The sequence below is a fragment of the Cydia splendana genome, chromosome 8 (genome assembly GCF_910591565.1).
Source record: "Cydia splendana chromosome 8, ilCydSple1.2, whole genome shotgun sequence".
NCBI classification, from domain to species: Eukaryota; Metazoa; Arthropoda; class Insecta; order Lepidoptera; family Tortricidae; genus Cydia; species Cydia splendana.
Window position 1 is genome coordinate 14,528,717 of NC_085967.1, and position 263,842 is coordinate 14,792,558.

Below are 263,842 nucleotides of genomic sequence, written 5' to 3' on the forward strand. Positions count from 1 at the left end.
TTACTTGAATGTTTCCCTCTCCGTTTAATATATGTACATTAGTGTGTTTCGTTATGATTGAAGAGTGCAATAAGGAGTTACGTATTATTTTTAAGCAATAAATTCAAGTTTAGCTACGGCTTGCTTAGTACTAAACAAAGTTGTAAAATGAAATCTTATTATTTCTCATCTCGTTAAATCCACTATAAGCAACAACGCAAGTTTATAGAATGAAATCTGAATTGATTATGCAAACTCTACTCAGCTTATACAGCTAAAGACTTGGTGCGAAAATTAGAGAATTCCTTTCTAGTCCATGATGGCTAATAGGCTTTTGTACTGTCTTTGTAACCTGATTACAGTTGCTAATTGAAGTACTAACTTGGTTTAACTTCGGTTTTTGAACGTTGTTGTTTTAATCAAGTTTTTAATTAATTAATTGAGTTTTGCATTATCTACCGCAAAATTTGCTGAGTATGTATAATTTAGTAGGTACATACCTATTCTGGGAGTTTGGTTATTGCCATTACCGATCTTGAAAATGTCGTGACATATTTGAGAAGTACTTTTTCTTTAATTATTTAATTAAGTTTACTGACAAAGATTGAAACAAAGTTACCTATGTTATGAAATTTAATATTTCTTTTAGCTCAATAATTCACCAAAAGAGATAGTGAATTAAAGAATAATTAAATAAATTAATAATAGATAACGACAAATATTTATACCTGGGGGACTAGCCAAGATGGCAATCGTAGGTACAACGACAAACGCAACTTCTTCTTCAACCTAGCGTTTTCCCGGCCTAGCCCCAGGGTCCGCTTTCCTGCTCAATCTTCTCCACATTGCCCGGTCTTCGGCATCCTCAAGTGTGAGATTGTTCTCTTCCATGTCCGCTGTCACAACGTCCAGCCAGCGCTTCTTGCAACGACAAACGCAACTTCTTCTTCAACCTAACGTTTTCCCGGCCTAGCCCCAGGGTCCGCTTTCCTGCTCAATCTTCTCCACATTGCCCGGTCTTCGGCATCCTCAAGTGTGAGATTGTTCTCTTCCATGTCCGCTGTCACAACGTCCAGCCAGCGCTTCTTGCAACGACAAACGCAACTTCTTCTTCAACCTAACGTTTTCCCGGCCTAGCCCCAGGGTCCGCTTTCCTGCTCAATCTTCTCCACATTGCCCGGTCTTCGGCATCCTCAAGTGTGAGATTGTTCTCTTCCATGTCCGCTGTCACAAAGTCCAGCCAGCGCTTCTTGCAACGACAAACGCAACTTCTTCTTCAACCTAACGTTTTCCCGGCCTAGCCCCAGGGTCCGCTTTCCTGCTCAATCTTCTCCACATTGCCCGGTCTTCGGCATCCTCAAGTGTGAGATTGTTCTCTTCCATGTCCGCTGTCACAACGTCCAGCCAGCGCTTCTTGCAACGACAAACGCAACTTCTTCTTCAACCTAACGTTTTCCCGGCCTAGCCCCAGGGTCCGCTTTCCTGCTCAATCTTCTCCACATTGCCCGGTCTTCGGCATCCTCAAGTGTGAGATTGTTCTCTTCCATGTCCGCTGTCACAACGTCCAGCCAGCGCTTCTTGCAACGACAAACGCAACTTCTTCTTCAACCTAACGTTTTCCCGGCCTAGCCCCAGGGTCCGCTTTCCTGCTCAATCTTCTCCACATTGCCCGGTCTTCGGCATCCTCAAGTGTGAGATTGTTCTCTTCCATGTCCGCTGTCACAACGTCCAGCCAGCGCTTCTTGCAACGACAAACGCAACTTCTTCTTCAACCTAACGTTTTCCCAGCCTAGCCCCAGGGTCCGCTTTCCTGCTCAATCTTCTCCACATTGCCCGGTCTTCAGCATCCTCAAGTGTGAGATTGTTCTCTTCCATGTCCGCTGTCACAACGTCCAGCCAGCGCTTCTTGCAACGACAAACGCAACTTCTTCTTCAACCTAACGTTTTCCCGGCCTAGCCCCAGGGTCCGCTTTCCTGCTCAATCTTCTCCACATTGCCCGGTCTTCGGCAACCTCAAGTGTGAGATTGTTCTCTTCCATGTCCGCTGTCACAACGTCCAGCCAGCGCTTCTTGCAACGACAAACGCAACGAATAGAAAAAAATGTACTCGGATGACAGATGCTACGAAAAGTCTCGTGACAATTTTCTATTTAAGTTTCGATTAGCGTTTTCTACCAACAATTTGTCATCTATTATAAACAAATGTAGGTATGTCTTTTTACCCGCTATACTAATATAAGAGCACAAGGGGGCCCAAATCGGCCAAATCTAGAAAAACCTTTGGATTTAAGTACATACAATTTAAGAAAAAGAACAAAATGATTTATTTCACTATCTTATAATAATACAGTGCCCTTCAGCTAAATGCCCTGATTTACGAATAAAATTCGCTAAAACGTGTTCTCAATTTAATAAATCAGAATTTCTGCTCGCAGTACCTACACGTAAAATTCTAGTCACAAGAGACGAAATTAAAGTCATATTTTAGAAATTCAAGATGGAAGGCAACGCAATAATGAGCGAATCGCAGCCAGTGCCAGGAGCTGGTTAGGTTCATAAAAACTTCACTAGGGCTGAAAAACAGCTAGCACACTATTATACAGGGTGTCCCATAAGTGACACGTCACAGTGACACTGGAGGTAGACCAGGCCAAGAGGACCCAAACCAACTTAACATGACTCCAGTAAAAGTGGCACGGTTTTCGAGTTATTGCCAAATTAAGGTTTTTCATGAATTTTGACCGTTTTTAACATTGTAAGTGCCAGTGTGCACTCAGAAAGGTCTCGAAGTTAGATTTTTTTAATGTGTACAGCATCATGAATAGTTAATTAAGATAACAGAATAGGTATTTTATCGATAAATAATGTAAAATGCAAAAAAGTACTGGTTTAATCTTGAATTAAATTCACAGCGAAACATTAATTTCGACTTTGACCACCTGTCGTGAAAAAAAATTACTAGTAAAGTAATGAGCAAATAACGTCAAGCTATTGAGCATATTATGCAGATTCAAAAATGATATGACACATGTACCTTCCTGCAATAAAATAGGAACTATTATTATCTTTCGAAAGCCTCATAAAAAATAAGTTAAAACTAGGAAATCTGCAATCCGTTGCTACTTAGTAAAAATAACGATTTATGTTCGATTTATGTAACTCTGGATATAGAAATAAAAAAACGCCTATTCAGTATTTGCCGAATGCCTAAAAGAAAGAGATGGAAAATGGTTATCTCCCTTTTTAAGGATATCATTGAGTTGATAAAGGTTCAAAGAAAATAAAATATTGCAGGTTGAAGTTTAATCAATTTATTAAAATAATTTTGTTTTACAATAGGAGCTCGAATTGTTTTTCCCCGGCTCGTATGCACGCTTGGCACCGTCTTGTAAAACTTCAAGTTAATTTTCTTAAATAAATTTCGGATATGTTTCATGCTGCCTCGAACATGCCGCCGTAGTTCCTCTTGGGCTTGGAGTAAAATTTATCTTTTAAGTATCCCCAATAATGGGTTTAGGTCCGGGGAACGTTAGGCCATGCCACTGGGTCCAGTCGGCCGATCCATCATCTTGGAGCTGGAACCACAGCAAGATGGCTGCCCAGAACACTACGCTCGCGATGTCCGCGACCACCTAACACAGAAATTCCCAGATGGATCAGCCGATTGGGACCAGTGACATGGCCGCCGCGTTCCCCGGACCTAAACCTATTAATTTTTTTTCATTGGGGATGCTTAAAATACTTAAAAGATAAAGTTTACTCCAAGCCAATAAGGTTCCAAGAGGAACTACAGCGGCGTATGTTCGAGGCAGCACGAAACATATCCGAAATTAATTTAAGGAAATTAACTTGAAGTTTTACAAGACGGTGCCAAGCGTGCATACGAGCCGGGGAAAAACAATTCGAGCTCCTATTGTAAAATAAAATTATTTTAATAAATTGATTAAACTTCAACCTGCAGTATTAAAATAAATTTTCTTTGAACCTTTATCAAATCAATGATATCCTTAAAAAGGGAGATAACCATTTTCCATCTCTTTCTTTTAGGCATTCGGCAAATACTGAATAGGCATTTTTTTTATTTCTGTATCCAGAGTTACATAAATCGAACATAAATCGTTATTTTTACTAAGTAGCAACGGATTGCAGATTTCCTAGTTTTAACTTATTTTTTATGAGGCTTTCGAAAGATAATAATAGTTCCTATTTTATTGCAGGAAGGTACATGTGTCATATCATTTTTGAATCTGCATAACATACTCAATAGCTTGAAGTTATTTGCTCATTACTTTACTAGTAATTTTTTTTCACGACAGGTGGTCAAAGTCGAAATTAATGTTTCGCTGTGAATTTAATTCAAGATTAAATCAGTACTTTTTTGCATTTTACATTGTTTATCGATAAAATACCTATTCTGTTATCTTAATTAACTATTCATGATGCCGTACACATAAAAAAAATTAACTTTGAGACCTTTCCGAGTGCACACTGGCACTAACAATGTTAAAAACGGTCAAAATTCATGAAAAACCTTAATTTGGCAATAACTCGAAAACCGTGCCACTTTTACTGGAGTCATGTTAAGTTGGTTTGGGTCCTCTTGGCCTGATCTACCTCCAGTGTCACTGTGACGTGTCACTTATGGGACACCCTGTATACCGCGTTTTTTATTTTAAACTCCTTTAGTTCAATAGTGCATTCCTGGCCTTAAATTAAGTTACTTTCACAAAGACACCGGTATTCTAATTAACTCCAATTTTGAGATAATCATTAATTTATTTTTATCTGATAAGGCCTCTACGAGCGTGTACACCTGCCTTGGGGCCTGTTTAAATATTGGTTAGTGTTTAGTATGAGTTTATACATTTGATACTAAACGCAAGTACTAAGTAGGTATGTATGCGAACTAGGTGGAAATTATCTAAGCGACACAAATGGCGTACACAGTTGATAAATAAAAGAATGGCAATGGAGGCTGTAGACATGTACAGTCGACATCAAAGATATGTTTACACTTTTGCACCTTACTCCTTTGTAAACATATCTTTGATGTCGACTGTACCTACGTACGGTCGAAAGTTATAATTTATGACCCATTTTGTCCCTTGTCACAGTGACTATAGTATGAGGTCTCTAGCGTTTATCATATTGATTGTCACTGTGACAAGGTACGAAATGGGTCATAAATTAAAACTTTCGACTGTACTTAGAATGCCAACACAACAAAAATTATATTACACAGTTTCTCAATAAATAATAGGCGGGCGTTATCTCAAAACAAAATAATCTATAGACAAATAAAAATTGGTAGGTACACCTACATATCTGTTTTGATCGTTCTTTGATATTTATTTATATTATCTACATAACACAACATTGAATTGTTTGGTTTTGATTGTCGCTTCAGATATCTACATGATTAATTATGTAACACTCCGTAACATCTACCCGGATTTGTTATTGTCAGAATCTACGAACGGCCCAAAGCGTACCTGCCGCATTGAATTGAATTCCAAATGGCCCGGGCCAACCAAAAGCTCGAATTATGCATGAAAACAGTATAGTTTGTACCTAATTGGTTTCAAAAATGCGATCGTGCTTTGTATATTTAAAAACCAATTATATACGCTCGCCGTGCGGCGTGCTTGCTCTTATTAAAGTTAAATTTCCTGCGCCTTCCGAGCTTCGTACAGCTTTTTATAGCATGGCTTAAATTGGCCTAAGGTACTCTTTTACAACACAGTGCCGAGAAATTCACGATAAAATGAAAGTTTGCAACAACACCCGGCCGAGTAAGCCCCCGTTTAAAAATATATTTAACGTATCCGCCAAATTACTTAGGTGCTTGAGTTCGTGTTGCTTAGGTACTGCTGACAATTTATTGTATTACGGTTAAGACACAGAACTTTTAGTCGCCCTATTTAAATTAGCAAGTTATTTTATGTAAGTACTATAATTTAGACAGACAGAGAACTTTTCAATATGTTTAACGAGTTTTTTTTTATCTAATACATAATACATTGTCTGGAAAGTTTAGCATAATACAGGATTAGCAGATACATGATACAATACGTGAAAAGAATACTTCTATCTGATAACTACGTATAATAAAAGTAAATATTTATGTATTTCTTGGCATGATTATCAACTGTATTTTAGAATAAAAAAAGGAACGAGCAAACCAATGTGTGTAAACTAGTTGCTGAATTTGCTGTAACTCTTTTTTTAAGAATGAATATGTGTGTGAATAGTACCACTTTTCCACATTGAGTTTAGTTACTTAGAGCTGGAGCCATAAAAAAGTTCACAGTTCAGTACAAATCTCGCGCCAGCTCTTATGAATTGCTCTATCTACTCGTAAAAGAGATCTCACTTTTTTCTTCAAAGAAAAATACGCAAGTTACCAAAATGTATAGATGTAATATACTTAATTCTTGTATTAAAATTATACATTATAACATGTTCATGTTATTAAGTCTTTTAACTAAACAATCATAAATATTGTTACACTGAAAACAAACTTTCTAAAATGCACTCAACTTGCCGGGTTCAAAGCGTTGTGCCGTGTAATTAAATTCTGCATAACGGAATACTTTCTTCATAAAGCAATGTTTGCACGTGACAAAGGGCCGGCTAGGCGGGAAGTGCTAAATTACTCTGGTTTACTCTCCCAACATCCTGTTTCACTCATACTTATCAATTCAATTCCGACCTTATTGAGCTGGATATAGAAATCAAGTTTCATAGCGCAGACATAATAGGTATGACGTTGAGAAATTGAGAGGATTTACTCACTTTGCATGCGTCTGTTTTACGTTAACATTCCGAGAGTGCGCGATTTTAATTCTGTTAATTGGATTGCTTTGAAGTGTTGATGACGTGGAAGATTTTTTCTAGTGTTGTATTTTTAAAATTCATCTATACTTTTCTTTGTATAATCAAAGAGAATTGATATAATATAGGTAAATGGTAACAGAACAGGTTGTACCGATAATTGACACTTAATAAGAGCTTAATGAAAACCTTCAAGAAAAGAGCGTACTCCTATCTTAAATTCCGGCAATGCACTTACAACCCCTCTGGTGTTGCGAGTGTCCATGGGCGGCGGTAATCGCTTACCATCAGGCGATCCGTCTGCTCGTTTGCCTCCATAAAAAAATGGATCCTTGAATATAGTTAAAATACACAACCCACACCATAAAAATGTAGTTAAAAAAAACTCTATACAAAACGTGTATTAATTAATAATCATTTTATAAATTTTACTGTGCGATATAATATATAATTCATGTTTATTGTCTGTTAACACAAATATATACAGAGGGGTAATTAACTATGATGTTTAATTTGTTATACGCCCTTTTGAAATCCCAATCATACGAGTAGAATATTAATTTTTCATATACCTCTTTTGTACCTTTACTCCCCGAAGAAATGTTTGTACGCTATATTAAAAGTAAGTTGTAAGCCTAAGTGAGCCTGAATAAATTATGGTTTAAGAGCTTGCATCTGGCTTTGGTCACCTACTGTAATGTATGCTTTTCTTTAGTGCTAAAATCGTTGAAAATACACACGACAAGTTTAGCCGTAGAATAAGTAATGGAAATTTAATGGTCGTGGTTCCGCGCCAATTTATCACATGTAGAAAAGCTCGTGGTTTTTCTTCATTTTAAAACAATGTTGCAAGAGTATTTTGAAATTAACTGTTGTATGCGCACCGTAAAATATTAACAATTGTTTAAAACCTGGATAAAACACTACCGATCTTGAAATAAATCTCATCGTTTAATGAATCAGAATGAGGCTTTTCGTCTTGGCCATAATCTACATATTGGTGTGGTGTGGCTAAATTTATATGGATAACGGCGCATATCTCTCGCTATGACAGGGATATATCTAAGTGATTCAGATAGGAAGGCTTTACTTTGCAAGTTGCTCTGTCCCACCTCGTATAACGACAGTAGGTATCTGACATTGGAAAACCAGATTGCATTTGTACTTAATTGCACGAGCCAATTTTATGTGTTTCAATATACGGTTGATATGCCATATGCCCAGGCTTCAAGCAAGTGAGTGAGATGATAAAGCATCAGCCGCAAATGTTTAAGAAACTTAACCTCAGGAAAATGAGAACCTGATGTTAGTTATAATATGGAACTGGATTTTAAGATTTCAGGCGATTACCAACTCTCAATACGATTTACGCCATAAAAATGTCTTATTTCTAAAACAATTTCTAAACAAGGCGTAGAATGTCATAAATCCATCCTACAGCACATACCAGAACCAAAACCCCCATTTCAGATAACCATTAAATCCCCGAACATCGGAAATCCGGATATTAGGAGTAATATCTGAGAGGCGTATTGCAGTACTGGCCTGCCAACTTATCTGCGTCTTGGAGAGTACTTTAACACATTGGGAAAAGGTATATTGTCGCTTGGCTTATGGCAGAGAGAAATTTGTGGGCCTATAGCCGCTGCGTCCTCGACACCTGCACTGGACGCGTGATGTGAAACCCGAATACTCTTCTTCTTCTTTACGAAATGGCGGTCCTTGGTTAGAAATCTTCAGCCGTTACGCCGTTTTTTAAATGGGGCATGTGCATCTTGTGTCACTTACTACGGTTGTAGAATTGAAATAGGAAATTAATTCTCAAAGAGCTTCAACGATCATGCACTTACATAATATATTTATAAGAAGCACTAGGTAAATGTTCCCAATTTCAATTAACTAATAGATTTGACAATCCAATTTCGTTTCGAGGGTGGTAGCTTTCTTTTTATTCATAATAATAATAATAAATAACATATTATGTTACATGGGAACACGGAAGACACCCGATCGGTCTTTGAAGTCGAGTACCGGATCGAAATTGGGGACAAGACACTTTGCTCAAGATTGACATCAAAAGGCTTTATTGAAAATGTTTTATGGGTAACCTCTTTTTAATTAAGATAATTTATGATTTAAAATTATATGTATCAAATAATTTAGAAACGGTTTTAAGCCATCGCTTAATAATTTAGGTCTTAAATAAGCTCATATTTTATTTTATATGTCATCAGAAGGTGATTATAACGGTAGGTCTAAAGACCTCTTATGAAGTATGGTTAGTTACGAGTTAAGCTAATTGCCGCAGCGAAGGTGTTAACAATAGTTATTTGTACAACAAGAGATCAAAGTTTGATATTTCTTCGAGTGCTTATTTTGAGTCCCGTGCAAGCGAAAGATTCTATAATAGATTCACGAGCGTAGCGAGTGAATCTAATTTAGAATCTTAAGCGTAGTAAGGGATTCAAAAGCACACGAGATGTAAATAACTTTGATCTCGTGTAGTACACATAATTTTTCACCCTAAGCAGTGAGAACATACCTAGAGGGACAGAGATAATAGAACCCAAGTATATCGAACTTGTATTAGACCCCGCATGTTGAAATGACATTTGACTATAAAGGTCACTTGAATGTCATTTTGTCTCACTCAGTGAGTAAAATGCGATTTTGCTCACTGAGTGAGACAAAATGACTCAGTGAGCAAAATCGCATTTTGCTAACAAAGTACCCTTGTTCGAGCTGCTGAGGTGAAAAAATATTTAATTTGACACACGACTAAAGGCGCAGGCATAAGAAGAAATTGTATTGAGCAATTCTGTCTCGGTTAACAATATTGCTTCTCATAATGTCGAGAGACGAGAATATTTTAACAGTACGAACTCATTTAATACTCTTTGTACGAACTGACGTTTTAGATCTATTATACGGTATTATTAAGGTAGTGTAGTCACTACCTTACGACGGTCGAGGACGTAAAGTACTTATTATGTACGAGTCAAGTCCGGATTCGCACTGAGGGTCGCGAAGTTGGAATCTCGACACAATGCGAATTTCAGTTCAACCAATCATCATCATTTAAATATTGCACCGTGGTAAAAACAAGAGTTGTTACAGCATTTATACAAGTACCTCATGGACCCTAAAAGGGTATGACAAACATTTCCTTAAACTAAGATTTATAATTATTTACATAGGTAGGTATGTCATGCAATAAAGCACAAAAAGTAGCATCGGTTCTTCACTAAGGAGTCAAGTTTCGGCGGTTCCGCGGCCGGCTCCCTGACACAGCGGGGCTGCAAAATGCATCACAGCCTGCCTGCAGTTTTTAAGATATGTTGTATAATATGTATGCTAGTTTTAAGGAATTATCTATGATATTTCATTCATTCATTTCATATCAGTATCCCAGACCAATATCCGTCGACGGCGACATCCTGAAAAATTTAAAAAGTTGCCACTAATATGAAATCTTACTTAGTCTCTGCTGCGTATTATTCGTTGCGTGATTTCTTAAGTAAGTAAAAAGTATGTACCTACCTAGTTATTAAAAAGACTACAAAGTCGAACCACTAACTACGAGTATCTACATCCATACTCGACAAAAATATGCATGTGATATATGTAGGTACCACTAAATTATTGTTTTACTTATATGTAATTATGTGTGTGATTTACTATTAATAATTGTGATATATTTTTATGATGTGACGTGTTTTATTATTTTATAAATAAATAAATAAATTGAATTGAATTATGACTAATACTGTGCCAACAATTGGGCTGTCAATTAGGTACCCATGTTTCCTATTTTTTTTTACCACTGAACAATTTTATCATGTCCATCATTCGCTCTAATAAACCATGAGAACATAGAAGTCCGACCAAACGCGTAAATAAATCAATACATCATTCGCGCCGACTGAAACTAATTTATTTTTTGTAGGGCGAGAAAATTAAGATCTGTAATTACGTACACACACAAGTATAGTATATAACATACATATTCCGCATTTGGCACAGCTTCAAGTATTTTGCAGAGATCCTTAGTTATTCAACAGAGGTATTGGATAATCTCGTTTCGGACAAAATTAATTTGTCTAATAGGTATTCAGTGTTTATTAGATACCCTAAGTCCGACAACGTAATATGATATTTTGATTGGATGGACCAGTAGTTTACCTACTGATATTAGTGCAGTCGACACCAAAGTTATGTTTACATTTTTTTGCGTTTGAAGGAGAAAGGAGTTTGCGTTTTTCTATAGAAACTTGCATTGCTAAACAATGTATCATTTAGATTGATATAAGTCTAAACATAACTAAGAGGTGTTTTTTAGGGTTCCGTACCCAAAGGGTAAAACGGGACCCTATTACTAAGACTTCGCTGTCCGTCCGTCCGTCCGTCTGTCCGTCCGTCCGTCCGTCTGTCACCAGGCTGTATCTCACGAACCGTGAAAGCTAGACAGTTGAAATTTTCACAGATGCTGTATTTCTGTTGCCGCTATAACAACAAATACTAAAAACAGAATAAAATAAAGATTTAAGTGGGGCTCCCATACAACAAACGTGATTTTTGACCGAAGTTAAGCAACGTCGGACGGGGTCAGATACTTGGATGGGTGACCGTTTTTTTTTTGCTGTTTTTTGCATTATGGTACGGAACCCTTCGTGCGCGAGCCCGACTCGCACTTGCCCGGTTTTTTTTTTAAAAGACAGTATCGTTCCTACTCGTATGACCATCTTACCTGCCTGCACGAAAAGGAAATGGATCAATATTTGAATAGGTATAGTCAGACAAGTAAGAGCACGTACAAGTACTTGCCTTTGTATATACCTAAATGATTTTTAACTACAAGGATCTGTATCCAAGCTAATCGTTGAAAATATCTTTATTAGAGGCTAGATACGGGATTAAACTGAAAATTACCCGTTGCGGTATAATACCAGTGCAATTTAACGCTGGCTCTGAATCTATAATGGCCGCTAAGCGCCTTGCATGCTGAGATTATCGCAAAGGCGGTAGCTTTCTGTTCTATTTCAACTATAGCTACATCAGAAAGGGACGCACTATGTTTTAGTTGAAAATGCAACCATGCTCTCATCGAAAGCAGGCAATAGTCGTTCGTTGGCAAGCAGTGCCCGCTAAGTATTTTGTCGTAGCAGCTAAAACCGCTAAGTACGCGGAAAATTCACTCGCTCCTTTAGCAGGGAGGGCCATTTCCGTTGCAGCCACCATTTCCTGCTGTTAGCAAGTGCTCGTAAAATGGAGAACATGATAGTCATTGTTTATCTATTACATAGAATCTATAGTGTTATTGAAAGGTTCTGTTACATACCTACACGTGATAACTCATCACAAAATCGAAATTTGTTTATAAGGTAAAGGCATGACAGCCTGGAAGTAGGTATCTCCCCCACGCCAATGACCTTCGATCTGAATCCCTTAGATTTCTAATGTTTTTTGTAGTTTATCATATTAACAGCAATGGCTTTACGCAATATAGTATCCCATATTTACTTCAAAGTTCATTGTCTTCGAGATATTTGGCATCAAAGTTGAACAATTTTAGGCTAAAAAACTGGTTTCCTGGCCATAACTTTTGTGTTAATTAGTTTAAAATTAAAACCTAGACACGTTTTTCGAGACGTCAAAGACGAATCCAAATATGTAGATTTCGTACATGTAAGATCTTTCACAGCAAACTAGATACGAAAAAAGTGTTATTTTAGACAATGTTTAAAAAAAAGAAGTATTCATTTCTTTCAAAATCCGGTAGACCAAAACGGAGATAAAAGATTGAAGAACCGATAACCGTTTGTCTTATAATTGTATCTGTAGTGCAAAAAAAGGAGATACGATTCAAAACTTGTCAAAAATCAATGAAATACTCGGGTAGCCCCTTAAGTGTTAGCTTCTGCTTCGAGCTCGCCCCGTTATGTCCGGTACACCATTGTCCAGAATACGCGTAAGTTAATTGAGTTCACTCTACTACCGGCACAAGAGTAAGGGTAAGTTCTATACCATGTAATATTAAAAAGCTTTTTAAGATGGTTGGCGCAGCTAGCCAACGTAAAAGCAAAGCTTACTGTAGTGACCTAAAAATTATATACCTCTGGGATTTGCTGTAGTGTCGCATAAAAGAAACTCCGCCAAGTTAGTGCGCAGTGAGGCTAGCTAGGCGTTATATATTACGACTCGGAACGTGTATATATGCTAGTTATGTCTAGGTGACCACGCTACAAACGTAAAAAAAATGAAAGCAAGTTACAGGGACCAAATTAAAATAGCACTATTATGCCGTATTAAGCGGGTTCTACTGTAGGTATTCTAATACCTACCCTACCCAGTGAGTTCTTAACACGGCTTCAAGTGAAAGTCTAATCACCACTCATAATGTAGATAATATTACTAGGAATATATATACTCCTAGTAACGAGAATTCACTGCCGAGGTCTTCAAGTGACGATGTCTCTAACAACTATGAGGAATACCATTTTTACCGAGTCTAGGCTATATTTCACTGGTATAGCTCAGCTTGTAGATACAATTTTATAGCAAACGTCAACTTCTAATGGCCGCATGGAATTAATATGCGAGTAAACGGCATACTATATTATGGAAAAATCTGCATCGTCACGCTGAAAACAAGCCTCCTACTTATGCATGGAAATGTAAATTAGCTTTGCGTCAATTATTATTCACTAGGAGTGGTTGCTAAGCGCCTTTTGAAAATAGAATGCATAATAAGAGTTATAAGAGAATATTTAGGTATATAGGTTATGTATAAGACTATGAAACACTTTTCTACATATGCGTGATGATGCATTCCTGTTATCCCTCATTATCTCTAATGAGGATGAGAAGTGTTTCATAATCTTATAAAATTGCTGAAATGCGACACAAGTTCTATCTACAAATTATTCCTACCTATTCATAAACTGAAATAGATAATCATCCGACCACTAGGCCGGGTAGTCTAGTAGCCAGGACGTAAGCCGCATAAGCGAAGACGCGGGTTCGATTCCCACCTCGGTCACCAGTGGACTTGGTCACTTTTTCTTTAGTGTATGATATTTATTTCAGTTTATAATTTCTATATAGTAGTGTGACTACTTAAAAAACAAATAAAACATATTTCATAAAAAAAAATATTTGCTCCCTAAGTTGGAAAAGTTATATCCAGTTTATACAAAGATCTTCTAGTTAAATATTTGTGGTAAATACTATATCACATATGGCATATATAAATGGCTGTTGTAACTAAAGTAATTTAACATGTGATTAGATCGTTATACTCGTAGTTTCCCGTTATTTCCATTGTGATCCGATCAAAGGAACTCAATTTTCCAGAATAAAATATTAAAGCAGGAAAACGGAATTGCGCCCTGCTCCGTTGATATTTATATAGTTTGTGCTGGAGTTCAATTATAGTGCGTCTGCAACCGACAACAATGGGACATTTACAAAAATATCAACAACTTGAATGTTACGTCAAACATAAAACATTTGTTCAGCTAATAGGCCACACATTTTTACAAGCATTTAAAATTAGTACATTGTGTATTAAGGGCGGGAAATAAGAAATTACGAACGAGTGTCAATTTTAAGCCCGACGCGAAGCGAGGGCTTAAAATGTTCACGAGTTCGGAATTTCTTTACCGCCCGTGGCACACACAATGTTTTTCATCACACTTGTAAGGAAAAAAAGGAGAATTAATAAAAACAAACTTCTGTATAAAACACTTTTCCGCCCTAGGGCGAAAATTTCAATTTCCCGCCCGCAAGCCCTACGTGTAAATAAGTGTTTTTCATCACACTTGCTCGGAAAAGATTTTTTCCGCCCTAGGGCGAAAAATTCAATTTCCCGCCCGCAAGCCCTACGTGTAAATACATCTTTTCCGAGCAAGTGTGATGAAAACGAATATACGTAGGTAGGTACTTAAGTATTTTTAGGGTTATAAACGCTTCATAAGAATTTTCGAAATATTTTTTTAAGTTATGTAACTCTTGCTACGAGTATGATAAAAAATACTCTGATTCAGTGGCGGATTTGCCCTAAGGCCAAGTAGGCCCGGGCCTAGGGCGGCAAGTTTTATGGGGGCGGCAAATTGTGACAAAAAATTCGCTGATGATAACAAGGAATAACTCAAAATATAGTCAATATGATGGGTGCTGAGAAAGGGGAGGCTACAGGGCCTGGGGCCTAGGGCGGCAAAGACTGCAAATCCGCCACTGCTCTGAATAGATTACCTAATATATGAACAGCCGCTAGCATTAAAATCGTTTTAACGATTCAAAATATGATTAATTATTTTATGCATACGGTACAATACGCGGTTTCGTTGAATATGTAAATCAAACAATCGCACTTCGATATTTTGCTAGAAGCTATTTGTGTTTAATCAACTACCTATAAATCATTTTACCAAGGGTATTGAAAGATTTTTGCAGTATTTATTTACCACAAATTGTAAGGCGTCACGGTAGACCTCGTCGGAGATGGCGGGACGAGCTTGACGCTTTTGACAGATACTGGTGGGAGACTTCTGCGGATAGGGATACGTGGAAGAATGAGAGGGAGGCCTTTGCCCAACAGTGGGACAATATGGGCTCATAATAATAATAATAATAATAATAATTATTGAAATGAAAATTGTCACACTAAATGAAGAGACGTCGTAAAGGCCACCTAAGACCGCAATAACAACGGACAGTGAGAGTGGATACTGAAGAGAGAACACAGGTAATTTATTTAAATACCAGCGGATAATGAGATGCAGCATCACGTTTTAAATCTAATACCGGAATAGAACTCTAGGAATATTCCAGTATAAACAGAGAACCCAAACGTAATTTACATATTATGTACCACATGCACAGTTCCAAAATTTGTAATTTTATTCACAGTACATGTGGTGCTACTTTACCACCCTAGGGCGGGATTAAGGACATTACCTATGTCAAAAATTTAAAGGGGTACTGTAAAACGTTGTACAATACACGTGCGAAAAGGTAATTCGCAACGAGTGGCGATAAATTGAAACTCGACCGAAGGGAGTGTTTTTAATCGACACGAGTTCCTAATTTTCCCACTCGTATCGTAATGTACTATTGTTAAAGGTCATGTAAAACACACAAACGTAATTAATTTGCCTAAGTATTCTACAATTAGTTTTTTTTATAGGACTTTTTACACAAATTGACTAAGCCCCACGGTAAGCTCAAGAAGGCTTGTGTTGTGGGTACTCAGACAACGATATATGTAATACTTAAATACATAGAAAACAACCATGACTCAGGAACAAATATCTGTATCATCATACAAATAAATGCCCTTACCAGGATTCGAACCCGGGACCATCGGCTTCATAGGCAGGGTCACTACCCACTAGGCCACCCGGTCGTCAAAACTGTGTTATACTGTGGCTCCCATTTTTTTACCTAAGGGCATACGTTTCGAACCATTATTTTTGATAATTGAAGCTCTTCGTAGACAATGTTCACGGTGTTCAGTTCACAACTACACTTTTCAAACTAAATGGAAAACGCGTTTCTATGACTACGGTCCTTTTAGTCAAAATACTCTGCAAGATAGAATAAAGACGCTCTAACAATCTTCGTTACAGTGCTTGCCATCTTCGTTATTTCGTACCGAACTTGCATTCACCCCGGTTTCACTCTAACAATATTAAATGATCCTGTTCTGAAGTTTTCTTGAATTATTCATAAGTTTAAACTGACAAGAATCGTTTTAGACTGAACGAAATAAAATACCACGATATTGTTTACAATTCCAAGTCAAGATGAATTATCTTATGCGAACTTCAGTGTTAAAATGTCATTTCGTGTTAGGTATAAGTTAATTACAAAAGCAAAGTAGACAGGTCCTAGGTTTTCTAAGTTAATTAATAGTAGCATTTTTACAAAAAAAAAATTGTAACATTAGAGTTTATTTTTATGCTGATCGTAATTTGCGTTTTTGTTTTACGCATAATATATAGTGTTTATCATATTTGGGTGTGGTTTGGTGTGGTGTAGATAAAATAATTATAAATGCCCCCTACTTAGTCGTTATAAAAGCCTACTACTTACTTAAATACTTCAGTGGCGCTTTGCACGCAGAGAAAAAAAAAGAAAAGTAGGTATAGAAGGAAGTAGCTTGTACTAAAAATTAAAACAATATCATGTTATGATTATATCAATTTTTATTTACCTAACTTTTGTATACACATATTAGATTTAATTAGCACTTCCTAGTATCAATGATCAATGACCACGACCAGCCCCTCCAAGCGACTGCCACGGCTTGGTGCGAGCATGAGGGTTCCAGTTCGGAATGATCACATCGCGATGCGTAGGCTTCCTCGGCAGACCATTAATTTGAATGTCTCTAGCAACTCTTTCATGCGGGAAATCTACAATTTCGATATCATCAATAACCTCGGTAATGTCTATGCTCCTTCCATGTCGTCCTTTCCCACCGATACGATCCCAAGGATTCGTTTTGACATTGGGATTCCAGTTCGGAATTATTACGTCACGGTGCGTTGGCTTCCTTATTCCAGGGATTTGAATATCACGAGCAGTTCTGGCATATATGGGAATGCGAGGTACTGGTGCTGGAACACTTGGTCGCGGATACAAAGGCTTCGGCCTGAGAGGATTGAGATGACCGGGCAGTCTGATTTCTCGTGTGTTACGTCTGCTTCGCTTGGCACTGGGTGAGTCGAGGCTCCGTGCGTTTCTACGGTTATATCCCGGATGCGTGGCTCCGGTATCACGGCTTCCTGATGACGTCGAATGGCTGCCACCTCCGCGTTTCGCACTAGGTGAGTCTAAGCTCCTCACAGTCCTTTCCAGTAACTCCACTTCGTCTAATGATAGGTATGGAACATTGTCTATCGCTGTTGGTGTTAGTTCACCCACTGCCCGGACCCGACGTATGACAGGTTTTCGTTGTCTCGGCGGTCTATATGTTGGCTGAATAAATCGTTGGCAGGTTGACTCAGCCACAAATACCACCAGAACGACTCCGAGCACGAGAGATACTTTCAACATGTTGAGTTGCGTACAACACAAATGTTAAACTCAAACTAATTAATGTAGTCCGGTGTTCACTACTTATACTGCTGTTTGAGGAAACACAGGTTCTTCCCGAAAGGGGACGGCCTGAAGTTTATTAGTTTGTTTAATATATCATATCATAAAGCAATATCGCATGACCTACGTGACCGTCACCGTCACGCTCTCTCGATTTATTTGTAGACAGAGTATGACGCATACTTCTTACAGTTAGTCGGGACTTTTTAACAATCGGATGCTATTATGAATATTAATGAACGGATTCTTAAACATATAGCGTCAAATTAAAAAAAAACAAATAATAGTGATAATGATATATATCTTTAATTGCATACTACTAGCCGCTGCGCAGCCATGACTTCGACGTTGTTTAACTATAGTACATTGTGCAACATGGGGCGTAAGTTGAATATTGCAAACGAGAGTAAGTTAAATCGCGACGGCTTGCCGGAGCGATTTATAGACTCGAGGTTGCAATATTATTACGCCCCGAGTTACACACAATGTTTTTCATCACACTTGCGATACAAAAATTAAGTATAAAGACAAAAAACTGTTAATTATGGCACTAGAAACTTCATAACTCCCTAAGGAGAACGCTTTTTCTATAACTCCCGCTAAACCTGCGTGCAATTCCACATTTACTGAGCGAGTGTGATGAAAAGATTATAATACCGTCGTAGGTATATGGCGTGCCCCGGGAATTTCCATGTCCGGGACTGATTTTATTATTAACCCTTAATTTAATATGTGTGTGGTGGTCAAAAAACGTAGGTTCAAACCTCGATTGAGCTGTATAGGGCAGGAAAAAAAATATTCTAGAAAAAATATTAAATGATACTTAATATAATATAAGAATTCGGTCAGGATCCTTATCATACACAGACAAGAGGTTAATCGACTATGTTTATTCATGTTTAAGGCCGTTCCCTGAGCCAGAAATGTAAAAATACCCCAATAATTATCCTATTTTTCTAAGAAACGGTGATATTTGTAGACGTGGGAAAAATACATATAATTCTTCATTACTTACTTTGTTTGCCAAGACAAATAGATAAAAAAAACCGGCCAAGGGCGAGTCGGACTCGCGCACGAAGGGTCCCATCGTTCCGTACCATTACGCAAAAAACGGCAAAAAATTACGTTTGTTGTATGGGAGGCCCACTTAAATATCTATTTTATTTTGTTTTTAGTATTTGTTGTAATAGCGGCATCATAAATACCTCATCTGTGAAAATTTCAACTGCCTAGCTATCACAGTTCATGAGTTACAGACTGGTGACAGACAGACGGACGGACAGACGGACAGACGGACACATGGACAGACAGACAGACGGACAACGGATTCTTAGTTATAGGGTCCCGTTTTTACCCTTTGGGTACGGAACCGTAAAAAGCAATATTTTACCGACACTCTGACAACATAACGGAGTAGGTATAAATAGAGCAATGAATTTCGTCCGTAGTTATTCCTTGTCTAATTTCCATTAGCTAAGCACTTAAGCAGGTAGGTATTTATATACCTATTTGTTTTACTTACCACAAACATTAAAGTTATGGTTGCGGGACATACCCTGATGAAACGCATTCCTGGTAGGTAATAAAAGAAACGTTCTTCCTTGTAACAGGAAAAACGTGAAAAATATATCATGTAGGTAGGTTATACATACCTACCTACTATCTATAATGGTACAGCTTTTTCATGTTAGAGCTTTATGACATTACTTAATTATGTTAAGTCATAGAAGGTAGGATCGTATAGAAGTGGTATACGCGTGCCTCCGTGAGGGACAAAACATACGCAAATGCGACACTGTGATTGGTCGAATTTATTTGTTGCCCACCATTATCCATACTAAAAAAAATGTGGGGAACAAAAAATATGTGAGACTGTGATAAGGACAAACAATAATAGCGCTTTCTCTGCTACTCCTACTGAAAGATACGTAAGACTATCCCGTTCTGTCAGTTATCCCCACCACTCATGCCCAATCCAGTTTAATACTAGATTCATGTGTTAAGTATATACTTATCAGTGTATGCTATATTATTGTTAAATTATATTTTGTACTAGATTTTGCCCGCGACTTCTGCGTGGAATTAGTAATTTGGGTAGGTACCTTAATGTTTAAACAAATCTGCTTTTTATTCCACCCTTCTTTCCACTCCCACTGCATAAACATTCTGTATTATTGGTAACAAAAGGATAAGGCATGTAACTAGCTAAAAAGACGTGGTCCACAAGCGAGAGCACTGGGTCACAGTTATGAACACATTGACGTATATCCCAGGATGGGCCTTACGGGCACTAAAAATGGTACTAGTTCAGTGGTGTAAGGGTAACATTCCATTTCTACCCGCAGCTACACTACTGGTACTGAACGTGTCGGTGTTATTGTCAATTTCCATATTAAAATTAACAGTAGTGCAGCTGTCGTTGGAAATTGACTGTCACCTTAACTCACGAATTCGAGCCAATAGTGCAGTCTAACGCAACTAGTTGCGACTGTTTGCGCGCGTGATGGGAACGGTACGGTAGCGGTGTCACGCCGCTGTACTGGCCCCATTATTATTGCCCGTAAGGCCAGTCCTGAGATATACGTCAATGTATGAACATGATCACTTACTAAGTACATACATAAGAGTAACCGCAGGCTCGGATAATTTACGTTACCTAATGATAACAAATTTACTCTCTGGCTGTACCGCATCCCACTGGGCTCAGGTCAGGGCCTACCGGGAAACACCTCTACTATCACTCTTGCATATATTCGAACGATAGACAAATAACGAAAGCCATGGAAGATGGAAGTGCCTGGATGCGGGGAATAATATATACTTATGCGTCTCCAACTCTCCATTGTCTCCAATGGTCTTACAAAATATAACAATACCTAACAACAATTTTGCCTATAGTTAGCAATATAGTTAAAACGACTTTAAAAATCCTTTCTTACTTAACGAACATTTAAACAATAATAAAGTAGGTAAGTATCTAAAAGTAAATGACAAAAATAACAAAATTGACTCACCGAGTGCCGCGATAAATCTATAAATTCGCAGAAATTCACATTATATCAATATTTTTAAAGGAAAAACTTTTAAAATTTTCGAGGTTTGTCATTTTTTTTTTTTGTTTTCGTGTTGCCAATGCAAATTTTTATTAATTATAAAAGCTATAACAGAAGAGCGTACCCGACAACACCCTCGGTCCAGTCTGAGGCCTGTCCGATCGAATGGAAAAAGTGGTCCACCGTACATTTACTATAAAGAAATCTTGGTTTGTTGAAAATTAAAATTTATTATTTTGAATTGAAATACTTCGGTCATTTATACTTAATTGCTTATTAATTGTAAATTTTTGAATGAAAGTGTACAGTTTCTATTTTATTTTAAATTGGTCTGGCAGCCCAGTAACTGTCAAATCGCGAATGAAATTGATTTGTTGATGGTTCTTGCGAGTTGCATTATTTAAATTTTCAAATAAAAATAATGCCAGAAATCTCACTCGCATACTGAAAACTCAGTACAAATTTTACTATTACAGGAATAAAAATATAATCAGAATGGGTGACAGCCAAAACGGCTTCGGTAAGATTTTTATTTTGTTTATTTTTCGGATGATCTACCGTGCTGGGTGTGGATTACAGTAATTTGAGAAATACGTCATTAATAATGGTTTACAGAGGACAATGAGATGCTCCAAGCGTTGTATGACTTCGAAGCGACGTTGGCGAAAACCTTGAGCTTTACGGAGGGCGAATTTTTCTATCTGCAACAACAGAACGTGAAACAGAGAAACTGGTGGCATGTCGTTAATAGAAAAGGTCAAGTCGGCTTCGTGCCCTCCAATTACGTCGCTACAGTCAAGGTCTGGCCCGTTCCTATTATGTTTTGTTATTAGCCGGGTCCACACAGCGAGCATACGCGCGAGGCAATTTCCTCGCGCTCTAAACGGCCAGTGTAGACGTGCCTCGGCCGCATTACCTCATCACCGCATTGCATTACTCTGTGTGGACCCGGCTATTAGAGTACAATTAGTAATTCAGTGTGTGTTCACTTTTAGGTGGAGCCGGAGTTTTTTCTTGCGTTCCTTAGTAGCTGCATTAAATCTTTGAATGAGGATAACGCCATGTCGGGGCAGAAGCAGGAGTTGTTAGCTAGGTTGAGTGAAAAGAAGAAGCAGCTGCAGATTTTAACAAGGCCGCAGAACAAGAAGCCTCAAGCGCCCAAGCCTCCACCACGCCTGGATGATGCTACACCACCTAACGGTGTCTCACCGTCTTTTGACTTGAGGCCCGTTGTGTCTCAGCAATATATTAGTGAGGAAAAAGACAGTTCTTCACCAAAGTCTGTAGTTGGTAAGTATTTTCCTAGTTGTGATTCTCTTTGATATAAATAGTTTCAATTCTGAAAACACAGATTGCAATTATAAAAGAAAAATGCCCTACATTTTCAACAACAACAACATACCCGGGTTAAGCGATATTTTTACTCGCAACATAAATGACAGACTGAGAGGACACTCTCTGAAACTGACACGGACGCAGATTAGTAGCAACCCCAGACGACACTACCTATCTAACCATGTAGTGAAAGTGTGGAACAGTTTACCCGAGTCAGTGATCAGTGCACCTTCGATAAACTCTTTTAAAAACAAACTCAATGAACACTTTCGTAGACTACAAAACACAAGTGGACATTGATGTGCATGTATCAGCTTTAAGCTGCCTGTGCATTCGCATATAATAATAATAATAATTTTCTTGACACTGAACAGTACCAATACTTACTTGATTCTAAGTTCTAATTATTTACAATTAAATATAAGGAAAGTATATGAACACCTAACAGGGGAATAGAATGTCTCAAAACACAAGTTCTACAAAAAGATCTTTGTATGTATTTACATAAAAGTGTCTGCCACTGTAGTGACTAGTGAGATATTTGTATAAGATGGTATTTGTGTTCAAGACATTTCTTGACTTATTGGATTATACTTAACTTCTGACAGAGTCCAACACGCTAAGTTTTCATGCCAAGTGCTTAGCGTTGTCACTGCCAAGTTAGTGGAAACTTAGCATGTAACATGTAACAAAAAAGTTTTTTTTTTTTCAGATAATGATGATAATAGCAAGAAATTTAGCATTACCAAAACCTCCTCGATCCAGTTATCCTCAGATACAGACAACCAAGACGACAGTCAGGACAGCAGCGAGAGCATCAAACCTAACGCCATCTATGACATAGTGCAGTCTGTCCGTAAGGAGACGCAGCTCAGTCATGAGATGTCTAAGGTGGCTGTGGAGACTGTCCTTATATCCTTGAGGGTAAGTTATGACACTTATGACATTATTTTACATCTCAGACTAAACAGATACTGCATTAATGAGGCATTGACAAAGAGTGCAAGGTCACCACTTATAATACACCTTGATCAGTATTAATGAGTTGCATCCTACACCATTTTGTATAATACAGCATCAGCAGCATATTCATCCATAGAAGTAAATTTTAGATCATATTTTAAATTTACTCGAGCAAGTACATTATATGCTGTAGTTGAGGTGATCGGTTTACAAAACGAATCAAACAAGTAGCAGATCTAGGGCTGATTTAGACAATGCGAGAACTCGCATGCAAGTTTCATTACATTGCGGGTTTTAATCGGTCAGTTGAATTGGACGAATCCTGTCCTGCACCAAACTGCAAATTTTATTGTATGGAAAGTTTCATAGTAAACTGCCGCGGCGCGCCGGGTGACGTGGATCAGTCTGTCAAGTGCGGATGGTGCAACTGGCACTTACTTAGTTTCGCATGCGAGTTCTCTATGGTCTAAATGAGCCCTTAGGTTTGAGGACATTGACACCACACTATCTATTATCAAAGTTCATTACAATCAGCCTGACCTTACTTTATGAACGTTGCATGTAGTCAATAAATAGAATATGTGGATGTCCATCAGAGAAGAGTCCTTATGCACATGGAGCATAAGAACACTCTAGGCATGCAACACTACATACTTATAGAATAATAAAATGTGCAAGATTATGAATTAATGAAGGTAAATTGGTTTGTTTACATTATTCGCCATTTCTGTTGAACTCTCCTTTAACCCTTTGAACGCTATTCCTATCGTGAACCTGTTCGGAATTCACGAAGGTTGATATTGGGCTTTAGCCGCGCGGGTCAGTTGACGTCTTTAGCGGTCAAAAGGTTAAGTATTTGGTACACTATTAGGGCTCGTTTAGACGGTGCGAGAACTCGCATGCGAGTTTCATTACATTATTGCGTTATTTGATAGGTCGGTCGAATTGATGTAACCTCAATGATCCGCAATGTAACTAAAATCGCATGCGAGTTCGCGCGCCGTCAAAATGAGCCCTTATAACAGTGTTAGAAATACAGCTAAAAATAAACTACATAGTTATATTGAAGCGAGTCTCTGTTGCAAATTTTATCTACACACATATCATAAACTCTCTATGATGCCTTCAAAATCCGTAAATAATGGCCCACATTACGATAAACTGTTTTGTTACAGCAAATTTCTTATCTGTGAAAATGTGGTAATAGCTTCATTACTATATCAAAATCGATTTGGTAATGCATTCAAATTTCGAACATCTCATCTCATGATAGATGACGTGTTATTCGAAATCAAATAACAATTGCATACAATATTGACAAATCTCGCATGTAAGTTGGTATCGGACGATATGGTAATCGACCCCGACTCTAGTTTGTCTTTGAGTTAAAAAAAAACTACGGATGCGTGACGTGCGTGAAAAAAGTTTTCATTTGCCGCCATTTGACGTACAGTTTATCTTTTAATTAGTTTGTTAGTAAAAAATAATTGATTTGTTGTTTTTAAAGTAACTATAACAAATGTTTCGTGTAAAATGTGCGATAAAGATATTTCGGAGACGCCATCTCATAACCGCGAGTTCCGCCAGAGAGCAAAGTGCCCCAATGTCGGCTGTAATATGAGGTTAGTGAATATATCATAGAAAGTTTATAATATGTGTGTAGATAAAGCAGTGTATGTAACTGTACATAATTAGGCATTAAAACACTCGTGTGATACTATTATGAAACTCATTTCATTCGTTTCATAAACCCACACTCGTATTTTAATGCCTTTCATTATGTAGCAGTCACATAAACTACTATTAGTGCAGCTGAATGAAGGCAGATATTATCAGTGTTCATTATGATTATTTCCAGGAGTTCCTACCAGGTGGCGCTGCGCGTTCAATCATCGACGCGCTTCTCCGAGAAGCGAGCAGCAACATAACATGCCCCCGTAACGCCATGGACGCGGCGCCGGACGCCCTGCGCATGCTGACGGCGCTCAACGCGCTGTCGAAGGCGGCCAACGACGCGCAGCAGCGCGGCTGGGCGCTTCACGACGACGCACACGATATACAGACGCAGCTAATCGAGTTGATATCTGTTATGGTTGGTATTTCTTTACTAGCCGACTTGAGAGTCGCACTGCTAGGCAAGGGGTCTCTACTTGATTTCCATAATTCCCGGTTTAGTACTTTTTCTGGCCAGTTGTTAAGAAAGTCCATGGTCATGGTTGTTATTATTTAAAAAAAATGTTTTGTATTAGGCTTTGTTGCAGCATCAGTGACATGTAATGCACATGGAAAAATAAAAAGAAACCGATAAACAAATGAAAATGTAGTAGAGGTACCATACTATACGCCGCCAGCTTCTGCATCTTTTGAAATTACTGCCTTTTGGCTATCTCATTAACTTTCGGAAATGTATCTTATACACAAATCATACCAAACCATTGTATCACAAATCATTGTATCATGGACAAATTTAGAGGATCGCAAAAAAAACAGTTTAGTTACTAATTTTGAAATAACTTTAGGTGCTGTAATCCAGTAATTATTTTTGTTTTGTGTTCCTCTAAATCCGAATTATACTCCCTTACAAAAATGATCTGTTAAACATTTTCAATGTTAAAAAGTCAAATTTACTTATAATGTCTGTCTTGTTTGTTTCAGTCTAACGCGGATGTGAACATATCGCAACACGTACTGAGCAGCCACAAATACGTATACGTGACTACTCTGGTGCAGTACTACCAGATGGAGACGCGATGGCCGCTCAGACAACTCCTGCTGCAGGTATTAACACTAGCTATATTCATTAACAGAAATTAAAGTAACTATAATACACAGTACTGCAAATAGAGTTCATTCCAAAAAAACTTGTCTCACATCGCACTTATCAAGTTTTCTGACGCACTTATTTGAAGTAAAGGGCAAATCAGTTATCTTCAACCCTGTTCACCCTTTCCTTTTCCTTTGGTTAGTCAACCAACGGGCTCAATCAGTCGGTAGAGAATACCTCAAGGCTGCCATGTGTACTATCTTGTATTGTGCAATAAAGATTAAATTCATAAAGCTGCCAAATATATATGACACGCTTACAAGGCTTTTCCAAATAAGATAGTGGCAGCAATATTGCGCGTCCATGTACAGGTGAAAGTATTTTAGTTCATCAGCATAGAGATGTAGTGCATAATTGTATTCCTTCGTACTTTCTCGGAAACGTTCGTATTTGTCATGCTACTTCGGTCAACGTCAGTACTTTTTGTGCCGAGACTGATTGAAATTGCAAGACACGTTCGTACGTTTCCGTGAAAATACGAAGGAAAATAATTATGCAGTACATCTGTACTAGTATCTGTGTTTATATGAAAGTACAGGTACCTATTTTGTTTTAGGCCTTCGGCGTGATGTGCGGCCTGGAGCGCACCGCGCTGGCCACGCTGGCGCTGTCGCAGCTGCCGCCCGAGATCGCGCGCGACATGCGCGACAACCCGCGCGCCGTGAGCCGCCTGTCGCACTCCGCGCTGCTGCTGTCTATGGTGCTGTCGATGGCCGACAAGCTGCCCGTCACGCACTTCGGTAAATCATCATATCAGCCTTTTATCGCCCACTGCTGAGCACAGGCCTCTCTTCGAGTACGCCTGTTATCCCGGTCTTGAGCCAATCTGATCCAGAAGTGACCCGCAATCGTCCACCCAACAAGCCAACGCACTCCGTTCGTCTGAAAGCGGCCACCATTCCGTTAACATTTTGGCCCACCTGCCATCACTCTGCCTGGCAACATGTCCCGCCCAGCTCCATTTAAGTTTGGTGATGACTTATCCGACGTCTTGCACCTTGGTGCGGCGTCGGATCTCGACATTTACTTCTTCGGTAAATACACTTATTTAGTAACAAAAAAGAAAAACATGTTAATAACAGCATAGGTACCTTCAGATCCACAGCGCAGGCTTCGTCATCATACAGATAGCTCATCCACCTCAGGTTTCGTCAAAATAAAAGGAAATTGGTCATTACAAAACACAAGCAAGCCATAAACCTATATCCTAATCCGGTAAGTACCCGGCACAAACGTCCCCAAAATACCAGCGGCGTTCCCGCGCTGAATAGCCAACGATATACGCTGGACCAGGTACGAACCAGACCTAGGATCGCAACCCCTATCCCGCATGCGTTTTCCCAGGTCCCTCACAAAAACAGTAACGAAGTAGTTTAGTAACGAAGTTCGAGTTATCGAGATTACACTGTGATTTCCCGCAACATATTTCTTCAATTACTCTCTCCCCCCCCCCCCCCCCCCCCTCTCTCTCTCTCTCGGGTCAGTCCCTCATGTCTGAAGATCGTGATCAATACCAGTGTTGCATCTGGATCAGATGGTCTGCCTCCACCGGTTTCTGTCCAACGCGTCTTTGACGACCGTGTAGAAAGAACAAGACGACGAGTCTTTAACTTTCTCCAATTACAGCAAACCTTTTTCTCTATTTACAGAAATACTCGGGGTAGAATTCGCCGAATTCCTCCTACAGCTAATCGAGAATCCGCCAGAAACGGACGTGGACGAGCAAATACCGGATCTGTTCCTGACGCTGCTCCTGGCCTACAACCTACAGTTCGATACTCCGGTGGATAATCTGCTGCTCAATGCGCTGGAGAGTCGGGACAATGCCAAGACTTTTTGTGAGAAGGTGCTGCTGCTACTTAACCGTGAAGGTATGCGTACATGTAATTATGTAAAGAGTGAACCAAATTCCCCCGGAGACTGACATGGACGAGCAAATATCGGATCTGTTCCTGATGCTGCTCCTGGCCTACAATCTACAGTTCGATGCTGCGGTGGATAATCTGCTGCTCAACGCGCTCGAGAGTCGGGACAATGCCAAGACTTTCTGTGAGAAGGTGCTGCTGCTGCTTAACCGTGGAGGTATGTTCGTACATGTAATTCCTCCTAAAGCTGATCGAGTACCCCCCCAGAGGCCCTATCGCGAATAACGAAATCTCAGAGACAGACGTGGACGAGTAAATACCGGATCTGTTTCTGACACTGCTCCTCGCCTACAATCCACAGTTCGATACTGCGGTGGATAATCTGCTGCTCAACGCGTTGGAGAGTAGGGACAATGCCAAGACTTTTTGTGAGAAGGTGCTGCTGCTGCTTAACCGTGAAGGTATGCTCGTACTTGTAATTATGTAAAAAGTGTAAAAAACGCTGAGGGCTAATACTATTTTTACTATCACCAATGTCACCAGACCGTATATCATAAACCGTGATAGTTAGGCAGTTGAAATTTTCACAGATGATGTATTTCTGTTGCCGCTATAACAAGAAATACTAAAAACAATATAATAAATATTTAAGTGCGGCGCCCATACAACAAACGTGATTTTTTTGGCGTTTTTTGCGTAGGTGGTACGGAACCCTTCGTGCGCGTGTCGGACTCGCACTTGGCCGGTTTTGGGTAAATCATAATACATAAACAGCGTTTATGTACTGGCTTTATGTGTAAGTTGACGGCCTCCTAACTTGGTCGGTAGTGAACCTACCTACAAAGCAGGAGGCCCCGGGTTATCCTGGTAACGGCATTTACTTGTTTGTGGGTGGATTTCATCACCATACAAAAAAATATTTTTTTTTAATGTTTAATTTAACACGATTCTAGCTGGGTAAAGTAATAGGGGGTTGTATATTGAGGATATTTATGGTATTTATACAATCATTCGTGGCTTATATTTGAAGTTATCGCTTTCGGAAAATAAAAACGCAAGATGGTGATGACAATCATGGTATGGTAATGACTCTTTTATAGACGGTAATGACACTGCATGTACGGTAATGACGATTTGGGAACTAATTTATATATGTATTAAAAACGTATTAAAAAAACAAAAACTTTTTTTAATTGTAAGGCTTTAGAACTTTAATAAACATTACAAATAACATGTTTTTGAACATAAGACTAGCTAAAGCCTGACAACAGTTTAACCCTGAGATAGTGTCGCTGCAAACAGCTTACGTATGGCAATAATGTGCGTACGTCATGTATAGTCGGGGTAGTGGGCATTGGCTTCATGTTGATACGTGGTTGATACTCGTATAATGTCAAAACATTGCTTACAGAAAATTCGGTTCATTCAATTTACCTATTCGTCAAAATCTGATTCTAAATATTCAATATTATTATATTCTTCGTTTTCTTACTCTGACGAAGTCTGATTTTCATCAGATGTTGTGTCGCTTTCAGGACCACCAACCTCGATTATAAAACGTTCAGTCTCCAATTCGATTATAGGATTTTTATCGTCGATCTACATAAACCTTAAATGAAATATTAAAGTTTAAACCTAATAACTAACCAGTTCAATAAAACCGCACTATAAAATGTCAATACCGGTCATGTCAACAACCAACTTTAAAACATTGTTTATTGGAATGCTATGTAATCCTTCGTCTTTTTTAAGCTGTAAGTATTTGATTGCATTCACTACAAATTTTTTCGCATGTTTGGTAATTTTTTTTGGCATTTTTTAATGAAACCGTTTATATTTGAATATATTCGTAGATATTTTCCGTTTGTTTACATCGGTGACATTCGATGACATCCAACGTTCGTTGTCAAAGAGTACTTGTTGCCAGTAAAAGAAATTAGTACCATTGAAAATCCGCAAAATGGCGAGGGTCAAATAAACTGTTGTCAGGCTTTACATAAATTATTTTTAGAAAATTATAAAAAATACATTTTATTCATATAAATAAATATATAACAAGTATTTTTATTGTATAATTTTAAATAATTTATATTCCGAAATAGGCAATTTATGTATTCATTTATTTTTTTGGGTTTTTTCAATGTTAAATCATATTAACAATATTGTACTCTTATTATCAGTTTAAACCCGCATCTTCTTTTATCTACTGCATAATTTGGTATTTATATCATATTATAAAATTGCTGGCTTTACCAGTGAGCTTAATTTTTATGATATATTACTATTTTTTGATAATTTGATTCATTGCATAAGTTTGTATTTTTGTTGTTTTATAAATTAACTTTAAAAATAGCTATAATGATTTAAATCCATATATATATTGTTTAATAGCTAAACATTAATATATAATCAGTGTTTTATAAGTTGCAAGACCCCTACTTGTAATGCATGTCATAAGTTACAAAATGTTAGGTATTGGGTCCGGTGACTACCCAATGGTAATAATTATTAATTGCTGTAATTATATACATCAATTAATATAATATTATCAAAAAACATAAGGCCATTACGATAGTGAGCCAGTACCGTAGCCTATGGTCGCTTAAAACTTAATATATGTTGCTTGTTTAAATACTTTGTTTTAACACGACTAACATGCAATTACAGACTCTAAGTTGCACGATTTACATTATTAGATAATAAAAAATAAACATTTGTATGTTCTAAGTTCTAAGTGACCTAAATTTTGCCTACTTCAGTCAAAATGTTATTTAAAACTAACCATCCTCTAGTGTGAAAAAAATAGTCATATCTTCTTCTACATTTATTCTACATTTATAAGGTAGACATTATATAGTGTTAGAAGACATAGAGAACGTTTTTCAAACATACAGCTTAATTTCATAATGAATTATAGCAAAATAACTAGAAAAGTTTCTGAGAACCGTCATCACCATACACATGAAATCATCACCGGTCGTCATTTTTTCCCGGTGATGATGGGTATGGTGTTGACGATTTGAGAGTTTCTTGTTTTTATTTCTAGAATACGAATAATAGTAGTTAATGTCTATGCTACACAATAAACTTCATGTAGTTTGCCATTCATTTCAATAATTATTTCTAATCTATCATTTGTAACTTTTTTAAACCAAAGCATAACGGTGATGATGCTCTGTTGGGTTTACCCTTGAATTGCCGACAGACATTTCATCGAATGTTATTTCGAAGACAACGTTTCAAGTATTTTCATTTCATCGACAAGTTATTCCGTCGAAGAATCGACACTAGTAAATTTAAATGGGGGACTTTTAATTAGTACTTGAATTATTTTGTATATAGTTTATATCGTGGTATTTTCTTACGGGTTTTCTTATTTCATTTTGGATTGTATTTAATAAAATTTATCACGCGTAAAATTATTTCAATTTGTAATATTTCGTAATCGAAACTAAAAGCAGTCACGTCAGTCGGCTCACTCTGCGCGATTATAGCTATGTGGGAGTTTAAGATATAAAATTGTTTATCTGGACATACATACATAATTTTGAGAAAGCGGCAATTTTAAGTTTGCGCTCTAATTTTGAAGATATAATTTAACAAGGCTGACATTTTCATTTTGCCAAATTATAAATAAGTTGGTAACAATAATTTAAGCCGTTCATTTATGTGTAGGGTCGCAGTTCTAACCTAACCTAAAGCTACTTTGAAAGCCGTTCGTTTCTGTGTGAGGTCGCAGTTCTAACCTAACCTAAACCTACTTTGATAGCCGTTCGTTTCTGTGTGGGGTCGCAGTTCTAACCTAACCTAAACCTACTTTGAAAGCCGTTTGTTTCTGTGTGGGGTTGCAGTTCTAACCTAACCTAAACCTACTTTGAAAGCCGTTCGTTTCTGTGTGGGGTCGCAATTCTAACCTAACCTAAACCTACTTTGAATGCCGTTTGTTTCTGTGTGGGTTCGCAGTTCTAACCTAACCTAAACCTACTTTGAAAGCAGTTCGTTTCTGTGTGGGGTCGCAATTCTAACCTAACCTAAACCTACTTTAAAAGCCGTTCGTTTCTATGTGGGGTCGCAGTTCTAACCTAACCTAAACCTACTTTGAAAGCCGTTCGTTTCTGTGTGGGGTCGCAGTTCTAACCTAACCTAAACCGATTTTGATAGCCGTTCGTTTCTGTGTGGGGTCGCAGTTCTAACCTAACCTAAACCGACTTTGATAGCCGTTCGTTTCTGTGTGGGGTCGCAGTTCTAACCTAACCTAAATCTAAAATTCTTACAACAGAAAAATGTATAAATGTGTAGTACGACATATAAAAATGTCTTAAAGTAATACGTCCAACAAATGAATTGCAATGTTTAGTAGTTGTGCCAATTACAATAATTTGAAACGAATTAGCGATCAAGTAATATTCGTTAAATAGTATTTCTACGCAGTAAGAAAAATTGAAATAAATAGTATATGAAACAAAATAACGCCAAACAAAATTACTAGTACTAACGTTTCGATGAATCGTTGTCGATGAAATAATATTCGATGAAAAGTTTGTCGGCAAAACAAGGGTACACCGCTCTGTTGTGACAAACTACGTTTTACAAATTTGTTCGTAATATTTCTCACGATTCAATGATGTGACTTTATAGTGAAATTATTTTTGGCATTCTATATTAAAGTGAAAAATAGGGCAAGGACCTTTAGCGGTATTTCGTTGTTCATACACGGAGATAAGCTCACATTGACATTACCATGACGGTGTTGACGAATATTCTTGACAAGATTTTAAATATTTTTAAATGTACTTTCTCGGTGAAGGAATTATTGCATATTTTCCCATGTGTTAAACAACAACATGGAAAAGATATAAGTAAAAGAAAAATCGCAATCGTACGATAGGTATGCTATAATTTTCACTGCAAACAATAAGGTTCAGATTTTTCCGGTAGACGGTGATGATTTTAGACACATAAAACATTTTATATAAAAAAAACTATTAAGTTATTGGAGATGGTAATTGAAGGAACATGAAGATAATAGTTCTTAAAAACATATAAAAAAGTTGCAACTCGCACAACCTACTAGTTTTTTTTATAAAGACCGAACCATAAGTTTTCGCAGGATTTTGAAATCCACCCTTGTATATCACAATAATTTGTTCCTGAGTTATGGATTATTGATTTGGAAATGTAAGGTGTAGAGATGACACGAGGTTCTATGCCTTCCTCTTTAAAATTTTCCACAAAGAGTTAAACATATTCAAGAATAAATAAGTAGCACATTTATTAATAATGCCTGTTTCCAGACGACCCCGTCCACATCTTCGACCACGAGCCGGCGCCAGCGCACTCAGTTCTGAAGCTGGTTACCGACCTGTTCTCACGCAAGAAGACCGCTGAACACTTCTACACCAACGACGTCAAAGTGGCCATCGATATCATTGTGAGGCAGCTAGCTGACTTGTCGCCGGGAGAAACGGTAACTATTTCAATATAAGCCTATTTATTTATTTATTTATTTAAAATTTAAATCAGGCAACAAGGCCCAATATCCCATATAATATCCCATGTTAATACAGTTAAAAGAGTTAATCGATCTGTTCTCGAGCGTTAACCGCTGAACCCTTTTACGTCTAACATCATCATCTATTCTATCAACAACGTCAAAGTAACCACCGATATTATCGAGAGATAGTGGTCAATCTGTCGCCGGGAGAAACGGTAACTGATTGTATTTAAAACCCTTTTGAAACGCCTCGAAAATTCCGTGCAACAAGTTGACCTAACTGTTTATGAGAAAAAAACTGATGCGCTTCTACAATAATGAAACTATAGTTGCCCACGACATCATTATCGGCAGTTAGCTCTGATGCTGGGAGAAACGGTAACCGTTGAACTCATTTAAATTCCATCTAATATGATAATCGGTTTTTTTAAGCAGTTCTTTATCAACGAAGTTGAAGTCGCCTCGAACATTTATTTGCCTTCGCCCCGTACAGTTGGGCCACGTGTCGTATAATTTTTGTGTAGTTTAAGAAAGAGAGATTTGTATTAAACAGTTTCAACGATAAATACATTGGCTATATTTGTTGCTCAGAAATGTATATGCTTTTTGACTAAACATTCAGTTACTATATTTCCTGTCAGCGTCGTCAAGAATACCTAAAGATCCTCCAAGGCATCATCCGCAACACGGACTACGGCTCCCACCTCCACCGACGCGACGATCTGCTCCGCTGCTTCGCCCGCATCTTCTGCGAGGAAGGAGACTCCAGCCGGGCCGACCAGGCCCTCGTCAGGGCCATATCCAACGAGTTCCCACAATACTTCAAGGCCTAAGGTTAGTATCGACACCGGTATTGAACATACCTTGAACGGTTACTGCAGGGTCGCGGAGACAGGCCTAGTGTTCCAATTACGCTTTTAAGACGGACGTGAATGGTTTTTGCTTCTTTATCTTCTAGAATAGCCAATACATTCCCAATGCATTGAACATTAGAAACTTAGTAAGGAGTCGCTAGAGCTAGATAGAAAATAATGGCGTTACTTTTGCCAATTTCAAATGAGGAAAGTAACTACACTTTTAATTGTAATCCCTCTCCTCTATACTCGAGCGCACTAAAACTTTTTTTCTATATGATGTGTAAGATATGTTTAGTCTACTTAAAAGCAAAAATTAAGGGTAACATGTCAGAATGGGGACTAAAAACATAACCATTTCTTCTGGGCAATAAGAGAAGACGTGTTGCGCACGACAATGGTAGATGTCTGTTAGCTGAATTAATAAAGAAAAAAAATCCTAATTATGTACGTAACTGGTTAACAATAATCCATATTATTTATAAGTACCTATATCCTTAGATACTCGTAAAACGTTCACTATTACGTACTCTTGTTCGAGTTTTACTTTATGTTTTAAAAACTATGCATGTGGAGATAGTAAGAAGTAGATAAAAAAAATATTATTACCTTTAACCTGTCGTCTACCAAGCTGTCAAAAAAAGCACCCCTCTATCTACCCCGGCCGGAGATCTCCGTCAATTATTCTGTACCCCGTATTTGTTACGGCCGGAGATCTCCGGCTATTTCAACCCCATTTTTTAATGAAATAAAAGCTGCTTTTCACCTGGTAATTATCTCATGTGCAAAAAAAATCGGTCGTAACAAATACGGCGCGCGTGGGGAGAGAGGGCAACGAACAATTGGCCGGAGATCTCCGACCTGCCTGGGTAGACGACAGGTTAAATAACTGTTACATTTAATTACAGTTAAATTGGATTTAAATAAAAAACGAGAAATCGATAGCCGTATTTATTGGTATCAAAAGTGTCTATACAAATGAAACGTTAATTTAACCTTGTTATATTTCAAAATTTATGTCTAATGATGTTATAAATGTGCGTGTGCGTGTATGTGTGATTTGCTGGTGTCTAAATAAAGTGAACAAAATGTAATAGATACGTAAATATTATGATATTACTATGGCAAATAGTTAAATAAAAATTGTATTTATTTGTGACAATACGAACAGGGGGCCGATTTTTGAATTTCGACCGCTCGATTTCGTGTATTTCGTTTATTAATACCTTCACTACTAGGCATTTAAATTCTACTAATACAATTGAAAACGAGTGGTCAATACCATTCGATTCCAAATTTATATCCCTCGTATTTAAATAATTAGCATTTCGCCGTTTTCCACCGATTTTCGAGTGACGAAATCGAGCGATCGAAATTCAAAAATCGCCCCCCAGTATAATTATACGGATCAATTATTACCGTTAAATTATTAAAAGCTGGTAAATAACTCTCAATGAAATAAGTATTTGACTGTATTTAAAATAAATTATTTTACACCATGCATGCAATGAAGCACCAGAAGATTAATAGAGAAACGTAGACAGCAGTTATTTTAAGACACAATTTTTATTTTAAAATGCGAATAAAACTATAAAGAGTAGGTAACTTGATTGTGACGTCACATGCTAGTGTTTCATATAAATTCCATAGTAGCAAAATCGTTTTGACAGTTCATAAAAAGAAACTGATTTGCCTAGTAGTCAAAGACCCTATTTATATATACATTGTAAATCGTTGCTTAAATAGCTAAGTATTTGTAAAAGATATCTCTGCTTTTCGAACATTAGAGGTAACTAATGCCCTTCAATCGCAAAGCCATACTGTCACCAAAGAGTTGTTTTTCGTGATTGTTATGTACAATATAGGTATGTCAATTAAGGAAATGCTTTAAAACTGTCTAACCACAAATAGTCGCACCGGTAGCTCAACCAGATACCCCGTTAAGGGGCCCACTGATGAACAGTCCGCCGGACGGTATCGGCCTGTCAGAACACAATTTTGACAGTTCCGTACAACTGACAGGCCGATACCGTCCGGCGGACTGTTAATCAGTGGGGTCTTTAACACTACCGGCCTAAGTATTTTTATATTATTTAATGTTAAGCATAACGTTAGTAAGACTTAGAGAATTCCGTAAATACTTACCTACAGTTATTTTATTGATCCTAAGATGGCTTAGAAATATTGCTTCCAATGATTATAAATGACTGTATTAATAATGATATTGTTTATTCAAAAGTCGTTAAATTAATCGTTATTTACGTATTGGAACTACGTTAATAAAACATCTGTCTGTAGGTAATACATAATATTTTAAAGTTAAGTATGTAAAACTTCTATTCTATCAATTCATTATCTTCGCAATAGGCGATTCCCGTATCTTATGATTGTTTTCAAACTAATAGATTATAGTGAGGAAATGAATGTTTGGGTTTATTTTTGAAATAGATTTTTCCCTTTTTAGGTATATAATATCCATAAAATATCATAGTTTCTGAAATGTACCCATTCATTTATCTTTCGTGATGCCATATTATATTTAACACATTTACTTTATGTAATGATGTACTTAACATAAAGCAAAGAAAAAGCAATATTTTTGCTAGTCATTGTTCATTTAGGTACTTATACACGACTCCTACGATATAATATAAATATAGAACACCCCGCAGCTCTATATCTTACATTTTAAAATTTTCCTTAATTCTAATAGTTAGACTTTGCACTTATATTGATAATATTTTAAAAAAGAACAAATCTACCTACAATAAATTCTTGACTAGAAAACTATTAATTCTCTTTTATTAATATTAAACATAATTTGTAAGAGATCGAGTCGAAGTAACAGCAGTTACAGCTAAGATATTGTTTTCCTATAGCAGTTATAATTAAATAGATGTAAAAGCACTATTAGCAGACTCATTATTGTTAACACTTTCAAATTACCCGTCTTAAATTATCATGACAGGAAGTCAATTTTCTAGTTAGCTTTAGCCAGCTGTATGTGACATTGAATTGTGTATATTTTACTGATAAGGCATGATAAATGGGTAAGTAGATCGATACTCAATTTAAATGTAATTTTGTTGCACACAACTGATGAAATATTTTCTAAGTTCCCATGCCCCTCTATAGTGGAACTTCAGACTTCGATTATTTTCCAGAGACCGGTCCGGTATCCCCATTCTGGAAGGGCTATTTCGTAAGGCTTTGCTTACCAAAGCCGTTGCTCTCTAAAACCCTTTCATTCGGCTTTTAAAGCGCTTCATAATACGGGTAAGCTATTCTCTTTTCGAATGTCTAGTACCCGTTCCTAAGCGCTAACCCCTTGAAGTATAACGGTTATGCCATCTTCAACTTTCTCTTCATGAAAATAGAATCAATAATACTAATTTATGTTTAAAGTGAAGGATTGGGTGTCTAGCGCGTTGACAGCACGGATGTCATAAATTGTTGAATTAGGAAGGGGATACCCTTTCATTTGTGGCGGTAGCTCTGAAAGGGAAACCCCTTCCTAGTGCTAAGCAAAATGAACGGGTTATCAATTCAAAGGGAATGCTAATCATTGAGGCTATTCGATAAACGACTAAGCCAGTTCAAGGCTGTTTTCTGGTAAGGGGTGGACGGGTCCCTGTTATTTTCTTCCTTAAGTACCTATACGTTCCACTTATTTGTCATCTTCTCAAGCTGTACAAGCTTTTCAATATTGTGAGGTAATTGTAAAGTGTTAATCAATAGCGTAAAGCGCGACGCCTTTAGATTTCTCCTTTAAACAGATTTTTCAGACGCGAAAATCGATATTACTACAACGCATTTAAGTTTTTATTTAAGTACCAGTTAATTAATGGTTGTTGAGTATTTCTATTAGTGTTAAGTAATTGTAAACTATCGCTTTTTATTGCGTATGTTAATCGGTAAAACGTACCTATTTAATTTTATTGTCTTTCCAATTCATTAAAACAAAACCGATTTATTATAATGATTTTTATAAGGTGCTCAAGTTTGAAGCCAAATTTTAGTAGAAAGTATATTTTAGTATATTTATAAGGTTTATTTACGGCGTGGCTGCTAAAAAAATGAGATTATGTTTGTGAAGCCGCCAGAATCAAATGTGGACAAAAATTATAAATTTTCTGTGCCCCAAGATCTATTTTTGCAAGCTACCTTCGCTAAGTTACTTTCAGTTATAGTCTGTCCGTTATTCTACGGTCAAGTATATTAGTAAATATATGGCGAACTTGATCTTAGAAATCGGATAGGCTATAGGTACACGTTTATTTATTTATTTAAACTTTATTGCACAAAATACAAATAAAATGTACAAATGGCGGACTTAATGCCTAAAGGCATTCTCTACCAGTCAACCATAGGGCTAAACAGAGATGTAATAAAAATGATGCGAGAAGAAAAGAGAATTTAATTAGGAACTATTTCAAACAACTGAAAAACATAATAAACTGCATATACAATACACAGATAAAAATAATAAAATATATACAATGAATATACTACTACATAATTCTCACATACATATTAATATATTACGATGGATACTACCTACTCATACTCTTGTTTCAGCAGATGTTTATGCAGCATCCTCTTAAAAGCAAATTTGCTCGGGGCTTGTCTTATGTTGAGAGGGAGTGAATTCCTGAGACGACTCGCCTGGACAGCGAAGGAATTAGTCATGAAACCAGTTTGGTGAGCAGGAACTGAAAGCTTGAGAATACGAGAGGTTCGCAGCTCACAGCCTGGGCGAGGGGTGTCAAACACGAACTTATTCTTAAGATATTCAGGAGCAGAAGGCTCAAACATAATAGAAAATAGGGTACAAAGTATTCTAAGGCATCTACGGCGACGGATATAGAGCCAATTGAGTTGGCGGCGGTAGAAGGAAATACGATCGTATTTACGCAGGCCAAAGATGAATCGTATGCCATTGTTGAGGAGACGTTCTAGTTTGTTAAGGGACTCTTGAGTGGCATTCGTTGTACACCTCGGAGTAATTAACAATGGAGCCGCCATTAACAGGCATTCCCCTCTGTCGAAAATAGGCGGCCAATGATCAACCACATGTCAACCATATGTATGGACTGACGTTTATCTGACATGACGTACCTATACATTTGATGTGCCCCTCCCCCGCAAAAAACGGCAGACTATTTTGTACCGAGAATTTTAGACATGGCGTCTCCGTTGGTTATATCCTCTAAGTTGTACACACATCACCATAATCAATAATTGGCAAAATCAACGCCTGTACCAACATCTTTTTCGTGCTAACTGGTAGGAAATTCTTAAACTTATAGAGAGATCTTAATGTTCCTGACACCTTTCTGCTCACATCGGCCATATGGCCGCTCCAGGAAAAGGTAGAATCAAAAATTAACCCTAAATTTTTAACCTTTGTGCTCACAGGAATAATAGCCTCATCAAACAGGATCGGTGCGATAGAAACTGAATTAAGCTTAGAGATTTGCCGCTGGCTTCCCAAAACTATGGCTTGGCACTTGGCTGGGTTGACACTAATCCCAAAACTGTCAGACCATTCCGCGATGCGATCCAGATCATTGTTAAGCAACGAGATGGCCGTGTTTATCTCGTTCACGTTAGCTTGAGCGTACAGCTGCAGATCGTCGGCGTACAAATGATAGGAGCAACGAATATTGGTGGTAATTAGGTTGATAAACACAGAAAATAAAAAGGGCGAAAGAATACCTCCCTGAGGGACTCCACGTTCATATCAAGTACCAAAGCAATTTGTTAGAAAAAACAGTTAGGAATCTGAATGTCTATCTATAGATAACATCGACTGTTCTAAAATGTTCGATGGCAATTTAAATTGTAAGTTTTATTCAACTATTTTCGTTTGTGGTTCGTTTTGAAAAGATTCATCTCCAAGAATAATCACGACTATTTCATTGCATTAAAAAATAACCCAATGTACCTATTCGTAGTTTCTTAGGTACTGTTATTAATACTCGTAGTTGTGTACGTAATGTTATTGTTCATTTGGAGTGGTGTTACATTAATATCAGAACGCAACGAAGGAGCTTGCAAAAATAATCTTATGGTGTTGTTAGTATTAATATCGACCAATCATCTCAGAGCTTGTACTTGTTCCGCTTCAACAAATTTTATTCAAAACATCAAATGTATTTACGATATAATATTCATAGAATAGTACCTATTGTTAGCTTTTCTTGCGCAAATTTAATAATTATATCACACTCTAAGTATCTAATCTTGATTGAAATGGTCTAATTTACCTAATTAATAAAATTATGAAATAAAGACGTTCTATCATCCTCTTATTTTTTATTCAGATACTTACTTCTGCTCTGCTTGTTACATTATTAGTATGAATATTGCTGCAAAGGACGGGTCCCGGCCGAGCGTAGCTAGGTCGTAGGGATATACGAGGCCGGCAAGCCCTTCACACCGAGGTATCGTAGGTGACAACCAAAACTCACTTTTTCAAAAAAATATTTTAGCAAAACTCAACCTTGTTTTATTAATAGTGCGGTTCACTATGGCTCTGAACTTGTAGTACCTATTCATTAGTGAGTTTTGGTTGACACCTGACGGTTCGTAAACAGTTTTTCTCAAACTACTGCCTGGAAATATTACATTACTAAAATATAACATACCTAAAAACATAGTTCAAGACAGATCTCTGCCTGGCGTAGTGTGTTCTCTGGTTTTACACTAAAATTACAATTCAATTTGGCAGAATGGGTAGTTAATTTGACATACAATTTATTATCATATTAGTATTTGTTATATAAAAACTAAACCCCGAATCAATCAAATATGCATCTAAGCTTTTCGTTTGTACCTATATATACCTACCCCCTTATTCATAAACGTTTACTAAAGTTGACAAGCCGATAATAATCGTTTGTCCCTTTCCGACGTATTGGTATGATGGAAAGGGACAAACGATTATTATCGGCTTGCTAACTTTAGTAAACGTTTATGCATAGGGGGGTTAGCCTTTTATTTGTAATATACCTTCTTTTTGAGTTTGGGGGTTGACAAATGTATCAACATTCGTTTTTATGTTGATAGAGTTAATATTCCGTTCATGTAATCGTGTTCTCGACGCGTGATGTTATCTTATTTCAACTTAATGTGCACAGGATATACAGGACTAGGGAAGAATAATAAAAACAACCAGTAAATACAAGTATTTAATGTACCATACGATTGCCGTATAAATATTTCAAAATGTAAAACAGTGATAAAATTCATAGTAACCAATATAACTGTCGCCAACGCAACTAAGCGAAATAATCGTTATCAATTACTCAATAGTAACATAATGCAATCTTTCAAATGAATCTATAGAGACTACGCAACTTATGGGAAAACTTGGAAACTATTATAATTCTAGTTTTACATTAATAAGCAGGTACTGGATTGAATTCTCTTGGTGCGTTTAGAAACGAAATGTTTAAATATCTATTTCAACTGTAGCATTTTTTCGTTTTGTATTAAAAGGGTGCATAACAGAAACTGTACAAATGGGGATGCTATAACAATATCAAAATTTGGCCCCAATATTTCAAAGGGATCCACAAAAACTGGAATATTTAAAATTTGTAAATACGTCTTTATCCAAGCAATAAACGATCGCAAATCCTGTAATATAATACAAGAGGACCTACTTATGAATGCAGTCTTTGTACGGATTGTATATTTTCAGAAAGAATGTCAAAAGCCCATCAAATGCTTCATTGGAATGCAAATTTACAAAATGGAATATAGATAAAACTTTATCTAAGTAATAGATAAATTACTCAATTTCTACAAAAGGAAAGAATATGTACCCTCCGTAAATACCTTGAGCATTATCCTACATTATTGATAAACACGCTACACGTAGGTATGTATGTGAATAGCACATTAATAATTGATTAACAAATTATATTACCGCACATTACCACTTTACAACAAATTTGGCAACTTGGATGAACACTTATACAGAATGTTCTACCACAAACAGCTGAATGCGACTCTGTTTTAAACTCGCTCTTTCATTAAGTATACACATATCTGTACCTTAAAGATATAAAATGTAATAAATAAACTTCATAACATAAAATACTGGATAGCCAATCTCTGTGGTAGGATAGATCAATAAATATTTAGACTGTAAATTTTCACTACGAAACTACAACTATCGAACACTCGCACATTACATTAATTAGAATAAAATTTATATACAATTACATCTAAGATAACCTAACTATTCGTCATAAAACATACCGAAATATTATTAGCATGAATTTATGAAAACCTATATGTATGTATGGCATCTAAAACAAAATATATAATTGCATATTACACCCGGAGCTATGTCAACGCCAATCTAGTAAATATACATCGATTTCTTGTCCTTGGTTATCTACCCTTACCTCATTAACGTACCTACATACTATATGTTCTAATAATTAAGATAATTATTTACCACAGAACAGCGAGTACAAGGAAGTTAATCAAGTTTCAAATTGTCAAATCTTCTTTGACTTTACACTTACAGTTACATTGCATTCCTTTCCGCTTCGTTCAGTTTCAATTTGACTGCGGTCCTTAATACGATTAAACTACGCACCTTAAATAGTTATTGGGTAATATTGTGTAAATAATATTCAAAGAAATGATCTAATTCCAATATCAGTCGAATTAATTTTGCCTAAGACGGAATAACTCACAATAAAGGTAGATTTTCACAATAGAACAACGCACAACCGCCGAACAAGTGGTGTCACCAACCGAGATAGAATTTGTAAACCTAGAGTTAACAAATTGAGCTAAAAGATATAATTTCATCAGGGTTTAATTTTCGAAGTATAATGGTAATCTCAAAATCTAAAACCTTGTAAAGATATTGCTTAAAGTAAGTTTGTTCCATTTTGAAGTTACACAGAGGGCTTCTAAAGATCTTGACGGACTGTGATTATAAAGTCACTTAATGAGCGGAGTCTTGAAGCCTCGTTCGAATTAATCTAACTTACACAATGTACCTCCGCTATCCCTACTGCATATCCTTTACGATTTTAGTTACAACTATTACAGAGTACGGTGTTACCTCATTAAGCATAACATCAAACTTACAAACTTTAAAAAATTGCAGTTACAAAACTTCGTTTGGAGACAAATTGGAGTTTGCATGTGACATTGAAACATCGATGTATAAAAAAACGTTGCTCAGACTACGTGAACGTATATGTACTCACTCATAGCTTTTGCAATCTCATAATACTTATTATTAGAATTGCATTCTGAAGAAAGACTCAGTGTCTTTACGAATTTTCACTAACTCTTCAGATATTAGCGCAAATTAGTAAACATCAAAATCGCAAAAGCTACGAGGTACTAAAATATAAAGACATCAGGAACCTAAATAATAAAACTGGTAGTCTCTATAAAAAGTTGCGTTCCGTATCATTGCTGTAGATGGTGACACTTAACACATTCAATACCACTAAGTGCTACGGGTTACGCTCGTAGCGCGTAGCCACGGTTTCGTCGTATGTAGCGCGTAGTCGCTACGAACAGTGTACCCGACAGTCGGGTTCTTGGTGTTGAATGTGTTAAACGAGATCCCAGTCATATATTTCTTCTTACAACGCCATATGTTCTTCTCAGTGAGCTCACGGATGGTGTAATAACATAAATTTCAAAGCATTGAGACCCCGCTAATATCAACACAACTTTATAGAAAATACCATCCTTTATTATTCACACGTCCCCAATTACACGAAATGAACCCGGCTACAAACTCACGTTTGTCGCCAAACGTCTGGATGGCGTGTATCGTAGTGCGCGGGCGCTTAGCTCGGATGGTGCGCCGCGACCTTGCGCAGGCGGTATCCCCCGGTGCCGCGCACGGTGTACAGCACCACGATGGCTACCGCCACGATGGAGACGCCGATGGCGTTCATCACGATCGACTCTTCGGACATCGTCGCGTAAACCGTGGCCCTGAGGATGCACCACGTGCCCCGAGGTTAGTAAAGAACTGTACATTAAGACAGACGTGCAATATCGATAAAAAATTATGTGACATAATGAGTGCTTCTCTAGAATGCGGTTTAGATCGACGCAAACAATTCAACAATGAGTGTTGACGGGTAAACAGAGAAACTTATTATGTCGCCAAGATTATTTTTCCGACTTGCTATACGTCTATACTGTAGAATCTACAACTTATCTACAGTGTAGATAAGTTGTCTGTGGTTAGTATCATCGAAAAATTAACAGCCAGTCACTGTCCAAATAATCCTCGTCATTATTTTACCAACCAAGTAAAAATATTGTAAAGTAAAAGTCTACGGAATAATTATTTCACTAAATGTTCTTTTCAATTTGTTTAATTCTAGGAAAAGTCCTTGCAACCTAGATTGCGCGAACATTCCTATATGCTGGTGAAATGTAAATGCTCATAACTCAATGAAAAAAAAAAACATATTTATTGCATTAATAAATGTTACATAATAAGGTAAAAGGTCAATAAGTTGTAACAAATACAAAAAGTTAATGTCAGTGACTGCCCATTTAATATTTAATTTGAATAATTTGAGCTCCTTAGTTGAACCAATCCAAACTTGCAATTTATAGAATTATTTATGTATGTGAAATTTAAACTCTATAATTACCCATTGGTACCTACATGATACATTTATCATTTCAAACGGATTTAAACTGTACATATTTATAGGTAGGTAATGTTATTTTTAGTATTAAGTGCAATGTTTCTAAGATATTTCAGCCAACAAACACAGAATAAGCTAGTGAGACATGCATAAGTAAAGAAATGAACACAAGTTGTGAAAAAATGTGACCTTATATGAGGATCTACTAGCAAGCATTAAAGATTAAATAAAACATGATCTTATATAGTATGTTTAATCATATAATTTGTAGATTTATTTGTAAACAATGTCTAAATTATGTTTTAATAGTTAAACCTAAACAATACTGTACTTTGGTCTGATACAGACCAAAATATATGTAGATAAATCTAGATATTTTACAATAGAGCCTCCTTAATAATACGTATAAGTTTTCTAAATATGTAGAAAAATATAATTCTAATATAAAAATATACTGAAATCTGGCATGAGATTCTGGTCCGTAATTTTACACATATAGGTAAGTATATATCAGTCGTAAGAATATAAAATACCCAAGTAATGGACGATCTTATATGGACGTTATGTTACTTATTCCTATTTTTTTTATGTAAATGCTGCTATATAAAAATATATAAATTCCTGGACTTTTCCACGCAAAACACTTTGAAAATGCGTTTTTATGATAAACCTACTTAACTACGTTGACCACAGGCTCAATCTGGTATAGTATAATTATATATTAAGATTTTATATCTTCCATGGCATGGTAATAAAAAAATGTATGGTCAACAATCTAATTTTAGTATGAACATCGTTAAATTTTTGTTATTGATTCTTTAAAGTGTTTATTAACGCTTTCTTGAATAGCAAAAACACATTATCTGTTGATGAATCAATCTGATTAGCACATGCTACGATATTTATTGTGAATCGATTAAAGTTAAATAGCTAAATTTAACTAGGTAAATTACAAAAGAAAAAAATATTTAATACAATACGACACCTTTAATTTTTAATATCATTCACTAAATGAAACGTGTTTAAAAAATGAAAACTAAATATCCTACTCTGGACGTCATTGATCTATCAGTTAGGTACGACACGTTAAATTAATCATGATTTACAATTTGTAGGCCTATAACGTAGGCACAGAAATACTAATAGACCGTAGTTCTGTAGAAAGCTACCAACTTTTTATTTTTGTCAAAGTGACTTACGCCATAACTCAGAGAATTTGGTCGCTTTCTGCATTGACAAAAAAATTTAGTTGGTCGTTTTCTGCATAAATACGGAATTTATACGAATTTCGTATATGTTAAATTGACTAAATCTACAAATCAACGGAGGCTCTTATGAGGCCGTCTCTCGTCTCCGGCGCTCTGAACTTGTCCCTCGAAGCGATATACATGACGGTGGCCAGGATGGCGATGAGCGCTGCCCCGATCGCGTTCATGATGATCCCCTCGTCGGGCATGCTGCTGTACCGTTCCGCGCTGCAATACGCACACATAGGCTACACACAAGCGGTGAACATGCGGGTCTACGTGCAACATTCACAAATGAAGATGCTAAGAATATTAAGGCCTAGATCTCGGAGCCCACTTGTCAATAAACAATTGTGTTTTGTTTGGCTTCCAAGTATGTATATCTAAAGGTGACAGTCCATTTCCAACGACAGCTGCACTACTGTTGCGACGTTACTGTCATTCATTTTACTATGGAAATTGACAATAACATCGACGTGTCGGAGCAGTAGTGCAGCTGCGGTCAGAAATGGCATTTTACTTTTACATCGAAAGACTCACGTAGCAACTTGGATGTTACAGCTTAGTTTTACTAACTACGTGCTGAGACTCACCTTCTAGGCTTTAATATTCTAAGTGAAGACATGTGAACGATCGCGACGCTTTAAGGAGTTGAAAAAATATGATTTCGTTGGTTTAAAGTGCTACACAAAATCTCGCACGCGTAATATAGCATAATGTTCAACTTTCTTGTTATGGTTATTAAGCATCGTGATCGTTTAATTGCTACTGATAATTTTGAAAGCAAAAGTTATGTCATTGCAAACAATGTTGTAATAATAAAACACAACAAGGAATCAGAGAGCATTTGATATAGTGATCTTAACAGCTTTTGTTTAATTCGTTTAGGTACTTACTTAGTTATAATATTCTAACTGTCCAAATCAAAATACTCATACGTGTCTCGCAACGCGCTGTTGAGATCACGAAAATATCTGCTGAAAAAGTGCTCTGCATATATGATTGTAGATATCGCTTCATGTACTTAATGGAAACGATGACATTTCATAATGTGCTATTTAGTTACGTTTTCAGTCAATGAAATGTTATTATGTAAGCTTTTCTGGGTCGATTTTTGGCTTAAGAAAGGAAAAGGAATACTATTAAGATTCGGAAACGCTAAATAAAGGCTCAGTGCCTGATCATCAGTGGTGATCACATTAGAGTGGTAGTTAACTTGCGGTAATTCAGTTAGCGTCTACTTAAATACTTTTTAGCATAAATTCTTCACACTACGGCAAATATAAAAATACGTAGCTCTCTGTGAGTCTACATAACAACCGCAAACTATCAGCCTAATGTGAACGCAACTTGAAATCTAAATATCTTTCTAGCATACAATCTAAATAAAAAATCAACGTACGTAATAGTGAAGAGGGCTTTCTCAGTGAGTCCGGTGAGGCAAGCGCAGACGCCGAGCACGAAGGTAAGGATGCCGAAGGCGGCATGGACGGGCACGAGTGAGGCGCGGAAGCCGGCGGTGCCCTTGTTGCAGATCAGGAGGAGTAGGAAACTGAAGAAGCCCACGGCGTACTGGAATTAGAGGTAAAATATGTTAAATACTGAGCATTAAAAAAAGCTTTGGAATATCATGAGAGGTATCTTTACTGACAATTTTTTAAGCTATTGACATCTCTCTCTAGATTGATGCTATTTGGAGACCGAAACTCGCGTTGGTTGGTTGGAAATATGCTGTTTTAATATGTTAATGGTGCGTTTTATCGTTTAAGAAAATTGATTTCGTTAAATATGTAACTGTATGCGTAATAACGTAGGTATATAATAAGTATATGCACTTCTTCACACTTTATCGTGAATTCCAATTCCGAATTATGAAAATTAATACCCAGATTAGATAGATAATATAGTGAATTATGAAGAGGAAAGAGAAAATATTAGAAACTGAAAATACCGACATCAATGAATACCGACGTTACTACTAAGCTGTGCTATGTAGCAGAAGTTGTATGTAAAGCCGAGACAACCGCTTAGAAATAATGGCGATCCACTCCGTTTTTGTTTTATCACCACCTTCCAAACCAAAGGAAGCAAACAAAATGTGAACTGCGAATTAAGATTTGTCTCCAGGCTGCTTATATAATTGAAGATATAATGAACTCTTATCACGCGAAGTTAAACAAATTCACAGATACCTATATTTAAACACGACCACAGTGTAATGACCTATTTCGACGCCGGCGATATAATTACCAGCCTCAATTGGCTACGCTCGTGACGAGAGAAACTGAACTAAACTAAACTACTAAACCACTCGCACGAACGCGACATGTATAGAAGTGCTTAACTACACGTAACTACATATAAGTTGCGTCCTGAACAGCGCTGTAAGCCCGCTTAACGGCTTAAAGCATCTAGTAAAGATGCTACGTTTCCATCCATACAGTTTTCTTTTCACAACACGTTAAACGACAGAACAACCTACGGTTGGAAGATTAAGGATGTTTTTGCAATGAGTGCATCCGAAGGCAAGTAGGGAGATGATGTTAAGCACTCTTCGGCACGGAAAAGTTGATAATAGCTAAATTGTGTCTGCATGACTGTGCGTCACATTCAAGTTTGTGAGTTGAGATGTTGAGGGTGTGGGTTTACTGTTAGGTGAATATTTTTGGTGGATTTTAACAACGTTGTCAGCAAACAAGTTATGCCACCAGTGTTATGTTATGAACACGGAATATCGCAGTCTATGGACATTGCTGACGCTTAGATATATCTTAGGTACGCGATTTGGACTGTTTTGGGAATTCAATGTGTATTAATTTTAACCGCGGCTACATCGCTATAAATATAGTGATGGGACATACCTGTATTCCAAACAGTCCCATAGCAGTGAGGCCGATCCAGCTATGCAGCGAGTAGAAGTTGTTGATGCCCTTCTTGTTGTGGTAGTCCAGCACGGCGAGGAAGCCGATGACGATGCAGGGGAACGCGAGCGCGTGGAAGATCGCGTGCAGCAGCTTCACGTAGATACGGCGGAAGCATCGGCAGATGCGATACAGCAGGACGGCTGGAAACAACATCGGTTAGATTCAATAAATGGTCGCGTAAATCTTAATGTAGAAAATACTAATCTAGAGAGTATAAGGGTCTATGCTATATGTAGCAGATTGTTATCAACATCTAGGTATTAAAAGCCTCACTTTAGGGCCCAGAACTGTTCTCATTGTAATTGTACAAGATGATAGCAGATCGAGGGATAATCTATTCGATAAACTGACCAAATAAAGGTCCTACGAGTACATGAAGTGGAGAGGAAACAGCTTGGGGCAAAGTGTAGAAATTAATGCTGAAAGTACGAAGAACATAATACGATGGGAATCTTTCGAGAATATATGCATTTGTATGTGTAACACGAATATAAAAAGATTTTTAGACCCTAGGAAAGGACTAGATTTTCTTCCCAATCTCAATTGATACGATCACAAATATTCACTTCACTTTCTAGTAGCCGCTACCGCTACACTTATAAATTATTTATGCCTACTCGCCACCCACTAAGTTTCTTCAAAATTATTATGTTGATATGTCGGCATGTCGGTAACTTTGAACCTCTGAACATGAGATTATCTACATCATATCATATTCATAACCATAACATAACATTACGGTAACGTCCATTTGGTATAAACGTTGATTGGTAAACACCGCCATAGATTTGCACAAATTTGCATAAGGTCTCTTATTATATAATATAAAACAATAGCTAATGAAGCGACGATGCATGAGTTGCGTCTGTGGTTGCGTTATATATAATAAATGTGACGTCCCACGGGTAAAGGTACCTTATGGCGGTTGGCGCTTACGCTAGTATTAACGCCGCTCCAATATTATTGCGGCGCTATGCGACGTAAGCGCCAGCCGCCATAAGGTACCTTTTACCGTGGAACGTCACAAATAAACAAAACCTTAATTAAGCTTATTAATCTCTGAAGAATGCCAAGAAATTTTTAATTATAAAGGTCATAATCATAATGATGGAATTATTTTTATTTAATACAGCTTCAAGTCAAAACTTAACTTAATCAATCATTGTCAGCTCCGTACATTACAATCGTGTTGTTGGTAAACTTATGGGCAAACTTAATGTTCACAAGCCACCGACTGGCAAAGTGATTATTTTGAATAACCTTCGTGTACGCGCTGTAGTGAAATGAAATAGATTAGCACAGCCTCCTATGCACGATTTATTGTTAATCGTATTTAATATGAAACTGCAGCCTCATGTCCCATGTCCTCTTGCACTCAAATCTAAGTATACTCGTAGAGGTGATAGTTTTCCGGCGGCAAAATATACTCAGATGATATTTTCGGAATTGAAAAGATGACGATGTTGATGATTATATTTAAACTTGCTGTATCAGTACCTAACTTTGTCGCAGAACATGAAGTAGGTACTTTCAGATGAGACACACATAACAAATTAGTAGATAATCAAATACCGGCTTTAATGGCTAACCTAGAGTCTTGGCCTCCGACACAAATTAACACCGGTTTGTCTCGATCCTGAGCCATTTCCCGTCAGTTAACAATGATAGACTGGCAATGACGATAATCAAAAGCTAATAGTGTGGGCGGTCGGTGAAAACTGTGGTAAAGATCTGAAGATTTACTAAATACTTCTTTGGTATAGGCGGCCATCACATATAGCTTAATAACCTCTAGAAATAAGAGCAAATACTTACAGAACCCGCTGAACGTAACGAACCCAGCAACCATAAGCGTGGGATGCAGGTTGAACTGCTTCTCGGGGATATCGTCTACCCAGGCGTAGCCCTCGCGGTAGAACAGCGTCCAGAAGATGGTCAGCGCCGAGACGCCGATGAGCAGGATGGTGGCGAGCGTGATGACGAGTGCATACTCGCACCATTCGCACGCGCCCCGCTCATTGTCGTCGGAGTCGTACGAACGGCTCCGTTGGCTAGAAGAGAAAATGAACTATTAGCATGAGAACAAATTAACTATAGTTGCAGGAGTCATTTATTACTGGAGCAAACACTTTTTGTTAAAAATATGGCTGGCTAAATTGTAAAAAATACTTCATGGGAAAGTCACAGAGTGGATACGTAAGGTGCATACAATTATATGTAGAAAGCAGACGTGATGCATATGGTAATAACGTTAAACAACTCTGACTAAGCATAAAAGGTGGTTTGCCGAGGGTGGGTTAATATTATACCCACTTATGCAAGCTTACTCAGGTAAACTACGCAAGTAAGGTACGAGATATAACAAAATATCTTTGCCTACCTACCAGTTGATCATCGTAGAAAAGCTTCTACTTACTACGTACATTTTATTTACCAATTATCAAACACACTTTTCTTATTACTGTCACTGTCACGCACAAATGTATTGTAATAACGAAACAATCCCTTAGGGATCCCCATAATTCGCAGTCCGACAAAAGATGAAATTTAATTTGAAAGTTGTTTCAAACGTAGCAAATACTTCGTTTCAAAGGCCTGGGATGCTTTTGTTCTAACGGACAACTAGCAAACTGAGCATAATGAAACCCGTTTGATTGAATAGATCGATCCATTTGTAAAGCAACGTCGGATGTTTAAACGAAGGCAATGGGAACATGTTACGTTGTTTCACTGAGAGCGCTAGATGTATCCGAGCGCTGGGAAGCGAGGCAGGAAACCACATCGCTGGGAGATGTCGAGGGATAAGTTTCGCAACTCGTATGCGACATAGCTATGTTTGTTCAAATCTAAACTTTAACTTTATGCAGAATGGTTGCTTTTACATTTATGCATTATATAAAGATCACTGAAGTTTATTCTCGGTATAAATAAATGCGTTAGTAACGTAAAACGTAGGTAGGTGGCCGACCGCATGAGGGTGTCAGGTGGCTTGAGATCACTGATAGTGATATAACGCCGGATGTTCGAATGAAGTCACTTATTGGAACGACAACCTGTGCTTAGAGACCGAAACACGTTTTTTTATGTAACCACAAAGTTAATGAAATAGTAAAAGGGTTAAATGAAAATTGTAAACTAACATTACTTATTATCGATAGAACTTTCTGAAGTAAGTATTTATTTAAAATAAAGACGAAGGTTCTATTGTTTTGTTTAACTACTACTTTGGCGTTGATTGCTTGGAGTCGCGAATCCCTGCTTGTCTTACGAATGAGATTGACTCAGCGATTCTTAACTTTTCTTACGTAAACATCACCTTAGCTTAGAGGAACTGTTTGTTTTCGCTTAAAGCTACGCCGGCCTGATTTCGCAGTCTCGTATATTTCTTACGGCTCATTGGTCACGATATTTTTTTTCACGTATCCTTCTACATATTCATTGTTACCGATGTTGAACAGCACGTTGCCTGAATACGAATTAGGTGAACGAGTAAGCGATTTGTTAAGTATCCTGCCTTCTCTTCTGAAGAAATAAAATGGGAAAAGTGACTTATTACATGAGAGAAGCTCACAACGAATAGAGTGAAGCGATATGAAGCCGATCTAAATTGTGTACCGCAATTTGCGTGTCGAATGTATCGCATCACGGCAATATATGTATATACCTACTTCATGATTGTATTGTCCGTGAACTATTTTGCGAAACCACCGTTGCAGAAAATTGTATTTGTAACTTTGGGAAAACTGATCAGTGCTATGTAAATCCTAAGAAACAAAACCTTAGAGAATACTTCAGGTTATTGGAATCATTAAAAGTTCGTCCCATTATCTGAATAGTTTACATAGCACTGTCTGGCGCTCCAGAAAAGGATAAAGGGAAAGAGCGGAGCACCCATTCGGGACGAGTCGCGGTTCGCTAAGTACGCTGGGGTTCTGATAATAATAATGTAAAAAAAGAAAAGAAAATCACTAACACGCTCACAAAAGAATATTTTATGTTTACAATACATAACTATCATAAAAGTACGAATGCCGTGGGGCTAAGAAAAGTTTGAGGCCATTCTTCATTTCATTATTAAATCTAACATATGTACCTACCTACTAAATAAAAATAAGGGACTATGTAAGGTATAATCCTGTTGAAAACATTCGTAAGGTACACCCAGCTGCAAAAGTAGATACCTACCCACTTTATAAATGAGTGGATATGCACTTTGCTACTATGCTATATGCCGTAGACTGACCAGGAACAGAATATTACCACTAGTTACCTAGCTCGGTACTGATGCAATATGAAGAATTATCAACGTCAGCGCTACAGCTCAGGAAGTTATGCATAGAACGTCATCCTCTGTACAATACGGACAATGTAGACTCATATTTCGTTCCGCACATTACTATTTAGACGTTGCTACTCGTAAAATTTAACATTATTAGTTTCAACTAAGCTCAATGCTGCTTCTGGCATGACGGAAATATGTCGTCAGGCAATTTGCCTATCGGATACCAAAGTGACCGCCGCTCGTGATAGGTCAATCGTGAAAGTGGATGGAACGCGGCAGCCACCTTGCACCAAGTATTTGTGTTAGAGAAAAGCCTTTGTATTCAAATAAGCCATAAAGGTTTGCAACATGATGAGCAATGTCGTGGTCACTTGGTCAGACTTACTTTCGAATCAATTTGTCATTTCTGAATTTAATACGGATATTTATTATTATTAAATATGGATCATCAATCTAATATAATAGATATAGGTACTGCATAGGGGTGAAGGTAACTAGTTAGTATTATTTTTAGGATATATTTTGTTTTGATAAACAAAATTCAGTCAAAGTAGCAAGAGGTAAATCAAGCCAATACCGTAGATTTAAGGAATATAACGAAATTATCATTACGAAGAAGTGATTATTTGGTTTCAAAACGCTAAGTTCATCTTACATTGTAATTGTAAATGTCTTAACTACGTGAAATCTGATGCACAATACGCAGAAACGCGCAAATCCTGTTAATATTTGTTTGCATATGCTGTGCTGAACGCCGGCGCTACACTTGAGCAGATGTCTGCATAAATGTTTCATTTTTTACGAATATCTATTATAGAATTGAAGATCATATGAAGTTACCTAGACATAATTATTACAAACAAGGCATAGTTTTTACAAACTTTATTCATGCTTATAAATTACAATTATGCAAATCAATAGATATATGTGACGTTCCACGGAAAAAGGTACCTTATGAGGGTTTCTAGTTTCGGAGATATGAAATGTTTTGTAAAGAGGTGAAAAAATGCTCAATTTTTTTTTTATTGTGTGATCTGAAACCTTAATGCGTAACGTTTGTTTACCTGTTTTTATTTTTCTTATAAGTTAGTTATAAGCCTAGTAATGTCGTCTCAGAGTTTAGTAGAAAAGGTACCTTATGGAAAAAAGATTGAAAATTCCCAAAAAAACTAGTCAATACGGGAAAAGAAGTTTGGTAGAGAACTGTATTAGCATTCTGCAAAACTAATTTGATAATTTCAGTTCTGGTTGGGGCGCCTCGCAAATATTATAACCGTACATCGACCGACAATACAAATCCAAGTAGCCTGCTATTATACCAAAGTTACTCTCGTCAAGTCTTTCTTAACTAGAATAATCTTCATTTGGTTTGGTCGCATGCAGTAAATCAGCCATTGGTTTGCTGAAAAATGCCAATACCCGACGCATTACCTTATGGAATATCTAAGGTCATTGAACCTCAATGCCGCTTATCTTCAATAGCAACCGAAATATATTATTGATAAGAAATAGACGATTTATACCATCTTAACCCCAAAATATTATTAGTTTATCCTAACTGTTCCATCATCATCATGCCTCATCATGTAACTTAATCACAAGGTACCTTTTCATTACATACAAATTATTGGTCTTTTTTAAGATTATTATGACGAAGAACTAATTAAATTTGGGGCAGTTTAATGTAAATTAATATTTTCTATTCATAAAAGATAAACTGTAATATGATTGATATTTTGTAGTGATGTATTATTAGATTTATTTCCATAAGGTACCTTTTCGTAAATGTATGGAGCAAATACTGTTATTGTTATGTAAGTTTAAAGTGGCATAAGGGGTTAAATATAGTATTTAGTTGGGGTTTTAGGATTTATTTCATTTGAATGACAGAATTTCTTTCATATGTGCTCAGAAAAATTGATTGTGTGTCACATTAAAAGTAAAAATATTCAATTTTGTGATTTTATATGAAAAAGTCAGAAAATACATTTTCACCTCTAAATCGGTATTGTTTTTTGCTTAAACTGTCTGTCGGTGTCGTTTTCTAATAGATAAAATTTAAATCTTGAGAGCTCATTGCAATCAATCGTGAAAATGAAATAAAACTTTATTTTCAAGAGATTGGCTAGTATACACATAAATCAGTCGATATCAAAAGTTTCTATTTGCATTACAGAACAAGTCGCAATATTTTTTTAATCTCACATATATAAGGTATTATTATTTGTAGTCAACTATGTAACTTACTTCAGGAACATAGTTTTTTAGGCGGCTAAACTTAAAACTTCTCTATCGTAAAGTTGCTAATTTCACTACATTATTTTCAAAAAATCATATCTCTGTAACTACGCAACCTAGAAGGTTGATCTTTTGTGTTATCGATAGCTTATTTATTGTAGATTACTGGGGTATGCATAACTCCATACCCGCCATAAGGTACCTTTGACCGTGGGACGTCACATATATACACTTTTTTTGTGAGCGGAACTTTCAAAACCAAGTTTTGTTAGTTGGTTTTCACTTATGTATTTCTCCATCTATCTCATTTATAAACACTCTACTTTGATTTAAATAAGGCTCGAGCCGGCATTTGTCTTCATTAAATGACGTTTGCGTTGTTTTGCTGTCTCACACCTCGAACCGTAACGAGAAACGAACGAGTGTGATCTATGATCATCGAGCTGATATAACAAGTAGGTAGGTAGGTCTTATTTCACAAGTTTCGATTTATGCCATACTTTAAGTATTACAAGTCGATGTTCACCCAATGTGTTAGGGCTACTCAGCAAAAAAAAAGAAATTAAATTACATTCTTAATAGGAATAGACGAGACGTTACTAAATAATTAGGTACTTATATTGTTTTGCGGCATGCACCTACTACTTCTCAAAACCACATCACCGATTCTTCCGGTACTTACCTACCTACTCTAGAAATATCAACCAACGTTGTAATTTCAAAGACGGTTCAGAATATCGTCAACTAGTAGGAAGTCGTGGAACTGCCTAAGTACCCATAGTAAAATGTATTTATGATCTGTTCCTAGGTTCGCTACCTACTAGTAGGTAGACTATACTAATATAGACACCAATTTATTCCAGTTAGAACTTTCAATGTAATTAAAGTAGTGGCCGGATTACAACGTAAGTACTTAATTTAAAACGTATTAAGAATACTTACTTCCTCCACTTACACGAGCTAAACATGGTTCACCGAGGAAACGGCCAATCATTAAAACCACATTCGAAGAGCGTTCTCAGATAAACCGATTATTCTGACTCGATTCTGACCGCGAAACAAGCTAGTCGATATTATATTACAAACACATCTATCCAGGATAGACAGGTGGTACATTTATCGAAGAAAAATCGTTCAACACTTAACCAGGTCTAATGGTCATTGTAATTATGTCAAGTTAAACAAAATTATACCTACTAACCATTTCATAATATTATAAATGATTAGTAGGTATAATTTTGTTATGACAATTGTTATGCTCAGATAAATTAAAAAGCACTCAAACGGTCACAACCAAAACGAATTTGATTGTATAACAGTTGTGTTAACAGTACCGTGTCTTGTTATAACGAACTCTATCCGGAAATCGAAATGGTACAAACGAACCCAAACATGATAAACCAAAGATAATCACAACGCTGCTGTAACCATGTTAGGCAAACCTTGAGAAATTTGTTACATTGTAAGTAAAAGCACATTTTGAAACTCTCTACAGTCCGATTTTCGTAACAGGGGCTTGAGAAAAGAACGATAAAACCCAGCATTACTTTCTCCAACTATTCAGACAAGATTCACACATGCTTTTGTATACGCAATAGATAGACAGGTTTACATATTTAATTGCACATGTTCTTTATGGCTACGCCGCGCCGTTGCGTCGAGTTTTCATATAAAATAAATGAACACACTGATAAATGGATCGGAGAATGCAGTCTTTGCATTGCGCTGGAGTGGAGAAATGTAGTAGGACAAGGCGTAGGTAAAGGGAAGGGGGAGGCGCGGTCACTGACCCGTCCGACCATGGTACTGCTGGCCTACTTAGGGAGCGATGGTTGAACGATCACTTTACCATAACTGGTATTCACAACATCAAATTTTATGTATGATTTTAACCATAATAACAGTGCAGCGGTGAGATGCTTATCCACATACGCCAACAACTTATATGCCTAATGGGTGGCCATAATGAATGTTAAAACTCTTTATTGTTATATTTATATCTAAAAAAAAATTCATTCGAAAGAGATTTCCATCTTGGACAGGGACAGCCGAGAAGTAGCTTTTTTCGAAGTACATACTCGACTTTTCCCTGTCTCTTAATCCTTTTCGAGCAAAGCTTTAGGATTGTGTAACGATGTTGTCAAGACCCCTTAAATTAACCACATTCGTTTGGTAACTTCTTGGAACTTGCTTCCCCTTCGTCTAGAGTCCTCCGAGTGCACTTAATTAACCCAGAACTAATAAGAACTTAACAGACGAAGAGCGCTTTTCACTTTGCACTTTGTTGAGGAATTAATAAGGATTACTTTGCATCGCTTTATAACAATAATGCCGCTGGCTAATTGAAACCGGAGTAAAAAGTACATGATTTGCTGTTTCAATGTGTTTTAGCTGAAGTGAAAGGGCCGAGAGGAAAGGCGTAGTAACTACTTATAGGTAGTAGATTTCTGCAAGAATGCTGTTTCTATCAGTTTAATTTCTTAAGACTTAACATTTATGAACAAATATCTCTTAGTAAAACTAGTAACTTTGTTATCATTTAAGTAAAAAAAGGCCGTTTTGTGCTAGATATGTAATAATCGCCTACATCACGTAAATGGTTGGGGATCAAAATACCAAAAATCACATATTTAAATACAGATATGAGTATCCTTCTGTGATAAAATAATAGAAAAATTAAACAAACCTACAAAGATAACACAATTATTCAAAGGTTAGCTAGATGAGTACTACACATTAGATTTCATGTGAGTAAATAGTTGAGAAGGTACCTACCGGCACTACCACTTATTTCTCGTAGTATTTTAACGGCATGTGGCTAGGACACGATATGCTATTAAGGAGTGGACGTGAAATAAAAGAAGGCATGCGATGTCTCTCCTTGCAATGTATAAAACCTGCTTCAAACACGAGAAAGCCACCAGCAACGGTGAAACCTAGAAAGGTACACGATCCACTTTTATAGCAAAAATACATTCATATAAAACTCCAATTGGTGTGAAGAAATGTACGGGCTCCTCTTTTATTGTAGCTAAGGTTAGTATTATTACTACCGGAACGTAAAAGCCACTACAAAGAAGCTAATAAATGCGGGAATATTATAATGTAAAAATTGTACTACACTTTTCTCAATGCACGAGCTCCTTTGTCTCGCCAGAAACTATTGGACAGACAGAACGCTCCCTTTAATGAGGAAATGCTCCAGAAAAACTACATACCAATTATAGTTACGAAACGACCACTATTCTCTGCTCCGTAATTTAAATAGGCTCAGTCACATAAAATTGTATAGCAGAAGCCTGACTAGACACAAGTTTCAAAATTGAGTTACTACCTGTAGGTTCAATACTTTAGAAAATAGTTCGTTACTTCCATCCCTACTACTCGTACCTACTTAATGAAAACAAGCTTAAAAAATCCCTACTTCAAGTAAATTACTTTCGCTCATGAGTGTCTACGAGTATTAGAATTCGTTTTATTCAACAAATAACAATACTATAGTAGTAATCTAGTAATGTGTAATACCAAGTATTACACGCTAGTAGGCAGTAGTTCGGGCCTATATTGTCTGTGAGAGAGCGCATCAAAGTTGATATGCCCGTATGAGCAATGTACAATGCAATCTACGTCATTGCGCATTCTCGCTACTGGCAGATAACAAAAGAATGCCAATTCTGTTTAAATAGCTTTGTTCCCGCTATAATACTGGGTCTTCAATAATCATGGTGTTTTTAAGACGACATTTCAAGATCTTTAATGTTTATTATCTTTAGAGAATTGTTAAGTCCCGTGTCCGTAAAGTTGAGTTAGCACTAATTTCTTTCATTATAATATTTGGTATCCAGGAAACGACGTCGATTGGATACGAGGTGAATAAGAAACCTCAACGCCATTATCAGACCTAGCGCTGTCATAAATTTCGATGATCGTTTTACCGCTCATCGAGCAATAAAACTGGCACTTATAGGAGTGTGCATAACATGAGTAGTTAACGTCGAAATTAAGCGTATTATTGGTACAAATCACGTCGGTAATAGAGTCATTATATTGTCGATTCAATCATTACTTCATTGAGCCAGGCTGAATATCGTAACTCATGCGGGCGCACGACTCGCATGTACTCAAGGATAAACGTATTATTGGATATCATGTTCGGGATAGATGGGGGTTTATTGAGAACAGCATTAGATGAAATCGAAATTATAATACACCGGTCTTTCATTAAATACGATAGTAGGAAGCCCAGCTAATTCTTCACCGACCACACGTCAAGACAATGTGTTTAATTGCCATAGTAAACGTCATATTTTCATGTAACGACAATTATGCTGACTTTAGACCAATGATGATATCGAAGTGGCTGTACGAAAGCAACGTTTTATTTTTTAAATGTTGATAAATAAGTAATCCAGAGAACACTTCTCAAAATGATCATAATCATTTATAACCGTCTTTGAAAATTATAACAGAAAAATACTTGATTACTTACTCTTGCAAATTTGAGATAACTAACAATGTTCAACAGAGTTTAAGCCTTCAGGGCAAGATAAATGGCGTTATTTGCGGAAATAAAACGGTTCGAAATAGCGTTTCGTATCTGTAGACTAGCATCAGTTTCCTACGACTCGTGAAAGGCATAGACTCTGGTATAATAATAGGGTTTATAGCGAGTGCAGTCATTAACTTGCTTTCTTTTTACTGGGGACATAGTTGCAAAACAACTTCTCGGATGGTTGACAAGTGTGCATTTAATATGTAAGGATTTAATAACACTAAAACGTGTTAAGTAATTTCAATGAACGTAGAGTTCCTTAGGAACCTTTTCATATCGAAATTAGTTTTTCAAAATGTGAGCGTTAATTTGATATCAATCATAATTCATAACATTCTAGATTATAATGTGGTTACGAAATAAAGCTACGCCGGCTCTAACCCTACACCCAGTGACCCGAGAAGATTGTATCATTTAAATAGCGTTTTGGCCAGCATACTGCACACTTTAAAAACGGCAAAAATCAAGATATAAGTACCTACCTAATATATCCAGAAATATGTGGCAGAACGTATTATTATTAGCAACCGAAAGTTCGACCTTTCCCGTTTGTAATGTTGACATAGTGGGATGCAGAAAGCGCGAGGAATTTTATGACATGACGTTTCCCGACGATAAAAGTTCGCCCTGAAGTGAAGGCCTTTGAATAGATACCAATATAACATACTTATATACCTAGGCTATGCTCGTACCCAGTTTTTCATATTACTTACTTTATTACTTTTCAAAAACTTTGTAGCCGACAGGTCGTGTTTATAAGTCGATAAAAACCAAAGATTTTGCCTGGCACCGAATTCAAACACATCAGTTGCTAGCGAATTTAAAAGGGATGACAATTTATTTTATCGTAATCCTTTTTTATAGAGTTCAAAGTGAGTTATTCAATGATATATCATAGCTTTGTCGGTATTACTCGATAAAATCTTATTATCGACCTAATTAATTTTAAGCAATGATATTAAAAACATCAGTAATATACTTGTCAAGGCGGTAACCATTTATAATTAAATTAAGTGTTATAGACTTGACGACGTTTTGCGTAAAAGATTTTCAATATTGATTGCATGTTTAAAACAATTATGCAAAAGTCTATATCTTCGTGTGATTGTGCCTAATTGTTTCCCCATTCTCATAGAAATTATATGCGTTTACAACTAACAAACCAATGATTACTTGTTGATATAGGAAACATAATGGCTAATTTACGAATATGCATACATTAACGCACATCATGGTGATTGTATTGTCAAACGCTAGAGCAATATGGAACAAATAAGTGAAGGGCGCCTCTACCATAATTCAGTGGCCCAGTAATAACCTACTTTAGCAGAATCTTTACCTTTAAGAGCTTACCCCTCTGCCGAAAAATTTGCACAATTGTGCAAAGTTTTGTATGGACTGACGTTTATCTGACATGGCTATTTGTACGTTAGTACAAATCATGTACAAATAGCTATATATTTAACGTGCCCCTCCCCCGCAAAAATTGGCAGACTGTTTTGTACAGATAATGACAGCCTAACTACCTATCAAATGCAAAATGCATCAAATGCATTTGAAAATGATGAAGTGTGAATAACTAATATAGGAATAGGTATAATATGTTATTATTTCTTGACTATTTATATCATTCCTTTTATTTTAAAATTCATCTGTACTTAACCTTGTAGTCAAGCCTTTATCAAATTGATATTCATCCTTACTACATCTAGGCTCTGATTAATGATGCCGGCGAGACCTATTAATAATTCTATAGTTTTCTTTTGTTTTCATTGTCTAAACTCCAATCCATTAATAGCAGTAGCCCTACTTATGAATAAACAGCTACTTAAGCACCTTCTTAAGCCCATGCAATATTAATTAATCCTCAGCACCGTTATAAGAGCCGCCGCAGCCTACGCACCTTTTAATTAAGATTAAGCGTAGGCACATGAACTTTAGAGCTAATGAAGTTGTTAGAGATGCAGTGATTATTCAGGTTGCAGTTAGGTAGCAAAACATAGAGTGACATGCCACCTCAAAAGCAGGGGCTAAAGTCATTTAAACAGCTTCTCTGTGCTTCGTATAAGTAAAACAAATGAAGAATAGGGTTTTGTTAATAATGGATAACTCAGAATATGATCAGAACGGTTTTAATTCCATGCTAGTTTATAATGAAGGTGGTGGTACTAGTGCTCGACATGCTAATGACCAATAGATGACACCCAGCTGTCACCTCTATTGATAATGACTTAAGTTTCAATATGACATATACTGGGACCGCGTCGAGCACCAGTACCACCACCTTATAAATAATAAACGGATTTTGAAACTACTAATATGATATGCAGTAAAATATACTCCAGATAAATCATTGTCCATCTGATATATCGGAGCGGCCAAGATCCTCACAATGGTCTCAACATGACTATATGTGACGTCCCACGGTCAAAGGTACCTTATGGCGGGTATGGAGTTATGCATACCCCAGTAATCTACAATAAATAAGCTATCGATAACACAAAAGATCAACCTTCTAGGTTGCGTAGTTACAGAGATATGATTTTTTGAAAATAATGTAGTGAAATTAGCAACTTTACGATAGAGAAGTTTTAAGTTTAGCCGCCTAAAAAACTATGTTCCTGAAGTAAGTTACATAGTTGACTACAAATAATAATACCTTATATATGTGAGATTAAAAAAATATTGCGACTTGTTCTGTAATGCAAATAGAAACTTTTGATATCGACTGATTTATGTGTATACTAGCCAATCTCTTGAAAATAAAGTTTTATTTCATTTTCACGATTGATTGCAATGAGCTCTCAAGATTTAAATTTTATCTATTAGAAAACGACACCGACAGACAGTTTAAGCAAAAAACAATACCGATTTAGAGGTGAAAATGTATTTTCTGACTTTTTCATATAAAATCACAAAATTGAATATTTTTACTTTTAATGTGACACACAATCAATTTTTCTGAGCACATATGAAAGAAATTCTGTCATTCAAATGAAATAAATCCTAAAACCCCAACTAAATACTATATTTAACCCCTTATGCCACTTTAAACTTACATAACAATAACAGTATTTGCTCCATACATTTACGAAAAGGTACCTTATGGAAATAAATCTAATAATACATCACTACAAAATATCAATCATATTACAGTTTATCTTTTATGAATAGAAAATATTAATTTACATTAAACTGCCCCAAATTTAATTAGTTCTTCGTCATAATAATCTTAAAAAAGACCAATAATTTGTATGTAATGAAAAGGTACCTTGTGATTAAGTTACATGATGAGGCATGATGATGATGGAACAGTTAGGATAAACTAATAATATTTTGGGGTTAAGATGGTATAAATCGTCTATTTCTTATCAATAATATATTTCGGTTGCTATTGAAGATAAGCGGCATTGAGGTTCAATGACCTTAGATATTCCATAAGGTAATGCGTCGGGTATTGGCATTTTTCAGCAAACCAATGGCTGATTTACTGCATGCGACCAAACCAAATGAAGATTATTCTAGTTAAGAAAGACTTGACGAGAGTAACTTTGGTATAATAGCAGGCTACTTGGATTTGTATTGTCGGTCGATGTACGGTTATAATATTTGCGAGGCGCCCCAACCAGAACTGAAATTATCAAATTAGTTTTGCAGAATGCTAATACAGTTCTCTACCAAACTTCTTTTCCCGTATTGACTAGTTTTTTTGGGAATTTTCAATCTTTTTTCCATAAGGTACCTTTTCTACTAAACTCTGAGACGACATTACTAGGCTTATAACTAACTTATAAGAAAAATAAAAACAGGTAAACAAACGTTACGCATTAAGGTTTCAGATCACACAATAAAAAAAAAATTGAGCATTTTTTCACCTCTTTACAAAACATTTCATATCTCCGAAACTAGAAACCCTCATAAGGTACCTTTTTCCGTGGAACGTCACATATTGTCAATGCGTTTGAGTGCGTGTTTAGTTATTTTTGAGCACGTCAGCCGCTCCGATATATATGATGGCGACTGTACAAGTAATTATAGGTATGTATCGACCTTACATTGCACCAAATAAAGGTCGCTCGTGTTGTGACAATTCGTGTGTTATCATCGCTGCCGCGATCGAGGTGCGCACCGCGCTGATTCGTATTCTACGAGTATGCGCTAGCATTCGGAATGCTGCCGATTCGGTTCCGTTGCTTGTTTAACATGATATTTTATGTCGTTATGATGGGCCGCATATACCCGCGTAGTTTTTTAGTGTACTCCCCAATCCCCATTGCTGGTGGTCTTCATAGTTTTTCTACTCCATTGTCCTTGTTTGTAGCTTAATTAACTAAGGTACCAACTTCAATTACTATTTGTTTCATAGTTTAATCCTGAGTAAGTACGAGTATATTACTACTATGATATCTTTTGGCAATGGTGTGGTGAATCTAGATTATGAGGAAAAAACGGAGTAAAACTTGCATCGAACCAACATCACAACATCCGCTGAACCTGATGAACCATTTTCCGGATTCTCACATGTGTAATGGCAACTATTAATGTAGTAACTTTACATTTACTTTTTTTGTAATTTTACACTCACACGCCACATTGCCGTCTAACGAGCCGATGTACCGCACAAGTGCACAAGTGTCGAGGGCGGGACGCGTTAAATTGAATGCGCGCCGCGTACATCGATATCCCACGCTTGGATGCCTATAAAACGGCCTCTAGACTTGAAAAACAAAATCCGGTTAGTTACAAAGACTTTAAGTCGATGAACTAAGAGTTGTATTTGAATATGCGGCATGTAACTACTTCTAGTGCTAAGATTGCGTGCAGTAATTGTACTTTTTGTGACAAACATTATTGCACCATGTGAACGATGCATCTTCGTGTAGGTATATTGCACAGTCGATTAGTCTAGTACTTTAGTCTAATGATTGCCAAGACGGGTGCGTCTTTTTTTCAGAGTGCTATTGCCATCAAATATATTTATATCGAAGCGTCCAAGGTGCTCAAAAAACTTCAGAACATTAACTATTAATACTTAGGTATAATGAAACTTGATTGCTTCGACATGCTTGTCTGATGGCGATTATTCCTTAGTTAGCTATGGACAACTGTATTATTTCTGGTAAATTAAGAGTAGGTAGGTAAATTCGCGAAATGTAGTGGTTTGCGCTTCTATTTTTCTATTTAATTATATGCGTAGCTGTATAATTGCTACTAATATGAGTTACGCATCTAAAAATACCTAATGAACTAAATTGCCAAGCACATTGATGCTTTTATTTGTAAGCCATTTTAGAATAAATATCCCAGAGAATGACGACCGTGGGAATTCGCCGGACTGATACATTAGAAACGTGAGCCGTATACTGTAATTAGGATGTTTATTTATAGTAATTGTATATAGATAATATGACACTTCCTGTCTGGTCGAGATAAGATACAGGAACTCATATGTAATAATTACAATAAGGAGTCTAAAATGGTTATTAACCTACATAAATATTAATAAGTAACTGTAAGGAAATTATTTTATTCCATTATTCTTTTATATTTTTAGAACATATGTATAATAGGTACTTATGTCGATATAGTATTGTAGGTACCTATTACATAAAATACATAACAAGAATAGTTTAAATATCTTTAATTCTTAAATTAGCTATCCTAATCACGTAAGAATTATTTGTAATTAAACACGGATGCAATTTTGCAATAAGTAAGTAGGTACTTAGCAGACCTACAAAATGATACATCGGAATGCCATACATTAAAGTCAGTTTAACACTGATCTAAATTCTTCTCACAAAGCCCATTTGTATTCGATCACGTAAAGGCTGTATGACAAGAAGTTAACACGAAGCGATAAATGGTAAAAAGTGGCCCACTGACCGCCGCCTTAACGGTATACGCTACGCAGTTTAACTGTGGATTTGACTATCGGTTTGTGGTTGACTAGTTACAAGGGTCACTTAAACCCGCAAAAAGCACTTAAAGGGTATTTGGGAAATACTTATAGTTTGGTGGAAAGGTTAGGGAGTGAGTCCTGTAATATTATCAGCGGCAAGGGATCTTGTTGGTTTTTTTATGTCGGATATTGACGGGGATAAGCAGTAAGTACCTCTACCTACTTATAGCAAATTTTATCGTATCATCGTAACGATCCGGTGATAATGGATACCTACATTGCTTTAAAAATGCCTCACTAATACGGAAAACACCTTTTTGGTTTCAGCAAATGCTTGAAAAACAATCAAAGCAATATGCGAGACTTTTTCTTACTGGCGGTGATTTGTGACATTTATTTAATTTTGCATGCATTACAACAATTAGTTACATCGTATTCTCGCTAACAAGCGACAATATTTTTTGTTGGTACTAAACTAATTGTATATTCGAATAAGTGGATAGAAAAGAATTGTTGGTCTTATTGACCAACACATATTTTCGGAATACTTGAGAAATATTTTGTTTCAAACATCAACTACTTATACGGTAAATTGTTTTTAACCATATTTACTGTGGACAAAAGAATAAAACTAGCCCCTAACCTTAGAAAAAAACTGACGGACGTTTTTAGAGTCAGCAACAAAAAGTTATACTCATTCATCTTCCTTAGCTTGGAATACTTTTCCCGTTAAGAAGGCAATGAGAGTCAACCCGAAAGTTAGATGAGTCGGATAGAAAGAAACTATGTACTATAAAGTCTTGTAAAAGGGCCATTCGAGTTAAACGAAAACCAGGATTTAGGATAGGATATCTTTCTAAGAAGAAGAAGAAGAAAGTCATTTATTCGATAAAGCACACATACACAGGACAAAAAGATGAAAAACAGGCAAAAAGACACATATAAAATAATATAATTCATTGGTTGGGTAGTAGAGACACGGATTTTATTCGTTACTTCTCGATGTTTCTAATCATCTAAAACCCTAAAAAAAGGTATGCGAAGACTAGAAAATAGTATACTTACTTACAGTGTATTTATTTGCAATAAGTAGCTATAAGTGCTATTTCAAATAAACATCAAGATAATGAGATCGATAAATTGGCCTGTGGTCTGCGGTCATGCATAGATGCTTTTGTATGTTAAGCTTTATTGACATGAAACAGGTTGTGGGTTTCGGTCAATTTCCTATCGGCCTACCTCGATACAGCCTTATTGTTATGCTCACCAATCAGACCGACGATAAAATTGTCAATTAATTGAAACACATTGAATTAATTCATACTTATGCTTAAATGTATGCGCATTTTGATGAAAAATGACAGCGCAAATATAGCTAGTTGTCTGATTTAATCGCTCTAAGTATTAGTGGTTCAGACGTTCTACTGTATGAATTCGTTCTAAACCATACCATAGTAGAAATTAGTTAGCGGATAAGTGAAAAGTCGTAGAGCAAACGAAAAGTGTTAAGTGGCCTACGTAGCGGAATATACTGTTACTTGTAAAGGCAATATGCGTTGTTTTCCATACAAATACGGACTGAACTTAATACCTCATTCTATTCACATGTGCTCAAGAAGTATCTACTGACCCTTTTGTTTAAAAAACAAAGTAAAATTTGAGCATTAATATATTACATATATCGGTTTTTTAAGAGTTAAATATATTACTTCAAAAAAATCGCTAATCGTTTCAAAAAGTACCTTCTAATCAATCAAGATCAATATACATCTCGAGTAAGCAATATCGTGAAAACTTCCTACTGATAAAACGAGGTCGTTCATCACACTCTGGATAAACTGATAACGTTGTGATGGCGGAGATAATTTATCGCGGCCTTGGGAGCGACAAAATCAGAGGTATTATGTAGGATGCCACCTTATAATAACATCACTCGGTCATGGTGGAATGGAATACACGTGATTCGTGACGCATTTTCCAAGCTTGATTTTTGATAAAATTCGGTTTGTTCTCTTCATCATTTTAGTCATAATTATACCTTCACACATTACCTTACACCCCATTAAGTATGTATAAAAGATCTTCTATTATATTCGGTTCATTACCTAATTCGGGTATAAGACATCATGAGTAACTACCAACGTAAGAAACATATCGCAATAATATTCTCAGGCTTCTATAATAATACCTTATCAAATTAACTCCCTTACACACTCTCATACAAAGCTATATTTACGTAGTACATCTCGTAATAAATAACGTAATAGTAGCCTCAGTGTTTCTGGAGATGGGAGCTGGATAAGATCGTATGAGACCTTTAAGGCTAAGTGTAGCAACGTACAGTTCGCAACAAGTGCTTTTACTCATCTCTATATGGATTAAATTGAAAGTATCTTAATGGTTGACTGTTTTTTTATCTATAAGAGAATTATGTTGAAATTGACGACAATTATCAAGAAGAAAAGTTTATTCAGACATTTTAAGGCAAATCCTATCTTACAAATCCTATTTAACGTCTATTTGTCTATGTAAAATTTGTAATTTAACTGGTTGGTTGACGTAAATAAATGTATTTTCTTTCTTTCTTTCTTTCATATTGAAAGTCTCAACTGAAGAGCAAATTGTTTTCAAAGAATCGTTTACTGTGAAGAAGGGCTAGAAATTATACCTATACAAAAGTCAAAAGCTATCTATTGACATTTATTAATTCAAAATCAATTAATTAGAATTAAAGTTCGTTCTATTTGAAAACAGGAACGTAACTTCGTCACACGACACTATATATGTAGTACTTGGTACAGAAATTCCTTTATCTAACAAAACTCATTTTTGACACTCTCATCGTTGTATTTATCCCCACACACGGCAAATTTTCTTTCGGTTCTCAATGGTTGTCATGTTTGAGTGTCGTATATCAGTGATAAAATACCTGTTCGTTTAACTCATGCAAAAAATAAACTGAGATATCTATGAATGAAAAGATAATACAATCCACGAAATAACACGAGATTTTGCCAAAATAAAAGGCAGTTTCCCGATAGCGTTGCTAACTCAAGTACGACAGCGTGACGATGTTTTGAAGCCAAATCAGTCGCGCCGTTTATTGCTGGACAAGAATAAATTATATGCTGAAATACAATTTTGACATACCGTACACTATTCTGAAATATTTGTAGTGAATATCGTTAATACGTACCTATAAGTATAGTAACGTAGATAACTACCAGTTATGTAACTAAGTGATAAATTCTGAATATTTAAATCAATATTTTTTTTACAATTTAGATTTAGATTATTGTAAACAACAATTAGAATTAACCTTTCGTATGCCTTGTCCCGTATATACATACCCGGTACCACACAATTTGGACAGTAAGTTTCAAGGTTATTATTAATTCAGTAGCAAATTTTTGAGAAAGGCATACGAAGGGTTAAACAACAGAGAACAATATCATTGTTTACAACCACAAGATAAGCTATCAAGTGCTAAACGGTCAGCTTGTAAAATTTCAACTATACCACAATGAAAGGACAATGCAATACACAACAAGTAACAACATTGATAAAATGTATTGAGTCAGCATCTGAATCATCTGTCGTATACATTCAAAGTTGACTCGAAGCCTCATCTCTTACAACATAAAAAACTGTAAATAATCGCTGCATTCGCCTAGTACGTGTAACACCACAGCTAATGCTATACTCATGCACGTGACAACACCGCCAACAACACTGGGCGTTCCCCGTCCCTGACTTGCCTTTGTCGAGTAACGTATGCGCATACATCAGCGTGCGCCAGATGTCCGAATTATGAAACAGACAACAGTGCAGTGGGAGGAATGCGAATCCCGTCGGTAACTTGTTGCAAGGCGAACAGCCTGCGTAGGAGTGTGAGGATCTAGATTTAGGGATGTACATACTACATAAATATATGTACATACATAAATAAGTTAACATGCGCCAACTAATGTGTACTTGCTTCTAGAAGATTGAAAGTGGCTGAAATAAACTCTTCGTAAAAAACGAATGCTTAGAAGCCAAGGCCTTGTAAATCTGAGCAAGGTGGAATACATTGATGTAATAAAAAATAGCTCACAAAATAATTAAATAATACTATAACGTAAAACAAAACCTTAAAAAAAATTTATGCTACTATCGTAATGAAAATGTACAGTCGGCTGACTAATCGTCTACTTGAGGAGCATGTAATTTATTGAAGCATTCAAAAGTCTTTAATTCGATACAAAAAATTTGACAGTTTGCTAACTACTTTTTATGAATTCGACTAATCAATAACTATCGAAATAAGTGCCGTTCATTTTTATAGAGCTGAACACGGTCAATTATAATTACCCATGTCTGGTTTTCTATCGAGGAAGAAAGAACCGGTTTCATGAACCCACAAACGTGTAATCACAGCATTGACACACTTCCGACACTTTAGGAAATACCCTTGAGGAGTTAATCACGTTAAAATATTCATAATTCATTGACAACCCTAGCTGGGCGGGAGCTTCGACCCCGAACGTACTTGACCGATGACAAGTGTATGTATCTGATGGCTTTCTATTGTGATATAACGCCCCGATTGGGCTGAACAAAGCTATCACTTGAGCGATTTAGCCGTACGATTGCTCTACAATTGGCTAATCGATCACTTCGTGGCGTGGGTACTGCAGCGATAGAGATTACAATGAATCTTGATTTTTCTATAGTTAGGAAAGCTCATATGTGAAAATGAGAGTACTTAAGTGAGAAAGCGGTTGTGCTTTCAGTGCGGCAAATTGAGCAACGCTTACATTCATCACATTAATTTTCACTTCATTAAATTCACATGCCAACGACCATCACATGCAACTGTAATAAGGTAACATCGCCAATTTATGTCAAAAATTGTAGGTAAATGTCCTAATATCTGATAACATCCTTTTAGTTGGCACATTTAGTCGTAATTTCAAGCAATAGATAAACAGGCTATCAACTAAGTATTGAAATTAGGCTGCCAAACACTAGGAAATTGACCTTAGTTAACTGATGACAACATCAAAACTTCAAATACTTATCTCGATTCTAAACTACGTATGAGAAAATGACCTTGGTAATACTTAGGTCATATTTAACGATTACTTGGTAAACTTTATTTTTACAAGCATTTTACTAATCAGAAATATCTTAAACTCTTTGATTGATTACGGTGCTGCGTCTGATTGATTTACTACTTAATTAGTATTTTGCAAAAAGGCAAGCTTGTTATATTAAGACTAAATAGAAAACTGCTGTCGAGGTCTTTGAAACTTAACTATCTCCATCGTTGCAAACCGGTAGCTGGAATCTACAAACTAATGTTAGTGCTAGCTTTTGCATACGCCAATTAGAAAAACCTCCGCTTGGAAAGTGAAAATGGGAAGGCTTTTTATGGGATCGGTAACGTTTTGTAATTATGGAGTGCATCGGCCGTGGCCAGTCAGTCACCATGGCAACGCTCTAATACTTCAAGAAAGTGAAACTAAGGTCGGTGACTCGCAGCTATATGGTGTTTGGTGTCCAGTCTACATATGTATATATATATGCCAGATGACTTGCGAAATAAGATGTACGAGGAGAAAACGTTTACATACCTATCGTAATAGACGATGATAAATGTTTAATGAAATGGAGCCGACGTGGTAAGGTAAGGAATAAGTAATCAGAGAATGTAAAGAGAGGTTATTACATATTGTCACAGTTGAATTATTGATAAGGATATAGCTGTAAAAATGTATTAGGTAAGACCATCATGTACATACCTTTGTATTGGGAAAACCATTTACCTATTTGGGACTTGGGAATGTAGTAGTTACCAGTTCGCCGGACGATATCAGCCTGTCAGTTGTTCGGCTCTGTCAAATTTTGCGTTTAACTGACAGGCTGATATCGTCCGGCGAACTGGTAATCAGTGGGCCCCTGTATATTACCTCAAATTCAAGGAAAACTAGTTTGTTTAGTTACTTTTTATCATTTCACATAATCTAAGATGTCTTCAATTTCTAAGATATCTTTATTTGGAAAATTTTACCTCTTAAATATAAAAATGGTATCTCTGTATGATCTCTATGTAACCACATTTTTTTGTCGCAAGCCAGTGAATGGGAACCCAGCAGACAAAATTCGAAATAGCCGCAATCAGCCTGTCGCAACGCACTGCGCAACGTCACGACGCGTCTTTGTCTTGCGCGTGAGTTGTTAAAACTCACTTTTCTATAATTGAACTGTATTCATGGAAATATTAGCACAAACAGACCACGGACGGAGTTTACCTAGAGAAATCTGTAGGAGATTGAAGGTCTGTGTAATAGTTTGACGTTTAATAATAAATATCCATTGCGTTCTAGCAGTAACAGTAGATAGGTACTGCACTATAGTTAGTTACCTACAGTAGGTAGCCAAAAAAACTTTGGTAGTCCCATTCTAATTTAAAAAAAAGTTCTGTTCGTCTTTGTGAGTTAGGTATGTCGTGTTAAATAAAATGAAATTTAATGATAAATGTCAGGTTTTTCATATCACAAATTATGGAGACACACATACCTGAGAATTCCGTCAAATGATGTCCCAAGACTACTCCAACAATACATGGTTAAACGTCATATTCCCACGTGTACCTAAGTGTGTTAGGTTGTGTTTGTTTCTGTCATAAGTTTGGGAATTAAGCCAATGATGGCGTTTAAGAGCTCGTTACACCTTCCTGAATTTAGTAACTAGCGACAAGGACGCAGCTATAACTACTTTAGATAGACAAGGTAGTGATATCTGCATCTCCCTTCCAGTTACTAAAATCAGGAAGGTGTATCAAGCTCTTTACTTTGCTAGATCCAGGTCCACTACGTAACGCCGATTTTATGCACTTTCTCTAACTGCAAAACCTGCGCTAGACGCCGATTATAATATATAATGCAAATCATGCTTAAGTTCCTACCAAAGTTTACCGTAAGCGTATCGTGAATTCTATGCTCTTACATAAAATTAACTGAACACACTGTAAAGTGTTAGTATAGTTAAAAATCATGAGTATAAAAAATACTGACAAGTTTTGAGGACTGAAATTATGAATGCAAGCGGCAAGTACACGGCACGTAAAAGCCGGCCAGCGACAGGAAATATATTTTAATAGCAAAAGATTGTCTAATCCCATAGTACGTTGTATTATTCATAAAACCTAGCCTCATACAATTTGTAAGGCCCGGGCCGGCCGCTACGGTGAAATTTAATTTGCACTTTTAAGCTCTCTCGGCGTAATAACAACGCAGTGAGGGATATTTTCTCTAAAGTGTGATTAAATTCTAACCTCACAACGGAGATGCTCACGTTTCTACTAGCTTCAAGTTTCCGTTGATGTTTAGTTCTACGGTTTTAGACTGTTCGTAGAAGTATTAAGTATCTGGATCAAGACTGAACATGAGTATTATTTGGATTTTACTAATTGAACCAACAAACTCACTTGTAAGTTTTTGTCAAAATAGGTACTTTACTTTCATTCAAGTACCTACTGTTACAAAATACGATGTTTTTAACTTAATTACTATCAGATCAATAATTAAATATGCTGATGCAATCTCGTCACTAAAAGATAACGTATAAGTATTTAAAATACATTAAACCTAAATACTTAGCTGCACAATAAGTCAACGTAAGGGTTGAAATAAAAAAATCTACTTTAACTGCTGAGGGTAAAAATGTGAAGGTTCGAATGTTTCGGCACAATAGGTTTGAGCGGTATGTATGTGGGTTCGGCAAGCAGGGAAAGCATTGTGTTCCTAAAATCAACAACTGCGGGCAAAAACGAACGCAAGGCCAGTCCTTAATACTAAGCGAAGTACCTAATATGATATATGATTTGCACACATAAAGTTAAATTGACTGAGCTACGTAACATAAAGGAACCGGGCGTGCTCCGTCTCGTCCTCCAGGGATCAAGGGTCAGTCATAATTGAGTGGGGCGATGTACTCTTCAAAGAGCTAATGCTACAGCCGACGATTGGCATTATTTGAGGCTTTTTTATACAATTACAAAAGGTACCGTCACTGTCGCTTGTAGAGAATATTTCGAGCGAGCAGCAAATAGGGACGTCAATTATACGACGTGTCGAATTGTATTGGCTCTTATGCATTTCATAATGAACTAGATGCAGATCAGAATGAGATTCAATTTTAAACTAGATAAATAAACTGATGAACAAGTAAAAATATCCTTCTGTCGTAATATTATTACTCTTTGAAAACTAAGTAGGTATTAGTTACGTAGATTCTGCTAAATTATTTTATGTCAGACTATTCTAACAAAATTAGAATTTAAACAATGACTTAGTTCAACTTCGCTAACTTATTATTAAAGCGTTTCGTTTTACACGCCGAGAAAGTTGATACAATTTGTTGAAGCTACAAGTTCGAAGCCAGCATTCACAAGGACCAAGTTACAAAAAGCGCTCCTGTTCCCGAATAGATAGATATCTACCTCTAAAATGGCCGTCTTGAGAATACAACGGAGATTTAAGCGGGGTCGTCCTGAATCTTGCAACTACTTTAGATCTCTACGTACATTATTGCATGTAGTTTTATCTCTGCGTTGCATATGTCCATTACCCCATGCTATTGAGCACGGTTGCAAACGCGTTTCAAATTGACTGTGTGAAAATGACTTATGGCTCTGAAATTGTTTTGCATTATATGTTGTGGATATGTGCAAGTTGGGTAGTGTCAGCGTCAGCCTAATTGAGCATGTGTTTGAACTACCTATTCCAGTCTGATAAAATCATTTTCGAAAACATCTGTAGCCCGCGGCGCCTAATAAGCACAGAATTAAATAGGTTGTGTGAAAACGCTTTATGACTGAAATTGTTTTTGCATTATGTGATGATATAATAGCGGATATGTGAAAGTTGCTTAGTGCCAGCCTTATTGAGCATCTGCATGAATAGTTTCAGTCAGATAAAATCATTTTCTAAAACATCTGTAGCCCGCAGCGCTTAATAAGCACAGATGCATGTTATTGCGAAAGTGTGGCGTAGCCTATCATCTTCTTCTTCATAGAGGAAAAATGTATTATGAGTGTTTCAACATTATATAATTTTGAAGCATTTGTATTGTAGTGCAGCGGTCTATCTGCGCTCCGGTCAGCGGCTTCTAACCTTTAGTTTCAGGATTTGCTAGAAGCCGCACCTTGCCTATCGCTGCATCGTCAAACAACCGAGTTATTAGCCACAAGCTACAATGTAGGTATTGTACAATTTTATGCGCAGAAACTACGTATTACGCCACTTGTTGCGAAACACGAAGAACCTACGAAAACCTACACCGGGACTTGAAATTTGAATTTTAGCTTACCTGAGCTTTTAGTTATTCATTTGAAGATTAATGATCCATAAATCGAAATCGTACTTAGCAAGGTCTGAAGTAGGTATTGCATTCTTCCTGCCTTCACTGGACTGCCTTGAGTGCGTCTCACTTGCATTCTTTCAATTCGATATCGAATTCAATAACAACATTGTAATTTTGATATTATCTCACTAATGGTGTTGAAACATTTCACGAATTGAGAATTAATGATAGCTTCAAGCTAGTTTTGATAGAGTTATGTGTTTAAATTGTTTACAGCCATAATTATTAATCATATATAATCAAGGTAATTTTAATTTATATTTCCTCCTTAATAAATACAATACAAATAGAAATCCACTTCCACTAGACACACAGTAAACAGCGTACACACACCAATTCAAGCTTCTGATAATAGTGGTTCTAGTTGAAATAAACTATTCAACATTAGTATCACCTAAGAAAGAACCTAAGAATTTTCACAGACGGCTCGAAAACAGATGAGGGGACAGGATGTGGTGTCTTCTCCGAGGATCTAAATATACACATCTCAAAGCCCCTGGGTGAACACAACACGGTATTCCAAGCTGAATGTGTAGGTATAATAGAAGCTTGCAATGCGATAAAAAGACGACAAGTAAAACATGAAAATATACTAATCCTGTCAGACAGTAAATCGGTACTACAAGCTCACGCATAATGCAGCGACAAATTTGCCTCAGTATTCATACTCGAATGTCACCAAAGTCTCACAGAAGTGAGCAAGGAAGGCAACAGAGTAACGGTACAATGGATAAAGGGGCACAGTGGATCAAGAGGAAACGATGCAGCGGATGAACTGGCCAGGAAAGGTTCAGAAACACCGGCATATGGACCCGAACCCATAGTACCTCTACCAGTATCCTACATAATAAACCAACTTGACCAACACCACAAACAACTACACAATAAATACTGGCATAAATTGCACACATGTAGACAGACGAAAGACACTCTCCCGGAACTGAACTACAAGCTCACCAAAACACTACTGAAAACACCCAGACAACAACTACGCAAAATAGTACGATTAATTACAGGACATAACACACTAAACAAACACCTGCATAACATAGGTAAGACAGACAGCCCCATGTGCAGAGCGTGCATGGAGGAAGAGGAGGAAACAGCAAACCATATTTTTCTAGAATGCAAACAGGTAGAAGTATACAGGAACAAATACCTAGGAACGCCGAACACACTGAAAGAGGTATTTAACAACCTGAAAACACTGTTAGGTTTTGTAGAGGAGCTGGGGTGGCTAGAGTAGCGCTACCTCGTTTTTTCACGCAAAATAGGCACAATGGATGTCGAGTTGCGGAAAAGGCCCTGAAAAACTAAGTAACTAGTATAACCTAAACACTAACATAGGATTCAAAAATATAAGTAACTCTTTATGTTAGGAGTTAATACTCGTAAATGGCCACAAGTCTGTAATGTTGCTATGGAAATCATTTTTCAACAGAATTTGCATGCTTCAATGACTACTCCATTAACCCTGGGAGAGCGAGGGGTAACCAAGGGGAAAATAAACACGGCTCCACAAACACTCCAACAACTGTACCTACCACTTATTTACAAAGTTCTTAACGATGCTCACTTGGCGTTGAAAGAGATATTAAAATGGTCTGAGCGTTCCCGTTTAGATTACGTTCCCAAGATTAATTGACCGAAGCGTAGCGAAGGTCTACGTTTTGACTCGGGCATTTTGCTTTTGTATGTCCGGATGTTCTCCTCTACGGGTCGCAATTCTTAACCGATTCTCGTGAAATTTTGTAACCGAATTCTATGATTTGATCATTTTTTTTGTCAAGCCGGTTTTTGGAACTTTTTTAAAATGGAAAAGTTGTGACAGCTCGCGCTTAAACAAATAGTCGTATCGGTATCATAAGAGTGTATTCTTTTTGAGACATGTTTACAGATTAAATGGCCAAAAATTCAGAAAAATTATTTCGCTGGTTTTGGAGGTATTAAGATATTTTAGTTTGTATGTCCGGATGTTCTCCTCTACAGGTCGCAATTATTAACCGATTCTCGTGAAATTTTGTAACAGAATTCTATGATTCGATAAAAATTTTTTGTCGAGCCAGTTTTTGGAAATTTTTCAAAATTGAAGAGTTGTGATAGCTCGCGCTTAAACATGAGACATGTTTACAGATTAAATGGCTAAAAATTTTATTTCGCTGGTTTTGGAGGTATTGAGATATTTAGTTTTTACTTGAGAATCAGTAGCTAAATTTCGTCACCTTAAGTAAGAACCATCATGGCGTATTTTGCAAATGTTCGCTTTTTTTGTTTGCACAGAAGGTCTGGGTTCGATCCCCAGTAATTATATGCTGGGATATAACTTTTTGTATTTATTTACACTTTTCGTATTGTTTTTTTTTTACTATATTTTTATCGTGCCCAATAATAAGATATGCTCGCGAGGTCTACAGCTCACAGAGCCACTAGTAAACTTGGGGCTATGAGACCTTTTCATCGGACCTTAATTTTAGACTGTAAACTGGCAGAGCCGCGTACAAATTTGAAAATAATGCATACCTATCGCGTTTTGTTAGCTCTGTTATATACTGAACTTATATCTGAACAGTAGTACTTACATACTTTGCTTATGTGCCTGCTCTGTACTCTGTATGTTAATCTACCTAATCATAAAGAAGAAGCTTGTCCTAATTAAACTTCCCAAAATAAGAAGGTAGACAGATGTATCAAAAACTTATTAAAATACTATTATTGACTAAAACTTATGTCACACGAAAGATTTCGTTGCATTGCAAAGTGAGTTGAATAAATTACACGGCTCTTTGGAGCCGACACCTGTACCCACACAGACTCCGCTGACATTGAATTCGTTGCATTCCTGAGAACTGCTCAATGGTGCAATCCGCTGTAACAAATAATCGATAATACGATGAAGGTTGACAAAACGGTTCAAAAGCCGCCATATTATACAGTAATTTTGACCTAGCTTATAGGGTAGGTACTAGTGTTTTGGTTGTATGTACTTATTTTAACGCCCCAGGTTGCCACAGGTCAGTGGGGTATTGGATAAGATAAATAATTTATTTGTCTTTTATTATACTTTGACGGCAATTAAAGAAACATTATTAAGAATTTTCTGAATAAAAGTAACCTGTCACACAATGTGGAATAATTAAAGTAACTTTTCCTACTTCATCATTACCTACCTATTCATTTATCTAGTAACGCGGCACTTGTTCATCATATATTTTGAGGCACCTCATGCATCTATTTATAAATACAAATAAACAATGGTATGCCGTGAAAAATGCTCTCGGTCGCTTCTTAATGTAGTGATTTTTCATTTTTATTGCTTGAATCCATACGGCGCATGTACTCTTAAACTAGATAAAGTAGTGCTCTTAGTTTTAACTGCCACATTAAGGCCACTGTTTGTTTTCAACGAAAACAAATTGCGACATAACAGCAGAGCAGGATATCCAGCTCATCCTCACGTGTATGTCGCTTCGCTTGTTGGGGTCACGCCTACATTTTATTACCTATGTTGCCCGTGTATTTGATAGATTTTATGAAAGTGATATAAGAGAAAAAACTATAAGTAAGTATAATATGACTGAGGTAGGTAGGTACATGGAGAGATATAAATACTACTGATTCATTTTATTTAAAGTATTAAGTATTTTGAAAGTCTTGATTTCTTCGTGGAGTATATTTTTGCGGGTATTTACTCTGAAATGAGTGCAATGTTAGTTATTCATATTTATGAAATAGTTATTTATAGTCATCGTATCAGACTCCCTCAATGATTTCCACGACGATCGAGTATGCTGGATATAAAAGGATGGATATTATACTTGGTCTTTTTTTAAAGATTGGAATTTTTTAAACCTCAAATGTAGTGGTAATTAACTTTTTCTTCCGAAATGCTTCCTATAATATCTAATATTTAATAATATGCAAATGACACTGTAATGCAGTGCATAGTAGTTACTCATTCATTCATTCATTCTATTTCATTTTGGAGGAAAAAAGTTACCACTACTTTTGAGGTTATAAAATTTCTTGTCTGAAAAATAAACATTTACACATTTAGGTAAGTACCTACACTTGTTTTTTTACGTTTTAAACATTATTATAGCTATCATCATATCTGTGCTAGCCATGTCAGCACTCTAATAGACTGGCAGGTTTTGTAACAACCGAAATATTTGATAATTGCGATTCCGTTTCGCGCAGCCTTGTCGAAACCTTTCACGGTTGTTACACATGTCAGCCAGCTAGTGCAACTGGCCAAACCACTATAACATAGTACTTATGTATCCTGGCTCTGGCCAGCAAACTTCCAACTTTTTAGAAGTCCACCCGCAGTATTCAATCATCCATTTCATAAAATCAGCATGAAAGAGTCACGAATGTAGATTTTTTGTCTAAAATAATTTAGAGGGCTAATAAAACCGCAATTATGCCTTGAAAAAGGCGCGAACAGTCGTTTGCCGGAACAGGGACGCTGTTTGTCAAGCGAAAACAAGTGAATAAAAAATAATAATGTATTGTTACCACCTACTCAAAAATGTTAATGCGTTCAAATCATACAATACTCACTTATCGACAAACTGGCAGATGTATGACTCGACTGATGAAGTTGCAGTTTGTATATGGCGTTAATAACTGTTGTACAAGTATATATGGCTCTTTATGATGTTGCAATTTAATTAATGATATAACCATTACGTAAAGTCATTTCACTTTTATTTGCAATCGTTTTCTGCGTAACGCTTTTATAGTTTAGTGTGCAAGTATTTTATATTTTTCAGTCACAGATAGATTACGTTTTATGTAATTTCACCTATTACAAATATCTCTGAAGATCATAATACCTAGAAGGGAATTAACCCAATGCCGATTACGAATTAAGTAACAATAACTTTCTTCACAACTTTTTGCAGATATCTTCACCTTGGTCGATGTTTCCTTTAACTACTTAAACTGCTATTGGTAAATACTCGTATTAAATATTGTGCCTTACATAACATAACTACTTTTCATACCTTCTTTTATCGTTGTACCTATATCTAAGCGTACATGGTACCTACCGTAAAATATTCCAATGTGTCGATATACTATAAGGTAAAATCAGCCACCCCTCTCCCACAGTACCCACCCCAACTCAACACTAACCGACGATCTGAGAGCGCTCTCTCGTTAGTTTGAATGGGCATATATTTATACGTTGCATTTTGGTGTTTGTGTTTTGATCATCATAAAAGAGGTATGGAAGGTATAAAATGGACGGAGAAGATAACGAATGAAGAGGTATTACGAAGAGTGAAAGAGAAGAGGAAGATGAACACCATCAACAACAGACGGGGAAAAATTTTTGGACATTTGTTACGGTACGACAACTTCTTTAAAATCATCATAGAAGGCAAGATAAAAGGAAAGAGAGGCAGGGGCAGACCAAATAAAAGAAAAACCTAGTGTCGTGTCGTATCAAGAGGTCAAGGATATGGCTTATGAGAGGGAGAAATGGAAAATACTCCACCGACAAGAGGATATTAAATTGAAGAAGAAGAAGAAAAGAGGTACTCGCAAAACTGATTAAATTAAAATCTTATTCGTAAAAGGAATAGGAATATTATCGGTATTTAAAAAACGCCAAAACACAATTGCCAACTCATTGGTGGCAATTGTTAAATAAATCAAAATCGAAGGCGTATTATATCGTTTAACTCTTCCACCCTATCTGTACTAACCTATTAAAATACACCCCCTTCAAACAGAACATAAAAAAATATTCTTAGTGTTATCCTATTAGCCAGAAGTTAAAACTACTGCAAAAATTACATACTCGTATTTATTAAGTATAAACATAAATCTGTGACGCAAAGAGTTTAATACAACAACCTGCGATACAGTTTTGATTCCAACAAAGCCCCAAACAAAATCCAAATTTGTCTCAACGACCTAATTTAAATCGCTAATAAATAACAGCCATAAAACAAATAGATCCATTACAGTAATCCAAACAGGTGAATACTAGAGATGCCCCGAATAGTGAATTTGGCCGAATAGTGAATACCGAATATTCGGCCCCCCTCTCGGCCGCATACCGAATATTCGGCATGACAATGCGAACATTTTGAGTCACGATTATCATGAAAACTATTCGCCACAACAAACCACAACGTTTGCTAAGATATATTTTTTGTTAAACAGAATGAATGAACAGAATTGTTGAACAGAATCAAATCACACCCATGATAAAAATAAAATATTTTGGAATCAACAAATGCTCAAATACCTGCCTCCGTATTAACACTATAGGCTACATTCCTACTAGTCAAATCAGCTTCTTTTTTAAAACTGTCAAAACGATTTTTAGTATGGAATTTATATGAAAACAAATATAGTGACGTCACGGTAAACTCACCTACTTTTTATATTTCAATCCGATTTATTAAATACAAATTGTTTTTAAAAATAGCTGCTATCTATGTTTTTCTAATAATTATCTGGTGCTTTATTTCGTGCACGGTTTGAAATAATTTATTTTAAGTACATGAAACATCCCTATTAACTACTTTCCAAGAATAAATTTTAAATATTCAATATACATACCTAGTTTTTGGTTATTTTTTGTGTAATTTTTCCGTTTAGGTAGGTGCAACAGATATTCGAATATTCGGCAAAGTGGCCGAATATGCCGAATACCGAATAGTTGCCGAATATTCGTGGCATCTCTAGTGAATACGATTGAGCCAGCGATAATCGCCGAAGCGTGTAATACGTCGTTGGCGCGGTGCATATTTTAATCTGGTCGTAAATTAGTGCCGTTGTGCAGAACTGGCTCGACAACGAGCCTTTTACTCGATGATTGGCTCAACTGAAATCTCTACCGCATTCCCGGGTACAGGGTTACCTCGCCGTGACAATTCTATTAAGAACTTCGGTGTCATTAGCATGTGAACTAAACAGACGTCTTAAACAATGTCAAAGTCAACAATAACATATAACATATGTATGTTAGTCTAGTAAGGTATTTGTAATAAGTATGGGCATTGTTGCCTGATTTAAATTTCTAAATAAATAAAATAGCAAACTAATAATAGAGTCGGACTAAGCTAACACTACATGGCATTTGCAAAAACGAAGTGTGACAATGTTATTAATAATGTCAAATTTCTATGAAAATATGACGTTTGTAATGACACGCCCTCACTTTGTGCTATTCAAATCGGTGCAAAGTTGGCTTCGACGGACTTTAGACTTTAAACGACATAAATGCCCGAAAATAATGGTTTTTTCACCACACCAGCTCGGAAAGGCTTATTTCGCACTTCAAAAACTGATAGCAAAGTTGCATTTTATTCACATGCGAGGCAAAGTAATCAAAAGCGAGTGAGAGAGATTGTGAGTTGTTTTCTTATGTTTGCTGGTAGAATTGACTTTTAAATTATGATTTTGGATGATAAATATTTAATAACATTCATTTGGACTTGATTTGGTTTGATTTTGTTTGATATTTTACATTTAATTTAATATTTGCTTCGCGTTGTTGTGGTGAAAAATTTTGTGTTTCACTCGGGGGCAAATTTTGTTTAACCCTCGTGCTTTGAAACCCTCGCAACGCTCAAGATTCCACTTTTCGAACCACTCGCTACGCTCGTGGTTCAATTTTGGAATCTTTCGCTTGCTCAGGTATCAATATTAGCACGAGCGGTTAAACAACAAGTTTGCCCCTTGTAAAACAAATAACTATTTTTAATGCAGTCCTGATCAAAACACACGATTTAATAAATATTCAAGACGTAAACAATGCCAGCACCCAGCATCGTACGTAAACTTGTGATATGGCAGTAGGTATGTGGAAGTGTTGTCCATTTAGCTACAACATAAGTTAATTAATTGTACTTCGTAGAGGCTGGAGATTTAAGCTTATGGCCCGTTAAATTATTTTGGGGAAAGACAACCCTGATATCCAAGTGGCTGAGCTGGGACAGCCGCCCACGTTGTTATCTGCCACGGTAATGAAGTGTCCCCACCGTGCCTTAAGGCACTTTGTGTACCAAATTTCGACATTATTAGGCCTTTACTTACATTATAATTAATCAGTCGAGGCCTTAGAGCATTTAATAACCGGAGTCGCCTTTAAGAGCTTCCCCTCTGCCGAAAACCTTGCACAATTTTGCAAACTTTTGTATATACTGACGTTTATCTGACATGGCTATGACATGGGTACGTTACGTACAAATCATGTAGAAATAGCCATACATTTAACGTGCCCCTCCCCCGCAAAAATCGGCAGACTGTTTTGTACAGAAAATGACAGCTAAGGCGTCTCCAGTTACTAAATCCTCTAAGGTCTAGAGACACCCTTCATTTCAATAGACATTAAGGTTAACTAAATTAACTAATTACCATTTTAATTGTTAATTGCATGTCACGTTTGTTCCTCGCCAAGCACGCATTTTTTAATTTCCCAGGAGAATTTTAAATTATGCGGGGAATATGAGTATATTATATCTATGAGGATAAAATATGCAGAGTCTTTAGTTTGTCCTAGTTATTTGGCCGTTGTATAAGTAGGTAAAATATTTGTTGGAATAATTTTGTTGAAAATGTGTCTCTACGGATAATACAGTCAAAGAATTCAATTGCCGACCCACTTCGTAGTTCGTACTTTGTCACAGTGACAATCAATATGAAAATAGCTAGAAACCTCATACTATTGTCGCTGTGACAAGGGACAAAATGGGTCGGAAATTAAATTCTTTGACTGTGTGCTTAGAAGATTATATTTTTGTGTATGCCAAATTGCCAATTCAATAGAATCAAAATAGCTTCTTAAAATCCTTGCAGGTTATGCAGGCAAGCTGCCGTATTCGAACTTCAAGATATTCACAAGAGACGACACGTACTAGATCCATTCTAGATACGTTATATAGTTTAGATATCAACTAGTTCTCTTTTGCAGCGCAATTCGGGCAACCAATGAGTAAGATATTTATTAGATGTGAATTGGATCTCTAAGTAATATCCTGTGGAAATCGTTCAAGTGTATCTCCAGAATGGCGCAAATATCAAATTTGACAGGTTAGATCTTAAACATATCGTTATCGTATCTTGGTGATGTCTAAAAGATATCTAATAGATGTCTATTTCAAAATCCGAATCGGGCCCAAGGATTCGTTGTTTTGACATAGGATACGTCTCACCTTAAAGCTTGTAAGAAATGCATTTTATTACATTTGTAATAAAAAAAAAAAAAACTTTGGACCAAGCTATTTATAGCTCTGCATAAACTTTGCAATGACATTCCTATAAAAAATATGACGTAGATATAGCGGCGCTTCCACACATTGCTCTGTCAAAGTTGGTGCAGAGTTAGCTTAGACGCCGCAGCAGCGGCATCAGCCGGTATGATTCTGCATCCAACCTAAATCGAAGAAAATAATCCGAGACATTGAGATAATAAAGATAATAGTTCGTAAATTAGATTAGTATCTTGGTTGGCAAACAATTCCGCTTAAATTACTTCTAATCTTCGTACCATAATGTCTGTACTACTTACTAAAGGTCTACTAATTTTGTGTTGCAATAGAAACTGTGCCTTTGAAAATATCAAATACGTACTTGGAGTTTCTTTTCTCTGTTTGTAGAGGCCATTCGTTTTTTACGATTAACTTAACGAGAACGTTGGCGCTTATATACTGGTATTTAGGAAATTTCATCAACTCTCGAATGGCAGCAAGCAGTTCCAGTTAAATCATAAAGTTATTCTGAAACGCGGAAACTAAGATTACAGCAAGTAAGTGAACGAAGTTCCACGGACGACGTCGCTTCTCGCAATTACGATGACAACACTTTTTGTTACTTGCGACTCCGCTGAATTAACTTCACTGATAACATTCAGTAGTCCTGTGAGGTATTCAAATTCAACTAAAATCAGGTACCTAACTTTAGTCCACAACTTACAACTATGGTCCAAATTCTAGTTCCAGTAAAACATGTAAAAATATTTTTCAAATTATGTTGAGTATATAATATGGAAAGAGCATTATTTAGTGTATCTAAGCTCCAAAATTAATGTAACGACTACAAATCTTAGAATCAACGTTAAAAACTGGACCATACTGGTCGTTGTATACGTTAGGACTATATGTTGTTACCTGATTTCACGGTAATTATCTTAACAACGGCATCGGATAACTTACAATTTCCTTCATTCTCAGTTCGTAAGGAAGATGTAACAATTTGAACCAAATCATAAAATTACCTGCAGTTTTCATTCATCCACCCGTAGTATAAATGAACTGATTTCCTATGCCAATACCCTTTATCCTTCATTAGAACGTCCTGTCTAAGGAAGCAATAAACGCAGGATATTCTATTAACAACGCCCAATGGTAATAATTAACCGCTATTATGAATGATAAGACTGCCCGGTGGATTATATAACTCGCGATTCTCTATATAATTATGTAAATATGTACTTGCTTTTTCTATTGTTTTGTTTTCTTTCATTACGGTATTGAAGTATATTTAGTTACGCAATTGTTTTAGCTACTACAAAGGTGAATACCTATTAATAATATTAATGAACAGACATTTTTACTAGATATACATATACATTATTTACAGAGATCGTTAGATCTTGCTTATTACGGTTTATTTACGGTTTTAGTAAGGGATTTAAAAAGACAATAATAATATAATTAACATACATATAATTTTTAATCTTTATATCAAAACTAAATATATTACGAGATAATTTCGTTTCGTAACTTTATAGACAACACGCGTATAGTAGGTACCTATGGTACTTACTAGATGCATACCTAGTAGCTATTTTCCGCGATCGTGCATGGAATTAATTAATTATTATTAAGTATAACAAAGATGACGACTCCATTTTAATTTTACTACTACAGCTTAATCTTCAGTATGAACGCATAGATTAATTGCGCACGTAAACCAAACGAGGTGGCGAATGGTTTCATCGCAGCATTGTAGTTACGATGTTAAAACTATAAAATAGTAAAATTAGTGACCAGCGGGCTCAGCACGGTTCCATTTTTATCGACTATCACTATGCGCGTGCCTTTCGCACTTACATACTTGTTAGAACGTGACAGGCATGGCGACAAGGGATAAAAACGCGACCGTGCTACGCCGCCTGGGCAATTTCCAGTAAGTACAGAGCATAGTTAACAATAGGGCATAGGGTAATTAACAACTTTTAATATTAAAACTGTGACCAGACCACAAGGCCATTTAATGATGTATATTTGTTATTATTGGCCCGTGCGTCTAGTTCGCGTCAATAATATATGTACGGACAAATTGCTTGCGAAATGCACGCGCGAATGATAACATGACATCATTTTAATATCAAAATGCATGTTCAAATTGGCCTCCAAGTCACACGGACCATCTCTGGACTGAATAGAGGTTTAAATTGATTTCAGCGTCCAATTAGTGTGTGCTGGGGCAAATGCTCCTGTTACTGACCCTAATGCCTTTAATTAGAGACAGTGCTGCAGTAATCCGATACGGGCTGCATGTGCAATTCATGCTCCTCGATGCATCGAAGTCTGCGCTTCAAACATTTTAACAGAATTATATTGTAAAATGATTGGATGCTATTATTAATAGATGATGTTTTACCAGGAGATTGAATATTCGTTATTTGAATATAAAAACGTGTAGCTTAAATTATGTTTGATTAATCATAGGTAGTGTACATAGTGCCTAACTATACCTGAGTAGCTAGATAATTAAGTGTCCATTTAAACGGAAAAGAAAATGTAATCTACTCAATTGGAAATCTTCGGTTTTTTACGAATAGCAGTTCATAAAAGATATCGTTTTAATAATGTACTTACCTAATAGCAGACTTTGCATCATAACCTACTTTGCAGTATGACCTCGAGTATTTTTTTAAATTATTTTATTAGTTTAAGCATTGCTGTCTAGGCGTGCTAACGAAATTGGGTTTTAACGTAAGTACTGAAGGTTCGCGTGAAAAATAGCAGTAGTTGCAACCTGCAAAGCTCGCAGGATGAACTAGATCGTGACGTCACTCGTAATTAAGGCCACTTACTGTTTGTGTAAATATTGGGCTACAGCAGCGGTCGGCAACCAGCGGCCCGCCAACCTCTCGCTTGCGGCCCGCGAGCCTCCCTGGCTATTTTGTATGTAATACTGACGAACGACAATGTCTGCTAAATTCACAAATATTACCAAAGTGGGCCCGCGTCATCTTCGTTAACTACTATGTGGCCCTTGGCTGCTAAAAGGTTGCCGACCGCTGGGCTACAGTATCCGTCAACCAAAGTAATTCGACGACGACGACGACGAAGGTAATTCGTAATGCAATCTCTTTCACCATTATTGGATCCATAATCTATACTAATTGGGAACTCACCTTGAAGAAAATATAAACTCGTGGCGCCTATTTTACTTTCGTCATAGGACCTTTTTTTTTAGAGGTTCAAACATTCTTTGGGTTCATTAATTTGGATTTATTAATGAATTTGTGTCACTTGTCTATTGGTTGTTTCTGTTGTGTTAAAGTGGTGTAATGTGAACTACCTAACACCTTTAAAACAATATTTAAAATTCAATAGTCATATAAAATATTCATATAATGTTATGAATGAATCTATAGAACGGTTCAAATCTATGACTTTCTCAAGAAGCATAACTTGCGGTTTTCTATCGCATAATATTACCTCATGCTCCATTACGTAAACTCAAATCTGCAACTTACCTGAAAAGAGATAAAGAACACATTAACACATATGTAATAAATGATTATGATGATGAATATCATAGGTCGTTCAACATTAAATCATCTGTCTGGGAAATAAGAATGTAGTTGTTTAGAGATTCTCACGTTTGCCTTTCTGGTTTGGGGAAGAGGTCGTATAGCAACGCATATTTTGCCGTAGTCGCCTGATATTTGAGCGAGACAATTACCCTCTGCTTATACGCCCGCTGAATATTTCCGTCAAACAATGTTGTGTTACAAAACATTCAACGTTGTCTTTTCATATAGCGACAATATACCGATCTACATAGGTAGATACATACTTCTGCATATGAGGCCAAATAAGTTGTGGCCTAGGTAATAGGTACCTACGTTATGTATGTACATCTAGCTGCAAAAATGCATGGCTACTTTATAAATGAATTCCATTCATAATGTGTCTATGCAATTTTCAGCCCGCTTTACATAGATTGTAGCGACTCTTTCGGGAGATACACCGCGAAAAATGATTTCTTATCTTTTACATTCGGCTACTCTTACTAGTGATGAACTCATGACAAATTGCCTAATTCAATACCATAAGTAACATCAATTGGTCCTTGGTAACAACTAGCTATCAAGTATTTAAAATTACCAATTGGATTGGCATAGATTCCTTAGTGACCGAAGATTTTTTTGTGTAATGTACCTACCCACGCGTACTACGCTTAATAATATCTTAACAAATACATGCTAACAGCCGGTTCAAAAGTTATCATTCAGTCACGAAATAACATTCTAAAATAAACTCATAAATATCTATAAAGCGGATCGCATTGTCTGGATTAAATTGATATGACTTTTGTGTCTCAAATAACAAATTGGTAACAAGATATCGTCTGTACGGAAGATTTCCTACAACGCCACCGAGTGCATCGGTGCGCCAGGAATCCCATTGTTCCGACAAAGCCCGTGCATTTTGAGCCGACTTACTTTCTATCCATTGTATTTGCTAGCGACTGTGGTCAATTGACACGTGTAATGACCATGTCACAAATAGACGAAGCGCTTTAAAGTTTAGTCACGATCCGAGGCATCGCAATGTGATCACGAAAAGCGCACTGCATAGCGTTAAGTATATAAACAAAATACGTACAGTTTCTGTTTAAGTTGATACCGCTGACGCATTATGTCGTTGTCCAATAATAGGCAAACACAATAGTAAATAAAATAGGTCAAGGTTCAGGCGAAATCACTACAACGTCGGTTAACAGGACGAGATAGGACGCCGAGCAGCCGTCGACACAGCACATGAACTACTGAAGTTAACTGGCAGACTAGAAAATGAGCTGAAGCCTCGTAAAAGTGTAAAATTGGCCGACAATTGCCACATTGAGGATGTAATTACACATTAGTACGTGTATCAGTATGTCGGTTGGGCGCGAGACTGGCGTGCGCCCGCGCGGGTGCCGCGACACACACCGATCAATTTATGCAAATTGTCGACGGGCTCGGGCTAGCCGGTGGTCGTGGCTAATTGCCTATCCGCACCGGGATGCAAACGGTGCGATATGCTTGTCTGAATGTATTAAAATTGTGGTAAACTTAGGTATTCCGAAATTAAATGGCAAGTGAATCGAGTGACTCCAGGTTCAATGCAATGTTCAGGCATCTAATCGTATTTCAGTTTTCCTTACAACACAAACAGTAACACTGTTTATTAAAAGAAATTCTAGCTGTGTTATTCCTGACAGCTGATTTCCAGTTGCCTACACCCATTATCAACATAAATAGTTTCGTTTCACAATACTCATTTCACCGAAATTTAATAACCGTAACATTATGCCATTAAGATATGGTCAGACCAAAAAGCAATAATACCTATATCTTATCTAACTTTGCAACAATATTGCGTTCAGTTGCTTAATAGTAACAATGCATTTTGAAGCTATTATTGTCGGTATCGCCATCGACGTGCGTGCAGGCAAAAGCCTGATAAATTACAATAACTAGAGCAGGTGACACAATAACATTAAAGCCTACAATCGTATAGTAACAAAACATCTTTTATCGGGAGTTTGTTTAGTGCGGAGTATAAGAATGTCATTTGGTATAAAAAACTGGATCATCGAACTTATTTCATTTTAGTCACTTTCGATTCCATTTGCTAGTATGAAACGCCTTGTCAATTAAAAGATATTGTACTATTAGTTAAATATGTTTTTAGTGCATGGCTGAATATATTTTTGTGATATTTTTGGCATCCATTTCTTTCTTCAATATTTTTATCTGTTATTTCTTTCTCGCGAAATGAGAATAGAGTAAGAAATAACCTACCTTTAAAGTTTGCAATAATTTGAAACAGCAGCGATAATTTATCTCGATTGCAATTCAATATATATTCATAAAATCCCTATATTTTAAATTCAAATATCCGGTTAAGTTACCTAACCCTAACCTAACTAACTAAAAATTTGTCAACAGTAATTTTTTTAGTTATTCATCACCGTGCGTAATTAAGTAAACTTTGTGTCACCTGCTTTTAGCGGTTTGAGGGGGGAAGAGGGGAGGGAGGGTATTAATTATATCACCTCTTTTATCAGGCTCGTTATCATCAAGTGTGTCATGGCCGAGTTTCAGAAGATTTGCTCTTTATACAAAATTGTATATTTAGGCATAGCTACGTTTTCTATTAAGCTTACTTTGCTTGTTGATAGAAAAGAAGATTGTTGAACAGGGTCATTTTGTTATGTTTGACCATACTCGGAGGGGTGAATATGTAGGTCATACCGAACAACTTTTACTTTGGAGTCAACTCCGTAATCGCGAAAAAATCTGCTGTTCCATAGAAAACATTGACATATGATTGACTATTGATTTAGACAGCCGATTTATGAGGTTGGCTCCTTCGTATTTGTTTTACATATTCAGCCCTCAGAGTATGTTCAGACGTATCAAAATCACTCTGTAACTCTGTATAGATGAAAACTAAAATTCATAAAATAGAATATTGTAGTAACTCTCCCGTAATCCTACATCTATTGGGGCTCAATATATTTTTGTCTGCTTCTAATATGTCATCACGTTTTTTTTTGGGGTCACATCACGAATTCGCGACCTAACTTTCAATAACTCTCCTTACACCATCGCGTAAAAACAATATCAAGTGGTTTCCTCCCTTTCAAATTAACACTGCATATTTAGGGAGCTAGCGTAGCGTCTCACTGTCCTCACTGATGCTACGGGTGACCAGTACGGTTACCATCAGTTTGTCACTGACATAAACGCCGTCGAGAACGTAATTTACTTTCTATACGTCCCGTTTGCACTAATATGCGAGTGCGAGCGGGATGTATAGAAAGTAAATTACGTTCTCGACGGCGTTTATGTCAGTGACAAACTGATGGTAACCGTACTGAGGGCTGGTTACTTCCTTGCCCAGCGGATTGGCATCGCCATTCAGCGCGGCAATGCCACCAGCCTTCTGGGCACCCTACCATCCGGCGCCCAGCTAGCTCCCATTTTTTACTTGTAAATATGTGTAAGTATATAGTTGTTAGTGATTAGTTTTAATTTAAATGTTTAGTTTATTTCTTTTGTTAATATTGTTTTTTTGTCAATAAAAATACCTACCCTAATTGACCTTTATTCCTAGTATTTATTCATTGTGCGTGAAATATTAAACGGCAAACTCAATCAATATTACAGTACAGGTTATTTCCATTTAAAATACGGCAATAAAAATTCCCCCGTTCCAATATGATAATAATGTATGCATATCGTATAAAGTTAATCGAAACTTTCTGCACATGGTCTACAACACCGTATTTAATATGCATCGATTTACCACCGGCTCTCGAAGTCGGGGTGTTGCGCTTCGGAACACAAATTGGCGGCCAGCCACACTCACCCACAGGAGCACAGTTCATAGTATTAAAATATGATACTGACTTATTTTAATCTTAGTGCACAATTATGTATATCAGGGGCGAAACCAATAGTTATTTAAAAAAACCGAATTTGAACGAAAAAAAATAATAAGAAAGATAGTTAAGGTAGGTCCACATTGGTTAATGGTTCTGTTGGGTAAAGCTGCCTGATTGTTTAAATAAGTCATGAAAATGTTTTGTAGAATCTGTGCCGTGTCCCATTAAAAGTACGAGGGATGCACTGAGACTATTATCAATTATTAACTCAAAGATGTTATTTTTTATCTGAATGCGCCCCCAAGCTTCATGGAACTGTAGTTGCGGAATATTAAAACAGCCTTATATTGCTTGAATAATGTCTTTTAACTGAAGCCTTTTTATGAAACTATGTCCTTCGTAAATAATGGGATACTGTCTAAATAATGTTAAGGTATCAGTTAACGCCTTTATGTTTTAGGGCGAGAGGGCCTACAGCGAAAACCGAAATTCGCAAATTGCGGGATCTTTCTCTTTTACTCAAATGAAGGCGTAATTATAGTGATAGAGAAAGATGCCCGCAATTTGCGAACTTCGATTTTCGCGGTTATAGCCCTGTTTACACATTGATTCATGTTAAGTGCGAGTTCATACATTTGCTACTTACCTTTAGTAGCAAATATAATATGGTTTGTTTTTTGATTAGTGTTAAGTACGAGTAGTACTTAACACTAATCAAAAAACAAACCATTGCAGCGTTCATTTTGTGGTTTAAGATGTAAAAACATAAGTTGTGAAAAGTACTAAAGTAATGTGAATAGAAACTGCCGTCATTAACAAATTCCACATTTAACATTTGGAAAAATAAATCTCAATAGCTCAGTGAAAAATATTTACGTACATATTATCTTAGTATTCTTTGTTTGGGTACATAAATAGGAAACCATTACAACCGACTTAAAAGGTCATTGACGTATTCAGATCTCAATACTCAGCGATGTCATATCCATTAATTATTCATAAGGCGGTTTAATTATTTTATTGCATATTTAATTCCGCCGACATTCTAAAGCCTTTAATGAAATATTTCCTTTGTACGGAGAGGACCTCATTGAAACAAATTATGTTGGTGTTATTTACCTCTGTAAAGTAGTTAATAGGAATTTATGGTCGCATTGGTGATTTCAGGAAGCGGATGGAAACATCCGCAAGTGAATCAAAAACATTCTTGTAATATGACATGTGGTGATGTAAGAAAGTTGCGTTACTCAAGTGTGTATAGCCCATGATGAATTCAAGTTAGGTTAAGTATTTTGGTAGGTAGGTAAATAAATAAAATCGAAAATGAGGTGTGTTCACACCAAAAAAATATTTTGCAACATTTAGTACTTAGTAGATTTTAGTAAGTTTGAGATTAGACATATACCTATACATATATATGTATGTATATTGATGATGATGATGATCCTTCCAGCCGATTTCGACCATTGCGACCACTTCGACTCCTAGTTAGCTCGGCGCTAGTACGCCCGAAGATGAATCCCGTGATGCGAGGGTTGAACCCCCACGCACATTGAGGGCATATTAAATAAAAAAATCGAATCATGTAAGCAGACATATTTTCTGTAGATAACATAGTTGGTCTTTTATTCTCATTCATAATGAACTCCAGTATAGTAGCACCACGGGGTTACGATCCATGGACATTTAGATACGGTTGGATCAAACAATTGTGTTTTAGAATACAGTACATTCTAACCGACAGAACACAAATATTGGTGCGTTCCAGCACAACAATGTACGAGTTCGTAGTATATATATACTTATGCAAACTGATGCGAGTCGAAATAGATTTACCATTTCCTGTCACTAACATTGTACTTAGTACGCAGAAGGCAAGGTCAAATATAATTAGTTACTGTAAATAGAAGGCGCATACCTACTTAATTAGGCTTAGGTGTTCATAAATGAGAACAGTTTTTTGTATTTATTGTTTGCAGAATTTACAGGTTTTCTGAAATTATGAATCATATAAATTATAATCATGAATATAATTTATTCTATAGTTAAGTACTAATGGCGTTATTCATAAACGCGTTACTGGCGTTTTCTGTCATTTTGACTTATGTATTTGTAAGAAAGGGATAAAACATAATTTAACTAAATCAGGCCCGTAAAGTTTTATGAATCCTGGGGGTTAGTAAATATATATATATCTTATGCATAATATGTATCTCTAGGTATACGTTGCATAATCATTCATGTTATCCAAAGCTAACCTACACATTATGAGTCAAGTACGTATAAAGAAGGATACTAGAACTAATTTGGTTACGAATGCCGAACACGTGAAATAACTGTAACACGTGAAATAAAAATAACAAGGTCTTTGACCATTGATTTAAATTACACTCAGGTATTTAATGGCTACGTCCTTGCTAATACGATGTAAAAGTTGCCAGTGCTAGTTAAATAAACAAGATAAACCGCGAAAAAGATTAACAGCATAGAAAGAAAATTGGCGACGCCGCGAGACAACCGCATCGGCAAATGTGAGAGAAAGGTGACAATGACAATGAAAGTATTTGCTGTGGCGATGGCCGCGCTGTGTCAAGTGATCAATTTAGGTCAACATGCAAAATAATTTGCGAAGTTTCAAACCAGGAAAGCTGAGCGTGAATTGTAATTGAAATTCTTTTGAAATAGCTGATAGCAGGTATAACACAGGTTATGTTTGGTATTGCAGAATTACAATTTGGATGAGGGAAGAAAATTTAAAGTTAAGTTTTTTTTCTCTTGACAAATTCTTGAAAAACGTTATGGCCGGTATCACTGCATTTAAAGGCTGGAGGTTTTACCCGGAAGTATTTTTAATTGAAACCGATTCATGCGCATTTCTGACTTAATTGTAATAAAATTTATATTGCCTTCTGATAATCATAAAGTTATTCTGGTTGTTTTTGTATAATTGTATGCATACGTCTGTAACTCTGTATCAAATTAAAAACAACAATTTTACTTTATTTTACATGAAATACAGAAACGATCGTCATTAGTAATAAATAAGTCCTAACATGAGCAAATTAATTGCCCCATCCCATATGATACACAAATTGAGTCTGCGGGATCCACATTTACATTACGTCGAATGTAGCCATCATGAAATGCAATATTTCGACGGACAACTTCAGTACTCTCCTAATATCTTTGATTCGTGCTATTGCAAATTCGACTTTACTTAATGTTATTAAAGTTTAAATTTTGATCCTACAGAGTAACGTCATGCGAGCTCTCAGAAATAACTGTCCGATTTGTAGTAGCCTCACTAATGAACCTCTTACACTTCGTCAATTAGTGGAAACTCGTAACGAGCAAAATGGTGAAATATACGTATAAATTTATGTACAGATTTTTTTTAATCATTTATTTACATACAATATATATACAGTGGTACTACTAAACTAAATTAATAAGATTGAAAGTAATTAAGTTATACATATAGGTAATAACCACTTGTTGGACAAAATAAATAAATAACTTGAAGAAAGTAAGTTAGGGGCTGTCCATAAATTACGTCATCGATTTTTGACGATTTTGGACCCCCCCCCCCCCCCATATAACCATTCCAGTCGCAGAATCACAAAGTGGTAACTAAATGTCAGATGTGTCGTAACAGAGTCCACACAATGTGTCTAGAATTGTTTCGAAACAAAGTGTCGTCGCCGTGTCTACACTTTTCCGTAACAAGGTGTCGACACATTTGTGTGCACTTTGCGTGCGGTTTGCGACTAAATCTGACAGCAAATTTGTGACAGCAAATGTCAATATAAAATACCTCTTGAAAACCAAGGTTTGTCAAACTACTATTAGTGTCTCGTGTGCTCGTAATTCTAGTAAGTCATCATGGGCAATGCAAATGATAATAATCGACCGAAACCATATAAACACCCAACACCCGTCAACCTTTTACAGAAAAGTTTTTAAAGAAATTCAATAAGCTACTTAGGTCAGGCAACGAATGCTCCAAAAGTTGTAGAGGGAAATGCTCGGAACACAATTTTTGACTCCGTAACTCGGTTTGACAAGTTAGGAGGTGAACATATCAAAAGTCCCCGGCCGTAGCCCTTGAGCGGGGGGGAGAGAGGGGGCTTTGAAGGTCCCATTTTCCCGTTTTTCGATTATATCTCGGAAACTATGCATCTCAGCGACATGGCCACTTATACAAAATGAAAGTTAATTTAATTTGTTACAAGTTTATTCAGTCAATTTTTTCGATATGTTGAATAGTTTTTGAGATATCCGCTCTTGAAAGTTTATTTAGGGCTCTCAATTTTATCTTGATATATCTATATCAGTGAAGGTGCTAGGCCGTGTTTGGTATCGTTTTCGTATAAATCTGGGGTGCTGAATCCATTTAAGATATCACATTGACACCATTCCACAAAATAAAAATAAATCTTTTTAGGGTTCCGTTCCTCAAAAGGAAAAAACGGAACCCTTATAGGATCACTCGTGCGTCTGTATGTATGTCCGTCTGAATACACAAAATAGTTCTTTACCTATAGATGACAGGAAAACCTATTAGAAATGTGCAGTCAAGCGCGAGTCGGACTTAATGTACGGAACCCTTAATACGCGAGTCCGACTCGCACTTGGCCGGTTTTTTTGAAACTCTTCTTGACGCTTAACCGCTGAACCGATTTATATGAAATTTGGGATGGTCTACATCTTTGATTTAGTTAAAAATGATGAAAAAACATGACTTTAAACCTAAACTTAAACAGTATTAACTTCAAGAAGTCAATTCTGAATTCCCCCCTACACCTCATTTCACACCTTTAAAGGATGATTTTTGAGATAACTTATTATATCCTGTCTCGGGACTCAAAATATATGTGTACCAAATTTAAATTAAAACTGTTCAGCAGTTTAAGCGTAAAGAGGAGTTTAAAAGAAAGTATTTTAATAAGTTTATATGTTTTTACTTCGGAATGGTGTCAATGTGATACCTTAACTAAATTTGGTACTGCGAATTTATACGAAAACGATACCAAACATGGCCTCGTAGCTTTACTGTTGTAGAAGTCAAAATAAAATTGAGAGCCCTAAATTCTTATTACTTGGCCAAACTTGTGTAGTAGGAAAAGGTAAAATAAAAGTCTTCGGCAGGAATATAAGACACAAATATATTTTTTTTTTGCGTTACTATTTCATTCATCAAATATAAACATACCTTGATTATACTATTCTAGTGAGATCCTCATAGATAAACAAAAACATTTACTTAAAAAATTACAAGGTCGAAATGTCACGGAACTTGTGAGAGTAATATGTGAAAAATAAAAACTTTTATGACAAAAAAAATCTGGACACAATTTAAGAATCACCCAATTGCGTCGAGGAATCATCTGTATTTTTGCTTGTTTCATTACCTCCTCGCTTCTTTTTTGTCCTTTGTATTCTGTAGCAATTTGTTAGATCTGAAAATAAAGATAACTTGCGTCGTCACGGATGTCGATTTATAGGTTTTAGGGAGTGCAGAATTCGAAAACGATGATCATTGTATAATCCAAGATGGCGGCTACGTATTTTGTCATAAAAGTGGAATCCAAAATAGTCATCATTTTCGAAATCTGCGCCCCCTAAAACCTATAAAACGATATCCATGACGACTTTTATGACATAGTGCATTGCCGCCATTTTGAAATTGAAAATGTTATCATTTTCGACATCTGCGCCCCCTAAAACCTATAAAACGACATCCATGACGACTTTTATGGCAACCCCGGCTGTCAAACGATAAGCAGCTGATTTTGCTAGGTCCCTTGTAATTATTTTAATTTTAATGATATTTCATGTAATATTAAGCATTAAAAGTGTGAATCAAATAGTTTTAACATTAAGTTTTATGTATACATAATAAGTGAAGTGCTTTAGTGACGTTTACTAGTGTCTTGTAATATCTCAGATTTGTAGCCGTTACAGGTTATAAATTTGAAACCTGCTTTCGCCTTGGATTCCTTTCTGGGTTTTTTTTTATCACAAATATTTACTAAGTGTGTTTATAATAAAGCGTTGATCATTGTACAGGGTTAGAACGCAGTGTAGATACAGTCAATTGTCACTATTTCACGTAAGTACGAACCTAAATATCACTTAGCTTGAGTGAGCGATTCCTTGTTTATTTTTGGGTTTAATTTCAATTGCAAAACTGTCTACAATGCTTACCCGCAGAGCAGCCGCAGCGGCTCGCCAGCAGGAGACTGATAAACTCCAACTTACCTTGCTGGAGTTGAAAATATCCAAGGAATCTTGTGCTCAATTGCTCAGTGAAAGGGAAGACAGTGAGAAGGAACTATTATTAGTACTTAATAGCAATGATAAGCTTAAAAAGGAACTTTGCTCATTAGAAACTGACTACAATAATGTAAATTCAGAGCGGGCCCGGCTTCAGGAGACGGTTGACAGGTTCACTGAGTGTAGTGCTGCGTATGAGCAGGCCCTGAAGGACATCAACTCATTGGAGAGAGCACTGCACGACGCCCACGAACAAATCTATGAGCTACAGGAGGCCCAACACAATGCAGCAGTGGCACACTCTCAGAGCTTGTTCGAAGAACTGGTCCGGCCCGACTCTCAGTTGGTTGCCGCACCAATTGAAAACCTTGTGGCCCCTACAGATTTAGCCTATGATACTACCACACCAAGGTTAGTAAATTGCAGCGGGAACAAACTAAAGAAATATATTAAATTAAATAGACTAATAAAAAAAAACCGAAACTTGTCAAAAATAAATAAATTGTTTTTTAAAAAATTGAGATTTTGTAAAATTAATGTTAATTTAGTGGATAGGTTAGATTTATATTCTGCCCAGTTAGAAAATAGTCAATTGCAATATGAAACCGACACACAGACTTTAAAATTAAAAATTCAGAGTTTGGAGGATTCCATAGAATCCTTAGAAAAAATAAATGAGAGTTCTAAAAAGGTGATTAATGAATATTCTTTGGCCATGGATGATTTAATATCCCAGATTAAGCTTAATTCAGAACGGTTTGAGTCACTGACCAATGCCCAGTCATGTGCAGTGACTGAACATTCGTCGACCAGTTTACTCGACCTAAGCCTGTGTGACGGTTTACCACAACAGCATGTAAATGATAATAGCTCCTTCCACACTACACAACAAAGCACACCTAAACCTAATGTTATTATGTATTCTGATGAAATTGGAAGCAATATGAGCTCATTTTTAAGCTTCTACCTAAAGGGACTTAGTACAATCAGCAATTGTCTGCCTCACAGTAGCTTTGAAAATATCTTAAAACAAATTTTAAATGACAGTAATATTAATTCTAAGACAACACTGCTTATTCTTATGGGGAATAGGGGTAATGTGAACAAAAATAATTTAATTAAATACTTTGAACAGTTAAACTCGCTTGCAGTGCATGAAATTATTTTTTTCACATTCCCCTATTGTGAGCAAATGTCAGAGGCAGAAAATACCACTAGACATAAGTTAAATATATCTCTATATAATCTTTGTACATATAGTAGTAAGTTTAGCATAATTGACACTAACAATTTTGTTAGTAAATACCATATGCCTATGGTGTTTTTGACTAAAGGCAAGTGTTGCCTTTCAAATTATTACAAAAGACAAATAGCTTTATCGCTATCATATTTACTTGACATTTCTGCCAAGAATTTGGCAGACAATTCTGCTCCTATTGAGCAGCACAGTATGAACATGGAATTGGTTCCAGTCATAACCAATGATTTAATAGATTTAAACTAGGTGTTAAGACAAAAGATTCTGTCTCTGGCAATTTAGTTTTAAATAAATATAATGAAAAATACTGCAAACATGGAAAGTATATCCACCTGGTGCATCAAAATATTCAATGTATCAGAGGAAAAAATTTACAGATAGAACTTTTTTTGAATGATTTTAATATTGATATTTTATGTCTTACTGAACATTGGTTAAATAATAATGAATTAATGCCCCAATTTAATAATCACCAGGCGGGAAGTTCGTTCACCAGACTTAGTTCCATACATGGTGGGTCATTAATTATATTAAATAGTCAGTTAAAATTTAAGGAACGTAAGGACATTGTATCCATGTCTGTTGAACGGACTATAGAACTAAGTGCAGTAGAATTAGAGCAATTTATTGTTGTCTGTGTGTATAGGCCGCCATTAAGTAATTTTGAATTATTTGAAAACATAATGGAATCTGCCCTACTTAAAATATCATCTTCTAGTAAGAAATTGCTTATATGCGGCGACTTTAATGTAAATATTATGGAAAATTCAACAATGTCTTGTAGATTATTGAATCTTTTTAAATCTTGTAATCTCAACCACATGTTTATGGAGCCCACTAGAGTGACTGCTACTAGTGCAACCTGTATAGATAATATTTTCACAGATATTTTTCCTATTGCTAAAAAAGTTATCAGCAATTTAGAATCAGACCACTTAGGTCAATTAATGGTATTTGAGGCATTAAGGAAAAATACCATGAGAAAACAAATAACTTTTGTACCAGTAACCTCGGACCGCGTGGAAAGAATGAAGCTAAGTTTAGTTCAGGCGCTACCCTTTTTGTCTTCCGATATGAGTCCTAATAGTATGTATAATTCATTCTTTCACACTTTTATGGATCATTATAATGCGATATTCACCTCAAAATCGGTCGTAGTTAGTGGTGCATCAGTTTTTAGTGAGTGGGCTACTGCGGACTTACATCAAAGAAGACGTGAACTGTATGCCTTATATGAGGAACGGCGGTTTAATCAGAGTGATGAATTTAAAGAACATGTGAAGGAGTATTCGAAGAAGTTTAAAGTAGATTGTCATATAGCTAAGCGAAATTATCTAAGTCAGAAAATAAAAAGTAGTTCCGACATTGTTAAAGCAACCTGGAAAGTTATAAATGTGGAGACTGGTCGCCCCAAACACACAATTAAAGAGCTTAAACTAAACATTGATAACAAAATTATAGATTCCAATTTAGAAGTAGCTACAGAATTTGAAAAATTTTGCACCGAGGTACCAGTATCCACAACTAAGGATTTAAATTCATCACCCTCATCTGCTGTTACATTATTAAAACATAACGCTCCAGAGTGTTGTGGAGACCTTCATTTTGAACATGTTTGTACCTCAGATGTAATAAAGGCGTTTAAATCAATTAATGTCAAAAAAACTAATGACCTCTGGGGAGTCTCTGTCCATGCTGTCAAATCCTTAGTTGAAATTGTAGCGCCTGACTTGGTAGTTATATTTAACAACAGTGTTGATTGCGGCGAGTTTCCTGATCTAATGAAACATAGTAAAGTAATTCCTTTATTTAAATCTGGTAGCAGCTCTGACCCCACTAACTTTAGACCGATATCTGTGCTACCAACATTTAGCAAGATTTTTGAAAAATTAGTTCTTTCTCAATTAGTACGACATTTTAACGTTAATAATTTGATGCATAATAAGCAGTTTGGTTTTACACGGGGTCGCTCAACAACCGATGCCGGTGTTGAGCTAATTAAGCATATTTTCGATGCCTGGGAGGAGTCACGAGATGCTTTAGGTGTCTTCTGTGATTTATCTAAGGCCTTCGACTGTGTTTGTCATGAAACATTAATCAGGAAACTTCATTATTACGGAGTTAGAGGATCGGCACTGAATTTACTTAAGTCCTACTTAAATGGTAGAATACAAAGGGTCGATGTGAATGGACAGCGATCACCTGGGTCATTGGTCTCTATGGGTGTACCACAGGGGTCAATATTGGGGCCTTTCCTGTTCCTTATCTACATAAATGACTTGCCATTCCTTGTTAAGACCCACCATGATATAGTATTGTTTGCAGACGACACCTCACTTATTTTCAAAGTCAAACGACAGCAACAAGCTTACAATGATGTAAACAATGCCATTTCAAAAGTAGTAAATTGGTTCAATGTTAATAATTTATTGTTAAATGAGAAAAAGACTAAATGTATTAAGTTTGTCACTAGTAGTAACGTAAGGCATGTGCAAACAAGTGTCATTGTGAAGGATGAGGAATTGGAATTAGTTGATAGTACAGTTTTTCTTGGTATAACTTTAGATTCTAAACTCCAGTGGGGTCCCCATATTGCTACTCTTTCGAATAGACTGAGCTCTGCAGCTTTTGCAGTGAGCAAAATCCGTTAGTTAACTGACGTGAAAACAGCTCGATTAGTATATTTTAGTTACTTCCATAGCATTATGGCATATGGTATTTTACTGTGGGGCGGTGCTTCAGAGATAAATACCATTTTTGTTCTGCAGAAGAGGGCTATTCGAGCAATATACAAAATGAACCATAGAGACTCACTTAGAGATAAATTTAAGGAAATTGACATAATGACAGTGCACTGTCAATACATTTATGAGAATATTCTGTATGTACATAAAAATATTGTAAATTTTAGGAAAAATTGTGAAATTCATAATATTAATACTAGAAATAAACATAAGCTCGCAGTGCCCTTCACTCGGCTCCATAAAATTAAAAAATCATTCATGGGTAATTGTGTAAGATTTTATAATAAACTTCCAAACCATATTACTGAATTATCTATTAATAAATTTAAGAATTATGTAAAGCGTAAACTTATTTCTAAAGCTTATTATACCACACAAGACTACATGAATGATATTACAACGTGGGATTAATTGTTATTCGAAATGATTATTTATTTATTAGGTACATTTGATTATTGATGAGGAAATGGATATTCCGATGTAATACTATCTACTTCTTTTGTTACTTATGCTTTTTTTTTTTGACATTTAGATTTTATTCTAGAAATTCTAGACTAGTATTTTTTTTATACAATCTTTTTAATGTTTGACGATCCTTTTGTGAAATTCTTAGTGTTAAATTTGATATGTATAATAATCCAATTTTATTATGGAATAATATTAAAATCAATAAATTGCTCTGATAATTAGATTAAGATTAATTACGATTCATAAGAGCTTGTTGCTAGGCCTACATGAATAAAGTATATTTTTGATTTTGATTGATTTTTGATTTGATTATGACATAGTGCATGGCCGCCATCTTGGAATCCAAATTGGTCATCATTTTCGAAATCTGCGCCCCCTAAAACCTATAAAACGACACCCATGACGACTTTTATGACATAGTGCATGGCCGCCATTTTGGAATCCAAAATGGTTATCATTTTCTAAATCTGCGCCCCCCAAAACCTATAAAACGACACCTATGACGACTTTTATGACATAGTGCATGGCCGCCATTTTGAATTTCAAAATGGTCATCATTTTCTAAATCGGGGCCCTCTAAAACCTATAAAACGACATCCATGACGACTTTTATGACATAGTGCATGGCCGCCATCTTGGAATCCAAAATGGTCATCATTTTCGAAATCTGCGCCCCCTAAAACCTATAAAACGACACCCATGACGACTTTTATGGCATAGTGAATGGCCGCCATTTTGGATTCCAAAATGGTCATCATTTTCAAAATTGGGGCCCCCTAAAACGTATAAAACGACACCCATGACGACTTTTATGACACAGTGCATGGCCGCCATTTCGGATTCCAAAATGGTCATTATTTTCGAAATCGGCACTCCCTAAAACCTATATATCGACACCCATCTCGACTTTTATGACAAAGTGTTTTGCTACCATCTGCATGCAAGACATTTCTATTATTTTTACGTACAAAAATGGCCCCCTGTCAACTTTCAATCGAGATTTAATCGATAATTTATTCGATTAATATTCAGATTAATTCAATTTCAATCTATGTTAGGTCGACTAAACTAATCGCGATTAAAATTTGAGAATTAACTTTTTTTATTCCATTTATTAGTCGAATAAACAGTTAATCGATTAATGCCCATCTCTGACCACGGCATTTTTACACTTTGAGAATATCTGAAAACAAATCAACACAAGGAGCCATTTTGCAAATCCAGTAACATACCAGTAACTTTGTTATTACTTTTGACAGCGCGTGTCATGTGTCAACACAGAGTCGACACAAAGTCGAAACATTGCAACTACTTTGTGACTGCAATATTTCTCAGCCTTAAACCATATTTATACATCATAATTAACAAGTTTCGTAGTATGTAAAGCGTTATTTCTGTTATTTAAGTATAGTATACGCATCGAAGTACTAAAAATGCTTCAAATAATATAGTTATGAACACAGGCACTGAGAAGTAAACAATTTCATTTCCGGCTAAACTAAAACAATGTGGTGGCGCGTTGATTATATTACACTTAGTTTATCAAATCACTCGAGCAGTTTAATTCCCCATAATAATTTAAGTCCTATTGTAATATAAATGCAAACAATATATAATTACGTCTTGTAATCCGTTTTAGAGATGGCGTATTAATGTCACTTATTTTTATTTAAGTATTTTTCCATCTGACAGTTTCCATTTGACAGGAACAAAATGAACGAATGAACGAATGATTTTGGCATAAAGTAGTCGCAAACCCGAAACAATGTGTGCACACGGCGACCACACTTTATGTCACTTTGTGTCATGTGTCGACCCTTCCCCATTTCTGGTAACTGTGTCGACACGGCGACGACTCTGCGACTGGAATTGTGACCGAAACAGACGGTGTCGACACAAGATGTGTCAACACCGCGTCGTAACGGCGACTGGAAATGGTTGTATGGGCCCCCCCTATAATCATCCAAAAATCATGCATCAAATGACCCCATTTCCTCCTACTTCATGCTACCGTCATCCGATGTCCAGACCCCCCCCCCCCCCTAATTTGAAATGACGTAATTTATGAATAGCCCCTTAGGATAATTAGCAACCTTTTGAATAGGTAACACCTATTTAGGATATAACTGATTACTTAGTTGATTCATACAAATGAAAATATAGGTTAACAAAGTTATACCTACCGATTGCTGCTCACAAATTGTAACGGCTAGAACTAATTACACTTAGGGTGGTATCTGAACTGCAAATACTACTTCTTGTTTATTTCTATCTTTTGTTCATTGTTGCTTGCTATCAAGAAAATATGTTTAATCACTCAATACGTTTCAGCAGTCAGATTCAATTAAGATACATCCGTTGGGTGTATCGAAAACCGATAAATACCTAGTTGCTATCCAAAAGAATGCAATAGCCCACAATTTTAAATTCAGTTTTCAAATATAGTAGATACTCGCTCTTATGCAATTTCTATGTTCCCGTCCATCCCGAGTATCCCGACCTGACTCAATTGGATCTGCATCGGACGGGACTTTCAAGCAACGTCCAACCTAGTCTAGGAATCAGAACCATTTGCTTCCGCTCTCGAGTTTCTGCTGCCCTGCGGAAAAATGAGAGAATTCCGAATGAAGATTATGCAGATACTACGTTTTTCTCTTAGACAAGGGGTCCGTTGCGATGGAAATGAGAAGCTTTCCGCGCATTTCTGCACCATTGTCAACGCGCCGGCAGATTTGAATATGGAATATCGCGAGAAATATCCGCTCTCCGGTTTTATTTCCACTTGAGACGAGACTCTTTTGTCCCACTCCAGATGTTATTGTATTGCTACAAAAAGAACCGGATCAAACCGCGCCCTGATGGCTCGTACTTTTTAACTGTTTCAATATTAGAATAATTTGCACCGCTTTGAAGTAACCGTCTGGCATGTTTTGTATAATCAAGTGGTAAGTTTAATTAACCAGTTTACGTAATTAGTTGATCGATTACAGTTACGGTTGACTGGTTAACACTTTGTGAAGCGCAAACTCGACAGACATTCAGATCGAAACGCGTGATAACATTTTAATTGTCGTTTAGTTTTGAATAGTGCCACCCTCTATTTCGCAGGTTTGAATATGATGTCGCGTTTAAATTATGAGTAATCAATCTAACCCCCTGCTCGATGGGACTTATAGCTATGTATCTAAAACGGGTGTTGGAGTAATAAATAAATGGCTGCGAATAAATTCCATGAAATCCCATGCATTCAAAAATATTGATTCACAAGATGACAAGATTACAATAGCAAGTACTCGTATGTAGTAACTGAAGTTGTAAGTCTGTGAATTAAATACTACAATTGAACGTCTTAAGAAAGAATGCAATTGTTCAATTCATCATATTAACAGTCCCTTGATCTTGCAACAATGAGATAATAATACACATAACCGACTGTCTTCTGTATTCTTGAAGTTCAGTGTATTTTACATAGGTAAATATTGAGAATCCAAGCAAAAATCACGTACCGTTGCGTAAACGTTAGTTATTCGTTAATAGTCTTGATCAGCAATAACATTGCAGGGTCAGAAATGTCAAACAAGGAGGTGTACAGGATGTATTGGATTAACCTCAAGGTCTGAATGCGATGACAGGTGCCCGTCTTCATGTTCGCAACTAGGGGAGAAGTCTATTTGCTATTAATTTTAAGAGACAGGATATGTGTCTGATAAGTAGTTATTCATAATTTAGGAAATATAAGTTAGCAACCCCACGTGTAACAGTTTTGGTATGAATAAATATGAAACTTTATTAACCTGTATGCTGTTTTGCATCCCAGATAAGCAAACGAAGCTTATATTACCCTTGAAATTATTCGAGTATTTATATCGCAGATTATATTAAAATGCAGCTAAAATATGCATCAGATTATCTATAAGTACTATAATATATTTTTATAATATGTATGCTAGTTTTTAAGTTATTTATGTATGGCCCACTAGTTGCCTGAAATAAATTCATTCATTCATATACTACCTATAGCAACATTCCAGCAGGTGAATTTGCAAGGATTGCATCGATCTTAATTTAGTAAAAAGCCTCACAGGCAGCCCTTTATGGGAGCAATGACCGTCGTTTCGTGATGTTATCGGCTATAGACGTACGTGACGATTTGTCACTCCCTGATAGGCATAATGGTCCTGTAGGGACTAGGGAGTGTAGGGAACACCCACATGTGCATTCATTCCCTGGGGATTATTATGGCTATCGAAAATATCCGAAGTGGGGTTGCAAGTAGAATGGGATTCTAAAAATCACATACGGGTAAGGTTTGATTTTTGTATCCTAATAGGTAAGTACCATAGGTATACATAGGTACCTGTACTGTAAAGTTTGAGTCTGTAATAGTAAGATGTAATTTTACCATCCGAATATAGGTCGGACAAGCATACAAATTTTAGAACAATTCTTTTTTTTTCAAATATTTAACACATTCAATACCACTAAGTGCTACGGGTTACGCTCGTAGCGCGTAGCCACGGTTTCGTCGTATGTAGCGCGTAGTCGCTACGAACAGTGTACCCGACAGTCGGGTTCTTGGTGTTGAATGTGTTAAGGCGGGGCTAATGCCGTAGTTGTACAAACGTTTATTCTTGAAAATAACTCTTATTATCCAAAAGACCTATTTATTATACGTGTATAAATGTGAATGAAAAACGATTTATTGAAATTGCAGGAAAACTATAGTCAAAATGAAATGACAGATTTAAAATCAAAAACAATAAGGTACCTAACCTTCTTACTGATACTTAAGTCTAAATCAGCGTAATTTTATACACTCGCGATTACTTGGTTAAACAAAGGAATTCCTTGTTACGGTCATTACAACAACCGGACAAGTGCGAGTTGGACTCGCTCACCGAGGGTTCCGTACTTTTTAGTATTTATTGTTATAGCGGTTCATATTATGAGATACAGCCTGGTGACAGACAGACAGACGGACGGACAGACGGACAGTGGAGTCTTAGTAAAAGGGTCCCGATTTTACCCTTTGGGTACGGAACCCTAAAAAGCGACGAGGTTATAAATTGTCTACTTTAAAAATACTGGCTGTTTTTGTGCTTTCACTGGTATTTTCATTTTCACATTAAAAAGGAAACGGCATTTTTATGAAAAAGAAGCCAAAGTTTGCTCCATTCATTTTTATTGAAGTAATATTTTGTGCGTTATACCCATTATGGGGGCGCTACACAAGTACACACAGGCAAGAAGTGTGCAAAGATGTGGTATATATTTGCCTCTTTTGTCCCTACCAGATGAGAAAAATATAAGTTAGAAAGGGTAAGTTAGTTGATGATCTCGAATAAATTATAGGGCTCATGGTTATAAAATACACGAGTAGGTAATTTTAGGAGTAACTTCGAGACAAAAATTAATGTGAACGTTCGCATGCTCTTATTAACTTTGGAACATTTTAGCCTATACAAACAGGATATTTGTCTCGCCAAGATTTGGTAACAACATACTAAAAGTAAATCAAACTAACTTCGTTCAAGCCCAATAACAAAGTTCGTACCTAATGGATATGAGTTACGCTCGGACTCCATCAGGCCTGAAATATCCTTATTATATAACTACCTAGTACCTACTTCATTTCCTTATCCTTTGTTCTATTTCGTATATTATAACTTGCAAAAGCTTTGTGATATATTTTAACATAGTAAAAAAAATGGAATTAACTAACCTATTTTTTTTTTTTTTTTTTTTTTTAGTTTATTGATAGAAAACATTTATTTACATACAATATATATACAGTGGTGACCTAACTAACCTATTTAGATTAACTTTGTTTTAATTTCAATTAAAAAACCTTTATTTTTTACGTGACGAAGATAGGATAATGTGTATGCGTTGTTATGCCTGTGTGTCTATTTCTTAGTTGTTCTCTCGAGTCATTAAATGCGTTAGGAGATGACACAGGCAACTGGCATTCGGTGTTTCAATATGTCCAATTTTATTACTTTTACATTTTTTCATCTGCTACACGGCGCTATTAGCATTTATTTCTCTCTCAAAACCTGTCGTAAATAAATATGCATTTCGAATATCTGTCGAACTCAGTCAAGTGCATCAACACATACACTTATTTATATTACATTTCACAAGCCTTTAAAGGTAAGGAGGGCTGCAGACGAGACGGACACGAGCGAGTTTAGTTTTTGCGCGACTTTCCACAACGGGGCATGGCCGCGGCGAGAAACGTGTTGGCACCCTGGCGCTCACAGACCAAGTTACACGCCTAGCGGATAGAGCTTTTTATTTTTTTAAACTCTCTGTTTGCCAATTGGGTATCTATTGTAAATTATTTATGGTATCATTCATAAAAGTTTGTCAAATCCAACTAAGCGTTGATAATCGTTTGCCCCTATCGGTCATTCTGATCTTTCTGCCGGGCTAGCACAGGAGTGGCGAGATTAAACTACCTGTCCCTCTTTAATCAATACGGTTAGAAAAAGGCGGGTAGTCTATCTCGCGGGCGAGATACTGTCTTGCCCCATCTGTACTAGGCCTATACTGTTTATTGGAAGGACACAAATTTAACTTGAATTGAATTGAATTTGAATTTAAATTAAAAAAATGTAAGAGGTTGCTAAGTTTTATCTATGAATAACGGAGTTACGGGCCTGATTTAGTTAAGTAAATTATATTTTATCCCTTTCTTACAAATACATAAGTCAAAATGACAGATGAGAACAAACGATTATTAGGTAATTGAGGTTTGTAGCGCGTTTATGAATAAGGGGGTTAATGTTTATTTCACCTTGTTAAGAGAAAGGGCGATGGACAGATTTATCATCATTCAATATTCCCGTTTTATTAATTAATTATTTAGATTATTCGAAACGACCTATAATATAACGTAACATTTCAGATTTTCTGAACATTCGCTGTAAGCGTTTTGATTGCAGCACCGACTTCGCAAAGAAGCTGGGGCGACATCCGCGGGCCGGCAGCACACTTACACTGATTTATAGAGGAAGCCGCAAGGGGGAACGTGACGCTATCTCCGGTACTTCTGTTTTACACTCCTACTCTAAAACGACACTTTATCTTGCTACATCTACGACGCTTACGACCTTTCTCATCTGTGGCAGTTTTGGTACGTGCCTATACTTCGATATTAAAACGTCGTTCTATGTTCTAATTTATATGGCGCTTACGGCTTTCTGTTGTTACTTGAAATAGTACTGATTCTGCTAACTGCTCTAGGGCAACTGTTGTTATTAAAGCCATATTTTTATATAATTTTTAGGGTTCCGTACCCAAAAGGTAAAACGGGACCCGTCTTAGTGATAACTAAGACTTCGCTGTCCGTCCGTCCGTCCGTCCGTCCGTCCGTCTGTCTGTCATCAGGCTGTATCTCACGAACCGTGATAGCTAGACAGTTGAAATTTTCACAGATGATGTATTTCTGTTGCCGCTATAACAACAAATACTAAAAACAGAATAAAAACAAGATTTAAATGGGGCTCCCATACAACAAAGTGATTTTTGACCAAAGTTAAGCAACGTCGGGCGTGGTCAGTACTTGGATGGGTGACCGTTTTTTTTTTGCATTTTTTTTCGTTTTTTTTTTCATTATGGTACGGAACCCTTCGTGCGCGAGTCCGACTCGCACTTGCCCGGTTTTACATTAATAACGCCACATTTTGTCAGTGCAAATGCTAGCATAGTTTAGTTGGGTCTGTCTCTAGCTAAACCTAAGCCAAAACTTATTGTACCTATATAAGTTGTTAACTTTATAGGTACCTAATAATACCTAACTTGTCTTAGAGGCTGAAAAGACCAACTCAATTCAACAATTTATCGTATTGTTGAATTCTAGCTCGCGTACTCGTTAACCACATTACCTAATATTAATATTACCAATGCTAAACAAGCGCATTAGGAGTTTTAGGAGAATCAATATAAATGTGATCTGCGATTGCACATATAGTTCGTACTGATCTTGAGATATATCTTTACGCTGGTTTTCTGAGGCCAACGCTCGTCGACACTCGTTCAACTATGGGAGTACAGTATGTGCCCGCGCATAGATATAATAAAGAGGCTCAATTCATCCCATTTCCTGAGACCGGCGCGGGCAACCCACACGGGAATTATTGGATTAATATAATAATACGAAGGCCGAATGCGGGTTGGAACTGCTTCACACTAACGCTAGGGAAGTTTTCTAGCTAAACTAAATAGAGTTAGACCAAGATAAGTCTACAACGATGTTGATAGCACATATAGTGTTATTTTAAACGTCAAACTTCTATGAAATTATGACATAAGTATAAATAATACTTGCGCTGCGTGTGCTATCAAAATCGTTGCAGACTTATCTTAGTTTAACACTAAACATATTTTCTCTTTATTAATTTGAGATGCAATGTTGAGGCCGATGGGTACATGAGCAACTAAGACAACAGCTGTGGGAGTAAGTGGGCGGTTTAGGGACTTGCGTAAGAATAATAAGTGCGGTAGTTACATTCAAACGGGTTGCATCTAATTGTTTAAAGTAACTACTTATACATAATTAGAGCATTGAGAGCAATACATTAATGTGCACCTACGTAGTAGGTACTACCTACCTAAGCCTTAACATTTAAGATACACAACTAAAATACGGTAAAGCTTATTTTCATATAATAATTAACGCAACTCGACTCAAGATACTTACGTTTTGGTAGGTACTTATCTAATTATGTTTTTTAGGCTATACCTTGCATACTAGACTAAGTAGGTAGCATTAATTTGTAGCCTTTTTACCTAGGTAATGAAAGTACATAGTGATAGGTGACCCTAAATGTGTTCAATTATAAAACGTCTATGAAATGAAAAAAAAAAAGACTTTGAATTTGAAAGAGGAAAATATATTTTCATTAACTACCTCAGAAAGGAACTTAATCACGCCATCCTGTCCCATCCATTATCGACCACACGTCATTTTTATACAATGTCACGGCTAGTACCTGTCCACACCGCATGCATGTTTGTGAAACATGTAATTATCGGAGATAACGCACGTCTACCGCCGCCTCGTTTACATAAAGTAAGGTGCGTAATCATGTACTTTCCGTTTTACGGACCGTCTGTCCATAATTTTATGTGTTTTATGGACACATCCAATTGGCCTGATGACAGTAACAAAGAATCATGGAAATAATGGTTTCAAAGAAACATATATGTTAATACGATTCTAAAAAATGGCCCAATCTCAGTATAAACATTAGGATTATTCATATATTCAATAAAATAAAAGTGCAAAATTCTCCAATCGGCCATTTTGACTGAAACGCCAATCAGAAGCGAGCTAAGGATTGACGTCATCAATCCATGACATATTTCTTAGAGCAGCATAGACAACCTTACCGACCGTAATCCATTACGTCCTCACCAAAGAGTTTGAGGTTCAAAAAAAATATTATTTCGCCACTAAATATTTATTACGTCCAAAAAATATTATTACACGATATAAATTAAATATTTATTTGATTGTGTTTTTCGGAACTAATACAAGTGTACCGACAATATTAAAAGGGATTTCAAAATTTGTCATCAGGCCAATTACCATGGACTTGATTACATTGTGGGTACTGTGTATCTACTCACATGCTTTTGGCAACTGTAGTTGCCAGCTGTCACCCTTATTTTATAATAATAATAGAGGTCACTGAAAAATATCAATCACGTGAGTGGGTATGCACAAATGGGGACGCAATTAATTATTGTAAAATTTGGCAGAAGTTATTTATTTATATTTTAATACGACGGCATATTTTAAATTATTGGCATTTTTTATTTGCATTTTTTTACTTAATAAAGGCATTTTTTTAACTGGCTAGGTACGTTTAATTTACAATTTAAATAATGTTAACATAAAACATCATGGTTAAAATTAAAATATCTAGGAGACCGAGCTTTGCTCAAAAAAAATATAAAAACTCAAAAATGCGCGTTTTCCCAGAGATAAGACCTAGCTAGATCGATTTATCGCCCCCAAACACCCCAATATAGCAAATTTCATCGAAATCGTTAGAGCCGTTTCCGAGATCCCCGAAATATATAGATAAACAAGAATTGCTCGATTAGGTATTAGAATATACAAGATTAGATTAGATATAACCTTTAAATATTTATTTGCTTAGCATCCTATTCAGAGCAATTAAGCCAATAACTAAACAACACGACATTGTTAATTAAAAGGACAGAAGGGTAGTTACATTTCTCAACGGACGCACTTATCTTAATTAAGAATGTATACCTAGCATTCACTACGCTTAATCCTGGCTACAAATATACAAGCAACTTTACTTGATTTACTACTTAACTCTCCGAAGAGTCTAGGTGAAAATCGGAACCTATTACCAAAAGGATAAAAATATAAATATAAAAAAAAAATATAACATACGGTTGGCTCTTTCCTCTCGCCATTTTTCCGAAGCACTCACAAAAATTAACACTGGCCGAAAAATCACTGATCACCAATTCACCGTCGTTCGATTTTTAAATTCGAATTTAAAAAGTTTCGGCGGCAAGCTGTCACATGAGCATGTTCGCGGGGTCCGTGTCGCCTCTCTCCGAGATCTCGACTCGATCCGAACGACGCAGGCGCCCTACTTCGATACCATAACCAGTCGTTTATGTGAGACTGAGACCACACGTTATCGTCTTCAATTGATAGAAAGGGATAACATGCATTGTACAAATAACTTGTTTTCAATAGTATTGAATGGCAAACTTCTTTACGCTAGTATTGTTAATTTGCCATTCTTTTGATAACGTTGGTATTTGTTTGATTTAAACGTATTTTGTGAGTCAGCGCAGGCTTGCTTAGTATAGTACATGTTACGCCACCTAGCGACCACTATTTGCAGTATTTCACTCGCTGCCGCGCTATGAATAGTGCTTTGTGTAACCTGTCATGGCCATTCGTTAGTTTGCAATGAAAAGTACAGATGGATGCACTGTAGCTGTAACCAACTGTAACACGTTAATGTTTGAAAGTTGTTATTTAAGCAAGAAAAGTAATTTATTAAACTCGTCAGTTAATTTGTTAACATTGATACAAACTATCGTGATAATACGTAGGTATTATGAATTTGTAGTATTTTTTTTTTCTTGTACTAAGTTAACACAACTGTAAAAAAATCCGTTAAGTAGGTACCTACTTAACTAATTTAGCAGACTTCTCTGTTTCAGTAATCACAAACGGCGATGGACTACATATAACTAGGTAGGTACTTACAGTGTATGAATGTCCAAATATTTGTTCATATACTTACTATAAAAGTTAAAGATTATGTAAGCTTCTTAGGGTTCCATAGTCAACTAGGAATGTTGGTTCGCTCATTCACATATGAAAATAAAAAGTTGAGTTTTTATAAGGCATAAATTATATATACAGAAATTATCAATTTGCATTTAATCGTATGAAAATAACAGAACAGTTACCTTTTACGTAATTTTAGAATTTTGTTGGAATTTAAACATTTTAATTAAATTTCAATTTCGCTGTCCTGCTGCGAGAAATTCTTTGCTTACTCGAGTTTATAGTCAAATCAAGGCAACCGCTTTAGTAAGTCAAAAATTCTCTAGAGTTAGACCAATAAAAGTCTGCCGCGATTTTGATAGCCCACGCAGTGCAAGTGTAATTTATAAGTACGTCATAATTTCATAGAAATTTGACGTTTAAAATGACACTTGCTCTGCGTGGGCTATCAAAATCACTGCAGACTTTTCTCGGTCTGACTCTATCTGCCTATTTGACGGGTTTCTACTGAATGTATTATATGTACTATTTACTGTGGAACGTACATTATGAATTAGATATTTCAGACCCTCGTCACTGTCACGTGTGTATTGGGTATTAAAAGAAACTGGACGTAGCTGAGAAAATTCTGTCAGGTGGATCAAAAAGGTATGCACAAATTGATATGACTGCGATGTTCCTGCGTACGTGTAAATTATTTATTGTTTGTGATTGACAGACGGTAGTTATTAGTAGTTAGCCGGTAGTTTTCTACTTGAACACAAACAAAATAAAGCCGATATTTAAAACACTTTCCTGGTATGATCTAGTATGAAGTAGTTTAAACTAGACGTACCTATCTAACCAAGGGGATGTAGAATTCTGTGTACGCTCTAGTCGATCTTGTTTGATCCGTCCTAGACGTGCGCGCCGCCGCGGCGCGCCGCCGCCATAAGGAGTCAGCGCGCCGCCGCCGCCGCCGGTAGTTTAAAATTCGCGCCGAGACAAAACCCGCAAGAGAGTACAAATTTAAAGTCAATGGACATAAAGCGCGTGCGACGTGCCTAGCTTTAACGTTCCGACTGTCCCGTTTTTTTAAATCCATTGCTTGATTTATTTTAACCTTTAAATCGATAACGTCCACTATACTGGACATCCCAAGAAAAAAATTCTGCACCAAATATTTAAGCATAGCGTTATTTTCCCCTGGTAGCGTACTTACACTACCAGATAACTACTTGAATGATATGTTATTTATAAATAAATAACAAAATATTGGGAACCAGTCTGAACATAATATTTTTGTCAAAGTCCTACAGACCGCAGAACTTGCAAGGAAGCATCCGACAGACTGACATTTTACCCATATTTAATTTTTTTTTATATGACAGTATTAAGCAGCGTTAAAATAAAACGTGCAATAAGTTACTAACTGGTCTGTTTATTACGTGGCAATATGATTTACATAAAAATGTTTTGTGTTTATGGGTAAAACAAGTGTAAAAAGTGTAATGTCCAGTATTTTGCCCGTTGTCGATTACACGGCACTTTTGCTAAGTCCAATATGTTAGACGTTTCCAAGTATGCGAAGAGTAAAATTATTAAATTTTCTGGTAGTTTTTGTGGTAATTAAATTAAATAGAGGGATGTTAGGTGTTTCAAAACATTTTAAAAAGTCATTACTTGCCGTATTACAACGTAATGAACCAAATAGATATAAAAATATTTTTATGGATTTTATTCCTGTGGATGTGGTGTGTGTGTGTGTGTGTGTTTGTTTCCTGTTTGTGTGTGGATTTGTTTTCATCAAGAGATAGACCAGATTTCATTTTTTAGAGAAATTTGTTAGGAAAATTTTGATAAAAGTGCATGCATTATTGTAAAAACCATTGCACAAATATTTAATTGCTTAAATATTATATCGCGGTAGACCCGTTTGTGCAATTCAATATGTGTACAAAACGCGAGAGTTTAAAGTGTTACATTGCTTAAATGTTACTGCTTCCTAGAATACCCCGCTAAGTTTGATTTAATTTTAAATAAAAGACGTCAATGACTGGTAAAATTTTACCACCTACGAGCTATAAAGTTATTCCAAAATAATAAAAATAATAGGTTTTACTTTAACTCATTACATAAGTTGACATTATCAGTAAGTTCAAGTATAGTTCAATATCAGTAAGTGTATTTCTAATTAAAAAATGCAATTATTCTATATTTATTTTAAAAAACATGAATTGGACTAAAAGCCTTATGCACATAAAGTAGGTAGTCTATACTCGGTAACGTCTTTTCATTACGCGGTTATTTACACCGATCCTGGCAACGTCCAACATACTGACATATGTTTTTTTTTCTGAATTATTACTAGATTTTTCATGATTTTTCTACAATAAACCAAAAAACGATGTAACACAGTTTTTTTGAGATTTTTTCCCTTGTTGATTTAAGAGTTAATCTTGGTTTCTCATTATACGTATATTGAAAAGTTGAAAATCCCACGCCGCCGGCGTTACGCCGCCGCCGTGGATTTTTTCGTGGCGCGCCGCCGCCCGATTTTTTTCGACCGGCGCGCACGTCTAATCCGTCCGCCCCAGATTATCTCCGCTCGAAATTTTAATATGTTACCCCACGTCCATGCACAGATCTTCGCTCTTCCCGTAGCCTTAAGCTCATTGTCCCCCAACATCGAACGGGTTTCATGTCCAATTCTTTCACTGTCCAGGCCGCGTAGCCAAGATGCCGATCGCTTACGCTCCGTAGCGATCGAAACGCAATTGTCACTGTCGCACTAATATGGAAGAGTGATAGAGAGACATAATGCTTTTCGTTGTCGAAGCGATAGCGATTGTAACCTTGGCTAGGCCGGCAGGCTATCAGACTTTGGAACTGTCTCCCACTTTCTATCAGACAAGCGCAGACCAAATTCACATTCAAGCGCATGCTGCGCAAGCATTTCCTTGACAAACTTTCTTCTTCGTCAACTTAATGATTCACACAAGGTATTTAAATATGTAAAGTATCTATGTAAGTCTATTTGTATTAAGTATATGTGTATGTTTATCAACATAGTTTATATTCATAGATACTTAGTCTTGTTTACAAATTCATTTACTTTAAAGACACTGCACTTACTTAATCTTTCTGGTTTGACCCATTGGTTGACTGATAGAGAATGCCTTAAGGCATTAAGTCCGCCATTTGTACCTTCATGTATTGTGCAATAAAGATTAAAATAAACAAATAAATATAATGCACATGACTCTAAACTCTTACTATCAACGTCACCACGAATATCGAAATAGAATATTGGTTTAAGACGAAAAGGAAATAGTGATCCCAGAAGGAAATAACTGTGTCAAAATTTCCTACATTACAATTTCTCTATTAGTTACCCGACTGACATTACCGGGAGAGTAATGTTTTTGTTTTATTATAGGTTTTGAGTAAGTTATTTGGTAAGTAGAAGTCCTTACCATGAGTATTATATTCTTTGGTCCTTACACAAATTAACATGAATACGTATACGTACACCATTATCTTCAATACTAAAAAGTAAAACGTCCTACAGAGTCCTATTAGGTATTTTGTTTATAAGAATTATAAATATAACCACGTCAGATGTATATTACGAGTTGTATTATTTATGCCTAATAAAAACTCAACTTTTTATTTTCATATGAGCGAAACTACATTCCTAGTTGACTACGGAACCCTAAAAAGCTTACATAATCTTTCACTTTTAGGTAGTTTTAGTTTAGTCTGTTTAGTTCTTAGTTTAGTTTATTTTTGTTAGTCATAATTTGTTTTTAGTTGTAATTTTATTTTTTTATTTTTACGTAACAATATCGAGAAATTTGTAACTATTACCTATTTTACGAGTAAATTCATTGTACCCGATATATTTAATCCGTTTAAATAGTTTAATTGTATGAGTCACTATCGCGGTACCGTAAAATGGGGTGAGTAGGGTTCGCGGGGAGCGATGGGTTAAGAATGGGGAGAGAAGGGATGAAAGGGGGGTGAGATGGGATTTTAAGGCTACTGCTACAAAAATAATGTATTCCAATTTAAAATGGAGCTATAGTAATACTCATAATAAAAAAAAACGATCCAACAATCTTCCAAAATCACCTTTGTATGAAAACCCAAGTCACCCCAAATACGAGGGACTACGGGGTGAGGTGGGATTTCCTGTTTATCGTCAAAGTTATGAAATGGGAGTAGTTCCATTAAAATTAAAATAAAATAAACTAAAATACAAACGTCCGGAACACTTATTATATACACCATTTAGTTTGCATATGTAAAAATAAAATGTTATCGAGGTTTGAATGTCAGTTTTGCACCTACTCACCCCATTTTACGGTAACCGAAGACAATATTACTTTATGGTAAATATTCTAATTCTTTAAAACTGTGTCTAAACCAAAATCACTAGTAATTATACGATTCCCAGAATAGGGAACTCTACAACGCGCGATGAAAACCTCATCAAATATGCAAGAGTTCGTTCACAGAGAGGAGTTCACGAACTTTGTATACAAACGTAAATATATGCGTAGATATTGTACATATATAAAATATGATCGTAGTTTTATTATATATCTATCTTTGTTCTACTCTGAATATTTGGAGAAGACTAATTAATAAAACATTATCTACGGAATAATCAATCACCAAATCATATGGCAATAAGTTTCGTAGAACTTTCTGCGTAGCTGATATTGATCACTATCTTATTTACTGTGTTTGTTAATTTTGCGCAGATGGGTCGAAAACATTCTGTGTTCGCGTCTTTCCTGTAGACATACACAAGAGTTAAGTGCTATAAAGGTTAATTTTCTTATTTAACCCTTATCCACGTGAAAAGGTCACGAGAAAACTAGCGTGTTCGCGCGAACTGTACATTTTTCTCTTCTGTGGGCAATAGTTAACAGCTTGTGGGCATGTAAGTAATGATTTTATCATAGTTCTCTAAATAAAAGGAGGACCTTTTCACGTGGATAAGGGTTAAATAAGAAAATTAACCTTTATAGCCCTTAACTCTTGTGTATGTCTACAGGAAAGACGCGAACACAGAATGTTTTTGACCCAGATACTCGTATATACATAGTAGTATAAAATAAACTATGTAAATAATTTCTAAACATTGCTAATTTGAGACAATTAACGCTTCAACTACTTAATGTTGTAGAGTAACTAGATGTTGTTGTTAAAACCTATACCTAGTTAACATTAATGTAATGGGCACGTAAAGTCGGTACCTTGCCGCGTTAACTAGGTGCTTTGGCGTAGTTTAACGGTCGCCGTACCCACAGTTCATTACATTTTTCGTTGATGTTAACTACTCGTACCTGTAACAACACCTACATATTCGTAGGTAAAATTTCAATTAACGCGATGTTGGAAGTTGTAATTGAATGCTGTTAAAGCAATATTTTTTTATATTCCGGCAATATTTAGCAACAAGATGAATAATGATTGAATAACCAATTTTTTTTTAAGAATAATAGATTTATACAATGGCAAAATGCCGGGATAACGCGAGGAAGAAGAAGAAGAATAGATTTATAGAATATCTCGATAACCCCATCCTAATGATCCCGTAAACGTCAGTTTACTACGACTTGTTTGATTTAGCTATATTTCGACAGCTTAAATGGACCTAGAGCAACTTGAAACATTACAAATTTTAATGTTATTATGAGGTAAGTACTCACATTTTAACCTTCTTTCCGTCCGTCTGCCCCGAGATCGTAGCAGGGGGCGGCGGCAGATCATCCATCGGCACCTCTTCGTTCGGCGGCGACGGCGGCGACTTGTCGAACTCGGCGATCGGCGCTAGCTCCGGCATCGGCGACACCGAGTTGCTGTCCATCGCCGACAACTTTATAGGAGACACTTTGGCAACTTTTGGAAACCGTTTACAGCCCCCGGAACACCGGAGGAAGACACAAGATCGCGAGAGTCACAACACGGAACACAATCTTCGGATCCAAGTTTTCCAATAAGCCGACAACTTTCTGGATTAGCTCCGGACGAAACTCGGGACCTGCAAGCGATTAAACTGTTGTTTATTACTTCTTATAACAGTTTGTTCCGAGCTCTGAGTGAATTTGAGTTGTATTTATGGCAGTTGTTTCCAGATTTTACAACAATTATTGGTCATTTAAACTTATTTTCTTTCTCCATTTAATTAAATGGGGCAAAGTAATCACTTAAAATAACGTTGTTAGTGTAGCGAATGTTTGTCTGGTCGGAAGCGCGGAAGGCCAATGTCCTGCACCCTACCATTATGCTTCCTATCCGCTTGACATGACACACGGAAGGGTCCGACGGACCCAAATAACTACACACGAATCACCACCGTCGGTCACGCGGCGTGAAATCAAAATAACCCTGATATACACCGTGTTTTTACTGAATTTTATTTAATTTGTCATATCGCTGTTAGTGAATAATTGGATATTGTATAAAAGGACTTTAATTCCTTAACCAAATAGTTAATTGCTAACTGGCTAACTATAAGATATCAACTGAATGTTAAATCTAGAGTTGGTTGCTAAATGTTAAATCTAGAGTTGGTTGCTAAATGTTAAATCTAGAATTTTTGAAGTGAAGTGAATTTTTAGCGGCGCTGAGCACTTTTTGAGGTGGGGAAAAAATGATAAACTCGATTCAGCGTAACGTAACGCTGACGTCATGTGTCACGGACAATGTTATTCACCAAAGAACTAGTCATAACGTATCATAATCAGGTCAATTATTGAAAACTAGACTTTTATATTAAGCAATAAAGCTCAATGTTCTAATCTTGTACGGGCTGAAATACGAGAATCTAACAGTTACATTCTAACTTTATATCACTCAAATATAATTCAATAAAGCTATATCTTGATGAAATCGCTAATAAAAGTGAACTCTAGTACTGGTGAATAAAACTCAAAATATCATGACCAAATATATTTAGATGCGAGGTCTGCAAGGTAACTTTACAATTTTTATTCGAATTTTAAACAATTAACGCTACAAATTTAAGCTCACTGGCCAGCAATTTTGGAACCAGAGACATATATAAGGAACTAAAGTTTTTCAATAGAAAGGAGGATGGGTCAATTATACATAGTGCTGCAGACATTTTGGACTCATTCATTGAGTTTTCACTTCTGTCGGCACTACCGGAGTGCAACCTGTCTACTATTTATTAACTATTAGTTACCTATATTTTAACTTCCAAACGTTTTATTAAAGATACCTACCTACCTTTAATCTTCATCACATTTTTATGAGTATTAATTTGACTCGTATGATTAATTATTCAAGTGAAAATTGTCACTTAATTAATATTCAATTTGGTTGAGTTAAGAACGTAATAACAGTTGATCTAAATTAGACTTAACGACTTCGGAAACAATTTGATAAGAGTCGATCGATTGCGGTGAATGGAACAATATAGGTAACAATATGGGCTTATCTTTGATTAAATTGATCACTCAATAAAGAAGCGTAGGCGTTGAGGCGATCACTGTAATATATTAGGGTCTTTTTGACAAGTGTGAATAATGTACTCAATTAAAAAGTTATATGCTTCCGTTTTGCGATTACAAAATATTGAAGTTATTTGTCAATTTAGTATGCATTACTTATTCAAAATCAGTATCTAATTCCATTCTACAGAAACCATCGCGATGTTGTGATGGATTTACAGCGTTTACAGCATTTAACTCTAACCTAACATGTTTTTACAGCAAATTGCTTTTGGAAATGAACTTGTAGTAAAAAGTTATATTTTTTATACGGACGTAGTGCGAAACCGCTCTGATTTGGCTGAAAATGTTCCAATTAAGTGTAGCAAGTACGATGTTTCAAATGTAAATCAAATGAATAGAAAACATCAGGAGAGACGATTCAAACTAACAGCATTAATTAGGGTAAACAGAACAGCTCCCTTGCTTTGGCTCATATGTATTCCAAGCGGCAATCGTCCTTGTACACGAGGTTAATAAGGAAGGGTATACACCCACTTGCCAGAATTTCATTTGCCATAATTTCATTTGCCATAATAGTCAACAGCCATTATATTGTTTCCCATAATATACATATGCAATACTTATTGTTTACTATATTAGTCACGTGCCAGAAACATTGTTTCCCATAAAATCTATTTCAATAATATCATTTGTCATCATCATTGTAAGCCATAATTATCACTAGCCATAATATAATTTGCCATTCAAATTGCTTCCCAGAAAGTAGGTTAGGTTAGGTTAGAACTGTGACCTCCTACAAAATAAAACGGCTACCAGAAAGTAGGTTAGGTTAGGTTAGAACTGCGAACAAGCGAGCGAGCGAAGCGAGCGAGCAAGACTTTCCGGGGCACTCTGACTCGGATAGGTTAGGTTCAGAAGTCTAAGGCGGGAGCGAAGCGAAGCGGAGCTCCCGCCTTAGACTTCGATGTTAGGTCTTTTTTTTTGCGCGCCTTGCTCCGGCTCTTTTTACAAAATAAAACGGCTACCAGAAAGTAAGTTAGGTTAGGTTAGAACTGCGAACAAGCGAGCGAGCGAAGCGAGCGAGCAAGACTTTCCGGAGCACTCCGACTCGGATAGGTTAGGTTCAGAAGTCTAAGGCGGGAGCGAAGCGAAGCGGAGCTCCCGCCTTAGACTTCGATGTTAGGTCTTTTTTTTTTGCGCGCCTTGCTCCGGCTATTAGGGCGAAAATGCGTATGGCGTTTAAATATTCTATTAAATAATATTATTACAATTAATAATATGGACAACAACACGTATGGCACTCGTACGTTCTGGAATCGAATAATCGGGTAAACAAAGAGTATGTCACATAATTTTTATGGTAAACAAACAATTCGGGCAAATGAAATTCGGGCAAGTAAAATTCGGGCATATGAGTATTATTTTATATAATTTTCGGACAAACAATAGACAACCATAAGGAAGCATATGTTACTGACATGGAATGACAGTTGTATCCTTTCAAATAGGAAGGTAGTCGTCAGGTTTATTCAAATTTTGCATGCGCGTGGCGTGCAACCGACACCCAATTACAGGGTTCTCTTTTGCGTTCATCTGCCGGTAAATCTGCATTGTTAGTCGCTGTCTAGACCAGAGGGCCTAGCCAATATGCCAATCGTTTACGCCCTAGCGAACGAAACGGTAACGTCTCTCTATTAAATAAAGAAAATTTACTTTACTTTACTTTATTTTATCATCCTTCCATATAAGAGAGACATTAGAGTTTCGTTCGCTACGGCGCTAACGATTGGCATCTTGGCTAGGCTCTCAGGTAGGTAGAGTTTACGGTACTTATCTACTTATTGGTCTAGAACCTGGGTCATTATTTAAACCCTTTCCTTAAAGCCCTATTTATACCCTTCAAAGGCCGCAAAAATATGTGATACGCTCTTATGGCTCTACAAATAAGATCGTGTCAGATATTTTTGCGGCCTTCATTGTGTAACATATTATTGCAGATTATTGCATATTACTATACCTACCTATGCAAACGTATAGAAAATAAAATAAATACAAAATTGTATACATCCGTAGCATTTAGGTAGGTACATACATATAAATAGAACTAAATCTTTTAGATATTTTTGCCAGGCTACACCGTTCGTTCTATATCTACATTACCGTTATTTTAAGCCGACATTGGAGTAAGGACACCCCTCGCTATAAACCAGCAGGAATTACCGCTGTAAAAGTTTTACTCCTTTAGTGAAAGTACCTTACTGACTCTTGTGGTAGGTTATTTAGGTAGATGATTATGTTATGACTCTATTTGAGGAAGAACTTTAAGTGGGTATTTTTAAATAATGCGTACCTTATGTAGGTTTTGTTGTTTAGGTAACGAACGACACTGTATCATCTATAACACTTTAAACTCTCGCGTTTTGTACACATATTTAATTACACAAACGGGTCTACCGCGATATAATTTCATTGTTTTTACCTTTAATTCCGACGTTTCAGCTGAGTTGCACCAGCTGTGGTCACGGAAAGACTGGTGCAACTCAGCTGAAACGTCGGAATTAAAGGTAAAAACAATTAAATTATATCGCGGTAGACCCGTTTGTGTAATTAAATACTGTATCATCTGTTACGTGCCTATCATGGCTATATTATGTATGTAATATTCTAACTACAGGTTTAGCTACAACTATCAATTAATTCTTGAAAAATGGCATATGTACCTACAGACAATTATTTTCGAGTTCACTATACCAAAATTTATCAACTACATTATTAACACTAGTCCTTGTCACACGCTCATACTCACAAGTATTTTCTTAGAATTGACCTGAGTAACTACGTTTTTAATTTGCTAAAATTAGCTCACTTTCTGCACGTGGGAGTAAAAGTTCCATTGTAATTAACCGATGGTCGAACGCGAAAACGAAAGCTTTTTATCATCGATCTATGAAACCAGTCATCCGTTACTTATTGCGCTTTTTACTATCATAACACGTGATGCGTGTATTTAATTACTTTATCAAAGCTTCAAAGCTTGCTGGTGTTCTAAATTAGTGGGTTTGAAATTAAATTAAATTTTCCTATATTCCAATAGTTGTCTCGTGAATAGGTACACCGAAAAATTTAAGTCATTATCAGCTTTTTAATTTAATTAGAAATATTTGCAAAATAATGTCATAACAACTACTCGTACCCACAGTGTATAGAATCGCTAAACATACTAAGCCAACTACGCCAAGCCAATATTATAACAATATTATATATAGTGAAGGGTATTTTATTATATCTAACAAATGTCTGAATGGTTGTTCCATAGAGAACAACGACATTAAGAATCTAATCCAGTTACTTTGTCGACTTTTGCAACGTGGTTCATGCGTCAAATCCGGTAGTTCTGATTGTTTGCAGACTTGTTTCTGATGTTGGCTCAATAAATAATCCAAGTTTGTGACTTTCTATGTTGGTCCTATAGTAAAATTTGTTCAGTATGACCTACATAATTCATGTCTCAAAGTATCGTCAAACATAACAAAATAGAATACAAACATGTACGTAGATTCACGAGCGTCCAGACAACATTAGTTCGCTTACCCGCGGGACCACGGCGCGGTTTTCGGCAAAACGAATTGCTGCTTCCATTGCCCCCGAGACGACTAGGTAATGGACATTATTAATGACCCAGTATTGTTAACTATTGACTACGTATCTGACACATCAAGGTTTTATTTATAGTTTATTGATTTAGCTAAGGGTTGCGAATATGGATTAGATACTTATTGCATAAAATATGATTGACCAAGTAGTCTCCATTTCAGATTGGGCAAAAATTATTTCATATGTCCGGATATTCTCGTGAAATTTGGCGATTAGGTTCGATGATTATGTATATAGAATTTTGCGAGAAGCGAGAACTACTACAGCTCACAGAGACACTAGTATAATCATGGTTTACTTTAGTAGGTTAGATAGTGTTGTAGACGTTGTAGTGGTACCTAGCTAGGTAGGTAGGTATATTTCAAGCATTAATTAAACATTTTTACAATTTATATTAATTTTATTTTTTTATTTTTTATTTTCTGGTTGGCGTAACTGGTAACCGAAGAGCTGGCGGCTACCTCGCACAACGTATCAGCATTGCTATACAGCTAGGAAATGCCGCCAGCATCCTTGGTACAATGCCTCAAGGGCCTATTTTAGATTTAAGCTAGTTATTAATTTCTTTTAGTAATACCACTGTATATATCTTGTTTCTAAATAAATAAATTATTTATTTATTTTATTTACGTTGGCATGCCTTCTACTACACTGCTTAGTAATAAAACCTAAATCATTAAGAAATTAAACCACATAAACAAAGTCTCCCAATTCAATATGTTCAATTTCATTCCCACAGCCAGCAAATTGTGAACCCAATGAACTGGAATGAACCAACAACAAATTGCCAAACGACACACCACAGTTTCCCCTTTAGCTAATAAATCGCACTCTATACTTGCGAAATTTAATTAAACGTTTCTCTCCACGTTTCAGAATGTTCGGAAATTGCAGTTCGACGGTTGGCTCTGATTTTCCCGCGTTCCAGTTGTGACAACGGGGATGACGTACAGTCGCCATCAGAGCGGCCAAGGTGATCAAAAATATCTGAACACGCACTCTAACGCCTTGACAATAGATGCGTGTTCAGATATTTGTGAGCACTTTTGCCGCTCCGATATATTTGATGGCGACTGTACTACCGCTGCGCTGCGAGGCCTACTTTAACTCTGGCCTATCGGGAAAACCTCGCCTACATAATTATGCTGGTACGGTAGGCCGTGCCGCGTAGGTACTTGTTAAAAAGTGTATTTTAAAATGAAAAACGTGGACAAGGTTTATATTTTTAAATTCCTCCGAGTAAAAATAGTTGTACGTGTTATTTCATGTAGGTAACAGGTACCTATAGTAGCATATTTTTAAATTACCGGCAAATTTAGAAAAAAAGCTTGATAGATCGTTAATGCCAGCTTGCCAGCCATTTATTTCTAAACGAAAGTTAGTGAGGTTGTCACAAAGTAAACACGAGTGTCGGGAGTAGATAAGCAAACTCCTAAAGGAAAATAACGGACCAAAGATTTGGAATATTCCCTCTGCCAGCAAGGACTAGGGTTGTCAAATTGATACCTATCTGTAAATTAGAATTCAATGCAAGACCATCAGGCTCCAATTTCACCACGGTGACAGGTGCGACAATTGTAAAACATCACTGTTGCTGACTTCACAGGCATCCATGTGCTACGGATACCGCTTACCATCGGGCGGGCCGTATTCCTGTTTGCCATCATCATTGTTTTATTAAAAAAACTTTATTATATCGGAAAAAAACAGATATTTCTCTTGCTAAGTTTATGACAATTGTCACAAGAAACACTACAATTGTCACGAAATTCCGACATAACTCATTACCTGTCAAGAATTACCTACAATTCTTCTAAATCTTGACAATTGTCAGAAACTTCGCAAAATAAATATCTGTTTTATTCCGATATAATAAAGTTTTTTTTAATAATACAATGATGGTGGCAAACAGGAATACGGCCCGCCCGATGGTAAGCGGTAACCGTAGCCCATGGATACCTGTGACGTCAGCAACAGTGATTTTACAATTGTCGCACCTGTCACCGTGGTGAAATTGGGGCCAGGTTTCACGATCTTTAACTTCTGGTACCGATACTACCTAGTAGTAGTAGTAGTAAAACACTTTATTGTACAAAAATCAAAACAAAGCAGGAAAAATAACATTCTTCATTAGTACAGAGGCGAACTTATCTCTTCCAGTTAACCTTTGAGCAATTGAGGGAGAATTGGAGACGCTAGACCAGTTACTAGGAATGAATCCCTGCTTTAGTCTTGATTCGTATTAGTTACCTAAATGCCATTGCGGAATTTGCGGACGACATAATGCGCAGAAATAAAAATTATATAAAAAATTGAATTAAAACATATTTTACAAAATCCGCATTGTGTCATCTGTATCTATCCTAATCTACAAATATTTAATTATAGTTACTTGGCTTAGCACTTAGAAAACTATATAAAACATTAGGTACATCAACGTGCACACACTAGCGCCACTGCTAAATAATCGTGATTATTTAAATTTAACGAAAGATATTTAAAAAGAGGGCCGCTACTGTATTTTATATGGTACCTTTTGAATACATCAATCTAGTTTTTATGTTGCTGGATTCGTTGATCTATGAACTCAAAACAAAAACGGCCGTACTTAATAATATACAAATACAGTGCGTAGCGGCCCCCTTACTTCAATATCTTTGGTTAAATTTAAATAATCACGATTATTTAGCAGCGCTAGTGTGCACGTTAATGGGCTCTTTATTGTGTTAAAGGGATTCCTTATTCAAATGTGTCACAACCAAATGAAAGCTTTTCTCAATTTTCACGGCGAGTATCAGGTAAGTACGTAATACCACTAATACCCACTATGTCAGTAGGTATGGCGTTAGCCCTCGTAAAATAAAGATTACAGCCGTAAAAATGACGGAAGCTTCATAACATAAATAACTAGCAGGAAATTCTGAAGTTACCGTATCCCAAACAAATCTGCGTTATTTGTCACCGTTTTTGTGCTAAAAAACGTTACATTGAGCTTCCCGTCTTTCAGATTCAGGTTACGCGTAAATAAATGAGAAAAACAGTACCCTTTTTGGTTTTTAATCCGGTAAAAAAGCAACGAAACTTTTAAGACTTTAAAGTAGAAGGAAGCTTGTTAGGATTACTGAGCTTAGAGCGGCTGAAGCAAAATCAACTTTGAAGTTTATCTGATGTGGTAAACCAGAGTAGCCTGCAGCATTTAATTTCGTAGCATCAGATATTAATTACATGTACCTATAATTTTTTGTCGTAAATTCAAAAAGCATAATATACTGTTTGTTATCGCCATCCTTATGAATTAGAAAAAAAAAGTACCGTTAAGTAATATTTTGAATATCTACGCTTTACTTTCTAGGTATCTTATATAAGAACTCCGAAATTTAATATCCTATTTGAAATTTTGAAACAAGAACCCACAATCAAATTTTTAGTGTACTGCACAAAACTTTGTTCGCGGTACACTTATGGGATCACTTCGATCTTCCAAATCAGTTAAATTTGTTTTTATTAAAAATATAAGGTAAACGTACTAGTGCTCGACATGCTAATGCCCAATAGATGAGACCTTGCTGTCACCTCTATTGACAATGACTTAAGTTTCAAGATGACATGTACTGGGACCGCGTCGAGCACTAGTACGTTTACCTTACCAAATCATCATATTAATTCCAATTATATTGGTACGACACACTTCATTGATATTTTTATGTCGACATAGAACAAAACCTAGGTTACTCTTTGGTACTGTACTGAATTATAATATTCCCAATATTATTACCAAATACCCTACACACCTTAATAACACGGTAACGGCAATAGCTTCGTGCCTGTGTCGATTGAGGCACTTATTTAATCTAGACCACTGAACAATGCTGCATCACGACCTCACGATATCTAGAGAAATATGATAGTTGCTCATCTCTTGGTATAAGCATAATTTGTAAATATAATTAGCAGATTCCTGTAATAAAATTAAAAAAAATCACAGAGGATCTTTAGACAAAAATTCCCATGATAGACACATGTTCCATAAAATTCTTATTGATTCTGATGTTAAACTACTTGCAACTTGTTATCGTTAACAGGCAACTATTTTAACGACAGAAAAAAAAGTAGTATTTTGTTTACACATTCTACCTAATTAAAAACGAAATAAAAACTAAGCTACTTGGTAAATTTAAGTAGCTGACAAGTTAAGCAGAGTGTCTCTCGTCCTAGCGGAGTTACTGCTGAGAGCTGGGAGAGAAGACGCTCTTAAAAGATAGATTTTTAAAACAGAAATGTTTGTTCCTGCCTTAATAATTGGATGTCATTAACAATCTTAATTCTGAGCAATATTTAGAAGTGACACACAAGGTGGAGTAAAAGAGGAATATTAGAATTAGGTACACTAGAATTGTAGTATACTTACATACATAATATAATATGTATACATAAGTAAAAAAACTGTAAAACACTCATTTTATAAAAAAAAAATATAGAGATAATAAATAAATATTTTTTTAATGTATATTTGCCTATTTACTATTATACTTATATTAAATTTTTGGGATACTATATTGCTTAAAAAAAATGATGAATAATCTCAAATAAAATTTCAGTCCAAAAAATAAAATTTATTATTTTAAACACTCACAATGAGCTCATAATACTTATAAACTGTCCGGCATTACAGCATGGAATAAAGAGGTTACGTAGCATATAACCTGTATGAAAGAGCCATAGACAACCGGGGCGGTGACGAGAGCGAGAAATGAGGCCAGGACGCTCCAAGGCTGTTCTCCCCATTGCTAACAAATCCTCAGGGTAACCAGTATAATTAAGAACTGCCGAGCCGTAACAAATACTTCTAAGGAGATATCATACTATTCCGGTTTGTTAGTTGAAATCCTTTTGGTATGTAGAATGCCGGGCCAGCCTTGTCGAATGAGCGCGTGTGCTGAATACTTTTCATTCCCACTAAGGGAAACTTGCTTAATTCAGCACGCTGCCCGCAACGAAAGGGTTCGCATTTTTAAGGGGATACAGTTATATTTTATTTCTGTGTTGACCTAGTTAGGGATGTCTTGCATATTGTGCCTTTTGTTTTTGCTGAATACAGGTTAACGTCACTTTCCTTAATAGGTATAAATAACGACTGGGATTGCCGCCGCGCCGTTTGCCGCACAAGTTACAAATGCTCCTAAATTGTAAAAGGTTTTTAGTTTTATCTCCGAAGTTAGCGGATTGAAACAGATTTGTAATTTAATTTGTTATTCCGGGTTAAAAGCATTGGTGAAACAAATACCTACAATTATGACACAGATCAAAACTAGTTGTGGTTTTGGCTGATATAAGTAAGTGAAAATCAGAAATTAGGCTCCTCCCTGAACTCGTCCATCCTTCAGTTCGGGAATAGAAAAGTTATGTTATTCTGTGTTTTTAATCCAAAAGTATGTTTTTGGATTATTTAGATGATTACATGATGATTGCCTACATAGCATATTATTTGTGAGTTATCTGATATACCTACCTCTAGAGTCTGTGAGGAAAGAGAAGAGTCGTGGAATAGGGGAACCCATACATTTTACGACTCTTCTCTTTCCGCACAGACTCTACAAACACACACAAAATTGTAGTCGAGACCCTATGGGTATTTTTTCTCTTTGTAACATGTCTGAAAACTTGAAAAGCGTAACACAATTTAACACATTCATTGCCACTAAGTGCTACGGGTTACGCTCGTAGCGCGTAGCCACGTCTTTGCCGTATGTAGCGCGTATAGTCGCTACAAACAGTGTACCCGACAGTCGGGTTCTTGGCCCTGAATGTGTTCAAAGTACGTAGGTAATTTAACGTAATAAAAGCAGAATAAAAGGAATTTCACTCTCTTCCATTCTGTAATTCTTCACAGGTAAATTATTAAATATGAAACATATTAATGAAAGGTTGGTTTCTAGGTCTGACGTAGGCAGCAGCTTCATTCGGCAGGTGTAAGAAACATTATGTCAGTAAAACTCGATCAAGGACTTATGAAAATTAAATAACGATACAAATGTCAGTGGAGCTAATAACTCGAAAAGCTCGGAAAGTAGGTCTTTGTCAACAATTAGGTACATTGTGCCGTGATATCGCGCTTCCTGACACGAAAATGATGAAAGGTTGATTTATTATTCCTTTGTTCCATTAATCGAAAATTCTAACAATTTCTTTACTGATTGTGGTAGTATAGGTGTGGAAATCAATTGAATAACGATGCTCAAGTTCAAGGTAAGTCAGACTTATATTTGTCTTTGGTTGAGCTATATTGGAGCCATATTGATCAGCAAAAACTTATAATACAGTCATGTTCTAGATATACAGTAAATTGAAAGGTTCACATCATACTTTAGACGCAAAGATGAACCTTGAAATTTAATCCCTATTGCAGTTTTGCTAATAGGTATATAATACCGTCTCTTACTCTTAAAGTCAGGTATAAGACTAAAAATATATTCATTACTCTTATGTATATGTGTTGATAACAAAGTTACCAAGTAGGACAATAGACATAAGTATATAGGTTCCTATATCTCCTTCATCTCACGTCAATTGCCGCGGGCCAGTTCCGTTCACCACAAACTCGTAGCGCGAGAGATTTTAATATCCACTGAGTACAAAAGCATGTTTTAAGTACAACAATCTGTTCGTCCTGCTGCTTTAACTATTCCCGTTTCCCGGGGCGACGAAACGACTGATTATGTGGCTTATGTGTGAAGGAATAGGAGCAATTATCCAACGGCTGACGGGTGAGGAAGAGGACGATTTAGTGGCGGCCTCAAATCACTCTGGCACTGGGGAGGGATACGCTCGGAACCGTCCCACCTCACACGGTAACTAGCGTTATTTGTTTTATGCGATATGTACCAAAAGTGACTAACATGAAAAATGCTTCTAAAAATTCGTAAGTAATGTTATTCGTCAATCACTTTTTCAATATACAATGGTATGTTCGATTCCCTGCACGCATAGCCGTCCGCTCAGTGCTCAACGAGCTGCGTTTGGAGAAAGACCTGAACTCACTACACCTTATAAGTAATTGAACGAGCGACCGAAGTGTAGTTCTTACATTCAACTTAAAACACACGGCTGGATAGAGGCACGTCCCGGCATTTCGATGTTTTTTAACTGAACTATCACAGGATAATTTGTTACTAAATACCTTTTCCTAATATGACCAGTCGCCACAACCACAGATCTCTTAAAAGCATGTCAACGCGACGTGGCGCCTAAACAGACGGTACACTAAAAACGTTTACCATAACCAGCATTAACGGCTGACAAGCAAACAAAAATTGATTCGTTAATTGAATCGCTCACGAAAATGGCAGCAGTAACAGGCTTATTAGAAATGATATACGGCAAGACACTCCCGCGGAAGCGTCACCGTCACGGCGTGTCACCCCGAGGGGTCACCGGGGAGTGTTGGCAGCGTGACAAGTCATTTTACTAATTAGCCAGGGGATTCATTTAATTTTGGGGGATTAGTTTTTTTGACGAAAAAATAACTAAATGATACTGCTGATATTTCTTGGGAAAAAATATATTCAGCAGCTTTTGTCCACGACCAAACGTAATCTTACCTACCTACTTGACTTAATTTTTTCGTCAGGTTTTTCCTTGTAACCTACCTCTATGTAGAACTTAACATTAGTTCGTTCTTACTTTCTTTAATAGCGTTAAAATTCTGTCTTGAGTTTTGTAGATTACGACTAAAGTTTATAACTTAATCCTGTTAAAGCTTTTGGCATTAAAATTCCTAGAGCGAAATTTTCGCTCTGGTATTAGTGCATTAATTATATTGCCCGTAAAGCCAAACCGAGGTTCCTACGCCAGCTGCGAGAAAATCTGAAATTCTACCTTTGCTATTTTACTTTATTTACAGCGTCTATTGCAGTGTATCCTTACCTACCTACCTATTGCTTCGAAGCCCAAGCATGATCCTATATTTATTTATTAAAACGATTTTAGATTAAATTTATTTAAATCTCGACTCCTAGAGCAATTAAAATGCTTTTAAGTAACTTTGGAATCGGTTGGCGTGAAGCGAAGTCTCGAGAGTCCTTAAATATCCTTGTGCTACTCAGAGCCCCAGGCTAGTTATGGAGGGATGTTTATGAATAAAGTTTTTCTCATACATGATAATTTAAATAAGTTTGATATGAAATAATGGGTACCTACTGAATAGAAGCGTTTTAGTTAAAATACCAGCTATTTAATCAAATATTACAAGCGTGCTTTTTTAGTAAAATGTATGATTTAAAATTATGTGATTTTACAAGTAGGTATTAATTGCTAGGTATAATACCTATATACGGTATCGATAATATGATGGTTGTACTTTATCGTCAATTGCCTGCGTTATTTTCGTACTTAACTACCTACATCTTACGTATTTTTTATAAATTTACAATTTAACAGCCATGATTGCATACGATAAAATCGCTACCTACTATTTTAGTCCCGCAGAGATAAATTAAAGCTAAATACGCGTCTTTCTTAATTAGTAACAGGTAAGAGGTAAGTTAGAGGTAAACAAAAGACGGGGTGGTAAAGAAAACGAATCGACGGTGGAAATATCAATGAATATTTGATAAGTTATCGGGCCTTTGATCCGACGGAATCTTTGGCTTTTTGCCAATTTATTTATACACCTAACTTATTCATTAAGCTTTGAGGCTGATTCGGAAATAATCTACTTTATAAAATATCTTAATTATTTGTCTAATGGGTATCCAAAAGTTTTATGGGAAGATTAGTGAAACAAATGTACTATTATGGTATAGCTATACCACAGGTATGTAAACAAAACTAAATTGGGACCGGTTTCAAATTACAACGACAAATTAGGTTCATGTTACCTACTCCCGAAATTTATGGATACTGAAATCCATAAATTTCGGTAACAGAAGTGAACATTTTAGATTTTCTGCGTTTGTAATAGGGAATGCAAATCGGTTATTTTCGGTTATTTTTTTAATGGAAATAATCGGTTATTAACCGAAACCGCGGTTATTTCCTTACTAAAAATAACCGATTTGCATTCCCTAGTTTGTAAGCGCATTTAAATCGCTTGCTGCCTACAATACAGTCGGCACTTCCCCTAAGACCCCTTAACTACTGTTTTGAGATATCGTATTATATACACTGAAGAAAAAATCTGTCTACCTGACTTTTAAGGAATAAGTACTTACAGGAACTAGATTTTTTTTATTTACAATAATGGGGTATAATTCAGGGAACAAGTACCTTAATACCTCTCCAACCTCCCTATTGTAAACTGAAATAAATGTCATATACTAAGAAAAAGCGACCAAGGCCTCCAGTGCCCCAGGTTGGAATCGAACCAGCGTCCTCTGCTATCGCGGCAGGTGCTTGTGCCATTAATGCCATTTGGCCACCGGGCCACAGCGGCATAGGTCGAATTTTTCTAAGTATATGCACTTCTTACTGAAGGCTTATGGCGCCGCCTGGCTATCCCTAAGGTAGAAAAGTATGGTTCGACCTTCTAACTGGATCCTCTCAGGTGATACCGAGCGATTAAATGCGAGCTAGTGATTCCGCGTTGTTTTTTTAGTGAAAATATAACACTTTTTAGAGAAAATATAAATAAAAATGGTTTGTAAATTGTAAATGGCTGTCAGGATGGGTGTCTACAGGACGAGCCGCACCCGGCGACTTCAAATGGATTGAAGATAAATATTTACAGGAGCGTGAGGTGGTCCTTTAATGACCGCTTGTTATTGTTTGTTTATGATATGTTTAACGTGACTTTAACAGTTATGGGGGGAAAGCGAACATTATAGTTTAGAATTATACATCTTCAAATTCAAAAATAATTATGGTCCTGCTGAACAACAATCTATATCAGGAATACGTATTTCCACTACTGTAAACTGGTAAATTGAGTATGTGCAATAATTATATAACACTGGTATTTTTACATTTTATTAATTATCTTAATAAATAGCATAGTTCAATTAATACTAAAATTACTCAACAATATTTTCGGCAAAAATTGCCTGTACAAAATTTTGCACTAGGTATTTTACGTGTCTTAGTCTTAGAGCATTTAATAACTGGAATCGCCTTTAAGAGCTTATCCCTCTGCCGAAAAACTTTCACAATTGTGCAGAATTTTGTATGGACTGACATGGCTTGTACGTTACGTACAAATCATGTAGAAATAGCAATACATTTGACGTCCCCTCCCCCGCAAAAATCGGCAGACTGTTTCGTACAGAAAATTACAGCCATGACGTCTCCAGTTACTAAATGCTCTAAGGTCTTAGTACCTATTTCCTGGATGATAGCTATGGTGTAGAAATAATAGCAATTAATATTTATGTATTCAATTTTCAACTAGTAGGTACCTACACTTTGAAATAACTGAAAACAAATAGTTTTTGTTCAGTTTTAAACAATGGTTTCTTTTTCTACAAAACGAACCAGCCAGACCGAACATGTTACACGTCAGGTTAACCGACGTGAGAATGAAATACACCGGTATTTCGCACTCCGAAAAACTTTGGTGAAATACAAAAGGCGAATATATGACTGGTATTTTAGTTGTTCATTTCAACAATCTAACATAACTGTGTAGTAGGTAATAAAACTAATAAATATTTAAACCATCATTTAAACACTTCGTAAATTAGGTTATTCTTTTGTTAATCTAACATACGAGAATCCACTCTCGACTGTCGTTTGTTTAAGCAATACAATAGGAATAAACGCGCATAGCTTAGAAACTTTCGATACTTTCGATTCTATTTTAAGTTCCAAGTTAAGGTATTTTTTTTAAATACAATAATTTCTTGTTTATAGTTCACGGTAATAAAAATCCCAAAATATCCTTGTTTTTAAAATAATAATAAAAGACAAGTGGATCAGAAGATATAGGTACCATAGATTAGGTACAACACTAAGTATACCCTAGAATTGCAGTACGAATCATTTTTTTTCTAGTTTTATTTCGCTTACTTTTATTTAAGAAACCTTCACTAAACAAAACCTGCAACATATGAATGAAGTTAATGAGATGACCGAGTTTCACACAATAGGCCAGAATTAACAAAAGAGCCCAATAAGGCGGGTAACCTTGGAGAAGCCCTTACCTGAAAAGCTGAAGCACGATACGATAGTAGAAACTACGGGCTACGGTCGTAGCGGGCCTACGGGGCCTCTACGAACATCATAGCCTCCACTAAGGGCCCGATTCAGATTTTGAAATAGACATCTATTAGATATATTTTAGACATCACCAAGATACGATAACGATATGTTTAAGATCTAACCTGTCAAATTTGACATTTGCACGATTCTGGAGATACTCTTGAACGATTTCCTCAGGATATGACTTAGAGATCCAATTCACATCTAATATATATCTTACGCTATCTAACGTAAAAGTGACATTGGTTGCCCGAATTGCGCTGCAAAAGAGAACTAGTTGATATCTAAACTATAACGTATCTAGAATGGATCTAGTACGTGTCGTCTCTTGTGAATACCTTGAAGTTCGAATACGGCAGTAACTCTGACAAACTGCCTGATTCTAACGTTAAGATACGTCAAATATTACGTCTAGATACCGTATGGATTAGATATGTCAATGTCAAAAGTGACGTTTTTGTTTGAAGAAACTTCAAGGCCCCAACGTTGTCTGTTCACTTTGACGGCGCAGCAACTAGTATCACTTCTCTCTCCTCGCTCTTTTAAAAATGCCATTTGTCAAAAAAAGACAACCATACTGTTGACAAGATGAACTTCAAATCAAAGTGTTGCCTTTTTTGGTGCATCCAGGCTGCGTATGTGTGCGTAAAAACATGTATGTGTGCTCTTTTATTTAGGGATGTGAAAAGTCGATTTTAATCATGTTATATATCGATAAACGCTACACAGCGGAACGAAATAGCTATTAATTGAAGCTTCAATATCTTCGTTAAACATAAACACAATTGAAATGCTAATGGATAATGAATATAATAACCTAATAAAATAATTCAATTATTGCGGAACACATATTTTAGTAGGTATTTATGTATTTTAATTAAATATCTGAACTTTCCCCTCGTTTCCTGCTGGGGCGTGACGATAAAATTGTGATCTGATAACCACAATAAAGAATAAAAGCGTTTTTGATCATTTTAGGAATCGTTAAACCTTTGAAGTAAAATTAAAATTGCAAGAAATGTCGATAGTTTATCGATATGACTTTATCGACACGGCTACAGCAAGGTGGAGTGACATTGTTAATCGTACACTAAACAAAAGTGGTTACAGTGACAGCTCGCTTAGACGTAATCTTTAAGTATATTATATCTAGGGGAAACTTCACTTTTGACACTGACATATCTAATCCATATCTAGGGGTAATATTTGACGTATCTTAAAGCTCGAATCAGGCAGTTTGTGTGGAGATAAGCGGTTATCCACTATCCTTTTAAAGTTCAAAGGTCAGACACATATATTATGTATACTGTTAGCAAAGCTATTTGGCGCGCACATGCATACAAGTTAGTATACAAGTAGCGCAACAAATAACTTTGCAGACTGTACAATGTACAACAACAAAGCTTGTATTTTGTGTTCTTAGTTGAACGCCCTCTGGTTTACTATACTAGCGCCGTATCTCAACTAATGCCCGTTGAGGCGGCGCTAAATCTATTTCTGCGGGCAGCGAGTAGTGGAGACACGGGTAGTTTAAACTGTCATTTTCCTAACCGTCATACTTATATCTCACTTACATAAGTATATTTATGTAGAGTACATATGGGACATATGGGAAATTCGAATCTATGATAATTGAGAGGTAGGAAAAATCTGTACAAAAGGACCATCATGTAGACTTAATAAAAACTTGGTTCCAGAATTTGGCTTATTTTTAAATACCGGATGTAGTTTATCTCGAAAAACGATCGTGTTGTGTGTACCCTGTATCTATTAAGTAGAAGATAATGGATTATTTCTACATAAGAAAGGTTAAAATAAAAATACAATGAATGCTTTAGCAGATTTTGGAATAAGTACAAATTTGGGTAGTTAAAGACGTGACAGGACGACGCACACTAGAACGTGTGGATAGCATATTGCTGATTTAATATACTCAGGGCTTCAGCACTATCCGTCCGCATTTAACTTAATCGCATCCTTCGTAAACTAGCAGGACTTAGGTGGGTTGGGAGAAAGAGCTAAGAGAAAGTTATGCGTTCATATAGTTTAGCACAAAATGTTATAGGTTATTTAGTTAGTTGTTATTAGTCCAGCCAATATAAATAACTCACAAAATGAACTTGGATAAAGTTAGGTGGATAAGTAACTACATATCTTCATGTTATGTTGAAACTCTAGGTCCATGGGGTCCCAGCGCGCATAAGTTGTTCGCAGAAATCGCGAAGCGTCTGGTTGACGTAACTGGTGACCGAAGAGCTGGCGGCTACCTCGCACAACGTATCAGCATTGCGATACAGCGAGGAAATGCCGCCAGCATCCTTGGTACAATGCCTCAAGGGCCTATTTTAGATTTAAGCTAGTTATTAATTTCGTTTAGTAGTACCACTGTATATATATTGTTTATAAAATTAAATTATGACATATCTTCAAATGTCGTTTTTTTTTTACTTTTTAACTAGTAAAAGTTAGCAGTGAAATTTGGTTGACTCATGCAAAGTTACCCATTTTATAAAAAGTATAACTGCATGCTGACAGCAATAGTAGTTAATTGTTAGATTAAACTCTATACCTACATTGCATATCAAAGTTAATTTACAGTACATATGGTGCTACTTTCTCGCACTAGTGCGAGAATGAGCACTTTCCGTGCCTATGTCGAAAGTTTACACGTGCGAATAGGTAATTCGCAACTCGTGTCGATATAAAACACTCCCTTCGGACATGTTTTAATTTATCACCACTCGTTGCGTATTTCCTACTTCCCGCACTTGTTTCGTAAATAACTATTTCCACATAGGTATCATGTAATTAACTTTATATTTGAATTGCACTTAAATATGTAGAAAATTACACATTTCTATAGTCAAGAAGTACCTCAAAAATCTCTAGTTCCGGAAACAAACGCATTAGGTATGTTTAAATAGAATAAAGTCCCTAAGTGAGATCCCTGGGCCGGTAGCGATGGTGCTCTCAATCAATAATCTGAGAGGAAAATAACAAGAATTACTCGAGCATGGATAGTATTTTTTTTTTCGCGAAACAATAACTGGGGATGCCTTAGGCACAAATGTTTAGCTGAATTCCAGATTTATGAGGTTTTCTTTTAGAACCATTGCATTACTTAGGTACAAAAAAAGAAAATTTATAACTTGAGGAATATAGCTTATTAGTTATTACTTGTTTAATTATACTCCGTGGGCCCGAATTACCTGCCATGCCTACTTTAACGCATAGATAGCCTACTTACATAAGGAAAACTAGTTTTTTTGTCCGTTTCTATTAGGTATACCCCAGTGTACAGATATTTATTTGTATGTTGGACACGAATGATTCTCCCGTACCTAATCGAATTACGATCGGGTTTTTGTTGGTTACTAGCGAATAGACAGGGTTGGGCAGTATTTCAATTACATGTATTTGAAATACGTATTTGAAATACATTTTTGTATTTTGTATTTGTATTTCAAATACTACCTGGAAAAGTATTTTGTATTTGGTATTTCAAATACTGCACTCATATGTATTTTGTATTTTGTATTTCAAATACTTCAAGCATCAAAATACATTTCTACAAAATACATTTTATTAAATTCTATAATCCTAAAATGGAACGTTTATTTAAATATAATGTACGACTTGTACGAGGGCAAATACAATGCGCGAGCTATTCTGCGCGGAACTTTTCTTCAACAGCCAGGGTATAGGGTCATTGCAGTAGTTTCCGTCCATGCTCTAGTTTTAGACTACTTGACGGATTAGCAAATAATATATTTCATTTTTAATTTACTATTTGCGAAATATAATTTTGATATCATCATCATCATCATCATCATCATCAGCCTACTCTCGTCCACTGCTGGACATAGGCCTCTCCTATTGCACGCCATTGAGCACGATTTGCGGCAACTCTGAACCAGCTCTTGCCAGCCGCCTTGCGAAGGTCATCGCTCCATCTAGTCTGAGGGCGTCCTACGCTACGTTTGCCGATGCGCGGTCTCCACTCGAGAACTCGTCTACCCCAACGGTTATCGGTTCTACGGCTAATATGATCGGCCCACTGCCACTTCAGCTTGCTAATCCGGTGGGCTATGTCGACGACTTTAGTTCTCTGACGGATAACTTCATTTGGAATACGATCCCTCAGAGAGACTCCGAGCATAGCCCTTTCCATAGCTCGCTGAGCGACTTTGAATTTATGGACCAGTCCTGGTCTAGTCCATAATTTTGATATGTAGACAGATATATATATTGTTTCGACATTAAGGATTGAAATCAGTCCAAATTTGTGCAGCAATGTAGGTTTATATTCAAATTTCGTCAAGTGGACGAAAACTAGCGCAATGACCCTATAAGTTTTTAGGAAAGGATATTCGTTAAAAAAACTAAATGATTAAACAAAAAAATTGAAAGGTATTTTGTATTTTGTATTTGAAATACATTATTTTAAACACTGTAATTTGTATTTTGTATTTCAAATACCCGTCACCAAAGTAATTTGTATTTGGTATTTCAAATACTTTTAAAAATGTATTTTGTAATTTGTATTTGAAATACGTGGAAGCCAGTATTTTGCCCAACCCTGCGAATAGAAAGGTAAGTAAGAGAAAGAGAAATGTTTTTAGATAGACAGATGTAAACGCATACGTATCGTAAACGTAAACGATTTGTCTTTTTAAGGTCTTTCCATTTAAAGACCGGCCACGCACACAACAAAATATCGGTATACTGTGTCATATATTAGACTCAACAGTTTCAGCGTCATTTCAAGAATGCTCATCTTCATATATTCTATACCTGTATGTAGTTATAGTTATTACTTCTTTCCAAAGGTTCAGTTTATGAGCTAACCGGACGCGACATTGTAGGTCTAAAGTTTCTAGTTGCCTAGACTAGCTCCAACCTATTAGTTTGACAGAAAACGAATTCTATTAAACTCCTATTGCATTACAGTGCAGCGAAATTCTCGAACTAATGTTTCTTAAAAGCATTTTGATGTCTCGGCGCAGTTAAGGGGTTATTTGAGTGAATAGCGTAATATCTAAGCAACAGTCGAGCTAGTATTACGTAGTTGATTCGCGTAATATTAGGTACTCTATATGCTAAATAGTTTAAGAAAGTCCCGCAAAATCAAACACAAGTTACCTAACTTATTTGGTAATCTATACAAATACAATCCGAATAAAATCGGGAAAAGAGTGAAGTTTGATGGAAATTTCCATCACATCAAACTAGGTTGATACTAATCAATTTTCAATTATTATTATTATTTTATGATAGAACAGTTAAAATGGGAGTATGCTCTTTTCTTGAAGGTTTGATGGTCGTATCGCTCCGGAAATACCGCGGTCGACAGTTTATTCCACACTTCAACTGTGTGAGGCAGGAATTCCTATAATTTTTTCGGTTACTGGATTCAGGCCAGTCGACGTAAATACTTAGTACAAAATATAGTCGCCGCAATTTGGACAGCTTAGTAGATGGCACCATATGAGTTCTACGGTACGGTAAAATGCGATAACCAAGTGACCAAATGATAACGTTTGAAAATAAATTGAGGTACTACCACAACAAATAAAGCGTCTTTTAGCGCTATTTCTTAGATCAGCTGTCAATTTAACTATGTACTACACATTACGATCGAATTTCTAAATAATGTAAGGTTAGCGGACTGAAAACTACGAAAAGCAGCATTCAGGAGATACGTGATTATACGGGGTGATTTCGGGGTCGTGATCCAGAACCAATTTTTATTTTTTATTTTTATTTTTATACTAAGTAATTATGGTCACCCTATGACTTTTGACATACGCTGTATGGAAAGCGACAAGACGTCACATTGAGTAGGGTCACCAAATTGTATGTAAAAATGTTTTTTCCTACTTGTCATCTGGAAAATAATCATCATTATTGGTGATAAACAATAATTAACAACATCATTAGGCTCATCTTTGGATTCTGTATGATGTCTGGCTCTCTTGCTCCACGACCCCGAAATCACCCTGTATATATCTTGACATCATTCAATCTTGTACAGACACCTGCAATAGTATGTTACCTTTCGAAGGTCGCAAAAATATGTGACACGCTCTTAGGGCTCTACAAATAAGATCATGTCTGATATTTTTCGGCCTTCGAAGAGTAACAAACTATTGCAGGTACATTATAGACCTGTGGCAAAAAAAAGTGTTCGAACGCCTTATCAGATTGAATTTGAATTGAATCAGTTGTCACCAAACGCAGACCTAGTAACAATTCCTCGTGCGTTTAACTTTCGCCGCGCACGCGCCGTTGCAATCCTTTATTGATAATATACCCGGCATTAGTATTCCCAACTGCAAGGAGATGCAACTACTGATGCAACGGCGCCTTGTTTTCGAAACTATCTTATTGGATTGCAGCCAACATACAAAAAATGCGTTGAGATTGAATGAGATCGCTGTGTTTGGGTAAAGATCGCTTGCGCAGGACGTTAGGATGGACAATTCCTTTGTAAGGACTCTGGCGACTATAGTCATTAATTTAAACAATAGTTATGCATTGAGAGTGCCAAGATACCGCTCACCACTCTAGATACACCGTATAGGTAGTGTTTTTGTGTGCATGACAGAATATTTTGTAGTAGTTAGGTACCTACCTACCTATAGAAAATATTGAAATAGCAAAAATTTAAAAAGTTTATTAAAATAACTACTTAAATTGTTAATGTAAGATATTCGCGTAAAACAGAATGTTTGTGGTACCTACCTACTGAAATACCCTTTTTACAGTAAGTCAATAATAGATACATAGAAAACATGCATAACTCAGGAACAAAATATTTGTCAACACACAAATAAATACGCTTCGTAGGCAGACAGCACCAACTGGGCTAGGAGGCCGTTAACATAACATTAATAAAACAAAAATCTCAATACCTGGCAAATGTTGAACTAACAGGGAGATCATAGATTAAACTCATGCAGTAAACGCATAATGCAATGAAGTAATCGAGTCAGCCATGCTCAATTAATCGTGAACTATGTTGTTCACTCGATGTTTCCGAGATAATTCACTAAGTGTAGAAATCACACCGAAACGAACGCACTTTAAACAGGAATTTATACACCTTGTTATATTTTTTTTCCAAGACGCAAATGGTCGCGGATAAACTGATGCCCAGCAATATGTCAAAATAGAGTTTTGTGCATGGTATAATAATATACTCCGCCTGGTACTCTATTCCGAGATTCGCGTATGACCTAACTGACACGGGCCTACGTCATCATGCTGTTTACAGGTTCTCAAACTTTAAAATGTGGGAGAATTTTAACCAACGGTGAAAATTATTTTAACGGCATTAATTTTAAGTTATTCATGTAGAAACATAGTAAAATAAAACAAATCTAATGTATTAAATTAAACTTTATTTATCTATACAAGACAAACGTTTATAAAACTAATTCACAGTTACACATTAATTACCAAGCTTACGACGTGAAAAGTTTGGAAAACACTGCGACTGCTGACACTGAGCGAGAAGGAAATAACAATTAACACGCGTTCGACAAGGATGACGGTCAGGGCATGAAGTTATCTAGATCCGAATTGTTAAATGTGACAGCGCTATCCTGTGTTGCCAGTAATGTAAACAGAATTACCCGAACGTCTGAAATTTCTTTCGTGAATCGGAAGATATTGCTAACGAATAATTAAAATTGACGTGTTATTGTAAAATTTAAGATAAAATACATTATAAATGAAAATTATAAAATTATAAAGAAATATTTTAACTTATTAACCATAGCTATAATGTACCCATGTAACATGTTATGTTGAAATAAAGTGGCAATGTTATTGTGACGTAGGCCCGTGTCACTCTGGGAATAGAAGACCATGTTTTATTAGACCATGGTTTTGTGTAACTACCCGACGAAAAATATCGTAACGGCGAAAATAGGTAAAGGTAACAAAATAAATGCGAAAGTAAATGTTTTAAAACAAAACTGGCTATGTGCGAGTTATGACTCGTGAAACAACGAATGATTACGTACCATACCACAGAATAAAATAATAGTACTAGGTACAGAAGATTCACTCTCTAACAAAACGCGTGATTCACTCGGATTCACTCTCTAAAAATGGTAACAACCATTAGGACAGATATGACCGCTAGGTGGCGACAGCGCCACGCGCGGCTTATGACTAGCCACCAAAATTGGTGTGGGACGGATCCGTACTTGTAGCTACTTACCTGTTGCAAAGCGACGAAATCGCGGAGTGTCACCACGCCTGACCATACTAAACTTGAACTACAGAAATTTTCTGATTAATCAATTTGTTATATGTACTTGTAATAGTTTTGATCTTAATCACACAATCACAACCAGGGTGAGCTATCGTCAAGGTCGTATCAAAACAAGATCAACATCTTAACAAATGGTTAATCAGAATCGGCCACTAAACGATCCTTCTTTAACCTTAATGCGATTGGGGCTATGGATTGTCTACTTAAGAGCGCTATTACATTTCGGCGTTGAGCGAGTTTAGGTATTTTACGCGCTGCGGCAGGCCGTGCGAGCTCAGTACACCGATCCCTTCTACCACACTCGCACTACAATGATGGATTAAACATTCTTGATCCTTCGCGAAGCATATTGAAATCAACCATAACAACACTAACTGTACTTAACTTTTAAAGTTCTAAAACTGTTATTTGGTAAGTACGAAAATACTAAATGCAGTGCAAATGTACATAGGGGCTGTTCATAACGATTTTTGACCCCCCCCCACCCCTCAAATCATCCAAAAATCAAGCTTCGGATGAATCTGTTTCCTACTACGTCATGTTACCATCATCCGATGTCCAGACCCCCCCCCCCCCACTCCTCCCATTTGAAACGACGTAATTTATGAATAGCCCCATACTTGTACTTATGAAGGTATATTACTCGAAAGAAATTATAGGTACTTACCTACTCGCTTATTTACATGTTTCGTCATTGCATTTGGTACCTATAGGTTGTAAAGTTTGTATCAACGAGGGTTTAAAAACGAACTGGTACTGAGGATCTGATGATGATTAAGGTGGTCACGGATACCAATCAACCATGTAGTAACATGATTAGGCTCGTTTGATTCGTCTCAACAAGATCTTTGACACTGAAGATACACAGGGTCTGATGATGGAGCTGGAAGGTGGCCACGGGTACCAGTCTATCATGTAACTAAACAACTTCGTGTTTGGGCTCGTTTGATTCGTCTCAACAAGATCTTTGACACAAGACAGTACTCAGGGTCTGATGATGGAGCTGGAAGGTACCATTACCAATCAACCATGCAACTAAACCACATCGTGTTTAGGATCGTTTGATTCGTCTCAACAAGATCTTTGACACTAGGTGATACTCAGAGTCTGATGATGGAGCTGGAAGGTGGTCACCGGTACCAATCAACCATGCAACTAAACCACTTCGTGTTTAGGCTCGTTTTATTCGTTTCAACAAGATCTTTGACACAAGATAGTACTCAAGGTCTGATGTTGGAGCCGGAAGGTGGTCACCGGTACCAATCAACCATGCAACTAAACCATTTCGTGTTTAGGCACGTTTTATTCATCTCAACAAGATCTTTGACACAAGGTAGTACTCACCCTAATAGCATTTTCTTGTAGGGATTTTGTTGGGCCTTTGTTTACGTATTAGTTGGGCAACCGTTATATTTGGCCGTACGATTTGCTGGAGGGCCCTCGACAAAGGCCCTCCCGAAGATTCCCAACAGAGGGCCATAAGAGTAATTTTTTCGTTGGGCCTATATAAATAAATCATACAATTATTCAACGGTGGTGGTTTTGGTTGGGCCGTGGTTGGGCCTATACACATTTGTTTGATGGTTGGTTAATTGTTACATTTGGCCGTACGATTTGCTGGAGGGCCCTCGTCAAAGGCCCTCCCGAAGATTCCCAACAGAGGGCCATTAGAGTAATTTTTTCGTTGGGCCTATTTAAATAAATCATACAATTATTCAACGGTGGTGGTTTTGGTTGGGCCGTGGTTGGGCCTATACACATTTGTTTGATGGTTGGTTAATTGTTACATTTGGCCGTATGGCTTGCTGTAGGGCCAACTGCATAAAAATAAAAAAGGGCAATTTTTTCGTTGTGCTTCTGTTTGCAAATTCAACAATTACCCAACGGCAAGTCAGGTAGGTCGGTAGGTAGTCGTGCACCAGGTTGAAGGCCCAACACAGCTTGTCCCACAAAGGGCCAACATTGTAACTTTAACGTTGGGCCTTGTGTAGGATTCTTACAATACTACCGTAGGTAAATAGTTGTGTAATTTATAGTGTGCCTACAGTCTAATTATGTAATGGGCTTTTGTTTACGAGTCCTACAGTTACCCTACGTTAAGTAAGTGGTTGTGTAATACGACGTTGGGCCTTTGCTGATAAATATTACAATTACACTACGGTAGGCATTGGTTGTATCCACATGAAGGCCCTAGGCCAGGCAGCAGTTGTTGTTAATCTTCTCTGTATCGTTCCAATTTTAGTATATGTACTGCCGAAGCAAGTACACTTACTATACACTCTAATTTGTATATATACTAACCGCACTTCGAAACTTCGTAAGCGAGATTTATGTTTTTTGAGATTTAAATTGAGAAAATGTTGGTAAAATACAATTTTTTAAAATTTATGTATAAATTTTATACATAGTTATAGCTATTAGATTTATAAGTTACTTTTAAAAAATATTATGATTATATCCGGAATAATCGAGAAAATAACTATAACTTCGATGTTTGGAGACAGTAACGCCATCTAGTGACGCCACAAGCAAACTCAACTGGTATTGTTGGGCATCAGTACCACAGCCAATGTTGGTAAATGCGATATTTGTGCTCACTGGGCCAACGAATGTTATCGTTGTTTAGCCACCGGTACCAAAATACACAAAGGCCCATTGTTAAGCGTCAGTGCCACAGCCAATGTTGGTAAATACGATATTTGTCATCATTGGGCCATCGGATGATATCGTTGTTTAGCGAACGGTAGCAAAATACACAAAGGCCCATTGTTGGGCCTCAATGCTACAGCCAATGTTGGTAAATGCGATATTGGTCGTCATTGGGCCATCGTATGATACGTTGATTAGCCAACGTTACCAAAATAAACAAAGGCCCATTGTTGGGCATCAGTGCCACAGTCAATGTTGGTAAATGCGATATTTGTCATCATTGGGCCATCGGATGATATCGTTCATTAGCCAACGTTACCAAAATACACAAAGGCCCATTGTTGGGCATCAATGCTACAGTCAATGTTGGTAAATGTGATATTTGTCGTCATTGGGCCATCGGATGATATCGTTGATTAGCCAACGTTACCAAAATAAACAAAGGCCCATTGTTGGTCATCAGTGCCACAGCCAATGTTGGTAAATGCGATTTTTGTCATCATTGGGCCATCGGATGATATCGTTGATTAGCCAACGTTACCAAAATACACAAAGGCCCATTGTTGGGCATCAATGCTACAGCCAATGTTGGTAAATGCGATATTTGTCGTCATTGGGCCATCGGATGATATCGTCGATTAGCCAACGTTACCAAAATAAACAAAGGCCCATTGTTGGGTATCAGTGCCACAGCCAATGTTGGTAAATGCGATATTTGTCATCATTGGGCAATCGGATGATATCCTTGACTAGCCAACGTTACCAAAATACACAAAGGCCCATTGTTGGGCATCCGTGCCACAGCCAATGTTGGTAAATGCGGTATTCGTCACCATTGGGCCAACGAATGTTATCGTTATTTAGCGAACGGTAGCAAAATACACAAAGGCCCATTGTTGGGCATCACTGCCACTGCCAATGTTGGTAAATGCGATATATGTCATCATTGGGCCAACGAATATTATCGTTGTTTAGCCAACGGTACCAAAATACACAAAGGCCCATTGTTGGGCATCTGTGCCACAGCGAATGTTGGTAAATGCGATGGTGGGCCAATACAAAATTAACGTTGGCTACGGAACGAACCTCATCCCAACGTTTTCCCTACCGTTGGCACCGTGGGCCCCAACGAAAATGCTACTAGCAGGGTCTGATGATGGAGCGCGAAGGTGGCGACGGGTACCTGTCTATCATCATCAGCTCGATCATCAGACCCTGAGTAGTATCTTGTGTCAAACATCTTATTGCGACGAATCAAACGAGCCCAAACACGAAGTGGTTCAGTTACATGGTAGACTGGTACCCGTGGCCACAGTCCAGCTCCATCATCAGACCCTGAGTACTAACTTGTGTCAAAGATCTTGTTGCGACGAATCGAAGCCAAACACGAAGTGGTTTAGTTGCATGGTTGATTGGTACCGGTGACCACCTTCCGGATCCATCATCAGACCCTCAGTACTACCTTGTGTCAAAGATCTTGTTGCGACAAATCCAACGAGCCCAAACACGAAGTGGTTCAGTTACATGGTAGACTGGTACCCGTGGCCACAGTCCAGCTCCATCATCAGACCCTGAGTACTAACTTGTGTCAAAGATCTTGTTGAGACGAATCAAACGAGCCTAAACACGAAGTGGTTTAGTTGCATGGTTGATTGGTACCCGTGACCACCTTCCGGCTCCAACATCAGACCCTGAGTACTATCTTGTGTCAAAGATCTTATAGAAACGAATAAAACGAGCCTAAACACGAAGTGGTTTAGTGGCATGGTTGATTGGTACCGGTGACCACCTGCCGGCTCCATCATCAGACCCTGAGTACTATCTTGTGTCAAAGATCTTGTTGAGACGAATCAAACGAGCCTAAACACGAAGTGGTTTAGTTGCATGATTGATTGGTACCGGTGACCACCTTCCGGCTCCATCATCAGACCCTGAGTATTATCTTGTGCCAAAGATCTTGTTGAGACGAATCAAACGAGCCCAAACACGAAGTGGTTTAGTTGCATGGTTGATTGGTACCGGTGACCACCTTCCGGCTCCATCATCAGACCCTGAGTACTATCTTAAGTCAAAGATCTTGTTGAGACGAATAAAACGAGCCTAAACACGAAGTGGTTTAGTTGCATTGTTGATTGGTACTGGTGACCACCTTCCGGCTCCATCATCAGACCCTGAGTACTATCTTAAGTCAAAGATCTTGTTGAGCCGAATCAAACGAGCCCAAACACGAAGTGGTTTAGTTGCATGGTTGATTGGTACCGGTGACCACCTTCCGGCTCCATCATCAGACCCTGAGTACTATCTTGTGTCAAAGATCTTGTTGAGATGAATAAAACGAGCCTAAACACGAAGTGGTTTAGTTGCATGGTTGATTGATACCGGTGACCACCTTCCGGCTCCATCATCAGACCCTGAGTCAAACTATCTTGAGTCAAATAAATACATATAGAATATCAGGTCGTTTCAAATATTTTTAATCCTGTCCGGTAGTTTATTAAACTGTACCATTATAAATTATAATACTATAAAAACGGTGCTAGGATCAAAGTCTCTCGTTGCGGTTTACACGCACACAGTATAGCGTTTTACACGGCGCCCGCCGCACACAATGATAAAAAACCTCGTCGTCGCCGTTGAAAATGTGCGGAGCCGACCGACACACGTCCTGCCTCTACAAGCTCTGCCGCGGCACTGAGCTGGCGCAGCGCGCGTCATCGGTAATATAGAGTAGTTTTCAAAAAATTGCCAAAAAATTATAGTAGAATTTCATAAACACTAATGTATACCAACAGTATAAGCAAACATTGCAGATTGCTTGAGTATGAAAATGACTTCGATATTAAGTAGATTTTCGTAGGAATTGACACTTGTTTCGGAGAGAAAATCGAGTTCGTTTTACTTTGATTTTCTCTTTCTCAAAGGTATGTAGGAAAAATATAGTTTGATATGCCTAAAGTACAGGGTATTAGTAATACAAAATAGCCAGGTTTAGCAGAGTAAAATTCTCAACATTTCCAAATAAGAGCTCGCCATTCAGTGCTTCACGGGGTTTTTCGGAAACGACCATCAGAAAAAAAATCATTACTAATTTAATAAGTCCTTTTTCTAATATTTACAACGATATTTATAAAGATAAGAAGACGCTTTTACTGGAACACGTACTCATTGTTTCTAATAATGAGCGCAAAGTCCTGAATTTCGTCGACTAATATCATCAATTTTGCATTATTTCGACTTTTCTTGTAAGAGCGCTCTTAATATTTAGATGATTTAATTATATTATTTTCCAGGTTTCCAAAATATATTATATACGTATATGTATACAAAGTAATAGATTGTTAATTGAAATGTTGTAAGCCTGTCTGTTAATTGGGTTGTACAATGAATCGCTCTCTACCACTCAGTATCAACTCCTATAATGTTTCTACAATAACGCTTGTAAACTTCGGCACTGTTTGTCTGCCTCTCTGTAGTCCATCCGTTGTATCTTTTGGTGTAATGACTGTTTGTTGCCATAATAAAATAAAATAAATAAAATTATTTGTATCTTAATAGTTAGGTTAAGTTGCACTCTGTGAAACATTCAAATGCAAAAGCATGCGTATGTCTTCTCAATAGAATAAGTATAGACGGCACTAATTTAGATGCCGCACATCATTCAATCTATTTATAGGTATCCGTCACGGCTAAGTTTCCTGCAATACAATCTTGCGAATTCTAAGCAATCTTTTTCCCAGAACTAAATCATAACTGTCCTAGAAATATCTTCGCATGACTCAAACCCAGCGACCAATTGTGCAAATTGTGATGGCCTGGAATCGAGGTATTTCCGCTCTGCAGGGGGGTAGCACTGCAACCATGAAGTAATAAATAACTTCACACTCAACTGAATAGAATTCACCGTATCCTTTAGTGACACAGCTGCCACCTAAATAAGTACCTAGGTATATATACAGCAACTAGTGTATGAGTTCAAACGTATCGAGTAAAATGCTTATGACAAAAAGAAATCATTACTTTTGTTTACTTTAGTAAAGTTACCTAGCTTAAGTCTTATGTGTAAATATGTATAAATGACCATTAATGACTTTAATGAGCCCATAACACACACGTGACTATGACTAAGCACAATCATATCGCTTTCTATCGCCCGTGACCGTTCCGGCTGCGATACGTCACGGTGTGACAGGCGGCCCATTACAACGTGTGTTAGTTACTTCGCACGCGTCGCTATTATGTCACTATGATGTTAATTATGTGGCTACGCGGTCTACAGGGACCCCTTGATGTCTCTTGTAAAACAAAAGAGCAAATGGCCACTCACAACCACTTCAAGCTCTTAAGGGCAATTTGTTGCCACCATGTTTAACGGATGTGAAATATTAAAATGACGATCCACGCCTTTAGGCGAGGAAAGTATCATTTACGTTCAATGTTAGAGTATGTCATTAGTGATTACGATGAACGATTTAAAATAAATAAGAAAATATATGTTGGAAATAATTGTTTGTTTGGTATATCAGGAGTTTCCAACCACAGGGACGCGTTAGGGGGCTGTTTTAAGCGAGGCAGCACAAGCAATAAAAGTATTTTTCTTAGAATTTCACTACTAAATACTTGGTACCAAGTCAGCCACAAAAAAAGGTTGTTAACCCCTGCGTTATAGCTATTATTCAATTGCTCTTAAGTTGAAACTGCCTGCTTAGCGACCAGCTGTTTTGCATTTATTTATTGGTCGCATTCTATTTTAATTGACTTTAATACAGATAAGTTTTTGGCAAAGCTTTTATCACTGACTGTACTTTTCTTACGACAGACAACTAATACTCATCGAGACAATTCTAAAAATCCCTAACACAATTAGGTTGCGTTGTTTCATCACAGAGTTCCTATGGCCACCTCCTGTCTCCATCATCAGATCAGCTCGATTGTACCATAATATTGCATTGTCATCCGATTTATACATGCATGCAAAATTTCAGCTCAATCGGAAACCGGGAAGTGGATCAAATTTAACTTGCAAGATTTGATTACAGACCGACAGACAGACAACGGGACAGGTGAAAGTAAATAAAAGCTTGTAAAAATACGACAAAGTTTTACTAAAAACATTAAAAAACTAAAATTTACATAAACATAAAAATGTCTGTCTTTCTTTTATCATTCATGTATTTTGAAGTAAGGTAGACAATATTTCATTGTTTACCATTAATTTTAATTGGGTCAAGCCAAACGACAAATTTTATCTGCCTTTTATAAATATTTGTCTTTCATAGATACCTACTTAACTTATTATATTTTAATGAAATTCCTTATACAAGACTCATTATTTGCAGACAGTGACTGCTCATCTTGATAACAGCGTCTTGGTAAACAAGGCTACTTTCCGTAATCGCAACATCGCGCGTTTCCGCTCCTTGTCGTAACTCAACACTCGACGCTGTCCCATTTCGCGGTAAAAATCGCGCGATCAATGCGACATGCCAAAACAAAAACGTTCCTAACTATACGTAGATGCAGATTATTATAGAAATGGTAGTTCATGTTAACCACGGTATACCTACATATACCGGCCGGCGTCTGTTATAGATAGGGCGAGCGGATGCTGCGCTGTAGCCTCGCTCGGGCGTAGTACGGGAACAAAGCGTCCCGCCCTACCCCTTCCTCGGAAACCGCACTTTTCATGTATGGAACAACTACTCAAATTTACAACAGAGCTCGGTAAGAACACTTAGAACAGTTTAGTAATTATGTAAGGAGTTTTATACTAGTGTTTAACACGTACAGTGGGTGGGAAGTCGGTGATCGGACGTGTGGCGTCGGTATCGCGGTTCGCGGGATACTGGCAGCCTCCAAGCGGGCGGGCGCGCGGGGCTGCGCGGGCCGCGCTTTTCATTAAGGAGCCGCCCAGCGGAGCGCCGCCCCGGGTCCGGGGAAGCTCAGGCCTCATTCTCTGCACATTCCATCTCAAATGCTACTGAAAACGTATTGGTTGAGAGTTCTAGAGCTAAACCACATGTGTTCGAACGCAAAGCACTAATTAAAATTAAATTGATGTTATACTGGAGAATTTTGGTTAGTGGATGCTCCAGCCTCCCTGATTTATTCGCGGATCGTTCATCCCGGTCGCCGGCCCTGTCCGTGGAAATGTTTTTATGGCGCTATAATTCATGTTTTCAGCACTACATTTCGCATCAGCGAAAGCCTTTAATGCTTTTACCTGTTATTGCCTGCATTTTTGCTAGTCGCTGCTGAAAAATTCAGATGGGGATCTATTTAGTCACAAAAGTGCTTTTACGACTGAATGCACCTTCTACTGTGGGCAATAAATGATTGCTCTAACGTTAAGAAAATACTACAATGATTAATGTTGCCCCTAAAGATTTTTTTTTTAAACTATTTAGTACAGGTACTTTTATCGATGAAGATCACTAGGTCATTTATATGCATCAAGTGCATTAGATACACTTATCAATTCAGGCTCGTATTTTTGAACCCAGATATGAGGAGTAGTATTATTATGCCCTTAAATAAATTCTACAACTACGTTAATTGTAACAAAACCCCTAAGTAATAATTAAAAGGCATTTATAAATTTTAAATGCCTATATACCTAACGGTTATTCGATGATGTCACCCCGTATGTTTAGGTATACGTGTTTTGAAGGTACAGTAGGTTCAGCCAGCAGCAGTTTTTAAAAAATCGTAGCGCTTTTTTAGATCACAATACGGTTGCCTAAAATTTTATTAGCAATATTGAGACTTTTCTCTAGTGACTTCATCGATTCGAAACATGATTTCTTGACTTTCCCTCTAGGGGCTATTCATAAATTACTGGGGTCTGGACATCGGATGATGGTAGCATGACATAGGAGGAAACGGGGTCATTCTAAGCATGATTTTTGGATGATTTTAGGGGAGGGGGGGTCAAAAATCGTCAAAAATCGATGACGTAATTTATGGACAGCCCCCTATAGAAAAAAAAACACTAACATAGGTAAATCAAAACAACCTATTTATATGAAAAACGTCCGAAATGCGTTTCTAGATCCAATGTCATATTTTTTTAATTTTTATTTTAATTAAGAGCCCATCTACGTGCACACTAGCGCCACAGCTAAATAATCGTAATTATTTAAATTTAACGAAAGATATTGAAAAAAGGGGGCCGCTACGTGCTGTATTGTGTATTTAAGTACCTTTTGAATACATCAAACTAGTTTTTATGTTGCTGGTGGATTCGTCAATCTATGCGTCCAAAGTTAAAACGGCCGTTTTTGTTTTGAGTTCCTAGATCGACGAAACCAGCAACATAAAACCTAGAGTCAGACCAAGAATAGTCTGCAGCGGATTTGATAGCCCGCGCAGTGCAAGTGTTATTTTAAACGTCAAACTTCTATGAAATTATGACGTATAAATGACACTTGCACTGCGTGGGCTATCAAATCCGCTACAGACTATTCTTGGTCTGACTCTAGTTTGATGTATTCAAAAGGTACTTAAATACACAATACAGTACGTAGCGGCCCCCTTTTTTCAATATCTTTCATTTTTAAATAATTACGATTATTGCTATGCTGTGGCGCTAGTGTGCACGTTGATGGGCTCTTAAATATTTTTTTACGTATGAATTTACTTTTACCTACTGAAAAAAAAAATCAGCGCCATATGTGCAGCGCCAATTTAATAATAATAACTGAACAAAAATATGTATCTCGTGGGGTCATAAACTGAAGAATGATCTTGATAGCGCGATTCAGGATTTTTACTACACGGAACAGCGCCATCTACCATGCAATTCGGTAACTGAACAAAAATATATGTGTCGTGAGGTCATAAATTCAAGAATAATCGTGAGAGCGCGATTCAGGATTTTTACTACACGGAGCAGCGCTATCTACCATGCAATTCGGTAACTAAACAAATTTATTATGGGACGTGCGGTCATAATCTCAAGACAAATCTTGATACCGTGTTTCAGGGCTCACTCACTCACTCACTCACTGCATGTATTTCGATAACTGAACATTTTTCGTTTTGTTTTTTTAAGGTTTGATTCGATAAATGCGAGTATTATTACATCATCTAACCTACCTAAATAACATAGCAAAAAGTGGAAAAATCATGTACAGTCACCTGCAACAATTATGTTACTCTTCGAAGACCGCAAAAATATGTGACACGTCGCTCTTAAGGGGCCCACTGATTAACAGTCTGCCGGACGAAATCGGCCTGCCAGTTAGAACAAAAAGTTGACAGTTCCGAACATCTGACAGACAGATACCATCCGGCGGACTGTTAATCAGTGGGCCCCTTTATGGCTCTACGAATAAGATCGTGTCAGATATTTTTGCGGCCTTTATTGTGTAACATATTATTCCAGTCGCCATCAGATATATCGGAGCGGCAAAGGTGCTTAAATTTATCTGGACATGCACTTTAACGTCGTAACAATAGATGCTTTGTTTAGATATTTGTGAACACCTTGGCCGCTCCGATATATCTAATGGCGACTGTGAGGGTTGAAATCTTAAATAGGCTTAATTCTGTTGGTCGTGAAATATAAAATAAATATTACTTATGTTATGTTAAACCATCTGTCAACCACAATCTAATGTAAATTTTGATGCTGTCAGCAGAGAATAAGTAATAGCAAGTAATAGTATTATCATACAGAACGGTCACGCACCGCCCCGCCCCGACTCGCATTACCTCGCCCCGCGCCTGGCCGCGACATGAATCTGGCGGACTTCTGGCGTCTTCTCAGTAAAGCGACTTACCCACACATACACAATCACGCGTGTACAGACGTGCCGCGCACACATAAGTGCAAATGATTTTTGATGTGTGGCGTGTCCGCACTGTGCTGTCAGTTCAAGAGGATATTGGGCCAGAAAAGAAATAGTCGCAAATAAATAAAATATTAACTTTATTGTTACAGTCATAACAAAAATTAAATCTTACTTACAATAAATTGACTAAACTTCAGCTTTTTTATTGAATTTCTTTTTCTTGTTTTTCTTGCCTGTGCCTTTCCCTTGTTCCTGAACTGGTTTATCAGTTTTAACTTTATCTGTTTTCAGCTGTCCAATTTGTTTTTTATTCTTCTTCTTCAATTTATTTTTGAGTTTTTTCGCGGCTGCAGCTTCAACTGATGGGGTAACCTTATTTTCATTCTTATTTGCTATCGGTTGATCATTCGCCGCGGGATTTTTGTTTTTATTTTTGTTTTTCTTATTTTTCTTTTTATTTGGACTTGGTGTAGGCGGAGCTCCTTTGTTGTTGGCAACAGGTTTGGGACTAGCTTGAACTTTAGACTGTACGTTATTTTGTGTCTGCCGTGTATCATTAGAAACTACTCCTTGGCTAGCATTAGGTTTCTTATTTTTCTTTTTCTTAGGTTTTTTGCCTTCGTTGTTAGCATTTACGTTTTGTTGAGGTTCCTTTGTTTCACTGGATTGTGAGTTATCCTTATTATCTGATCCTTGCTTGTTTTTCTTCTTCTTTTTCTTGTTCTTATTTTTGTTTTGATTGGTTGGTTGGGCATTATTGACTTGTGCGCTGTAAAAAAAATAGAAAACAATGATTATATAATATGTAACAGGTTCAAGAAAGTAGAACAGGGAATTTTCAATGTCATACTGTGCGACCTGAACAGGTGTGCAGAACTGCAGATCGTACTTAGGGGTTGTGCACAAATCACGCAAGGTGTTTTCGGCTACTTTTTGACCCCCTCTCCCCCTTGGTGATATTTGGTCAGGTTTTTGACTACCCCCCTCCCCCACATAACCTCACGTGTATTTTTTTTGAAATTTTCCATCTGACCGGCCAAGGCCACGCGCTCCAAAATTTGGGAAAATAGACTCGCTATTTTGAAGTGAAAACCGAGAAAAAGTATCTGCTCATGTGGTAGGAATTTTTTCTTAGTTTCGTTCACTGTAGAAAAATACACGTGTGGTCTCCTTATACCCCCCAACGCGATCTGTCGTGATTTTTTCGTGACCCCTCCCCCCTGTATAACCTCGCGTGATTTGGAAAAAATTGTCTATAAATAAGTCTAACAAACCAATATGTCAGTAGAAAAGGGCGCGTAATTCATAGTTTGTACAGAATATCAACTCTTACATCTTTCAAATCAGACTATAAAACTATTGATCTTGAAATAGGTATTTTATATAACAGGAAAACCGGGCAAGTGCGAGTCGGACTCGCGCACGAAGGGTTCCGTACCATAATGCAAAAAAAAAACGAAAAAAAAAGCAAAAATAAAACGGTCACCCATCCAAGTACTGACCACTCCCGACGTTGCTTAACTTTGGTCAAAAATCACGTTTGTTGTATGGGAGCCCCATTTAAAGCTTTATTTTATTCCGTTTTTAGTATTTGTTGTTATAGCGGCAACAGAAATACATCATCTGTGAAAATTTCAACTGTCTAGCTATCACGGTTCGTGAGATACAGCCTGGTGACAGACGGACGGACGGACGGACGGACGGACGGACGGACGGACGGACGGACGGACGGACGGACGGACGGACGGACGGACGGACGGACGGACGGACGGACGGCGAAGTCTTAGTAATAGGGTCCCGTTTTACCCTTTGGGTACGGAACCCTAAAAATCGCGTTTTAGATATTGGTGCTATTCTATTCAACTATAGCAATAAAAGTCTAAGCGACGTACACACAGCTGCAAAAGTGTATAGCCGCCTATGAATGGAATTCATGAATTCACTATTTAAACACTTTTGCAGCTCACCGTACATATTGATCCCCTTAAGTACCTTTGGCGGTCCTTGTATACATTTTTATATTTTTAATATCTTACCCTGGCTTAGCTTGGGTATTTTTATTCGGTTTCGTCTTCTTGGCGGCCGGCGCTGGAGTGGCGGTGTCAGGTGCTGGTCTCTTGGTGGCAGTCTTATCACCTTCGGCACTAGTGTCAGCTTCGTCTTGTGTGGTCTCTGTATTCTCTTTGCCCTCCTCTTGTTCGTCATCATCCTTGAAAGGCTCAGGCTGTAACATATAAAAGCATATATTAGTTAGTAATATTTTTCAGTTCAGTTCAGTTCATTTATTTTGTTAAGAAATGTTTTTGTAGTAATCTTCTTCCTCCTTGCGTTATCCCGGCATTCTGCCACGGCTCATGGGAACCTGGGGTCCGCTTGACAACTAATCCCATGATTTGACATAGGCACTAGTTTTTACGAAAGCGACTGCCATCTGATCTTCCAACCCAGAGGGGAAACTAGGCCTTATTGGGATTAGTCCGGTTTCCTCACGATGTTTTCCGTCACCGAAAAGCAACTGGTAAATATCAAATGATATTTCGTACATAAGTTCCGAAAAACTCATTGGTACGAAGCGGGGTTTGAACCCGCGACCTCCGGATTGAAAGTCGCACGCTCTTACCGCTAGGCCACCAGCGCTCCCAAATGTTTTGTAGTAATATTCTCAAATAATTTAACTTAGGGTGGTATTCCACCTGTTCAATTTCTTTGTCCAATGTCAGTGCGTCTCTCTCGTTCACTTTACAAGTTAGCAAAATGTGAGACGCAATACACATTGGACAAAGAAATTGGACAGGTAGAATACCACCCTTAGCAATCTTTCTGAATTATTTTTTTGCTCTATAACAATACCACCGCGGTTTGAAGTTTGAACACACGATTTTTCTCCATCACTATTCCACTTCCACTAACACTTCCAGTATACTTACAATAACATTCGAGAATTTCTTCAATTTGGCGACAAAGAACCCGTCCATGTTGTGCGTATGAGGATAGAATCTTCTAGTCAACTTCAATGAAGGGTGGAACCTGTGATGTCTATACTTCACGAAGCCCTCTGTACCAAAATCAAGACCTGTAGGAACCAGCTTCACATTCCTCCGTTTCAAAGCATAGTTCACTACCCATTCATTTTCTTCAGGCAATATAGAACAAGTAGAATAGACTATGTACCCTCCAGTACTGGACTTCGCATTGCAACAATCAATAGCAGCTAAGAGCAACTGCCTTTGTAAGTTGAAGCATCTTTGAATGTCTTGCTGATCCTTCGTAGTTTTAACACTCGGGTCTTTAGCAATAACACCTGTACCAGTGCAGGGAGCATCCAAAAGAACCCTATCAAATCCTTTTATCACTTCCGGGAATTGTCTGCCGTCGTAGTTACAAATAACAGCATTTACAACTCCAAGTCTATGGAAGTTGCCAACAATAGCTTTAGTTCGCTCCTTGTTAGCGTCATTTGCGAATAATGCCCCAGTATTCTTCATGATGGCAGCGATATGCGACGCTTTACCACCAGGGGCAGCGCACATGTCCAAAATCCTCTCTTTCTCTTGAGGCGCTAGGGCCATCACAGGTAAATAACTTGATGCACCCTGTAAAATGTAATGGCCAGCCAAATACTCTGGTGTTGCACCAATAGGCACGGTGGAACTGTACACAACAAGGCCAACTTTACTCCATTTTCCAACTGGATCCAAGTTCACTCCTCTATTAATAAGAGCTTGAGCCAATTCCCTCCTCCTTGTCTTAAGACTGTTAGTTCTAATCGTTACAGGTCGCGCAGTTTCACTTGCCTCTAAAAACTCTACTAACTCTTGTACAGGGAATATCTGCATTAGTATTTCCATTAGAAATTCATTGTAACTGTAATAAAGACATAAGTCTTTAAGAAGTAGCTCAGTATATTCACATCTGGATCTACCATCTTCCTTCAAACGGTTGAAATCACCGAGAACATTGACAACATCTTTGATTCTTTGCAATACATCTTGTAGATTGCTTGGATTTTGTAATTCTTCTTCTGTGGGAAACGCAAATACATCTTGCTTAGCAATGTTTAGCTGCATCTCTTCATCAGCAAGTTTTTTGTCAAGTTTCTGTTTTTTCTTTAGCTTAATGTTAGCTTTTTCAATGGGAAGCATGTCATCATCATCATCATCGTCATCCTCGTCACTTTTATCTTCGCTGGAGTCAGAATTATACTCTAATTTTGAAGATGTAGCTGTCCCTTCATCTTCAGAGGTGACATCACCATTTTCCTGATCTGAATCGGCAAACAAATCATCCAGTTTTCCAACCTGAAATAATAATAAATTAAAAGAATAATTGATGCCATCAGAGAGGGTGGGGAAGTGAACTTTTGTGATAGTTATAAGGGGTTATAGTTATATTTTACTTTTGATAGAAGGTAGCTTAGTTTTTGAACTAATTAAGATTTTGTGTGATTACTAAACATTATTTGTATTTTAAAATAGGATAGAATAGTAATTTAAAATAAGGTGGATCTAGCTAATCTTTCAAACAGTTCTTACTAATTATTATTGTCTCAGTTAAGGACACTTAGGTCTCTTCTAACTGATATTGTTATGTCTACAGGCTGGCAGTACACAGTAAAATAAAACCAGGACATAATTGACCACCCACAAAATTACCTATCTCATGATACCTACCTTATAATTTTCACCAGCTTTAGGTTTGTCATTGTCGTCACTGTCGGCTTCCTGCTCGGACTCCTCAGCGGACCCATCATCAGAGCCTTCTTCTTCAGAACCCTCGTCATGACCACTGTCACTTTCTGCCTCAGGCTTCTGGGCTTTGGCTTTCTTCTTTGGCTTCAGCCATTCTTTGTTGTCATCGGTGAAGCCTGTAAATAAAATGATGTGATGCTGATGATGCAAATAATTTTAAAAGTAAATGTTACACACTGTAGGAAACTAAAAAGAATAGTAAAGAAAGACACAATCCAGCAAAGTTATATTGTAACTTAAATTCAATCAAATATTTAATTATACAGTCAAAAGAGAAAAGGAACCTTAGTGTTTAGTGTGACAAAGTCTTACAATAAAGAAAACAACAAATACCACAAAAAGATTATGCCAATAGCAACCAAGTGTGAAAATATTTTGTTAAGAACAAGTTTTTATGTGATATATGCACTAGCCTTGTTGGTAGTGACCCTATAGTGACCTTGTCACGTCTACCAAGTGGGAGGACCCACGTTTGTATCCTGTAAAAATGCCCTCATTATTGTGTTCTTGAGTTATGGATGTTTTTCTGTGTATGTAAGTTTTTTATTGTATTTTATTACATGTCTATAGCCTTTTATTGTATTGTAGCCTTATAGAGTGTCCTCAAATATCATATTTTAATATTTATACACACCTTGTACACTCTCATCTTCAGACTCATCAGAATTGTCTTCCGCCTCCACCTGCTTGACTACAGTCTGCTTAGCCACATTCTTCTTAGCTTCTTTCAGTGCTTTTCTCTTCTCTGCTAACTCTGCTTTCTTCTTGGCCCTTCTTGCTGCCCTCTGTTTCTGTCTATGGCTCATCTTTTTTGTCTCATTTTCATCCTCCACTGTAACATAAAATTACTATTATTATATAATTAATCTACAATATAGTATAATCTCTGGAATCTAGCACTAAGGACTCATTAAGATGGTGCGAGAACTTGCATGCAAGTTTCATTATATTGCAGTATTCAATCGGTCGGCTGTATTGGATGTAACCTCAAAAGTCCGCAATATATTTATAATCGCATGTGAGTTTGTAACCCCTCTAAATGAGCCTTAATGCTGGCAGGAGTATGGGGCTGATAGAAAGCTTGGATTACTACAAAGCTTGTATTACAGCATGAACGAGCATATTGTTTGTAAGTATAGTGAAAAGGTATATATAAATGACCAAACAAATAATTTTGTAATTCACCATCAATTCCTATTTCTGCTGTATACTTAAAGATGGCAGTTTTATATAAACCACACCATGATGTATTACTTGGATGTGTATTACGTCCAAAAGAGTTAAGAATAGAATAGAATAGAATAGAATAGAAATGGTTTATTTGGTGTTGAAATACATGCTTAACCTATAATACATCTTATTCTAGTACAAGACACCAAAATGGATGGCACTCAGCATATGCCGATGACTAATGTCCTTAGCCAAGGCGCTGGTTTTCAGGGCAATCAATTTAAATACATATAAAAAATATAAAATAAAGCAAAACTTAAGAGAGAGAGATAACATATGGGAGAAGAGGTGACAGTTAAAATTGCAGCTCTTTGAAGGTGCAGGGCTAGACCAAGAATTGTAGTAAAATTACAATAAATCAGGAATGAGGCTAAGTCTAAGAAAAACTTAATGTAGCCCCTAACAAAGAAGAAGAAGTGCTTCATTGTTTAGACAGGTTCTTCAAAGTGATTCCACAGTACATTAATGTATGAAACCAACAGCTTGACGGAGTCAAAATAATGTTTCAGTTAAACTTTTTAAACTTGTTAAACTAATTAACACAAATATACTATTCATGGTCTAATAAAACATGGTCTTCTCTTCCCAGAGTGACACGGGCCTACGTCACAATAACATTGCCACTTTATTTCAACATAACATGTTACATGGGTATATTATACCTATGGTTAATAAGTTAAAATATTTCTTTATACTTTATAATTTTCATTTATATGTATTTTATCTTAAATTTTACAATAACACGTCATTTTTAATTATTCGTTAGCAATATCTTCTGATTCACGAAAGAAATTTAGATAACTTCATGCCCTGACCGTCATCCCTTTCGAACGCGTGTTAATTGTTATTTCCTTCTCGCTCAGTGTCAGCAGTCGCAGTGTTTTCCAAACTTTTCACGTCATAAGCTTGGTAATTAATGTGTAACTGTGAATTAGTTTTTCAAACGTTTGTCTTGTATAGATAAATAAAGTTTAATTTAATACATTAGATTTGTTTTATTTTACTATGTTTCTACATGAATAACTTAAAATTAATGCCGTTAAAATAATTTTCACTGTTGGTTAAAATTCTCCCACATTTTAAAGTTTGAGAACCTGTAAACAGCATGATGACGTACGCCCGTGTCAGTTAGGTCATACGCGAATCTCGGAATAGAGTACCAGGCGGAGTATATTATTATACCATGATACTATTTTATTTTATTTTATTTTTATTTTATAGCCTTGTATCAGAATATGTGACGTATCGTTTGTTTAATTATTTTCCATTGGTAATTATTCTGTGTGCCCTTTGGCAAAGGCCTCCCCCAACACTTTCCAATCTTCTCTCTTCTGTAGCAGTCTGTTCCAGGTTTTGCCAGCTGCTTTTACCAAATCATCCTCCCATCTTCTGAAAGGTTTTCCTCTCTTTCTCTTGCCCTCTCTTGGGTACCATAGTGTTGCTGATTTATTCCATTTGTCTTCTCCTCTAATTACATGGCCAGCCCATTCCCACTTAAGTGTTCTTAGCTTTAGCACCACATCCTGATTATGTTGTGGTTGATTTTAACTATTTTCCTCTTTCCCATCATGCTTCGTTCCATGCTTCGTTGGCAAGTACGAAGTTTGGTTTGTTGTGATTTGGTGAGCGCCCAAGTCTGGCATCTGTATGTTAGAATAGGGAGTATGCACGTAGTTTTCCTTTAACTGAGATCTTCATTGTTTTGTCTTTCATTATTTCTCTGAACGACCAGTATCTCTTCCAAGCAAACAAATATACTACATAGGGTTATATACATATAGTAAAGTATATTCGAAAATAGCAAAACTAGCCTCAAAATTAAGGTCTTGTGCCGAATTATGGTACATTATCTTGCACCTACAGATATTATTTAAGCATAACTAAAGGTTTTAGGTAAGTTGTATGCCATATCGTTTAGGATAGTTTTGGAATATATATGACTAGTTTAAGACAAAATTACTTACACAATTCTTTTCTGAAAACTGGATCCGGTTGTTTCCTGGCTTTTCTACCGGGACCCTTCTTAACTTTTTTGGTTTCATCAAACTTTGCTTTACGACCCATTTTAAAATAAGTTTACTAATAAAATCTTACAACATTAAGTAAAATATGCTAAAATCACTTTAAACCACCACGCACACAGAAACAAAACACGTGCTCTAAATCGAAGCTTGCCGTGAAACCGCGCCGCGCCGCTAGCCGCTACGCTCCCGCAGTGAAGTATGGTCTGTCAGTGTCACTGTCAATGTCATGTCAAAATGTATCATAGAAAATAGGATCCTATAGAAGTGGTATACGCGTGCCTCTGTGAGGGACAAAACTCTCATATATATTATACTACTCTTTGGACAAAACATACTTAATGCGACACTATTAAAGTCGCGGTGCGGTGCGGTAGTGTGTTACTATTTTTACAGATAACAATCTCTTTCTCGCTCTCACTTATGGGTGCGACGCACCAAGGTCACGGTGCGGTGCGATAGTGTGTTACGGCCTTAAGATTAGTCGAATTTATTTGTTGCCCACCATAATCAATACTAAATTTTCGGTGGAGAACAAATAAAATGTGAGACTGTGACAAGAACACACAATAATAGCTCTATCGCTGCAACTCCTACTGAAAGATACATAAAGGCCCCTGTACACAATGGGCCATCGCCGGCCATTCTGGGGGACGCATTTATTATTTATTTATGACTTGCTGAGGCGCTGAGGCTATTGCATTAGAGGGAGCAAGTGATATTGCTACCTCATTCCACCGCATGGCTGAGTCCCTTGGACTGGCCGGCGATGGCCCATTGTGTACTGGGGCCTTAAGACTATCTATCCCATAGATTTAATATATAGAGATCCCGTCTCAGCGAGCTGTCACTGTTGCCACTTTTGTTTAGTGTACGATTAACCATAGACTTATAAGATATAGAGACGGTGTCTCAGCGAGATGTCACTGTTGCCACTTTTGTTTAGTGTACGATTAACAATGAGGCCCACCTTGCTGTAGCCATGTCGATAAAGTCATATCAATAAACTATCGACATTTCTTGCAATTTTAATTTTACTTCAAAGGTTTAACGGTACCTAAAATGAACAAAAACGCTTTTATTCTTTATTGTGGTTATCAGATCACAATTTTATAGTCACGCCCCAGCAGGGAACCAAGGGAAAGTTCAGATATTTAATTAAAATACATAAATACCTCCTAAAATATGTGTTCCGCAATAATTGAATTATATTATTATATTATAATATACATATTTATTATCCATTAGCATTTCAATTATGTTTATGTTTAACGAAGATATTGAAGCTTCAATTAATCGCTATTTCGTTCCGCTGTGTAGCGTTTATCGATATATAACATGATTAAAATCGACTTTTCACATCCCTAAAAGAGCACACATATACGCTTTTACCCACATATACACAGCCTGGGCGCATCACAAAAGGCAACACTTGATTTAAAGTCCATCTTGTCAACAGTATGGTTGTCCTTTTTTGACAAACGGCATTTTTAAAAGAGCGAGGAGAGAGAAATGATACTAGTTGCTGCGCCGTGAAAGAGAACAGAAAACGTTGGGCCCTTGCGATTAACAATGAGGCCCACCTTGCTGTAGCCATGTCGATAAAGTCATATCGATAAACTATCGACATTTCTTGCAATTTTAATGTTACTTCAAAGGTTTAACGATACCTAAAATGAACAAAAACGCTTTTATTCTTTATTGTGGTTATCAGATCACAATTTTATCGTCACGCCCCAGCAGGAAACCAAGGGAAAGTTCAGATATTTAATTAAAATACATAAATACCTACTAGAATATGTGTTCCGCAATAATTGAATTATTTTATAATATATTAATAATATTAATTGATTGTGTGTATATTTTTTATAATATTATAATATATTAATTATCCATTAGCATTTCAATTATGTTTATGTTTAACGAAGATATTGAAGCTTCAATTAATCGCTATTTCGTTCCGCTGTGTAGCGTTTATCGATATATAATATGATTAAAATCGACTTTTCACATCCCTAAAAGAGCACACATATACGCTTTTACGCACACATACACAGCCTGGGCGCATCAAAAAAGGCAACACTTGATTTGAAGTCCATCTTGTCAACAGTATGGTTGTCCTTTTTTGACAAACGGCATTTTTTAAAGAGCGAGGAGAGAGAAATGCTACTAGTTGCTGCGCCGTGAAAGAGAACAGTAGGGCTACCGCCAATACCGAAAATCGTCAATTGCGGGCATTTTTCTCTGTCACTCTAATTACGCCTTCATTGGAGTAAAAGAGTAAGATCCCCGCAATTTGCGAATTTCGGTTTTCGTGGTAGCCCCTCAGAAAACGTTGGGCCCTTGATCTATCCTGTTCAGTCACTTCCCCCAACCTTTCATGCCAGATCCAGTTATATAGATTAATGAAATGTATAAAGCCACAACAGACGAGCGTACCGGACCGCGACCATGGAGTGCTTCTAAGAATAGCGTACAATATGTACAGGCTAGGCATAGGCAAGTCCAGACGGGAACAATTTTTCACCAGTCTCAATCAATGGTGTGGACGCCAACGCCAATTTGGGTCACAGTCTATCTCTATTCATTCCGGTACTTCAATATTTCTTGTATATAAAAATCCTTGGTCGTGACCAAAGAATATAATACTCTCTAGGTCGGGACACTCGCGACTATGTGAGAGCGAGAGTGATAATATTACTGTCCATAACCGAACCGAACCATACTCATGGTTCGACTACTTAGGATGTCTATTAAATCAATGTTGAGGCAGTATGGCCTATGGTCTTCGCCTGCCCATGAATAATAAAACGGGCAATGTCACTGTCACGAGACCGTGACACTGACAGACAGCCTGTCTATCAGTGGGACGGAGTGTCAAAACTGTCAGTCAGCCTCAGCAAGTCACAGCAGAGTATGTCAATGTCAGTGCCAGACGTGCCAGTTGCTTGCTGAAATCCTCTTTAGTCGAAACTACTGATGATTGTCTGGATTATAGAAAAAATCCAGGGCATACAAATGGAATTTTAGTGACAATGTTTTGCAGTTACCATAAAATAGGCACAATTGAACTTTCAAATATAATACAACATGGTTATAATGAGAATTTATTGTGCTGCTGTAAGACTCCTGTCAAGAACAGATTCAAAGTCAAGGTAATAGAAACGCAATAGATGTTTTTTTTTACATATTTCAAAGATATTCATGTGATTACGTCGCCTAATTTCTTCCATTTATTTATTTTTTGGCTTAGAGTTTCAGTTGACCTTCAAATAAGTAGCCAAACTTACTCTTCCTTGTTATTTAATTTCACTTCCTATAGGTTTCAGGGTCATGGCAGAAATAGACTAGTTGACAACACATGGCAGCAACAAAATCGCACGTTCTTCACCTTCCCTAAACAAAGCCGTAATCGCGAGTACCGCGGGAGGCAGCTAGTGGGGTGAGTATTGTATGATACTGTAATTGTACCTTTTTAGTGATTATTATTGGAGGGTCAAACATACTGACTGAGTGGACCCCACGCTACAACACAAAAAGGAAAAGAGGCAGGCAATACAAAAGATGGTCAGATGATTTAAAGAAAACTGCTGGTCCACTATGGACACGGCTAGCCAGAGACAGAGAGGCATGGAAGGCAATGGAGGAGGCCTTTGTGTCAAAAGGACACGTCGAGCCGACGGTTGTTGCAAACACATAAATAAATAATTAAATACTGTATTAAATTTTATTAACTATATGTTCGATAATAAAAGGCTTTGAAATTGAATTTGAAGTGATTATTATGCCAAAATGATGATGATCTGTAGTAGAGATGCAACGGATAGTTGTTTGGCCGGATACCGGATACCGGATATTCGGCCTGACCATCGGCCGAATATCCGGTATCCGGCCGCCGAATAGTCGGCCAGCGGAACTATACCTACATTTCGGTTTTTCAGATGCGCATTCTGCAAGTTTGACCTGTTTCCTAGTGAACGTTCACGTGGACACATTTCTGGTTCGAAATGAGTGCGCGTGCAAGTCAGTGGAATGTTTAAAATAATAAACAAGTGTGATTATGATCAAGACTGTTTCTTAAATCCAATTAGTTTAATCCGAAATCAAGCAATGTTACTATCCGGTATCCGGCCGGATAGTAGGTCTATCCGGTATCCGGCCGGATATTAAAATCATGGCCGGATACCGGATAGTAACCGAATATCCGGTGCATCTCTAATCTGTAGCTAGGTACTTAACTGTTTAAAATAAGAAAATAGTAGAGAGAATAAAGTCGATAGCCTTCGATGATATCAGAGGGACATCTCGATATACATATGTATGTAGATAAATACATACTTATATACATAGAAATACACCCATGACTCCGGAACAAATATTTGTGTTCATCACACAAATAAATGCCCGTACCGGGATTCGAACCCAGGACCATCGGCTTCACAGGCAGGGTCACTACCTACTAGGCCAGACCAAATTCTATAATACCTACATTTATTTAGATATTCATTTCTAATCTCTGAATTATTAAATTTATATTTTCATTCACGGTATATTTATAGGTGATGAATGACTGCCAATTTTGTGCATCATACTCCAGAGAAAGTTATATGCGTATAGTTACACAGATGTGAGTTCTCACACCATCGAAATGAGCCCTAAAGGTGTATACTTACCGTGGCGTGATTGTGTTCACAATTAGTTTACCTTACATTATCATTTCCAATAATTAGATACTTATTCTGTCTAAGCAATTGGAATTACCTCTAAATATGAAATATCTCTAAGTAATGATTCAATTAGCAATTAACTAATGATGAAGGTTAACAAGGATTTACTCTACTATTGCTCAAAATAATACATTGTGGTACCTACAGACCGACCCTTGCCTAGATTTATATTATATTGCATTCTTGAGTTATGGTTTACTCTTTGATGTCAAGCTCTATTATGAATAGTCTTGATATTACACCAATTTAGTTTTTTTTCAAACCTAATTTGTTCAAACCTCTCTGTTCTTTGTTCTCTTGACAAGTATTTGCAGCATTTTCAAAAATATCCATGCTGTAAGAAAACTGAACCCTACTTTTAACATAATGACAATGTGTTGTCCCTCCAGTATAATTTTGGGTCTATTTTTTATGACAACATACCTACTCATTGTATATGGATTTGTGATTCCCATTATAATAATTGTTCATTCATTTGTCCATATCAGTTCAATGGTTTGGAAATATATGTATGTATAAACGCATCTTTAGGCATAATAGGCAGCATAGGTGACGTGGGCCACCCCTCTCAGGAAACTGTAGATTACTAAAAAAAAAGTTCCACAATCAATTATGGACTTGCTCAGCCGTTGTCTATGTATAAAATGTATAAGATAGAATAAAATGGAAATCTATGGAGGAGGCCAACGTCAAAGGACGAGTTGAAGTTAAAGTTATAAAACCGAATTAATATATACTACCAACTGACTTCAATTAATAAAGGCTAATTACAATTACAATGCATAAAAGAAACAAGCTATTTATCACTTTACTAATAATATAAGTGTTAGTCTAATCTTAAGTTTTGGTTTTTCAGATACACCATGGAACAAATGTATGAAGTTGTTGCCGATGTAGAGAATTATCACAAATTTGTACCTTGGTGCAAGCAGTCACTAGTGAAACAAAAATCAAGTAATCGACTAGTAGGTGAACTCATAGTCGGATTCCCTCCTATAAACGAAAGCTATACATCCATTGTGACCCTAGTCAAACCACATTTAGTAAAAGCGGAGTGTACAGATGGCCGACTTTTCGAACATCTAATCACTGTCTGGAGATTTAGCCCTGGTCTCAAAAAAGAACAACAATCCTGTGTAGTGGACTTCCACATAGATTTTGAATTCCGTTCAGTATTTCATTCCCAAATATCAAATTTATTCTTTGACCAAGTTGCCAAAAAAATGGAAGGAGCATTCATTGCTGAAGTTGGTAATAGATTTGGTACAGCAACTATGCCTCCAAGAAATTTACTAATCTGAAATTATTAGTACAGTTAAATTATCTCGAAAATCCAGCACTAATTCTGATATTAAGACACAAGAGACCTGGATTCATAGAAAATTCGGATTACTTACTGAAGTTTGAGCAAATCTACAAGTACATATTGATGCGCTTTAAGTATGTTCTAATAATAAAATAATAAATTGAATAAAAATGTCGTTTTAGCCAATTATAAATAAAAAGCACCCCTTTTATTGCCAGATTACTACCACCATAATAAGTGCCGGATTATCGAGATTTCACTGTACTGTTAGTCTCTAGTATTCTCCTATTTGTGATCTGGAATATGTTCTCAAGTAAGAATGTTCACCATGAAAGAGAATATAAGTACTTTAAAATTCGTACAACTCCTGAAATTATATAAGATTTGACAAATTTTGTTACCTATGTGTAAGTGATATTATATTATATTTTCCTGAAAGAAATTTATTTATTGTAACATAATGGAAGCCAAGCTTCCATAATACAGAAGGAAATAAAAATATGTTAAGAATTTTAAAAGTTGTTTTTTTTTTATTTACATTTGGCCACACTGTGAAATTGTGACTGGTATTTTTGGTTTATTATTAGGACCTGTGGGTACATTTTCTATTTTTCTCATAACTAATAATCCATCAATGACTCGTCCGAACACTACATGCTTATTGTCTAAGAAGTTGCACTTTGCACAAGTTATGAAGAATTGGCAGCCATTTGTGTCCTTCCCACTGTTAGCCATGGACAGTAGACCTGGAGAATCATGTTTTAAGCCAAAATTCTCGTCTGCAAATGTACTCCCTCCGTAGATACTCATGACACCAGTACCATCTCCCTGAGAAAGAAAAAATGAATGTATGTAAATAAAACATTAGATAGAATACTAATAAGACTGAAGATGCAAAAATATTGTGTACAGTCAGCATTAAATAGATAGGGATGACCAAAGTGGCGAAATATATGGGAACACACCCTTATTTCTATGGTAACAAAGGTGTCTTACTATAAAATAGGCTACTTTGGCTGACACTTATCTATTTGATGCTGAATGTACATTATTGTTGTGTCTTTTAGACCTTTCTCTTAGTCTGAAGCACCAATGTATGTCTAAAAAGAACTATTGCCTATGATATTAAACTCATATAAACAAAAAATGTGACAGATTCCAAACTAAAATTGCTTCTCATTTTGATTACATGACAATATATCAATGTGGAAATATGGTGACTAGTGTAAGACACAGTTCTTGGGACAGTTCTCTTCTTTATTAGTATCCTATAATCATCACCTATGTAACTTAATTATTTTTATTGGCAAAAAATTTACTAGGTACTTTATTTTAGTGGTATGATTAAAAAATACAAATCTTAAAATCGAATTTAAATTACTTACATTTACAAAATCGCCTCCTTGTATCATGAAATCTTTGATGACTCTGTGAAACGTAGCACCCTTGTACCCTAAAGGTACACCATCCCTTCTGTATTCGCCGGTACAAAATTCTCTGAAGTTTTCACTAGTCTTGGGTACAACATCAGCAAATAACTCAAAAATCATTCGCCCTATTTCCTGTAAATTTGTAACATCAATTTAATAATAGAAACATTAAAGCTGAGTAACAAGAATAATATTTAAGTTTATTGGTTGTAAAACTTGTAAACCTACCATTGTTCCAACAGTAATATCGAAGAATACTACGGGATTGTTGGGGTGCCTCAATTGAGACTGAATTTGATTCCAAGTCGGCATTCTTACAACAGTACCTTACGTTAATTACAGGAAATTATGAACTTTTACTTAAATAATAACAAATAAGTTAGGTTATTGCAAAAATGCACAGCTCGTTCGCTTGTCTTGTTGCTAGGGGAGCGTTCTAAAACTAAACTGAAAGTGATTATAAAACACGAAACATGTTAATAAAGCTAGTGATACAACGTCGAACATTGCCGTATTTCCCTAACTTTTTTATTAAAGTTGCATCTCCTTTTTCAATGTGACGATGAAAATGATGCAGCAAGAAATCACTAAGTAAATTTTTGTCATCCCCACCCTCTTTGGGTTAAAACCTGTTAAAACGGACAAAATTTGTTTCACTAGTTGTAAAGATTCGAAAAATCACCAGCGTGTCGACCATGGTCGTGTCGTGTTGTGCGTCGTCGTTGTGTCTATAAAAGCTATTACAGACGGGCGTACCGGACCGTGACCTTGGTCCCGTACAGATATCTCACTCTCGCTATACATATAGATGGTCAAGCAAATCTTGTCAGTAGAAAAAGGCGCGAAATTCAAATTTTCTATGAGACGATATCCCTTCGCGCCTACATTTTTCAAATTTGCCGCCTTTTTCTATTGACAAGATCTGCTTGACCAACTATAACTGCGTCCCCGGACGTAAGCAGGAACAAGGTAAGGTTGGAGTCCGGTACGCCCGTCTGTTGAAGCTTTTAAAACACACATTTTATTTGGATCGTGTAGCATAACCTTATGGGATTAACATCCGTATTCTATTCGATTGATCGGTCAATTTAGTTGTACCAGTAGTCGGCAATGTATCGCGAGTGTAGAGTGGGCTTAATATGTAATGCAATTATAGATGACGTCTGTAGAGCCCATTAGCACGCATCATGAAAAATTTGAGGTTATGGCCCCATTCGCACGACAGCTTAAAAAGCGTTGCGTTAAAACCCGACGTTGGCGCTTTTTTACCGTTTCCAATATTTGTGTTCATATGAACGCTTAAAAATCACTTGTGAGTCGTACTGCCACGTACGCATCTCAGCAAAGCCATACTTTATTTGCTATTACGACGTATTATTTGAAATGACAACATAACACTAAGGCCCCGTTCGCACGGCAGCTTTTTCAACGCGCGTTAAAATAGCGTTTGAATGACACAAATGGATAACCATGTATGTATTCACACGAAGGCGGTTTTTAAGCGCAGCGCTTTTTTATCGAGCACTGTTCGATTTTCGGCGTTGAGCGTTGGCGTCAAATTGAATAGAGCATACGGAACTCCGTGTATCTGTTCTCACAAGCGTTAAAAAAGCGCCGGCGCTGCAGTCAGTTGTCTGTCAAGTGTCAATTTTTGGTGTCAATCGTCAAGATTATTATTATTTTCACCTTAAAAATGTCAACTTATGCTTACAAATTCCTGAAATATTCAAGCTATATTCAATTGTCAAACTTCAAACTTGTCAAATCAATCAAACCGACGGACCTGTGATCAAATCATAACATAACAATATTTTTTTTTTTTACTTGGCAGTTGAAGTCACAGTATAATTTACAATGTTTAAAAAGTCATGTGCTTGTGCGTAATGAATTGTCATTAATCCGAGAACTATTATCATGGCTAATATTAGCAATGAATCAAAGTTTCCTGATTACTACGAAGTTCTACAATGCCATAGAACTGCCTCGAACGAAGAGCTGAAGAAGAGTTATCAAAGTCTTGTACTGTCTACCCATCCAGATAAAGTAAGTTGTAATCAAGACCGTTTCCTGCTTATTCAAAAAGCGTGGAATGTCCTTCGGGATCCAGAATCCAGGAAAGTGTATGATGCACAGTTATCCAGTTCAGAGAATAATTCTGAAGTTCTTCTATATGATGTGATAAGTTTGAATGACATGGAATTTGATGATGGCGTATATACTTATTTGTGTAGATGTGGTTCAAATTATGTGCTTGAAGAAACGGACAGAAATGATAATGAACAATCAGTGATAATTGACTGTGATGAGTGTTCATTTTCATTAAAAGTAAATTGTTGAAAAATCACAATATTAAGAAATCAGGTTAGATCCATATGTGTTATATATTTTATGTATATGTAAATAAATTGTTATAATTATTGTAATATGATTCTCATTTATTTCAGATTAAAAGACCTGTATATTATTTTTTTAAATGGTGAAATGCTTATGAAGTGGGGAGGGTTGAAGGTGAAACATGAAGTGTGTATGTAAGTAAATAAATAAACTTCTTAGTATTGTCAGATTATGCTCCAAGTCCAAGCTAATGAAGACCTTGAGCTACATAAGTACAGTTGCCATGATACATTAGAGCGGCCAAGACGCTCACAAATATCTGAACACACCTCTGTGTCAAGGTGTTAGAGTGCATTTTTGCATATTTTTGAGCACCTCGGCCGCTCCGCTATATATGATGGCAACTATACATAAAAATAATTGTAAATAGAAGGCTCACCTAAAAGATGTATGCAGTTTATTGAAACTTGTGTAGCATTTGATTTGAATGTAGCTTTAGTGCTGTTTAGAACTAAAGCAGTTGTAGTAGTGATAGTAGTAATAGCTGTAGTTTAGTAGTAGAAATTCTGTTATTATGGTAACATTGATGAGTTACAAGTGAAATTTTTGTTTCTATCCTGGCTTATTATTATGGTTGGCTGGCGTATAGACTACAAGACAATGTTTTTATTATACAGTGACAAAACTCGCTATGTGAATAGTGTTTTAACACATTCACTGCCAAGAACCCTCGGTGGGTTCATTTTGTATTGGAAATGGAGCACTTGGCACTGAAAGTGTTAAAAAAATATACACACTGAAAATAATCTCTGAACTCTTTCGCGTGAGGTATCTCATTTAACACATTCTCTGCCAGAGTGAGCTAATCGCAATATTTGTAGGAATTAACACTCACTGCCAAGAACCCCACTAGGGAGTTCTCAAAAACTTTGTTCACATGCCACACGACTCCCGAGGGGAGTTCGTACTATACAATTATAGATGACTAAAGCCCATGCCATCCGACTCCCCTAGCGAGTTCTTACGAAACTTACGATTTTTCAGGGTTGTCACTATACCTCGTATTTTAGGATTAGAAAAATCGTGCGATTTTTAGGAAAACAATTTAAAAGCTGGCATATTTGCCTCATTTTCTTCACCGTAACGTTAACAATGGAATATTAAATCTTATTCTCTGAAATGTTATTTTAATATTTTCTAGAGATTACTGAAATAATTGATGAAACGGCAAAATCGACCGTTATTTTTCAAATCTTCAAAAAAAACGAGGTATATAGTCTCTGTGTGGGCTTTATTTATTTTACACATACAGAAAGCGACTAAGCAATGGATCCGCCCTGTAGCGACGCCGAAGTAATGATCTAGTCTAGTAATTATACCAAGCGGTATAATTACTAGACTAGATCATTACTTCGGCAGGTAGGTAGGTAGGTATCCGACATACTACTGTATTTATGTTCACTTTGCAAACTAAAAATGCACGGCGTTGGCAATTTTGTCCTTTGTGACAGCCCTGGACTCCCTAGAGGAGTCGCCGGCATACGGCATAGAAATAAATGAGCTCCACAACGGAGTTCTTGGCGTGCAGCGTTGTTTATTCGTCGAGTGCGCGTTTGGACTCCACGGGGGAGTCTTATATAGATGTTTGTATTTACGCCGGCATTCAGCGATGGACTTGAATTTTGGCCTGGCAATGAAAGTGTTAAGGCTTATTAGGCAATGTCTATAGACATTGCGTGCCTGGATAGGTTATTATATCCAGTAGTAAGTGCCCGCCTAGGAGCCACTAAGGAGGGGGCTGTTAAAGTGTCTGCAGTCTCTGGGAACTTTCAGATTTGAGCCTGGGACTGAGAATTTTCACAATAAAAATTGGGCAAACTTATTTAGAAATCATGGTCTTATGCTGCTGAGAATTTTTAAGCTGTTTGTTTGCCTTTATCATCCTCCTGCCGACCGATTAACTTAGCCCCCAATTAACTTACAAATCTTTGTCAAAAGGGAGTATTACTGCAATGTCCTGCCGCCAGGGTGCAGCACTAATTTGTTTAGTAAACCATAGAGTAATTTAAACTTAGTAGGCCTTAAACAGTTTTTTGACAAGTTTTCACTATGATATTGATACATCAAGGCGGTTTGTTTACAGGTGGCCTACGTCAAACGCGGAAATCGAAATTTCTTTATCTGCCTCTCTATTCATCGAATAGGCAAGAGTGATAGAGAGGCAGAAACCGAACTTTCGATTGTCGTGTTTCACGGAAGGCCATGTGAATGGCTTAGTGCCGCCCTCTACGCAGAATTTTGCGTAATATTCCCTATTGAGAGAGTTTTAGAAACCCAGTTATTAAGAGGTTAAATCTAATAGGGATGAAAACAACAAAATAAGTCTCATAATTTTAATAATACCATTTATTTCACGGTTAGAGCTAGTACATAAATATATATCTTTATAAGGGGTAAAGTATAGTTATGTTTAATCATAATAATATGGTTAACTCATTATAATCAATGACTACATTAACAATTTATTCTAAGGTAAAATTTTGTACAATTTTCAACAATATAAGGTACAAGATGAATGAAATCAGAGTGCTGAAAAGTTAAATAACAGGTAAAACTAGCAATTTCATTATTTCACATAATAATTTCTAAAAGATCTAAGCTATCACATATGCATATTGTAATTTTGTATAATCCGCTTATTTGACATTATACTTTATTGGCAAGACACTAAAACAAGAAATAATACAATATGTCCATAAATTCACATGTAATTTGTATAGAGAGTGAAGAGATAGAGAGATAAAAATTAAATAATTCATTAGGTATTGCAAGTCAGAAAGCGTAAAAGCAATTTGCCATACTACAACGAATAGCAAACTGTTGTATTCAACATTATTGCCACCTCGTGCGGTGTTCTTGAAACACTGCAGGGTAGCAACTACATGTCACATCTCAATGGTCAATCCACTTCATGCACTCAAAGAGATTACAATTTTATTGATAAATAAATTCTTAGCTCCAACGGCTAGTTTTTAAAGCAACTAAACATGTTACTGTGCTTTCATCATAAGGGCACATACACATTTAGGCTCTCGGTTTATACAAGTCTATTTTGAAGACTTCTTATTTATTAGACGCTTAGTGAGATGATTCACACTTCACATTGCATAAGCCTAATGTGAACGCGCCCTTACTAATAACAGCGGATTTACGAGCCTGTATTCGTGTATAACTAAAAAATAATTTTAACATCGACATACACAAATATATATACTTACACAATTGTGCACACTTTTGTACTTTAAAATAAGATTCACATAAATATGCGATAAGTCCAATAAGGCAGCCATTTACAAGGCACACACTGCAAGCGTATCGTTTCACGGGTCGCACTCATCATCAACATAGTCTAACTTTGTTCACACATCGGTCCATGAAGTTTTTTTTTCTTTTCGTCTGCGTGGCAGCTTCTACGGGAGTATCTAAGGTGTGGGGTGGTTCGTCCAGCATGCCCTCGCAGCTTTTGCACCGACGCGATTTAGTCTCTTCACTGTAGTCCAAGTTGTCGCTACTTTCGGATAAGCGCTCTGGTAGACTATGCAGGGACTTTATTGGGGAGGCGGTTTGTGTGCTTCCGATGGACAGCTGGTCGCAACTAAGTGAGAATACTGGCGAAGCTTTTTCTAAGGATGATTGGCGGCGTCTTCGCGGTCTGTGGTCCAAAAAATAAATTGGTTAATATTTCTTGTAGTTCGGTAACAATCTCCACTCTGTACAGGGTTAGGATCTATTATTTAATTGTTATCAGGTTATCACGGCAGCCGAAAGTTGTCCACGTCCGCTGCTAGACGTAAATCTCTATGAAATAATCATACAGTGGTCGGTCTATTACCGCCCTCATCCAAAGGAGTCTGTACCAGTAGGTACGTCTTTACGTGGGAATCCAACCATCCCTGCTTCTACTACGAGTATTGTAGGTACTACAATCTGTTAAATGAAATCAAGTACCTAATAGGCGGCAGCGTGTAGCTGTCTAGTCAATCGTTCTTGTCACTGCCCCGGCTCTCGCACGAGGCCATGCGCTGGTAGTTGGGCGGGCCGCGGCCGATGGTGGCCGTGCTCGGCGTACTGACGTCGCGAGACCTCAGACCGTCCAACCGGTTCGACAGATTCGATTTGCCGCGGAGGAAGCTGCAAATTAAAACGAAAATATTTGTTTATTTAAATCTAGGAGAGACAAAGATTGATGATAAGCCACTCTTCTTTCAAACAATAGGTACAACTTTCAAGCCTCATAGTTTGACAACATCTTTAACATCTTAACACTCTTACACTTGGTCGCGATCAGTACGATCGGTACGGAAAACTTAGTGCCTCGTGCTCTCCAGTATTAGAATGAACTTCTTGTACAGTGAGCTGCGAAATTGCATGGAGAAATTAATTCATTGATAAATTCACCATGCACTTTTACGGCTGATGGTACAAGCTTTTTCTAGGAGCTAGGAGTTTGTAGGTAGGCGCCATAACCGCTTACCAGGCGGGTTGTACTTATTCTTATTTGCCACCATCATGGTATATACAAATAAACTGGTGAGTTATCCAACCAGTACTGTTACAGTTTTGTAAACACAAATAAAACGAGTACAATAATATTTACAGATAATTCTCAAATTAGGAGATGCATAAGTCACAAAAAGTGTGGTCACCTTTCTAGTTTCTCAACGCAGGCATCCTGGTAGTCGTGTATCCACCGCACGGCGTTGAACTTGGACACCGCGCGCATGTCCTCGGGCAGTTCCTCGGGCTCCGGCCAGGCGAAGTTGTCGATAATCGGCACTATGTTGCACTGAGACTGCAACGCTGCCACTATCTCCTGGAATTTTAAATTATTTAATTAGTTAGATTTAGCCTTATGAGAGATTGCTCGAAGGGGGCTATTCATAAATTACGTCATTTCAAATTAGGGGGGGGGGGGGGTCTGGACGTCGGATGACGGTAGCATGAAGTAGGAGGAAATGGGGTCATTTGAAGCATGATTTTTGGATGATTATAGGGGGGGGGGGTCAAAAATCGATGACGTAATTTATGGACAGCCCCAAGGACTCCGTCTCAACACTCTCAACTTGGGCAAAAAAGCTTTGTGTGTTCGGCTGGTCCTGGCCCTTGGCATGGCCTCGAATTCTATAGGTCGTACTTATAACTCAACCAATTTTCGTAAAGTTTAGTGAGCAGGTTTGATAATTTATATTTTAGGGGATTACATGTTTAGATTTTTTTTTCAAAATGGCAGAGCGGGGTTGTAAAATCTACAGCTTACAGAGCCACCAGTTTTTAACTAGATCAAACAATTCCTTAGTTAGGTTAGATCCCTCTAAAATATTTATCAATGGACTTTTTTGTTTGATGATGACGATGTCATCTCTTGGGTTTTGGGTTACGCCATTTCTTACCTATGCTATATTTTATTTTTTAATTTCTCCGTTAATTCGGCTGCTCACGATCGAATAAGCTGGTAGTAGTTATTTAATTAAATATTAATTTAAACTGACATTAGGTAATGGGTTGAACTAAAACTAAATTGAATATCAAAGTTGTTTGCTTACCCGATGGACCCAGTCTTTTTGCTCATTATCATGCTTGCACCTGTCCAGTGCATATGGCGTCAGAACCAATAGGAAGTGCTTCGCCTGTCTTATGCTCTGTAGGAGATTATTGTCAAATTTGCCGGCTTCTAGCCTCTCTACATCGATGAATACTGTGAACCCTCTGAGTTGTAGGTGGACTTTCAGAAGACTGGCAAGTTGGGAGCCATTCGATCGGCGATAGCTCACGAATACGTCTAGATTCTTCTCGAGGTTCTCTTCGCCCTTGCTTGGAAGAGTGCTTTCGTAAACTGGAAGCGATAAACAAAATGCTTTAAGCCGAGACATCGTCAAATTTTCAATAGGTTGATGAATTATTGCTGTTTTGTTTACTAAGTTTTTCTGGTAATACATTGGAACACTTGTTACGAGAATGTTTACATCGCTCTTATCGTAAATGTAACTGCGTTATTTTATCCAATAGATTAAGCTTGTGATAATCCTAGCGGCGTCAATGTAATTTTCATGTTTGACTATTATTAAAATAATTGATCTAGTATTTTCATCATATCTTTGATGCGCTATAACTTTGGACAATATTTACAGCGGAGACTGTGACTGGGTTTTTAAATTTTATGCTCATCGTAAAAATATTGCGTCTCTTGCCTAAGGCAGGAAACAATTAAAATGATTAATGGTCAACTTACCTTTGATAGCATTTAGGATCTGAAGGCGGTGAATGCTGTTGACGATGCGACATTCGTTCTCCAGTTGTTCATCGCTGAGGCCGCGGATGGACTCCTTGTCGACCCCGGCATTCAGCATGGAATACGTGTAGATAGTGTACTCTGGACCAATTCCTCCTAAGAACTCGTTGAGGCTACCCGTGTCTCTTGAACTGTAATCTGCCATTTTCTTCAACTGCTGAAGTTCTCTTGTGAATCTGAAATTCAAAAAACATGCGTTATATAAACACGCTTTAAGTAAATTATGGCAATATAAACAAAATTTTCAAAAGTTGAAACCTACCTTTTTCGTTTGATTCCATTTTGTAAACCTATATCTTCCTTGAGATTTTCTTCTGTCAGTTGCAGTAATAAATCTCCATCTACTCTACTCTCATAAAAGTTATTCGCATACTCAGAGAATCCTATTTGTTTCACCCATTCTCGTACGTCCTCAATGGACCATAAGGGAACCTGCTGTGAAAGTTTATGAGGCACTTCTTCCCCAATAAGCCGCAAAGCTTGTGCCGCATATTTGGACGCCACCGCGTTTGGACAGCTAGCCACTTTCTTTAAAGATTCTATCGCTCCTATTTCTCTGAATATTTCAGTATTGCCCTGTTGTTTTTTGATACCAGCTTCCATACAGAAATGGAATGCTGCTAGATTTCTCGCTTCCTCCCTCTTCGAGCTGAGTACTGGTACGAGTCGTTGCAGCCAGGTTTTGCTCTGGCCGTGGGCATGTGCAAGGTTCGATCGCGCGAACTCGGACGGATTATGCGTCGTAACGAAAGGTTCCACCAAATCTAATGTACCGGATTTCAGAACAGCAGCTTCGATTTCTTTGTTTGCTACTAAAACTGCGATGGCTAAGCAAGCGTAATACTTGATATTGTCGTCAGTGTGGAAAGCTAGGGGGAATAACCACATGGGAACTTTTCTTTTGATCATTGCCTCTTGGTTTTCGGCGCCTCCGTAGAGAGACAGGTTGGCGAGCGCCGTCGCACAATGCCGCAGGGTTTCTACATCATTCTTTCTGCATTCGAACAGTACAGCATCCAAGCCTCCTAATTTAATCACGTCGCTGCAAGTACCTTCGCTGTGTTTGAATAAGTGTTGTAAAATTCCAGTGCCTATTCTAGAGTGGTCTACCGAGTTCGCGTGTTTCGTACAAACGCACGCTACGTTTACAACTTTTTCAAGGCCGTTTTCAACAACGTGCGCTCTGTTCTCAGTAGTTAGGCACTGTTCAAGAACTTTTGCTGATGAAAATTGTAAATCAGGATTGCTTGATTCTAGGCAGTTAGTCATTAGGATGTCCAAACCGCCGGATGTTCGAAGCGTGTTGCAAAGGGAATATCCCAGTTCATGTCCGTATGTTGGTACTGCCCACGCTCTCCGTACCATCTCGTTTAATTTGTTAAATTGTACTGAAGCATTTTTTCTATCAATCTGGTTATTCTTAACAGATGTAATAAAGGCATTCATTCTCGTTGAATATTTCGCTATGGCCTGTTCAACATCCTTCTGATTAGAATTTGCATTTAGCTTGTCTAAATCATCAAAATTTAAGTTAGTTAAATCTTCGTCGCCTGGTTTAATCGTTCCGTTTAGCATCTGACTCATCTGCAATCAAAAAAATGCAAAAAATGTAGAAAAATCGCACGAGTTTAATCAGGTTATGAAATGTCAATAAATATGGTGTAATCGTAATATTTTCCGCCCATAGACTTGACTTTTATGGTAAACTTACCTGTGATGATAGCATTGTTTTCGAGGAGAGGTTCTTGCTGGAGATTGTCATGTTGGAATGCGCGACGCTGGAGTGCTCCTTGTGGCTGAACATGCCGCTTGAGGTGACAGTGTGGAGCGCTTGCGTCGACGCCATAGCCTTTTTCTCGGCACTAAAAGCCTCCGTCTGTAGTTTGGAACTTGTAGCAGACATGTTCTTTGCTTCTTGAGATGTTATATCACCCGCTTTTAGCGACCGCTGCTCCTAAAAGCACAAAATGCCTCGTATCAATAAATTGAACCGCGAACAAAAACGCTAATGACTGTCTATTAGTATTCTAATTTGATGCGGCAACAAACTTGTCGAATTCCGAATAGTCATACTGCGAGCATTAATTCTGGAAAATACGTTTGACCTCAGTACATGATGAACTTGTTATCACTATAGCCACTGTTATAATTTAATTTTTACCGCGATGTCTCACAAAACAAATATTTGGTTTGATAGTTACACCGGTTGCGATGCGCAATTTAGGTCTGGGACGTCGTCTCGAAGACATGGTTAGGTCGGAATACCACCGCGACGTGTCACAGCTCTAAGAGTACTACATTTATATCAGAAAACAGTCCCACGTAAAACGACTCGGATTATACGTCCTATCGCTTCTATTGGAAATAGGCCAATCGCGCGGAACTGGCGGGCTTTTCGTGAATATTTTAAGGTTTGTGTACAGACGTACACAAACCGTAAATACATATTTAGAAGGTCGACCGACAGCGAGAACTATTAGGAGAAATTGCTCTCACCGAAGGATTTTGAGTTTGCAGAGGGAAGCGCGATAGGACGCCACGATGGACTGGCCACGGGGCCCCCCCGCCCGCGGACATTCCGCTTCTATATATAAGCGAACTATTCGTGTACAGTATCGCGCCTGCGCAGTAACTGACTTCCGCATGCGCTCGCGCGCACGACGGTCAGGCGTCGACTGAGCGCCAACGCAACGAGCGCGCGTCCAGCGATAAGCGCTCGTAGATAAATGCTCTCACCGGTCCTGGCGATCCTCCGCGCAGCATCCTGTTGGCCCATGCGACGATGCGCGCCATACTTCTACCATACTCGATATTTGCGGAATTTCTCCATTTTAATGTTGTGCTTTCGAGACAAGGAGTTGCGCCGTACTGAACATTTCGGCGCGGTTATTGTCGCTCGTACTAGCACCGATATCGATCGGTGGCTGTCTGGCGAGGTCACGTCCTTCGGCGCGCCTTTCAGACTCCTACTAGCAGACGCGGCGAAGACACTTATACGCTACTATATACGTATTTATAAACGAGGTTTTGCGCATGCGTAAATGCTTTTGTTGTGGGGGTCGCTTAGATACCAAGTGGCGACATGCACATGTTTTGGAGCAGTTAAGATGAACTTAACACTGGCTTAATGAAATGTTAATGTAAAAGTAAACTTACTTGAAGGTACGCCGCGTTCTGTTCCGCAGCGAGCCCCTCCGCTTGCAGCAATTTTCGTGACGCTCCAGCGGCACTTCTTTCCGCATACTGCAAGTCTCCATGCTGCAGATGTTGCATTCGTGAACTATTAGCTTTTGAATTTGAGGCACTGTATCCATCCGTCACAACCCGAGTAGAACTAGCCGACGAAACTTGTGCAGCGCTGTATTTGAGTTTGTTCGCCGAGTTTAGACTAGCGTTGATAGATGCGGCATTAGCCAAACTAGGGAGCAAGGGATTCTCGCTGACAGGCGGAGGTGTGTCGGATTCAGGGAATGTCACAAGCGGGCCGTCTTCAGAAAGCTCGCACATGTTTCCCATGTCTGTGATGTCACCCATGTCACTGAGATCCCGGATATCGGGCAAGCTGTTATCGCTAACTATATCTCCCTGATCCACTATGTTCTCCATGGAGCTTCTTAATCTGGAAAACGAAGATAATAGTGTCAAGAAATTGCTCACGGTTTATAAATAAGTAACTTATTTATAAATTAGTGACTAATTACGCACACGAAAATGCACTAGAAACAAAATGTTAGACGGCCTCCCGAGAACAGGAGCGTTGCTATTGTTTGCCGGCGTGTAACTGCAAACACGAGAAGGGAAACATCGGGTGGGAATTGGCAGAGGGCCAAGGTCGCTCAGGTGAGCTAACTCCGAAAGGCATGTGGCAAATGCCATTAAGCCCCAATCTTCATTAGAAACTGTATATCTGTTATCTTAAAGCCGACTAGACAAAAACATTGGCACATGTATCTATATACACGCTGGTCTGACGCAAGTGTAAAGCTGTTTCAAAATTAGTCGTTTTCTTGGACTCACCTGTTGAAGTTCATTGAAGCCGCTGTGTTGCTCAAGTTCTTCATCTCTGAGATGGAGCTCTTCAGCTCTGTGAGATCTGACTTCATGGAACTTGCTTTCATTTCGGAAGCTGTTCTGTGTTGATGTTGGAGTCTCTGGCTTGAGCCCTGCAGTCGTTGACTAGATGCAGCGCTGCTAGAGGTCGTGCTCGAAACCATCTGTAACAAACACAACATTAAATATGATAACAACGTTACATTATTATGCAGACGTAGTGCATCTAACGTAGTTGTATTTACTGATAGCGCACCGCTTGTAAACAAGAATATTAACCTCGAGAATACGGAAAATACCACGTTTTCAAGTCACTAGTTAAAAGAAAATAAAAATAAATGGCTGTGGTCTGATAATACAGACGTCCTCCGAATTCGTTATCTAGACTACAACTGTGGGTTCAGTGCCAATGCTAGAGGAGTTTGTACGGAGCCGTCACGCGTCTTGGCGCACCAACGGCCGAGGAAAATAAGAGCCAGGGCTACGACAAAATAGAAATACGAAAATAACGCGGTCGTTTTCAATGTTTTGTTTCAATATTGCTTAACAATCGACAGTTGACGACTAACGATACCTACGCATTTGAGCGTCACGTGGCCTCTTTCTGTTCCTCTTGCATGTCTATATACTGAATACTATTGTGTTAGCTGTCTATCACTGTGATTTCTTCTTACAATTAAATTTCTTGACAACCCGAGCACACCCGTGCTCGACGCGCACAATAGAAACAATGCGTATAAACTAATTTATTACCTGCAAAAAATATGGCCAAGCATATTTTGGCATCGGGAGTCGTAATTGAGAGGTATATGGAATGAATCAGCTTGTGTGGGCGAGATGCAACAAATGGTAGGCATGTCCGAACTTCGAGGGGCCTTGAACCCCGACTAAATCTCGGTGGAATCCAAATGTTTGCTGATACGACTTTTAGATGGCTTATAGTGTGGGCCCATCGTATTACTCACTTAGTAAGAAAACGTGTGATTTTTATCAAGCCATAAATTTCGTTTAAAATTAGGATTTAGCGCCCATTCAATGGAGCATATCACAAGATAAGTCGTAATCATTAACTTATTACTTTACATTTACTAAAAATAAGCACGTATTAAACTCAAAGACGAAGGTCTTTATTGTCTAAGTAGCACAATTTGATGGGTGTAAAAAAGTAGAGAAATAAGGTCGTCATAAACAAAAGAACAAAGGGAGGGTTGTTATTACAGTATATTAAGGTCATCCAGCGCGTAAAAAGGGCAAATACTCTAATTTTATAACAAAATTATGCAGAGCAGCGTAAAATTATTAAAATATCTTGTGAATATGCTTCTAAATTGCAGTACCCATGCAGTACCGACTATTGTAGTAAGAACTTGGATTAAGAAAATTCAGTAGTATCCACCTACGTCAACAAATGCTTTTTTTCTTTCCGTCTTTTCTTTCAACAATCAACAACAGGTCTCTATGGACTAATTATTATTTTTAGTAGTAGGTACAATAATATCAACATTGCGCTAAAATCTGACATTTTCAATATAGCATTCATTGCTTATCTGCGGTAGCAGCTAGAAGGAATTATGGTGGAAAACTAAATACGACTTAAAAATCGTCGCGAAAGGGGAAACTCAAAGAAAAGTTACAAGGATCAATTTAAAAAACGGATAGACGTATGTACATAGTGTCTTTAGAAAGCGAGGGAACTTACAATGAGAAGAAAAACTGAAAGGAACTGGCCCGACTGCGGCAAGAGATTTTCTTTTAAATTATTAAGCAGTAACGTCTGCAAACGATGCTATCAAGTATCAAGCTTAGAAATAAATCAATAAGCTTAGACTAGCGAGTTCAAGCCTCGCCCGAGACAGTGAATTTTTCCACTTTTATTTCTGTTCCATCTCTCTCTTTCTGTTTCTGTATTTTCTGTTAATTTAAATATAACCGAATATTATTTTAGGAGAGGTTATGTATTGTAATATATGTGCCGGAGTGTCAGCACCACGGTATTACCAAACGTGCCCTACGTTACGCCATGTCTGCCACTGGCACGCCGCCAAACGCAGACACCATGTCTTGCTGCGCCCATAAGTCGGTGGCATTAATTACTAGAGGTATCACAGACACGGCTTTTATGTTTTATTTATGTGTGCTAAACACATGTTGGACTATATCATTACATTCGGTTTGCACGTCACGAATTTTAATTAAATTTAATGACAATACCGCCGTAGCCGAACACGTTACGATATGGTTGCCAACGCCTCGTTTAGATCAAAGCTCCGAAGGATCTGTTTTGGTTACAATTTGGCTTGTGTGACTCAGTATCAGTATATCATTCTTAATTTCTGTTAAACGGAATCAGTAGTGTTTGCTTTGAATTTTGCGATATTTCACACGCTCGGAGCAAGCTGTGAACAAACACATCTTAACCTAATTGTCTGTAGATTATTGTAATGACAGATATATATTCCGCAAGGTTATGTAAGTACATTAGCTCATTTGTAAAGGCATACATTAAGACTTCCCACCGCGTCGTCTAAATTACTAGGACCCATATAGCGCTCTGTGATTTACTCTTAAGACAAAGACGAGCTAATTTCGTTCAGCTGCAAATGATATGCATTCCGGTGACCTCGTCTCGATGCTCCCACAATAGGCACATCAGCCGGCGGCACAAGCGTTATTTTATTTTAAATTTTACCGCAAACACGGCTGGTCGAATTGAAAATAAACCGGCCATTTTATGAACCGACCGAGGCCGGTGTCGAAATAACCATCTGCCTATTTATAGTTATGGGATATGAATAATCAAGAGTTTATCATATTGTTTATAGTACGGAAACATTAAAGGGTTAATTAAATTTTAACTACTGCTTCTTAGAAACGTTCAAGGATGTTCTATTTTGGAAGAAATTTCGTTTAAATATTTCCTGCTTGTTCCTTTTTTTTTATTTCTATGCCGTGCCCTCACTGCGGAATATTAGATTGAGAAAGTGTTGTTTCCCTTTATTTTGACCTTAATATTGACGGTCCATTGCGTTGGATTTCCTCTCCTAGACGGTACCATTTCTTTCCACCACAATTCTCATTACTTTAAAGGGGTAAGCAAGCTAAAGGGGCTGTCGAATGCTAGAGTTTGTCATGAACTAAAATTACCTATTCACAATTGTCTACCCAATTGGTATCATTGATTAAGGGCTATAACTAATAACCGGCATCTCTAGTTTCCATTATCCTGTCAGAATATAGGACCCCATTAACCCATTATGCACATATAAAGGAGTGCCGACACGGGTTTACTGCGATACGGTTCTTGACCAGGCACTTTGCTTACTTATCTCTCTAATCTGAAGTTATTTGATGCTTTATTGTGTCGTCTAGAGAATAAAACAATAAACTATCAGCCAAGTCGCACGTGAATAGCAAACTGATAATACTGTGCTAAAAATTCCATGTTTATATGCAAAAATATACTATTTTCTTTAGAAATAAAATGATTTTTTGACAAAAATCTGTCATTGTCTTAGGAATAAAAGGGTCTTGGAAAAAATCGTGCGATCACTATTCTAGGCCAAAAGAATGAAAGCTCTCGCGGCCAAAAGGTTTGGCGTGAGTCTTTCAAACCGGCCATCCTCTATGTCCATATACTTGTCAGTTTTGTCACCAATGTCTTTTAATCTTTTTCGAAACTTATGTATTCTCTTATCCAGAATTAGAAAGAGTAAACTGATAGTAGCGGGCGTGTGTTTCTTGGGATTGTCGCGTTATTGTACCATCATATTTTTTTATAATTTAAAGTTTGGTACTTACAATCTAGTTTTAACTTAAATATGCCTGAATCAAATAAATATTTAACTGCTATCGGATTGCTCTTCCTTATCTTGGATATCAGTACCTATAGGTACAAAAGTACGAAATGATATTTGATATTATTTACCAATTGTTCTTCTATTAAGAAGTCTATTATTTCCCCCAGAGTTAAAAGATCAATGGAAGTCGCTGTCGTAAAAACTATTGAAAGATAACGTTGCCAAGCGGGCTCCGTTAGCCTCGCAAATCCCTACGTACTTGTACAGGTACAAATTCGATTCGAGTTTTGTTTTCTTATACAGTCGACTCTCGTTAATTCGAAACTCAAGGGACTTTTAAAATATTACGAATTATCGAGAGTTTGAAATATCAAATAGTACGAAATTTTTGAGAGAAAAAATATGAAAGTTCGAATTATTGAGTAATAATCAATTATGATTTATTAACTGCTAATTTACATGCACATACATAATGTAAATTAATTATAAGAGTTTGGGAAGAAGTCTGTAATATTAGTTTGCTTCAAAGCACATTGCGGAGACTGATCAATAACTTTTTTTTAACAGAAATACCTAGCGCCGGAAATGATTTTACAATAACAAATGCTCGTGCAACGATGAACTTGAACTTGTCTCAAATGTAGGGTACTTACACTTACCTCTGAAATCTCATAACTTTGAATTGTAGAGTGTCTGACGCCTATGAGTTCGAATTAACACGTCGTTTTGTTACGTAGCTATGTTTTTTTTGTTAGAATTACCAAGTGCTTAAAAATGTATTGAATTATTTCTAAATATAAAGAGATTTTCTAGGGAACTCGTGATAACTTCGAGTTATAGAGAGGTTCGAATTATCGCGGGTTTGAATTAACGAGAGTCGACTGTAGAAATAAAAGAAAGTTCAGTTTTTGAATAAAAGCACAAAATTTTCCCAGGTCTTACCAGCAAAGCGCTAAAATGAGTGGGAATGGGAAGGGCCGAAGTAGATAAATACAAATAAAACAGTAAGTACCTGTTGCGTGGAAGAACTAGTGACTTGCGTGTTGAGAGCCTGCTCCCGGCGGGAGAAGCTGCTCTTCTTCAAATTCTCCATCACGGAGGCCAGTTCCTTGGCGCTTCCGTTGTGCTTCAGACTGCTGCTTCCATCGAGGGAGAAATCTGGGATCTGGAAATGACAGAGAATGATGTTTAGATTCATTGGTTCGTCCACTTCCGCCTATATAAAAACATAGAAAGTAACTACAGGCACTTTTTGGCATGCCAGTGACACGGTTTTTTTTGTCATTGTCCCTGTTAAGCAGATATGTATCAATATTTTATCCGGCAATCGATTTATTAATTAATATAAACTACGAGATTAGTTAACACATATTTTTGATATTTTACGGCCTCCTATAGCCTAATTGGTAGTGACCCGGCCTATGAAGTCCTGGGTCAGAATCCTGGTAACGGCATTTATATGTGTGTGATTATCACAAATATTTGTTCGTGAGTTATGGATGTTTTCTATGTTTTATTTAAAACTATATTACATACATCATCATCTAGTATCCACAAAAGCCTATATATAGGAGCATATATACAACACACATATCTATGTGTAAAATTGTCCTGTATATGTTCTATAATAAGTAATTAATATTTATTTATTTAGCACCAAGGTATACATACATACATATATATATATATATATATATATATATATATATATATATATATATATATATATATATATATATATATATTAGCGAAGGAAAAAAATGAACCTGAATTTAACTACAGTATATAAATAATAGAATATAAATAACAGAAAGTAATTGCTCACTTCAAATTACAGAAATAGTATTACATTAGCATTTATCTCTGATAATAATTGCCAATGATTATTATTACCGTAAATACGGTCGTTATGTAAGTTCCTACGATTACAGATAATAATTTGCAAGTGCATGTAAATATTACGAGTAGGTACGATCCAGTCGATAACAGACGATGAAGACCAATAGCGGCAAGCGATTCCCTATCTTTATCATAACTCATAATTGCAAAACGAATAACACCGATATTCATTTATACCGATCTGTTAGATTTAGTTGGAATTATTTTTGAAAAGTTGAGAGTTTAGAAAATATTTAAATAAACTACTTGAATACTGCAAAAGTTATTATATATCTATTATCAACTTAACTAGGTACCCTTGAAATACTACAAAAGATATACGAAACCGTTAACATATGGTAGCGTAGCACAGATCGGCAAATGCATAAATGACATACACAACTGAATAAGCAGAAATTGTACTTCACCCATACTCGCAATTGTATGATAAACGATGCACTAACGATCTACGCAGATTTCTTTGAACTACGTACTAAGATTGATGGACATATAAACCTTTATTGTTATCACTAGTGTTCTGGGAAATATGGAATTAATATCGAATTCAGCGCGAGGACAGTAATTGCTCTTATTGACTCTTTGAGTGGGGTCAAAGGAACTATCGATGAGTAGGATGAGTCATTGGGATAGTTGTTGACGGTATCGGGAATCTGTTCACGGTTTACTGTCGATCGCTTGATGCGAATACCAATGAGTTGGCCAGTTGATGGACTGGACTGGTCTATCGGTTCAATAGATTACTTATATCGATATGTCAATAACAAGAAATGTTTGAGCTGCTGCTTCTTTTAGACGTGCGCAGTGTAGGTGATCTCTTTTTGTGAAAAAGAGCTGTAACGACTTTTATTATTGACAGAATGTGTAAAATAAAAATGAGTCGAGTTGGGTTTGAATAGAATTGAGACATCGGGGAAATAAAAACACGAGTTTTCTACTCATAAAACTTGATTCATTTGGGTTGCACAACGCGTTTTAGTTTTCCTTTTCGTACCGTGAGATTCTCGCGCCTATGACACGAATTGTGAAGTCTCATAACAGCCAGGGTGACTCATGTAGCCAAGCATTCGATTACGAAATGCTCACGATTCTCTATCGTCAATCTATTAGAAACACTTGATTTAACTTACCGTTCATTTTGGAACGCCCACGATCATTTACATACATTGACAGTGTAGTTTGAAAACTTGTTCATATGTAAAGGATCGATGGTATCGATTGTGTAAGGATTTTTGTGGGATGATTGGTCTGATGACGTCGGGTGACGTGGATAATGCTGATGTCATGGCCACGCCGGCCGGCGTCGCAGCGTCACAACACAGGCATTTAGAAACTACCAATCAAAACGTGTCTAACAAAAACGGTCAATCACTATTGAAGATTATTGAAGCATTTTACATTTCGGTAATTTAGCGATTAACCGGACGTTCTCACCTGACAGATTCCATATATATTAAAGCAAAAAGCGTAGCAAAGTTTATATCCTGGATTACATGCGTCATTATTAGAACGGTTCATCAGTAATTTTTAGCAAGAACTTTTTGCAGACATTCCTTCACATTGTACATCCGAGTATTCTGTTGGTCTATCAACGTTACGCTCGCAGTTCATTGATTAGTAGGTACCTTACAATACAATACTATCTTAACACTCCCAAGCGATAAGCACGAAAAAAACTCCAGTGACATAATAGGTCGATCCTCTGAATCATCATTTGCAGAAACGTCGTCACAATCCAAGCGAACTGTATCACTGTTGTGATTATGTTGTATTACGTCAGTGAATTAAGTGCTGGTGCAATGTATGCGTCACAGGACGTAGTTTTACGAAGGTACACTGAGATAATACGCTCGGTTTCATTCATGTCGATAGCGATAACGTATAAACACTTAAATTTGGCTGTTAATATATCAGCTTAATTGATGAATGTGTATGTTTGGACCAACATAATACCGGGAATGGTATCCAGGGAAGAACAAACTAAATCGTTTTCTGTCAGGAATTATAATTTTTGAGTTATGGGAGAGTAAATAAATCAACTCTTGAGATTAAAAGTTAGGTACGATACGTACGCTGACTGCAATTAGGTACGTAGTCTTTCCTCTAGTCTATACGTTCTATGCATCTCGGCACTTACACGTGTGATGATGAATGCAATGATTAACATCGTTAGGCTACATTTTATGCATAAGTTACGTAGAATACGGTCAATTGGTCTACGTGAACCGCTACTTCATGTGTGAATCATTGCTGTGTTGACGTATCAATAGGTACATATACATTCAACCAATGCTTATTGGAGAGTCATATGGGAAGATCCTGATTTAATTTATATGTAGGTACATTATTATTCAGTTCGACTTTGAGGTTACGCGATAATTTTGTTTTGAATTAAAGCTGTTTTAGCAGTGTAGGGTATAGTATAGTAGAGGTATACTATGCTAGACAAGAAATCATCTGAAGTTCGACAGGACTATCTCAAAAGCTCGCTTGTTTCTGCTGACACAGAGAGAGAGAGATAGGTGAATAAATTACAAATGAAACTATTTATGTACGCACACAACATCTTCGCAGACTAACTTGCTGTAAATATTTAGTGCAAACATACACACCAAAAAGGTGGTTAAGTTAGGGAAAGAGGAAAATAAACATGGATTTGAACAACCAAATAACATGTCCAGGAATTATATATTACATAAAAAGGAAAACAATACTGCAACGGTTTGAGCGATACCTAATCATTCAGCTCACGTCGATGTGAGCTAGCCCTGGGAAATGTGTCGTTGAAAGCTTTCACGAGTCATCGCCATTTCGCGAAAGAATATATCGCCTTCCAATGGAATTCGGACCTTATGCGCTACGCGTTTCATGTGTTATTAGTTCGGGTATAGCATCACATATCAGCGAAGATTATGCACTGTTCGTTCTATGTGCCAGATGCACCGAAGTCCGTTGCATGCGCGATCAAGGGACATTGTTAGTGAAGGTCAGTTCTGCATGCACAATCGCTCCATGCGTGATGAAACGACAAAGATAAATTAATTTTATTGCATAACACCAACGCAAAGCTTATAATGGATAATAAACATTAATGATCAGCGGTCATTGTAAACCTCCTAATGATCACTAAACTTACATAAATGGCCCAGATAAATTGTAGATCAAACGTGAATCGCGAATTACATATGAACCTCCGTATAGGTACAAGGCGGATTTGCTACATTAATAATATTAATATCCATTTACATAAGCGGTAGATTAAGTAATGATATGCCTTACAGTGGAACCGGTAACCGATCAGACATTACACTACGCTAAGTAAATCCAGTCCAGGGTGTTGTGTAAAATATCACTATTTACTATCAATCTATGGTTGTCAGACATAGATTTCAGGTTAGTTTAGCTGTTAGGCAATTTAGACCTAGTTCATAAATCGTTTAACTCTGTTAGTTCATCACGCACGATTTACGCTGATTTATAGTTCTGAAAATATGTTGAATTATTAGAATGTTGGTACATGAATTATTATGTCAATTACGTGTATTAAGTAATTTAATACGTGTGCTAATAAATTTGTTTAGGTATAAGTCTTTTTTCCGCAAAAGTTCTTCAACACTACAGTGAAAAGTTTTAACCTTTTACCTGATAAAAAATCATATATTTTCAATCATACCTGTACCTAATACTCATTATTTTTCCTTAAATAAGGTTCTAATCAAAGTGGTTACCGGCGCCCCGCTATGGTTCAAGTTCAATATTATAGGATAGTATAATGGTTTACCTTGTGGTTATCCAACACCTTTAAAAGTTTTATCACTGTATTAGTCCATCAACACAAATATCCGCATATTTCGCTTTGTATATTTTGCGTGGTGTCTTATCTTGTGTATGCACTGGTCAGTTATCGTGGTCACGTTCGAGCTCCGCGTGCGTATCGGATGCTGCTGTGGGGCGACGCGTGTCCCCGGCGCGGAGTTCGCGGTGCGACTGCCGGTGCCGGTTTGTATTCTTACACACAAATCCGAACCCGCAAACTTCAAACCACAATGCTAGCTAATTAGAATGGCGAACGCGCCGGGTGGCGAGGTTCCGCCCACGGTTCTCTGTATCCGCTTCACGGTCTTATCATTCAACGAATTCAACAGTTTCCACGCGTAACCCTAAACATGAATCGCTTTGCAACTCCTGGGTAACTTGCTTAATTATTCGTAAGTCTTAATTCCGCTTCATCTCTTTGGAATTATAAATGCATTCCGTCGTTATTCGTGATATGTGTCAACGAGCTAGTTTTATCGTCGTGGGAGTGATGAACTCCAGACCTTATCAGTCAAGGCAGTTGCGGTGTCAAAGGGTATAAAAACTAACAGCTTTCCAGATCAATATCTGTCCTAAGATTTGCAAGAATTCAATATGACTAAATGATAAACCAAAGAATTTAATTTCAGGTCCCCATCAGAACCACGGATAGAATTAGCAAATCCCTTAGCAGATGTTACACTCAAGGGCCGTAAAGAAAACATAACTGAACATCCTGAAACAGTCACAGCAGCATCGGTTTACATTCGCACACGTGGACGAGAGATTAATACACGCCACTAACACGCCCCTGCTGAAACACTATACTAAGTGAATGGCAAAAAAAAAATCTTCGGCTTCTGTCGCGAAGCAACAAGTCAACGACCTTTCAATGTCAGCGTGAATCGTATAACGAATCATCGCTATTGATGATTAACGGATATTAACAATCTCGATGTTTAGCCACCAGTTAGAGCGATAAAATCGAGATGTCATTAGTAAAACGTTATTTTAAGCAACGAATTGCTTTGAACGATAGTCGATCGCCGTCTGGCCGTACTGTCCTAATTACACTTCCAAGCGAGATGAACAAAGAAATTCTTTGTCCGGTTTGCGAATTTAAAATTCAGTAACAGACCAATCTGCCGGGTTAAACAAATGAAACCTTTGACTTGCGCAAGTAGAAAATTTGTTTTAAATCGCAGACTTGAAGAGTAGACGATTATAATGGCGGTTAATGGAATAATAACAAGGTTGAGTAGACATAGCCATATTGGGACTTAAGTGTTTTCATTGGAGGATAAATTCCGATGTTATATGCCATATTGTCGATACCTGATTGAAGCATAGACTCTTACACCCACGCCGGACTATAGTTACATATCCATACGTACACAGTTGTACACCTTTGCTTCTTCTTCATGGACAAATGTTCCACGTGATTGAACAAATGCGTTGTAACTTATATTATAGCTATAACTTGTTTTAGTACCTAAGTTCCCACAGCTTGTTTATATAAGAGACTCAATTGACCTAAAAAGATGAATAATAAACCAACGACTAATGAGAATTGAAGTTAATATTACCTATTTTCATATTAATCGAACAAACGTATGGAAATGTGATAAATAAACTGGTTGTGTTGAGATGAGTCACTTCGCTCAATCGGCCATAGTCGCACTTTAAGAAATATGAAGTTCTACTTGCCGTCAGTTAGGTTTAGGGGCACGATTCGACATTGTTCTCGATTGCTCGTAAAACATGAAATTAAGAATAATGTTCCCTTCAAACGTCTAGACTCTGAAGCATTTCGCAAAACATAAAAAAAAATGTCTGAATTCCCATGGCACAAGTCGTCATTAAGCGAGTCAAATTCGACTCTTGATTTGTCATTACTCCTTGAGGTTTGTAATGTATAGCGAATGTAATTAGTCGCGAGTCCGCTGTAAGTGAAATGTTGGTAAATAAGTGAGTAAGCGCACCTTATTCATCTCGGGTTATCTTGCGGTGTGGTATAACCGCTGTTTCAATACCAACGGTGACTAAAACTGCAAATTGATGCATTTTGTAAACATTGAACGGAAATTGAACATATGTTCATTTTAATGGACCCATTTTGTTGCATTATCATAACAAAAACTATTAATATTTTAATTAATTAATACAGACAATTTTCAGATATGGGGTCGTCCATTAATTACATCACACAAACTTTCGATTTTTCAGCCCCACCTCCCCCCTTGTCACACTTATTCATAGAAAAAAGATAGGTCTTTAATACGTACTATCACATTTGGCATGACCAAAAACTATACTATGTATATTCAAAAAGCCTTATGTCCAATTTGCCAGATAATGTCGTGTCTCATTTTGATAGCATGACTTAATCAATGAAACAAAACAAACAGGGATAGCTGCATCGCGTGAGTCAGTGCAGGTTTTGTGCGGTTCTGCGAACGCATCTACCGTTTCTTCGAGATGTGACTAAACGAACTGAGTAGCTCCATTCATAAAACTATATTGCGGCTCGAAAGAATAATGGCCTAAGTTGATTCAAATGTTACTCATCCGTACTACGTTCCTTATCTAAACATGTGGTAACTACAGTTACGTTTAACTACTAACAAGTATTTTAAGAAAAGTTGTGTCATCAATTGTTGATATCATATCAAAATTAGTGCGATTATGAGAATTATGAATTGGAAATTTGTAAATAGGCTTGCAGTAATAGGTAGCTTTCCTTGACAGTACCTACTGTCAAGGAAAGGAAGGAATTCAGTATTTAAAAGCGAAATATTTATACATATTTTGATGTATCGTACACAATATACATGTCATATATATAATATATATGTCGAAAAGCATTTTCACTGCTCGATTTCCATGAATTTTTTTTTGATGAAATGTTAAAATCGTAAATACAAGAACGGACTTATTCATAGGCTTGGCACCAAACGACTAAATATTGACTGATTATTTAGCACCTAACAATTTATTGTAGGTTTAGTCAAGAATGTATTTGTTACCTGAAATATGTCGCCAGGCTTAGTTTTTACTAAAATATTATTTATTTTGCTATCATGTAATTTTCTGTTCATTGTGACATGCACAAGCATGTACAGTCACCAGCAATAATATATTGCCGGTGACTGTACATATTTCTTTTATGATTATTAGGCAAATGAGCAGACGAATCGTCTGGTGGTAAAAGAAATTTTAAATTTATCTATCAAATTATTACTTGCAGTTACAATTGTTACTGGTAAGCTTAATTAATTAGTGTTGATCTGTTGATGTACCTAATAAAAATAATTAGCCATCGTATCATAGTGATTGGATCTCTTCTTTGACGTCTTTGTGTGTGTGTGTGTGCGCGTGTGTGTGCGTGTGTGTGGTGTGTGTTTGTGTATGTGTGTGTGTGTGTGTGTGCGCTTGCCTGCGCGCGCGTGTGTGTGTGTGTGTGTGTTTATATATTTTGTATGTAAGGATTGTTATTTTGATATAATTAAATGCATACCCTTTGTTTTTTCGTTGTATATACGTACTTTTGGATTATATTTCTGTCATTGTTGTAGTCCTACCATGTGTATCTATATTATATTTATCATTTCCTACAACATCCACGCTGATTCAAAATTCAGTAGGTAAGTACATAATTATTAGAAACCCTCGGAGTTAGATCATCGACGTAAATACAGGTTTTAGTAATGCTTACAGATTTTCCTTATAAGGGTATCGGCTATGCTAATCAAATGGGTTTAGCTCTAATTACCTTTTTGGCATTTGCATTAAGTGCTTAAATATCTACATCTATGTTTATGATCGCAAGTAATCTTCCTGGAATGATTGTGACATTATATTGATGTTACTATGTTACATGTATAACTTCTGGGAAACAACTTTTTGTTGTCAGTAATTAGTTTTTATTGGTTTTCTATGTCAGTTATGATTGTTTAATTGTTAATAGTCAGGCGGTTTGTTGGTGTGAGTCATCCTTCATTCACGTGGCCTCTTATCATAACACATGCAAGTGTTACGGCACACACACACAGAGTACCTGCGCGTGCGACGACGGAACAACTAACCATGACTATGACTCACCTGTACATCCTGTTCTACCTTCGCAGCACTTTCACGATTAGCATGCATTTATGTTTTTTATCGATCGAGCACATACGACACACGACATATTACAGAGCTATCGAGTCTAGATAAGTACACTATTTTTCTCTCTTATTCATTCAATCTTATTTAAAGTCTCGAGTTTTTTTTATTTGGAAGAATTTAGCTTTTTTTGTACATATTATAACGGTGTTGTGTTTGTGTATTCATTTTGTTTTTTATATCTACGATATATATATCATTTAATATTTACCAGTCGGTTTTCGGTGAAGAAAAACATCGTGAGGAAATAGGACTAATCTCAAAAAGGCCTAGTTTTCCTTCTGGGTTGGAAGATCAGATTGCAGTCGCTTTTATAAGAACTAGGGCCTGCACCTATTCTGGATTAGTTACCAAGCAAACCCTAGGCTCCCAGAGCCGTTGCAAAAAAGCCGGGACTATGAGAGGAAGTTGATTATTTAGATATTATTGAATCATTAATTGATTTGCTTCTACAAATAGATAGTACATATCTACTTAAAATTTCTCAGATAAGGTTTTTCACACGAGTTAATTATTTCAATTGTCCTCATATCTTATCCAAATACTTATTAAATGTATATTTATTTACTATTAAAAGGCATACATTAACATTCCATTATAGTGCATTCCTTCAGATAACCTATCTTCTTTATAAATCTTTACAAAGTGACTCACAGACTCGGTTTTCGGTATCGACTGAGCGAAATATTTCACATAAAAAACTTCTGATCGTTCGTCACGTAATAGCTGGTAACAGTATGTCGCAATTACTTGCGTATGTTATGAATAATATAAATGCTATTAAAATGCCACACGTTTAACAGGTACGTAGGAGTTGTTCTTACAATAAACTTATGTTGTTAAAACTTTTGTGGTCTCTTTAACTTTAAAGATTATGACTTTCTGACCTACTTGGAGTTAAAAGTGAACTTTAAGTACTAGCCTTTTTAAATAGAGACGTGCAAGGGGGGCTATTGGACTGAGCTAGGCTACTTTATCACAAAAATTGCCAACTGACAATTTAATAATTGCTTTATCAATAAATGATGTCAACTTAAACTTTTGCTTGACAATTCTCAATCACACAAATCTCACAATTTAAGTAGGCAGGTACCTCGAGTAGGTTAAAACAACGCATTTAAACCGATTTGCAAGATCGAAGTGATCCCATAGAGCTCCGTGATTCGTGAACAAAGTTTTGTACGGAGCTCTAAAAAATTATGAGTGATGGAATGTTCTAGTCGCAAATTTTCTTCGCGTTGATCCATCGTATCGTAGATAACAGACATGTGACGAGAGTTGTCATAAATGATGAGAGTTGTCATAGTTGCCATAAATGTTAAATCCTCTAAAACATATTATCTACGAAATATCAGCAAATAAATTGTTGATTACGTAGATTGTCGTAGATAGTGGAGTCATCATACAAAATTAAGATGCGTTATCATTAATAAATTGATATTTTTTACCGTTTACAACTTTACATTCCTATATATTATTCAATGTTACATCATCTTATGAATCGGTGTACATATTTGGAAACAGTTAAAACATACCTACCTGCATACGAGTACGAAAGCCAAATTTTTAGTTCTCGGAATTCAGGGAATTTGCAAAATCAGAGGGCCTAACTATGTTCGACGTGTTGCCCCTCTGTCGCACTTGTAAATTCGTACGTTAGTGTGACAGAAAGGCAACACGTCGAACGTGGTTCGCGGTAGGCCCTCAAGTTGAATGGTAGCGTGTCGATGAGTTATACAATATTGTTTCGTCCGTCCTCGGTCCGTAGAGAAACCCCATATCATATGCAATTATGCAGTGGCCTTAATTTGTCCAAAAGGGCTGTTGCTCGTCTGTTTACTTGTCTACTAAACACTGACTAAGCTCGGAAGGAAGCGCTGAATTATGCTCTGTTTACATCCGCACATTGCATGGAGTAAGAACGGATGTGGCTTATGTGATATCAACTCGATTCATTAGTATCTTATGAATCACTGTTTTCATAGTATAATGTATAATCGTATAATTCTGAAATGTAGCATGATTGAGTGATTCTTACGATAAAAATACATGAAGATAAACTCAGATGGGTTGAGAAACATATAGTTTATTTTGCTCGAGGTAGGTAAGAGAAATGGAAATTCCATAATTGTTTTATATTTATAAATGGCGTAGCAAAACAGTCCTTTGCACGCAGCAATCGATATTGCATGTGTAGCATTGTTTTCTTTCTTGGGGTTTCGAATAGGGTTGCCAACTTTTTTTTGGTGGAATATAGTATTTTCCAGAATAAGGCATCAAAAATATAGTACATTTCAAAAAAATATAGTACTTTTAGATAAAATACTAAACATAAGTGAACATGAGTGTAATATACGTTTAATCGGAAATATAGTATTTTAGCGTACTATATATTTTTCCAAAAGTATATAGTACAGAGAGTCAAAATATAGTACAATACTATATAATATAGTACGGTTGGCAACCCTAGTTTCGAAGCGCAATTTCGGGATTTAAAGCCACACACCTTGTCGTTCGTCTGCTAGATTTTCTCTAGACTCTAGCTAGATCGTAAGAGGTTACATTTCATTTGGCACTGGTTTTCTCGGTGCGATGCGCTTTGTTAGCGTTGTGAATATTTTACCTGCAAGAGCGTTCAAAAACCTTGAACAATTTTACGCGCGTACATGTAAATCCGATTTAATTCCAAGAAGTGATTGTACACACACATCCAGCGCTCACAGAAACACATGAACTTGAAAACCCGTATTTGCAATACATACGCGTACCGTTCGGAATTCGCATTAGCAACAATAAGAGAAACCGTGGATAATCTACGATTTCATGGCGGCGAATTTAATGTTAAACGCTTTTTCTGTTGTTGATGTAAATGAATACCTCACATTTCTTTTTCATAAGTGTTCGTTCATCGCACGATGATACGAGTTTATGCCAGTCACCGTCATTTATGTGGTATTGTTAGATTTGGATTGTGTCTCATTTCATGATATTTCGCTGTATTTTTACACTGACATCCGAATGGAATTTGGAAGAAGTTCATCACACATCATAAGGTATAATCATTATTGTCCTACGCTATGATTAGAGGTATTTACCTATCAACTAGAACCGAAGTCTCTATGCGAGTTAAGTTGGTACAGTTTTAATGTTAACCTTATCGCAGCCAAAATAACTGCGTAGTTTATTTATTTATGCACGCATGAAGCACGAGTTTGTTGCACGTTATAACCTGAAAACTTAGTTTTCTTTCGAAAAGTTTATAACTTTAAACGTACCTATTTAGTAAATATTAAAAACTGAAAATGATAAATAATGACGTCAAACACGTGAAAAACAATTATACATATTAACACGGTATTTATACATAAACAGGTAAGAAACTGAACATGAGGTTCTTTTGTGGCTGAAGGCTTGCGCCGTGTGTTTGCACGCTGACGAACATAAACAATATTATGTACACACTCTTTCCAAGTCTAGTGCGCGTACAGGTGATACATAATCTTCAACGACATCGAACATATATGAAGTTGGGTATTTTAAACTGATAGTGGATTTGGTTAAAGTTAGCAAACTTGGTCGAACCTCCGTGTTTGTCTTCTCGTCTGCTACGGGCTTTATTTTCGAGACTGCTTGATTATGCCAAAAGTCTTAGGGGGATTTTGTTTTTTCGAACCAATGTACATTGACAACTCCATAATGCAGTAGGTAGGTGTTGTCTCGCTATTTTGTTTCATATATTTTATGAAAAAAATGTTATTTTTAAGTGATATACGATATTTTGGCACCTTCGGCCGCCAACTGTCAACATTTATCCCAGACCGCTTATCTATCCTTTCGTTTGTCTTTGAGATGTACAAAATGACTCAATCTTTGGTGACCTAATTTTTCAAACAAAGCTAACGGTCTAGATGACCGTGCTACCTAGCTGCATGGCTTCAATGAGGTTTATGAATTATATGAATAGCTCTACTTTCAGTACCGCGTTACGTCTAGCGCATACTTAAAGTATCCTTTTTATATTCATACTTTCTCTCTCTTTTTCCTGGCTATTGTCCCAGTTTATGTATGTAAGTATTTGGGGTCAGCCCTCCTAGTAATCCGGCGCCACATCAAAAGTTGTGGTTATCTGTTCTGTTGTGTTTCTCTCTTGCATATCGTTCTTTATGGTTTGCAGCCAGGTTACCGCCGGTCGTTCACGCCCTTTTTTTCCTCTTCTATATTCATCACTATTTTGGTCATATGGTCATCATCTCGCCTCATTACATTTCCAAACCAGCGCATATGATTTTCGGTAAGATTTTCGTGCAATATATATATTTGAAATAATTTTAAACTATTTTCTTACACCAGTGTAATGTGTTATTTATATGTAGGTATTTACCCTAAATTAGTCCTGCCGAGAGTCGTATTATACGCTGACGGGTCTCAGCACTCGTTTGAAAGTGGAGCTAGGTCTCTCCGAAAGATATCGCGCATAGTGACTAAAAAATATACGTAGGTACCCGTAAAATTATTAACGTGTGTGAAATGACTCACAAGACTTTTTTTTAAATTTGATCATATTTACTTTATTTTATTCTGTATAGTGTGTGTGTCTTTTAGTAGTTTTAGTTATGCACCGACTACTCGCAAGATCATTTGAATGCTTATACAACCTAAAATCATGCTCATACTCATAATACAATACGAGTAACAACAATATTTACGAGCAAAGCACTATTAAACTTTGGCATAAATAGTTATTAGTTAGTGGAAATAACGACCTTAAAGTTTTATTTGTATCGCCGGCCATGTTGTCATTTTTACTACATGCATTTGTCATTTGTTATTATTCTCTACGAATATTACAGCTAGAGATGGGTAGTGAGTAAATACTCACGGGTAAATACCGAGTAAATATTCAGTATTTACTCAATATACCCGTATTTACTCGTTTTTGCCCAAATTGGTGGGTATAAACTATTTAGAGTGCTGAAAGGGGCATATAAATTTCAAATATAGGTGTATTTTTTAAGCCGCTACTGGATTAAGTACTCAAAATTGTAAGAAATGTATTTTTAAGAGGGGCACTCCATACATGTAACTAATTGTCACAAAAAAAAAATTCAGAAACCACCAACGTATTGCACATCATTAAATGGGTCTTTAAAAATAACTGGAATGTTTCTAAGAATATATTTGGATAAATTGAATATGTTTGGAAAAAAACCGTTTCGAAAGGCCAAAATAATGTTTATCTCTCTATAACTTTAGAACCAAAGTTCAGAAAAAATATGAAAAACATATCGGGAGCTTAGCCGTATAATAGAGTACAAGAAACAATATTTTGAACACCATCGGTCGAGCCATTTTTGAGTTTTCTTTAAAAAACCCTTAATAAAAGGTCGTAAGTGCCGCGTAAACACGCACTTTTGCGCGACATGCAGTTATCTAGAACATCGATAGAATTTAAGTACCATATTTTTAAAGTAAATACCTTCTTATTTAAAACAAAATTGTTAACTATGCATTATCACAATTGGCCTCTCACTAATAATTACCTTTTTTTCCTAAATTAAGCGTCCTATATGCTTTTTATTATATAGATATTTTTAATACACGTTAGCACTCTTCAATAAAAGACAATTTTGTTCTTAAATCTCACTTTTTGAATATTTTATAAGCAATCGTTTTTACCCACCTAAATGAGTAAATACGGGTATTTATCGGGTGCTTTGAGTAAATACCGAGTAAATACTCAGTATTTACTCACCCCTACCCATCTCTATGCACATGCAAATTATTATGATTTTTTATCAATGATTACTTAGTAACTTCTTAACACTCTAATATAGTCAATTAGCTTGAGTTTTACAAATTATTTATTATTAATACTCAAGCTTATTGACTACTATTGAGCTGATTTGTATTATTCATAAATAAAATAAAATATTTATCCAAGTGTGTAATTGACTAATTGTACTAATATCTTCATAAAGCTCAGTCTAAATAATGGTTTATTGTTAAAGTCCACCTTAAAGATTACCCACCACCTATTAATGCAAGTTCAACATACCCATCGTGCAATTTTTGAAGACTTTTCGGGCGCAAGCAACGACTCTTCTGAACGTACCTGAAATTAAACAATAAAATGAATAAGTAGGTATAATTGAGAGATAATGGTAAATATATATTTTTTTTAAAGTGTTACCTACTGCATTAGTAGGTACATACAAAAAAAAACCTTTAGCCAATTCAGCAGAACCATTTTTTTTACGGAAATAGATTTTTTAAATAGATATTATATTCGCATATTATACTTAAAAAGTGATTTTGGAATCAGTTAATTACAGAGACTGATATTCTTATACCTACGAGTATCTTGTGTTACTAGTCAAACCTTAGAGGATAAAAAGTTAAACATTCAAATTGTATTTTAGCCAAAATAATATCAAAACAAAACAGCGACACGACTAGACAATTGAAGATAAAAATGATCAGTTGTCCTACTTGTCATGAATAAATGATAAACTTATCATCGGCTTAGTGACCAATTTCACTTCGTGGAAGCATTCTGTGTATAGAGAGAATAGAATAGAGAATAGAGAGCGTTTATTTGAGGCAAAAAATAAAAGAACAAAACAACACGTAACATAACATATAAACCACGAAATGGTCCCGACCCCGACTCAGCATGATGCTAGCCTGGTCTTCCGTCGGGGCCATGATCTTGTGCTACACGAAGTGTAACACAATTATGTATATAAAACAAATAATGAAGACACGTATAAATACCTAATTAAAAATCCTATGACGTGTAAGACTGGATCCACATGAGAAAAAGTATAACTTTTATAAAAAGTATGAGCATAATAAGAGAGTCAAGTAGCGCTCGTGCATAGCCCATGAGTCATCTAAATTATTATTATAAATGAATCACAGTTCGTTTACCTGCCAATGTTGACACCGATATCCCAGATCATCTGACAGATATGAAATTTTAAATTTATTGTCATTTGAATTTAGACTGCTTATAAATATTTCTGATTTATGTCTTCTTCGTTTTTTTGTACAAAAATACAAAAATGTTCGTGGAGAATTTTGTGTTGGCATTTATTATTATGTGTGCAAATCTCAATATAACTGGTTTAATGCATTTAATGACATAAAATTATGGCTTCGGTGAGGCCAGGACCTATCCTTATTAGTGATTTGACTAGACAGGTTTTATATCTACATAAATATGTTGGTACAAATAAAAATACATATGTGTAGGTACTACCGTAATGTGTGTGTGTAGTGTGTACCTACTACTTACATATTTTTGGCCCTTTGTCCGTGTCGATATTTAATACCTTGATTGTACAAAACATTAATGAAACATTTTAAAACAATTGCAATTGTTGCCCTAAAGGAGTACTGTTGTCTTCAGCTCCTTTGCTGGAGAACTTTTGTATGAAAACAAAAAGAGGAAAGGTAAATACCTCGGTGTCTTGGGTGGTAAAACAGTAAATGTATTACTGATAATACATTTATAAACTCCTTTTTAGTGTCACTTTATATAGAGATTGTATACAATTTACAGAAAATTTACATATTGCTGAAGACAGAAATGTATTTTTAGTACCTTTTTATTTTAAAATGAAATACTTAATTATAAGCTTAACATTGTATTATTTAACGTAATAAATGTGTTATCATTCATATTATAAAAAAAAAAACTTAATTATGTATCATAGCAAAGATTTATTGAATCATCACTTTAGACTTAATCGAAGGAAAAAGGCCTAGGGGTAGAAGTCCCAAACGATGGTCGGACCGAATAGTGAAGGAACTAAAAATACCTGTCAGCGACGCACTCCACCAAGCTACAGAACGGGACTGATGAAGTCAACTAGTTGACGGAATCAAACGGAGTCACGAACCTCAGCAATGAGGGACCAATTGAAGAGAGAGAGAGTTAGACTTAATTCCTTCAAACGTCAAAAGCAATTAAACTTGTAGGAAAAAAATACCTAAATCATCGGTCTGTTTAAACTCAAGCCGCATGACGAATTGACTTCGCGAAACTTTGGACGCATAAGGATGGGGCCAGTAAAAGTGCGTAGGTGCACGCCTTATTTGGCAGCTTTATATTAACCGTTGCTAAGAGAGCTCGGTTCTGAGAACTACACAAAAGATAATCGGTTAAATTGATTGATTTTGACTGTGTTTGGATTTTTGTTATTAGCACTTTAATTAAGATGAATGTCTTAACTATTTCAAGGTTCATTAGCATCGTGCGTCTGAGAACAGTCTTGTAAAAGCTTCACAAAGAGCTAAAAAAATAATACTAAGCTTCATAAAGTACAAGCTATTATGTGTCGTAATGATCATAAGTTTTCGTAATAAGAATAAAAGAAATAACACCAGCGCTATAAAACTTCATTCAAAGAAACCATTATAAACTCATAAGATTCCTAATCGTCGTTTATCGTTGTGAATGGACGCTTCAATTACCGTCGCGCTCGCAATGTTTTCAGCTCGCTTGTAATTTAATTCACATTACGATTATGAGACAGACGTGTGGGCAAAATGCAGCTCATAAGTGCATTGTAAACTCGATAAGCGTCGAGACGGTAGTAGGCGGGCGGAAGGGGCCAGTAGTTGACTTCCTACTTAGAGAGCCCGCTCGCTCGGACGGAAACGCTATTTTTGGCGCCCACCGCGCTTCCTCTGAGGAAAGTTCCACTTGATGAATACAATCAAAGTAAATGTGATCAAATCGGGCTGCCTTCCTGTCTTGAAAGTAATTCGATCTGATTTTCATTGGAAATTTGAAACGGCTGTGTCTGAGTCATGAGTTAAAATCTCAATTAGGAACGACAGTGATAAAATTTTGTTGAGTTTGTTTATATATATGTATTTTTTCATACTATATTATCTTAAGTAAACTGATATTAATATCCGGAATGATATTTAGCGTATTGTTATCTTAATTTATAGATTTAGATAATAATTTAATTCATGTACTTACAGTGTATTGTGATTGATAATATTTTTTATGAATTAAAGTACATTAGTAGGTACTAGAACAAAATAGTTTTATAACACTCGCACTCTGGTGACCCGGTGACTGATCATGAATAAAAAAAAGTGTAATTAATATTAATAATAATATTGCGATGAAATCCCGGATCCCTTAAGTAAAAAAGGAAATAAAATCCTAATCTTAATATTGTCCTACCCTTCATCGAACCCTTTACCCTTTGTCCATTGAGAACAAAAACCAGGGAAAGCCGTCTTTACGTATTAACGGAACATTTAACAGTAACAAAACAATGTTTGCCAAGACGAGAAGCAGGCAAGGCAATAAATACTTTGGATTCCATTTGCAAGACGTATCGAGATAAAAGGACAAAGGAGACTGCTCTATGCTAGACGATATCGCACAATCCCTTAATATTATGTTTTTACTCGGCTTTTGCAGAAGGGATGGTAATGTTACCTATGTAAGTGTATGTTTGTATTTGAGCATGCTCTGATTGCTCTGCTACCTACATTTGGAAGCGTGAGATTAATAAGATGTGTACTATTTTCCTACTTGAATTTCTTTCTTTCTTTATTTATTCATAATAATAAAATTATTGTGTTGAACATAAGCTTAAAATTAAAAATTAACACTACATTAAATTACATTAAATTAAAGCTCAATTAAGTGATCCCAAACTGGTGATATTAATGAAAGTATAAGTATATATACAGTATAAGTATGTATATTAAAATTAAAATTGTAATTGTTTTAATTAAAATTGTATCATGTCAAGGAATAAAATGTAAATAAAAATAAATATATTAATAATTTAAAATTTACTAACTAAGATATGAGCAAATTAAATAATATCATCACTTTGGTATCGTCATAGAAAAATGCAGTCACATTAAAACTTGTGGACTCTACATGACCCATAATATGTTTTAATGATTATTAACAATGATTCGTCTCAACATCTATAATACCTTGTTGCGCCCGTGCCATCAGTATGTCCCTATATTTAGCACCTTTACCTGCACAGGCAGGTCAGTATTATAATTTTATGTATAAGAAAAAAACACGTCCATAGTGGGACAATATCGCACAATGTCGGTGACATTTTTGTTCCATCTGCAAGTGCAGGAAGACTGCCACGGGCACTCCCAACCGCATTCCGGCGGCTTCCCTTCCACACGGTTTAGGAATCAACAGTACTTTTACCTTCAATGTGTGTCATGTCAGATTGAAGAAATAAAGTAGCCGCCATGAGACTCGGATGTCCGTTCAATTTGTTAGACACTCCGACGACCTAGAACAGATTCTTATGGCGAAGAAAGAAAAAGAGCCGACCCCAAATGAAATATTAAAAGGCTTAATATATAGGTACTTAAAAATAATACATACATGTTGAACATAGCGCATATGACGGGCATTGTCGTTATACATTGCCGCTATGGTTCGCCATTATGTCCTAGATTTAGATTTAATTTTTGATATTTTTTTAAAACCTGGGGTTTTTTCATTTAACAAACGCGTGGTCTCTTGTTATGGTGCCCCAGGCCAAAAGAAGTCTAGTACGATAACATTTTAATTGACTTAACGTTATTAATGAATCCGACAATGGTTGCTCTTGTACTGTGTTTGGCCTTGTTAATTTTGTTGTCTTAGCCGCGTTCGATTTTTATGATAGCCGGCCTACCTGTCTAATTGTACATAACGAACCTTCACAACATGTGGTACCATAGCAAAAAAATTAAAACAAAGAGCTATTGTTTACAAAGGCAAAGGCATTGGACGCATTATGCTTCTAATTATGCCTTCACGTGTGCGCCTATTTCGGTTGTGCCATTACTGCCACGTCAAGATACTGTTGTACCTGTATTGTGCCTCGGAATTCCCTTCATTGTGTCCGCACTTCATACAAGAATGCGCCGGACCCCTCATTCCGAGGAACACCGGGCTTGGGGAGGTGGACCAATTTGCCTCACATATTTTACTCGTGAGTCAAGAGGTTTCACTCACCTTATAATTTAGTAAAAATAGAAAAATTGCGTAGATTGCAACGCGCGTCTAGAAAATAGTAGTGGTAATAAATAGCAATGACATGACTAACCCACTACATTTTTTACTTTGTTTTGATAATATTACATACACAATTCAAGCCAGGCAACGCCTAATAAAAATACAAGATTAGACGTTTGATTATATCTAAAGTCATCATATCAAGTCGTGGCGATATTACTATGCTTTTATGTTAATGTCAACAAGAACAGGACACGTTTTAAGTTTACGGCCTTTGATACCTATTAACTTGTTGGTTGTTGACAACCGTGACCTATTTAGAGATACAATTAATTTGTGCCTCAAATGGCTGTGCAGAAGCTAACAACAAAGCCATGGAGCCGACATAGTGCCCGTTATCAGAGCGGCACATCAAAGGATTTGTTGAAATAACGACTGAGCCTTGTTCTCATGGTGACAGAGTTCGGAATCGCTTGTCGATGGTATATCAGATGTGGACACGGCTGCACCCTTTAACCCGTGTGTGTAAGAATTGCGTTTGTGGGTTACGGCGATACAATCTAAATGATTCGATACTTAAGTACATATAAATAAACAATACATTTAGTAAATAAAACACAGAAAAAGCTGTAACTGTAATACAAGTAACGCCACAAATCCGGTAGGATTGGTAGGAAACAAATAGGTACTTTGATACTTTTGTTTCACTTTATACCTGTGCAATATTATAGGTAATTTTAGAGTAAATCTGCGTACAGCATTTTATCGAGTTGATTCGTCATGAGCATTGAAAATTATAATAACAACTGGTTAACCTTCACCAAGTCTTTAAGTTTATAATGTTTTTGTTAAACATTAGAAAGCTATTTTGCATTATTCTAATTAAATGATGGATGATGTAAGACTTTCTCTGTAATTTTCCTATTACGGTAAATATAAATATTAAATGAGATGTAGAGTCCCTCAATGTTGTAATGTAGTCAGTTAGGTACCTACATTGAGTACCAAAATAAGTATGATTTAGATTATTTAGAACATCCCACATTCGTCCTGTCACCTAAACAAATGCAATGATGATGGAGTGGATTTCTCAATCATATTGAAGAGCTGTAGGTGTAGTTAAGTGATTTAGCTCAGAGGTCAAGATAGGTATGTATTTGAGTACCTATTAATACACATATGAAAGACATGATTGATTATATAAGAGTCAGCAGCATGTTTTTCTGTAACTTCTAGCCTAACACTTCAGGTTTGTGGAAAGATGCACTCGCTATAAATATGTGTAGGTACCTACCTACCTTACCGATTATTTATTACTTATATGTAGTTTGTCAAATATGTGTAGGCATGAGCAGGTACCCGATGATGAGGCAGGTAGGAGTGTCAAATAAGGGCAGCCGTTACATAGCTTAATGGATCAACACACATTTCAGAAAAACCTCACTTCTGTGGAGTGTGGTCAATGCAACAAAAGTTAATGACCCAGGTACATATATAACACGATTTTCTTATTTAAGTCTCAAGTACTGGAAAAAAGAGGATCCAGCGTACAAATTAGACTTTGATTCTCTTAACTTTGTGATGTCTACAGGAAAGACGCGAACGTATTAAGCATACAAAGTGTATGACCCTAATGCGAGACCCGGTTCCTAACAAAATGTAATCAGAAAGTGCTGAGATGAGAAGTCGATGAGTTTCTAGAATGTTCGATAATACAATCAATGAATATTTTCGGAATTTACCCTCATCAGTCGATAAGATCACTCATCCTCCCTAGACCGATATAGGAGCCACTTCAAGACGTCAGATAATTTTAACGCCGCCAATGGATACGCCGATATTTGCTTCTTAAACGTTGGAAGCAAAAAAACATTAAAAGAAAAACACAATATACTTTTAGCTGGAATTGATAACAATACTAACAATACTTGTGCCAGAAAAGTGGCCCAATTTTTTTTCCAGTTAAAAAAAAACTTATTATGAGTAAAGTATTTTTTTAACGTATAATAAAAAACGTAGGTGTATAACTTTTATTTAAACCTTATTTTATTTATTAACTACCTTTAATTATGTATGTTTACGTTTGGCATTAATCACAATGAACTCTGCATAATTCATGGACTGTTATCCAAATCAGAAGTTAGTAGTTAACCTATCGAGAAGTAGGATAGTCAAATTATAAAATTCTGAACATAAATAGCAGGACCACATTCTATTTAAGCATGTTCACCGCAGCATTATCAAGTATTTCCGGAGAGGCAAGCGGCTAATCAGTGGGTTTTTTCTACCCGTGTGTTTATTATAAATTACAATTTTATACAACTTAGAAGAAACCTGTTTGCTGGCAATTCAGAAGCGCGGAGCGTAACATCACGTAATATACCTAGTTTTTAGGGTTCCGTACCCAATAGGTAAAACGGGACCCTATTACTAAGACTTCGCTGTCCGTCCGTCCGTCCGTCTGTCTGTCACCAGGCTGTATCTCACGAACCGTGATAGCTAGACAGTTGAAATTTTCACAGATGATGTATTTCTGTTGCCGCTATAACAACAAATACTAAAAACAGAATAAAATAAAGATTTAAATGGGGCTTCTATACAACAAACGTGATTTTTGACCAAAGTTAAGCAACGTCGGGCGTGGTCAGTACTTGGATGGGTGACCGTTTTTTTTTTGCATTTTTTTCCGTTTTTTTTTTTAATTATGGTACGGAACCCTTTGTGCGCGAGTCCGACTCGCACTTGTTATATGATCACCGAAGGTTTCGACTCCTTATAAGTTATAACTGAGTACCTAATTATTTTGTGACAAATGTCAGCGTATAATAAAAAGTTTGAAAACTTGACTAGAACTAGAACGCAGTGCACATATGTTTCTACATGGCTCGTAACCTGATTATAATCAAGTATATAATATAAATGCCATTTTAAACAAAATTATTTGCTCAGATGTCATTCAGCTGCAGATGAAAAAAAAAACAAATACCAAGAATATTTTAAAGTCATTGTCAGATGTGTTAATAGATGTGGACTCTACGCTTACCTTCTTTGGGAAGAAAATCTTCGGTTTTCCCGTACTATACGTGGAATACGACGCCATGTTATCAATTTCAACAAAAACCATAATTCGACGCAGAACGCACTTAACTCTAACCAGACAAGTTTACGATGTCTGTTTACTTCGGCAGAACTAGAATATTCGATCACGTGCTCCACCGTGAGAGTATCAGTAACACGGTGAGATTATATGACCGTTTTTCTGTATTGAGATCGCCAATTTTTGTACAACTTGTTTTTCGTCACAATAAACTTAATCCTTGCCCGCGTCGCTTCCACGTAACTACCACGAAGTCGTTAAACCATGCACGCACATACATATACTTATAATTCGTAAGTCCACAATGCTTAATTATTGGTATAAATAATAATTCGCACTCATACAAAATCGCTGTCACATTTTAACCTCGCGCGGCTGTTTGTGAACGCAGCACATGTCCACACTTTGCGCACGTTTCTTTCCAAACTGAATTTTCGTTGTGTTCAACTGTTGCTTATATCAATTCAGTGGAGTCTCCCCTCCGCTTGCCGTCTCAGTCGCTCTACCCGCCTTGTGTATTGGATAACAGCGATAACAATATACAGAATACACGCGCCTCGTTCGAATTACATAACTGTATAAATAGTATATATCACAGACGTTAAGTTGCTATACATCGGTAGAGCTCTTTTAGACATTTTTGTATGAGGATCGGAGTAGACAAACAAAAGCATTGAACTCAAATATGCTAATCAGTCATTAGCAAAAACGAAGTAAGAAGGTTTTAAACAGCCTACTTTAAGAAATGTATGGAAAATGGTGGAACGTTGGTAATGACATTGAACAAACGCAGACTATTATCGCGCTACAATAAGATGTCCGATTACGGTGATAATTCTAGAGGATTTATCAACGAATATACTATACCTGCGGTGTACATATTTAATTTGCTATTTTTCTGTATCTTAGTTGCCACTTTCTGTGAACTGTAAACAATAAAATAGAAATTTCGATTTTAAATCTATGGTAGAGTCTAATCATGGATTAGTTAGTACATTGGTTTTAAGGTAAATTCTGTAAACAACAGAATAAAACACGTAGAATCCGAAATGGAAATAATCTCCTCCCTAACCGGCACAGACTAAAAAAGTCTGAACAATGTGTGTGGTACATAGGTCCTAGAATTTATAATCGTTTGCCAAATAATTTGAAGTCAGCAGAATTATCAGACAATATGTTTATTAGAAAGCTAAAGGAATATTTAATAGATAAGGCGTTCTACTCATTCGATGAATTTATGAATACAAACAATGTTATATGTGATTATTGAAATGAGATACTTATTATTGTTAATATAAAATAGATTAAGATGTAAATATGTATAATAAAATTGACATGTAACTTACGTTATGAATAAAGAAATTGAAATTGAATTGAAATTGAATCAATAAATTATAACACAAACTGGGTTACACTTAACCATGAAGGAATCAATTTGCATTAAGTACCTACATCTAATAAAAAAATAAGTCTGCCAGAAAGGTACCAAAATTTCTTTATAATGTTTTTTCTGAACGATAATTAGTTGAGAACTTTTAGAAAGAAATGCTATTTATGTATGTAGTCAACATCCAAAATTAGCGATACGTACATTTTTGGAACAACTGAATGAAAAGTTAAATAATTGATAGGCAGTAACAATGAGCCTTGACCCATTACCATCGAATTAAAATTTTCATTTCACGGATAAAGGATAAGTAAGTAGAGGGGAGGTCGGCAAGTTTGTTGATACGATATCGCTGTTCCAGTTACGAAGTTTACGATGCCAATACCATAATGAATGTATCTAATACAAACATAATAAAAACGACTAACAAACGAAACATAGCTAATTAAATTAAATTTATAACTTCAATAGGTTGATTGCAAAACTAGATCAAGATAGAGCATTTAATAACGGCGCTTAGATGAAAAGCAGGACCATTCCGGCACCTTAAATGTCATGGAACACTCACTTCAAAAACTAGATAACGATCCGTTCAGGCATCACTGAATCACAAATCTCTTCAAAAGACTATTTAGTTTATTTGATGCTTTCTCGGGCCATATTCATTCACGGCGCCTGTTGGAAATAGAAACAAGTGACAGTGGTGGCTGGCGCCCGACAGTCACCGTCTCGGCGGATTTAGGATCTGCCTACCTTTACAGTCATCGATGACTTGATCTGATACATGTCTTTGCCCTTTGTGACACATAGTCTCATAGTAACAAGTAAAGTAGGTATTTCATATAGAATGAGCTGAATGCCCTATACTTAGATGCAAGTTCACTGAGTTTCAGTTCAAGTGATTGTCACAATCTATGAAGTTTGATGTCTTGATGAGCAGAACATATGCTCTTTAGTCAATAACAGAAAAGTCTGTTTCTGAAAATTTTATTGCCTACCAACACACAAAATTAAAACATACATCCTTAAGAGCAGAAACTACAATAAAATCTGGTATAGGTATACAGTATTTCATATTTATCAATTTTATTCTACAAGCCCTATAGTAATTGTAAAATTAATGTACCTAATTCTATAGGTACCTAGTATGTTATCACAATAACAAATTTTGTATCTCAACTTACTTCAAAAATAACAGAGAGTAAAGAAACATGTGACGTTCCACCAAAATTAGTCCGTTAATGAATATCGCGACACCTGTTACAATGAATGACGCAAACAGTCCTTTAACGCGTTTACTGGAATTTGTTTAATTAGCTGCTGTTTTATTGCTGCTGAGGTCGATAAGAACCTTGAAATTATGAGTGCTTTAAAAATATACTTGCTCGTGGGGTTGATGATTTTTTCTAATAATAACAATGCGAAGTTTATCACAAAAATACTTAATCTAATTAGGTATAATTAAAAAATCGTCTTTTTTCGTCTTCTATATTTTAAGGACTAGTTTCACATTTAGTAGCTCCTTTCAATCAAGCGACAAAGGCGTAAGTACATGGTTGTAGGTAGCCAGTATGTCAACATTCGAGTTCTGTGGGATGAGTATATTGGTCTACTATGTAGTTGGATTAAAAATACGAGTAATATGTTTAGGTAGGTACTGTACATAAACACACTTATTCTGGTTGAAAATATTTTGAAGGCTGACCTTTTCCAGCATACCTACTTGACCGTATGCCAAATATTAATGGAAAAGAGAAATTTAATAAAATAAACAAAAGAGATATAAATAATCGGAAAAAGAAAATTTTGTCCCCTAAAGGGCTAGAGCTAATAACGTAATATGGTTTTTAACGTAGTTTTGGCCTATAATAGAAATTGAGGGTTTTAATAGGTATCCTATACCCTCAACATGCTAAACAAGAAAGACAAATCATATTTTTGATGTTTATGATTCTGTCTAAAAATTCGTTAATTTCAATGTCTAAAAATTCGTAAATAAAGGCACGTACGCCTTCACAGGTCAATTATGTGCTTTAGGTATACGTTAGTAAGTACGTATTGTATTGACGGAAGTCACTTATAAAACCTACTGTTGATCAAACGTGACGATCCCTTGCATTTCAGATGTGCTGACAAACATAAACATTGAACAATAGGCAAAAAGTATATGTAACCTAAACCATAACTTTTAGCAGTCTAAGCCTTACTTACCTCTGCATAGCTACGGAACTGCCGCGATTAAAATATACGGAAAAAACATTGAATTCATATACAAGTAACAGCATTTACATTTCCACACACCTAATCTTATTTATTCATCTGGTCTCGCCTTTTCACAATTTCACGGTTTGCGGTCATACGCGATACGACTAACAGTCATCTCTTGTTCGCCCACATTCATGATTCACTCAAAATCCGTTGACTAAGTTAAACAAATGTTACCTATATTATACTAACTCTACATTACATTCTCATGTATTATTAAATGTGGCCAAAAGCTCTGTATAAAAGAAAATCCATATTTCTAGCAAGTTTAATTTACGATTAGTTACAACTTACGACAGCAGTTGAGCGTAGTTAGATGCTTTCGACCGATTTGCGAACTTCTAAACGAAAGCTTAAAGCGTAATCTCAATATTCTCAATAAGGCTTCCTAGAAGGTCACAAATAGGAGTCGCATTATTGATATTAAAGTTTTGCTTAGGACATTTTTTGGCAATTCCTTGGGTTATTTAGGAAGGAAGCTGACATAAAGATGAGGAATCTCTAATGCATTTACACAAAAAAAATACCCGCGCAACACACTGCGTAAACATTGAATCACTAATTAAACTCACAAACCGCATAATGTGTAAACAATTTACCTGTGGCACTATTTTCGTAGAATACTTGATGAAGAAGGTATTCCCTTTGATGCAGCAACTCACAGTTTTCTTCAGCTTCATGATTCACTCAACTATTAGTCCCGACACGCGGTAGTTTCGCGGTGCATGCTCTCAACGACTGAATACACATAATTTTTACTCTAAGCAACAAGAAAACCGATTGTTTGTATAAAATCCTAAATCAGCATACATCAATGTGCAGCCGACTATAATTTACTCTGCACTTTGTCCGTCGTTATGCAATAAAATCTAGAACAGATTATGGCTACGTCTGTTTGTATGTTTTGCACGAACAAATTTAAAAAACAACAATGAATTTTATAGTATTTGTACATCTATGGGTTTGTTCATTAACGCACGTTAATTGTAATGTATAGTGACCAAAAGTGCCAGCGTCCGTTCGGTCAACGTACGACCAACACGGTTTCGCTTTTTCAAACGCATTTTGACACCAATAAATAAAGTGCATTACTAGCAAATTGGCAAAGTACATACGACGCAAAGGCTAGAATACGTGCGTGCTGGCAGATGTGCAAAAACAGGTTCCTAAATGCCGTCACACAATGTTCTTTTAGATGCAAAATGTACTTTACCGATATAAAACGGTATATATTTGATTGATTTGGCATTTTTTAATGAGAATAGCAATTACGTAGTTAAATTATATTCAATAAGTAGATTTAGAAAGAGAAAAATTGATGATCAATAATAAAGTTAATAAATGGGGAGATGAAACTATGATATTCTCGTCTTCAAACCGACCCATCGCAATCCCACCCAGGTATCTATCCTAATATAGGGAATAATCATACGGATAAATATAGGTGAAAGATGGGATTTAAATTGAAAAGTCCCTCTTGAGGTACAGTACCGAAAAAAATTAAAAGATTACTAATATCATTAGGTACATGTATCTACAAAATTATCTACCTTATTAAACATGTTTCAGAACGTAAGTAGCAGTTTCAAGTTTAGAATAAAAATAAAAACCATAGTTGTTAATGTGCTAACAAACATAAAACAACACTACCTTACAAATTGATTTAATCAAATGCGGAAATAAAGATTTATCACTTAAAACAATGGGTGGGCAATTTGCATAAATTAAATACGAGATCTCCGTAAATCTTTAGATAAATTTTGTAGTTATCTTAGATTATTATCATATGGAAATGAGCCCTTTGAAGGCGGAAAATGTCTGACGTAGCTTGCAGCGAACATTTTGTAACGTAACTTTGTCAGTGCGTGTGCTTATTCTAATTAATAATTATTTCGTTGAAAAGACACTTTTAACTGTTTTCAGAATCTTATACAGGGTGTGGCCTGTAATATGAGCAAAAAATTAAACTGTAGGCTGTACTCCTCATACTGACCAACATTTGTTCAGCGACTTTTAAAAATAACTTGGAGTTTGATTGTTGATGCACTTTAAAGTTTATTCTAAGACGCAATGTATTGCGAATTTTGTTACGTTTAAGGCATGACAAGCAACGTCAATCACAATGATATGGCGTGGCGATGGCGTCCATTGAAGATAATATTTATTTAGTATGAAAAATAGGGAGTCTAAATACTTCATAATTTTTAAAAGTTGTTGAACAAAAGTGTCACCGTTTGAGGATCTATGTTTTAATTATTTGCTCATGTTACAGGCCACACCCGGTATAATTATAGTTCGGACGCAAGGACTGTTTTTAAAGCGTCACGCGGCCCTTTTAAATTTAATGGAATAGTTATGATCCTAACAACAAAAGGATTTGAAGCTGCTGTGACACAAAATGCTTAATCTAGACATCGTTCTTGGTATGGCAAATGAACATTGCATTAAAACTATATTAATATTAAACTTATTTCTTATCTTAACACGCGCACCTCTTTGTTTATGAAAGAAATCACGTTCACTGTTGGCACGAGATATGCAAAATTATTGACAAAGAGAACTGAATTAAAATTAAAACAAAAAACAGTGTATAGGTCAATATGTAGTTTTTGTTTAATATTTAGTCTGCCATTGACACATTTTCATCGTATCGTAATCTTAAGTTATTCGGTCGAATGTCTACGTTTTAAAAAAAATGTTGAAGTATTCTTCTCGATCCGTCCCTCTCGGTTCGCGTACTTGTTGTACGAGCTTTACCATTCCGCCATTTTTTAATAAATTGATTTATTTTTCGATATTGTAAAACGTGAAGGCTTTAGTAAATCACATTTTTTAAACATCATACGATCATAACGGGTCATATTACTTAATACAGCAGACAACTGTCCATACTTGCAGAGCTGAATACATTATCTTTGATATTAAAGCAGCATACAAATTATTCGCTTTTACAGAGTATACAATGTATATAAACTGCGTAATATCACGTCGGCTTAGTAAGCAAGTATTGTACGCATGGATAATGTAATAATAAAGGAAATGTGATACAGCCTGAAGCTCTACGTGGGAACGGAGTGCTGATATCTGAGCTAGGACTCGCTGCAATATTGATGAGATGATTACTTTATGTTTGGATTTAAATCATAATCTTATGTCAAAAACTATTAGGTGATTCCGAGAAAATTGGCCTGTTTGGTCAGAGATTCTTGAATAATTATCTTACCAACTTACAGAGTTCTTTTCAGTTGTTGCTCGTAGTATCAGTTGCTCGTCAAGGTAATGGCGTAACGTAGCTTTAGGCAGTATAGTACATTGACGTATATATCAGGACTGATCTTACGGGTAATAAAAATGGGGCATGAATGGGGCCAGTACAGCGGTGTTACACCGCTACAACGCGATTGGTTGATGAGTGCGCATCACGCGCGCGATTGGTCGCAACTAGTTTCGTTCGACTACACGACTGGCTCGAATTCGTGAGTGACACCGAACGATTACCATTTTTAGTGCCCGTAAGGCCTGTCCTGAGATATATACTTCAATGGTATAAGTACCTACCTAAAGAAAGAAAAACAATCTTTCGAAATCCATTATACATTTTTAAAGTAGTTTCCTTTTAATGTGCTAATTGTCTACTCTGTCATATTCTGCCGATATTGGATTTGACATATAAATACTTCATAAAACATATAAGAACTATATTATGTAGAATTCTCCATATAAGCGAAGCAGATGCAATTCTCATAATGTCCTTATCTTCATGGCGCGTGCCTCTAAAGACAATAAAAATGGTTTCAAGTGTCATATAGTGTCGTGTAAGCTCGAAAGGTTTGATGTTGATTACTATTTCCAGCGTATAAGACCTTATGTTCAGTATGGTAACAATAGGAAATGTTCATCAGCAGTTAATGTTGGTAAGTTTGACTCAGGAAATGCTTAGCAAGCTGGTTCTAGCTAGTGACAGTAGTTGGCTAGTTAAAAGTTCCTGTTTGTCACCTGTATCATTTTCATTTGTATTCTAAGCTATTTATTTATATAGAAGAGTATATTTATTTATGACACTTATTACCTACTGTTAATGAGATCTTTTGATAAAAGGGTGTGGGGTTAGAAATAAGTGGAATCCCGTGATTTCTTTCTACCGCTGCACGGTGGGAAAAATAAGGGTGATAAAGATTGGTAATTCATTTAAAACGTCAAATATTCTTTATGTAGTTATTGGTCGATATTAAATATAAGATAAATTTTATCTCTGAGCTTCTCTTGTCTCTACGTACATACGTCGTAGGTACATACAATCATAAAACAAGCGACGTATCGAATATAAGTAGGATGTTTGTTTCATCATCTAATATACAATTGGTTTTCCCACAATTATTTTACAAGCTATAACATTCTCACACATACATACAAATGCATCTTAATAGTCTTCGTTTTTGTTTGTTTAATAGTGTTGTCTAAATATTTTTATAGTACGGTTGGACGAAAAGAGTATCGAATCATAACATATCTTACACAATCAATCTAAGCTAACGATGTTTGTAAATCTGCGAAGATCTTACAGAACAGAGGGCTTGAGCTCCGCCAATCTTCACACGCAAAAATAACAAATAACTTAGAGGTACCTACTTGCGAGTGAAACTATTATATAGATTGTTCTCGTGATTATCAATCGATAGAATAATTTCAAATTGATTAATTGGTTTCACGCACGTCATACGTCAATCTGGTTAAACATGCCATTTAAATAAATGTGCTTTTCAAAATTATGTAATTTAAAAATAATTGTCACATAATGTTCTTGCGTAAGGGCCGGTTGAACTATAATTATTCATGAACTGATAAATTTAAAAAAAACTCTGTGTTTCCCTCTATGTAACGAAAAATAAAAGTTCAGGCAACATAATTTCAAGATTTTTGTTAGTTAGTGCAACACTGTGCATGTGCAATTGTGCACATCATATCTTTTCCAATAGGTACAGTTTTCAATATTAATATAACCCAACAACAATTAAACAATGTTTAGTATTGCGAAACGATCCTCTCCTCCGTTTTTACATTCTGCTTTGGGAAGCCAAACAGGCAGTAGGTTTCCTACCAACACGGTATTATTAAACCTCCAAGCGTGGGTTGCCTCATTCACACCGCCAAATGAATGGAGCATCTAGCCCCGGTCGGACAGGACATCCCAATAGAGTCAGTCGTAAAGTTATTTGTTAAGTTTACTGCCTGCCCACGTGGCACGCACTAGAATATACGCTGTTATTGTCTCCCTCATTACCCACTTCCACCGAATCTGACCTTAAGGGGCCCACAGATTACCAGTTCGCCGGACGATATCAGCCTGTAAGTTAAACGCAAAAGGTAACAGTTCCAGACACCTGACAGGCTGATATCGTCCGGCGAACTGGTAATCTGTGGGCCCTTTTAGATAGGTCCTTAGATACTTTGTTATTCTTGGGAGTATTTTCATTAGGTTTATGTATGCTGTAATCTCATACAGTTTTGTGGTTATTCTATTAGTTTGTCCTTACAGGCTCATAACTCTCAGAAGACATGACTGGCTTTTTATTACAGTCTGTCCTCTAAAATAAGGTAGGCTAATTATTAGGTTAGAACCAACATTAGCATAGTTAACCCTACTTATGTAAAGCATTCAAGGGCGTCTCCAAGGGGGTGCAGAGGGGGCAGCTCCCCCCCCCCCCCCCAGAGAAAAAAATTGTAACTAAACATATGCCCCTCCCCCCTCTCCTTGGCCAACGGCCATCGGCTATATCAACTGCCCCCCCTAGCCCATCAGCTAGCGATGCTCTTGCAAGCATTGGTACTATTGCTAGCGAAATAATAGTATATCTAGCAATAGCGATATTAAGCAGCATAAGGTAGGAGAGCTAGACATGCTTTATAGATTACTTATCAAAGTGTCATGAGAACAATAACAAGATTAGGTGTATTAAAATAGCAACAGATTATGGAATTTTTAGAATTGGTTGTACCGGTAGCCAATAAACTTGTATGTTATGTCTTTTTTATTGAGAGCTGTAGATAACGATTTAAGACGAAACAGGAGCTGAGTTTTAAATATTTTAGGTAAATATACCCGTCTCGCTAACGGAAGCGGCACCTAAAGTAGTGCGATAAGGACAAGGCGAAAAATCTCAAAAATCGAGGTTTCGTACTCCTCTGTTTCCTCCTCCAAAACTTAACCAATCGTAACCAAATTGGAAATCTAAATGATTATGAAATTATCTGTGTCGGACCGTTTTGATTTTTTGGCTAATTGATATCAGTTTTGAATGCCACGCCTCTCATTGCGGCATAGTCAATTAGGCCATTTTTGAAGGGCTCTAGCGCCTTAAAAAACAAAAATATCAAAAAAGCAAAACGGTCCGACACAGATATTGACAATATTAATCTGTGTTGAAAAAATCATTGCTCTAGCTTCAAAAACCACGGAGGAAAACGAGGAGTACGTTTGTATGGAGAAATAACCACTCCCGTTGGCTCTTAAAGACGAGAAAAGAAACATTACTGAAACTTGACGCAAAGCTACGTATATTTACGCAGACAGAGTTAGGCACTCATCATAAAAATCGGTATTAATTTGATCAAAAATCCTCATGGATAAACAATCGCAGAATTAAATCTAAATGAAATTCAATCGAATCTTTTTAAAGGAATAAAGCGTTATAGATGGATACTGAATGAAACTTAAATGATCGCAAATCAAATAAATCCAATCACGATAAAAAAATATCGGATTGTAAAATCGCTTTAAAATAAGTGTTTATTGAGATGTGGCTTATTTATTTAAGGGGGGGAAACGATCAACCGCACTTGTCTAGCTGCACCCACGTTCGGTTCTTCAAAACTTATTCCAAGCGATTATTATCCATAACGAAACGATTAATCGTTTGTGTCAAAATTCTGCAAATCATCTTCAATCACGTATCTGCGCTTGATATACGCCTTAATCGAGGTCGTAAACGGCACTTGGCGTTTGCGTTGTTATTAATAATAATGTTTAAGTAACAAAATTTACCTAATAATGTATTTTCTGACAATTTGTGTCAATAAGCTGTAAATGCAATGAATCAGTGGTGAATTTTCCTTTAATTCATAGTAAGTCGATGCATTTCGGATATGATTTCATAATAGCTGTAAACGGCAGTCACATTTTCAACGAATTTCTATTGTAATTACGAATTTGTTATTGTAATTTCTAGTATAATATCATGCGATGCATTTCCGCTAATAGGTCCTTACCTATGCTAGGAAATTAGGTAGGTACATCAGCGACAACGAACAAAAGTCTGCTGAATTAGCTAAGACAATTTCATGTTAATTAATATCAACACTGTTTATTTATAAGAATGTCTCTTTGGTCAGGATTTTAATCATCAACATATTATAATACTTAATACAATAGTATACCAACATATATTTTTTATATATTTGAACCCTTAAATGCATAGTGTTGCCAAATGTCTACAAAGCATTAGACAGCTCACAGATAATAAAAAAAAGGCTTACGTTCTTGACCGCACCTTTATACCAAACGTCAAGTAGTAGGGTGATGATTTACCTAAGGGTTAAATTTACGCAATATTTTTAAGACGTAAAGTCGGAAAGCTTGAAAAAATCCAGAAGTTGATAATTTTTATTATGTCATTTTGAACGGTGTTTTCGGAGTTTGTAATTATTTTATATTTAAAAACTTTATCATAGGTATATCACAAATAGTGTACCTTTCTAATAGTAGTAAAAAATTTCATATATCTATTACTTACTGCAAATTACATATTTACATAAATATGATTTAGCCAATTCAACTTCTAACACTGATTTCGCAGTGAATATCGAAGTTATATTTTTTTTTACTATTTTTCCTAGAATCCGCAAACAATTATGTGATACCTACATATATTTAATTTCGGGCAAAAATAAAAAATCATGCATTTAAGGGTTAAATATGCACAAGTTACACATAGATAATATAATATACTTTGGGCTAATAATCAACACGCTTTTTGGTTTTCATTTACAAGCCCCTCGTAAGCTTATCGATATTAAAACAGTGTGTGGTAGTCGTGATACTTTCATAAATAGTAATAACGGTTATTTACAATTTTGCACCTACAGTGCTTATTGCGAGTTCTGTGTACAGAAAGTAATACGTGTTTGGCATTAAAGCGTTTTTGAAAGTATGCTTCCAGTTAGCTTGATAAATTTACTGATTGATGGATATTAAATGAAAAAAAAAAAGATATCTCAGTGACAACCTTAGACAATTACGTCATACAAATAGTAGACTAGTCAGTATTGTTCTTGTGGTTATCAGAGGTAATTCAAATCCCGTATAGTAAATTATGTTTTGAAACCACGAAAGTTGAAAGATAGTGTTTTGCACATGCAAATTAGTCAGTAAATAAAAAGCACATATTCTCTTAGTAATAAAAATACTTTCCAAAAACAAAAACAAAAACAAAAGGTAAATACACAACATAGAGTACAATAAATATGTACAAAGTAACCAAGTTCTGTTTTATGCGACAATGTTAGTTTTATAGCCAGTAATTTTCATGTTATCTCACTGAAGCTGTTATGAATGAACCGAATGAGTGAATGAAAGCATCTGTGTGTAAATCACAATCACATCACAATGCTCGTCTGTAGATAGGTAGGTAAGTACATAGCTTCTCGTTTATATAACAGGACCAGTGGACGACACTCACATTATCTTACATGTGCCTAGTTTATTTAGTTCATTTTATTACTTCAACTATAGTAAGTAAACCTTGTCGGGAGACTGACATTATTGTTATAAAGTGCATTAGGTTAATTCCGAATACTTTATTAGAATGCCGTGAAATTCCGAAAAGGGAGTAATATGATGGAATTGTAAATGTTTTTCATAATTATTTACCATTCTGTAGCGTTCGGAACTCGTTACTTACTCGAATACACCTTTAGGAATAATAATAATGTAATAGTACCTACCTATATGGTTAAAATTTTCAACCAAAGGATTAGTTAAAGACAACATTTTCTGGCTTTAAATTTGTTTTCCCTCTATATTTTCCCACACAGCATTCTTGCGGTTTCTGACTCACCGCATCACGGTGCATTACTACTATGATTTCATAGTAATAAGTTAGGGAACGGAAATTAGTACGGCTATCGTTCTGAATCATGGTGGATTAGCCACACTTGCTTTTGGTAACCCTTATTACCTAGGTATAGAGCTCAATGGAATGTGAGTCGTTAGTCAAGTGCAGACGGGCCCATAAACTTGTTTGCACTGTTACTAAGGTTTGGATAAGCTTTGAAGATTAGAAACGGAACTCATTGTATTTATGATATGTTTATTTTGTTCTATTTTCTGAGAAAACATTGGGTTTTCAGTTTCACCTTGGCACTGAAAGTGGTGCTAATAATTCCTGGGGGCCTAGCCAAAATGGCAATCATTTGAGCCCTAGCGAACGAAACGCTAATGTCTGTCTATCACTTTTCCATATCAGTACGAAGAAGAGAGAGAGGCGTTTCGTTCGCTACGGCGCATACGATTGTCATCTTGGCTAGCCCCCCTGCGAAGAAAAGTGTTTGATTTATTGCAAAGTTGATTCTAGAAAATTTAAATACATATAAATATCACATTGAAATGTAATATATTTAAGGCATCAGTGGTAACTTTTAACAAAAATGTATACCTACTTAACTTCAGCAATGATTTTTCAGAGTAAATAACTAAATATCTTCGCATTTCTGTATAATACCTAATTAAACTGTTATAACCAAACAGGAAAAATCCAAAAGTAAAAATACTCTAGCGGCATTTAGATTAAATGTGACGTCCCACGGTCAAAGGTACCTTATGGCGGGTATGGAGTTATGCATACCCCAGTAATCTACAATAAATAAGCTATCGATAACACAAAAGATCAACCTTCTAGGTTGCGTAGTTACAGAGATATGATTTTTTGAAAATAATGTTGTGAAATGAGCAACTTTACGATAGAGAAGTTTTAAGTTTAGCCGCCTAAAAAACTATGTTCCTGAAGTAAGTTACATAGTTGACTACAAATAATAATGCCTTATATATCTGAGATTAAAAAAATATTGCGACTTGTTCTGTAATGCAAATAGAAACTTTTGATATCGACTGATTTATGTGTATACTAACCAATCTCTTGAAAATAAAGTTTTATTTCATTTTCACGATTGATTGCAATGAGCTCTCAAGATTTAAATTTTATCTATTAGAAAACGACACTGACAGACAGTTTAAGCAAAAAACAATACCGATTTAGAGGTGAAAATGTATTTTCTGACTTTTTCATATAAAATCACAAAATTGAATATTTTTACTTTTAATGTGACACACAATCAATTTTTCTGAGCACATATGAAAGAAATTCTGTCATTCAAATGAAATAAATCCTAAAACCCCAACTAAATACTATATTTAACCCCTTATGCCACTTTAAACTTACATAACAATAACAGTATTTGCTCCATACATTTACGAAAAGGTACCTTATGGAAATAAATCTAATAATACATCACTACAAAATATCAATCATATTATAGTTTATCTTTTATGAATAGAAAATATTAATTTACATTAAACTGCCCCCAATTTAATTAGTTCTTCGTCATAATAATCTTAAAAAAGACCAATAATTTGTATGTAATGAAAAGGTACCTTGTGGTCAAGTTACATGATGAGGCATGATGATGATGGAACAGTTAGGATAAACTAATAATATTTTGGGGTTAAGATGGTATAAATCGTCTATTTCTTATCAATAATATATTTCGGTTGCTATTGAAGATAAGCGGCATTGAGGTTCAATGACCTCAGATATTCCATAAGGTAATGCGTCGGGTATTGGCATTTTTCAGCAAACCAATGGCTGATTTACTGCATGCGACCAAACCAAATGAAGATTATTCTAGTTAAGAAAGACTTGACGAGAGTAACTTTGGTATAATAGCAGTCTACTTGGATTTGTGATGTCGGTCTATGTACGGTTATAATATTTGCAAGGCGCCCCAACCATAACTGAAATTATCAAATTAGTTTTGCAGAATGCTAATACAGTTCTCTACCAAACTTCTTTTCCCGTATTGACTAGTTTTTTTGGGAATTTTCAATCTTTTTTCCATAAGGTACCTTTTCTACTAAACTCTGAGACGACATTACTAGGCTTATAACTAACTTATAACAAAAATAAAAACAGGTAAACAAACGTTACGCATTAAGGTTTCAGAACACACAATAAAAAAAAATTGAGCATTTTTTCACCTCTTTACAAAACATTTAATATCTCCGAAACTAGAAACCCTCATAAGGTACCTTTTCCCGTGGAACGTCACAAATGTATGTGGTTTTATATGACAAAAAAGTAAGTAGGTATCATCCAAATACAACCTTACAAAACTCCTTATCATGGCTTTAAATTCAATAAACGTTCAATTTAACGTGCCTCTAACATAATATTTACCATTCATGTATTTTGAAATCATTACAATTCACTGTTAACTGTTTGGTTCACGTTTTAGGGTCATTAGTTAAAGTTTTCAATAACACGACGGAATTGACTTTTTATAAGGCAACCATTAAGGGGCTTAGTGGATTTATGTAGGCATTTTAATGCTATAATAATAAGATATTGCTCAATCCGAGTCACGGTCAAAAGCTTTTGATTACAATATAGTGTTGAGGTCTGATGTAAGTATAATATTTTCTTTAGTACCATGGTTCCCAATTTGTTTAATTTACAGTTTATACAAATAAGTACTTAGGTTATTTGTGGGTTACAAAAGTTGTCGCACATGGTTTATACCTACTTTTGAATCCTTATGGAAAAAACATATCCTTCTCGTCGTTTGTACAGGCGGATCGGAGCGGATTGTAATACGCTAAAAGTCTATAAAGTATTACTTTTCTCTACCATTCTCTAATAATAGCTTAACAAAAGGAGACATGTATCTATACATATGTAGTAAATAAGACTGTTACAGATGCCTTTCAACGCGAACGGACAAAGTATGACAAGTAATTTACAAGTTAGCAAGTACTATTGGTGCATTTGTTGCATCCGCTACAATTAAGTACCTCTGGCTGTACCTACCTCTTGTAATTGTAAAGATGCGTATACAACAAACCAGAGTATATCCACATTCCTGAACTTGTTCTCTAATAAGGTACTAATCTACGTCCTTCTAAGGAAAGATGCAGTTGATTATAATAACACACGGAGGAAAAAATGTAGTGTTCTTTACCAGAATATTGTAAATTTAACTTGATTTTATTGTATTATATGTAACAACTAGACTTTTTTTACACATTAATAGAAAATTCTACTTATTTACAACATCATTTCTAGTTTCTATTACCCACTTACCTATTAGTATCGTAGAAAATAAATTTTGTGTAGTATACAAAACCTATCTGCAGTCATCATTATAGGACAGGGTAGAGTTTATCAGATATTTCATTACTGTTCAATATCATTACTGCGGACTTGAAACGCCGTAGTTTTAAGAACACCAGATTTTTATTAGTTTTAAGTATAATTTTAGCTGACTGAAATAATCAACAATTTCTGTTTACTATATGCAGTATTGGAGAATACCAGATTTATGTTTGTGTTAAAAATAATTGTTGTGGCATGAAATAAACAGTATGTTCTGTTTACTATATATATTGTAGAGTTTAACGGGTTTTATATTTGTGTTCAGTAAATCATTATTGCGGACTGAAATTGTAATATACTGTCGAGTGAAACAGAGTTAGGTTAAATATCTTAGGTGAGTCTTCGTTTTAACATGCTTTTGTTGCGACGAAGACTTACCTAAGGTGTTTAGTCCGCAATAATGATGTTTGTGGTATAGGTGTGGTGGCCTGAAACATAAACAGAAAAATCTCAATCCTAAATAATTACTATGAGTAAAATAAAAACAAACTTTTCTTTTTTAAATTCGTTTTATTTTTAGTAGTACATAACATAAATTATCGGCCGCAATTTTAGTGAGCGTATGGCAAATATAACCCAGAGATCATTTTGGTAGCAAACACAACACACAAACAGAACACTCCAATATAACCTTATCACTATTAGCAACATATGTATAAATTTTCAATTAAACCGAAATTCGCTTCGTCCGCCTTTGTTCACTACACACAGACACTTTTTTTTGCTAAAACCGGTGATCTAAACAGGAATGCAACCTGATTCATTTATTATTGGCGACACTTGAAATGAACTCTGTCAGGACTTCGGTGAAAATGAAAGAATGTTCTGGGCGCTGCGGGCGGCGGCGCAGGGGTGCGGGGGGCCGCAGTTAGCTCATGTCGTGGACAGAACAGTTTTTCGTTACAGGCAAATCATATATTGTTTAGTGTGCAATAATATTGTAATGCCAACAATTTGTATTGTTGCTGGAACCAGTCTTTATTGTTATCATTAAAAAGAGTATGTTAGTGTTAGTATGATACATAGTAATCAAGAAATTTCGAGTAAGTAATGGGTATTAAAAATCCGCTAACAGGTACGAGAAAATCTAGTACCTATAAATGAATTACATAAGGTGGACCTTAAACAAAGATTTTGTAATACACACTTTTATTATTGGTGTGTTAAACTAGATGATGGTGAACAGAATTAATAAATATTGTAAACATCGCAATTATTGTAAAGTGTTGTATGCTAAATGCATATTTTACTCTGTTACTATTAGATTGTTACCAAAACGATATCAGAGTTTTAGTGTACTAGAATATTTTAACTAGAATATTCTAATATTGTCCAAAATATGAGTCTATTAACCATGGCTGAAATCTGTTTTCCTACACCAGAATCATAACTACTATACAATCTGGTAATATTGTAAAATATTTTTTTCTCCGTGTATAAAGTAACTTATGAACGCTTTGATTGGAATCGTGAGTGGTTCAGTTGAAGTATCTTTAAACCAGATTGTTAACAATTTGAGTCTTTAGTAACAGATAATGGTTTTTCGGAGTACCTTTACGTTAAGAGTCCTTAGCCAGAGGCAGAAAATATTGTAGCTGTTAAGGTACGATTCAACAGATAACGAAATAACACTTGTTTCACCAATAAAATATATTCGTAGTTTTAAAAGGCAACTTGTACAATTAGTCACAAGGTAAGCGCTTCAATTTTGGAACGCCTAAACACTTAAATCGATCCTATATTAAAGAATACAAATGTAGAAATGAGAATCTTTCGGACTGCTTCTGCGCTGTGAAAAGAATTAATGTTAAACGATATTACCACAGGAAGCTGTTAAAATTTAAGAATAATTCCGAACTCCCTTTATTTATAGATCGGAATTCAGGGCACCAAAATACGTCTATGTTTTATGTCCCGCTTCGTTGCATGCTTGTAGTTCCGAAGATTATGTCATATAAATAAACACACACCCGTGCGTTCGTCATATTAATGGAGTGTTGTTGCAATCCCATGTTATTCGAGAGCAACAAAAGTGCCTTTGTATCATATTTAGATGGTAACCTGAATTCCTTAACTTTTGTTGTTAAGGTACTTAATAATTTTACTTTCTGCAAAAAAAATATATTTTTGTAGTGATATTATTGAAACGAAGAGTTAACTTTACAACAATACCTACTCGTATTACTCGTAGCAAAGACATATGTAACTTCGTATAAGACGAATAAAATCTAAGGAAAAAACGTGCCTCGGAATTCAAGTAAAAGTCATTCTCGAATAGATGCCGCACACACCTTTAGCCTATCCTCGGCTAGATGGCGTGACGACACCGTTTCATATTTAACAATTTTAACATATAGATATCAGTGAATGAACATGGATCAAAATGATATAAAAATAATAAAATCATTTATCCATATATATACATTTTTTGTTTTTGTTTGAGTTTTAGTCGTGTGTCGGTAGATGGCAGTAAATTTACAGTGACTACAAAATTTACAATGACAGGACCCCTCTATACTATCTATTCTTTTTGCTTGTAGCAAAGAGAATAAAGTCTATAGAGACGGATTGTCAAAGTAAATTATGTAGCCACTGTAAATTTACTGCCATCTTTCGCCAGAACATAAAACTGTTAGAACGTCATTTGACTTTGATCCTTATTCTTTCAGTGATATGTGTTAACTTATTAAATATTAATATTCACGCCATCTACTCGACTATAGGCCAAAGGTATGGTTCCATGTTTTCGAGCGATGGCGCCACAACCTTCAGCCTATGCTCCATGGCGTGAATATTAATATTTAAAAAGTTAACACATATCAGTTAAAGAATAAGGATCAAAGTCAAATGGCATTCAAACAGGTTTAATTTTCTGTCGAAAGATGGCAGTAAATGAACTGTAGCTACATAATTTACCATGACAGTAACTCTCTTCTTCAAATCCTCTTTGCTTGTAGTCATAAAATTTAACAGGAACAAATTTTGAGTAAAGAAAACCTTATGAATCATTTTCAGGGCTTCATTTTAGTTTAAAAAAATAAGCACACATGGGAATTTACAATTTTACAAGCGTAGGGACGATATTGAATTATTTAAAATTTATAAATAAAAGAAATATTTAAGATCTAACTTTGCCACAGGTATGTTTAGTTGATCGTATGTCAAATTTTATCTTAAAGTATTCTATGCTTGGAAACCTAAATATCAGATATGACCGCTATTTTCGCAAATAAATACGCGAAACAAGACGTCATTTGATGAATTACTTATTGAGAAATGTGTTAGCAATACCGATCGCAATCAGCAGATATCGGCACGTAGGCGTAGCCGTGAGCCCGGTGAGCTACGTTTGAATGACGGCTTGTTGCCCGTTGACAAGCCGAGATAACTCTAGGCTTCGATACCAGAGTACACTCGCGTGCAAAAGTATTGCATCACTTTGCATTTTTTCGTCCGCACCCAATATCTTTGCAATTCTATACCCGATTCTGAAAATTTTGGTATCAACTGAAAGCTTATAATGTAACGCGTTAGAAAAATGGTAAATTCAATTAAATTTCGAATCTGAAGACTAAAAAAAATCAGAAAACTGAAAGTAGTCGCATAATGATCCAAAATTAAATCAGGAAACTTAAGAATAAAAGTCATTTTTTAATACAATATCAATTATTATTATTAAATTAATACTTGGTATTGCCACCCACAGCCCTCCTTTCACAAACCAAGTGGTTTTTCATAGACCTAATTAATTTTGTAATGTGATAATGAAGAATAGCGTCCCACTCCTCCAGCAAGGCTCCCTTCAGCTCCTCAACATTGACCAGGGCAGGATTCCGCTTCCGAACCCTCCTTTTTAGGTAGTCCCACACGTGTTCAATGGGGTTAAGGTCCGGGCTCATCGCTGGCTAGTCCATGGTGTCGATGCCCACTTCGAGAAGGTAGGCTGCGGTGGCCCTAGCGGTGTGACATGGGGCATTATCCTGCATTAGGATGAACCCCTCATCAAAATTACCGGCATAAGGAACAACATGTTCCTCCAGGATATCAGTGATGTACTTGGCAGCGGTCAATCCACTGTCACGGCCCCCGCCAGGCACGAAAACCAGCTCTGTCCGCCCGTCGTAGGACTCGTAGGAAATGCCGCCCCAGAACATTACGGATCCATTGCCATCAGGCGACCCTTTCGGAGAAGTAACATTGAACAAACTGTTTTTCTGGCCTTCTGTAGACTTTTCCTCTTTGGTCACACCCATTCAACCACATTTGCACTCTTTCAAGAAGAGAACTGGGGTTCATTGCTCAATGGTCCAGTTCTTGTGATTTTCAGCAAACTCTTTTTAGGCTGTACGGTGTCGCACCAGCAATCTGGGCCCCGCTGCGGGCCTCCTGGGTGTCAAGTTCGCTTTCTTAAGTCTTCTTCTTATTGTCTACTCACTGGCAGCCACTTCTCGTACCTCACGCAGAAGTTGCTGGGTGGCAATGCTTGTCTGGTGTCGATCTCGGAGAGATGTTGTGACAAAGAAGCGGTCGTCCCTCTCTGATGTACACTTTCTGCGGCCGCTTCTTGGTCTTGAAGTAAAGGATCCAGTCCCCTGGAACCTCTGGTAAACTCTGCAAACTGTGGATTGGCTTAAATTCAGCTTGGCAGCTACTGAACATTGGCTACGCCCCGCTTGCAGGGGCTGGACGATTTGGCGGACTTCAGCTTCAGTGGTTTCCATTTTTCCAGGTCTTCTTCACGGGAAAATACGCGGAGATATGTAAAGATCGACTTCTGATAAGTGACTGATAACAACCCCTTCTCTAACCCCCGTTTTATAGGGGTCAAGGGTAGCGCAACTCGTGCGCGTGATAACGTGAAGCCGCTCACAAATCAGGAAAATGCCGATAATTTGAAAAATACTGGGCAGATTTCCATGTTTTTTTACTTTTCGTAAAGCTAAAACTTCAAGGAACATGATTACATTAAAATAATTTAGCAAAATGAACCAGTTTACAAATATATTGGGTGCGGACGAAAAAATGCAAAGTGATGCAATACTTTTGCACGCGAGTGTAGAACAGCTGATTCTGTGACTAAAAAACCGCTCAGACGAAATCTGCAGGATAAGTGGTGGCAATGATCCACTGCGATTATAGAAATCGCTGGTGTACTAAACATGACACTGTTTTCTTTATCAAAAGAACTGACTTGTGTACTTAATTATTCTCAAACATAACATTAATACCTACATTTCTCAACTATATATACGTATACACGTGACTTCAAACTGTAAAACGTCTTGATTTTGACGCTTTGAAAGTGACTAGTTGCTAGTAAGTTACATATAATTGAAACGCCGGCATAAAATAAATAAAAGAATAATGTGAGTTTTAATGCATGGTTTACACGGGAGCAGAGCGGGCGTCTCCGTACACCAGTGCCGCATAATGCCGTACCATTGCGAAGGACCTAACTTAATATACGTTGTGACAAATTTTCAGGAGCTTAAGTGGTGTTAACCACATTGCAGCTTTAGTGCAATTTATAAAAAAAAAATATTGCGTTTAACTTGCAAAAGCGCCCGCTTTGCGATGAAAATATTCTGTGTGGTGTAGTCTTAATACCTAGTACCTAACAGAGGCGCCGGCGTCTGGCTGGCGCCCACCCTTACAAAGACTTACCGTTTCGTCTTTTCTAAATATGGGTATACACTTTATGTTATTGGTCTTCACGAAAATATATATGTATTATAAAATAAAAGCGTGAAGCGCCCACTGTTCCAACATACATAAGCTATGTGACATTTCGCCGTATAGTAGCGGCGTCGGCCCGGCGCCCGCCCTCACAAAGACACATTGTCTCGTCTATTCTAGGGGCTTTTAACACATTGTGGTTTATTGGAATTTACAAAGTATGCCACGAGGTCGGAGGTTTGTTTACATGACTAATTAACACGTCTGCTTTTTTAAATACTTGGGAATGTATCAAAATAAAAGATAAATTTCAGTAGACATTTATTTAAACTTCTAGAATTGTCGAGGATTATTTTAAAATAGCTTTGGTAAAATTTGTTATATTTTAGCGTAGGTTAAATTCACACAAACGTCTGAAATTATACGTAGTAATAGAATTTATGAAATTTATAAATCAAAATTAACACACCATTATCACGATAAATAGCGATAGTCGAAGTTGTTTACTTTTATAAATCTCCTAATATTGACTGGGGACAATTCGACTCATCGAAGTTACAAAAGCGGCCAAGTGGGAGTCGGACTCGCGCACGAAGGGCTCCGTACCATTACGTAAAAATTCACGTTTGTTGTATGGGAGCCTTTTATTACTTAAATATTTATTATATTTTGTTTTTAGTATTTGTTGTTATAGCGGCGACAGATATACATCATCTGTGAAAATTTCAAGTGACTATTAGCTAACACGGTTCTTGAGATACAGCCTGGTGACAGGCAGACAGACGGACAGCGGAGTCTTAGAAAGGGTCCCGTTTTTACCCTTTGGGTACGGAACTCTTAATAATGTGATATTGCTAATCTATGTTTCCTTTCTCAAGTATCAGTCACTACGAGGAGTTAAATATGCTTTAAATTCCACCTGTAACGGTGTCATTCTTAGGTGAATCATCAAATAAGCCAACCAAAGCGCCTGGAAAATCTGACTGGCAAACATTTCAGGCGCGGTTAGTTATCAGACTACTGTCGTAGGCGTTGACACATTTAGCATTACTCACGGCACATTGTCGATTAACTCACATTTATAGACGGGTCTATTTCGAATTTATTTTATTACCCTTATTAACCGACGTTTCGTTGCTAGCCGCGACCATGTATATGAGAAGGGCTCTACTTATACATAGAAAGCGACACAATTTTACGATAGTTATTTAAGTATACATTTTTTTTCGTTTTCAATAAAGAAGGAAGTTCGAGAAAATTTAGTTTATTAACAATTGGCAAACTTAGTGAAAAAATTACTTAAGATAAATTTCTACACGTAGTACATTGGTTGCCATGTTTTAAATACACGATATTTTTTTTTTCAATGAATATTTAATATGTACCTTTAAAATTCTATTTAATGTTACGTAATCGCTTTTTCACGTCGCGCGCGTTTCCCGAAAATGTGGCGCGGAGGGTTGTATAAATGTGACGTTCCACGGCAAAATGTACCTTATGGCGGCTGGCGCTTACGTCGCGTAGCGCCGCAATAATATTGGAACGGCGTTAATAATAGCGTAAGCGCCCCGTGGGACGTCACAAATAATGGAGATACAGCAAGTGTAGAATGTTTTATTGGAAATTTCCTCTTCTTTTATAATATTAATTTTGGTTTCTTAAATATTAATACTTTTTCAGATATTGGGGAAATAAAAAATATCTACTTATTCCCCCCTTTTTTTGTTTATAACTTTTGATATTTTTTTTGTGCTAATACACACTTCGAATACATTTTTTTAGGCAACATGACATTCATGACGAATCTAATGAGGTATCACACGTATTTTATGAGAGTTAGTGTCTCTATTTTCACCGTTTTCAGTTTCTCGAGTAGTCTATACTTGTAAAATATCAAATAATATTTCGTACATATATACGTTCCAAGAAACTCCATAGTAAGAGCCAGAATTCAAGCCCACCACGAGATGTCTGGTTTGGAAGTCGCATGTTTTTCGTCTCTAATAAGCTGCCACAACGCTTCCGCTGGTTCTGTAGGCCCAATCCATAGTCTATTATTTATTGTATTTTTTCACCTTCTGCCCTTTAGAACTAGTTTAGCACTCCTTACTCTGTTTAAATTTTCGGTAGATGTGTAACCTAACTACAAAATAAATCCCATTAGACATCCCTAATCCTCGTTAAAGTATGCCCACGCGCAGGACACGCCACTCTCCCGCAGGAACTAACAGTAACACGCTTGACTGACAATCTATGAACATTATCTCATTGCAATAAGGTTTACGTCTGAACAGTTAATTGTGCTAACGATGAAGCTTTGAATAAAGAAGAAATATGATAGCCACGACTTGCGACAGAAACCGTGATAGTGGGATTTTAAGGTCAGTAAACTGGTATCCGGATCACTGGTCTGTAAAGTGTGAAAAAATTATAGTTCCTAATAGGGCTGTTTGAGATTGATTTGGTGTTTTGGTCTACCGAATCTATCGATACTGCTATAGTTCGTGTTTTTTAGCATTAGAAGGAAGGTAAGCAATCTTGACATGTCTTTTAATTGAAAAACTCTTTTTAAAATCAGTAACTATTACTTATGAAAGCAGAAGAATATAAATGATCGTATTAGATTCATAATTGTTACATATTTGCTGTGACATATTTTTAAAACGTGATTTTCAATTAAAATACATGTCAAGATTGTTTATTACCTTTTTTCTAATGCTAAAAAAACGAACTATAGTAGGTAAGATAACGCGAACATTTAGTTCTTTAACGAACTGATTCGATGATCTTATTTTTTTTATGGCTTAGTGTATTTTTAGCAACGTTTTTTACAAAATAGAAGTATTTGTTTTCAAAATAAAATAGCAATGTCTTGAAATTCTGATGTCTTTATGAATGGTTCACTGTGGTGAAATTGTCAATTAAAGATGATGATGGATGATGGTCTTCATTAGCTTCATATAATTAAATTAGTCCTCATGCAAGCCGCTATCGATCTTCCCACTCACGAAAATATTTTACAATTAACGCCATTACAATTGAGCCACATTAGATTAATTGTCGCCGCTTTATCAGTTTAATTGCCGCGGTGTATTTATGTATTCGTGGAACTACTAGGAGTACTAGGTAACGTGTCGGCGCCGACCTCGCGGATCTTAATGGGTGTCAAAGGCAGGCAATCCTATTTCAAGTAAAGGTGTGTCTGCATTTGAACCAGACCTTTTATAGACAGTGTGATACTGTGTTTATAATATAAAACTCTATTTTACCGGGCCGTAACCAGATTACCTACCTTTTTGTAACAATAGAGGATTTTGTCCACATGTCTCGAAGCAACAGCCAAACCAAATTAGATTCGGTGCCCTGTCATTAGTTATTAATAAGTACCTAATACCACTAGGGAATGCTCCCCCCGGACTAATATTGTATGGCGATAACCGGGAATTATTGGTTACGCGACAAATTTTGTATAGATAACCAGTACCGAAAACACACCTTAGTACCTATTGTCAACATGAACTTTTATTAAATTAATTTTACTGTTAAAATAACTAAATTATTTTTTGGCACTTGCGCGACATATTCCGTAGAGCCACAGATTATATAATTAGAACTTACTAGGGAAGTGGAAATATGAACCACGTTGTCTTAAGGGGCATTCCAGAAAAGTGTCGGAAAAGAGACGCAATTTTTTTAAATATTTAACGATAGGTATATAGTAGGTAGGTAATATACATTGTAGGTTATTAAGGTAGCTCCCCGATAAAGTAGACCTTTTTGTAGAATGTTCCTTCAGCGTAAGCCGGTAGCGTAGCCGTAGTGCGTGAAGTGGCCATTATATTATAATTTAACTATCGAGAACAGGAAATCAGTATCTGGATAGTGTAAGCACGTCCATTCCCGTGTCCGAGACCACACACCGCCAAGTGAATTGTAATTGACGGGCTGCGTATCATAACACTCAATCGTCTGGGGAACTGGGTCGTGATGTTTTGATACAGCTATTATGAGCAAATAGACCATTATGACACATTACATGTTACAATGGGTCATTAGGCTAAAAATAAAACGGCTAGATAAAAAAAACAGTGAGTTAAATATGTGTTAACTATGATTAGTTTCTCACAGTAATTTTATATTAGGGAAATAGAAAAAATCGTTTATCCTTCTTAAAATCATATGTAAGGTAAGTGCATAATTATTATGTTGAGAGAGTTTCCAAGTTTTTAACTCGTTGATGGTGTTAAGTCGAAATTTCTTATACGTATATACACCGTGTTTTTTTTTTATTTCCGTTAATTTCAAGGGTACATCCTGAGCTTAAATCAAGTAACTTTCTCAAAGACACCGATGTTCTAATTAACTCCATTTCGGAGATAATCAGTAATTTATTTTTTTCCTATAAGGCCTCTACAAGCATGTACATTTGCCTTAGGGCCGATTTACATATTGATTAGTGTTTAGAACGAGTTCATACATTTGCTACTAAACTTAAGTACAATCTCGGTCGATCGATGTTCAAAATGACATTGATATGTCACAGATTTCAATTGTTTGGTTGAGTTAAACGTAATGCCCGTGTGACAACAACGCTATATGCTATACATTTAATTACTTTTTATACTTAATTTTTTTTATAAAGCAAAAAAATATATTTTTTTGAAAATTAACTATGCCATTTAGTTCTCTTAAACGTACTTAACCATACCCCGAAGTTAACGGAATTCAATAAAAACACAGTGTATATGTAAGTATATGAATACATTGCACAATAACACAATAATTATTACTAATTATGCAAACCTGATTTTGTTTTAAATTGAGACGGAAGTTGGCTATAGGAAAGGAAATACAAATTAAAACAGCAAGCGTTGAGTGTTCAATAACTAATAATTACCTAGACTACCTAGAGAGTTCACGCGAGCAGTTCACTTTTGAATATAAAGACAATTTGGTATTATTAGGCTTATTTGGGGCCCATTTCTCGAAAGATATTAGTCTAATATTATTAGTGTGTTGCCATGGTAACCCATACGACTTGACAGTTCGTGGACTAATAATATTAGTCTAATACCGTTCGAGAAATGGGCCCCTGAGCTGAGACTTACCTGAACACACTCTTATTGTCTTAACAATAAAGTTGTGATCAGGTCATTTTGAACACCTGGCGCGCTTGGCTACTACTGCTGCTGACCGTAGCCATATAGTAGCGCTACGGCGTAGCCTCAGTTTTCCCGATATGCAGCGAAAATGCACCGTAGCCGCGTAATTTGTACCTAATTAGCGATAAATGCGGAAATTTGCGATGAATAATTAAAACAAGTATACGAGCATGTGTACATTTTCTCCTAATAACAATGCAATAAGTTGTAAAAGTACAATGCAATACCTGCGACTCTATAAACAGAATAAACGGATCACGTAAAGTCGTAACAATAAAGAAAAATGGCTCATTCAAAGCGGGAAAAACACTCGTAAACTCTACGCCTCACGGTCCAGGTATACTTAAGTAGATAAGTAATAACTAATAACATTCTACTACCAGTACAATAGATAGTTCTGTTATTTTTTTATGTTTTAATAAATTTATCAAGTAATTGGCATAGTTTTATACGAGTAAAGATCGTGAGTACCTAAAACAATTATTTTTGCTACCTATTAGAACACTTAGTTAGTGGTTGTATGTGTCAAAGTTTTTTTGACCAATGACCGTTACTTATATTGTTTTTATTGATGAAAGGTTCGGAAATTCTATTCGCATTGATTCTGATCAAATAATTACACTCACTCCATTTACAAACATTGTAGTAAATGTCAGATTCAATGTTTTCATAAATGATTGCGTGATTTACTGTCTCTATAACCTATCCATGTTTCGTCATACTAATCCCAGTCTTCGTAAAAAAACATTTCAAGTGTTTCATTAATGCCAAATAACTCAATCTCTTTTAGTGGCGAAAATTACGATGTGGGCGGCCTTTCCTGGCTGTTATTCAAATCTTTACAATAAGTCTTAGGTCAACCAGAATAAGTGTGACTTGGAGATTTATACCAACAGTTTATAATCGCGGATCAAATTATACTAGTTTTTTGAAACCTATCGAGCATTTGGAACTTAAAGTCGGAACTGACGCGTGAGTTAGTTCCAGAAATATACGGACAACACTAGCAACAGTGAGTCATACATTATACAAGTTATTAGATTAAAAAATGGGTCCATCTGGTCGTGTTGAACGTCATACCCAGCAATAAAATAGGTTTGAATCAATAAATAAAACATTGGAAATATTTTTGCTGAAAATAATATGCTGCCTTTCAATATGAAATTAAAATTATTGTAAAATGTTCAAAGGATATCCATTACCTCTACATTGATTAATAACACAATGTCTTTGATTTTAAACATTTGTTAACTGGGCATTTTCATTTAACTTGTACTTTAAACACATTACATAAGTCGTGTTTCAGTAACGCCTAACCGAGCCTAACCGTTACATTCCTGACAAAATGTATGGGATTTGACATTGACCGTCAGTTTTGTAACGATTGCTAACCGGCCGTTAAAGGTGCACAGTTAAGTGAAAATGCCTAATTACATTCTAAATAAGTAGTTATACCTATACATTTATTTTTTGTCAAGACTGTCAAAATCTATATAATAAGACAGATTTATGTATATGTCCTAATTATAACAGTAGAGCGCCATCTAGCCAGCTGCAAACTTAAAATTGTTGTCTATCCAATAAAACTATAAGCTATACATTTGTTTATTATAAAGTTCTGGTTCGATTTTATCGCTCCGCTGCAATCGCATCTTGTTCTAATCTAGTTTGAATAGTTTGATACGTTTGGCTGACCTAGGCACTGCCGGCTACAGGCTGTCCCTAAACCACATTGCACATCTGCATACCTATACCTTGTGTGTATATTGAATAGATGGGTAAAAATTAGTGATGTACCGACTATTGATTTGGCCGACTAGCCGACTAGCCGACTAATCGGCGCTCGAATGGCCGATTAGTCGGCCGACTAGTCGGCTAGTCGGCCAGATCATTAGTTTCGTATAAGTTCAGGTGAAAAACAATCGTTTTGCTCTTTTGGTTGCGCTATTCATCATATTAGCTTGGCTAAAAGGTGTTCTCTACAGGTTCAAAGACCTATCACAAGAATCCTCGTTCAATTTCTGGCATTCTTTTATTTTGCGATCCTGAGCAGACCGTCAGTACAACTTGTAGGAGGTATTTCCAAGGCTCTATTTCCCGTACGTAGTCGCCAGTTAAGAACCTATCCCCTGTGTTCAGCGACTTTACTACCAACGTGCCCTGTTTATAAGTCTCTAAATTTTGCAATAACATTAATAGTTCCCCATGTCTCCACCATTAAAAAAAAAACAAATACGGAATAATAATAAAATCATTTAACTATAGAACTTGGCCATGAAATTACACGATAATCAGTTGAGATCGACCTGTAGAGGAAAACACCAGCCCACCAACATACGGTAACGATCAAACGGTCAATTATATGAACAAAAGTTTTCGTATGCACCCTAAATAGGTATTTTGGTAAAATAGACATAAAACATATGGTAAATATTGACTGTTGATTTCTTTTTTTCTGTTTTTCTTTCACTAATAAAGTGCCGACTAATCGGCCATTTTTGCCGACTAGTCGCCGACTAATCGCCGACTACAAATGTGGCCGGATAGTCGGCTTTCCCGACTAGTCGGTACATCCCTAGTAAAAATCCTTTAATTTATTGATAGAGAATATAATCAACCGGTCAGTTGAATCCCGAATATCATAAATAAATTAAGATGGTCATACTGAACAAGTTTTTACATGGGGACCGATATGAAAATCGTGAAAAAAATTTGCCCCTGCTGGGTCCATACGTTTCGTTTACATCGGGCGCTCATATCAAGGTATTAGATTTTTTTCGCAATATTGTGGATAATGTGGATACCTAGTCCCATTTGATTAGCATGACCATCTTAACACATTTTTGACATTTAAGATCACAACTCCAAAATCACCAAGTATACTGTTTTTTTATATTTTCATGAAGTATCTCTGAAAACACTCTGTATATTCTGTAACATAATAAAACGACTGGTTAACCTTGTTCCTCGCTGCACTTTGTTACTTCTCAAACTGGAACGTTCGCTTTTATATCGATGTATTAATTCCAAAACCATAAACTTTGCCACGTTATGTTGGTACCTAATGTTTGTATAAAAGTTTTACACATACCAGGGACAATTAAACCAAGAATGTTACGGAATCTAAAGGCCCGATTCGGATTTTGAAATAGACATCTATTAGACATCACTAAGATACGATAACGATATGTTTAAGATCTAACCTGTCAAATTTGACATTTGCGCGATTCTGGAGATACTGTTCAACGATTTCCACAGGATATAACTTAGAGATCCAATTCACATCTAATAGATATCTTACTCTATCTAACGTAAAAGTGATATTGGTTGCCCGAATTGCGCTGCAAAAGAGAACTAGTTGATATCTAAACTATAACGTATCTAGAATGGATCTATACGTGTCGTCTCTTGTGAATATCTTGAAGTTCGAATACGGCAGTAACCTCGAATCTAATATAAGCTAACTTTGTTACTTTGCACCAACTTGGACTGAACAAAGTAAGGGTGTGTCATTATAAACGTCATGTTTTCATGGAAATTTTACATTAAGGATGACATTGCCATACTTTGTCATTGCAAATGGCATGCAGTGTGAGCTTGGTCCGACTCTACAGAGTACCTACAGATATACCTACATATATTCTCAATGTCAGACACAAGATAAAGACACATTTATTAGCCCATAAATAAACTAACTTGATAAAAACAAAAAAAAATTTTAAAAAAATGCATCTTTCGTCATCATTACATACCAATTAAAAATATAGTCATGTATTTCAATGACACAAAATAAATCTTTAACGCGCCTGAAGCACGAAATCTCGAGTCTCACGCTCTCAAATGAGTTGTCAATGACGCCCATTTATTATATTTTCTACCGGTAAATAAATACTATGTTATCTCGATGACTCACGAATCCCAGACACGATTAAGATTCAAGTATCACGGAACGTCTAGCGATCGGGGCGCGGCCGAAATTTGGAGGACAATTCGACCTTATATTTTGATAACAATAAGATGTCATTTGTTATTATTCGCGCGTGCATAGCGCTCGTATACAAAGGATTAGCCGTTCTGGGCCAGTTACGAATCGAACGACTATACTAGTACTAGTTCGTACACGTATTGGCGCGAGCAAAATAAAATGGTATCATTTTGACATTCAAATGTAAGTTCGAATTTACCTCTTGAACATCGTCTGCGCAAGAGCATGCATCACGTCGAATACGATATATACTAGACAAGGATGGCAGCTGACACATTTTTTACGAGAGTGGATTCATTAACCAAAAATACACTTTCATCAAGAAATATGTGAGTTACTCGTGTGTTTAGCAATCGTGGAATATAGCAGGATATCATAATCTAAGGGTCGGTTGCACCAAACCATCTGAAATAAGGATGCTGTTAAGCAATAATGTGTCAACCCACATTAATTTTTCAATAAGATGTCAACTCAAAATATTGACGCTTAAAGTTGACATTTTATTGAAAAATGGATGTGGGATGACTCATTTTTGCTAAACACCATCCTTAAATGCTATTAACATATAGGTATGACTAATGTCTGTTTGGAAAATGCGTTGGGGGCGAGACGTTCGCCCATAAAAAGGATCGAAATCCCCTGTTCCATTATTAAAAGAGCTTTTTTATTTGTATATTATATCATGCTTCTTGCAAATCAGTGGCAACCCTATGCAAGTGCCGTCACGCACCATTGGCCCGCCGCGCCTAGAAACAAATCTACACACAAAAACATAATTAATAAACATAATTATATTATAGTATTCAGGTAATAAATATATTGAGTTTATTTATTAGTATGTAATGTTTGAACGTTCATTACTTCATTAGCAAGTAATTGTTTCATTTTCCTTAATTTAAATATATGTACCTACCTATTGTATATTTATGTTGCACATTAATATTATTACCTACTATGAACTAACTGCCGTATTCGAACTTCAAGATATTCACAAGAGACGACACGTACTAGATCCATTCTAGATACGTTATAAACTATAAGAGAACAAGTTGATATCTATGCAGCGCAATTTGGGCAACCAATGTCACTTTTACGTTAGATAGAGTAAGATATCTATTAGATGTGAATTGGATCTCTAAGTCATATCCTGTGGAAATCGTTCAACAGTATCTCCAGAATCGCGCAAATGTCAAATTTGACAGGTTAGATCTTAAACATACCGTTAATAACGATTCGTTATCGTATCTTGGTGATGTCTAATAGATGCCTATGTGACTGTATATTGTATTCTAATCCAATACAATATTCGAGTAATATTTATGAAATACTTGTATATATTATACATAAATAATAAAATAATAAATAATATATTATACATATCATACAAATAAAAATTTATAACTAATATACGAGTATATTAGTATATATATAGTATATATATATAGTATACAAGGGTGCTAATAGTTTTACTGACTAAGAGTTGACATGAAAACCCGTTTAGTAGTTTTCGAGTTTATCGCGAACATAGGGAAGGTAGGGTACCATTGGGCAAACGGGAGGCTCGGGCAACCCCTTGTAAATCGTGCAGATTTGATATATAAATCTGGACGATTTACAAGGGAGTGCCCGAGCCTCCAGACTGCCCAAAGTTCCCCTACCTCCCCTACAGACAGACAGACGCGGCAGGGACTTTGTTTTTTAGGTGTAAGATACGCAGACTGTGTAAAAACTGAAACTTTTACCTTAGCAAAAGAGTTACGCAACTGACCCGCCGATGAGTACGTGTAAAGCATGGTGTTGCGAGCCAAACAAATCTTTTTAAAATTGATTTTCAACTGACTTCATTTCTTTTATCTCCGGTTCTACGAATCCGAGGTTATAAATATTTTCAGCAAACAGTTGGACTAGACGTGATATTTTGTTGAATGATTGATGTAAACAAATGACTACCTACTTATATATCGACAGGCTGATCTTGAAACTATAAATGTTTGTGTCTAAGAAGGTATGCCCGAAAATGTTAAATCAAAATATACAAAACCTATATGTAAATATAATTACTCGTATTTCATATATAGAATTAATCGTATAACATTTTATTGCACAAAGACGATAATGTTTGCTTTAAAAAACAAAAACATTTCGCATTATTTCATTTCACTGAATGATCAAGCAACTCAACACAATAATTCGTATAATTTCCCAACCTAACAGTTAGCAACTACATATATGTATGCGTTTAGACAACAACTTAAAATGACAATTTTTAAAACGCTACGTTGTAGGTAGTCATCGTAATAATTCGTAATTAAAAAAATATTTTTGTACGGTGCAAAAAAGTCGGTCTAATGCTGGTTGCCAAAGTAAATAATCTGCGATGGTTGGCAAGTGAAAATTGACCAATAAAACTTCGGCGAAAAGGTAGAACACCAATCATTAAACTAGGGAGATAATATATAATATGAACAGGACTCAGTATTTGTATAGTATAGGCCCATCGTTTACTACAAAACAGGCCCTCGCATCAGCTTTAATAAGAACAATAAAAATAGCACAAGGGTTGTCCTATTCTATAGGTACCTACTTTTTCTTCAACCCTGTGCCCTTCCATTTTCAACATCAGTAAGGCATATATACGAAGTATAAAAATAATGCACACTGTATATGTCTGTGCTAGTCATAGAGAGCCTCCAAGGCTGGCCATTGTGCTAAACAAGAGCGCAAACACCCTTGAGTGGCACGAATCGCGAGAACTGCCGTTTTTGTGGCAGCCTGTATGTAAGTACGGTCGCCTACAAGTCATCGTCTACATGCCATAAGATTAGGTACAGTCAACATCATTCACAGCTGATGAAACAACGCTCCAAAAGTATCTGACACCCAGGATAACTTTTCCAGATAGAGATAAGGTACTGTTTGCGTTCTAAAGTACCAGTAACTGTGTAATTGTTCTACATACTGGGACTTATATGTTAACCTATCCTTTCTAACCTTCCTAACCTTTTTGTTAACCTATTAGAGAATGGTAGATACTTTTGAAGCATAGTCCGTTCCGTTACTTTTGACGCTGACTGTACCTATGTCTACTTGTAAGACTAAACAGAACATAGGATGGTAATCATGAGATCATGACTTGCACATGCTTTTTCTATACGACTGAATAAGTAGGCATTACAAAAGATTGTATTTTTTATATGTACTTAATTTTAAATACCCGTTATCTACCAGACAACAAATGGACTAAACATAAACACTAATTACTTAGTCTAATCACCCTGGCGCTAAATTTAATTCCCTATTGCTTCGTTCATGACCTTTATGTTCCATATTCATATTCATCCTAACCTTGTAAATTGATATGATGAACCATTATATTTTATAGTTTAATGATAAAGCGAGGTAGACATTAGCAACTCACATAAAAGCAACATAGTAACCCAATCGAGTTTAAGGCCGATTAGATGAGTAGTTCTAGTTGACAATATTACGACGACTGCGACTATAGGTATGTACAATAAGAAAAAACTGTATTTTTACAATGACCTTTTATTTATGTATTTTTGTATTGTACTTGTACACTCAGCGTCACGGAAATCGCACACCTTCGTATGGTGCGAGCGATTGCGAGCGATTCTAGCTCTTAGTGAAATAGTTTAGCCTTATTCAATTTGACATCATTTAAAAGCTAATTGAATAACCTTTAATCTGATGTCTCTTTTGTTTACGTGTTTTTTTTATTGTGAAGATTGTCGGCCTATCCCTTGCGCCCGAAGGTGTGCGATTTTCGTGACGCTGGGTGTATTATGTAGCTATAAAGGCATACCTACATTATGTTAAACATATAACTTTGATTCTAATGATTTCTGGCTGAATATCCTGGATAGACGTCGAGTAGGTACAAAACTTGGCAAGTTTCATGGAAAGCAACGCACAAACGACGATAATTGTTTATTGCGATATCTCGTTACCTTGACAATGACAGCGTTATTTGGAGCAGAAAATCCATGACAGATAAGTATAGATTATAGATCCGTGCCAGAATTTCCAGATAGACAGTTATTTATCGTTCATAATTTCCTATAACTTAGACAAGACAGAGTGAGATTTAAATGATGGTTTTATTTAAATCTCACTCTGGCCTAAAGATACCTATACGACGCACCATACGCAAAATTGCATTGGAACGTTAAAGTGCATAGGGGTCATCCATTAATTACGTCACACGTTTAGGGGGTGGGAGGGGGTCAAGAAAATGTGACATATTGTGACATGGGGGAGGGGGGAGACACAAACTTTGTGACGTCACTTTAACTTCATCAGTAACCGATTTTTTTTTTTTTATACTTTTATTCGCTGTATATTTAAATAAAAACTTTTTAAAACGATAATCGTTTTTATTCTTTTAATTTTCTTTCCTAAGCAGTTTTGGGTTATAAAATTACTAATATTTATATCGTCAAAAATATTTTGATAAAATATTGATAATACTTAGGTACTTACTTAATTCGATTTGGCGATTTCGTAGAAAAAATGTGACGTCACACTAGGGGGGAGGGGTTTGCCAAATGTGACCAAATGTGACAAGGGGGGGGAGGGGTCAAAAAATCTAGATATTCGTGTGACGTAATTAATGGATGACCCCATAGTAATAGTAGACACGTATGCTGCAGTGTTGTGGGACAGACGATTTGAGTATAATTTATAACCGCTAATATTATGTGCATTTTATATAAAATTTTGCTTATCGCATTATTAGTTTTATATGTACATAAGTCGTAAATTGTATCAATTTTATCAACTTGACGCTAATATGGTATTTTGCTTGATAACATGACCCGTAATTATGTAGAATATGTTGTAAATACGCCAAAAAATACGAAGCTTGCGTTAAATAGATCATCACCTTCCCCCTTACACCGGGTCGATTCGACCCGATGCAATAGGTATGTTTAATTCCATTACAACAAATTGACACAACGGAAGTGTTAATAATAAATAGTTCGAGATACTACATAAACTACTAAATAATAAAAAAGTAGATATATCTAATATAAATCTTAGTTTTGCTTTGTGTGTTAAGATTCCGATAGACGAGAGGCAATTTCGATTTTCCTCATCAAATGTTCGCATAAAGCTAGGCACACGATCACGCTCCGAAATAGCTTTCCTATTTCCACGGTACAAAGGCACGCATCGACATCAAACATCGCAGTTACATTATAAAGCGGAACCACTGGAACCAGCGTTTGCTAACCGCTTATAAATTCTCGAATGAATTCGGAACACCAGTTATTTCGGGAATATTCTGGACACGCTCCAAAAGCACACTCGGTCACTTTCCAAGCTAAGTCAATGACACAGTGAGTGTGAGTAACTCTCTATAGTGACGTGAAAATTCAGGGAATATTCTAAATTTAAAGTTATATTCATTATTTTGATTTCGGACACGATTTCGTGAGTCAGATTAGTAGGAGAGCAAATTCAGAATGTTTACTTTCAGTTACAGAAGGAAAAACCGTGTTATGAGTCATTTTTCCAATGAAACCAGTTGAGTTAATCAACTTCCGTGTGTTTTCAGTTTCCAGATATATAAAACTAATCACGATATTGATTTAGAAATTATAGTGTAAAAAAGAATTCAATATGTGTTAAGATTATCTTAAAATTAAATTAATTCGCCTATTGGAAACCATAGATGACAACGCTAACGACTTTGGCCATTTTTTGGGATACGCGCTCACTTCCCGCTGACTGAAAAATGAATGTATATGTCCTAAAGATCTCTAATTTGACTTGATAAATCCCTAAAGTATGTAATAGGTGTTCTGGTGTAAACTAAGGAGGTCCGTTCAGGCCAGATTTAATCGCAGGTGATATTTTTTAAATTTATTTTTTAACACAAATGGTACACTAGGTGTCTACTCGTAACAATAACAAATGTACTTCAATAACTTGTCCAGTATTCTTTCGTGTTTTGTGTGTTTAAATGATTGGTGAGATGTTTACTCCGGTACACGTTTACCTTGACGACTAAACTATGTACTTATTGTCATAATATTAATTTGTTACGTATTAATGGGTTTATTATATTTAACATATAGTGAATGTAAGTCATGGTCCATCTATTAGTATACCATACTTATCAGTCTTATCACCTTAAAAGTAGGTTAACCATGTTAACCATAATGTCATAATTTTAACAAAAATATATATTAATTTCAGTGTCCCGCTAAGTAACGCCTGGTTCAATGAATTACTCAAAATTCATAGTTATGTTTATTCGTATTGTTACTAATTAATTACATATTGTAAACAAGCAGCAATATTCACAGTAATGTGGGCATATCGACGTGTGTAAGGTGCGAGGTCCTTGACAATTAATACATACAAGTTAGATCATCGCTAGAACCTGTCCACGCTTTAATGTTCCAAGTGTGTCTACTGACATGTCTTACATATGAAAGGCTATGTTAAAAATGAAAAAGCTAGGTACTTTCGTAAATTAAACATTAATAAACACTTTTACTGTTTAGGCCCATCTTTAACAAATTGTGCGCAACGACTGAACTGAAATTATTTTGTGTATACATTTTTTTTTAATTATGGACTAAGTGGAGTTCTCATGCATGTTTTTAGTTTATTAGTTGTAACTGTTCCTTAATATTTTCATGCTTCAATTGTTTAAATCTATACCTCCTTACCTAATTCAAGTTAAGTACTCTTTCGGCAAACTTTGCGCGTTTTCAGTTGTTTGTATAGTTAAGAGAAGGTAATAGTTTAAATACATTATGAATATTATGATTAATTTCCTGTAATAAGTTTACATATCTAACTGACTTGTTGTCATAACATAACTAATGAACGTGTATTCTGTTTAACATGTCTATAGTTCGTTTTTATTAGCATTAGAAAGAACTTGAAAGAAGGTAAGCGATCTTGAAAGGTCTTTTAATTGAAAAACGCTTTTTAAAAATCAGTAACTATTACGTATGAAAGCAGAAGAATATAAATGATTGTATTAGATTCTTAATTGTAACATATTTGCCGTAACTTATTTTTAAAATGTGTTTTTCAATTAAAAGACACATCAAGATTGATTACCTTATTTCTAATGCTAAAAAAAATGAACTATAATGAGCGTATTATGCAAAAAAGAATTTAGTGCTGTATCTTAGATGCCAAATACGTATTAAATTATTAAAATATACTTACTTACCATAACAATAAAGACACGAAATTAGGTACCAATAACGGTATTGTCCCATCCCTAACATTCCGTTGTACCTACGTTCAATTTTGTGCTGTTTTTTTAATCCAAAAAAGGTGAAGGAGGTAAGCTGAATATAAATTGTGATATTTTCGGCGCATACCTTTCCTCGCTTTAGTCACGGCAATTTGAATTATTTTTAGCTTTTTAAATATTATTTTCACAATAAGAATAGTTAATAATTTAAACATGGGCTGTTCTCTGAATTTGGGGGTATTAGATCGCATTTTAAGACAGATCTGTTACTCAGCTGTATTGCGCAAATCATCTTGTGTACACTCAGCATCAAATATATTATAGCAGCAAAAGTGGTCAAATAGTAACGTTACGCCATATATTTAGCACGGTGTATAGACCTTCTATAGGTTGCGTATATGTATACTTACCAAACAAACATGAATACAAACAATGTTGTTTTTCTGTGTACAAATATTTATGAGCGTGTAAAGTGGCAGTAAAGTTCGGTTTTATAACGGTTTGACAAGAGCTATGCAAGTTGTGGTTGATATATTATTAGACTTGTTAATAAAATAATATGTAGCCTAGTAAATTTATCACTCTGATACCAAAGTATTATTATTTAGTAACAAAAAATATCCTGTAATCAATTAGGTAGTAGGAAACATCATCATTAGTCATTTATGAAAACGACTATTTTTTGACGTTTAGAATTACATACCTACTTACTATAATAGTTATTTACGATAAAAGTGCGGAAAAGAGGAAATTCGAAACGAGTGGCGAATTACCTATTCGCACGTGTATCGTACAACGTTTTACAGTACCTACATCCCTCCTTTTAAACTTTTGACATACGCACGAAAAGTGCTATTTTACGCACTAGTGCGGGAAAATAGGACTATATGTACTGTAAATATATATAATGGCTAGATATTTCATATGTTTTGATTGACAGCACTCACGTTTCATATACAGTCAACTACAATACGTTAAGTTAATTAGTGAATAGTATGTGATAATGATAACACGGCGTCATATGCCTATCGCCATACTTCTTAAAAGTATTATACACCATATTCATTCATAGGGTCATTTTACTTTTCAGATGCGTACTTACGTGTAAGTAGTAAACAAGCATCTGTTTTATTGACTGAGACCCTCACGATAAGAAACGTAAATAAACAAGATAGCGCTTGAGAGCCATTATCAAGAGCAGCTGATGCAAAGCAGAAGTTCTCAGACGTCGGAATGATAAAAGGATTTAATGAAACGTATTGAAACGTGCCAGAAAATATTACTAAGAACATTTAAAATGAAATACGTGATAGATAAAAGAAAACGCTTTGAGTAGAAAATAGATATTGATGGGAATGAAAATAGTAGGCTGACCTGTGTGAAGAATCGCTCCCTCGCTTCGGCCATGCTTTCGTTACGTTGTCCATCGTTGTCGGTGCCGGTGGTTCCCGGTTCCTGCACATTTGGCTGCGGCGGACCATCGGTCACATCTTCGGCAGGAGGCGCGGCCTGCGTCAGCGCTTCTGCTGGCGCAGCAGCAGGCGCAGCGCGCTCGGAAGAGTCCTCGGCCATCACTTTGCAATCCGCACTGGGTTTACCACCAACAACGTTATTCTTCGCACTGACTCCTTTCGACTTTTCCTTCTTCTGCTTCTTCGGCTTCTTCGTCTTCTTGCCCTCGAGGAAGCGTCCGCTGGCGCAGCACTGCACATTACCCATGTCTGGTCGCGCGCATGTCGCGTTCACTCGGTCGGCGGGAGTCGGCTCGGTCGGTCGGTCGTTCGGTCGCGTCGGCGGCGACGCCGGCTCGCGAATGAGGCTCAGCGTCGCGGCGCGCACCCGCCGGTATTTTTGACGCAAACTTCGAAATCGCGCTGACCGCCGATTACGCGGATGCCGCCGACGAAGGATCGCATCCGAAAGCCGAACCGCGTGTCGGTCGCGGTGGCGTCATCATGCCCCCGGCCCCCGCGCCGCAAGGTCAAGGCGTGATCATTGTTCCCGGTGCTGGCTAGACGCGCGCCGCCACCGCGATGAGATGCCCGCCGACAACCTAATCACGGTTCCCCACAAACAACAGGCGCCCGCCAGGCACGCGATTCCGCACGCCACCGATGACCGTATCGATCACACATAGCTCTAACTTCACGACGAGAACAATCCGAGCTAAAACACGTTTGAAGAAAGTTTTACGATCGTACAGTCTCGCATATAATCAGTCTCACGTCCTGTGCTAAACTAACTCGTAAACGTGGCAAGACTGGCAAGGCTTGGTATGTCCTAAGCGACCTTATTCCGTTTTATTTGTTTTCCGCGATGTTGATACCGCACGTGTTGTGGCAGCGGTTGCCGGGCGACCGCTGATAAACAGTGGTACGCCACGAGAGAGCGTCGTAATGCAAACAAGTTAAGCGCAACTAAAAACCCTTGTCAAGCTAGATGTATAAGATGTACCTAACTAACACGCAACTATGTTGAGGACTTAAAAATATAGTTGCAATATAGGTTAAAATTAATCCTCCAAGTGCAATATTTGGGACAAAGGCAATATTTCCGGTCCATTTTAGTTTATAGTCCGTCGCTGACAGACCAACGAACGAAGTTTTGGATCTAAAAGAGTATAAATAAGTATTACGGCTTTTTTGCTTATTAACTCTAAAATTCTAGATGCCAGAACATAATACTTACTAATATGTAAAGATGTAGGTCTAAGCGATAAATTAAGGAATCGAGCCTACTCGTAACTTAAAAGCTTCAAAGCTTAAAGGCACCTTAAAGGCCATCCAAGGCTTGTAGTCTAAGTTTCCCAAGTACAATATTTAGGTACTTGATAGGATAAGCTCACTACCAATTCCACCTATTGCAAACATCATGGTATTAGTATGGGCACGGTGTATGCCATATTAAATTTAAGTAAGTATATAAATTTATCGGCATGAATTTAGACATCAAACATGCTTGCGGAATGTGTAATAGAATTTCAAGACACATATTTAATGTCTTTCTTATATCCTTGGAACGTAACTTATCTAAATGTACATTACAAATTACAATACACATATTCATTGCAACGAGGATAAAGCTCTATTTCGTTCAGAAAAGGTTGCGTTTATTTGTAATTTTTAGTTTATTTTGAGTGGTGTACCTACAATCTACATGTACCTACATGAACGCTAAAGATTGCAACGAAGAGAAGTCACATACATTTAGGGCCAATTGCACCATTCACTAACCCGGGGTTAACCGGTTAAATCTGGAGTTACCATGGTTACCAGTACAATTTGACAATGGGTTAACGATTTAACTGGTTAATTCCGGGTTAGTGGAATGGTGCAAGTGGCGCTTAAAGGATTAATGGACATATAAAAATCCATCGCTACACTATATATCTTTGGTTTCTATATCTAATAACCAGAGTTCGGACAATTTATCGCAAAAATAAATATGGTATGGAAAATGATACAATTTTTTTATAACAATTTTGAACTGCAGTTTTTGAGTATAATCTGGAAATTTTATAAAGATACTGTGAACATAATATGAGTTTAATAAATCTTGTCCTATTTTGAGATATAAATGATTTTTGATGGTTTGCGATGTTTTGCGATTTGGTTTGATGAACTTCTACATACAGGTCGATTTATAAGAGCTACCGCAAATTTTGTACTAGACTGTGAAAGTTTTCATAGAAATTAGGCGCCAACTTTTGTTACTCAGTCTATATAATACGTCAACTACATCATGTAGGTACATACTGAAAATAGTCTTCATCTAATGTTTAGGCAGGTACATTCGGTCCATTCCCAGTGACTAATAGAATAGCAAGTGGGTCATCTCAACCTGCAGACAGCGTCAACGCAGATTCGGACAGGCGACAGATGCGAACTAGGGCACGCGACGCAATTTCATGACGCTGTCGCAACCACCAGTTACAAATACCTATCGATAAATGGTACCCTTTAAAAACGAACCTTATACCAACTGCATGAGCTACATTATCAAATTAAGACTAAAAACTTTATCCAGGGAATATCCCTGTTGTACACGTGTGTGTGTACGTGTTGTAAAATGTAAATTGGGACATCTGAGAAGCTTTTAATGTTAGGAAAATTGGGTTTCTTTATGACACGCTCGCCAAGACGTTTTATTGCGCGGCTAATGGTTTCAGATACATTTTATATTAACGCAAGAGAGAGTTATGTAGGTACTTAGGTACTGCATATGTATAATGTAATTAATGTATGATCTGCATACTAATAAGTATGTGTACATTTTTATAACATTGACATTGCTTGTTAAAAGTTTCCATACCACTAGTTTCAATAAAGACTAACGTAATAATAGGTAAGTACTTATATGATTACCACCGCGTAACTATGTACTTACTTAACTAAAATTACAAAACCATAATAGGCCATAGTCTCTGTGAAACCTATTAGTAGTTTAGTAGGTATATTAAATTAGAGTTAACTATGCCAGCCAAGTCATATTTTATCAATATTGCCAGTAGGTAAGCAGCCAATAATAACTAGCCACTTCATAATAATATGTTTACTAATTTAATATAGAAAAATGAGTTTTAGTTATATTTCGACTAAGAAGTCATCTGATATGAAATAGATTATTTCAATGGGTACTAATTTGGTAAACTTATCGAAAAAGACGTGTATATTTCGATTTGATTCGTTGGATAATTACATTATACCATGGAGCGATAGTAAACCGATTTGTTCCGAACTAACGATCTATTTCAACTTAACAGCCGTGTCAAACAAGCAAAAACTGTAATTCTATAAGTAAGTATATGTTTCGTTTTAAAAGTCATTGATCACAATTATTAACCTTTTAATTTAGAATTTTCGCAAAATGATGCTAGAAAAGAGGAGAGTAGACGTTTCTTTGTAACTCTAAATCTGTCAGAGTGAATCACGGTTAGGTAGGTACTGTAGGTATATATATATTAAGAAAAGTGTCATGACACATGTTTAACGTGTTCAGTACCCACGTAATCGGTATAAAAGAGAAAATAATACACATCTAAAAATTAAAAAATGTAGTTGACAAAATTGCAAAAAAGTGGTAGAATGAAGAATTGAATTTAAAAGATTTACTTTTTACGAAAAATCGTAAATCTTACATTAATATATACTCGAATTGTGATAGTAGTAAAATACCTATATCCGTGTCAGGGTCACTTTGCAAGAAACTTGGTCATGTCATTCTTAATTATTAACATACAAATAACGCAATTGACGAAGATGTGAATTCATTCCTATATGTGCATATGTTATGCTCGTATTATAACTCTGTGTCGTAGAATGAAGCTTGTTAACTTTTTGACAGTTTTTAACACCGTAAATTATGATAATACTAAATTAGTTCAAGCTAACCTGATAAAAAGAAATGCAAATATACCTAGATATAGTGAAAGATGGTATTATTTAATGAACGGCAAAGCTAATGTTTCTGTCTTCTTGGTCGTCCTGGCAGATTAATTGCTGGTCCAGCTTTAGGTGTGGAGAGATCTGCAACTTCCTCTTTAGGCAATTTTTCGTGTTCGGTATATCATCATCTTAAACCTAAACTTACCGTATCGCCATCGCTTTCTTCCATAGCCATAGCCGCTCCTCGCTCCATAAGCTGCTGCTCAGAGCGTAGCTGCTGGTCCAGCTCTGCTGTGTCCAGCTCCAGCTGTGGAGAGGAGAGCAGCTCTTCCTCTTGAGAGAGTTGCTCGTGGTCGTGAGAATGCGGCAGGTTGGCCGTCAGTGGCCGGAAGTTGAGACGAGCTGGAATGGAGAGAAACTGTCTTAAATAGCTGATACAGCTCAATTTTAAAAATAAATCATAAAATTGTATTTTAGTTGATATAAATGGATGATGGGAAATATATGAAGGGTGATCGTTACCGAAGGTACCTATCCAAAAAAGGCACCATCCAGCATCCTATAAAACTACATCCTATACGACTCGTATAATACGAGTAATCGCATTTTTTGTCCTTATACTTAGCACTTTGCCGCAGCAAAGTAAAAATAAACTTTAGCGTCACCCGTTTCCTTTTATTTACACTGAAAAGCAATTATAGTTAGGTACCTATTTGTTCTACAAGGGGGCAAAGTTTTTGTTTAACGGCTCGTGCTAATATTGCGCTCGTGCGAAACATGGAATCTTGAGCTTTGCGAGGGTTTCAAAGCACGAGGGTTAAACAAAATTTGCCTCCGAATGAAACAAAATTTTTCACCACACCAACCCGAAGAAAATATTAACTGTAAGATATCAAACAAAAACATACAAATCAAAACTAAATGAATGTTATTAAATATTTATCATTCAATTACATAATTTAAAAGTCAATTCAATCAGCAAACATAAGAAAACAACTCAAAATTTACATTTGATTACTTTGCCTCACCAGTTGGTGTGATGAAAAAAACTTACCTGTTTTATCTTCAACTGACACTACCCTAATTAGGTAAGGTAAGACATAGGTAGGTAAAGTTGACGTAATATCGGCTCACCTTATATTTCGTCAAACTTACGCACTTATGTTCTATTGTCAATTTAACGGTCAACTTTAACTACTTGCTGCTGCTTGCATGCAACCAGTTCAAAAAGCTATGTGGAAAAGCTCACAGTCACGGCACTTGTGAATATCAGTCGATCTAGCCACCGGTCTGTTCCGTATCAATATTGAAATGCAAATATTTAATCCCGCAGAGTGTTTGTCGTTACACAAATTCAATGACGTCATAGAGATAAATGGCAGATTGAAATGCATGTGGTTTGCATGGAAAGTTTGGTCATTGACATATTTAGGATTTACGAGTAACGATATTAGGTCTTACATATTGTATATACCTGAAAGCACAGTATAAAATTTCCTGATTCTTGAAAAAAAGTACGTACCTAAACGGATTTGGGTTAATCTCGAAGATCATCTCCTAAAAAGAAGAAAACAGACAATATGTAGCAGAACTTACCCTTTTGTTGGTTTCTTTGAAGTTCCTTCATGGCTTCCCGCGCATTGTACAAAGTCTGTGTAGTGCAAGACGAAACAGGTCTGATGGAGATTCTCTGCAGCCCGCTCCCTTGCAGTAACGTAGCCATTACTCGTTTGGGTTCCTCCTTTTCCGGGCTTCTGCTGTACGTTCCGTACACATTCTGCTCTTGATCATCGTCCATATCGACGAAGCTTTCTTCAAACTGCTCGAAGCTGTCTAGATCGGAGTCCAACTCGCCTCGCGAACCGTGGGCTTTTGGGCGGTAGAATGAATCTGAGTTACGACGGTATTCTATTGCCTTTGGCTCTGGAGTGGAGAAGCTTCTCATGACGTAGCCTCTTTGGTTGGGTTGGGGTGCGCTTTCTTGATCCCTTTGCGTTGACGGTGAAGAGTAACTTCTAGGGAGCTGGCTTCGAGACGCTGGTATCATCTTACGCTGCTGTGGCTGATTAGATCTGATCGATATCAGGCTTCGTCCTCGCCCCGCACTGTGCACGGGCGTTGGGTCCTTACGCCGCATGACTTATTAACGAAGACGTGCGGTACTCACTCGATGCTTCAATTGACTGAGACTAGAAACTATTGGACATTCGCATGTAACTTCACCCGTGCACCATCCGTGTCGGAAACTAGATCTTGTTTCCAATATTTCTGTATAATGAGTAAATTTGATCTGTCAGGACACGCATAACGCACAGATTGAATTGCTCGAAGGTTGCTCAGATGATATATCATATGGTAAGCAACACGATCGTCCTGGAGATAAAGCTGGGCATGCGTATACGCCACAATTAAGATTAATTACGGAGATTTCGCCCCCGCGGTCAGATCTGAGATAAGTTTTGGACTTAATCTACCGAACACGTGTGCGCGTATTTGTGACAAATCCAATTTCATGGTCCCGTTTTAAGTCGCAATTAATTGCACGATATTGATCGACACAGTTTAGCCAGCCACGGTATTAAAAACACACATAACACAGCACATAACACGATTATTGATTGAATAAAGTTCTAAACCGCTGTAGGTTCTTATTTACACTAAACCACAAGTATGGCAGTGGTAAACATTATGCTAAATTTTATGGTCCAAGATCACGTGTCGTAAGGGCAGCCTGCGACACTGAGCTTTCGGCTCTCAATGCGAAGAGGTTGTGCGGGAACATCGTAGGCGGACAACTTTCTCTTTGCGCTTACATGATGGGCTTTAGATTAATAACTCATATTAAACTGCGCTTCGGTGATTTTCTTATCGCCAAAAATTATAGGAATCACCTTCTAATATAGGTATTACGTGAACTTTATTAATCGCCGTGTCGATGTCGCAATCTTAATATATACGTATTTTATGACCATATTAATTCGTGTATCAGGTATCATTTGCCTCGGATGTGTAATTATTCTCATGTACATAAATAATTAATATAATATGATAAGAATTCATGGGATATGAATCATTTTATCAAGTAAGTAAGAATATGTTTGGTAATAAATGTCGAGAATTATGGATTCGTAAATAATGTAGGTAATTATATAGTTTAAAAGCCAAATTGGACCTAATGCAAAACGATTATAGCCCCGACATAGGTGCTGCCTTACCTTTTGGTGGGGCACTTTCTACCGAAGTTCGGATGTCGGGATGTATTGCCGAGCATTCCTTCACGAAATATCGGAGCAATCGTTATATTAGATAATAGTTATTTGTTTTACAAGGGAGCAAAGTTGTTGTTTAACCTCTCGTGCTTATATTGATACCCGAGCAGGCGAAACATTCCAAAATTGAACCACGACCGTAGCGAGTAGTTCGAAAAATGGAATCTTTAGCGTTGCGAGGGTTTCATAGCACGAGGGTTTAACAAATTTTGCCGCCGTTTTTCACCACACCAACACAAGCAAAATACTATAGTTCGTTTTTTTTAGCATTACAAAGAACTTGAAAGAAGGTAAGCGATCTTGACATGTCTTTTAATTGAAAAACGCTTTATAAAAAATCAATAACTATTACTTATGAAAGCAGAAGAATATAAATGATCGTATTAGATTCATAATTGTTACATATTTGACGTAACTTATTTTTAAAAAAGATCAAGATTGTTTACCTTATTTCTAATGCTAAAAAAACGAACTATAACTGTAAAATATCAAACAAATTAAGCGATTCAATGCATTTGATTAATTTGCCTCGCATGTGAATAAAATGCAACTTTCTTATCCGTTTTTGAACAATCAAGAGAGCCTTTACCAGCTGATGTGGTGAAAAAGTAGTTTTACTGGTTGGTTGCTATTAGCAGTAGAAATAGTAGATCGTATCATAAGGGAGCAAAATGATATATTGGCTATATTGATTCCCTTTACCTCGTTTATTAACCAGTATGTATATTATACATACTTCCAACAAACCAAATAAGGTCCGTCACGATAGGTGAAAGGGTCAAGACGTTCAAGCGACCTCAATTGGGAATATCATGGTGTGACTGGGATAAACAGATAATTGGTCATTCCGACAACTTCAACTTTTTGTGCCATATGTTATAGCTCTTATCTCAACGAAAAAGAAGCTATTATTGTCTACCTGTGTAAAGGGCTTTCAACAGGCCCACAGTTTACCTCATAAGGTTTAACAATAACTATGCGTTGAAATATACACCTTATTTGTATAATACAATAAGTCATGCTTACTATACCATCGTCAGGCCGTCAGAGCTTGACGAAGTAACTTATCCATCAATCAGGAGTAATAAGTATTGTGGTTTTACTACTTTTAATTACATTGTGACGGGTTTGTAAATACATACATAAGTTTGTTTGTTATAATGGCAAAGGTCAGAAACTCAAAATACAGGTACGTGGTAGAAGCTGTCATAATTATGAATATTGAAGTAATTTAAAATTTTATTATTAACCCATCAATGCCAGCCCATATTATACAATACTAGCTTCTGCCAGCAACTTTGTCTATGTTGAATGGTGCTATGATTAATAAATACTACCATATTATGGCCTTTCCCGGGCCTCAGACTATTTCCCATGCCAAATTTCATCTAAATCGGTTCAGCGGTTTAAGCGTTAAGAGGTATAAACGGAAAAAGAGGAAAACTTAGAAATTAGAATGTAGAAAAGTAAATGGGATGAAGATGGGATGGGATGGGATTTAGCTCAAGTACACTTTCAGCAAAACCTAGTGTTAATGGTTTTATTACCTTATTGTAAAAAAGCCATTAGCGATAACATTCATCGGTGCAAATAATATATATTCAACTATACCTACTTTCGGATTTATAATATTAGTAGGGAAGAAGTTACATATGTCTTTGTAGGGAAGTAAATCGGATGATTTTAATGCCATCTAGCGAAGTACCATGACTCTACCGAGCTCCAACAAGGCAACTACCATAGTTAAGTTGAAAGATCACTGGTGTCAGAGCGTTTCGCAAGATGGTGCCACTACCTGCTAAATAGTTTTATGCTTATACAATACTCTACTATAATAGGGAGTATTACTGCAATGTTCTGCCACCAGAGTGCAGCACTAGTGCACATAGTAAACCATAGAGTAACTTATACATACTTGGCCTTAAACAGTTTTTTGACAAGTTTTCACTATGACATTGATGCATCAAGGCGGTTTGTTTACAGGGGCCTATCACGAATCGCGAAATTTCGTTATCTGCCTCTGTATCGATCGAATAGGCAAGAGTGAAAGAGAGGCAGAAACCGAGCTTTCGATTTTCGTGTTTCGCGGTAGGCCCTGTGATTGTGCTAGTTACGCCCTCTACGCCGAGTTTTGCGTAATATTCCCTATTAGTATGCATTAATTGATTCATTCAATTCTGTTAAAGCCTTATTTATACATATATTTAAATTTTATTGCACAAACAAACAAAAATGTACAAATAGTGGACTTAATGTCTAAAGCCATTCTCTACCAGTCAACCATTACAAAACTTAACTTAACCATGGCAGTACTTTTTAATTATGAAGTACTGCCATGGTACTGCCCATACTGCTGGAAATAGTAGAGGTGTAATACACATTTGTTTACATAGAAAATGTATGGCGTAGTACTTTATACTTAGTAGTTTAAAAGGGACTCCCTCTGGTCGCATAAAAACTTTTGTCATATTTTTAATTGTCATAACACTTTATGCATAAAATTGTAAGTCATAAAAATCTTTAGTCAGAATTATTCCTCAGCATAACTGGGGTTTTGTCATAAATGAGTTAAGTATGTCATAATTTTTATAGTCATTAATTTAATTCATATAAAATTTTAAGTCATCTGCTTGAAATCCATAATTGTTTTTCGTTCGAAGTATTGCAGTGCATAGTATTAATATAGACATAAAAAATTAAGTCATATATTTAGTGGTCATAATATGTTTTTTTCATAAATGTTACAAAGCATGAATAATAAATATAAATGGTTGTGAGCAACCTATGAAGCAACTATTACTTTAGTCATAATCATATAAACCACACAAAGACCGTATAAAAGAGGAGATCGAAGAAGAGGAGCCCTCTCCAGTAGGACCGTTTCTCCTGAAACAGTTTTATAAAAGAAACTAATCATAGTAGGTAGGTTAGGTTCGTTAGGTAGGCCCGAAGGGCAAACCACGCAGAAATAGGAGCCCCGCGTGAGCGGGGCTCCGTCGAATTAAGTGTTTGGACGGAGATTAGTGAAAATGTTTTTTCAAGGAGTTGTTGAGAGGCTAAAATTAGTTTCTTAAATTATTTATGTAAACCATTATGGTTGAAAATTATTATGCTACAAAACGTTATACGTAAAAACATTATAAGTATCGATAAATATGCTTTTAGCTGGTATGACATTTGATTCATTATAATCAAAACCTATATGCACAAAAAATATATGACAACTGCTGAGTATGTCATCAAATATTATGGCTAAAAATGTATGACACAATATTTATGTAAATATGATATGACTTTTCATTTGTATGCGCAATGATGATTATGACAAAAGTTGTTATGCGCATCAAAGGTATGACTTAAACTTGTATGCAACCCAATATGGACCCGGAGTTGTACGGTTCTACACATATATTCAGAAATATTGCGGGACGATAATTTAACTTATATTATTTATCATGTAAATATTATAATGCTCTATATATCACAAGAGTGAATTTGGCACCTGCTTCTAACCTAGTTGCCTACCCAATTTTAGCCGATGACCGCATATTAAATATATTAAACTACCACTGCGTCCTTCCTGTTGAAACTCCTCGTTATATGGAGCGAAATAAGTCGAGCAATTTTAGACAATAAAGGTTGTTAGTGTTCCGTTTAAGTATATTTAATGCTTGAGTTTCCCGGAAGTTTTGTTATTAAATTTTAATTAAAGCAAAAGTATTACTTTGCTAATCCGCGAAATAATAACGTGCTAGTCAATCAGTGCTAACCATAGACTTAAATATACCATAGACGAAGCAAATATCACGATTTGTATTGAAACCAAGCGTGCCGACTTTGTACCACCTACTGTCACGTCACAACCGCTATTTAGTGATGGGAAATCCTAACCGATTCAAAGACGCCGATGCCCCTCTGCCCCGCTACGATTCAACTGTCTTGCTCATACTCTAAGATTTTATATCTGCGGTCTCGCTCGCTCACTCCCCGCTCCCCCGCGAACCACGCCAAAGATCACAAATCGATTGTCATGAATGACATCGATTTTCTGACAGACGAATGATAAAGACAGACGAATGATAAAAACAGACGAATGATGTTCTTCCCAATTTTCCCTTGAATGAAACTGGTATTTTCAAAATCCATGACTGGATCATGTGGAAAACAAAAGTAATGAAAGTTTTTTTAACACAATAGAAATTTATAAACATATATACTAAACGTATAAACTTGTAATCGTATATGTTTAAATTACCCTCGTTTTTAAAGGTGTCGTGTAAAATTAGGACAACATTTTTTATAATAGTTAATATCATTCGTCTGTCCGATATCGATTAAAATCGTTTATTAGAAGCGATCGGTAGAACGAACAACACTACTCGCTAAATTTGACAGACGAATGATAAACGGCCTGTACCACGAAGTCGAAGCGATGCGCGACAGTATCGCTAGTTCCGATATTCATCGTCTCTTAACTCCCAACGTCAGATCAAACGCTCAAAGCAAACGCGCAATGTAATATAAATATAGTTTTGTAACGTTAATCTATAGTTACTTAGGTATATTATTGGAATCACAACTTGAAATACTTAAAAAATTGTTTTAAAATGAATTTATGCATAATATCATTTTAAAATGACTTACCTGTGAATCCTGTGATAGGAAATATGTGCTTGCCCTTGGGTGCTTGCAATTTTTGGGCTGTTGCAGTTAATTATCACGCAACGAGGCATTTTTTAAATTTTTACGGACTACCGGCTGCAACAACTGGCGCGCGTGGAATGTCAAT

The 263,842-nt window shown here is 36.5% G+C and overlaps 7 protein-coding genes across 14 annotated transcripts; 2 read left to right on the plus strand and 5 right to left on the minus strand.

Moving 5' to 3' along the window:
• Positions 1 to 16,996: 16,996 nt before the first annotated feature.
• LOC134793252 (uncharacterized) lies at positions 16,997 to 17,927 on the minus strand. The gene has a single exon (XM_063764816.1). It carries the CDS (start codon positions 17,872 to 17,874, stop codon positions 17,083 to 17,085), a length of 792 nt encoding a protein of 263 aa, XP_063620886.1. The 5' UTR covers positions 17,875 to 17,927; the 3' UTR covers positions 16,997 to 17,082.
• A 3,368-nt stretch (positions 17,928 to 21,295) lies between these two features.
• Positions 21,296 to 34,885, plus strand: LOC134792891 (NCK-interacting protein with SH3 domain). Its single transcript, XM_063764328.1, has 10 exons — positions 21,296 to 21,489; positions 21,585 to 21,769; positions 21,965 to 22,259; positions 23,017 to 23,228; positions 25,126 to 25,359; positions 25,923 to 26,045; positions 26,648 to 26,831; positions 27,741 to 27,962; positions 33,251 to 33,423; positions 34,092 to 34,885. Exons 1-10 carry the CDS (start codon positions 21,465 to 21,467, stop codon positions 34,281 to 34,283), a joined length of 1,845 nt encoding a protein of 614 aa, XP_063620398.1. The 5' UTR covers positions 21,296 to 21,464; the 3' UTR covers positions 34,284 to 34,885.
• A 6,601-nt stretch (positions 34,886 to 41,486) lies between these two features.
• On the minus strand, positions 41,487 to 153,362 carry LOC134793161 (plasma membrane ascorbate-dependent reductase CYBRD1). Of its 4 annotated transcripts, none has more exons than XM_063764746.1 (6): positions 153,236 to 153,361; positions 119,904 to 120,235; positions 50,952 to 51,187; positions 49,074 to 49,276; positions 47,615 to 47,784; positions 41,487 to 44,294 (listed from the first exon to the last, which is right to left on the minus strand). In XM_063764746.1, the coding sequence occupies exons 2-6, from the start codon at positions 120,059 to 120,061 to the stop codon at positions 44,144 to 44,146; spliced, it is 918 nt and encodes a 305-aa protein (XP_063620816.1). In that variant the 5' UTR covers positions 120,062 to 120,235; positions 153,236 to 153,361; the 3' UTR covers positions 41,487 to 44,143. The 4 variants fall into 4 exon arrangements, with proteins under 4 accessions (XP_063620816.1, XP_063620815.1, XP_063620818.1 ...); XM_063764745.1 differs by lacking the exon at positions 41,487 to 44,294 and adding an exon at positions 45,205 to 46,440 and having other exon boundaries at positions 153,236 to 153,362; XM_063764748.1 differs by lacking the exons at positions 41,487 to 44,294; positions 119,904 to 120,235; positions 153,236 to 153,361 and adding exons at positions 45,205 to 46,440; positions 113,341 to 113,590.
• A 3,000-nt stretch (positions 153,363 to 156,362) lies between these two features.
• Positions 156,363 to 164,430, minus strand: LOC134792892 (uncharacterized). The gene is made up of 6 exons (XM_063764329.1): positions 164,185 to 164,430; positions 161,625 to 161,822; positions 160,913 to 161,106; positions 159,170 to 160,540; positions 158,279 to 158,466; positions 156,363 to 157,011 (listed from the first exon to the last, which is right to left on the minus strand). The coding sequence occupies exons 1-6, from the start codon at positions 164,282 to 164,284 to the stop codon at positions 156,429 to 156,431; spliced, it is 2,634 nt and encodes an 877-aa protein (XP_063620399.1). The 5' UTR covers positions 164,285 to 164,430; the 3' UTR covers positions 156,363 to 156,428.
• A 2,763-nt stretch (positions 164,431 to 167,193) lies between these two features.
• On the plus strand, positions 167,194 to 170,781 carry LOC134793166 (coenzyme Q-binding protein COQ10 homolog A, mitochondrial). The gene is made up of 3 exons (XM_063764752.1): positions 167,194 to 167,396; positions 167,564 to 167,683; positions 169,825 to 170,781. Exons 1-3 carry the CDS (start codon positions 167,332 to 167,334, stop codon positions 170,267 to 170,269), a joined length of 630 nt encoding a protein of 209 aa, XP_063620822.1. The 5' UTR covers positions 167,194 to 167,331; the 3' UTR covers positions 170,270 to 170,781.
• A 12-nt stretch (positions 170,782 to 170,793) lies between these two features.
• LOC134793169 (peptidyl-prolyl cis-trans isomerase H) lies at positions 170,794 to 172,120 on the minus strand. Its single transcript, XM_063764756.1, has 3 exons — positions 171,933 to 172,120; positions 171,660 to 171,836; positions 170,794 to 171,102 (listed from the first exon to the last, which is right to left on the minus strand). The coding sequence occupies exons 1-3, from the start codon at positions 172,014 to 172,016 to the stop codon at positions 170,809 to 170,811; spliced, it is 555 nt and encodes a 184-aa protein (XP_063620826.1). The 5' UTR covers positions 172,017 to 172,120; the 3' UTR covers positions 170,794 to 170,808.
• Positions 172,121 to 176,417: 4,297 nt separating this feature from the next.
• Positions 176,418 to 257,971, minus strand: LOC134793112 (NAD(+) hydrolase sarm1-like). 5 transcript variants are annotated; one of them, XM_063764642.1, is made up of 13 exons: positions 257,381 to 257,971; positions 255,990 to 256,186; positions 204,145 to 204,201; positions 189,247 to 189,399; positions 184,405 to 184,601; positions 183,544 to 184,006; positions 182,099 to 182,341; positions 180,650 to 181,971; positions 180,328 to 180,563; positions 179,642 to 179,931; positions 178,745 to 178,911; positions 178,047 to 178,229; positions 176,418 to 177,750 (listed from the first exon to the last, which is right to left on the minus strand). In XM_063764642.1, the coding sequence occupies exons 1-12, from the start codon at positions 257,919 to 257,921 to the stop codon at positions 178,076 to 178,078; spliced, it is 4,020 nt and encodes a 1,339-aa protein (XP_063620712.1). In that variant the 5' UTR covers positions 257,922 to 257,971; the 3' UTR covers positions 176,418 to 177,750; positions 178,047 to 178,075. The 5 variants fall into 5 exon arrangements, with proteins under 5 accessions (XP_063620712.1, XP_063620717.1, XP_063620715.1 ...); XM_063764647.1 differs by lacking the exons at positions 255,990 to 256,186; positions 257,381 to 257,971 and adding an exon at positions 251,775 to 252,271; XM_063764645.1 differs by lacking the exons at positions 255,990 to 256,186; positions 257,381 to 257,971 and adding an exon at positions 212,147 to 212,604.
• Between the last annotated feature and the right edge of the window lie 5,871 nt (positions 257,972 to 263,842).

Excerpts from the sequence above, each read along its gene's own strand:
- LOC134793252 (XM_063764816.1), bottom strand. The coding sequence starts at position 17,874 with ATGTTGAAAGTATCTCTCGTGCTCGGAGTCGTTCTGGTGGTATTTGTG.
- LOC134792891 (XM_063764328.1), top strand. The coding sequence starts at position 21,465 with ATGGGTGACAGCCAAAACGGCTTCG. Across the intron at positions 21,490-21,584 it reads TGACAGCCAAAACGGCTTCG|AGGACAATGAGATGCTCCAA; the intron begins GTAAGATTTTTA and ends AATGGTTTACAG. Across the intron at positions 23,229-25,125 it reads CTGTCCTTATATCCTTGAGG|GAGTTCCTACCAGGTGGCGC; the intron begins GTAAGTTATGAC and ends GATTATTTCCAG.
- LOC134793161 (XM_063764745.1), bottom strand. The coding sequence starts at position 120,061 with ATGGACAGCAACTCGGTGTCGCCGATGCCGGAGCTAGCGCCGATCGCC. Across the intron at positions 51,188-119,903 it reads GACGGAAAGAAGGTTAAAAT|CCAACGGAGCCGTTCGTACG; the intron begins GTGAGTACTTAC and ends TTTCTCTTCTAG. Across the intron at positions 49,277-50,951 it reads CGTTACGTTCAGCGGGTTCT|CCGTCCTGCTGTATCGCATC; the intron begins GTAAGTATTTGC and ends TGTTGTTTCCAG.
- LOC134792892 (XM_063764329.1), bottom strand. The coding sequence starts at position 164,284 with ATGGGTCGTAAAGCAAAGTTTGATGAAACCAAAAAAGTTAAGAAGGGT. Across the intron at positions 161,823-164,184 it reads AGTTTTCAGAAAAGAATTGT|TGGAGGATGAAAATGAGACA; the intron begins GTAAGTAATTTT and ends TTTATGTTACAG. Across the intron at positions 161,107-161,624 it reads TGAAGATGAGAGTGTACAAG|GCTTCACCGATGACAACAAA; the intron begins GTGTGTATAAAT and ends TTTTATTTACAG.
- LOC134793166 (XM_063764752.1), top strand. The coding sequence starts at position 167,332 with ATGGTTATAATGAGAATTTATTGTGCTGCTGTAAGACTCCTGTCAAGA. Across the intron at positions 167,397-167,563 it reads AGAACAGATTCAAAGTCAAG|GTTTCAGGGTCATGGCAGAA; the intron begins GTAATAGAAACG and ends CACTTCCTATAG. Across the intron at positions 167,684-169,824 it reads CGCGGGAGGCAGCTAGTGGG|ATACACCATGGAACAAATGT; the intron begins GTGAGTATTGTA and ends TTGGTTTTTCAG.
- LOC134793169 (XM_063764756.1), bottom strand. The coding sequence starts at position 172,016 with ATGCCGACTTGGAATCAAATTCAGTCTCAATTGAGGCACCCCAACAAT. Across the intron at positions 171,837-171,932 it reads ATATTACTGTTGGAACAATG|GAAATAGGGCGAATGATTTT; the intron begins GTAGGTTTACAA and ends ACAAATTTACAG. Across the intron at positions 171,103-171,659 it reads AAGGAGGCGATTTTGTAAAT|GGAGATGGTACTGGTGTCAT; the intron begins GTAAGTAATTTA and ends TTTCTTTCTCAG.
- LOC134793112 (XM_063764642.1), bottom strand. The coding sequence starts at position 257,921 with ATGCGGCGTAAGGACCCAACGCCCGTGCACAGTGCGGGGCGAGGACGA. Across the intron at positions 184,602-189,246 it reads CTAGTTCTTCCACGCAACAG|ATGGTTTCGAGCACGACCTC; the intron begins GTACTTACTGTT and ends TGTTTGTTACAG. Across the intron at positions 184,007-184,404 it reads GCTTCAATGAACTTCAACAG|ATTAAGAAGCTCCATGGAGA; the intron begins GTGAGTCCAAGA and ends TTCGTTTTCCAG.